General features: G+C 49.9%; 2 protein-coding genes and 1 long non-coding RNA gene across 4 annotated transcripts; all 3 read left to right on the top strand.

The window, feature by feature from the left end:
• Positions 1-25,337: 25,337 nt before the first annotated feature.
• Positions 25,338-153,165, top strand: GPC3 (glypican 3). Of its 2 annotated transcripts, XM_064518327.1 has the most exons (8): positions 25,338-25,624; positions 31,715-31,876; positions 85,164-85,858; positions 96,904-97,034; positions 98,454-98,579; positions 108,827-108,947; positions 127,220-127,388; positions 151,708-153,165. In XM_064518327.1, exons 1-8 carry the CDS (start codon positions 25,465-25,467, stop codon positions 151,881-151,883), a joined length of 1,740 nt encoding a protein of 579 aa, XP_064374397.1. In that variant the 5' UTR covers positions 25,338-25,464; the 3' UTR covers positions 151,884-153,165. The 2 variants fall into 2 exon arrangements, with proteins under 2 accessions (XP_064374397.1, XP_064374398.1); XM_064518328.1 differs by lacking the exon at positions 127,220-127,388.
• Positions 153,166-162,530: 9,365 nt separating this feature from the next.
• LOC112989728 (uncharacterized) lies at positions 162,531-167,465 on the top strand. The gene is made up of 2 exons (XR_003260888.2): positions 162,531-164,208; positions 165,981-167,465. It is a non-coding gene; the product is annotated as an uncharacterized LOC112989728 (long non-coding RNA).
• Positions 167,466-169,064: 1,599 nt separating this feature from the next.
• GPC4 (glypican 4) lies at positions 169,065-245,186 on the top strand. The gene is made up of 9 exons (XM_064518332.1): positions 169,065-169,494; positions 201,741-201,899; positions 218,253-218,644; positions 231,638-231,803; positions 238,412-238,542; positions 238,767-238,913; positions 239,432-239,568; positions 241,485-241,660; positions 242,070-245,186. The coding sequence occupies exons 1-9, from the start codon at positions 169,326-169,328 to the stop codon at positions 242,276-242,278; spliced, it is 1,686 nt and encodes a 561-aa protein (XP_064374402.1). The 5' UTR covers positions 169,065-169,325; the 3' UTR covers positions 242,279-245,186.
• Positions 245,187-248,150: the final 2,964 nt, after the last annotated feature.

The raw sequence follows: 248,150 nt of genomic DNA on the forward strand, positions 1-248,150 counted from the left end.
TGTGATCTTTTTAATTATTATTTTTGCTTGTAGATTTTATAGTGAGAAGACATTATACAATGCTTCTAAAACTGATTATGCAAAACCTGGAACAAGCAGCACAATAAAAGACTGCTGTCTAATAGGCATTCTAAAAACTTAGTAAAAAGCCCAAACCTACAAGTGACCTCTTGAGCCCTGCGGCACGTCATGCAGACGACAACATTTTGAAGACAAACTGTACTTGTTCCTAGTCATGTTTTCAAACAGTTTGTGAAGTGATTTAATTTATTTCTTACAAAGCAGAGAATAAGTTTATATAGAATTCTGCGTAATCTGGTAACAAAGAGTAAATTAAAGAATCGAAATACTCTTAAGGGTTGATGTATTTTTTCACTTTTAATCAAGACTTGATGTTACTGAAGTCAAAGAAAATTGCAGACACAAACAAATCTTAGGGGAAATTTTCAAGGTAGAATTCATATTATTCTTACTGACTTTTCAGCCTTGCTAAAGTTTTGTGCTCTCTGATTAAAGCTGAGAGGAACTGTTTACCTTCTAAGCAAGCCCAACACCATCAAAAAATGCAGTGAGCCAATAAGCCACAGCAGTGATCAACATTTTTCACTCCAGCACTCATCAGGAGGAATGTAAAAGAATAGGAACTACCTACATGAGTAATTTGGAAAAGGAAAAGTTAACCTAAATCAGAATAAACAAAAAAGATTTATTGTTTTCATGCTTTATGTTACAATAAGTTTAAGATACAATATCACAGATACATCAAATACTTAAATTATGCAGAGGTTTATATGGAAAATTCTGCTCCAGAATCTACATTTCAGTGTTACATGGGAACATGTGGTAAATATAAAAAAATGTATACTGAGAATACTCTTGTAGTTTGCCTTTAAACTTTTTATCCTTCAAATTATTCAGATTTTTAAACAGACTGACCAAAATCTAATACAGAGGTACTTGGCAGAAAATATACTTTAAATCACTAAGCAGAGATCTTTTTGCTGCCTTTTTATACAAAATTCTGGGTCCATTATAACAAAAGGATGCACTTTGCACGACCTTGAGAGCCTGTGACCATTGGGAAATCAAAAGGGTAGTGACACTAAGGAAAACTATTGTCCCGAAAAATAAGCCTCTCCAAGGGGCACCAAGAATCCACAATAAAATCCCTGTTTCCAAGAAAATTCAGGCATTTCCATCAAAAAAGACTGGTAAGATAAATAGAATGTCCTCATAAGCCACAGATTCTTAATAATACAAAATGTCTAAGTCCATGGTAAACAAAGACCCAACGAAAACTAACATCTACTAACTCAGGCTTCTCAAGACCTAGGTCATGACCCAGTGCCTTGTCACAAGGTACCTCAAAAGCATTTCTCAGCTGAAATCGTATGGAGTTTGTTTTGCATAATATATATTTCACTTAGAGTTTCACTCCTGTGCAGAGCTCGTAAAACTGGGTAATTAGCTACAAATATTTTCTTACTGATAAGTATGATGCCAGTGTTAATAATTATTGCTGTCATTATTTTTAAGCATTTACATTTACATGAGGACACATGGATCTGAAAAGAACCCTCTCTTACTAGCTGCTTTCTTGCTGGTTGCCCTTAAATCTTGTGCCTTTTCATTTTTTCCCAAGTTTTTCAGATTAAGCCATTTCAAAGCTTAAAAAAATCAATAGTAAACGCATTTTTCTATATTTAATACAGACCCTTTATTTTTCATTTTCATTTCTGTCTCTATTCTGTTTAGTTTCTTGTAATGATTGTATGGGAGAACAAATATTTGTGATAGATTGAAATACTAGAATGTAATATTTTAGGAAAATTAAGTCTGGCTAAGATGATTAAGTAGTTTGCAGAATGTCTAGTTTTTGATTGAGTCATGCTTGTAGTACTAACCTAACCTTTTTCTGTCTCAATCCTGTAGGAGGCAGAAGTCAACAAATCTTTCTCTATTTTACATGGCATGAAGACTTTTTTGTTCTGGAATGCCCTGTTTTTGATAGTAATACTGCCAAGAATCAATTGAACAGAGAAAGTTATACATATCAATATTTTTAGTTGATGCATACTTTTAAAGACTCATCCTGCAAATATTTGCATGCATGAGTAACTATACTCACATAAATGCTACTTGCATGTTTAAATGTTTGCACAACTGGCCTAAAATTTCCATGAGAAGCTAAGGAAGAAAATGTATTATTTTTTTTAGGAGTTAACAGAATGGCATGTGTAATAGGAAGACTTGGGAACTAGATTAATTAACTATTAACTCAGTTTAGTATGAACTCTTTAGCGTGCCTCTAAAAATTTCTACATGCATTAGCTGTAATTTTAACTTTTATCCTTAGAAACAGCGGTGGGCAACATTATTTTAGGTTATGTTTATATCTGATTAAAGTCACAATGCAAGGAGTTTCAGTGGCTCTATCACAATAGCCTGAATGTTTTTATTTTTGCAAAGCTGACAACTCTGAAGTGAAACTGTAAGTTTGCCTCAACTAGTTGCATATGGCTCATGCCTAAACAGAACATCATTTAATGTAATGAGCTGCACAGTAAACCATTTTTAAATGTGAATATAGCTTGGTGCCTGAGAGACATTATTTATATCAAAAATGCCCTTTATCCAGATAAATTCTGTATTCTCTGTCCTATTTGGATTAATGAAGTTAGACTGCAGAGGCATTGCTTTCACAATGAAGTTAACAGGTTCATTTATACAGTAAGATTAAATCCATGCAAACTCGGGGAGGGGAGCGCCTTTCCGAGGCTGGCGCCACAACTTTAAGTTCCATAAGGGGGCTGTGCCAGGAGGGATGGTTTTTGCGCATCTGATGAGGCAGGAATGGGTCCCGTACCCCTCTCGTGCGAGGGGAAAGGGGCGCCAGCGCTGGCAGGGCAGAGGGCACTGCATCTGCCTGTGTGTTGCAGCAGCTGGAAGCATCGCATTAGCTCTGCAGAGCCGCTGTTGCGGTGGTGCCGCATCCTGGACTGCCACAGCAGCTGCAGAGATGCTGCGCGCCCTCGCTGCAGCTGGCTGGCGAGCCGAGGCAGAAGCCCCTCTGCTTCCCAGCACTTGGGCTCGTTTGACCCCCGCACTGCAGTCTGGGGAATCGTTTCAGCCCCTGGCTTGGCCCCGACCATCCCTCTCTCCCCCTCTATTATTTAAAGTGGGTGGATATTACTCAGCGGTTGGGATACTTTTAATTTCTTTCGTAGTGATGTACTTCAACCTGTTTGCAGCTTGGGGGCAGAGCCACGCTAGCTGGTGCTGGCAGCAGGGCACAGCTTCCTTGAGAGTTTTGAGCAGCCGAGACAGGCGCTAGAGGGGTAATTTCATCCTCCTTCCCTCATTTAGTGCCTGTGTTACTGTATGCTGATAAAGAAAAGAGCTTCTCTCCTAGAAGGGCAAGGGGATCTTTTTGCCAAAAAAGATCACCTTGAATCTTGGGATGTGAACTCCTGTCTCTATCCATCCTTAGCCTTACTCCCAGGCTGGGCTGAATCCGTGGACTTACTCAAAGAAAGTACATTTTTTCACTGTGCTCAGCTGGATTGCACATTCCTCCTTGTGCTGAAGTTTGTTTACCTCCTGAGATGTTTTATTTTCTAGCAGAATGCTTCAGGCTTGGGGGGAAAGGATCATCCTTAACGTAGGCACATCCAAAAATGTGTTAAGCTACTGTTAATACATTTTATCTTCTTAGTAAGGAACTAGAGCATGCATAGCACATTCATTGAAAAAAAGCAGTGCCTCAGGATGGGAGGTGAGATTTTTCATTATGCCTCTAGCTACAGCACAGGGAACATAGAGTGGGTTTAAGCTGTTTTATGTCCTTCTAATCCTGAACTGCTCTGCAGGCTGGAGAAGACCCTAAAGTTACTTCATGTAGGGTCCCAGCAAGTCTTGACCACCCCATGAACTGGGCTCTTCCCTGAATTTCCACAGTGCTGTGCAATAGCCTCACTGAGATGCACCTTCTAGTGCTGCATAGCTCCTACACAAAAGTTTGGCAGGGAAATCACTGAAAAGAAACTATTAGACTAACAACTACACAACCTGCATAATGAAATGCCTCGCCCAGCTGGATGTGACAACTATGTCACACTGTCCTGTTTGGAGGCTCCCATTGTGATTGAGAGCATTTTTAATTTAATGGCTGCATACAGTGACGATTATCTGGCAATCCTTGCAGCTCTCCCTCTCGGACGTCTGCGGAGGAGGGCGTCAGCGCTCCTGAGGAACAGGCTCTGATGTTGGGCAGCACAACAGGGCCTCCGGGATGCTCAGGGTGTGATGCTGCCTGCTGAAGTAGGGGCATCCAGCCAATCTCAGATGCGTTATAACAGTGCCCTGCATCTAGGGAAGCTTTATACATTTAACAGGCAACCTGAGAGCTTCTGTGTTGCATTCTGCAATGTACTGATGTTTCTTTTGCAAAAAAAAAAAAAAAAAAAAAAAAGAAAGAAAATAATCCTAGCATTTCACATTGCACGCAACTGGAGGCAATTCAACACAGGAGAAAAAGTACCAACTTTTTTCTGGCTGTGTATGATTATACAGTGCGTGTGCACACTGCCAGATTTCGCATATGTGCAAATACCTACACCTCTGCTGCTTTTTAGAGGCTACCTCTCAGAAACAATTCTCAAAATCTAACACTGGCTCAGCCTCCCAGTGTGTACACAAGCTGATCAATAGGGGAAAGGCCAGTGCATTCCTTCTACCTGAGAAGGAAAGCCTGGATGGAGGGCAGCATTCTTCATTAGACCATGTGACACAATGGAATCAAGAGGACAAGCTTTGGGTCCCAGGGTCTTCTCATTAGGTCCTTATACCAAACATTGATAATGTATGTAGATTGCAGTGAAAAATGTAGGCAATATTATTCTGTCTCCTACACCTAAACAGAGTAACAGAGACCTGCAAAAAAAAAAAAAAAAATTTTTATGTGTAACCTGTAGTCTCACAGCAATTTATTGACTCATTTCTCAAATGTCACATGCTGTAAAGGAAGTGTAATTTGTAGGTAGCTGTCTCATCTAGAAATGACTTGAGCATATTCTTAAGTTTACACACTGTGAAGAAGTTCAAACAAGGACCATTTTGTTCCACTGACTTGAAGGAGAAGTTAAGCGTGTACACAAAATTCTGTGCAGGATTGGGACCAAAGTCTTCCCTGACCTCGCACACATGGACTAGGCTGAACAGTCAGTGGCACTGCTCGTGTCTGTAACATGTACAGAGTGTCTGTAAGATCAGGTTCGCAGTGTTCCCTGCCTTTGTATAGCAGTATGTTTTGATGGAAAGTTATTATTGCTCCTCAAGACAGAGTTTTCATGGATTGCAAATTTATACAGCCCCCATCTAAGCTATTTACACAGTTTTAAAGGCCTAAGCACGTATTTAGAAACATGGCTCATCATGTGTAATATTTTCTACCTCTAATGCCAGTATGGATTCTTACAAAGCTTAAGATTTACACAAAATCTAGGCAGCTTGCAACATATTCTGATTGCCATTCGTGAGAAATAAAATCTGTTAAGTACCAGTTTTTACCAAAGAGGAAACTGTGTACTGTTACAAAATCAAAAACTATACTTCAAAATTAAAATGTTGGGGAAATATGCATGAAATAAAATGCCATGTCATATAAACAGATAAGAAAACTCATAAAAATTCCAGTAATACTTGGAAAAAATGGGAACCTGTCTGTGGGAAGAATATGTACATTTGGATAGAAATGGAGAAGTTGTAATGCAACAAAAACCTTTTAATGAGAAAGGAAAATCTCAAACCACAGAGACTTTAATGAAGTAATTTAGGAAGGCAAAATCAATGATCTTACCAAAATGGCAGAAGGATGCCTATGTGTCTGAAGATGTGTTTAACAAGATTAAGCCTATCTTTTGAGAATCTAAAAGAGAAAATATATGGCCAGATTGCATATGCATTCAAAACTCAGTCTTCAAAGAATTGATTTTGACATGAAAAAAAATCAAAATCTGTTACTAAGTTAATATGGGAAGCATTTCCAATATAGCAGTTCAGCACTACACCGGGCCCTATCCTGTGAACACAACATGGGTCATTTACTCATGTGAGTAGCTGTCTCTTCAATTACACAACTTACATCCAGATTTCAGGATTTAACCCATGTGAAACCAGAAAAATATATATGAACAACTCTGTACTGTGAAAGGCTGGGTTCATTTAACTTCTCTTGATGTTAAAGAAAGTGGAAACAACTCAGAGAATCAAAACCTATAGAAAGTGCATAAAAGCTGTGCAAAAATTTAATTTCAGCCTACTTGCAAAGAATATAAATACAAAATAACACACCCAAAATGGAAAACTAAACACAGCATTTACCAAACTATGAAAATAAATACAAGATAGAGTTTCATTCTTTACATTTTGTTTTAATAAACATCTTCATAATAAATTGTCAGCGACCTCTTCAAAAGACAGACTTGAAACATCAATATGCAGCAGTCCTTTACAGCATATCAGATATACAGCAAATGTTACATTATTTATTACAGCAATCAATATTGTAAAAAAATAATTTAACATTAGACATCAGGTCCACATCATTATTATACATTTGTTTCTCAATGCAAACAGTTACTCATTTTATATGTAGGTTGATCTTATTTAGTAAAGGTTTAGTGTTTGTATAAGCATAGTTCACATAACAAAATGCAGAGTAACATAGGTTATCTGTATCTTATTTTTCTATATTAAATAGTTTTACAAATAAACTAAACAGAAATTAAAAGGAGAATGACAATTTCAAACTTATTTTAGTAATATAATGACAAAAGTGTAAAACCTTTTCTTATAAAAAGTCTGTTTTCAGTCATTTTTCATAGAGAAGTGTAAACATAAAGATTATTCAGAAAACTAAATGAGTTAAATTTTTCATTGACATTGAAGAAAAATTTGAATCTTAATCTGAATATATTTCTTCTTATTCTATCCTCACAAAAGGAAAATAAGTTTCATTCTACATATTTTTCAGCTGAATGCTTTAAAATAAAGCCAGTTCAGCAGTAAATGACATGTAATCCATAGTTCATATGAAAAATCCAGAGTGTGTGGAAGACAAATGAAGACAAATCTTTAAGGAACTCCAGTCCTGCAAAGATTTACCAAACTTGAGAATGTGTGAGCATTCACTGGAAAAGTTAGCAGTCTCTGTAGGATCAGAAGAGTAACTCTGTGGCTAATGATTAAAGTACTTTCTCTAATATATTCCGTTGCATTTATTTGTTCCTTTTTAAGATGGTCTCATCTGTGTGAACATTCTCTTCCAGAAGTATAAAATGTTATGTCTGAAAGACTCCAGACATGGCTGTAAAAGAATTTTTTTGGCACTGATTTCACGCTGTTGTTCTGCAACTGGAGTAGAACTTCTTCTCATGACTTTTAGATATTCTTAGAGTTCTGTGAAATAAATTAGATTCCATTACCCTGACAAAAATGTTGTCTCTCCATCCAGTAACTGATAGCATCTTCAGAGAGTTGTTTTGAAAATTAATTTTTTTTCCCCACAAAGATGCATCTCTCTTATTTGTTTCTGATTTTCACTTCTTTTCTTTTATGCATCCAGATAGTTCAGCACATTTCACTGAGCCTTCCTCAGCATGAGAAAGGTCACACAATAGTTCTAATTCTTGAAGGAAGCAGAAGTGGAGGAGACAGTCCAAGGCAATCCTTGAACACAGTTGTTAGAGTATGAATGAATCAGTAACCAAGATGACAGAAGAAATTATCTGCAACAGTGAGAAGAAAAGTGTAATGAGGAAAACAGAAATATCTTCTCAGCCTGCATGCATGCACATGATTTGATTATAGAAAAAAACCCAAAATTTCTGCATATTTGGTACAAGAAAAGAGTGAAATATGTAATTTGCCAAGAAATTCTGAAAGTGATTTTCAAGCAAGTATTTTTTCTCTGTGCCTCTGTATAGGAGTTATACCTCACTCCCTCTTCGTAATTGTCCTCTTAACCTGGAACAAAACCTTACCACAGTGGTGTGTTTACAAGCACAACCTTATAATCTATAAATCACGTGCATTTGAAAAGGCCATCAACAAAGTGCTAAACTTTCTGCTTAGCTGACATGGCAGATGAATGCTCTGGCCAGACAATACCCTTTAAAATACTAAGAAATGTTGCATACTTTTTACTTTGACTATTACTTTTTTTTAGCAACCAATGTATTTGCAAACCCAAAGACTCCATTCCAAGATACACAAAAATCCAAGTCAAAGGTCAGCAGGAGGATGTAAAAATACCATTTAATCTTATCTTTGTAACACTTCATGTAGACTTATTTCACCATCTTCAGTCTCTATTTGTTGAAAGACCAATTTATTTCTGAACTGACAGAAAAGAGAGAATCATTTTTCAGGACACGTAGAGTAAAAGCTGCTGCGCACACACAATTTTATTTTTTATATAACATTGGGGAGAATAATACTTACGATACAACTTTCCATATTAAATAACCAAAAATATCGAAACAAAGCATATACTTCCACACTTAAATAAAGAAGAAACATTTTTTATTGCAGTGTGACATGTTTAATGCTTATTTGCTACAAGTTTTAAAAAGTTATGTTTTATATAGTTAGACATAAACTATCCTTTATTTGTGAATATTTTCCATACTATGTTGTACATACGTGAGTTACTAGGACATTTTCACTTTTTTCATTACTGCGTCAATTCAGTACTCTATTTCTGTCAAGACATTGATAACAAATTAACATATGCATGCTAAATTATCGACTTTAATGTTAGGCATTTTGTTCTTTTTTACTATTCTTAGCTTGGGATTTCAGAAAGTTACTTTGGCTGGTTTTGAGGAAATTAAAATTCTCTCTACAACTTTCTACTCCATTACACAAATCTCTTTGCAGCTCCAAATCAGAAGTTCGTAAATTTGATATCTGCTTGAGAAATTACAATAACGTTTGCAAAGAACAATCTGACAGAGCGTTTTCCCTGATAATGAAGAAACAAATTGCTGTTTCTGGAACACATAATAAAATAGCCTCTGAAATACTTTTGCCTGCAGAGAGCCCTCCCATCTTGTGCAGGGAGCACTTTGATATGGTCGCTTTGTTTTAGGCCTCACACACGCGTGCGCGCACACACACACGCACGCACGCACACGCGCAGGGAGAAAAGTAGGGAAGCACTGCAAAACTCTCTGTTAAAACGTGCAAAAGCTTGGTTGCAGAATTTAAAAGAGAAATTAAACAGTAGTAAATACGAGCTGAACAAAAGCCCTTTTCTAGTTGTGTAACGAACGTAATACTGATAGATTACTCCCTGGTTTCCATGGGGACCTTTTTGTTCTAACTTCAGATATCAATGATTAGGGTTAGATGAGGCACCTAATATATATATATATTTTTTTCCTGAACCCAATGGAATGTCCGGGGGAGCGGGGGCAAAATTGTTAATTATCGATCGATATATATATATATATATATATTTAAAGATGATTACCTCCCATCCTTGAGGAATCGCTGCTGCTGGCAAGACACAATTAGCACATTTTTAGCATTCCTGCGAAGGCCGCCCCGCGCTCCGGCCGCCCCGCGCGGGGTCGGGGCCGGCCGGGACCCCCCGCCCGCGCCGAGGGCAGCCGGAGCGGGGCTTGGCCGGGGCCGTGGGGCTGGACCTCGGCGGGGGGACTGCGGTGGCGGCGGCCCAGGGTGGGGGGGGGAATGGAGCGGGGCCCGGCCGGCCGCCCAGCTAGGCCCCAGCTAGGCCCTGTGCCCCATCCCGCTGCTTTTAGCCCTGAAGCGAGCCCAAGTTTCTGCTGGCGTGGGGCACGTTGGGCCCCGAGGGGCTCGGGCTGCGCGTTTGGGGGACCCACGGGCCTGGTGGGGCTCGGCTGCAGGGCCGCCAGGGAAGGCGGCCGTGGGGGAAGCGGGCCGGCGCAGCCCGGCGCGCCTGGGCCCTGCGGCCTGTGCGCGGCTGTCGGACAGGGCCTCCCGGGCGCCCCGCTCCCCAAAACCGCCCCCTTTCACAGGGAAAGCCGCGGCGGGGGCGCGTGGGGCTGTGCCCTGCCAGGCGGAGGGAGACAACGCCGACTTCTTCAGGCCGTCCCCAGCCACCGCATAGCCCCCGCGGCCCTGCACGTCAACACGCCTCCCTGGAAAAATAAGTTGAATGGGGGGGGGAAAAACAAACCCTCCCTAAGCGTGATATAACACAGCTGCCCCCCCACCCATCCCTCCCCCCCACCCCGGATTGTAAAGGGCATCATTAAATTACCCAGGAATGGGGTGCTGTTTTGGAGGGACGAAATGTTTGAACATTTCCCAAATCAAAGTAATGGCTCTTTTTATTATTATTATTCTAAGGCGAGGAGGAAGAGGAGGATGGGGCTCTGGTTGCTCCCATTGGCCGGGGAGCTTTGGCTGCAGCTGCAGGACACAATTAATTATGCTAATTGTGTGGGGAGCGGATGTACTTTTTTCCCCCTTTATTCCTCTCTCTTTTTTTTGGCTGGTTGGTAAAGGGGAAGGAGACGCCCTGGGCTGGGATCACATGATATTGTCTTCGCGCCACTTTCGTAAAACCCTTTTTATTCCAGGGCTTTGCTCGGGCTAAAAGGTAACGTGTTTATCTTTCTATTTTCTTTTCTTTTCCTTCCCTCCCCTTTTCTTTTCTGCTTCCCCCTCAGAAAGCCGGCGCGAATCCGAGGGTGCTCCCCGCGCTTGCACGGTTTGGTTTTATTTCTTTTGATTTTTATTTTTTTTTAATTTTCGTGCGTGTGCGCGCGCTGGGCTGCGCCGCGATCCGCGCCGGGCGCCCGGGGGTGCGCGGGGCGCCGCGCAGTGCCGAGCCCCCTTCCCGCGGGGGCGCGGGGCGCCCCGACCCACCTGTAGGAGTGCGTGGGGCTCGCCCCCTCCCCCCCGCCCGCCCTGCCTCCGCCCGCCCCGCGCGGGCCCCGCGCCGCCGCCCCCCTGTCCCCGCCGCGGCTCTCCGCGCTTTCGCCCTGCGCCCATGGCCGCGGCGGCGGCTCCGCGGCACCAACAATGGCCGGGGCCGCGGCGGGAGGCCGGCACTGGGGGCTCCTTTTGTCCGGGGCACCGGGGGCGCGGGGGGGGCGGCCGCGGGCTGCCCCCTTCCTTCTTCCTCCCCCCCCCCCCGCCGCCCCTCTTCCCCGCGCGGCTGGTGTGTGTGTGGGGGGGTAACGGGGGGCGCGCGCCGCCCCCGCGTGGCCGGTGCGTGGGGGGAGGGGGCGCGCGCGGCGAGCACATGGCGGCGGCGGGCGGCGGCGGGGCGCATGCGCGGCGCGCGGGGCGCGCTGGGGCTTGTAGTGTGCGGCGCGCGGGCGGGCGGGGAGGCGGCGCGCGGCGGGCGGGTGCGCGCGCGCGCGGGAGCGCGGGGGGCGGGCGGCCGGACCACGCGCTCGGCGGAGCCGCCGTCGGGGCGCCGCGCTGCGCGCTCAGGCGAGGTGGGGAGCGCGGGGGGGGCGCCGCGGCGGGCGGCGCGGGGGGAGGGAGAGGGAAGCGGGGCGCGGGGGGGGGGGGCCGGCGCGGGGCGGGAGGCGGCCGGGCCGCCCCGTCGGGCCGGGACAAAGGGGCCGCGCGGAGCCGCCCTCGGCGCAACTCATGGCCGGGCTGGCGGCCCGCGCGGAGGGGGCGGCGGGGCGCGCGGGGAGGGGGGGAGCGGGGGGCGCGGCGGCCCTGGCGGCGGGGCCCGCGGGGGGGCGGGCGGGCGGCTTGGCGCGTTTTCGGGGCTTTGAATGGAGGACTGCATTTCCCACAGTGCTTTGTGCCCGCTCTTTAACCGCGGCGGCGGCGGCGCGGCCCCCCGGACGGGGCGGGCGGCACGTGGCGGCCGCGCCGCGGGGGTGCCGCGAGCCTGCGATGAGCGCGGCGGGGCTCAGCGCACCCCGAAACCGCCCCGACGGGGCAGCGCGGCCCCCTCCTCCCCCCTCGGCGCACGTGGCGGCGGCCCCCGGACGGCGCGGCCCCGGGGGCAGGTAACAACACCCGGCCGTTCCTGGCCAAACGCTTCCCGCCTGCGCGGGTCTGTGGGACGGGGGACGCGGCCGTGCTGCGCGGGGCCCCGCCGGTGCTGGTAGCCCGGCCGCGCAGCGAGATTAACTCGGATTTTTTTTGTTTTTTCTCCCCCCCCCCCCCCCCCCCCCCCCCCCGTCGTGTGGGGGCCGCGTTGCTTTGTGCTGCTCGGCAGCATCATCTGGAGCGCAGACCCTCGGCGGTGCGGGTCGGGTGTCAGGACTTCCCGTGCGCTGCTGGGGGGATGCTTGGTGGCGGGGTGATGCAAGATGCTTCGCGAAGCTCCGGGAGAAAGGTCGAGTGAAGACGTCCTGCCCGCCGTAGCAACGTGCAGGGTGCACGGGGGTGGGAGATCGGGATGTTTTGGTACCCGTTACGGTGCTTTTTAACTGCCATTGAGAACTGCAGAGGAAGCCATTTTCACCTCAACTTAAGTGAAAATTAGGTGCCAATTCTTCCTGTTTAGTTTGGTGCACCCTTGGTTAAACTGCCTTCTCCACACTGAACCGCCTTCTGCGTCTGCTTGAACGAGGAAATCTGCACGAGATTGAGCAAGAAGCCCGACTGCCTTTTTAATTCCTAATCTGTGTGTCACGTAACATTAATATTTGCCTTCTTTCTTGGCAGGTAGTATTGGCTCCTGTGCTTCAAGGAAGACACTACCTGAGTTTTTGGCTGTGCTGAAATGAGAAGACCTTTAAAGTGGAAGAGTTTCTCTCTGGCGATGGGCCTTGAGTTGTGCAAAAGTGCTTACAGTGCAGGTAGAGTTTGGGATCTACTGCAGTATAAGCACTTCTAGCATTACTGTGGCAATTCGGTGACTGTGGCAGGGCACGGACCTAACCAGAGCTGTTGTTTTGCTGAGTTAGAGCTACGTTACAAATGGTTCTTGTGTTAAGGTGCATCTAGTGCAGTTAGTGAAGTAGCGTAGAATCTACTGCCCTAAATGCTCCTTCTGGCACAAGCTGCTGCCCCTGCATCCAAAACACGCATCCATCTGGCTTTAGCTCAGCAATTACAGTAGTAGTTAAAGCATTTCCTTTCACTGAAGGCAATTGCTCAGGAAGTAGTTTTGTCCTAGCAGTATCAAAGTGCTCATAGTGCAGGTAGCTTTGAATTGGACCTACTGTAATATGGGCACTTACAGTACTGCTAGATAAAGTGCATCTTAGCTAGTGGCAGTTTCTTGAGAAGATGGTGCTGATTACAGTCAGTTTTGCAGGTTTGCATCCCAGCTTACTAAAATTGCTGTGCAAATCCATGCAAAACTGACTGTGGTGGTGGTGAATCTGTTGTGAATGATGGGTTTGGAAGCACTGTTTTTGTTGTTTCTTCCTCCGTGAAGATCTGAAGATGCCTACTTGCACTGGTTTCTCCATGGGTGGGGATTTGTTGCATTACTTGTAGCTATGTGTAGAGTATTGCACTTGTCCCGGCCTGTGGAGGAAAGGAGGACTTGTCTTCAGGCTGTACTTCTCAAAATCTGCCAGCATGGTAAGCTTTGTTTTGCTGTTGTCGGGTGGATCACGATGCAATTTTGATTAGTTTAGTAGGAGAAAAATTGCACGGTATCCATCTGTAAACCGCAAGACCTTCATCGCTGACAGCATAGCTTTTGTCAGTTAGCAATTTTTGCAGCGGAGTCTGTAGTAATTGTGTATTATGGCTTGCTGTTGACCCCAAAACTTAAAGGGATGGGAAGAAACAAAACTCCAGGTAACTAATGTTCCTCTAATTAAAAAAAAAAAAAAAAAAGGGGGGGGGGGAGGTGGGGAGGGAGGAGGTGGTCCAGGGAAGGGCCTTCTGGGAATATTTCTATGGTAATATGTAAATGGCTGTGGTGAACTTAACAATAAAGTGATTTTTTTCAAATAATTGTGTTTAATAATGTGTCTCATTAAAGTGCAGTTGCAGTAGACCAGTAACAAAAATAAGGGAGACCCTTTTTGCCTGGCCTGTTGGTTGCAGCCTTGTTTTGCCTCCTGCCACCTCAGGAGCTCCAGCTACCTCCTTCCCCCTCGATCTTAAAGAAGGTAGATGTGTTACAAACCTCCTGCTGCTGCTGCTGCTGCCTCAAGGAGGGTTTTTTTGCTGAGGAGGGGGGTGTTTTCCCCCAGGCCAGGAGAAAGAAGTCCTCAAGTGAGTAGTACTTGACTCCAAGCCCTTAAGTGATAGTTGTACTCCTTTTTTTTTTTTTTTTTCTTCCCCTCTTTGACTCAGCCTTGAAGTGGGGAGCGTAGCTGAAGCCTCTCTAACCGCCGCTTCTGGGAGTGGGGAGACCTTGGTTTGTCCTGGCTACAGAGGCTGGCAAAACGGTGTGAAATGCTCCATTGTGGGAGCAGGGGCCAGAGTCTGGGCTCTGCCACATGGGCTGGATGCGGCAGCCCAAACACATGGGCTCCTCTGCTGGGTGCTCCTGCCTGCAAAGCCTGCGCTGATAAAGCCAGCGGTGAGGTCTGGATACTGTCAGGCAAGGCGGGAGCTGAACCTGCTCCCTGGTGTTGTGGGTGGATAAGCTGTGATGTTATATTTGGGGAGGGGGAGAGCTGTGTTGCTGCAAGGGTTGCTGCATTGCTGTAGTGCATAGGGTGGGCTTTGGGGGTTCACCTGCTCGTGTGAACCCTGGGGTGGCTGGAGGACAGAGTTGCCTGGACCCTGACCAGGCTCAGGTGTGAGCTGGGTTTTTATTCTATTCTGCCTTGTCTACAATTGCAAGGTTCCCCATATCTCATGTGGCAAAGCTGGTTTGGGACTTGCTCCAGTGCTGCAGCTTGGCCTCTTCAGTTGCCTCAGTGCAAACACCTGTGGGCTGGTAAGTGGGCAGCACCTGGGGGCTTGGAACACCCTCCCCGCCCCAGCTGTGAATGTCCTTGTGATGCTGCTGTGTGGGGGCTGCTGGATCTCCGGGTGAGGGGGGTGAGCAGCCACCAGCCGTGGAGGTGGGGTGCAGAGCCCCAGGGGAGCCAGCCTGGGGAGGAAGATGCTCTTAGACCTCGCTTGCTTGAAGTGCCCCTGCAGAGCTCCTGTGGAGGTTTCCACGCAGCTGGTGTCTCCGGGTGGTTTTATGCCCCAGAATCTAATCTGAGGCTGAGGGCTGTAATCTTCCTTGTGCTTGGGGGAGCTGTAATCTGGGCTTCAAATCCCCGCGCTAGCAAAAGGAAAAGACCTTCCTCTGCTGTAGACCCCTTCTGGCCGCAATGCTTGTTGACAGCAAGGAAAAATGGGCTTGAGGACTTCGCTGATTGTGATTTACCGTAGTGCAGTGTACCCCCAACCAAGCAAACGGCATCGGGCTGCATTCACAGTAGGAACAAAACCAAAGCTTGCTACTGCATTAATGCACTTTGGGGAGAAACTCCAAGTCTGGTTTCCTATTGCTAATGTTGGCTCTGCACCCGGCTCTGCTGCCCTGCGAGGTGGTGACCCAGCTTGCGCGTGGCCCCGTGCGGGTGCTGCTTGGGCGAACTGCATTTAGTGGAAGAGTATCATCAGATAGGGTTGGCACGACCCGTGTCTGATGCGCGATGGCTGTTCCAGGTAAGAGCAGGGACCGCGTGGGAGACCTCGCTGGTGAGCTCCTCTAAACGTGGTTGTAGCGCCAAAGGGCGAGATGGGTACCGGCAAAAAGATGGGGTTATCAATAGCATCCGTGGCAGCTTGGGTGGTGAGCATTGGAAGTTGAGTTACGTGGATGAGAGGGATTGTTGTTTGATCCCGTGAGCGAAAGCTGTCTATTAACAGCGTAGGTGTTTGCTTTCTCGATGAGTATCTACACAATCTGTTCCGAGTGACAAGTCTGCCGTTTGCAATTTGGGTGGTTTGCATGGAGTTTACTGACTTTGCTCAAATCACTGAAGTTTGTAAGAAGTGAGCTGAACGCTTCTGCAGCGGTACGCTGGCTCTGGCGGCAGAAAAAAGCAGAATCCTTTGCTGTAAGAAGCTTCTGCAAACTGGTGCCCTGCATGTGCTTCCTACATGCTTAACGTAGTAAATTGTTGTTATTGTCGGGCTCTGGTATTTGAGCACAGTAGGGCGGTAGCGCAGTTCTTTGACTTGTATGCTGCTTTTCTCCAGGGTGCCGGCGAAATGGCAGTGAAGCTCTGATTTGCTGGGTATCAGTGTTGCAGGATTTGGAAGTCGGACATGTGCTGCTGTTATCGCCTTAGCGTGTGTGTGTTTTTTATTTTTTTAAGGTCAGTGAGAAAGAGTATGTTGCGATAAGAGACTGCAGAGATCCCGTGCTACGGCACAGTGTGCTCACTCTGTACTCTCCTTCACTGCGTGTCTCCTGGGTGAGCTCTTCGGTCCTTTCCTTCTCTTGCGCTTGAGACTAGACTTACCGGTGTGCACAGACAGCAGAAGCTCCTGTGGCGAGCAGGCTGCTCTTGGCCCACCCAGGTTTGCTTGCAGCCCTTTCAGACCCGTGGTCTGTTTTGCACTGCTCAGATCCCCGCATGGAGATGCTCTACGTTTTCCACAGTTTCAAAATACTGAAGCTGACTTTTGAAGTGATAACTAGCTATGGCACAGGGTGCTTCATCTTAAGCCTAGGATGTCACTTCTGCACCTCTTCAGGCGATGCCCTTGCTTTCTGAGGTTGTGGATGTCCTATTTAGTAAAGTGTTGGGGTGGGAGACTCATGGTGGGGAGAAGAGGGAGCTATGGGGGTCCTGCTGCAGCTGCTGCCTCCGGGCCACCTTTTCTGCTCAAAGTGCTTCTGCCCACCAGGTTTTACCGGCGCAGATGACTCTCGAAGGTGGATGCTGCTCTGACAGAGGTTGAGACCAACGGTGGGGCACCTGTCCAAGGAGCGGGGCTGCAGGAGGGGGCTGGGAGGTTTCTCACCAGCTCCCTGCAAGCAGAGGAATCAGAGGGAACTTGGTTTCTTCTAACGCGCCCTGGCTGGGGAGGACAGTTTCGGAGCAGTGTCTGGAGGGTGGCAGGGTGCCGGCAGCCTCCCAGGTCTCCCCTGGGAAAGCTGTGGCCAGGGGTGCCCAGGTGCGGGAATGGGTGCTCTGGTGAGCATTAACGCTTTGCTGCAGCGAACGAAGAAAAGTTGTGAAACCTCCCTGGGCTGCACGTGCGCCGCTGTCGCGCTGGCACAGGGTTGCTGTGTTGATCTTTAAATGAGTTTGTTTTTCTTGTTTTTTTTTTTTTTATTTTATTTTTTCTTCCCTTCTTGTGAAGAGCCTTGTGGCTGTCGGGCATCGGTGTGCCGAAGGGCCGAGGCTGCTCCGGGAGATGTCGTAGCGGCTATTTCTGGGAGTGGGACGTCAGAAAGGAGTCGGCACCAGTAACTTTTGTGCTGGAAGGTTATAAATAGGTACAAGCGCACGCAGGCATGAGGGCTTCTCGTGGAAAGACGCAAGTCTTGTTCTGGAAACTTCAGATGGCTTTGAGCGTCTGAGTGCCTGGGCTATTTTTACAGAGTGGGAATATTTCATATTATTATTTTCAGTCTCCTTGCTGCCACACAACACTTTGTGTTACTCCATATGCACGCGGTTGCTCCCCTCTCTAAGAGGCCTTTGCCTGGCCAGAGCATCACTGGGAACCTTCCCCTTCTCTTAAAGGAAACTTGTTAATTATTCTTAATCTTTCCAAATGACCATTTGTTTTTAAAGTATTGTGGGTCTTCAGGGCTGGTTTTTATAGCATGTTCCTGTCTAAATCGGTGTGGTAAGCCCAGGTAAGCTCTTGCAGCGGGACTGTCCTTGGCAAGATGCAGCCCAGCTGCTTGCTGCTCGGTCATTCAGCTCTGGTCCCTCCTGAGTTATTGTCCAAAATAATTACAGCATGTGTCAATAAAACCTGGGCTTCATTTCCAGCTGATATTAGGTTAAAATCATACTTGACATACAGGCTGAGGTATTTCTAATTTGTTTATGTTGTCTTGGTTGCTGAAGCTAGTGTTGTCCAGAGCAAAACCGGATTTGCTCCTGGACCTGTTGGCTGAGAACCATCTGTCCATCCTCAGCCTCTTGCCCTGCTGCGCTTTTTCACAGTATCAAACCACCCATGATGATGATACACCAGAATAACATGCTTCGTTCTCTTTGACTTTTACATCTACCTATTAATTTAAATGACTGCACTTCTGCAGCTGATATTCCAGCTGCTGCAGATGGATCAGAAGTCGCCAGCTCTTTGGCTGATTGTCTTCCCTGTTGGAAGTGTTGATCATAAAGGTTACGTTTCATTTGCCACCAGATTCTATAAAATGTAGAGAATCACAGCACAAAACTGAAGAAAAGGGCAAATCACCAATGCCCTTTGTATACATAATTAAAAACTTAGAGAAGAGGAAGTTACATCACCAGAATAACAGAATGATAAAGCTAGAGTAAAATGATTTGCCTTTTTTCAGTGGAAATGGGCTCTTTGGTGCAAAGTGCCATTCTTGAACTGCCAAATCTGGTTCCCAAGCAGGTACCCTGGAGCAAAAGCAAGTGGCTAAAAGGGCAGACTTAAAACTTGAAAGAAGAAGCAACACATCTGTTGGGACTTTAAAGGCCCCACTTTGCTGCACAGCCTGTCCACTCGCAGCTTCGTCGCAGCAGCACAGGTAAAACCAAGACCTTCCTGCCCTAAAAACAGATCCCTTCCCTCCTCCAGAGCTGTTGTGCTGGACAATAACTTTTTGCTTGCCGGCCGTGCCCGAAGGCAGCCGCGGTGCGGCTCGGGGGTGCTTGCTCCCTCCAGCGCCGGGCAGCTGCGCAGATGCTCGTTAGCGCTTTGGTAACGAATGCAATTTATTAAAATAGCACGCCGTGGCAGAGCGTTCACTCGTGTTAATTCTTAGCGGTCTAAGCAGGGTGCTGAAGTCCTGAGAAGCGGTTTGAAAACTGCCCGCCGTCGAGGTGTCAGTGGTGTTGCTCCTTTGGCTGCAAACTGATGCAAACTTTAACTGGGTTTTCAGTTTTCCAGCTGGGACATAAGGCGGAGTCGGGAGTGCAAGTGGAGTTAAATGGGGGCCTTCCCTATGGACTGAGGCTGTCTGCTTCATGAGTGATTAAAAAATCTGGGTTTGCGTTGATATGGAATGAAAAAGATAGCAAAGGATGAGAAAATAATTTCGTTTTTGCCCTCTGTTTTGACTTACACAACCCCCCAAATCTTTTTTTTTTACTCAAAAAAAGAAAAAAAAAAGAAAAAAAAGGAATTTCTGTCAGAACAAAATGTTTGTGATGGAACCATGTAAATCAGCCCTACAGTTTGAAGAATGCTGCATCTGAGCTGTATCCTTCAACGTGAGAGTAACATAGAGCTTAACTGGTTGATTAAAAATGTTTTAATTTTCTTTATCATGATATAATACCGGAAAAGCGTGTGAGATGACAGCTCACCCTCTGTTTTGGGGAGACTTCATTTTCTCAAACCGAAAAGGTGTTTTTTTGCTACTGCTTCTTCCCCTGGAAGTATGTCTGTACCCAGCTCGCAGCAGACATTCGTTGTTCAGTTTCGGTCAACTAAAAAAGCAGTTTTTAACCTTCATTTCGGAAGTAAAATTTCTGCAAAGTGCTTTATCTTTAGTAAAAGCCTTAGCCATTTTTGAAAAAAGTTATTTTAAAGCTAATAGTGGTAGGACTGCAACAGGACTGTGGTTCTCCCTGAAGCAGCTGCTGACTTGTGCCGTGCCTGCGTATCCTAAATAAGCGTGTATAGCAATGCATGAGGAAATAAGGCTCAAATGTGTGTAAAGCAGAGCTTTTGTTCCAGAGGGGACTTGGGAGCACCTGAACCTCTTCTCTGACATGAAGGGCTGAGCACTGGTGAAACCCCAGCCCCGATAACTTCCCCATGCTGAGATTTTGGCCTTGGGTGTCTTGGCATTGGGGCTCCCCGGGGTGCAGTGGGGCCGCGGCCCCCTCGCCCCACGGGCAGCGGTCGGCGTGATGGAGGAGGTCGCGCAAAACCCAGCAGCTCCTTCGGAGAAGCTTCCTTCCAGCCTTTTGCAGGATTTGGCTGATGATCTGAAAGAGAAGGACTTCTATTATTAAAAAAAAAAGAAAAAAAAAAGAAAAAAAAAGCTATATATATAGATAGAGATAAGAACACAAAATGTTGAGTAAGTTCTTGTCACAGGCTTGTGCTGAGCATCCCTTTCTTGCAAAAAAGCTGAACTCTTTCCATCCTCTCCAAGATGACGTGAGAGCACTGGAGCGGTTGTGCCTTCTGCTTTGAACAAAAACGTAAGTCAAAAATCACTTCAAAATGCTGGTGGCCCAAGACCCAGTTGGCTGGATTATCGTACCCCCAGGCCCCTGCGTAAGCACCAGGGAAGGCAAACAGTGTTGCTTGCAAGTGCCCTCTGCCCGTGCAATTTTATTAGTGGGGTAAGTGTGGCAAAACGCGCTTGTGCCCGCTCTGGTTAGTGCAGCGACGCTCCTGCCCTGCCCCTCGGCCCTTCCCAGGGAGCTGGTCGGAGTTATGTTTAGGTACCCAAACCCTCTTTCACCCGCTTCCCCTGCCCTTGCCAGTTACAGCACGGGCCGGGCTCGCTCGGGGAGTGATGCCGAGTGCACGGGATGGGATGCGATGGGATGGGACAAGCTGCAGCGCTGGCCTTGGAGGCTTCTCCCCAAAGTCACTTGTGCTGCGATGACGGGCAAGGAGTGATCTCTTCCGAGCGGCCCCGGTGTCCTGTCCGCGAGTCCTCGGGCTCCCGGTTTCCCTTTCGCCACGTGAGGGCAGGCTGCTCCCGAATAACGTGCTGTGCCAAATCCCCTCCGCTCGGGGGTCCGGCATCCCCGCCGCATCCTTTGCAGCATCCTGCTGCCTGGCCTGGCTGGGTCCCCCCGAGCTTTCCGAAGCATCGCCACGGCTGCGTTCACTGCGGGGTTTCTGCACCTTCGTACCCAGCTCTGCCCTATGCTAAGCGAACGCAGTTTCCGCTGGCTTTAAAGAGAAGAGAGGTAACGGGACCTTGTCTGAGAGATGCTGATGCTGCAAAGGAAGTTGGTACTTGGGAAGTTATCTTCATCTCACTGGAGTTGATTCTTCTGCTTAAATTAACTCTTTCTTTTTTGTTTGTAATGGGGAAAGCAGCTTCCAAGTCACAGCAAATGCCTGCTGGGAATATATGGTTTTATAAAAAGCAATATGGATTTGTCGGTGTAGCAAATAGTGCTCATGCTTTTAAGACTCAAGGGCTTAAAACTGAAGCAAGGAGGTGTCGAAGAGGCTGCAGAAGGCTTGTGCTGGGCATCCGGGGCCAGGGCAGCCCCGCAAATGGCCCCAAAGAAAGTCCCCAAATTGCTCCTGTGCAAAGCCGGCGGGATGGGCTGTGGTTTACGGCTCCGAGGGAAATCTGCAGCTCCAGGCTGGCATCTGCGTGGCAAACATTTGTTAACATGTCATTGGAAATGATGGAGCGACAAGGGAGGAGGATAAAACTCCAGCTCAGCGGTGTGCTTGCTGGCGGGGAAAAGCTGGCCAGACCTTGTTAATCTTAAAAATGTCAGAAATGCCACGGTGACCACTGTGGCACCGGCATGCCAGCCCATTACCTGGAGAGCGCCCGAGGCCAGGGACGAAGCCAGGAGCTGCCACAGCACGGCGGCATCCTGCTCACCAAGCTTTGCGTGAGCCTTTTGCAGGTTTTCCAAACCTCACTTGGAAAGAAAAAAACGAAGCGCTGCAGTGCTGCTGGAGAGGGGCTTCTTGTACCTCCCCTCGCGGGGACGTGCGGTCCCGGGCAGCGGGGACCTGGCTGCAATGGCGCGAGGCAAAACGCCCTGTCGCTGCCCCGGGCGCAGTGAAAAGCTGGTTAGCCCTGAAAATGGCTCTTCTCCTCCGCTGCTGCGGGTGTGTGGGAGCAAGCGGATGGTGGATGGTGTCGGAGATGGGGCATGAGCCCCCACATCTCCTCCTGCAGATGAAGCGGCCGAGGAATCGCCTCCCCCTTTTCAGCATTAGTGGCAGTAGCAGGTTACAACAGCTCTGCAAAGCAGGGCTCTCTCTGCCCTAAATCCTGCCTCCCCCCCACGTAGAAAATACCTAGTGCTCATGTGAAAAGCTGCTGACCTGACCTGAGGCCGCAGTGGGCTGAGCACGGTGCAGCTCGTGACGCATGCCAGATCCCCTCTGCGCGCCGAGGCTCAGGATGCTCCTGTTTTCCAGCAGTCTCCCTCCAGAAAGCTGCTGGCTTTTGTGGGATTTTGCCCTGTCCCCCGCACCCCCCTGCTCTGCAGCGCTCCAGCCCAAACACTCGGTCGCTTCAACCCGGGCCGCGGCGCGGTCTCGTGCGCCCTGCTGCCGCCGGCACCTCGCCGGGCTCCGGCACGCTCGAAAGCGGCAACTGGTGCTAATCACCGTTCTGCGCTCCCACAGCAGATGTTGACATTTCGCTATTGTCCCAGAACTAAATGTCAAGTTATTCCCATTCAAACTACCATTTAAAATTTCAGCAATCCCATCTGCAGCGGTACGTACAGGCGAGGGGCTGCGGGCTGCGGCGAGCCCCCACGCATACCGGAGAGCGGCCGCGGTTAATTAATTCCCTCTCCCAATGTCGTAGCCCATACAAGCAGGGCAGCTAGAGGGGAAGCTTTCCTTCGAAATCGGTCATTATGCACATTGTGGGATCAACTTTTTGGGTTTCCGCCATTGTTGCAATCTGGGAAAAAAGGGGGGCGTTCGTGGGAGGGAGCTGAGGGGGAGCACGGAGCACCCAAACGCACCGGACAGGCGATCGCGGTGATGCAGCTCATGGGTCTTTCCAAAATCCAGTGCAGGAGCACTGCCACGGTCTGGGCCCTGGGGCCGCTTTTTTCATGATAAAGCAGAAAAATCCCTTTTTATCCTTTTTTTGGTGGGAGCTTGCAGAGAGCCACTTGCTGGCTTTAGATGCAGCAGGAATTGCTGAGCTTCCCTGTCGGTGGCAGAGGCAGCCTCCCCTGGGAGAGTCTGAAAATGAACAAAGATGGGTAATAAAATAATTTGGGGAGGTTTTATTATTATTGCATTTAGTGGCAGGGTTGTCTGTTTAATGTTTATATGTTTTTTCTGCACTAGATAGGTGCGTTTATATTACACGGTAAAAAGCTATTAGTTTTCTCAAAAGATTGTTGATTTTTTCCCCTCCCAAATTGCTAAATTACATTTTCAATTTTACGGGAATGCTCTTTCATTTGTGCACAATCCTGCACTCAGACGGCTAGGCCCAGCTCATCGCACAGGGCTATTAGGCGAACTAATTGCATCTGCCATCCTGTGGCCGTATATTCCCATCAGGAACATTTAATAAAAGTGGAAATCCATGTGGAGACGGAGGCTGCGTCCTCGGGGCAGTTTCTGCCCCAAACGGGCCCCGGCGGCAGGGGATGACTGGTGTGGAGGACTCGGCTGCTGCTGTCGCCGGCTTTGTATCGTGTCCCCAAGCGAAACGGGAGCATCGGGAGCAAAAGCGGAGCGTGGGCAGCCGCTGGGGGCACAGGGCAGGAGCAGGTCGCCGCAGACCCAGCAAGCGCTTCGTGCCGTGTCGGTGGGAGAGGGGAATGCCGCATCCCTAAAGTTTCTCGAGTTACTGGGTATAAAATTGCCACCAGGTTGCACATCTGCTCCTCCACCAGCAAAGCAGTATTTCAGGAGCAGCCTAACGTTCCCGATACCTTTGGAAGAAGCTCGTGCCGCGAGCCCGGAGCCAGCCGCTGCGTGCAGCCTGGCAGAGGTGCACCTCTCACGTATCTCCTTGCGGAGTTTCTGCCTATAAGATTAAGCATTAAAATCACTGGATCAGGTATAAATCAGGTTTTGCTGAGGTGCCTCTGTGCAGGAAACAAGGATTGCTGGAAAAAACCTGAATGCTCTCTGGCCTCGGTCTGCCGAGATCGGCTCCTGCCCCGCGCTCACGGTGTGCCCGTGCCACCCCGCCTGTCGCCCGGCCGCTTGCAGAGCTCTCCGGGGTCTCCGAGCCCGGGCCGTGCGGGGAAGCGTCCGGAGTGAAACCCAGGGAGGGTCTCGCAGGCCTGCAGGGAAGCTGCCGGTCTCCTCCTCATCCTCGACGAAGGGCTGGGAAAGCCCAGCCGCACGGTCCCTGCAGCACGAGGAGCAGGACGGGAGGCCACCGGCTTCACGGCACAGGCGGATCTTGAGCAATGCTCGGCGGCAACCTGGTAGCATCCTCCGGGGCGTGTGGGTCCCCTCCTACGTCCCTTCTTGGCTTTTTAACTGATTCAGGGTTCCCCAGGGGAGCAGCTTCGTAAGAGCATCTGATGCAACCAGCCACGCGTGATCCTGCCTCTCGTTACCGACCGGCTCGAGGCAGGTAGACGATTAAGTGAGATTTTTATGGTGCGAGTGGTGCTGACGGGGGAGATGATCTGCCTGCACGCGGGGCAGCTCGGCTTCGCCTCAGCTCGCGGAGGGGGTCGCCCGGCCTCTCCGCACCCTGCGCCCCGGGCTCAGCACCGCCACCGCGCAGCCGCCTCCGCACGCCTGCCCTGAGCTGCCAGAGCAAAAGGTTCCCGGGCGAAGCCCCGCGCCAACAGCCAGGGAAACCAGCGCGTGGCGCATGCAATGCAGCACCCACCTGCAGCGCAAAGTTAAGAGGCGGTGGTCTACCTGTTTATTTGCAGCACAGCACAAGGGGCTCTGGCAACACGGGTGTGTAGGGGCAAACAAGAGACAAGACACCCTTCGAATGCCACGCTGAACGCACACTTGGCGCTGCTCAAGCCCTCGGCCTGGCTACGCAGGGGGTTAATTGCAGTGATGGCAAGCGTGCAAGCAACGCTGCAACACCCCAGCCTGTGCAAACGTGCAACGCTGCAACATGCCACCCCGTGCAAATGTGCGAGAAACGCTGCAACGCCCCACCCCGTGCAAGCGGGCAGCACTTGCAACGTGCCACCCCCTGCAAACGTGCAACGCGGCAACACACCGCTCCGTGCAAACGCGCAACACCGCAACGGCCCCCCCGTGCCAACGAGCCAGCAGCGCTGCAGCCCTCCGCCGCGTGCAGAAGCGCAACAACGCGGCGCCCCCGCGAGCAACAGCGCAGACCGCGACCCGCGCAAACGTGCGACGCTGCTGCAACCCCCCCCACCCCCCCCCCCGCCGGGCGCGGGCGGCTTCCCGGGGCAGCGACCGGGCGGGGCGGGGCGGGGCGGGGCGGGGCGGGGCGGGGGAGCCCCCGGCCGCCGCGGGGCCAATGAGCGCCGGGGCGGCGCCGCGCGCGGGGCAAGTTTGCCGGCGCCGGGCGGGGCCAATGGGCGCGGGGCTCCGCTCGGCGGGGGCCAATGGGCGGCGGCGGCGGCGGGGCCGAGCTGGGCGCGCCCCGCCCCGCCCCACCCGGCGCGCAGCAGCGGTGGCGGCGGCAGCAGCGCGGCGCGGAGCAGCGATGCCCGGCGGCGGCGGCGGGGCGGCGGCGTAGAGCGGCCGCGGTGCCCCGGGAGGATGTGGCGGAGCGGCGCGGTGCTGCCGCTGCTGCTGGCCGCGCTGCTCGGCGCCCCGGCGGGGGCGCAGCCGGCGGGCGAGGCCGCCTGCCGCCCGGTCCGCGCCGCCTTCCAGGTGCTGCAGCCCGGAGCCAAGTGGGTGCCCGAGAGCCCGGTGCCAGGTGAGCGCCGGGGGCGGGGGCGGGGGCCGCGGGGCAGCGCCGCCCGCTCCGTCCGCGCGCTGCCGGGGCCGGTCCTGCCGCGGGGGCCCCGGCGGGGCGGGCGGGGCGGCTCCCGGGGGCGGCGCAGCCCGGAGCCCCTCGCGAGCCCGCGGGGTCGGTGCCTCCGGGCAGGGCGGGCGTTGGGCGCGGTGCTCCCAGCTCGCTGGGGTGATAAAGTCCCGCGTCTCAGACGAAAGTGGATTTTGCGCTTCCCTAAGTACCGGAGCTTCATCATAATTAAAGCAGCGCGGCTTGCTCCTACCTCGGGCCCGGCCCGTCTCGGCGGCTCTGGGTGTAATTACGCTTCAGCGCTCGCTTCTCCCGGCAGCGGCCGCATAAATCTCTGTAATGGGGGAGCATCGCTCTGTTTTCCAGGCTTCTGTTTATTGCTTTTTTTCCTTTCCTACATCTGTCAATTAAAAAAAAGTTCTGGAGTTTCCAGCCGCAAATCACCATGGAGTCGCTCCTCCGAACCCACGTCCATACATCACGCAAGGCGAAGGTTGGCACAACTTATTTAAAACTTCTTGGTTTTTGCTTTTTTTGACACGAACAGAAAGCAGCGACTCCTGGAAGCTGCCACATCTGGCGTTGCCGGCAGCAGTGGCTAAAGGCTGCGGGCGGAGGAGATGTCTTGCCTCAAGACAAACCCTGTCTTGGTTTCCTTCTTCCCTTTGTCTTTTCCCTTCATAGTTTATCATGTATAAATAGTAACTTGAATTTCCATTTTTCCCACTTCTTTTTTTTTTCTTTTTTTCCCTCCCCTCCACTTTCAGATTTGCTGGTGACTGTGTTGGCGCTCTGGGTACCCGGGCTGGCGTGCGCCGTCGCTGCAGTGGGTGCAGCGAGGAGGGCGACTCCCATGCAGACCACGCGTGCAGCGGTCTTTTTGGGGGGAAAAAACAAAAAAAGAGGAATTTTTGCATGGCCCCGTGCTCCTGCGGACTGGATGCCGCTCTGCGCTCCCGCGGGAGGACGGCTCCAGCCGGGGCAGCTCCTGTGCCAGCCCATGCCGCGGGGCTCCGGCCGCGGGATGCAGGCGCGACCCTGTGCCGGGGGGTTTTGGCTTTTGGGTGATGCTGAGAGATGCGTTATCGCCTGGCGGGACGGGGCACGGGGGCGTCTCTGCCATGGGCTGTGTCACAGCTGAGCAACACTTCTTTTGGCAGATTTCTCTTCTTTTTCTGAGGCAGCTTGTGCATGCCAATGCACAGATCTAAAAAAAAAAAAAAAAAAAGAAAAGAAAAAGGGAAAGGGCGAGCCCAGCTCTTCCCGTTGGGTCAGGCGCACCCTCGCTCGCTGCTGCCTCCCTGCGCGCTCCCCGGCTCCCGCTCCGTTTCCCCGCGTGGGGCTGGTGATGCTCCTTCCCGCGCAGCCCAGCGCGCTGGTTGAGATCGGAGTTTGCCGGATAACTGGGTTTTCTGTTCTTAATTATTTCAGGTCTGCAAATTGCTCTCTTGGCAGTTAGGAGAGCAGGAGCAGAACCCTAAAATTTAGTTGCCTCCTCCGGCAGTCATTTTATAGTGAGATCGTTAATTTTTTTCTTTTTCTTCCCCCAGGGGTTAATTTTAACAACATCCTGAGAAGTGTTGGTGAGAGTCGTTGGCGTGACCGTCGGGCGGTGTGTGCGTGAGCTGGTACCCACGCGTTAGCTCCTTATTTTTGGTGACAGTCTTGCTGATACGTTTGTACGTCTGTTAGGAGGAAACTCAAATCTCCGCGTTTTCTTTATAACCTTTTCTTTTAAAAGGCGCAGTGCTATAGCGATGCTATATTTGCGTGGCATTAGTCTGGCTAATTTTGCAATACTTTGGGAAGAAGAGGCTGGAGTCTGGTGGCCTTGTGAGAGCAAAGGCAGAGCAGAAAATACGGGCTAATTAAGCAGTAATAAATATCCCATGTAATACCCACGCTGTTCCAACTTTAATCACCTATTGAACGAGATTGGTTTATAATTTATATCTCTTTAATTAGGTTTTAAAAAGATCAGCACTTAACCTGGGTTCTGAACAGCCGCCTCTCCTTCTCCCCGCGATGCTGAGCATTAAAAGCCGGTGACGGACGCTCGAGCTCTCAATCACGTAATTTAAATGAACGTTTTTAATAAAAATAGTATTGATGTAGCTGGGGGAAAAGAATCCGCTGTGTTTAAAGTTTGAATCACTGCTTTCATCTGTTGCACAATCTGCATCGTGCTTTAAATAATTAGAGAAAGGAAATATCCATAGGAAAGCTGCTCTTTTGTGTTAATGTGAGCAAACCGGTGAGCCAACGCAGCGGGAGAAAGCCGAGCCTGCGGTGGTCCTCGGGGGGCTCCGGGAACGTAACGTTAAGCAGGGGCAGATTTAGGGGAATGTTGGTGTGATTTAAGCTGCAGTCGGCTCTGGGTGGACAGGCTCGCGTGGTCTGCCTGCCGGTGCCTGATGGCAGGGTTGAAGCCGTCCCGGGATGTAACCGAGATCCAAATATTGTCCTTATTAAGGAGTTTACAGCAACTGCCTGCAGATGATCTCAAACTTTTTTTTTTTGTTTTTTAACATTTAATCCACTGAAATTATCTTCACTTCTGCTGTGCCAACTCTCTGTGGGAATAATTATCCATCAAAGTAAAACTTAGTGCTTTAAATGAGCTAGTCACTGTTTTTCAGTTAAAAAGGAAAGAAGAAAAAAAAAAAAAGGAAAAATCCCCGTGTGAGCAGAAAGAGGAAGAAGCAGGGCACTAAGGCACTAAAGAAACTACTGCAGCTGTGGAGAGACTAGTTTGGTCTGCTCTGAGCATATGCAGAATTACTGGAGCATTTACCCTGCCGCTCCCCAAGGCAGCGTAACGGCACAGCGTGCTTGTGCTGCCCTGGAACGGGCCACATCCCGCTCTTTCTTGCCCACGAGAGCTGTGTTTTGGAGTGTTGGGCTCGTTTGCCTTGTGTCGCATCGGTATTGCTAATCTTGCAAAGCTCGGCACGTGAGCCTCTAGGTGCAATTTGATAAACCCGTTGGAGTAACTCGTGGGACCCTGTAGCGAAAGGAGGAGGTCGTTTGCAAGGGCTGGGACTGGCATTACGCGGTGTAATGGCCTGAAACTTTAAGGAAAAGGTGTGTGGGGGAACGCGGGCTGGGAGATGAAACAATTTTGACAGTAAGGGCCATTAAGCAGTGGAGCGGGCTCGGCGGCTCCCTGGCGGAGAGCTATCGCTGGAGGTCGTGGAGCGAGATGAGATGCTGGAGGGGAGAGTGGGAGGCAGGGGTAGGTTTGATGGCTCATAACATCTCTTCTGCTGCCTCCATGGAGCCAGATGTGCGGCCGTCTGACTTGCCCTGGCGTGAATGCAGCCCGTGTGCCCTGGCAAGCCGAAACGTGCTGTCCCTGCTTCATGGGTGGCTTTGCCTGGGCTGGGGGGACGTTGGGGGTCCTGGGGTCCGGCTGGCTGTGAGCGTCAAAACTCCCTCCCTGCTAGTGGGACTTCTGAACGGGACTGTTTGGGGTCTGCTTTCCGCTTGGGAAAGCGATATACAGCAAAGAGCTATCATACCGCTGGCAGGCGGAGGTGGGACGTCACCCAAACCAAGTCTCCTGGGCTTTCCCCCGCGATGCTCTGCCCCAAAAAGCACCTTGTCCCTCGCCGCTAATAAGAGCCTGCCCTGCTTCCGCTGACCCGTTACACGTGCCGCGACGTTTTCGGTCATCAGTGCTAGTTGGCTATCTCTATAAAACGTTTTAAGCTGTCAGAGTTGATTCCCAGGCTCTTTCCTGCCCCTTTGATTGCTCTGCGACAGCGTGGTGTCTGTCTTTTTACTTACTTCACAAAAATAAAAATCCGTTTGAAGGGAGAAATGGGCTTAATTGCTGAAAAGAAGGATGGGAGGTGAGGAGGTGACCTTGCTGCTTCCTATCCCTGGCTCTCACTTGTGCAGATCTCTTAATTGCCAACTCCTGAAGACTTTTCTATATTGGTATTTCCATTAATCGTTGAAGGCTTTTTTTTTTCTTTTTTAATTTGAAATGTGTCCTAATATAATAAATGTAGGAGGAAATAAGCTTTGTATTAAAAAAAATTTATGGCTGTATTGCAGTGTTAAAGTGACCATGCGAAGCCTTCTTGGTTGTAAATTGACTTAGATTTGGGTTTAAAATACCTCTTTAACTTGCTGTTATATAACCACTTCTTTCATTAATGCAGTGTCTTGCTGTTAGTTCTTTATGTGATTTTATGGGCTGTGTTATTTTTTTCAACGCGTGACATACCTGTCGCTGTGCTTCTCTGAAATAGCGTAGCCCATGTACCAGCGAGACTTGCTTTCTGGATGTCAATAATACCGGCTCTTTGTCGGAGGACACTGTGAAGAAATTCGTGCCACATGACCCATTTTGCAGAAGGGGAAACTGAGGCAGCAGGTAGGGGTGGGAGCTGCTGGGTCGCCCCCCTGGACGCGGGACGGTGGTCAGACACCCGGCTCATGTCCAGCCTTGGGCGTGCGTGGTTTAGCAGGACCCGCAGCTCTTGTGTTTCACACGCACGAAGGCGCTTAACCCGGCACAAATTGCAGGTACCACGTTGAAATAGGTTGGCTTTTTCTAGCCTGCGTTGTGGGAAGGGACGGGAGCTGGAGAGAGGCAGGTTTCCGTTGTTGCTGCTCCTCGTTTTGTTCCTGGGCAGCGTCGCTGCGCGGGCATGCCTGGAGGCTATTGAACTGAAGCAGAAATGAGTATGAAATGGGAGGTTCCCGCTGATGTCCGGCCCTGGATAGCCAAGTCTCAGTAATGTCTTAACGGAGTTATTGCTTACTGCCTGGGTTTATACTAGGAGCCTCAGATTAGATGTATTTTATATGATAAGGGCTATTTACTTCGATATGGGCATGTTACTTCATTTGTGTTTACAGGACCACAGTTTGCTATTGAAAGTGAGAATGACTTTGTGTGACTGTGATTTGGTATTGCCACTTTTAGCACTTCTGGGTCAGGAAATACCTGCATAAAGTATGAAACTGAAACTATTACATTTTAGGCCAAGAGGTGCAAATGTTCTATATGACCCTGTTATTTGAACCTAAAAGATGAATGCCTTTCCTGGTTCTCTTTGTGACCTTTTAGCTAACAGCGCTTCTGAAATGAAAGCTAACCTCACCTACCCCCAGGAGCGACGGCTTTGGGAACCTCCAAAAGCCAAAGTTTAGTATTGCAACCAGTTGCAGCTCGAGATGCTGAAGCTAGTGATGTTTCTCTTGCTTTGTGCCTGCGATTTTTGCAGCGCTCTGAAGCAGCGGAGATGCAGTCCGTGTGTCCGTGCAGGCGCTTGTCTGCTGCCCCGACAGAGCCTGCCTGTGCAGCGCTCGGTGCGTGCCGCAGGGTCTCCTCTGCAGCGGGACTTGGGTGAGCCGAGTGATGGACTTGGGCTTGGCCTGTTGTGATGGAGGAAGGATGGGTTGGGGGATCTGTGGGAGAACTTGAGATATATTCACATTTGGAGAAATATGTGCTAAAAAAAACCCCAAAACCCAAAAAAACCAACCTGTTGTCGAGTCCTGCAACTGTTGCCATCATTGCTGTGGATGTGAAAGGATGGAGATTGTAGGCAAATAACACAGTTGTTGTTTAAGTCTTTATGCAAATTACAGTCACAACCTGCGTGTTGAACTGCATACATTGCTGTGTTCATTGTAAACCCACAGCTTCAAACGCTGGCTCTTCCTTCCATCTCCCGCTCCTTGGTCTCTTCTGGTTGCCTGCAGCTCCGTACCAATGTGCCCGCAGGCATACGGGAGACAACGGAGCGATGCTCTGCGTCGCTCTGCTCAGCACCAGCGCGTCTGTGCATGGAGCGTGTCAGGCTAAAGCAAGCATCTGCGCTGGCATCCTTGCATAGCACGCTCTTGGGGGCCGTTTCCCAACAGTCCCAGCTCTGCCTTAGCACGTCGTCTTCCTCGCTCAGGAATGATGCCAGAAGCTTTGTGGGTTTGCCCAAACGGTCACTGCGATGATGCATAGAGTTGGCTTCCTCTCTGCTCCATGTCCTAATGCAAGGTCTCTGCCCTTCTTGTGTGTGTCTCCAGGGTCAGATCTGCAAGTATGCATCCCGAAAGGCTCTACGTGCTGCTCGAGGAAGATGGAGGAGAAGTACCAGGCTGCAGCCCGTCTGAATATGGAGCAGCTCCTGCAGTCGGCCAGCATGGAGCTGAAGTTCCTTGTCATTCAGAATGCCGCCCTCTTCCAAGGTGGGAGCCCGTGGGTGGTCCAGGCGTGCGCAGGCAGGAGGAGGAGGTGGTTCTGCTCTTCCTCCTCGGCACGTGGCGTTCAGAAGCGTGGGTGGCTGGAGGCTTTCTTTTCGTTGGTATGTTTTGCTTGCCTTTTCTTTTGTTGCATTAAAGCTGTATCTGCCCACCATGTAGCGCCAACGTTCCTCTGCTTCACTTCGATGGTAAGTGGGGAGATGGCTTTCAGTGCTGTGCGCTGAGCTCCAGGGATGGTTACATCTCCTGGCTTAAAAGGAAAGACAGATTTGCGTTTTGGCTGTAATAGGGCTGAACTGGTGCGGTTTGTTCCAGTGTCCGTCCTCGCCTGTGCCTGCCTCCAGTTGGACGCTGGAGAGCCCCAGGCCCAGGTTGGACTCTAGTCCAGAGCCAAAGCTTCAGCCTTTGTCCTTCGTTAGACTTTGCTCGTTTACTGGGACCTCTGTTACGAAGGATGCCCCCGCACAAGCGTGGCGCGAGCAGGCTGGCCGTAGCACCCTTTTGTGCATCCCGAGGTGTGAACCTTCGATGCTGTTGAGATCCCGATTCCCAGAGAGAAGAAGAGTATTCAGAGCCGGGCTGGGCTTTCCTTCCCGCCTGGCCCGGAGCATGTCCCACGCTTCTCTGCAGGGCAGCTCCGCACGGGCTGTCCTGCCTGTTCCTGTAGCTAAAGCAGCGCATGTAAATTTGAAGGCCAAGCCTATTTAAGTGCAAATTTAAAAATAAATGAACCCCCCCCTTCTCCAAGAATTGACCAATCTGCCTAAGCACCATCTTGTCTGACTCCGCCAGCTCCAAAGAGCAGCTCGCAGCACTATGATCTGGCTGTTACCCCAGTGTAACGCTTGGTGAGCATCTAATGGAAATTTGTTTGTTGGTACCTGCCACCCAGGTTGGCTGTTCCCAGTGGGGGCCGTGGAGGTTGCGGTGGTCGCGAGCGCTGTCTGTCGTGCTTGCCGTGGGGTGCTGGGCTGCTTGGTAACCTGATGCCGTGCTGTACAGCGAGAGCTCTGTTCTTTTCCTGTCCGTAACATGAAGTATTGTTTTTTTTTTTTTTTTTTTTTTTTTTTTTTTTTTTTTTTTTTTTTTTTTAGCAAAACTGACCTTTGACAAACACTTTCTATTGCAAATACGTGCCAGTTTGTGTTGTCGCTTAAATTTGTAAGCGTTTTTCAGAGCCTTTACGCTAGCAAAACTTATTCCCCTCGATGGTTAATGTGCAGTGAAATGATCGCTTGTTTGTTGAGCGCTCTCATATTGGGAAAGCATTGTTCTATATTAATAGCATTTTTGCCTATATTTAAAAAAGAAGGCACGAGCAATGAAGCGTTTTTTTCCTTCATGCTGATATTTTTGTGAAACGATCTGATTTATTTTTGTTCATGCCTCGCTAACAGCAAGACCCAAAGCTTGCCAAAGCCCGTGGGATTGTGGCAAAGCTCTGTTCTGGTCCATGTCTCAGATGTGTTGTGTTTCTGTGAAAGTAAAATCAAATAAAACGCTGAGGAGGTAGCAGTATTTTTTATTTTTGTAGTACTTATTAATGCAATGACCGTTCAGTTCCAATCTGCGAGACCGAATGGGGTAAAACTGATGAGGTGCTGGTTTGATAGGCGTAGGAAATGTGGACTAGCTTCAGAAGCGGTGAACAAGCTGGCTGGAATACCAAGTCTCTGCCTCCTCTGCTACCGCTTGACTAAAACATTGCGATTTTGGAGTTTTTACTGCGCAAGGAATGAAATCCAAAGTTGTGTGTACAACACACAGTGGAGGCAGGTGCCGTTGCTATGGACCTTCTGCCTCTTCTGGAGAGAGCTTCATCCCTTGCTCTGATTTTCGACCACGGGTACCATCCTGGCCACGAGAGCGCTTTCCGCACGCGAGGGTTTTGAAGCCAATGTTATTCTGAAAAGCCTTGGTCCAGTGAATTGCCGTTCTTCTTGTCGGGGCAGAAAAGCGTTTCATTGAAATATCCCTGACCGCTCTGCTAATGAAGCTCATTGCTCATTTTAGAGATCTTTTGTAATGCTGTTGCAGAAGAGGAATTTCTAACTGGAGCCATAGAGGAGTTTTTAATTAGCTTATATAAAGTGCTTTGGACTCAGAAGGACAATTCATTAGTCTTCCAAATTTGGGTACTTTTGTTATCTTTAAATGTAGATGTTCAGCGACAGTAGATTAACACCTTTTTTTAGGTGGATCTTTTGATTGCCGTTTGCCTATTTTTGACAGCTGCAGAGCCCCGGGCTTTTCCAGCTCCAGAAATTGCACCTGGACCCAGCATACCGCGGTCTGAGTCCCCCTTCCCTCTCGCCGCCCCCCGCGTGGGGCAGGCACCCGTCTCGGGCTGCGTAGCCAAGGGGTCCGTGGCCTCGGGCTGCGGTGCTCCCGCGCCCGGCGGTGGGTCGGACCCGGCGTCCGCTGGGGACCCTCCGCCGAGGACGGGCACCTGCACCGCTGCCTGAAGCAGGGCGATGTGTTGGTGTGGGAACATGCCGCTCATTAAAAACACAAAAGTGAAGCCCCTCAGTGCTCATTTTAATATCTCTAGCCCACGTCGTAAGGGACTGCTAGTCTGACAAACAAAATCTTGCCAGATGTTATTATTTTGCACTAAATTTAATTTCTTCCTGCTGAAGCTGGGGCTACATCTCCGCTGATAAAGATCAAGGGAAATTGCCTGGCATTTACAGAAATTCTCATCCAGCGCTATCTGTTACAATATTCACTTAGCAAAGTTTATTAGATTATTAGTTTTAGACCCCTGGGCTCTTTCTTTATTGCAGTTAAGGGGGAAAACAGTCCTCCTCAAAATCCCCCCTTCCCTAAATTTAAATGGTACGATTAGTGCCTGGTCTTATCTTAAAGGCATTTCTTAAAATTATGAAGATGATTTAAGTAGTGACTTAATCCCTTGGAAACTTGCTGAGTTTGACAGTGTTAAAATTGATTGTAGCTGCCTCTATTGCAGTTAAATCTTACTCTCGGATTTTTTTGTGGGCAGGTATTCTTTTTTTTAATTTCATGCAGAGTAACCATGCTATTATCTAGCCCATTTTTGCACTTTCCGGTTCAGGTCCTTGGCTGATCACAGCTATGCTGGATATCGTGGAACCAGGCTAATTTACATTAGTTCAGAACTTGCTCATATGTCTTTTTAAAAGCGATGCTCGCTCTTGCTCGGGGGTTCTCATCCAAAGTGGCTAGCTGAGTTTGTGCAGCTAGCTTGCTGCGGCAAAGAGCGAGAGCCATGCCTGCGATTTCCTCTTCCTTCTGTCCTTACAGCTTGACTTTTTGTGGGGGATTTGTGGCCCTGCCATCACCTAATCTCTTTCTATTAAAAAAAACCCAAAAAGCCCTCAATAAACCCTTACGGATTTCCTAAATATCCAATCTGAATCTGTGACAAATACTTCAGTGTTGTTAAAATCGCAGGTAAACTTGCATGGGAAAATACTAGGTTTTGATCTTTTTTCCTACTCAACTAATCCTTTTATCTTTTTTTTCCTCCCTCCGCTTTTTAGAGTTCTCCGCTCCTGTCTGGTGCGGGGATTTGGGGAGTGGGTGGGTTGCGTGCATATTCATCACATCTGATATTTCCTTCACTTCTTAAGTTCAGGATTCTTCTTTTGGTGGCATAAAATTTTCTCTTGCATGTTGACAGTGTTGCACTGCAGGTAACAAAATTAGAGCTGTATCAGCTCCTCAGTTGTACATCACTCTCTGATACGTGCCCCCTCGTTCTTTGCCGAGGGAAAATGTAGTTTTTTTAAAAAGGAGGGGGAAATGTGGCAGTATTAAGCACCGAAGGACTGTCTGAGGGAAGATGGGTGCGCGTTGCTGCGTGTAGGGCTTGCCGGTAATCTTCCCCTCCCAGCAAGCCTGGAGCGCGGTCGAGGGGCGCATCTGCGGGAGTCGTGCGGTGTGCTCATGGAGAAAGCTCTCTGCGTTATTTTAATGATTGCTCAAATAAGCTATCAGCAGGATCTCGGTGTCCTGCCGCTGCTGCAGGGGTTCTGCTGGAGATACGGGGGACACCGAGGAGGCAGGAGTGCCGTTACCTGAGCTGGAATGTGGCCAGGATGCCGCAGTTAAATTCCCCTTGGTGACATCCGCTAGCCTTAAATTAAGGCGTGATCTTTTTCCTATCCAAGGCAATGGCCCTTAGCCCTCTGAAAGTGGGAGCCGGCAAACACATGCAGTGCCCTCGGGTACCCGGGGAGGCTTGCGGGGGCTGCGGAGATTTGAGGGGCGTTGCGGATGTCTGCTTCCGAGTAGTTCCTAGGAAGGCAATGATCGCCTCAGTGCAGACAAACTGCCTCGAGGTGTTTGGTGTTCTCTATTCATGGGCGAGTCCTGGTTTTTCTCTCCTCCGGAGCCGAGCTCCCGGTGGCTCTGGCAAAGCAGCGGGTGTGAGGAGGACTTCGATTCATCTCTTCCTCTGTGCTGCAGGAGGATAAAGGCAGAGCCGTAATTCTTAGCCCTACCAGGCAGCTCTGAAGGCTGTAAATCCTCCATTAGGCATAAATGCAGCCATTTTGGTTATTTATAGTCATTTACGCTATCCATTCATATCTGTCGGGGATGAAGACAGCTTTGACATTGCAGGCTTCTATCAGGTTATCTTTAATCAGTTTAGAGGCACCTAAGCCACAAATATATCAAATAGCCAATCCTAATGTCGGAGTCCTCTAAAGTATGACTGAATTATTTATTTTGTTATGATGAAAATGTCTGGGCTTTATTGGGTTTTCTTTGAAGAACTTGATTCTGCTTGAAGTCTGGAAGATAAAAGATCAGCGATTGTCTCTCCAAGAGTCTTATTCTGAATCCTTCAAGGCTTTTCATTTTTCACGAGCTGCTGTTGCTGCTTTAGAGTCAAGGTGAGGGAGTTGCAGTTCTTTTTTCCTCTCCCTATTACAGAGGTTTACCTATATAGAAACTTTTATCTTTACTAATTATGCCTCGGCCGGATAAATCTAAGATGCATGTAGCATCCATGAGGTGGGAAGAGACTGGTGGCGTGATGAGAGCTGGTGCAAGTTAATTGCTGGGAAGGGATGCTGGGGACACCAGCGCTGCTGTGTAGGCTTCATCTCTTGTTATTTGGTGCATTTAATAGTCCGGTGCTTCTAAGTTGATTAAGTCTGACAGCGCAGGAGGGAGTATCAGGTGTAGCACCGTGCTTCCTGAGCAACTTCGGCTTTGTATGGCTTGCACGCTGCCGTGGCTTATGGCGTGGGGAGGGAGATGGTGGTGAGAAGCCTCTAGCCTGAAAATTTAGGAATCGGCATGTGAAAAGCAGCGGAGGCGAGCAGGGCGGGGAGTCGGGAGGTCTGAGCTGAACTGGCTCCGTGGAGGGAGGATGGTCGTTGCGGTGTGATCCGCACCCAGGACGGTGCGGGCTGCGGGCACGCGTGTGCTGACTGGTCCCGTGCTCAGCAGGCAGCACGGGTGCTCCGGCCGCGGCGGGCGCTGATCCCCGATGCTGCGTGGGAAGTCACGTGCTTGGGAAAAATGGCTGCTTTTCGCAGTGCTGTTACTCGGGGGTCCCTGGGTACCCGAGAACGGATTTCTCCAGTTAAGGTCCAGGCTGCAGCAAACCCGCTGCTTCTGCTGAGCTCTCCAAAGGGGTTTCCCTGCTCAGGAAGCTGGCCAGACGAGAGAAGTTTCCCAAAACAAGCTGCTACTTCCAGCCCTGGCGGTAATTACTGGACACACGGTTCCAGATACTACGCGATTAATCGAAGCATGCTCATTAGCCGTGCCTTGTACTCGAGCTGCTCCCCAAAATATTCTCATCCTCTGCGCTGCTGCGGTTGGGAGACGGGGAAGTCTGTTGCTTCTGGCAGTATTTGTCCAGGCCTCGGCTGCCTTCCTTGCTGCCTTTCTTCACCTCTCTTGTGGAGGTTGAGCACTTTAGCTGTTGCTCTGCAGCCTGCCTGCGCTCGGCGGGGATTGCTGGACACAAGCGTTCGTAGGGCCGGCGGAGCCGTGGGGTTCCTGGAAATAACTTTTTTTTTTTGTGCTTTAACTATTTGAAGATGTCTGAATCTCCATTTTCTCTTGACTTGCTATCTGTCAGTAAATACATTTTATGTTTTGGTTTTTGATGAAACAAAGTGTCTGCAGGTGCTGAATGGTATTTCACCTCTGATGCCCTGTAGTTTTGCAGAGCTAAGTAAGAGTGGGAGTTTGGCTCTTCAGTTTTCTTTCTTCCCCCACTCCTAAACTGCACTGTCAGAAAATTTTTCGTAATCTGTTGGGTTTGGTCTTGTAGAGATTCGCAGTTGCGTTTTTAAATCTGTGTTGCATTGCAAACTTTGTGTTTCTTTTCCCACTAGCCTGCAACCTGCTTTTAGACAGGTTTCTGTGAGATAGCTGTGAGATAGTTTAGGAAAGCTAGGCTTAACCTGCACCATTAGCAGTTTAGCGTTAATGCTGTGCGTTAAGGTTTGGTGACGTTGTGGCTTTGGTTGTGTGACGTGGTTCTGGGAGAGAGGAGGGTCGGCCCCTCTCCATGGGCTCGTTGCAGGGGGGAGGCTCGTTCATCCCTGTCTCTTGCTGGTGAGTAAGGACAGAGAGTTGCCTGTAAACACAGTTTATCCTGCAGCACCTCATCCTTCCCTTGAATTTGCAATTGCATCGCTCGTGGCAGCGGCGCTGGGGAAGGAGAGCGTCTGCAGGAGGAACTTGCCAAAAGTTGCCTCCGAGGCCGTTGAAGCGTCCAGCTGCAGCCTGGGCATCGGCCTGTCCGCGTGCACAGCGCTTCCCAGGGCAGGGGGAACGTGGTGTTAAACTGAATAAATGCAGAAAGAAACGTGCTTAGTTACAGTCCAATCTAGTGAGAGGGGAGCAGTTGGCCTAGGGCCCTGGGGGAGGAACGGTGCACGTGAAACCGCCTGCGGCCCTGGAGCCTCTGCGGTGCCGTTTGAGGCAGGGGCTCCAGTGTATGCTAACCCTTAGTTAAATACTAAGCTGACATTTAGAGTGGAGTCAGAGAATAAATTCATTTTGGGAAGAAAATGTTAAAACTCATTAGACTTCTGCAACTAAATAAGCATTACAAGTTGATCTCTGATGTTCCTGTTGCTGTTCAGGCCTTTGCTAACTAAAGCCTTGGTGCATCCTTCTCTGCACACCCTCAGTGGTGGGTCTCTTCTCTGAAAGCTTCTTGTTTTATTGTTTTTATTAATGCGTATTTAAAATAGGAATTGTCTCCCCGGGGCAATTCAGACCAGCGTTCTGCTGTTGGCAGTGGTTCCTGCCAGATGCTTTGGATGCACGAAGTTTGTGGAAAACTGCGGTGATATGTTTCCCCAGTTAATAACCATGATCTGATCTGATGATTACAGGTAGGTGGAAAGAGCTGTCTGCGTAGCGAGAGATCTCCAGTTGTCACGACTGGTCGGTGGAAGTAATGTGTTTCCCTTCAAATGAGCAGAACTTACTGTTCATAAATCACAGTTAATCAGTTTATTACACCCGTGCATGAAGCTGGCAGTCTGGAGTGGGCTATAATGCTTAGCTTTAGGAGCAGAGCTGTAATAGGAACAGCAGTTTCAAATGATTTGAAATTGGGGGATCAGCAAAACGCAGAAGTTTGTGGAAGCTCTGGGCATTAGAAATGGCTGCTGAGGATTGATGAGTTTCTTTAACAAATTGTAAAATCCATCATGCGGGAGTTAGGGCGTGAAACTGCCCTCCCGAGCCGCATAAAGCACGGCTTGGAAGTATCGCGTGACAGCGCGCGCGGCTGGGAAGGGAGGTTTCGGAAAGACGCTTGTTTTGCTTTTGTTTCTGCCCCTCGCCGCCGGAGCCGAGGCGCGGGTGCTGTGCGGCGTGTCCCCGCCGGCCGCGGGAGCGTGGGGCCGGTCCCGGTCCCCTGCCGCTGAATCCTGCTGACGCCCGTTCCCTCCGCGGGGAAATGAGCCTTGGAGGTTAATAGGGGGCTTCCCGTAATTGCTTACATGCTGCTTCAGCGTTTTTAAACGCTGCGCTTGGTGTCTGGCTTGAGGGTCCCTGATTCAGGCCCAGGGTGTGCAGAGGAAGGGAGGTTGTTTTTAAAAAATCTTTTATTTTTTTGAGTATCAAGAGCCTCGAGGGGCCTTCCTTCTGCTGCCAATGGACCATCGCCTGCCGGCTCTGCCGCTGCCCTCCCGGCTGGGAAGGGGGAGGACACGAGATGACCGGAGTGAGAGGACCCGTACCTTCCTCTGAGCCTTCTGCTTCTGGAAAGGGGTTGCTTTCCGTAACTATGTTTTGAGTTGGGAGTTACTCTCCTTGATAGTTCAAGTACTAGCATGCTTTAAATGCCTCCTGATACTATAAAGTAGTCAAATTATGTTTTTCTAGTTTGCGGTAGGATGCTGCTATAAATGTCATGCTACCCTCAAACGTTTATAGGATGTTTATGGGTTTTTTTCGGTAGTTTCCATACAGAAATGAGCATGCCAGAATTTTCCATCTCTTGGCCAGAGAGGATCAGAGAGTCATTTTCATTGTGCAAAGTATTTAAAATGCAAGTGTTGTTGGAGAGGAAGGGGGAAGAAGTCTACACCCACCAATAAAGCCAGTGGCAGGAGCCTGGTTCTGCAAAGAAAACATCCTGCCAGATTGTCATCTACTTTACTTTTAAAGCAGCAATAATATATAGCGATAAAACGGCCAATGGTGCATTTCATGCGAGGGATATGAACTCTTGCCGAGCCAATTAAACTGTCAATGTGCTGTGGTTTCACGTACCCTCCGGCAAGCTGGGTCACCTCAGGTGTGTTACTCACTGTGCGACTTCATCACTGATGTGAAATCAATTTTAGCAATTTATAATCTTTCATTTTATCATGGAAGTATATTAATCTGTGAGAAATGCTGCTCAAACAGTGAGGGCAGATGAGACCTTTTTGCGCTAGTGTGTATAGCAGTGCTGCATGGATTATCTGCTATGTGGCAGCCTGTGTAACTTTGGGACACACTGGAGGTACCAAGGATAACAGTTTTCAAGCTTTGATGGGTTTTATTCTTAAAAACTTGTAAAATCATATGAGTGCTTTAGTCTAATATCTTTCACCACTCAAATTTGATAGTGTGAAATTAGCTTTATTCTTTCGGTACAGATGAGGCACACTTTTCTATACACCTTCCAACATCAAAGAGCAGCAGACGAGCGGGTCTGATGGGTCCATAGTATGTACTGCTCAGTGGAAAAATAAAGCGGATCCATTCAGCGTGAACGCCAGAGATGCTGATGGACGTGGGATCTTCCCTGCGTTTTGTTAAATGTTTGAGTTTAATTTTTCAAGCCTGAGCAGACCAATTGCTTGGCAGGAGCAGCAAACCGAGCTGTGTCCAGATCAGCTCCTCATCCTCTTAAAATTAAATCTGGGCTTGGGAGCTCTGCAGCTGTTGGGGGGGGTGGCCGTGTCCTTCCGTGCTCCAACGAACCCAGTGCAGTGGAGAGAGCCCGTGTCCCGTCTCCCAAGCTGCTGAGCTTCTGGAGTCACTAGAAGAGTCTCCAGCCTGTTTTTACTGTCCAGTGGGTTTGTTGGGGCTGTGACACAGATTGCCGCCCAAGTCAGCTGTGACCCGAGGGTGGAGGAAGCCTCCCTTGCATCAGCAGATAATTTACCGTACATCAGCAGCACCGGAAACTCTGGTGCAGGGAGTACCCTGAGGGCGTGTGTGTGGGAGAAGGCTGCCTAATGGGGAAGAAATGTTTCGCTTTTAGGTTGCTGAAGATGCACTGCAGGGCCTATTTTTGGACACATTATTACACAAGCTTCTGGGAACCCAGGAGGCTTTGGTGGGACTGATATTTCTGGTGTTTGCGGTCTCCAGGTAGGCTGGCCACTGGCTTGAAGGTTGGCCAAAGCTCCTGCCATGGCTTGCAGCCACCTGCGGTGTCCCCTTCTCTCCAGGCTGCTCCTTTCCCCTCCTGGCTTTCTGCAGCGAGGTCGGATCCAAGAGCCGAGTGAAGGGGGACCATAGCATCGCATGGCAATAGCAGGGGTAGCGTCATCTCCCCAGCAGGCCACCTGCACCTGCGCTTGGACATGCCGTGGGGTCGCTGGAGGCTTTTAGCATGGCTGTGCATGGGGCGGGCGCTGCGCCTTTCCCTGCCGCGCTGGGGTCACAGGCAGCCTGACCGCGGCTCTGGGCTACGATTGCATCTACGTGTCTTGGTATTGGCTGATGCTGGGTAACCGCAGGTTTACCAGCTGCTCCTTGTGGTACGGCCCAGCTGCGGTTCACTGGTGTGTTGCACTGACCAGTGGTGTGTGGACCAACAGTCTCCTGGAGATAGTGGGCTGGAGCAAAGTTTTAGGGAGCAGTTTCTGACCTTACAGCCAGCCAACATCCCTCTAGTCTGACGTTACTGCTTCCTGTGCTTGGCTTTAAGTGATAGGTGCAGAAGAGAGCAGAGATGCAAATTCTCTCCTTGCTCTGGACTGAGCTGGATGCTCCCTGCTGAAGCTGGGATCCCGAAACATGGGCTGGTTTCCTGCAGTTAGGAAGGGCTTTGTGTCCCCAGCCCTTCCCGGTGAACCCTCTGGGTACACAGGGCAGCATCAGAGCTGCGTGTGGCCAAAGCTTGTCCCCGTTGCCTGTCACAGGAGGGGTTTTGTCTCCTCAGCTGAGCAGATGGATGCTCTGAGCGCTTCCCCAGTGCTGTGTGTCGGAGTGCGGCTCTCCGCCGGAGACCCCGCAGCGCTTGACCTCTCGGCAATACGCTCGTGCTGAAAGCGTGGTGCACCTGGCCAGAGGACCGCTGTAGGGCATGGAGACCCTGAGGCTGTTTAAGGTCTTGCAACAAAGCTGAAGTGATGGGAAAATCTCCGCTGTTTCCCTTGTGTATAGCTGAGTCTGACCACAGAGAGTTTGGAGCTGAGCATTTGCCGTGGCACAGGCTCGGCTAAAATAACGCAAAGCCCTGGCTCTGTGCTCCAATGTCCCTCCGTGGTGTTGCCAACCGGAGCATGATGCGCGATGAAACATCAGCATTACTGCTCCTGCTTGGCCCTGAGTCCTGGTGTGGGAGTCATGCGAATACAGGAGGAGCTCAGCTTCCGAAGCGAAGGCGCTTGCCCTTCGGCTGCAGAGGAACGTGACCTGAGTGCATCTCATACACAGATCCCACCAGGCGATTGGGAAGAGCCTCAACTTTTATTAATGTTTGGGAAGGGATGTTATTTGTCTCATAAGGGCTCAAGGCTGGCAATATTCTCACCGGCTAAAAATAGCAATAGTGATGGTTACTGCCTGATTCTCCTGCATTCTTTGTGCTGGGGTTGTTTTTTTTTGTTTAAAGCCAATAACAAGATTAAACCTTTTTGACTTACTGATAAATGTAGGCCCAGGAGGTTCATGGGGTTCCTTACAAAGAGGAAAAAACTTTTGCTGGTAATATTGGTCCTAAAGTCTCAAAGACACTGTAGCTGGTCGCTGCTTCTGTGCAACCTATGAGCTAACGGTGTTGTGTGCGTGGAGGGCTGGCAATAAAAATCAATTCCAGGCAGCCCAGAGTGAATTAAGGAGCTGCCTGCTGCATGCCCACAAACGTTTTCAGCTCTGTCTTGCATTGTAGATCTGTTTATCACAAAATAGAGATTGGTGACCAGCACGATGCAATGACAACTTTTTTCCTCTTTCCCTCTTTCGTCCTGCCTCCCTCTTCCCCTTCCCTCTGTTGTAGTGCTTGGAAGTGATGTTGGCAGGATGGTGGTATCTTGGCGGGCTCCAATCTTGGTGGTTAGATTGAATCCCTTGATGCTGTGATATGCACGCAGGGTGGCTTTCTTTGCCTGCAGGATTGGGCCGATTTGCTCAGTGCCGCTGGCGGTGGGTCAGCGTTGGGCTGTGGGCTGGACAGCTGGGTTTGGTGTGGTGGTAGGTGCTGCGTGGGCGACAGGCGAAGGCACTAGCAAGTGAAAGCAAATGCGTTTCCATAAAGTAATGTACCTATGAAATGCAGGCAGGACTGCATATTTTATTACAAACATGTAAAAAAGAATATTTGGAAAAAATCATCTGAATGTTTATTTAAAAAAAATACATAAGCCTGTTTGTCAGAAAGTGAAGATTAAAAAAAACCCAACCCTGAGACAAGGCAAAACAAACAGCGGTCTTGATCAATTGCAGAGGAGTTCTGTTCCTGATTAGCTCTTCCCAAATTTGTCATCTTAGTGTCAGAAAATCTATGACTGAGTGTCATAAAGAAGCAATTTTAAAAGCAGTAGAGAACAGTAAAGCTGCATCTAGGATTACAGCTCATTGCTTTGGAATTCGCTTTTTTTTTTCCTAATGAAATTGGTGACTAACAGATTATAGTAATGCAGCATATTTGTATGGTGAAATTCCTATTATGATTGCAATGAAAAACGATGTTCCCTTCTCAGGGAAAGGAAATTAAATATGCCTGGTAACCCATGCGAGGAGACTGGCTTATGCTGAAAGAGGAAAGAATGTGAAAACTAATCGGATCAACACATTCTCTTCAATCTTTCTCATTTAAAAAAAATAAAAATCAAATTGCTACCAAATTTCAGAGGAATTACAAGGAAGTGACACACAGACTTTTATTGCCTTTTAATTGCAAAATTAGTTCAATCTCTTTCAGTCCCCCTATGTAAGTGATCTTAAAACAACTAATCAGCTGTTCTTAAATACTGGTTCATAAATTCTAAAGAATTCTTAAATGGGAGACGATAGGAGCCTTGATCCTTTAACTGAGTGTGCTGGCCCGGATCACGGCCAGATGAGAATTGCTGTTGATGCTGTAGAAGTCTTCATCAGCTCGCTTAGGTGCTCAGCTTCACCCTCGACGAGGCTTTTAAGATTATTTATGCCGTTGTTTGTCAAGGCAGCACTCAGTCTCTGACGTCTGGCCACACAGCCGTGATCCACCTCCTTATGAAGCCTATGGGAATTATTATGTACTTGGAGAGAGCTAGATGGAGGTCTTTAAGATAGCCCGAGAAAGACTTCCATGCATGGTGTAAATCATTGCGTCCCTCAGCTGAGTGGAAGAGGAGCTGGGACGCACGATTCGTGAATGGCTCTGCAATTAATCCCCTCTTTGTTTAAAAACAAAAAAGGAATTTCAGATGGAAGGAGGAGGGGGGGAAGGTTGGGTCCCCTCTGTTAATGCACCAGCGAGAAATGTGAAGACAAATGCTGTCACTTTTCTGGCTGGAGAAGCAAGCAAGAGCCCAGCACTGGTGGTGGCCTTCTGCTGAGCCCCTTCTGCAGGGAATAGGAAAAGTGGTGGTAAGTGGTGGTCTTCCCTCTCTTTGGGGAAAGCGGTACATGCTGGATTGAGGAGGATGACGTCGGACCTTGAGGCGCCGTGCGGTGTTTCTGGCTGGAGTAGCACGCCAGGCTACTGATATGCGGGAGATGGATCCCTGCAGATCCCAGGTTTAGACAGTGAGCTAGGTTTAAGTGAGACTAGGAGAAGGGATGCCTTGTAGAGCACTCAAGCTGATGTAGCCTCTGTTGTCCTTGGGAAGGAGCTTTGTGATATCTGGAGAAAGGTTAAAGATATTTCCATACAAAGTAGCTCTTCTCATCTGCTTTTCAGATGGGCTGTTTCTTTGGTAGGGAGACCTGGGTGTGTGCTGAGAAATGACACTTGCATGTTGGCATTTGTAGCAGCTTTAACGCTGGAGGTGATAAGCTGTTTTTTCCGTTTTTGCCGTGTTGATAGGCTGTTCGTTTAGATAACGGCCTGGAATGATATGAGTAACCCTGAACATCATGTTCTGCCACCAGCAAAGAATAAGCAGTGCATTTGACATTTGGGGGAAATGGTTCATTTTCGGAAGGATGCGGTTCAGGATGCGCTTCTTGAACTGATAGGCAGTATAACACTACTTTGCATAGGTTGCACAGATTGTTTACCTTGAAGATGCACCGTAAAGTGCACTGCATTACTGGTATTAAATGAAAGCAAGTGCTTCACATCCAATGAGAAGGGAGTCTTTGAACTGATGAGAGGTTGAAAACCATTCATCTCTCTACCTTGTGATGCTTAACTGTGACATAAGCATGAAAAATAATTAGACTCACTTGTAAGTAAATATTTGATCCTGAAATGCATCTTGAAGATACAGAGTGGGGAGAGAGTAACCTCTTCAGGCTCACAGTGATTATCTTGCATTTGTCTCACGCCAACTGCTAGATCACAAAGTTGCCTTCAAAAAGGTACGTTGGAAGAACATTATTGAGGTTGAGAAGTTTATGAAGGTTATGATGAACCAGGCAATCCATGCAGCCTCAATTTGGCTTTTTGTATCCCTTGCATTAGAATACAGCCTGTAATTATAGGACAATACGCGTTCAGTGCCCTCTCCTCTTGTGTGAGGGCACTGAACGCGTATTGTCCCTTCCTGACCCATTCTCTTTCTCCTTATTTGTTTGATGCCTGGTTCTTGACCTGTTCCAATGGCACTTAAGGATGGAATTCTTCTAAAAAATTTTAATTGCGTGTGAATATTTTACTTATGATGACTTTAGTTTCATGCTGATATTCAACATTGAGTGGCATGTTTGTTCCACAACAAGCAAATCTGAAATTCAGAAAGATAGCCTACTTAAGACTTTATTTATTCAGCCATGTATATTCAAGATGTAGGTCTCGGGTCTGGATACAGCCTCCTCATCTCGTGCCTGTTTTGTGCAGTCCACGTCTGCCGAGTCCTGGAGCTTGCAGTGCAAGGATCTATAGGAGCTGTGTCCAACTTCTAAGTACTTGAATTTTGCTTTTTCTTTAAATTAACAAAAAGGAGCAGTAATACACAGAATCCTGGGCCCTATTTTAAAAAGCAGGAGACTGCAAAGTTAAAAACCAAAGAAAATTTCGGCTCAGGTTCCTTTCCCTTGCCCTCAAAGCCCAAGTGAGTTGGATGTGGGTATGTTTTGCAGATCTGGCAAAAAAACAACCCAACCACATCCCCAATCTGTGACAAAAAAGTCCATGTTTATACAGCCTTTCGCAAAATCCTGTCAAACTTCAAGTTCTGTTTCCAAGCCTGGGAAATGCTTGAGCTAATTAAAGGAAAGGTCACTGGGATTTTTTACTGTGGGCAAAAAAAAAAAAAAAAAAAAAAAAAATCTTTCTCCCCTGCCTTGTTCTCAGAAGCAGCTGAACCATTTTGGCTGAAACTAAAATTTGCCCGAGGCAGACAAAAGGCATGCAGAGTTGAAGCCTGGATGGTTGTAGCTTGGCAAAGTTATAGGTAAGTAGGAGCAGGATCTAAAGATCAGAAACGTCAGACCCCTGTAATGCGCAGGGCTGCTGGCTCTGCCTGTAATCGGTTACAGTATTTAATCTAAATGTCTGTAACAAAGCTGTTGCACTAGTCTGAAGAGTGATCATTCATTCGGAGATTACTTGGAAGAGACTCAAAAGCTGTAGTTGCTACCTCCTAACGCCTAGACCTCCTTGATTAACGCCTCCTTTGTTCGTGCAAAGCCTCCCAGGTGTTTGCATACCTGTTCTCCTCCCGTAATTGGTCTGCACAATAGACACACACTTCATAAACAGATCTTCCGTAAGTCTCAATTTATTACCGATTCACTGATACATTCACAACAAAACCTGTGGTTCTGATCCTGTAGACTGCCACGCTTCGCTTCGCCTTAGCGATGCCGCAAGAGCTGGTGCGGGTAAATGACAGCATCCCGGCGTGTTCGGGCGCGGCGGGCGCTGGAGTACCTTGCCTGCAGCTCTTCGGGGACTGACGCGTGGGAGAACTCGGCTTGTGGTTGAGAAATGATCGCCTCTGTAAGGACTCGACTCTCGGGAACTCGGAATATTTTCTGCTACAGCTTGCGGGCTTTAATGTGCTGAGTCTGTGGATGGGGAGGAAAAGTGCAATGAGAAGAGGACAGGGGAAAAGATGCAATTTTGTCTGCAGTAGGAGCTGAGCGTGGTTCAGGTGGCTGCAGTGAAGAGGCAGAAGCTGGGTCCAGCGTCACCCTTTTGGGGACAAAGCCCCGCTCCGCGAGTAGCATCTCCGTGACGCGGTGAGGGGCAGAAGGGCTGCTGGGACGTTGCAGCAAAGCTTTATTTTTAAGCTCTCCCATAGAGGTGGTTTGGAGAGAGTTGCTGCTTTAGCGCCCGGTTTTGGTGCTAAACCCAGCCGTTTGCAGCACGGAGCGCTGGCGTGACGCCGGCGGGTGGCTTGCCGCGGGGGCTCTGTCCCCTCCGTGCCAGGCCCCGTGCCGCCCTCCCGGCGCCAGGCGGATGAGGAGGTCCCGCGGCGCTCGTGGGGAAGCAGGGCTCGGGTTTTCATGCTTGCCGATGTGTCCTGACATTTCCTAAGTGTGAGATGTTTTGGAGAAAACAACAACTTGGCTTTACTGAAAAATTAATGATCTTGGTGCTTTCCCCCTTGCGATGGGCTTTTATGGGAGGACGAAGCCACTACCGTTAGGGAGAAAGGACAAGATGCTAAAAGGGCAACAGTAACATTAAAGAGAGAAAATCTGCATTAAGGTAAAAAGATCTAATTAAGCGCTGATTACCAGGGTGGTGCTGAACGATGTCGACCCTTCAGACAGCATTACCTTCTGTGCACCTACTGTATAGAGCTAATTTTTATACCCAAGTTTATCTGCTTTATAAATTAGTCTTTCCTCTAATTACAGCTAACGGAGTATGACTTTCTCCGCTCTTCAGCCGCGTTCCCTGTTCTTGCCCTTCTCCCGATGCACCTGGTATCGGTGCCGCTCGGGGGAGCGTGCGCGGTGACAGATGGAAGGGGGAAAAGTTGGGTTTTGTCTGCACTAGAGCTGGAATACAGGCTGTAACGTGAGCTGGGGAGAAAGAATAGTTATTGTAGCTTGAAATGCGCTTGGCCATTAGTATTCGATTAGCTTTCCCCGGCCTCTAATGATATGGAGAATGCTAGATACACTTAAAAGGATGCATGTCATTAAAATTATATCTGACAACAATTCTTTTATTGCCTGTGACGCTTTTGATTATTAATATAGATAAAAAAGTAAATGATCAGAATATAAATTCCCTTTTTGTCCTTCTAATGTTTTCAGCTGCCTATTAAAATTATATGGGAAAGCGAGTGGTCCATTTCTAAGTACAGCGGTGTGTCACCCAGACACCTTGAAATGCTTAATGGTATAAAATGAAAAGTGTTCTTTTATAGTGGTTTATTTTCCAACTACTAATGACATTTTAGGTGAAACTGTAGTTGTTCCAGTGGTGGGGGGAAAAAAAAAGTTCTGGAAATGCAGTTGCCTTGTTCTTACTACATAACTGTATTTCTTATACCCTACAGTACTGTTTTGCACAGTATTAAGTCAGGTTTTTAATAAAGCTTTTAAACCCCTGTAAAACAGGGGTGAGTGTTTTCTATGGGGTTGAATTCACCTTTTCAAGAAATATTAGTTGACTGTTATACAACACTACGTGGAAGCTTCTATCTTATTTATTTTTTATGTTATGCATGTTGCTCTTTAGTTAAAAAGCATGCAGAGAGTGCTTTCCTGCCCAGGACCTTACAACACGTGTATTTTCCAGGTCACCATTGCCCAGCTGCAAGGGGTGAAGGGAGCGGTTGAGGACTGTATCCATTTTCAGCAGTCCAGCTTATTTTCTCCGGTGCTTGCTGCTGCATGCATCAGTGTAGGTTTGGCTTTCTCTGCTTCCTGCTGTTTTACGATGGTCTCTCTTGGTCAGAAGAGGAGCTGCCAGCTGTTCAGTGCCTGTAATAGGGCTGTAACGTAGGGACTGTAATAGCCGACAGCCAACACCATGTGTATCAGTAGCAAGCATAGGTGTAACTGAGCACTTCCAGCAGCTTTGCTGACAGCATCAGCTGTGCGGAAAGGTCCTCTGCACGTGGGAGGTTTGGACTAGCGTGGTTGGGATGCAGTGAGTGTAAGCTGGGGAGATTTGCCAGCTCTCAAAAGTTATGGGAGCTTTTCTGGGGCTTCTTTGTGTACAGGCTTGAAACATCTACAGATGTTCTGAAAGCCAGAGTGCTGCAATTTGTCCTCGCTGAGCCCATTGAGAGACTAAGCCAACTTTGGGAATGTGTTTGCCAGAACAGTAGTGGGGAAGACAGTCCCTCCTGAGGCGGCTGGGACTTGAGCTATTAACAAGTAACAGGAAAAATAGAGATCTTGGTTGACCCGTGTGCACAGGTCTTGCTCCTGGCCAGTTCGCTTTCATGGCCAATTTTTGTGCCTCCTTTGGGTGTGTGCTTTGTTTCTGCTTGAGCGTTTTGTAGCAAAGGGTCCTTCCTTTAGCCGCAGAGTTGGGAGGCTCTTGTCTGCAGGTCTTGGTGTAAAGTGCCGTCATGTCGCTGAGGTTGAAGGATGCGCCGAGGATCTGGTCCGTAGCTTTGTGCAGCAGGTCGTGGCGTGCACAGCGCTGGTCCTCGTGCTATAGCACAACCCTGGTGTGATGAGCCCTGCGTGCAGCAAGGAGAGACGCTCCAGCTGTGACCGATGTGGGTGTCACCGAGGGTCCTCTGGTGGTGCCTGGAAGCATCTTTCCTCCCCGGCTTTGCCTGCTCTCTGCCAGCTGCGCCGTCCTCCCGCGTAGCGTCACAGCAAGGTGCTCTGCGCCGTCCTGTCCCCGGTCCGTCGTCGTGTGCAGCCGCGGGGCCGTGCTGGGGCTTCCTCTGTGCTGTTCAACAAACTTCACAAACTCCAACAGAACAATATTACTGCTGCGAAGGCCTGCTAATAATTATTTAAAACCAAAGGTTAATGAATGATTAAGGGCTGTTCAATATGATTGCAAGAGCTAAATAATTAAAATTAAAAAAAAGCAATTTAACGTATCTTTGACGTGCCTGGGGAATAGGCAGCAGCCTTGTTTTAATCACTTAATGGCAATTTAACAAGCGGCGCTATGTAGTAGATTGAGGGGTGTCAGGAAGTGCAGTATCAATGGAGAATTTAATTGGATTAAGAGACCAGATCAGTAAATAGGAGCCAGCAAGTGGTAGCTGGAGCTGCAGAGGAGGGAGCTGGAAGTGCGGCGGTGGGGGACGGGCAGAGCTGGCCGCAGCATCGTGACACCCTTGGGAATAGCAGCGAATCGTGCTGTGCATCAACCAGGGAGGAAGCAGTTTTGAGGGGTTCTAGTACAGAAAGCACCAAACTCTTCGAACTCGAAAGCGCTGAGCTGAAAGGCAGCTCCCTGGCTTGCTTTTCTTGATGCAACGTTTTTGCATGCAATGCCCTAAAGCATGGGCATTTTGTTTAAAGAAGAACCATTTGCGTGGAGAGCACCGAGCTGTACCGGCTCCCAGCTTTCTGGAGCAGACCTGAAGGCCAGCCAGGCATCTTCCCGAGACAGGTCAATGAAGGACCCAAACTTCTGCTTCCTATGTTGAAAAAAGTGTTTTTTGCATAGCATTTGCACACCTCAGTGCCTGACTTTGCGGTGCCTAGCTGCTCATAGTGTGTTTGGAATTTCTTTTATAGTGTTTTTTTTCTTTCCTGTAAAACAAGCCAAGCAATTGTTCGGTATTGACAGCTGGCTTGTAAATCTGCCAGTCACTTGCCAGAGCAGGAGAATGTGGAAATGCCTTATAAGCTCTTTCATGTCTTGTGATCGTTTTAATTCCAGCCTATTTAGAGGCTCTTTACACTGGTGCACGGCAGAATAAACCTGGTCCCTGGCAGGTGCCAAGAGGGGCTCAGGAGGAATCCCTTTGGCGGGGGCCTGGGCAGGGGTTCGTGGAGAAAACCTCGTGGGAAGGGGGAGCGCTGGCTCCTGGCTGCTAATTCCCTTGTTTAAGGTCAGTTTATGTTGATCTAAATTGTGCAACTAATTCCATCAACAAGCAAAATTATTTGCATAGCGGATGGAATTTAATTTGGATGCTGCCTGTCCCACGTCTCTCCCCGCTTTGGTATTTGCATTGCACCTGAAAGAAGGCACCGATGTCCGTGTTAAGAGTGAGTTTATTATGCCTACCTCGCTGGAGAGGTGTTGAGCTGGCCATTTCCCTTATGGCAACTTACTTTTTATTGGTGTTTTTATGGCCCTTTCTGTAGTTGCCATGCATCTGACTTGACTTCAGAGCTGATCTTCCAGTCGCTATGTTTCTCCGATTACGGTGTGTTGGGGCAGCCCTTTCCCCCCACGTCTAAGGGGTGGAATTGCTTTTCTCCTCCACCAAAGTCCCACCCAGGGTTAATTTTCACACTTCTGTAACTCTTCCCAGTGTGTAACACATCAGCAGTGGCGCTGCGTAAGGAATCCGGGAAGAAATCAATTTCTAGGAGTGCTGTAGAGCTGGACAGCAAAACGCCTGTTAGGTGGAAACAGATGTTTTGGCCAAAGAGTAAAAGTCGCAGCCTGCATTTTTCGTAAAACCCGGCTGTCGTCTTCCAGCCTGTGCGAGCGTGACCGAGGAGGTCTGCAGGGCTGCCCCAGCCCGGGATGTGTACCCGACTTATAAACAGGGCTGGGGTTTTCCGCGGGGCATCCAACGAAAGGGCAGGAAAGGGCTGAGCACCCTGCCTCAGTTTCCCTTCTCTTTGCTCTCTGGCCTGATTCCCTTTGAGAGGCAAAGCTCTTTTTTTTTTTTCTTTAATGGAAAATGAGCTGTGTTAACTTTCACGTAATGGGCAAATCTCTGGGCTCTTACTGGGAAAGTCTTGGCTTGTAGCTTTTCAGTCTTTATGCTGCTGATGAAATCTTTCTCTTTGGCAATGAGTTGTTCAGCACAGTCCATGCTCTGTGAATCACAGCCCCCGTTTCTCATAACACCAAGCTTTCTTCTTCCAGGCCCTGTGCCTAACGTGACCAAAGAGATCCGTAGGGCTGTCCTCAGCCTGGGATGGCTGTGATGCAAAAGGTCTATGCATTTCTTAGCTCTTTGGTGGCTCAAAGGACTCTTGATTGAGAATAATTGCATCTGCATCCATGTGGCTGAGCTGCTGCATCGTGCGAGCTGTTAGGAGGAGGATGTCTTTGCCCCCGGTGCTTGGTGCCCACTCGCAGGTTGTCTCTGCAGGCTGGCGTTGGCGGGTGGAGCTGGCGCAGAGCCCTCTGCGCCTTGCCCAGGAGCTCTCCTAAGAGCTGTATGGAAGCTCTCCCAACTGGTGTTTCCATCAAGGCAGCAGAAGTAAGGTCGTGGGGGCAGAAGAAGCAGTGGTGGGGGTGAGTCCTCCCGTGGTGATGCTGCATTTGCCCTGAGTTTCCCGCGTGGCCTGGGGAAGGTGAATGCACTCGTTCCACTATATGTAAAGCCCTAAGCGTAATGAGGAAACTGCTGGGATTGTTTCCCTCTGCGCCCCCCTGCACCCCACCATGAGTATCTTCATCCAGAGCTCAGCCCTGATGGCGTAGAGTAGCTTTTCCTTCTCCTTTATACTGCTCTGGAGTTGAGGCTTACCGTGGCTTGCCTCTTGCAGTGCTGCCTGGACCCTGCGCAGCAGGAGCATCCCCCTCTCCTCGGCGCGGCTGCCTCCTCCCGCCCAGACCGCGTCCCTTTTCCGACTTAAAACGTGAAGAATCTGATGAGTTTTAAAGCTTGTCAAAACCGTGGTGCTGTGGAAGGGCTGGGGTCTGTGGCCAGCTCGTCCCTAGTCCTTGGACTCCGACTGGGAGAGGAACAGAGATAACCAGTGTGCCGATAGGGCCTGATCTTTCAGTTAAGTAATGATTACAGCTCAGTAGTTTTTTCTTTCCCATTAATAGCAATCTCCTCCATCTTCCTTTCCTTTTTTGTTTTCTGGTTAGAGCAGCTTGTTCTCTTGGGGTGGGAGTGGGGGGAAAGACCATTTTGGGGAAATAGCAAAGATGGGTTTCTTGGCCCAAGGCACTGTCCTCCGCGTGGGTCTGCGTTTCATGACTGCCGAAGGAGTGTGGCCACCTTGGACCGAGACCTTCAGCAGCCGACGTGGCGCGAGGCGGTCCGCATCCCGGCGGCGCGGCAGTGCCTGCCCGGCCGGAGCCGCGCCGGTGGGAGAGCCCTTGCGCCTGGCTCGGAGGATCAGCGTGGCGATGCTCTCCTGCCAGCTCGCGTTTCGGGGGAGATAAGACGCTAAATGGGACTAAAACAGCTCCTGATCCCAGGAGCAGGAGTAAGATTTTTATCTCGCTTGAGACTTTGTTGTCTCTGATATTGTCTTACTGCTGGAGCCCTGCTAAGTATTTAATAGGTGCCCTGGCTTCTGAGATTACGAGCACTTTGCCGGAAACCCCATTTTGTACACTGATATGCCTCGAGGGAAAGCAATGCTCAAGTGTTGAGAGACTGGATTGTGTTTCACCCGCCTCATATTATTATTACAAATCATATTATCTTAATGAAACAGGGAATCCATGTAATAGAGAATCTGTTGTGTTGGCAGAAATTAAAGATGCATAGGAGTTGTGATCATGTTACAATAATTGCCTCAGTGGTAACGTTAGTGCTTTTTCACTTCAGTTGTTCCTCGTTGATTGAACAACCTTTTCTGTAGGCTGTAAATCTCGGTGGCTCTACTAATAAAGAGCTAAATAGCCCAGTAATGTTTCCGAATGCTGCATTGTTCCAGGAGACGGCAATTTCTCATCCAGACCCCAATCCAAACTAGGAAATGCGACTGTATCATATCCACACGATGACTTACAACCCATGTCTTCATTACTTAACTACTTCTATGAAAGACAGCTTCAAAATTCAGAATATGACATAGTTCCCAGTAATAGAGAACTTCATCATAATTATTCATTTTAAGTGGGAGATTAAGATCTCCAGTGAAATGTATCTGGAGATGGTGCCCCTTGTGCCACATGTCCAGTGCAAATAATGAAGCGCTTTAAAATGTATGTGGCAGGCCTTTGAAACCTGTATTTTATGTTGCAAGTGGAGCACCGTGTGTCCTCACCAGATCGGGGTTCATCACCCTTTCCCTTTGCGCAGAAGATGCTCCAGGTGAAGGTGCCTGGGTTTGGATGCTGGAAGACTAGGGAATGTGGGCTTTGAGCAGAGCTCCGTTGTGCCGAGACCGGTACTTTATCCCCAAGTCCTGTTTTCTGTACTTCAAAGCGAGTCACAGAAGTTGCCTCCTGAGTGGGCATGTTGTCTGCCTGCACACCCGATGGAGAAGCCGTGAAGACACTTTCCTCCTTGAAGCGCTGGTTACTCGAATCAGTGAGAAGAAACATTTAAAACAGTCTTTGTTTCGGAGCTGCAGTTAAAGATCTTAGGAGTGTTTTCTTTAGCTGTGCCCAACGTAAAGCCCCAGAGCATTGGATGCTGCTTTGTAGCTGTCACATGGAGGGATCAGAAAGCGTTCAGTCGTTTGGAGCCGCTGGGTTTGCAGTTTGCTAGGATTCAAAGACGGTCAGTAAAAGATGCTCAGGCATATAGCTGCCAGCACCGTTTATTTTCAAATCCAATTGACGCAATAGCCTAGCAGCACGAAATATAGCAAAGTCTAGGTTCTTTTAGGTGCTGTTGAAGCCTTAACTAGCTGAAATGTTTAACAGTTCAGCCGCTTACTAGAAATGCAGCAGGAGTTTGGTCCGTCTGGGGAGTTTGGAGGAGCAGCTTGTGGTGCTGTTGAGCTTGGTACTGGCCTGCTGGTGGGCAGGGGCTCTGCTTGCGGAGGCAGCAAAATGTTTCTCTTGGTGAAGTCACTTTGCTGTCTGTGAATCGAGACTACTGTTTGTCATTGTCAGTTGCTGAATCAAGAATGAGCAGCGACCCTGAGAGACAGAGCTCCTGCAGAAAGCACCCTGCTCTTCCAGGCCTGCAGAAAGGGCTCTTCTGCAGGCACCTGCTCTTTTCTGGGACTCCTCCACGCTGCAGCCCTGCTCTTGCAGAAGCACGTCCACCGGTCCTCGGGACCGCGGCCCGCGTCAATCCCCAGTTACCAGCACTGGCTCTGTTCCCTGCTGCGGAGTAGAAATCCTAGCTGTGCAACCACCCGCCTTTTGCAATGACTCTGGTATACTGAATTCCTTCCATATTCCTGTTTTATATGGAGCAAAGAAGGGGTGGTTGGGAGTTTGGGAGGGGGAAGATTGTGGGCATGGTGGCTCTTTACCTTCAGGTCAGGGGACTTGTAGAAAGGTGGGCTAAAAGTGTCAGCTGCAGAAGAACATCATGACATCTGTAATATCTTAAACAAGCCGTGGTACACTTTTTTTTATGGCAGGCAGTATTTTAGCTATTAACCCTGTTCCTTTCTCCATGGAGATGGGCTCAAGCTGCACTTTTCTGAACTCTGGTATCTGCTCAGTTCCCATGTCATTAACGGGCTGTTTTGAAGGCCGGCTCCTCCAGTGCTCCACAAACTCTTCAGACGTTTGGGCACGACCTTTTTGTGGCTTTTTCTTTCTTCCTGCCTCTAGGATGTAGCTGCTTTCCATGTCCTGTCAGAGAAGAAAACTGGTATTTTTCCAGGAAGCTTATCTGAAGATTTGTAGGCTGCAGAACAGGCAGTGGTGAGATGCGGAACTGGACTGGCAGCTTCTGTGGGCTTAGCGGGATTTTTAGACACTCCGAAACACATTTATATTGGAAGGAGCAAACTCTGGAAATGGCCTGAGCCACCAAGCAGTGAGTTAAGGGAAAAGCAGGAGAAGAAGTGCCTGCCATGGGAGCCTCCCCTTGGAGGGCTTCCCCTCCACCCTGCTCCCTATCCTGGCAACTGGTGATAAACAACCGGGGCTTAACTTTTAAGAGATAACGCTAAGCTTCTGCACACAGGCATTGTGCTGGGAGAAGTTAAGCAAAGGGAGCTGTCACGCCTGCATAATAAGGTTTTCATCCGGACAAGTTTTCCCATCCTCCTGGCACGCTGCAGCACAGGCTGGCTGGGAAGGAGGGAGCTGGGGGGGATCGGGATCAGCAATGGTGGCGATAGGGAGCAGGAGGAGGCTGCAGACAGCAGAAATCCTGCGGGGAGAGGCAGAGAGCGAGCGGCGTGGGGGAGCGCGCGTGGCGCCGGCATCACTCCCGCGTGGCAGCTGCCCGGAGCCGGGAAGGGGCTGGGGAACCGACCCCCGGGAAAGGGGAGAGGGCGACACGTGGGAGCTTCGCTGGAGGTGTCTCGGGCATGGGGGTGTCCTCGCTGTGCATCCGGCTGGTGTTACTGCGCTGCTTTGCAGACTCGAGTGAACTTGAATGCACTTTTTCTGCCCGATTCCTTTATTTTTCCATAGCTAAAGTAAACTTCTACTGCAATATGATTAAAGGCATCTATATCTTGATTGCATTTTGGTTAATACAGCACTGTTACTGCTTGCAGATTAACATAAGTTAAAACTTTGCAGATGCACCCAACGTTTCTGTTCCCTGTCAGTGGTATCACTGTGAGCTCTCAAAATCAAAAACCAGTATCCCGACAAAACTTAGAGGAATGCCAAGGAAGGAGCCCATCTACTCTAACGTGGCCTCTTTGACACGGGTTGTGACCAACTCGCTTTTATGAGCAGTGCAGAATGCTGAGCCAGCATTGTTAGCTGAAATGCTTTAGGTGGCCTTAATGCTTTCATTGCTTGCGAGAGGCAGAGGGTATGCTTTCTCTTGTGGCTGTTTTCTTTTCCTTTTTTATTTTTTGTGACTGATAAAGTGCTCAGGGAAATAAGTTTCCTGTATTTACTTGAAAATCCTTATTTTGTCTGCATTCTACTTCTTAGATTTACTGTCAATGTATATGCGTTCTGATAAATGCCTTCTTTTGGTGTAAAACAACCTGAATATTTAAAACATGGCATTTTGATTAGCTGAAGTATAGATTTGCTTTGACATGTCATTTCTTTTGTTCTAAAATGCCCTGACAATTCATATCTGTGGCAGCCAAACAAGCAAATTTATGTATGAAGCTATTGTTCATTCCCTAAGTGTCACTGCTAAATGAGGCAGAGTTTAAGCATCTGATTTCCCCCCCCCCCCCTTTTCGTGATGGGAGGTCCATTTCTCAATAATGAAAACAGTTTTCTTGCAAAATTCAATTAAATGAAATATCAAGCATAAATCAGAGCGGAGCTCTCATCGAGCTCCCATATTGTGCCTATTGCTGCAGTGATAACGCTGGAAAAATACATTCATTTTTCAAACTGTTCTTTTTGTCTCTTCATTTGTTTTCTGACAAACAAGTCGGTTTGAGAAGGCTATTGGGCTGCAAAGCCAGTCTTTGCAATGCTATTTCCTCCCAGCAGAAAGAGCCTAAGTAGCAGCATGGAAGGGATCTGGACAGATTGTCTGGTCCCTCTTCTGCCACTGGCAAGGTTAAATTTGCCTTCGTTGTTTCTGCTGGGCACTCGTCCACTTTGGCTCTCAGACTTGGAAGTGAGGCAATCTCTTACGAGAAGAAAAGACTGATGGAAAATGCTGTTTTCTCCTCAAACTTGCTAGCTTTTCTTGTAAACTGCAAGGGATAATGTGTATTCAGTGGTGTTGCCTTTACTAGACTTCCAGGGTGGTGCTGGTTTGTGGAAGTGGCAGGGATGTGTTGGCTCCCGCTGCTGAGCTGGTAAGGTGATGCCTGCAGGTCTGTGCTGCACCCCACCCCAGATGCTTGCAGCTGGGGAGCAGTGACGCTTTAAGGGTGGATGGCGCTTTCCGAAGCCTTGTAACCCTTCCACCATGGTTTGCTCTTGCTCAGAGGTGCCACATCTCTTAGACATGTGTAGAGCTGGCCCTCAAGGCACAAACACATAGTGACCAGTGAGCCCAAAATTGGGACTCCCCAGGCTGGTGTGAGAGCGGAAGGGCCAGCGATGCTTAGATCTGCCAGCAGGAATCTTGAAACTCCCCAAAAGCTGGCTCGAACCAATGTCTTTCTTCTGCATGTGTTGTAGACTCCCGTTACAACGTCACGTGCAACAGCTCGACTCCCTAGAGCTGCATATTTTGTTTGGAGAGGTGTGATTTGAAGGACGTGTTAATGCCTTTTATTAGACAGACTGATGTATTTGGAAGAAATTGGAAAACATTGCGGCTCTTAAGTCAGCCTTCAGGTCCTGATTTCATAAAATCTTTGCTGCCAAAACCAAAGTTTAAAGAAAAAAAACCTTCATGAAAAATTCCTTGAAAAACTAAAAAGGGGCCAGCGGAGCTTAGTGTGAAAATATTACTTCATATGTTAGCATAATGTAATCTGAATGGCTAACAAGGAAAGGTAGGTTTAAATAATCTAGATATATCTTGGAAAATCCATTTCAATTACATTCGGTGTGCTTTTAGTGGAGGTGATAAATTTTAAAGAATTAAGAGAGCCATAAAGATAAGTGTTACAGGAGAGTACGTCTCACTTTTCACCTTGAGAAATTAAATATTCGCTGTGAAATCAGATGTTATAGGGGTCACTGCATTGCTAGTGGTCATTAACAGCGGTAGGTGTCTGTTGGAAGGACTGAAGGGAACCACTTCCCATAACGTGGAAGTTAAATGTGCAATTTACTGAAAATTCCCTTTACGTAAAATGGCTTGCTAATGCCAGACTGTGTGCTTAGGGGAACTTTGCTTTCTATTTCAGATTTGCATATGGACAGACCGTCTAAACTTGAATCTGCCTTACGTGAAGTGCTGATTAAATTAGCATAACATGAGGTCACTTTTTTGTTTGTGCATTATAGCTGGGCAGTGAGGAAGATAAATGAGCTGTAACCAAGATGTTAATGTTTGCGAGGAAGAGCGCATGGTAGCTCCGATAACAGGTCCCACTGCACCGCACGGGGTGCGTGCTGTGTTTGCGCATCTCTGGGCTTGTGTATATGTCGAAGTTAAATGTTAGTCTGTTGCTGTTTAGATAAAATTTCCATGACAAGTAACAATTACTTTAGACAACTAGTTAAATTGCACTCAAACCCACCCACAGACATTCACGTAACAACATTTTCCACTGGAAAGATAGTAAAAGCAATGAGGCAGAGCATGCCTAGCCTCCTCCTCGTGGCTGTGAAGGCGGGGGGACGTTGCTGCAGTGCAAGAAGTTGCATAATATTCCTCATTACGAGGATTTACACTGCAACTGGCTTTGCTGGGCTTTTGGATGCTCTTTTTGGCTCTCATCTTATTTGCTTGCTGATGAATTTCTGGGACTTTCACACTAAATATCCCCACTGGTTCCCAGGCCCTGGGCTGCAGCAGCTCAGCTAGTGCCCGCGGGCAGGGAGGGTGCACAGGGCATTCGGTCTGGGGTCCATCTGCGAGCCGGGCTGCACCGTTCACGCAAGGACTAGGGCTGGTTCCTTGGCTCCGATCATGCAGCAGTGTAGATGAACCATTTGTGTTTGGAGAAACTATATAGAATTTACCTCTAAATCTGTTGGGTATTTTTCCTGTTTTACAGGAAAAAAAATCTCAGAAAGAACTGTTCGGCGTCTAAAGAAAATGCAAACATTTGTCTACTGCTCAAATGACAGCTTTCTAATAACAGGCTTTTCCTTCCAAGACCCCAGGTGCTGGGCTGTGCTCTGTGTTGGGTTTTTGCATCCTGACGTTTCTGCCTCCTCCTCGAAGAGCAGTGACGTCCAGGGACGCAGCCGGGATGCTCTGGCGGCTTCCTCGTGCAGAACGGTGCAGTCCCCGGGGATTGCCTGCAACAGTTGGGCTGATACATGAGCATTTTAGCCCCAGGACTCAAATGTCTCTGCGCTACAGCGGAGCGGTCAGCAAATGCGGCTGTTAAGCATTGTGCTCGGGTCCCCCGGGAGGTGGAAGTGTGCGAGCTGCAGCCCGCTCTGCACGGTGCTCTTCCTGGGGGGAGAAAGGAGGGATAAACCTCTTCACTTATACAATCTTTTTCCTTTTGCGTGATGTGTCTTGTGTTAGCTTGGATGCCTGAGTTGTCTCTTGCAGGTTTTGCCCATAGATGGTGGCTGAATAGGTATTTGAATTTTTTTCAGCTGGAGGAGCAGTCTGGTCTCAGAGGTGATTCCTCTGCTTTGGAGCTGCTGCCCGTCATGTGGCTTTTGGTTGAAGGAGTGAGACCACAGGTGTGCTGATGTCTTTTTTCCATTGGAAACATGCTGTTAGTGAGTCGTTTAGAAAAGAAACAAGCGTGTGCTGTGATTTGGGGCTGAGCGGCATCTGTTTGACCTGGTTCAAAATTGCACCTCTATGGAAGGTGGCACAGAGAATGGGATGAGCACCGTCAACAGAGACTTTAAAGCAGCCTGACTTTGACCAGACTGGAGTCTAGTGTGGCCTCTACAGGAGGTGGTTTTATAAACACAGTCTATTCTTGTAGCTCTGTTCTGGATTCCTTGTAGTCCTTCTGCTGCTTCCTCAATGTGCAGCAAAGCAGAATGGATTCGGTATTTCATTCAGATTTCACCCTTTGATCGTGCAGAGCAGGGTAGTTTTCTCCTGTCTTAGGATGGCACTTGGCGTGACTGCTTGTGCCCGCGTGGTCGATGCCCGTGGGCCACCTCGGGGTGCGTTTCCCGCTGCGCCCCGTCGATGCTGGTGGTCGTCTGCCTGCGTGGCTGCTCCTCTCCAAGGCAGGACCTCAGGGGGCTCCTCGCTGAGCTGATTGAATCATCCCTCCAATTTGTTAAGACAATTTTAGATTCTGATCTTCTTTTCCAGAGCTGTGAAACTCTTTTTCCCCAGCGCGGCGGTGTTCGGGCTTGGCGAGAGCTCTCAGCAGAGAGCGTGTTAAGCAGGACCGGCCAGGGTTTGCACTCGAGCTGCCGCGCGGCGTCCGGGCTCCTCTGGTGCTGCCGCGACGGTGCTCCCCAGGCCAAGGCACTGTCTGCTGCGACCTCCCTCCTTGCGATTTTTGGTGCCTGTTACTCATTAAGCGAGATGACCAGAGTAGAAAAAGACTTGCAAAAATCAGCTAATCCTGTTTTATGCCGAGGCTGCTTTCTTTCCTCCTTTAAGTGCTTTTAGCCAGGGATGGCAGTTTTATTGTGCAGGATAACAGCCTGCAGGTTTTGTGCCGTCCTCAGCCCCAGCCCACCGTGCTCGCCGGGGCTCTTGGGTGCCAGCAGTGCCCCGGTGCACCCGCTCTGGACCCCTGCCCTGCATTAAGTGCAAGGTTTTCTCTGCAAGAAATACTGCTCTGCTTAATACCCAGCTTCCCTTTAAACTTCTGAGGGTCCAAGCAGCCAGATTGCTCCCTCTCTCTTGCATGGGAATATATAAACCTCCTTGCTGTTTTCTGAGGCTTCCTGTGTTCCTCAGTTCACTTAGAAATAGCTTTCAGGCTACAGAAGCATCTCTGGGTTTGTTCTGTCCGGAGCCGTTGTTTTTAATCTGTGCACCCCTTGCTGGGTCCTTGGATTGCTTGCAAGTGATCTGTGAAGCTAGGACAGACCACCCGATTGCCGCTCGGCATGGATCTGCTGGCCAGGCACCTGGCTCGTCTCTTGGGAATTTTTAAAGTGCATAAAACTGAAAGATGTCAGAAAGCAGTGGGGTAATAGGGAGGGTTGTGCCTGGTATAGAGGAGGGGAGGAGAGCTGTGCTTGGCTCTCTGCTCGGTCTCAGCAAGTCATTTTGCTTCAGCGGATCTGTTTTCCATATTTGTGCAGAAGAATAAAAGCTGTGATTAAAAATGGCTTAATCTCAACTACGCTTTGTGATTCAGTGGTGGGAGACACTGTAAAATATTCCCACAGTGAATATACAAAATAAGAGATGGGAGGTGGTGCGAGGCACTCAGCAAGGCGTATTCTGGATGAATATAGAGTTACCAGATCCTCTGATCCCTGGGGGCCATAAGAGGTGTGACAGAAAATTCCTGCCCCATAGGAGCCTCCTGCCTAAGTAGGACCTCTCAAGTCTAGCTCCTTGTTGAAAAATTCCAGCTGGAAGGGATATCTGGAGGTCATCAGGTCCAGCCCCCAGCTCAGGGCAGGGGCTGCAACTTCAAAGTTCCCCAGATTGCTCGGGGTGATGCCCCGGTGTACCTCCGTAAGCCTGGCCGCTGGCTTCTCCGGTCTTGCCGACCTTGGCCTTGTGCAATGTGTGTCTCCATCTGGGTCCCTCTCTCCTAGCATGTTTTTTTTCTCTCTGTCTTTCTTGTAGCTTTGCTTCTTTTCTTTGAAAACAACAGCAAACCAAGCCAGAAGTCTTCTGCCTATGTTCTGATCCATGCGCAAAGTTACAGGGTTTAGAGGAAGAGGTGATTCGCTATTGATTTAATGGGTGCCATTCCCATGCATGGATTTTTCTCTTCCGCTTATTGAATTAACTTGGGTCAGTAAGTTTACAGGGGGCACAAGTTAAACCAATAGAACCGGCCTGAAATGATTACCAGACGCCATGTGCAAAATGCATGAGTTAACAAAAGTGATTTAGGACACAGTGCTCGCAGGGTAATGTAATGTCCTCCTGCACATAACTGTGAAATATTAAGCTTCATCCTGATATCATTAAACGTGATGAAACTCTGCCTCTGATTGCGGTGAGCAGTGCCTGGCACGTGCATGACACTAAGGGAAAGGAGTTTGAGATCTGGGGTGAAATCTGAAAACTCTGAAGGCCCCTCAGTTCTGTGCAGTGCATTCCCTACCTGGGGGCTGCCCGGAGTTTCCTCAAACGCAGCCGCCTCGTGCTTGTTTCTGAGCGCTGGGCTGTGTTTCCGCTTTCCATTTCTCATTCTTCATTAATGATGTACACAGATGTCAGCGGAGCTTTGCTCTGTGCGTGTTTGTTATTCCTTACAGCCACTGACACGGAGGCAAGTGTGGTAAAGACTCATCAAAGTCATCATTACTGTACACTTATCTGCACTGAACTGTCTGGTTTGTCTGTAAAGCTGCTCTTGATCTAAGTCTCCGTTTCTGGCTACGTGACTCATTATTTACTTTCCTGTAGCGCTCCCCTCTGAAGAGCACGCTTCCTTTTCTCCTCTTGTGTTTAATTTATGATCAAAATATATTAATGTTCGTATTTGTCTCACTTCTCATGCATAACAGTAACTTTAAAAAAAGAAAAAAAGACTGTGATTGAGACAAGTAAGCAGTATTGGAAAGACTCACCTACATCTCACTTTTTTGGTCCTCAAAGCCCTTGAGTGAGTGGCCGTGGAAGGGATGGTGGCTGTAGGTCCGCGTGGCTCTGTCTTGGCTCTCCATGGGAAAGGCTCCACTGCCAGGAAGGAAACCTGGAGTTGTGGTCGTCCCTTGGCGTAGCACCAAACCATTCAGTGAACACCAGTTCTGTTCAATGAATCTCACGCTATGCTTGCTTGTATCTTATTGGGAAAAGCAGCAAACAAGCAAATAGCAGCTCAGTTTGTGTCGTTCAGCTGCTTTGCCAGGAATATGTTAAAAATACGTGTATGTATTTGGTGGGAAAAAGAAAGAAATGGGGTGGCTGTAAGGCATGTCTGTTCCATCACTTTCCCTTGGTCAGGTGGGGATGTCCTGTACCTGTCCTAGGATGAAACCCTGCGTGGACCATAGCAAATACCAGCAAGCAAGGCCATAATCCTGGAGCATTGCTTGTGGTGCTTCTGCTAGTTTGCTGTGGTCTTGGGGAGGTGGCTCCCAAAACCTCCATCTATAAAGATCATTTAAACCTAATTATGTGAAGCAATTGCTTGATGCTGGGTAGGGGGAGTGGTGGCCACCTAAAGACATGGCTCTGAGCTCCCAAAAATCTGTTGTGCTTGCCGTTGTTCAGCGTCTCTTGCAGCTGCACAAGTCTCGGGTGTCCCTGCCCGGTGTGTCGTGGGGGCAGGAGGCAGCTGTGGAGAACTAAGGGAGGCGCGAGAAGATAGCGTTGATCATCATCACGTAGAGACCTGGGCGCTATGTTTGCAATGTGATGCACCAGAGTAAGTCAGCTACACAAAACTGTGAGTTTTCATTATAATTTCCTGCAATTAAAAGTCTTTAAGGAAGGAATATAGACAAGCGTAAGAAAGAGAAACTCTATTTATAGTGTTAACACCTCTTTTTGACAGTCTAAGGGCTTGGTTTCTCGTATTCCCGTCTCCTTTTTTTTATCCTGCTCTGCAGGTAGATGGAGGTGTGGTTGTTTTTATCCATCTTCAAGGTTTGAAAAAATGAGTTGATATTCTCCAATAATGAACTACTGTGGGCTGCAGCTAACACACAGCAACTAGTTGGGTGCCGCTGAATGCTGTGATAATTATGGAGTATTAGATGACATTGAGATTAAATCCCTTGTGAACAGACAACTGCTGTCAAGGTCAGGGTTTAGCAAAGCTCGTCATTCCTGTGGCTTAAAGTACAGATTGCAAACAGAGTCCCAGGTGGCCTCCTAGCAGCGCTCCAGCTTTTTCCAGCCTACGCTGGCACAGAAGTTTGAATGTTTCTCCTGGTACTAGCAAACTGTTCATAAAATCAGGTGCTGTTGTGAATTTGGCCATTAAAAAGATGATTTAATTCCATTCGGACACTTTAAAGCTTATTGGTAAACAGCATTGGCAACTTTCTTACAGCACTTGGTATGCTGTTAAAAGAAAGTCCTTGCTCCCAGTGTCATGCAATTAATGAAGACAGTTTTTTCCTGAGCAGAAAAGTTTAGGCTGTGTGACTGCGGGGAGAGGCTTGAAAACCCAACTCAATCTTGCCTCATGGTCTAAGATGTCAGGAGACAAATAAGACGCGTCTGCCTTGTTTTTATTAAAAGGTCTTGATTTTTAGCCTAATGACTTTCTTTATTGCTTTGGGTGGGCACACTGTGACTGCAGGCTCCAGTAATCATAAACCCTCCGGTGCAGAGCAGCGTGCCTGTCTGGCTTCCTGCCTCGTCCTAAATTCAGCTCTCCTCCGAGCTTATTTGACTCCCTTTCTGCTTGCATCAATCTCATCGCCACTGAGCTGGGTCTCGCCCTGCCTCGCTCGTACCTTCGCGTCCTGGGGAGCATCTGCCGGTGCTGCCGGCGAGGGGGGCAAGCTTGCTGTGGGGAGGAGGAGGAGGATCCCAGTGCAGCCCTTGTCACGACTTAATGCAAGCATTGGCTCGTGCCATGGGACCTGATGGCACGGGGAGGTGGGGTGGTGGCAAATGTGACCCACCACATCCGTGCTTTTGACCCGCGTGCCGCTTTGATCACTCGCAGGAGCTTCTGCTCAGAGACGCCGTGAGTCCCTATGGGCTTTGTGGTTTTAAGGACGAGTTTAAAGTGAGATTATTGAGCGTGGCGTACGGATGCTTTGCCCTCCTGTCCCAACCGCTGTCTGCAGCTTCCCCGCGCGGGAAGTGCTGCAGCGGCCGGGAGGCACAGCCGGGTAACGTCGTTTATCCAGACCAAAGGGGGTTATGCTGCTTTTGCTGATGCTTTGACAGATGCCGCACTTCATGCACTGGAGGGACTTGCTTGGGTTACGTGTTAGCTGAGGTGTCATACAACTACGGTGAAATACAAAAAATTGCAGTAGCACGGGCTGCTGGGACTGGTGCGAGCGGGGAGGGAACCCGCAGCCCTGGCTGCCTTTGCTCTTTGGGTAGCGTTACTCGTTTTAGCAGGACTGCAGGCTCTCGCTCGGCTGCTTCTGCTCGCGGTTGTGCTTCCCGAGGAGGCTGCTTAATTGCTGCAGTTCTGCCCAAGTCTGTGTTTGCAATTTTTTGACTAGCGGCTACATAATGGGGTTGGATGTCTCTGGAGCACTGAGGTTGTTGAGGGTAGAAAGTGCGAAAGGGGAAAGTCACTTTATGGTGGAATAATTCATGGGGAACTTGTATCAAGCGTGGCCTTGGTTTCTGCCCAAAATACCACTTAAACTGACATTCATGGCTGGTGCAAGAGAGCAGGATGTAGCCTGTAACTGGGGATCCTGCTGCAGCTATTCCCGGCGCAAAGCGGCTCTTGTGTGCTGGGCCACCGCTCAGGTGTCAGCTCAGTGGGACAGCGTCCTCCTCTTCCTCCCTTTGTGCTTGGGTGTCAGAGAATCGTCCATGTTGGGCTTGAGTGAATACTATTGAGAAGGGAGGGCTTGTCCCACTGATGATGACTTTAAAATAGAATTTTTGTCCCAAAGTTGTTGCTTGCTCCTTATGCTTCACAGCTTCTGCGTCGTGCCCTGCATTGCTCAGCAGTTACGGAGCTGCGCCGGTCCAAAATCACAGCTCCCCTTTGGAAATGCTTCGTTTGAGCAATGTAAGAGGAAGAAAGCTGTTCTAGTCAAAGCGCGTGTTGCCTGTCTTGGAAACGCTAGCAAAAATAGCTGCAAGAGACCAAAATTAGAGAGGGAAATTATAATATGCCCCCCCCTTTTTTTTTCCTTTTGCTGAGTGAAATTAAAATATTCTTTGTGCAGATGGCTGACTGCGGCAGAAGACCCCATATGTGGCATTGCGCACGTGCAACTACACGTCTCATCTTGCTAACTTCCACGCGTTTCTGTCGCCGGCTGTTTGTCAGTCATCAGCTTCAGCCGCCCTCCACGGAGCTGGGGTCACTCTTAATAACATTGTAGACCCGCTTGCTTCTCAGCTCGGTGACAGGTAGTAGCATCTTCCCCTGGAGCGTGGCCGGTTGTTTGTGTAGAGCAGCCGAGAGGGTATCAGCGATCGCAGCTAGCCGGGTTGTCGTTGCGCTCCCCAAGACCAAGCGTGTCTGAATCTGATACCGGAGAGCACGGAGGCAGTGCTGGCACGGAGGCTTCTGCTTTAGTCTGGACGCCTTTGTTTCCTAATGGGGTCTCAAATCCAAAGGGTAGAAATGCCTCGGAGAGGATCCACCGTTAGGAACTTGCAGGGACGAATGTGAGACAGCACGTGTCGTTTAGTGGACTGGATGAGCTGTGCTCCTCTGTTTTCCGGATTTTTTTTTCGAAGTGGGGGAAAAAGCACTTTTTCTTTCTGAATAATCCTCCCCTACAGATGTTTGGGGCAGTTTATCCTGCCCTGTGTCACTCACCTGCCGTCATCAGGTGTGGATGCTGGGGACTTGCTGAAAGAAGCCTTCTGAAGGACAAGGTGGATTTTGGGCCTGGATTGTGATTTCTGTGGCTTTTAATGTGGCAGATTTGGGTAGATAATTGTCCAACAAGCCCATCTGTTTGGGATTTAGAGGAAATAGAGGAAAAACAGGGAAAATGCTTGCTCTGTCTCTAGTTAGCATTAGAGCACACAGTGGGAACAGTTTTAGTCCATCAGTTGCAAAAATGGTCTTCATAAATAAATACTACTTTTCTCTGCGCAGTATCTGCTTCGCTTTTCATGCCTGTGCCTGCATTGAGAATTATGCTATTAAAATACCTGTCAATGTGTAAGCAGAGTGGTGTGTGATGTTGGACAGGAGAAAAGGCTGTTTATGCCTTCTGCAAATAGGAGATGCAGAGGAGGTGGGTCCCCTCTCCCGAGGTGCAGGCACGTGGGCTCGCTCTCTGCGCAGCGCGTGCTCGTTAATTTGCTAAGCGTTTTGGGTTCAGTCATCAACTGGGATTACAAACCAGAAATGAATAAACTTTACTTAAAAGTTCCTGGTATCGTTCCTGCGTGAAGTGGAGGAGACAATCATCAGTTGCAGTTATGGGGTGCAGCTAGCAGCACCGTGACTCGCACGGAGCAGGAGCTGCTGGAGGAGAATGAGAGGAGCACAGGGTTCCTGCTGCGGTCGCTGCAGGTCTTTCTCCCTTGTCTTCTCTGCTCTGTTCCTGCTGCACCATGCTCTTCTCCTTTTGCCTTTGCCCTTAGGTTTCAGCCCGACTCGGTTGCTCTTAGTCGTGACCTTTTGCTAACGCGGAGGTGTCGCAGGGCTGCGGGCAGGCAGCGGGGTGCGGGGAGCACGTCCTGCGGTGGGACAGATGCTCTCCAGCGCACGTGTCTCTATTCCTGACCTTCAGGCAGGAAGAACGAGAGTTTTCATTCAGGATTAATTCAGCTTGTTCAGTATCTCCTTGGGTGTCTTCCAAGTGCTAGAGCTCAGAAATTATTAAAGAAAAACCATGCCCCTAGTGAGAGCAGTAGCTGGGTAATGATGGTTGGCTTGCTGCTCGTATCCAGCTGCGCTCGGCCCGTGCGCGTGCTCTTGAGCAGCCTTGGGGCTGCTCCGATGTGGTGTCCTGCCGCTGTGTCCTGCTGCAGGGACAGAGCAGAGCTGTAGGACAGAGTCCTTTGGGCACAGACCCTGCCCCTTGCACCACGTCCCTGCGGCGGTTCTGTGCTGAACAGGGAGGCGTTAGCTGGTGTGCTCTGAGGTCCCCTTGGCAGCCAGAAGCATGTTGAAGACATCTGTGTACTGGACTGCTGGGCCGCCGTGGGATGCATGAGCTCTTCGGGGAGAGAAGCAGAAGGGATTCCTGCCGAGGGAGGTTCCCAGCAGTTGTCCTAGCAGCCCGCTAGCCCTGGGCATTTTTGGGGTGTAGGTGATAAGCTCGCCCTGGTACAGACAGAAGCCTTGGACTACCTTTGCCGAGTTGCTTTCTTCTGCTGCTTTGAAACTTTGGCGATGTGACGTCCGCAGCCAGGGATAATGTCAGCCCTCAGACTGAGGGAGGCTCCTAGCCTGGTGTTCCCTCCTGCAAGGCTGCAAAATGCTTATTTTTAAATGCATTAGAGCTGCAATTGCCCTGGCGTTGGTGTGGTGGGTCAGGAGTTGGGCAGGGAGTTTCACAGGCTGATGCTCTCTGCTGGGGCCATGAGTGAGGATGTATCGGAGACCCGGCTCTGCCCCCACGGGCTGTCCCCCACCGATTTGCACTTTGTGACATCATTTTGCAGCCTTCCACATTTGGGGATTTTTTTTTTTTCGGTCATTATTATCAGGCAGCCAGGAGTCTTGCAGAAAACTCTTAACTTGTTTCAATGCTGTTTTATTAGTTAATGAGTCGTTTTATCTGTAATGCTTTGGCCTTGGAGTGCCTGGGGAGAAAAGGAAGAATCCAGAAATCGTACCAAAGCTTTTGATAAGGTATCACCCCCTCTTGCAGTTCAAGGGGAATTAAGGGAATTAAGTGCTCTGCACGCTCCGTGAGTGCATGCTCGCGTGAGTGCACACTCCATCAGTTCCCCCCAAGCGGGTGGGCGCACGAGGCGCCCTGCTCTCCCCTGCTCACCCCTCCCCAGCTCGCGTTGCAGTTGCGGTTCGTGGCCCGAGCACTGCTGCCTGCAAACCAGCGGTGGTTCGGATCCCCCTTGGGCAACAGTTCAGGGTCTTCCCCGCAAGGACGCCTGCGGTTAGGTGTCACGGTACCCAGCTGGCACGCAGCCTGCTTTTTTGGGTGGCAGCATCTCGCCCTCAGCTGCTGAAACGCTTGTTTGACTGCTATTAGGCGGGTTGTAAACGTGCGCTCAACTCCTTTTCTCTGTATGCTCTGTGCTGGGGCAGCAGCTCCAGAAGCTGGGCAAATTCTGGACAAATCCCTTAAAACAAAGGGCTAACGCATGGCACCAGAAACTCGTGCGTGGCTTGGGATGGTGGAAGCTCCTTCGGTGCACGGGCGGATCCAGGCTGCAGCGCCCGAGCGTGCCGGGCTGCGACGCCTCTCCGCGCCGTGACGTTGCAGGCTGGTGTTGGTATCGGGGATGCTTCAGGTCGCTCCGTCTGCTGGCCGGGGAGTCCCCGTGTCCGCGGCACGTACGGGGCATCTCTTGCTGCGTTCACGGGATGTGTTTTGCTGTTTTCCAGGGAAAGCTTGTTTTTCGTGAGGGGGTAATGACCTCCCTCATTTCTGCTGTTGCCCTGCACATCAGAAACGGTCAGGAACTTTTCAATGTTGGAGTGGCTTTCAAAAACGTTTCCAAATATTAAGTTAATGTGCCCTGGGAACAATGAGATTTGAGGACCCACCAAGAACATCCCATTGCATCTGCTGCCCCAAAGACTTCTGGGATTCTCTGAGACAGACACGGAAGGGAGACTTGAGTTTGTTTATTTTTTTTAATCTTTCTTTTAAAAGCTAAGTTTTATTTTTCTCATTCCAGTCCTCGCTGCGCATGCAGATCAAACCTATCTGAGATGGCAGATTAAAAATGAAATCCTCATGAATGAGAAATATAACTTGCATTTTTTATGATGGAGAAAAAGTAAACCCATTTTAAAATGTGCATGTTAAAAAAAAAAAAGGCTAAATAGTTGAGATGTAGATGTTAATAAATATTTATACCAAGGAAATAATCTCTCGACAGAATTAGAAGTTGTCTCATGCTTTTAGGCAATTAAAAAATCCGTGTTTGTTTCTGAATGGAAGTAGCATCCTTGAGCCGCTTTGGACCGTGGCCACTGCCGAAGGAGACGCTCCCCCCGCGCTGCTGTGTGTCTCTGCAGAAGAAATGCGCTGGAAGGACGTGCGGACTTAGAGGATGGGCTGTAGCGAGCTTGAGGTGACCGGGAGGGATACAACCAGCCTAAGCCCAGCCGCTACACGTGTTATAGCGGATCCTTTCTCTGGAAAAAGTAGTTTGCAAACAGGGATCTGTGCTCAAGGGGGCTGGTGATAAACACGGGGCCTGGGTGGTGACTGGGCAGGGCAGGGAGTTCAGGGACGGGGCTCATCCCTGCGTTTTGGGTTTTTGGGGCAGGCTGCAGGAGCCTGTGGACGCCAGTGAGTAAGAACCATCCCCATTTCCCATTTGTCTTTGAAAATCTTTAGCATTAGACCATGTGGCCTGTGGAAACGGGTGGAAAATGCAACGGGGAGCATGCCCAAAGTCAAGCACGGTGCAAACCCACCTGCCTTGCATCGTGCCGGTGTGGCTGCACGGCCTGAAGCTCCTCCTGTGTTCCTGCACGGTCAGCGTTGTGCGTACACTCACAGCGCCTAGAAGACTTTGTGTCAGTTAGAGAGGGGCAATTTAGTCTTACAGCAATAATCAACAAGAGTTGCTTGATCTCCTTCCCACTTCCCTTTGTAAAATGTATTTTCTTGCTAAGTGTGTGCATGTGCCTATACACCTGGGTTAAATGGTGCTTTTACGTCAACTGCTCTAAATGCATTTTCAGAAGACTTGGGGAACACATACACATCAAGGTCGTATAAATTAATAATTATCTGAGTGCTTTGCCCTTTTCTGCTTCCAGAGTAGAAGGGAGGAGGGAGAAAACTAAAGGAAAAAGAAAGGAAAAAAAAAAAAGAGAGAGAGAGAAAAAAAGAAAAGAGCAGCTTAATCTTCTGAACTTGATTTCAGGGATGACTTCAGGCACTGTTGTTGCTATTGCAGTTTGCAGCTGATTTGCACTTTCTCATCCATTTCACTGTCACGTTGCCCGCGCTCAAGCCACCATGTGAACTCTCATTTCCAAGTGTGTTTGGCTCCGTAATTCGTACGGTGCAAATAGATTAATCATGAGCCACGCAGAACTTGTAATTATCAAAACTTGGAGTGCGGAGGATGTATAAATCATGACAGCGCTGCTTTGCAGCAGCCAATTAAGGACGGGAGTCTCAGCTGTCGACACGCGGTGGGTTCAGTCGAGGAAGTTTCTGCTGCTCTGTATCGCGGGAGTGTTAATGAAGAAAGGGCCCTCTCATAACTTCTCATTAAGCAACCGCTGGGTTTATGAAATGTTGGCGCTGCTGGAGTAATTAGGGGTTTTCTGTTATTGATGAGCTGGACCTTAAGGGAGAGATGCTACCTCCGGGAGCCGGAGCCCTGCCGGGGCTTTACACTCTGCCGCGCGTGCCAGCTTTGAGTGCCCGATGGGGGTTCCTCTGGCTGCCGGGCAGCGCGTGGGGGTCTGGGGGTGCCGTGGGGCCGGTTTGGGCTTGGGGGTGGTCTTAAAGAGGGGGCAGTGTGGGGAGAGTGGCTCATCTGCACCAAGGTCCTCCGTGGTCGCGCTTGGACGGTGCTGAGATGGCACCTGCATCGCAGGCTAGGAGAAGCGCAAAGCGGGATGGAGTCCTAGGGGAAGAGGCTGGACAAGGGGGGGTCCTCAAACGCCGTTTGCTGCTTTACCACCCCATCCGTTTATTTGCATCGGTGCCACGTTGGCACTAGCTGTGCCCCAGCCAGGGGTGGGCACCCGCCCGGGGCCGGCGGGGACGTTGGGCAACCTCATAAGCTGTGATTTTAAACCGGTTTGGTAATGTTCCCCTTGGCTTTAATGTTACACATCCCTGTGTATGTACCTCGGTAATTGAAAGGGATATCGGGCAAATTTGATCTGTCTGGCTTTGACTTATGCTGTCCTTATCTTGGCCTTCGTGTCATTAAGAAAAAAATTGGTATTGATCTTAGACTATACCACTACATTGTGCTGCAATTTTTCTTCCTTGCTAGTAGAATATCAATCGATAAAAAGCAGCTGCTTGAGACGCAAGCCAGATACGGTGCTGTCATTTATATATTGTAAATCCAATGATAGCTGATCAAATCAGTGCTGCTGCTGTTCCAAACCTGACATGATTGAATTGTCAATAAAAAAGATTTTACAGTAAGGGAAGGAGAGCTGGCAGCGTAAATGCCTGGAAGCCTCACTAAGTTTGATACAAAATGAACCAATAAGCTAGGCTATTACTATATAATTTTGACAACCAAAACATTTGGATACTTGTGTTCTCACTTGGAACTGGAGTTATCTCTATGTAGGGGGGAGACTTGTCTTTACGACTTGTTTGAAATATAATTATTCCAAGACTGTGAGATATAGATGGCTTTCTTCTGAAATAAGCATACTTTATATTTTGGTAATGACTAATAGAAATAGTATAAACTTGTTTGAACTAAAGATTCGCGGTTTCAGTGCACGAGGAGAAAGGTTATTGATGTCTCTCTTTGTGCAGGAACGAGCGTGCTTTAAAGGACTAGACGGTAAGAAGAGGCTGGGCCTCGTCTTGTGTAGAGCCTCTGAACCTGAAGTCCGAATCTGGTGCAAGTCTTTTCCTGGGCTGCAGAAGGGACCAGCTTGTGACAAATGTGGGTGTGAAGCTGTTCTTGGAAATTAGGCTGAAAAGCGCTGCAGCTGGTGGAGGGAGAGTGGTGCTGAGCTGGTGGCTGCTGATGGTGATCGCTGCAGGGAGCCTCAGGCAGACGAGTGAGGATGGTGCGTGCTCCTCTCCAGCGTGTCCCCTCGGCCATGTGCCGAAGCAGAGCTGGGAGGGAGGAGGCACTGGGAAGTGCATGGAAACGCACCGTGAGAGCCAGACCATGTGCGTTTCTGAGCTTTAGAGTTACCCACTGTCGAGGTGTCTGGAGCTTGTGAAGCTCCTGGACTTGGTCACATGTACTGTTTTGGTTCTGGCCATTTTGTGAAACATGGTGAGGTCGAGTGAGGCTTTGAGATGATCCTGCAAAGTCTTGGCTGGATCCCAAAGGTATTTATGTGCGTGGGTTGCCAGTGGGAAAGTCTGCATCCTGCAGCTCCCCCAAGGTGCTATTTTAAATTTGTTCATTCTCCCTTTGAATACATTTTCCAGAATAATTAAACATCACCAGCAGCAGAAGGTGAGGTGTCTGCTGCACAGATGACCCTGGACAAAATGCCTTGTGGTGCCCAAGGCTTCCTGCAGAGCTGCTTTGCTGGGTCGGAGAAACCCTGGTGCTACGTGTCTGAAAATACGTCTCTTTGCAGAGCTCTCCACAGCTTTTGGTCACCTGCGAGATGCGTCAGGTGGGCAGGGAAGTCGAGCGAGGGGCTGGGCACAGACCAGCAGCAGCCTGAGGACAGCTGTGTCCCCGCGATGCCAGCTGCACCGTGCAGCTCCTCCGAAATACTTTCCCCTCTGCTGGGACAGGTTGGTTGAGCTGAAGCAGCAGAGGGAAGATATTCTGCACGTGCTCGAGTTTTTCTCCAGCTCCCGGTGTGTCATGCTGCCGGTGGGCAGTCAGGCATGCGGAGTCACTTCTCCAGGTGCAGGGTGTCACCACAACCCTTTGGTTTCTGCTCCCCTCCTTCCCTCCTCAGCTGTCACTCTCGGTTCTTGCTGCTGGCTTTTTGAGATGCACCAACTTGCTCACTTGTGATTGACCACACTCCTAATCTCCTTATTGTGTTGCACCAATTTAGCGAAATCCTACATCCTTCAGGTGCTCTCGGATTGCTTTACCAGCGTCCAGAGGAGGTGCTCGCAGTAAATCCAGCCTAATTCCCTCTGCGGACGAGGTTTTAACGTTTCAGGTCCGCGCTGGGCTGGAGGGAGCTGAGAGGAGCGCTCGCATAGCTGCCGCAGAAGCAGGGCTGCCTGGCAGTGCCAGGGGAGGAGCGTTAGCCTTTTTGCTACCGCACCGTGGATGTGACCCTCTAGTTCACTCTCACGATGGAGAGAAGGGCTTTGAGAAGAGGGGAATGAGTGCCAAGAGACCAGCAACAGCTCCGGGGGCTCCCTCAGGGGATCGGATGCTAAGGGGTGTTTGCATGGATGAAAAAAATACCATAAAAGCGAAGGAAACTGCTTTGCTGGTGTTGATATGCCTGCACCCACCTGTGAGCGGTTTTACAGCTTTTACTTCAGAATTGAGAGCAGCAGCTGAAAGTAGCACAGCTCCAAGAAGAGCCCTTAGTGTCCCCTGTAGTTCAGTTCTTTTTTTGCTTCTTCTCTTCTTTTTTCCTGCTGCAGTCAGACTAACGTACTGGGCTGAAATTGCTAAGCACAAACCTTCAGTTGTTTCTGTCATTGCAAACTCTTTCCCTTTTTGCTGTGCAGTTTGCATTGCTTTACTGCTGCTTAGGCCAGCAGAAACGTTTTGTTTAGGACAGGACCTGCAGACAGAAAGTCACTCAGGAGTGAGGGGAACTAGCTTCTCCTGCCTGGTACTTGCTTTTCTAGATCCAAACATTGAAATTTGGCTGTTTGAGCGAGTGACGTGTTTCTGAGTGCTGGGGGAGACGAGCGGCGGCCGGCCCTTGCATGGGGGTGTTTGGGGGCTGTGTGTTCCCGCTGCTTGCTTTGCTCAGCCCTTGCTGAAAATGAATTTTCAGGCTTCCAGTTACCCCGGCGAGAAGTGCCGCATCTGGTGGGGATCAGTCGCGGCTTTGGGCTGTCTGAAATGGCATCCTGTGCTTGCGTGCCGCTTGCTGGGTCTGCGGTACCGCTTGCACATCAGCCCAGGGAGCGGGCAGGAGTGAAACCCCTGCGTTTTACAGCTGGTCAGCTTGGGACGTTGTAAGGGAAAGGCAAGGACCTCCCCCAGATTGGACCAGAGCTATCCTGATATTCTGGAAAAATGCTGAGGTTTTTGTGGCACCTCCTCATTCGCTTGCGCTAGCGAGCCCTTGGGAGCCTTGGCTGAATGTCTTCTTTAGCGAGGAGGTAAAGGTTAGGGCGAAACATGAGTGTCTTGAAATGGAAGATGAATTTGCAAAATGTTTTGCTGTCTCACTTGAGTGGAAGCATGTGGTTTGCAGTTCCCATAACCTCGGGGCGTTACGAAATCGTGATTAAAGCCCTCCGAACAATAAGACTGGCATTAACATTGGTGAGTTTGGAAAATGATACACTGTGAGGTTTTACTTAATTTGCTTTCTTGTCCTGAAGCACTACAGGTCACATTTTCAAGCTTTTTCCCACAACATTGAGGGCTTGTTTTGGTTTTTAATTGTAAACTGAGGTCCGTATGTAATCCTGTGCCCCAAGCTGGGGCCTAAGGAGAATAATATGTTCTGTGAGGCCTGAGAGAGCAATTCCAGCGGTTGGCAATAGATGAAACCTCTGTCAAAGGTGAAACTCCTCTACAGCCAGCACTTACCGGGGTGGGGAATACCCTGGTTTGGACCCCGGCCATATTTACATACCTAAATGACATGGTACCAAAACATTCACTATGCAAAGACCAAGCTTTCTTATATATTAAAAAAAACTTGTTTAATCTATATCTCTGTTTGCATTTCTACAGGAAAAAAATGAAGTTTATCTGCTGTATATACAAATCAGGCAATAATTAGATGATAGTTTAGGATGGGAAATCAGAAACACGACTCCGGGCAGCAGAAATGTAGACAACAGTTCTAGCTTTTTATTTCATTACCCTTTTTTTTTTCCCAGTTGCACTCTCTTTACCTAGATGGTTAATTTATTCACATGCAATTAAAAAGCCAGTGCAGACTTCATGGAGACTAGGCATAAAATGCAGAGGCTTAGTAGGGTATTAGGGGGATTCGTCTGGGTGCCTGCAGTACAGAGGATCTTTGGTTTGGTTTGTGTCTAAGTAGCCTTTGTTTAACTGATAGCTGCAAACTTTGTTTAACTGATAACACATGTTGTGCTCTTACTGGTCTTGACCTTTTCCAGTTAAACTGGCTTAAAAGGAGAGTGTTTATGGGGCGGCTCTGCAGCTCTGGTGTCCCGGGGTGGGGGTCTGGTGGCCGGAGGAGTTAGCACAGAGCTGCAGGTTTGCAGACTTTAATGACTCTTGCTCCAGACTGCTTTTAACAAACTCGCCGCATAGCTACTCCGGGCGGGAACTGTTTTTCTGTAGCCATTTTTGTATTTTTTCACTGTGCTTTTACTGCGGTTTGGATTTTTTGGGCGTATAAAATACCATCGAATTGGCAACAGAAAAGGGAGGGAGTTTTGTAGCACAAATTCTGTCTTAACAATAGGGAAACAGGCTGGGGAACGCAAAGAAAAAGAAAAAAGGTGCTTTGTGTCCCAGCTTTGTCATATTCCTTGTGCAAAGAGTAGGTCCGTGTCTGCGCTGACCTGCTTTTTCCAACACCCGCGTGCCCGGTGTCGCTGTGGCTTGGGTTGAGGCTCTGGGGGACGGTCGGGGAGGTCCTAGGGATTTTTGCATGAAAAGCGGGAAACTTTCAATAGAAGCGAGGATGCCTGTAGAAAGATGCTCTTCACTTTGCATAGGAAGACGAATTTTGATATCAAACCCGGCGTGTTTGCGCTCCGCGCTGGGGTGTGGGGCAGCTCCGGGGGAGAGGGCGTTTTGCATGGTGCCGGGGCTTCTTCCCCTTTCCCTGAAGGTGACCGCTTCGGAGCTGCTTTTAGGGCTTTGCTCCGAGCCGTGCGTGGGGAGACCTGGCTGGTTGAGGCTGCAGCCTGCATCTGCCGCGTCCCTAAAGGACAGGTCTGGCCAGGCCATCTGCAAGGAGGACGCTCCCCTTGCCTTGGAGAAAACCATATGGTTTCTTAACGCCAGTCACAGGCACATAGATGGTCTCCGTCATCTTCAGGCTCTTCTCCGTGCCGGCATGTTGCACGATGCTCAAACGCAGCCACAACAGGCAAGAGAGGTCCCCATGCAGATCTGCTTTCCACTGCCCCGTAGGTCAGATGGGATAACGAAGTCTTGTGGCCGTCAGACACGTGCGGGGATGTGGGTGTAACTGCTGGGCTGTCGGCTTTCATTTCTTCTATTTGCCCCCGTCTCCCTGCTGTTCTCGTGCGGGTGGCTCGGCCGTGGCGGGTGCCGCAGGCGCGCGGGGGCCTCTTTCGCCAGCGCCGGCAGCGGACGAGCAGCGAGGGATGGATTTAGGCAGAGGGAAGAGCCGGCGCGTTTGCTGCTGTCTCTGGAGGCCGTAAAAACTCCCATTACCGTGTTATCGGGAAGCTCCGTCTCCGACGCGCCTGGGCCGGCTAAGTGCCGACCTCGCGGGAAATGAATGTTTTTGATTCCTGATGAGAAGTCGACAGAGAAGAGCTTTCCGAGGGAAACGGGCCTTCCTGGCAGCGGTGGCCTGGGGCAGGGTCTCAGCGTTTGGGCGTGAGCTGCTTCTCCCCTGATTTTTCTCCTCTCTAAGGATGTAAAAATCAAGTGTTGCTGCCTAAACCAAACGCATTGTGCAGACGCTGTTGAAGCCTCCCGGATACGTAGATGCTTCTGCTGGAAATGGAGACTTTGGAAGGGAGGAGAAGCAATGCAAAGTTTTAGGAAGAGATGTTTCTTTTTTTTCTTTTTTTTCTTTTTTTTTTCATTCAGCAGAGCATTTCTCTACAGGAAAGCACGCAAGCACCTGCGTAAAGATTCACTAGTGCTGTTAAATAGCTGCTTGCCTTAATTGGGGCCTTTTTAGGCAGGCTGTGGTGCCGTGCGTCTTTGAAATGACCCTCGTGGGCTCACGCTGTCCCCGTCCAGCAATACACTAATTCCCAGGACTAATGGTAAAATTGTGCAAGGTATGAATTTCCAACTTGAATAGATTTGCAGTAAGTTAATAGGTTTTTCAGCATATTTCTTGCAACCTATTTGTGGTAGCATCATTTTAACATACACAGTAATTCCAAACAAAAGTTGTCAGGTGATTTGCTGTCCTCTCTGACCCGTGTTTTTCGTGCCTAGGAAAGCTCCCGTAATAAACATAACATTTAGAATAAGGAAACACATACTGTGAAAGTGCTCAGAAGGGTAAAAATGCCTCTGAATGGTAACTTTCCTTCAGGAAAACAGTAATTATGGGAAAGTGATAGGTGGCAAATGCAGAATACATGAGTCTGAGCATCGCGACGATGGAGGTGAGTATTCAGCTCTGTTCAATGATATCGTCCGGCTGGTTTCCACGCGCAGGTTTTGAAATATGCAGTCTTTATTTCGACAGGATGGTGCTGAAGGTATCCCGGGGAGAAAGCCTTTGCTTTTTCCCAGCATTTTTGTCCTTGCTGCTTTTGTTATCATTATTTATAAATCAGAAGTTATATTGATCTGGAGATTAGGCGCTAAACCATGTCTGAGCAGCAGTTGCTCTATTACTGAGAAAACTAGCTGCCATATAACTTTGGGTAAACTGATCGATCGACGCTCTCCGTGTTTCTCCTTAGGAAAAGAAGGGGCTGGGTTTTCGTTTCCTGAGGCCACGGCTGAGCGCGTGCCCGGCCGCTCAGCGAGGACGTGAGCCCGCGAGGAGCTTCCAGGAGCCGTCAGGTCGCCAAGGGTTGTCCGTGGGGACCGCGTGCCCGGCGCGGGGGCTGCGGCTTTGGGCTGGGGCGGGGGGGTCCGGGGAGGAGGCGTGTGCCCGTGGGCGTTGCGTCTGACCGAGCAAATGCCGGTCTCGCGTTTGGGGAGCGTGGTGGGAAGCCGAAATGAGAAGTGATGGGCTTTGGCTAGGGTGACTTAGAGTCAACAGGTGCCCTTAAATAAGTGCAGGTGCTTTGCATTGCTGTAGGGGTTGAGGACTGATCTTCTGCCGCTTGCTTTGCACCAAGATGGCTGGGACAGTATTGCTGATGCTTTTTTGCTTTTTTTTTTTTTGTTTGTTTGTTTTTGTTTGTTTAAAAGTGAGAAAGTTTTACCCAAGCGTTCCCATTCCAGCATCCTCTGGCGCTTGAAAGGAGATTTTCCGCGTAGCCCCGCTGCCTCCCCAGGGCATGGGTGCGATCAGATTTAGCAAAGTCCACGCGCGTGCGTGGGGGCTGCACATAACGAACAGGAGAAGCGCAGCGTGACTAATTGCCTGCCAGGCAGGCGGTTACCCATAATATAGCAGGAGCGCGCTTGCAAGGCGCTTCGGAGGGCTGTAATGAGACGTCGGCGTACAGTATTTTATTAGAAACTGTGGGGAGTGCGTTTCAAAGTGCCAGGGCGCGGGAGAAGCGGAGCAATTAAAAATAAGCGGCTCCCGAGCTCGCCGTGTTGATGGGCACGGGTAATTAGGAGGAGGCGCTCTGCAACGAGGGCATCGTGGTTCGCTCCCGGTCAGCAAGCGGCACCGGCTTGGGAGACGTTTTCCCGGGCTCCCAGGGGAGGGCAGCGTGCTCGGAGGGGAAAGCAGCCCCCTCCGATTTAACAGCTCTTTCCTCCCTTAGTCTAATGGCTATTGAGCAAAAGTGGAAGACGTGAACTCTGATAGCTCCAAAGTGGGAAGACAGAACAACTGAATGGTTACTTTTATTACTAATGCTTTATAGCTAATCTCGTAAGCTTAGGAGCTGCAGTCCGTAATTTTTATGGTGACAATATTGTGAGAGTCATCCGAGAGGCTGTGTTGCTGTCAAAAGCACGCGTTGCCGAAGCTCAAAGCCCAAATGTGCTCGGGGAAACAAATCTTGCAAGAGCAGCAGTGGCACCATCTGATGGGTTTTGCAGTGCCACAGACAAAAGTAATTATGCCAAGTAGAAGAGGCATCATTTTGCTCCTGTCTCCAGATAATGTTTTAAAAATCTTGCTGTGCAGTGTAAATCATGAAGGAACAAATCTGGAGTCTGCTCTTATTACCGCCAGGGGAAATGCTCTCGGATTTTGTTCCCTCTCTGCTCGATATACTGCGAGCCTTTTCCAAGTTTGTAAATAAATATTACCTGCTGCTTGAAAAACGACTTGTGGCTCATCTTGCCGCCGGCGCCAGTGGCAGCCAGGCCGTTATCGCAAGTGGTTGCTCCTCTTCTGTGCGTCCTTCTGCAACGGCGTCTGCTGCAACGGGCCTCGGGTTGTCTGATTTATGGGTGAGGTGAAGGGTGTATTCATGCCTAAAAGGTTTAACGTGCATTTTTGTATTCAGAGCCGATGAGAAGATCTGGAAATGGTCCCATGTGCAGGGCCGGGCTGCGTGCAGCGTTGCAGCCTGCACCGGGGAAGCACGCATCCCGAGCAGCAGCATCCCCGGAAGGACACTGGCGTCTAGCTGAACTCCTCTCTCTGCAGGTTGTACAGTTCCCGTGATTCAGAGATCTGCGCTGCCCTCCAGGGAAGGTTTTGCTGCACCAGAGTCGGTTTCTCGTTTGCTTTACAGCTGGGAGGGCTGGTGAGGCCTCGCTGTCCTGCCACCAAACCCTGGGGGAGGTGGCACTGACACCTTTACGGCACGGCAGCAGTACGAGGCGATGCTGCAGCCTTGGCTGTGATTACTTGCCTGGCTGTCTCCCAAAATATAAAACTGGGCCAGGTATTTACTAGCTCTTGGCAGTGGGGTAACAAAGATGCTGTAGTTCCTCCACTGTAGGGGCTTATCTTTCTGCAGGGAAGATAAGGCTTAAATGCAGGGAGGCAATCGCACGGTTTTTAGGAGGGCGGTAGGTGTCTGCAGAGGTGCAGACAGGATTGGGAGCCGGCTCCTGGCAGCTGGTGGTGGGCAGAGCCTGCACGCTGCGGCCAGGAGCCTCACCACCGCTCCGGTGCGGCTTGGGGACGGCTTCGTGCTTTCACGGCTCATCCATCCAGGCATCAATGAACAGTAAAATTGGGGTTGTAAATGCTGTTTGAATCCCCTGGTATCCATGTGCTGGGAGGTGCCCGGGTCACGCGATCCCGCGCTCTTGCAGCAGTTTCTTTCCCTGCACGGTGCAGATGGGCTGCAAACGCAGCAGGTTTTGCCGTGCAGCTCCCGCGTCTTTGGCGTGCCTTTTGCAGAGGGGACTTCTGTGGGTTTGCTGGGTGCTACGCGTGGGGAAGGACGAGCCCCTCTGGCCCCAGCAGTGGTAGTTTTGAAGTAGCAGCCTCTCCAGAGAGAGCGCGCCTGCTCAGCTAAGCAGCGGATTTTTATTATCTGAGCCGAGAACCGAGCGGTTTCCTGCTGCCAGTAGTCCCCACTCCAAGCACTGTGATGCTCTTTCACAATTTATTTTCTTTTCTCTAATAGCCAGTTTGCGCTGGCCGTGTGGCTCTCCCCGTCCTGCGTTCGGGGAAGCTTTTGCTCTTGGGAAGCGGCTTGGTCCTTCCTTCCTCGCCACAACAGCTGTGCAGCAATTCCTCTTCGGCTGCTGCACGGAGAGCTCTGCTGCAAAAACAGTAGGTAGTAGCCCATGCTTTCCAGTGCTTGCGTGATAGCTGTGCTCCAGAGTACAGGTTCGGCTATTTCACACCTCCTTTATGAGGCCCGATAAACTACCCTTGATAGATGCAGTGAATACGTGTGGGTCCAGCGCGCTGGGCGTGATGCTTTGCAGTGGACGGTGCTCTGTCCCGGGTAAATTTCCTTATTTTACCCTGGGCCCAATGTTGTTCCTCCTGTTTGTGCTGAGCTGGGGCTTTGCTGAGTTGTTCCTAGGTTCGTCCCCGTGCTGGGTGAAATGCCTTTGGGGTATAATTTGTGCATCTCGGTGCTCGCAGGTGAAATGCGCTCGCAGCTCTCGGGGCGGCATTTCTCTCGGCGGCGGTGCCCTGCAGCGGCTCGCGCAGCGGCTCTTGGAAGGGTAGTGCACGCAGAAGTGTTCTAGTGGGTTTTTTTCCACCAATCTCATAAGAAAATATTTTCAAAGCAGGTAAATAAGCACGCAGCCTATTCGGTGCCTGCTGGGAGTGCGTTGCTGCCGCGGGGGATCTAGCGTGGGAGCTCCGCTCGGCCTTGCGGCACGTTTGCTGCTGGAAGCGCGAGTCTGGCAGCGTTTGTATCAGCGCCGTTAGGATGCTGCACGGTGCTCTGCTTCAGCTGGACTTGCGAACAATCTGCCCCAAATAGCAGGTTTTGCAAATATCTTTGAAATAAAGACAATCTAAGGAAGGAAAGACTCAGCCATCCCCCCGCAGCAGCTGTGGGAGTTTCCATCACGCTGTGCTCTGAGCGGGGCAGTTTTTGCCTCGATTTTTTTATTATCGTTTCTTCCATCTATTAATACGGCAGCGGGAGGCTCCGTATGCTTTTAGAGCCGTGTTGCACTCTCTCATAGATATATGCAAAGGCTCGAAGGCGCATAAAATAGGCGCTCTTCGCCAGTTATTATGATAAAAATTATGTGCGTGTCATGACCTTTAAAGCAGTGGGACTGTGCGTGCCTGCTCTTCTGGTGCACCGCTGCTCTCGGTTCCTCTCTGAAGCGTTCCTCGCTGTCGGAGGCTTGCATGGAGCCTGGAATATTTTCTAATCAGTGAAGAGTCTCTGGGCTCTGATGGTAGCTCGCAAAGCGCAGAGGAGCGAGGGAAGGGAAGAGGGATGGCTTTTTCTAAGGGAACGAACAGAGAAGAGGTTAAAGGCGAATGGTGAGGCACAGCATGAAAATCCTGGCACCGGCTGCAGTTGCTGTCAAAGACGCTCGCCCAAAAAGGGCTTTGTGCTCTTTGTGGAGGCAGAAGCTATTCTGGTGCTCCTGGGGATAGAGGAGAAGAAGTTTCGTAATCCCTGTGCCCTATTTGAAGAAACTTTTGTTTTAAAACTTTTTGCACTGATGCAACCGGAATTGGCCCTCCTTTGGTAGCAGGTACGTGGGTGTCGGGTGCGCGCTGCCCGCCGGCGTGCCTGGAGGATGCGTGCCCGGGGGGGGCGGGTCGGGGTCCTGGGGGTGCCGGGGTCCCCAAAGCGCTGGATCGCCGTGGGAGGCCGTGCGGGGTGATGGCGTTGGTCCTGAACCCCTGCGGAGCGGCAGCAGGCCGTGCTCAGCTGCGCGCCAGACTTAACAAATGGAAAAAATAACACTTACGGTTTTAAAAATTAAACACTCCCTTTAATTATTGAGCATGAATAATTCTCATGCAAATCGAGCCTAGATTTGTGCTTCCAGAGCGACACAGTTGAGAGCAGTTACGTTGCAGGGTGTCAGTGACCTGTGAACTGCGAGGTTGTTAGTTATTTTTAGCATTTTACGGCTAGGACCCTGGGGGACGAGAGGCTGGTAGAGAGGTTTGGCTGGAGAGAGAAACCCCGGTACCTGTTTGCACGGATAGCATCTCCTTCTCGTGCTTTATCTTGCGTGCTGGGGCCAGAGGAGGGAGTGTGCAGGTACAGGTGTGTGTATATGTGTGAGCACGGATGTTTTGGAAGCCACCTCGCTGGAAGGGCTGTAATTAAGAGCAGAACTGGCGTGACTGCACTGCCAAAGGCTCTCGTGCTTGCCTTGTGATGGAGGCACGTGCAGGACGTCCTTAAGCCTTCGGGAGAGGAGAGGGGGACAATGCCACCACCTACCTTTTCTTGGCAAATTGGTGGTCCTGGTGTAAAATTTATGCTGAGCTTCACCGGGTGGTTTGGCACGGCCCGACTCGTGTTGGTGATCCTGGCAGAGCACCCGCAGGCGGACGCCACCATCGCCTTGTCCCGTGGAGCAGCTCGTGTCCAGGGTGGGTAAGACGTTGGATTTGCAGCTGAAGCGAAGCTGGGGCGTGCAGAAAGCTGCAGAGCTTTGCAGTGATTTTGAATGGCTTGAAAGACACTTAGTGAAGAGTGGGTGCTGAGGGTGGAGTCCGAAAATCCTCCGTGATTAAGCTCCTACAAATATTTTCCTTTCCATAACACAATGTCAGCATTTACAGTTTCCCGATTTTAAACACTGCACAGTTTGGTGTCAAACATTGGTCCCTGTCTTCAATGAAGTCTCAAATAATTCCTGTTAGTTTTGAATCACTAGGGGAGAAGGAAGGAAAGAAATTGCAGTCTAGCCCTTTTCTTGAATCAACATTTTCTTTAAAAGCTGAAATGTTAACTAGATCACAGTTTTTGCCATTTTGAAAAGTAGCCTATGTTTAAAGAATATATGCAGTCCCCCGGAAATTCCTTGTTCTGCTCTGTTGTGTGGCAGAGGCAGCTGCCAGCAGGCATTTGCCCTGCCGTGGGCAGGATAGGACCAGCCTTTGCAGCGGTAATGCAGTCCGATGTTATCTTCCCTGTTTCTGAGCTTGTTGTCTCTTAATACCTTTTTTTTGTTGTTGTTGTTCTGTTTTGCAGAAGCCTTTGAAATCGTAGTACGGCATGCGAGAAACTTCACCAACACCATGTTTCGGAAGCACTACCAGAGCATGGGGCCCAGAGCTCTCAAGTTTGTTGGAGAACTTTTTACTGATATCTCGCTGTACATATTGGGCTCGGACATCAGCGTTAATGACATGATAAATGAATTTTTTGACAGTTTATTCCCCTTGGTCTACTCTCACTTGGTCAATCCCGGCTTCCCCGATGCCTCCGTAGAAATGACTGAGTGCCTGCGGGCAGCCAGGAGAGACCTCAAGGTCTTTGGTAACTACCCGAAGGTGATGATGACGCAGGTGTCGAAGTCGCTGCAGGCCACGCGGGTCTTCCTGCAGGCGCTCAACCTCGGGATCGAGGTCATCAACACCACCGACCACTTGAAGTTCAGCAAGGACTGCGGGCGAGCGCTGCTGAAAATGTGGTACTGCTCGCACTGCCAGGGGCTGCTGCTGGCCAAGCCGTGTGCCAGCTACTGCGGTGCCGTGATGCACGGGTGCCTGGCGGGCGCCGCGGGCCTCGATGGCTACTGGCGCGAGTACCTCCGCTCCCTGGAGGGGCTGGCCAAAGGCATGCGCGGCGTCTACGACGTGGAGCGCGTCCTCCTCAGCCTCTTCTCCCTGGTGCGGGACGCGGTGGGGCACGTGCAGAAGAACGAGGGGAAGCTCTCCGCAGCCGTGAGTGGTTCCCGCGGCTCCTCGCCGCGGCGGGGCTCGGCCGTGCTCCGCGGGTGCCCAGCACTGGGTCCGACAAACCCCAAGTTCTCCGATTCCCAGCTCCCCGCCCCCAATTTTCCTATTTCTAAAACTTTCGGTAGCACGTGAAACTGGTGTTTGTGGGGACGGGGCTTGTAGCTGGGGGCGTGCGATGGGGAGCCGAGGTGTCCGAGCGGCTCTGGTGGTCCCTGGCACAGGTCCTGCCTCGGGCAGCTCTGAAAGGATGGTCCTGCTCTGCAGGTGTTCCCGTGCCACTCTGGTGCTCCGGGGATGACACTGATGGGGTCAGAAAAACGTTTGCTAGCTCTGATGTGAGGTGTGGTAAACGTAATAGATTTTCCCTGAGCATTTATAGCAGGGGGGGCTGGACGTGCATGGCCCAGGTGGTGGCTGCCAGCCGTGCTGTGTTGAGCATCCTTGGAGATGGACAGAGAGGTCCTTAGGGGAGCATCTGAGGTCCGAACATCACAGACTGGGGCAGAGGAGAGGGCTGTTTCTTCCTTCCTTAGCATCAGCAAAATGCGCCTCCAAATAAATCGGTGCAAGAGGAGGCGTAGGCTGTACGGCATCCCCTGTTTTCTGATTTACTCGGGGAGGTGTCTGGTTTTCCCTCTTGTGGTCATTCTTTCCAACTTCAGCCTGCACTTAATCCCAGGAGTGAGGTCATTTCTTATTTATTAGGAGCGACCTGGCTTTTAAAAGATACTGTGTGAATTTCTAATCCTCCCAAGAAGCGGAGGCTTTCTCGTTGAGAAAATACTGCTGCTTTCTCCGAGTGCCAAGGACGATGGTACGCGGCAGCGTAACGCTTGTTCGTGGCAGGGTTTTTGGGGGTGCGATTGAATTGCTCGGCGCGGGCAGGGCAGAGTTACGGTGGGAGGTGGGAATGCCGGTGTTTGCTTAAAGCCAGCGGTGATTAAAATCTGCCACAGTTTCACTGTTAGCGGCTTGTTCCTGTCATTCTTGACTCCTGTTTACAAAGGAGCAGTTTATGTAGGTCATCGTGGTAGTCGCACTCTAAGTAATTCCTATCCTTTTTGAGGGGAGCCGTGAAAATGGAGCGGATTATGGATTTTGAGCTTTGCAGCACCCAGCCAGGAGCCTTCCCGTGCTGTTGCATGTGCCGGTTTTGCTGCGGGGTTGCCGGGACCCACAGCACCGTGTGTGCGTGGGCCGCGAGATGATGACGTGGTGGCACCTGGGTGGCCTCGCGGCCCCTTGCCTGTTTGGCAGAGGAAGGCGATGTGCATTGCTGTGCATGAGATCTGCATAATGATGTGCATGAGAGGACGAGCCTTCTTTCACTGGTGCAACGTTAAAAATGCAGCTTTTCTTGAGGATGCCCCTGTATCCAGTAAAGAAATGTGGCTGTCTTTAATATTACGAAACCTTAAGGCCTTGAGTTGGCCGCTGAGGATGTGTTTGTGGGAGGACGAGTGGATGGAGCGCCACAAAAGTCAACACAGGCTGTGGCAGCAGAGCCATAATTTGCCCATCCTTTGCCAAACCGGACCATAAATTGATGTCCTTTAAAATGAAAAATCCTTGAGCCTCACAGAACCGTTCAGTGCTTTCGTACCTGATAGAGCTGTTTGAATTCATTAGTGCCATGTATAGTTAGGCACTTATTTAAACGTGACTCCTCTTGATTATTTAATACTTGAGTGATTCTTTTATTTGCTCTAGAGACACTTTTGAGTTATAGGAGCATGGAGGAAAAATCCAAACCAAGCAAACCAATTGTCCGGCAACTGTCACCGAAAGAGAACGGCCACCGGGTTTTTAAAGTTTATTTTTAAAACGCTGCGGTTTCTCAGCTAAGGGTTTTATGCCAAACCTGAGCCCAGAGCAGCTTACGGATGTTGGTGTGAGCTGCTCAGCAGAGGGGTCGGGCCGTGGTGGGAGCACTGGCAGCGCGAGCTACGGCGTCGCGGCTTGCCCAGCTTTGCCACTCCACGTCACGTATTGAGTTTCAAAGAACATAGCTGGGAGCAAACAGTGGTGTTTGCTGTTATCCTGCAAATACGATTGGTTTTAGACACTGTTGTCGTATCAAAGTATAAAGCGCCACAGCAGTCGTCTTTGGAAGATCTGGGGCTTCGTTCTCCTGCTGGCTTTTCCTACCAGTCTCTCTTATTGCTGACCTTGGCCACCGGCCTTTCTGTAGGCAAAGTTCAGTCCACCTGCAGGTCATTAAGGATAAGGGCAGGTTGTTTAATTGTCATTAAGGCCCCTTGAGTTATGGAGAACTTATCTCCCGTGTCCGTAGCGCTCAGCCGAACAGCAACGCCGCTGCCCTTGTCCGTCCTTGGGGCCGCCGTGTTTTCTCGCGGCTTTAGCAGCCCTTCTGCAGCCCTTGGGGGTTCTCCGTGCCGCTGCGCCCGTGGGCAGTATTAGGGTATTTATTATTTTATTTATTATTACAGGTATTTATTATTTATTTTATTATTTGTTACTTCTTATACTACTACACCCCTAAAATACGGCCTTAAGATGCTTTATCAAGGAGGCTCATTCCCACTGGGCTCATAAACGTCTCAATGGCTGTATCTACACACATTAAATTTTCCTGCCTGCCACTTTTTCCCCGGTTGAAAATGTGCCTGGTACTTCCCCTTCTTGGAGGCGCTTTACCCATGAGCGTGGGGAAGGGCGATGCGAGTCGGCCTGTCTCTGCTTTCCACCACAAACACAGACAGTCGGAGAGACGCAGTGCAAATAAACCTCATAAAATATGCAACCCCGACACGGCTCGAAGTCGATGCTCTCTCTGCTGCTGAAAGCACAAAAGGGAAAATAGGTCTGGGTGTTCTTATGTAGCTAATAGTTGATTTCCTTTGGGGTTCCTTGCCTTAAGCTCGCCCTGTAAATCTATTTTGAAAGCTTGCAGAACAGAGGTGATAGATGACTGTTGATTTGACACAGATATTTGGCTACATAAATGCTTTTTCTTAATGCTTTTTTTTTCCCCCACTCCCTGTAGGGTTCTGAACCAATCCCAATAGCGTGGAAACCAGACAAGTCGTAGCCAGTCCAGCCCGAAAGAGAGGCGCACGGCTTGGGCGAGGGTCTGCGCATGCGGGGGGATGATGCGCTGCAAACGTGAGTTGGAGGGAAAGACTCGGGTTTGGGCTCTGCTAGGCGCTTGCGTGCGATGCGTCCATCGGGACGCGTGTGCTGCAGCTGGGGATGGCAGGACGTCCCGCACCCGTCCCGCGTCGCCCATCACGCCGTGCGCCCCAGGAGTCCCCTGTGCGCTCGCGTCATGATGCTCGGATGCAGCAAACGCCGTGGAGCTGCCGTGTTTGTAGCACAACGGAGTCCGGCAGCGAGAGCGGGTGGCCAGGGAATACAGGGTCTTTCTGGTTATGGTCTTGCAAGTCCCATAGGGAAAAAAAGAACGGGGAATACATTAGAAACACGGGCGAGGTTTTGTTTTGCTGTAAGCTCGGACCCACTTGTGCTGTCCGAGGCTTTTGGCAGCCGTTTGGCAACGGGCAGGGTCCCGTGGGTGATGCGGGCACTAAAGCAAGGCTCCGTTCCTGCTGTGGCTTCGGAGTGAACCTGCTCGTGGAGACAGCATTGGCGAGCCTCCCATTGCTGCGAAAATGTCCTGCAAGTATTGCAATCAGTGGGCTAAAGAGATTCACGTATTAAAGATTTTCTGATAGCTGTGGAGGCACCTGGCGAAGTGCTGAGCCGTACGGCATTGATTTTGATCTACAAACCCCTGCGCTGCCGGAGGCTTGGCCGGAGCGAAGAGGATAAAGCCGGAAAAACTATTTGCGCCTGCAGTTCTGCAACCCAGCACCAACGGCGGTGATCCGGCGGTTTTGGCGCACCGCTTCTGCTCGCAAACCTTTGGTTGGATGTTGAGACGCTGCTGAAGTTTTGCTCCCGTCTGGCCTGCTCGTCCCCACGATGATGCTGGCGAGGTGGCGGGTGAATTTGCCATGGGGTCCGGCCCGGCTGAAGAGAGCGCGGGGCTGTGCGGGGTGCTGCATGGGAGCTGCGGATGCCGCCGACCATGCTCAAACCCACTGGTGCAAGAGCGGAGGGGAAGGCCATGCGTATAATGCAGGTTTAATTTAAAATACGCTTCTGTTCTGCTGTTATTTATAAACTTTTATATTGTTTCCACCCCCTTTGTTCTCCCTCTGTCCTTTTAGCTGGACGTGTCCCAGCCTCCGGCGTGTTGTGCCATTGCAACAGGATCCGCAGCGATAGTTTAATTCAGTGCCGCAGGCAGTCGCTGGCGGTGCCGCTGCCTCCCCGCCTGCACCCGCGGGCAGCACGGAGCAGCCCTTGCAAAAGCCGCTGATGCCGCCACCGCGCTGCATCGGAGGCAGATCTGGAAACGGCAGCGCACGGCTCTGGGGCATTGCACAGCTCTCGTCGCTGTGTAAAGCCCCCCTCTCTCCTTTCTCCTGGCTCCCGTCACCGCTGTGCTTTGCAGCCGGACGCGGGATGCTCTGTAGCGGAGAAGAGGAGAGGGACGCGGTGGTGTAACCCAAGGCAGATCGCGCGCTGCCGGAGGGGGAGAGCCGGCCCCTGCCAGTGCCATGGCCTTAACGCTTTGAAATTTCAAGGCACCTCATTTTACGGTAAGTTGTAATGGTCAAGGATAAAACGCGAGGGCTCAGAAGTGGATTGGATTTGAGGGGGAAGCGGGGTTTTGGGCTGCACCGGAGATGGCGGCGTCAGGAGCACACGGCTGTCTCGCGGTGTCAGCGGGCAGCGGTGGGAGAGCTGCCTGCCGTGAGCGAGCGCCCTGCTCCCGCTCCTGCAGTGCCCGCCACTTCCCGGTACCCTGTCCCGGCCGGGAGGGACCTGGCTGGCTTTAGAGGCCCACAGAGAAGTTACTTTTATAGCACAAACTGCCCTTCTTCTCGCTCGGTCCAGACCTTCCCTCTGGACAAGCAAGCGCGCTGTTCGCTTATCAGGGGAACCGGGGAGCTTCGTCTGTTCTGAGATCCTGTTTCAAAACTGGCCTCGTATCTTTGCTTTAAGCAGAGAGATAAAATATCCGTGGATCTCCCCCATGGACACCGCTCCCTTGGTTTTCATTCAGCTCACTGCAGCCTCCCGCCACCTCTATTAACACAGATTGCTTATTCGCAAAATATATTCCAGTCCATTCCCTCTCCTGAAGGTTTTACCCTTGCAAAGACCTGCAGCCTTGGAGCGCCAGGCTCGTGCTCGCAGATAGCCATCCGTTTGTGCTTTTCACGCTAAACCCTCCTTCGGCCTCGTTACCCGTGCCTGCGGTTTCCAGGAGGAGCCGCGTCCGAGGTCAGGCGCGGGGCATCCTCCGCCTTGGCTGCTCCGAGTTTACTTCCAGTGACAGCAACCCCCAAGAGTGGTGCTGTCTTCAGACTACAGCTGACTCGCCCGTTAGCGATGCTGATGCATGCGCCGAGAGCAAAACCGGCTCTTAAAAGTGGCCTTGTGCAGGGCGGAAAGCGTGCCCGGAGCTGCCCGGGCGTCGCGGCAGCTTCTCGCTTCGGCGTGCGGGAAAGGAGGTGCTGGGATTCGAGGAGCGTTTTGCTGCGGTTGGAGTCCTGCGCTGGCGCATGGCCTGCACTCGGAGCCAAGGATTGTTATCTCGTTTTTGCATCTTGCTGTGAGGAAGTTTTGAGGTCCTGTGCATGCAAGGTGCCATCTTACAAATGCATTTAACTGGAATAAATTACAGAAAACAGCAGGTGCACCCCTCGTTGCACCCAGCAGAGCCCCGGAGCAATCCTTGTGGACTCGGCCGCTTCTGATTACTGCAAACGAACTGGTGGCCTTTCTCCTGTCTACCTGTTGTGTCCCCCCCTTCTCACCCTGATAAGCCTCCGAGAGCATGGAGCCTGCTCGCAGATGTACACGCAAGGGTGAAGCTTGCTGCTAACTACATTATTCTTTGAAAGGCTCATTTCAGTGAGAGCAGGCTGGCTGGGGAGAGCTGTGTCGATAGCCTTCAGCTACTTTGGCAGAGTTATTTCCATTAAAAAACCCCTGCACACCAGCAGTTGGCGAATTTAGCAATTCTTTATGCAGGTATATCTTTGTAAGCTCATCAATTTTCACACCTAATTCCCTCCTGCGCTGTCTGCCGAGGTGGAAATGATGCTCGTGGGCACTGACCTGGAGAGGGAGCGAGCTGCGCTGGAGCCCGGTGGTTAGCGGGGATAATTCACGGGTGACTTACGTGCTCGGAGTTACTTCTTTCTAAAGCTTATTAACTCTTGGATTGCACACATTGATCTGTGCCACTGTATAAATAAACTCCGCGCTCTCCAGAGCACCGGAGAGCAGGTATTTCTCCAGATGCAAAAAATGCCCATGCTGGTGTTTAAATCATCCTTCCGCAGGAGCAGCCCAAAAAGCGGGAGGCTGAGGACACTCGAGGACAGGACCTGCTGCTGACTGTTGCTCCCAGCTTATTTTGCCTCCCGGCGGGGATTTAGCCTGGGGGCTGCCGCACGCGGATGCGGGATGGAGAAGCTGCGCTGGCTCGGTGCAGAGCATCCCTGGTCCCCGGCAGCGCCCCGGCCGGCGCTCGCAGCCGTAGCCGCCCGGCACCCGGCGGGGCTGTGAGCCAAGAGCCAGGCTGGCTCGTGGCAGATCCCCCCGAAGGTCCTGCGCAGGCTCTTGCGCACGCGTGGCTCCTTTCCCATGGCGCGCTGCGTGGTTTTGCTGGTGGGGAGCCACCGAGCACTTGCACCAAAATCCTCAGGTAAGAAGCACTATTGAAGTTTTTTCAAATCTTTTTCAATGAGTTGGTCCATCAGCCACCTCCATGCAGTAAAACAGGTCCCTCCCTATACAAGTAGTTTACCGAAATTATTGGGGCAGAAGACAGTATGTGCATGTCTTTCCCGGTCACTTACAGGTATGAAAATGCTCTGCCCACAGCTTAAAGAAATGACATGGAGGTAAAGGTGCACCCAAAGACATTGAAAGCCTTTAGTCTGGTTTTTGCAATCTGATGCTCATTTTGGAATCGGTAGATATCGATTTACTGGGATCTGCTTCCAATAATCAAAGTTGAGCCCTCAGTTTGACAGCGTTAATAAAGGTATTGAAAATAAAGTCAAATTCATTTCATTTCTGTCTGCAAACAGCCTATTGTTGAATGAGTCACTTAATACATTAATCAGATGTATAATATAGTGTTATAACAAAGTCGAGAGTGCACAGCAATTTCCATTATAAAGATATTTTCAATCAAGCAGAACCTAGTCTAATGCTGTAAGTCATTCCGTAATTCATTCTTACCAACCACAGTGCGCAAAAAAATGTGTTACAAGCCAGACTCGGAAGAGCCCCGAAGATATCAACGTCTTTGGAAAACAATGATTCACATTTTCAGTGAGCCCGATTTGTCTTTGGGAGGAGTGCAACTCCTGTATCACGAGCAGCAGTCTGATGGGAGTCTTTTTACCTTGGCTGCCCTGTTTTGGGTGAATTATCCTGGGATTGGCCTTTAGCGGGGTCGGACGAGGCAGGAGGTGCCACCCAGCTCGTCGGCTCAATGCCTGCGCTCGCTCGGTGCTCTGAAGTGGGAAACAAATTATTGCAATTATTCTGTTAGAGGTTTTGGCTTAAAAACCGCTGGAACGAGTTGGTGAGCTCAGATACGTGCAGCCGTGCCGGTTTAGCTGAAAGTGGTGCTGAGCGTGAGAAGGGAGGCTGGAAGCAGTGAAAGGTGGCTGCTGGGGGGTTGTTTAGCCATATAACTGTCCGGGCAGGTTGGGCTTCTCTGTTGGGCTGCGCTGCCCGGAGCATCCTGGCGCAGGAAGGGAGGCAGGCGTTTTGCAGTGAAAAATGCCGTTAGGGGCATGAAACCCTTTGAAGTGGCTTCACCATGAGAGTTTATGGAAGTGTAAATCTGAAAAGCTGTGTTTGTCCGTGAGCGCGGATCCGCGCGGGCTGGGGAGCGGGCGTTGCTTCATGCCTGCTTTCTCCAGAGCGACCCGTCGGAGCCGTCCGCGCGGAGCCGCGTGCGCTCTGTTTTGTACAAGCATTGCACTTGCTCTTGAGCGGCTGAGAGAGAGAGACCTAATTAAGAAGATGGGATATCATCAGTGGATCCTTCTTCCCTGAGATTTTATGAGCAGCAATTTGAAAAGAGCCATATTAAAGTCGTTGAGGAACAAGTTAATGCTGCGTCTCCAAGAATATTGCCCTTCTACTCAAAGATTATATTCAAGAATAAACAGTGTACAGTAGCTAATTGCTGGCTGACACATTGTAATGGCTTTATACTTCCAAAATCAGATTGGTCTGGTTTAAAAGAAAAAAAAAAAAAAGTAATGCTGCAACTTTTTAAATTATTTAATGATGTATTTCTCAAAGAATAACGGAGCCTGGGCTGGTGGCTGCGTGGGGGAAGTCGGACTGCTCGGTATCGACCGCGTTTGCAGCCCAGCTGCCACCGCCGCTGTTAAATAACCTGTTACAGCCCCTTTTTGTGGCTCCTGTTACAGGCTGATGGCAGCTCTCTGATTTTGCTCTCTAAATTCCCCGTCCGGGAAAGGCCTCCGAGCTGCGGCTGGGGCGCCGGCCGCGTGCCCTGCCGATGGCCGCAGAGGTCCTGGGAGTGAGACGTCGGGTTTTGCGCTGAACAGGGAGTTTGCAAAGCGCAGGAGCGGAGCGGCCGCTCTCAAAGTCGTGCTTTGGGTTGTAAAGGCGGCAGGGACAAGGGCAATGGTGCCGCCGGCTTCCTCTGCCCCTGTAAATAGTGATGAACGGCTGTGTGCTTAAATGCAAAGCCGCTTTCTCCAGTGCATTCAGCGCTAGGAAGAGGAAACATCGTGTTTGCATTATTATACGTACAGAAGGGCTCGACTCAAATTGAGGTCGCGGCGCCTTTGAACGAAGCTGCATCCTCCGCGGGAGGAAGGATGAGAAAGCGAGGCGCCCGGCGGTGCTCCCTCCGGCTGGACACCTCCCCGGGGCTCGCCGTCACCGGCCACCCCTGCGCCCTCTGTTATTCTAAGCATCAGCGTTTTACATGTTTTCGCCTTGCATTATTTAACACCGCTGCATTATTCAGGGCCGCGGCGGGGCGAGGATCGGCTGGGGCGCCTTGGTCCGGGGGGTTTGCAAGGGCGCCGCGCCACGGGGGGGGGGGGGGGGCCAGCCAAGCAGCCCGGCAGAGTGGAATTGGCAGTAAAAGCCCCCGGGGAAATTAAGACGACAAAACATTAACCACAGACTAAACATTAACATAGATTAGCATTTTTATTGCACCTGTAGAAATGGTAAATGGCCTTGCTTGCTGCTATTAAAAAGTTTATGTCGCACGCCGCATCGTTGCATTGCATATATATTTTTTTTCTTTGTTTTAAGCTCTGTAGAGTTTAATTAAGGTGATTTCCATCGTGGCGTTTGTTGTTACAGTGGCACTGAAGACGGCATGTGCCCTGTTCATGGTGCGGTGAAAGGACGGGGAGGGGGAATTTGCCGAAATCGCCGGAGTTGCTGGCCAAACCGGGCTCTGCTGTGGACGGAGGTGGCGCGGTTTCTCGACGCTGCTGCATGTGAAGAGCTTGCCCGAGCCAAATGCCCCTTTCGGAGGCTGCGTTCAAATCAATTAGAGTAGTTAATGGCTTTTCAGCTTAACGGGCGGCTTCCCCCAACGGCAGCGTGGGAATAGGTGTCCGACGGCGCACGTGAGCTCCCCGGAGCAGATTGTGGGGGGAAACCTGTGGAAATGGGGCTGTCCGCTCGAGGGGAGAAAAAATACTGTGTCTTCCCGGAGGGGTAGTCCGCAAGCGGAGGAATTCCCGGGAAGACGGGTGGAGGCTCGGGGTGCAGTTTAAGCAGAGTGAAGTGGGGCAGAGCGGAGCTCATGGTGGGAATAACACAGAGCACCCGGAGGGGCGCTCCTGCTCTCCCAGCGAAGGGTGATTAGGTGGGTTTTAAGGTTTGTGGGTTTTTTTGTTTTTTTGTTTTTTTGTTTTTTTGTTTTTTTTTTTGAAGCTTCTGAAAAGCAGTGCAGGCGCTGCATGGGCCGGTGCTGGGCTTCGTCCTCTCGTCGTGAGCTCGGCGGAGGCAGCTCCAGGGCCGCATTTGTTCCTGGCTGTCGGTGGTGCCCCGTTTCCGTGCAGCCGCAGCCAGGTTCCCTGCGGCACCTCTTCCCCTAAATTAACGGGGAAACGTTAAAAAATCTTCCGCGCTGCGCGCCTTGGCGGCGATTCTCGGTGGCCTGGCAGATCCTCCGAAAAAGTAACCGGAAAAATATCCCCTTTGGCCTAAAAACGACCCTGCTGGTTTATTTATTGATATATCTTTCCGTATGGCACCCCATTTCGCGGTCCGGGGCGCAGGTTGCGGTCTCCCCCCCCCCCCAATGCCTCTGCAGAAGCACCGGCCGTGCCGCCTGCGGGGAGCAGGCCTGGGTTATGTGCACATCCCCTCGCTTCGGCAACGAAACCTTAGCCTGATTTTCACTTAACAAAAAATCACAATCCTTTGGCCACGACTCTATAAGACAGGCTGTGGATTTTTTTTTTCTCCCTGAAAAGGCTAATTGGTCCTTGAATAATTTTTTTAAAAACACGTGGATACGGCGCCCGGCGCGGGCAGAGAGCTTTAACCGAGCCGTCCCCTCGCTGCTTCGCCCGGCTGCGGGATCGTCTGCATGCTAACGGGCTAATCTGTGCTGTTAACGAGGACCTGTTAATCAAGATCTCCCATGGTGCAACTGGGCTGTGGCCAAAACATGCACTGTATTTTTAGGCCCTTTTTTTTAATTGGTAGCAACGGTATGATGCTCATCCTGGGATGCTGGCAGCAGGGGTCGGCCGGTGCCGAGCCGCCTCCGCCTGTAAAAAGCATTAAAAGGAGCAGTGCAGGAGCCGCGCTTGCAGAGCAGGTCGCTTTTCCGTAAAGCTTGTCCCGGTAACGTGTTTGCATGGGATGGGTGGCGGTGGCGGCCGCGGCTCAGGCTCTCCGTGCCCCGTGTCCCGTCCTGGGACGCTCGCTCACGCCGCGACGTTTGTGCCCCGCAGGTGGGCCGGCTGTGCGGCCGCGCGCGGCAGAGGCGACGGCGGTCGGCTGCTTCCCCCGAGGAGCGCCTCGACGAGAAGGCCCCGAAGGCGGCTCGAGCTGAACGAGAAGAAACCCTGTCCGGCCGGAGGAGGTGAGAGCCCTTCTGGGCTGCCCCGGAAACCCGCTGCTGCTTTCGGGGACGCTTCTCGCGTAGGTGGCGGGGACTCATTCCCCTTTATTTTCGTGCGGTGTTTTGGGGTGGCTCAGGACGACTAGCAGCCTTTTACTGAGTATTTTCACAGCAGAGCAGGTGTCTGCGCTCGAGGTGCTGCAGCCGGTGCTTCCTTGCAGCGAGGCCTCCCGCCCTGGGTCCGGCAGCGTGCCCAGGAGCAGGCTGTGTCCTTCCTGCTCTCTGAAACACGTGGAAAACCTCTGCAGGGGGGAAACAGGCCACTTCAGCTCTCCTGAGAGCCGGGGCTAGGCGAGCTCGGATGCATTCCGTTTTAGAGAGTCACCGGGCCGCATTCTTGGTCCGGTTCCCATTAGATAGTGCCCGAGCTTGCATTCCTCCCTCGCCCCGACACGCCGCGGGGCTGTGCCGTGCTGGAGCCGGCGGCGAGGGCAGCCCAGCCTGGCGCAGCCGGCCGCGGGGGGTTAGGCGAGTGCGGAGGCGTTTCTCCCCGCCGGCCCCGGGAGCCCAGCCGGGAGCTCCAGTGCAGGGAGAGGTTTCCCCATCCCTTGCTCCCCGCCGCGCGCAAGGCCGAGGCCGCGTTCGCTGGTGCAGGCAGCCACGCGCGGGTCGGGAGGTGCTCCCAGCCTCCTGGAGGGCTGCGCGGCGTCGAGCCCGGAGGGCAGAGGCCTGGGGCCGCGCTCTGCCCACGTTCACGCGGGCCCTGCGAGCGCGGGCGGCGAGGCTGATCGGGGCTGAAACGCGCCGCGTGCGGAGGAAGGCGCAGAGCTGAGCAGCGCGGGCTGCTTTTCCGGCGTCGGGCATCTTCCCTGTGCCTCGCCTGCCCCCAGCTGGCAGTCTGGAGCCGGGCGTGGGGAGCAGAGCTGAGCTTGGGGAGCAGAGCCGGGCCTGGGGAGCGGAGCTGCCTGCGTGTGTCGGGGCGGCCTCTGCTCCCCAGACGCCCGGGTCCCCGCTGCAGGTGACGGTCCCTCGTCCCCGTCCCGGCGAGGAAGGAGGCCAACAAGAAACCTGCTGCCAAAGAGGGAAGTGCGCTGAACTGAAGCCAGGAGACCACGAGGCCGGATTTTGCTTCCTCCAGTCCCTGCTATTCATATCCCCGTGCGCTTTGCAACTTTCGCCTAATTAAATCTGCTGGTGTTTCCCGGCGACAGCCGCTGGGTGCCCCCGCGTGCCTCCTCGCCCCGGGGTGGGCAGGACGGGGGCTGCCCGTGCTCGGAGGGCTGTGCTGCCCGCCGCGAGCAGAGGGGCTGCCGCCCCCCCGTTACAGGCAGCGACTCCTGTTTCTGTTCGGTTACGTGGCCACCCTCACTGCTGAAAATGCACCAACCCCGTCGTCTTTTCCTCTGTTAACTGAGCACCATTTTTTGCCCTTTTTTCCAGGGAGCTCATTATGAAGCTGAAGTCTCACAGCAGCTTTTACAGCAGCTTGCCAGAGTACATCTGCAGCCGCAGCTCTGCTGTGCAGAACGACACCCGCTGCTGGAACGGCCAAGAAGTCGTGGAGAGGTGAGTCGCAGCTCCCTTGCCCTCCCTTTCCTCCGCAGCGCTCGTGTTGCGCGAGCACTGGAGCGATCTGGGGCCAGCGCGCTGCTCGTCACCCCTCTGGTCCCTCTCATCCGTCAGAAACCTTTTGCAGAACTGGCGCCTGCTGCACGGCAGCTCGGGGCGTGCAGAGCCCGTGTCGAGGCGGGACGCGGGACGTGGTCGCATCGGGCTTGCGTCGTGGCGGGCCGGGGCGCGGAGCAGCAAGGGATTCGTGCGGCCGTGTCCCTGGGAGGGATTCATGAAGACAATATGGGATTAATAGTATGATGGGGAAGGATGTGCTAATGGAAACAGAGGTTTTCTTGCAGAAATAGCCCCTCAGGAACATTGAAGAATATGGAAATACAACTCGGAAATGTTTCTTATAATTATACCTGAGTCTCCTCTAATAAGCCTGCTTTGCAAAGCATCCTTTGCTATTAAATAGTTTCCGTAAGAGAAGAGATAGAAATAAAATCAAGAAGTGATGAAATGTTGAGATATTAATTACGACTTCTTGATCAGTAGCCTCAGGTGATAATTAACCTGCATTTGCAATGCTGACCTGAAACACTGAAGGGACCAGAAAATAGCATTAAACTGTATTTTAAAAAATTACTCAAGCATCTAAGATCACACACTTAAGAAAATGTACTTACTTTGCCTGAAGAAAAATGTGTCCTCTGCCTGTGCCAATTCTGGAAAATCTTGTGTTTCCATGCCTAGCGAGAAGTACAATTGAAAAAAAAAAGATTATTTCAATATCACCTCGCTGCTTGTTAATTACAAAACATCTTAACGTACCACCGCAAACACTGTGGCTTTGCAGAGGAGGCCCTGGGGTGGGATGTCTGCCTGCCGCGGCTTGCTGGGGCCAGGCCAGTTCAGGTGACCGCCTTAGCCAGGCCCCAGCGACTCCACTGAGGAAGAGCCGGAGATGGAAAGGTTGTGGCTTCAGATCTTCCCAGTGGCTTGTGTCTGTGGGTTAACTATGCCTTTAGATGATAACCTTTTTTTCAGCTTTCTGCTTAGAAAAGCCCTGTGCCTTCCTGCCCAGTTCGGCTCAGACCTGTGAGCAGCCAACACTGGGGCTGCAAAGCAGCAGTACTGGTTGTGTGATGGACAACGGGGCCAAGACTGGTTTTTGCTTTGATTCTCCCTTGCTCGAGTGCAAGCTGTGGGGAGCTCAGCATGGCTCCAGAGTGCCTTTCGCTCAGTGTAGGCTTCGAGCCTGGGGTTTCCAGCGCAGGGTCGGGTCAGCGCGCAGCACGGCACCTTCACCGGTGGAGATGTGCACGCCGGGAGGATGTGCGTGGTGAGCCTCTGTCGAGCCGTGTCCGTGCATGGGCTCCGTGCTGGCTCTGCCGACGCCTCTTTGGGAGGTGCTGCGCGTTTCCAGGAGCCGGTCCATGGCTGCAGGGGAAGGCTGCTGCAGCTGGGATTGAACACTGTTGTTGGAGATCACGCTGCGCTGGTCCGGCCGCAGACCCCCTCTGTGCAGTGGGAATGGGGTTTGCAGGTTGTGTAGGAGCTGGTGGGTGCCGCAGCGTGCAGACGGGGCAGGGGGAGGCGAGGATGAAGTGCAGGTACACGAAGGGGACCCCGTGTTTTCAGCCCGCTGGCTGCCGAGCTCTTAAGTCAATGATGAAATCCTCTGCTGGGCTTGAAGAGAGCCCGTCTTGTCCATCCATCTCCTCTTTCTAACCTCTGATTTGTCATGCAGACATCACCACCTCTGCCAGGTGACATGGAACACCAGCAAGAGCTCTCTCGCAGGAACTGTTGCAGTTCTACTGTTGTGGATGTTGAAGTTTTTTGCTGTGAGCCAGGCGACAGCCCCAAGCGGGTGCAGACTGGGGAGGTCTCTCCGAGAGAGAGTCATACATGGCGGTGTTTCCATCAGTGAAACTTTGGGGGGAAACTCATCTAAACGCAGCTGAATGGAGAAAACAGGCCTTGGTGCTGCCGTCCTCGGGCTCATTTCAAAACGTGCTTTGAAACAAAACAAATGCGTAGTGAAAATCAGCTCTAAAGCCGATCGTGTTGCCTGATGTAGAACCGAAATGGTCAAAAGGGGCTAGTGATCATGTGGCTGCTTCTGGGGTTTGGATTTCCCAATGTGGGATCCCTCTCAGAGAGTCAGAAGATTGCTGAAAATCAGGTGCGTTTAAGGTAACGGTGCTCGAGTAGCCCAAATCGGCAGTTTATTCAGCGTTCAGGCACAGGAGCTCCTCTGCGAGCTGCCGTGAGAACGGGCAGGAGGTACGTGAGTATTCCTGGCGTAGCTACAGCTGTCCTAGCGCGGGAATGACACGCGCTTGTCAGTCGTCGTTGAGGCTCCAGCGTCACACTTTTAACAAGAAATTTGGTGTTTTTTGAATCCCTGGTATTAAGTCCAGGATATTGACCTGATAGTTGTCCCACGCATGTCATTGCTGTCAGAGCAAATGGTCTGATTTTCTAGGTTATGTGCATGTAAAATCTACTTTGTATCTCAACGTTTCCCTCTTGCATTGTCAGATACTGGCTTTGCAAATCAGACGCAGTTTTTCCTTGCTCAGATCCTCCTGGAAGTTCAGCAGGCTGGACAGGAGGACATTTAACCTGCTCCGTGTAGCCTGTAGCCTCTACCAGCAGAAACATCGCTGCAGCTATACGGCTGCTGGAAGCAAATCTGATCGCTTGAAGCGAGTGTTCGGTCTCTGACCCTTACAGACAAGCCAGGTCTGCATGGCCTGGCTGTGCTTTGGTGTCCTTTCCATAGGACTTGTGGCCATTTACCTGTCATGTCTTTACTGCGGTACCTGGCAGTAATTAAGGTAGAGAGAAGCCCTGCTGGTTTATCCATTTCCTGCCCTCTCTGTCACGGCAAAATTTACTGGTTATTCTCAGCCCTTTTCCCATGGCATGTTAAATCAAGCCCGAAATAGCAACTTTGCAGCCCCGTGCCAATGCATTCAGGTACCTAGAAAATAACGACAATGCACATCCTGCTATTTGACGCAAGTGCTGCCTTCGGCACCCTCTGCTCCTCCTCTTGGGTTTTTCTGCATCAGTATTTACTCTGTCCTGTTTATCCCAGTGCTTTGTAGACAGCAGAGAGCGACCTCTCCGCCGACCGGACGCGCTCAATGCCGCTCCGCTGGCGCTCGTTTCCCATTCTGAGCCGTTCCCCGTTCCCGTTTCCTCCTTCCCCTTAACTCCCTCTGACCTGACCCGTGCCCTTTCCCCGGAGCGATGAACGGTTGCAGCAGTCCTGCCGTGGGCTCTCCCGCGCAGGCGGTGTTGAGTGAGGTCCGCTGCCTTGTTCCCGGCTTTGTCCACCTCGTTCACCTCTCCAGGTTGGACCATCTAATGACAAGAGTTTGTCCTCCTCCCCGAGGTTTGGTCTCTGGTTTGGTAGCCTGATAACCCTCTCTTATGTGGGTTTAGGACGTCGTGCCTTGACTCGCCGGACATAACATCTTGCAAACGGTGGCAATCATACAGGGGAGACTGGGTTTCTGGCCATGTGTTGGGAGGTGCCTGTATCTTTTGCTGTGCTGTTGCTGTGTGGTTGAAGAGTATAGGCCAAAATGGGGAAAAAGCAAAGGTAAACTGCTGCTTTGCAACATATATGAACATGTATTGTGCTTTTATGGGAAGCCACAAAGGTTCAGAGCAAAAGCCACGCTTGGCACACTCCACGGCTTGCAAAGGGGTCATGGGGCTTGGAGGTTAGCGGTGGCTGGGCACCAGAGCCGGTGATTCCTCCTCTTTTCTTGTGCACTCCTGTGCAGCTCTGCGGAGCTCACCTGGGATCAGTGCATTCACAGGCAGTTCCCTGAGATAGCCCAGGGCTCTGCTACTCTATTGCTCACTGAATAATTAGCTCATTTAAAGATTTTAGCTTGAGTTATTTGGATGCTTAGGTACCAGCCTCGTCTTGGTTCCCGTGGGAGTTAGGCATCTGAATCTCAGAGGTGATGTGAGCCTTATGTATGTATAAGCTTATATATAGCATCAGGGTTTTGCAACGTTTAATACTAAAAGCCTATTAAAATCTAGATTCTCAGAGTTTAATAATCTGCTTACACGAGTATATTGCTGTAAAGCTCTTCTGAGCAGAACGCCAGCAACATTTGCCCACTGCAAAACCTGCAAGTACGTTCGGTATTACTGTTGGATTCTGCTGTTTCCAGACTGCTCAAGATGAACTTGTATGTTAATCTAAATCATCCGCGGAAGTCTTGTTCCCTTTATACCAATTCCAAATTAATATATTTTTAGCACCTTGCCAGATTCTCTTCTTCGAGGGAGAAGTTTCAGATGTCCCTGTTTTTGCCAACATGCTGCGGTTTATTTTAATCATACAAATCATAAACAGTGAAAGCACAATTGGAAGCAAGAGGGAAAAATGAGATTCTGTAATTGGAACAAAGGACATTCCATGCCAGCAATAACCCTTTAGCTCATGGAGGCTTTGGTTATTTCTGGCAGTGCAACAAAATGTCTGATACAATGGAGTCCCCAAAGAGAGGCTGTATAACTTTTCAAACACATAAAGCACAGCTTTGTAGCAAATGTAAGCTTTAATGAAAGGATAGTAGGCAAATGCAGTGGGTTACTGAGTGGCCATAATTGTTTCCAGAGTATTTTGAAAATGAAGATCATGAATCTTCCTATATTATGCCTGCTTGCTTGGTCTCAGGTTTGGCCAAATTTTCCATAATCTATTTGTCTTGAACTTTACTGAACTGAAGTGAGAATGGAGAGAGAGTTCAGGCTGTCCTTCTAAGCTGCAGGCTCCTATTATTTTGCTACGGATTTTACAGTATTTGCTGTTTTTTTTCTTAAAGTCCCATCTCCCAGAGCCAGGTTATTACCTGAGACTTCCGATTTAATAAAAACAAGCAAGCTCACGTCTGCAGCCTGTTTACCAGCTGTAGCGCGTTGCGTGGCGCGGTTGGGAGGAGGCCGCGCACTTCCCTTTGGCAGGGAGCTAGTGCAGCCGGATCTCAGAGGGCTCTCACGGGAGTGAGCCCGGGCTGCAGGGTGTTTGGAAACCCAGCAGAAAATGGGTCCTTTCTGTTTAGCTCTCCTCCCACGAAAAGCATTTTATCCTCCTGGTTGCTTTTGAAGAAATTCGCTCAAAGCCGCTGGTGGTATAAATTGACTGTGGAACTGCAAGCTGTGCAATGCCTGCAAGCAGCCGCTGCACGCAAGCACCGAGGGCACCTTGCAAGCTAGGAAGGCACCTGAGAGCCGTGTGTCCCACTCCCTCCTGCCACGTACCTTAGACGTGCACCTGCATACAGCACGTGCCTGCATGTTGGTTGTGAGATGGGGGGACTGTGCACCTCTGAGGAGAGCTGGCAACCATGGTGGACCTGCACTTGCCCAGCCTACAACCCCCTCCCTACTCATCTCTGGGCTGGAGGAATTGCTAGGATTGACCAGGTGCCTCTGGAAAGCAGTAGCTGGACAGTCTCTCTGTAAAGGGAAAAATATCAGGGCAAGAAGATCACCTCTTCTCGGAGGCTTGTGGACTGGAGTGGAGTGTAGGATGGGTGGGCTGGAGCCGGATCCTCCAGCCTCCTCGCTCCCACCTCTCATGCCACTGATGTGACACTGATGGCAGCGTCACATCATCACTGTGATACTGAACCCAAACGGTGGCTGGGCCAGAGAGAGTAAAGCGATGGCATTGCCGCTGCGCCCACCTTTACTAGCCCTTGAAAACCACCTGGAGATGGGGCTTGGGCTCCTGCCTGGGGTGGGGGGGATGTTTTTCTTTCCTGTCTCCCCTCTTTCCCATCATCTCATGCTCCATACATAACAGGGATCACATGTCGCCAGCCCAAATGGCTGGTTTGTGGCCAGAGCGCAGCTGGCAGCGGCACCACAAAAGCGACTCTGGGTTAGCGCAGGTTTGGAGCAGCCACTGCGACCACAGGGACGCTGAGGGTTCGCCGGGGTTAGAGAGCATCTGCCTCTTCTGCTTGCTCCTCTTTTTTGCCCTTTTACAGTCTTTTGGCCTCAAAAGAGGTGGGATTCTGCCAGTCAAAACTTCAGCTCCCAGTTCAAAGTCTCTCTTTCCCTCCAAAGAAAGGGGACTTTCTGTTTGTTACTGTCTTTAATGCTGTCTGAATGACTGTCAAGGGGGAGCTGGGTAGTCCTGTTTAGAAGAAGCCTCTGCAGCTAAAGGGAAAGGGTGAGGAAGGTTGATATTGTTCAAATAGCCTTAATGCTTTACATTTCAAAGGTTTTAATGAATTTCTCCTCCTTTTTTTTTGTACCTCTGATGAAAGAAAGGTATGTACACCGGCCCAGGACTAAGCAGACCAATGACTTTATATTCAAGACTTTAACCATCTTTAAATGGTTAGGGGGGTATACGCATGGGGTGCCAGCTTCATCGCCTCAAAACCAAAAGCAATGAGCCATCTCTGGAAATGCAGAGCAGCTTTGGGGAGATGCTGGAAACGCTGCTCTCCTGAGCTTGGTTATTAAGCCCTGTGAAATGAAACCTCTTCCCTCACACTGTAGTCCTGCTTGGTAGCAGCCTGTATGCTGTTTAAATTGTGCAGCTGTATTTGAATAAATACTTCACAACTGGAAAGCAGGCATAAATTCATCAGTATTTGAATGAAAAAGTTACTTTCCCTTTTCTAAAAGGTGTAATTCTTTATGTTTGACTTGCAGGATTGCTTTCTCTAAATCATGTGTCAAGCACCGCAGTAACTCATCTCTAAGCTTAGCATGGCCAAGTAAGACAAACACACATTCTACATTTATTGCCATATACTTTAAATTGCCTTTGTCATCTTGTCTTCCTTGCTCTGAAATGAAAACCTGGAAGGAACTGCATTTAGGCCTGAATGACCAAATATTCACAGGAGACATCTGTTGATGGCTGGGAGGAAGGGGGGAAAAATTGTTTAGTTTGAATTTGTACTTTGGCATTTATGGCTGGTAGATGAGAAGGGAGCGCGAAGAGTCTGTGGTGGTGCTATCCCTGCAGAAGACCTTAGACCATCAGTATTTTCATCAGCTGGTTGTCTTTAAAGTTGGCTTTAGTGAGGACTGCTTATCAGCACATTTTACAATATGACATTTATCCGTGGAGTTATGTCCCCAGCAAAAGCTCACACCCAGGGAGTCAAGACAAGGAGATGCAGCTGTCTGACATCTTCATGCAGCAGGAAACATCAAAGAGGAAAGTATTTTGGGGGGTGCTTATGAAGTGGAAGCTAGGCCGTGCTCATGTCGCAACACGGATGTCCTTTCGGTGCAGGGACCTCCCTGGGTCCATGGGGTGGACTTTAACTGCTGCCTTCCGTCTGTGTTTGCCGTTCAGTGCCGGTGCCACCGTGGTAGATGGAGACATGTGGTGGGTCTCGTGGAACGGCGTGAGCGCCCCAGAAAGGGGCTGTTTGTTGGCGTAGGTTGGAAGCAACTCGAGATGTTTCTCTGTTTCTAAGCTGTGGCCCCAGCCTGCTCCAAGATGTGCAGCTTGCAGTGCCCACTGCCTCCCCACATCAAATGATTGGTTTACTATAATTATATAAATGGTTCATTTTGGGCCTATTATGTGCCCTTGTACCTGGCCGGGTGGGAAGCAGCAGGTGGTGGCACGTTACTTTGCTTACCCCATGCAGCAGGTTTAGGGCGATTTCCCTCTGCAATCACTTTTAGGTTTGCTTCCTTCTTTCGTAGACTCTTTCCATGGGAAGGGGTGAGGTTGTCACTTGACTTCCCCACCTATGGCTCCAGCAAGGTCACCCAGGTCACGTGAAGATCTCTGCCTTCCCCAGCATGATTCTGGTGAGCCTTGGTCTTTGGACATGTTGTTACCTTGGCCTGCTGTAGCTGTGTTGCTCCCTCCTTTGCGATGCCAGGGAGCCTACAGAAAACCTCTCTTCCATTGTTGCATGGATTTCAGAAGGGGTTTTGCTCGCTCAAAACCAGCTTATTGAGTTTCTTTGTATAAAACTGTTCTAAGAGAGATACTATATTAATTTAATTTAGGTATGTGCCAAACAGGCTCAGTTCTGTTCTTGCTAACACCTGTGGGAGATTTATCCTACTGGTTAAGTCCCTTAAACCACAGGAGACTTTTCAGCAACTTACTTTAAAGTTCCATCAGTGTTTTGAATTAAATCCACAGAGTGGCACCAAAACCGGTAATTTTGTTGGCATCTAAAAGGTCATGCCTTGTACGGCCGCCAGATTAATACGTCGGATTGGCACGGTGGCATTCAGTGCCGGTGCGACAAAGAAGCAGCAGGGTTCAGCGGTTGCCTCCTGGAGATGCCGGGTTGTCCCACGAGGGGCCGAGCAGGGACGCGTGCGGTGGGGCAGCTCCGTGCCAGGGCGTGCGTGCGGCAGCGCCGCGCTCCCACGAGATGGTGCTCTGAGCACGCCGAGCCCCGCGGAGCTTCGCCTCGCCGGGCGCCAGCCCCTCGCCGGGCACCCCGTGTTCCAGCCTCCTGCCCACGCCTGGCTCGCTCTGGCCCCACTGCTATAAATCACTTGATTTTAAGCGTAGACCAAGCCTCTGGGTGCAAGTTTAAGCGCTTTCCTGAACTGGGAGCTATTGCATCTCATGTATATCTAGATTTTGTACTTTCCAGGATGATGCAACTGTTTAAGAAAATATAAAGGGCAAACGTGTGTGTTCTGGGACATGTGGAACCGCAGCCTGGCTCTGGAGGGAGCAGGGCTTTGGCCGCTGCACCTGAGCCGGGCCGTGCTGCGGGGAAGCGTTATGCGGCGGAGCAGCCGGGCAGGCCAAAAAGCCATGGTTGGAGATCGAGCTCAGTGCTGTATTTTAAGTGAGATGAGTATTTCAGGTAGGGGACAGATTCCTGTCGCACCAGTATGAATCTGGAGTTGTGCCTATATCCGCAGGTGTCTGAATCTGAATGTTTCGTTGCTAATTTAGAGTTTAACTTGGGCCAGATCCACGTGTGTCCCCAAACGCTCAGTGCGCCCCTGCGGCTGCCGTGGCTGACGTCCCCTGGTCCCTCCCTCCCGCGGGAGCCTGTGCTTGGGGCATCATCACGGACTCGCTGCCTCGGACTCGTGCTGCCTAAATTGTGAGTCGTCAGCGGCGGCCCTAGCTGGGCATGGAGGTTTGGGTGAAATTCAGGTCGTCTTGGTACGAGCTGTTTCCTTGGGCTGCTCCTGAAGCTGCAGCGAGGTTGAGGTTGGTGCCGGGCACGCTCGTCTCACGTCCCGAGCTGCTGCGCCGGCGTGGAGGGCAGCGAGGGAGGCATGGCCCCTTCCTCCCGACGGCCCCTCTTCGCCTCCTGTTGTCACTCAGGGAAACTTCGCTGTTCCATACGTTTCGCAGCAGCGATTTTATATGTCTTTCCTAATTGCCGATGGAAAAGGGAGAGCGGGCTTGGCGGCCCTCCTCGTCGGAGCCGCGCTGGAGGCTGGCTGCTCGGCAGGAGTCCCTGCAGGGAGCCGGGGCTTGATCTCCCAGCCGGCTCCTGGTCTGCCGAGCGTGTGCTTTCCTGCCTCGCCGCCGCTCGTGCGAATCAGGATGGCACACGGTGCTGAGCCCGGCACCGCACCGGAGGCGAGCTGCGCTGTCTGAGCAGCCGCTTTGATCCCCGAAGCTGCATCTCATCAAAGACTGAAATCAGGTTTGTTTGACAACACCTATTTTCCATTAGTGATGTTGACAGCATTAATTATATTCTCATGCTTTAATTCTTTATTATTGAAATCACACATCAGTGATAGTCATTATTTTGCAAGGGGCTGATGTTGTGCTAATCAGCTTGTAGTTAACTGGGTCATCCCACTCATTTTTTTTTGGCTGTAGGCACAGCACTACCGCTGTCTAACTGGAGCCTCTGTGGTCTGCCAAGATTTATTTTAAACAAACATGAGTGAGCCAGAATTTCTCAGCCAGCTTTTTTAGGACTTTTGGGCGCAAGTTATGTGAAAATATTTATCCCTGTTATATATTGTTTAACGTCTTCCTTGGTTACTAATGGACTGGAAAGGACTTCATTGTCCTCATGTGATACAAGTACATCATCTTGCTGCTTTGCAAAAACAGAATATTTATGGGAAGCTTCTGCCTTTTCTGTATTGTTTTTAACTGCTTTACTCTCTCCATTTTGGAAGGGGCTGCAGCGTATCTTGGGATTTCTTTTGTTCCTGCTGAACTTAAAAGATCTCCTGCATGTTACTCCATCACATCACGGTCTCCTCTGCTCTCGCTCCCGCAGGTATGGTCCCCAAATCGCGAGGAACGGAGCGAAAGCTCAGCCTGGCACCCACGAGGTGAAGACGAAAGGTCCCGAGCCAGTCATCAGCCAGATTATTGACAAGCTGAAGCACATCAACCAGGTTCGTTGCAGGCGTGCCAGCGGGATGGCTCCAGGGGGGTGGTTTGCACATCCGTCTGGCTTCCCCCGCGCTTTCCTAGGGCTCAGCCAGACAACCGCAGGCAGCAACATCCTCGGCGGAGGCGGCGCAGCCCAGCCCGGCCGCACCGCCAGACGTCCCGGCACGTGCGGCGAGTCCTGGCTCACCGCGCGCGAGCTCTGCACAAACGCGCGTGGCAAGCGGTGCCTCCCCAGAGAAGGCAGACCTGCGGGGCAGGCGCGGAGCAGCTGTGCTGGGTGCCCCGGGCACGTCCCTGCATCCCTGCGGTGCAGGGGCAGGGAGCTCTGCTGCCGGGGCAGGACCGGTATGGACAGCAGTGCCCGAAGCGCCAGGCATGGGTGGACGTGGCACGTGCCTGACGTCAGCTCTGGGCAAAGGATTCCCTTTGGCGTTGCCTGGGCACTGCGGGGACAAGTTGGTGTTGAATGGAGAAGTGGCAGAGCTGAGTGAGACCCTCTCCGCAGGGGGAGAGAGCTCCCTTCCCGTGTCCTCATCCGTGCAGGTACAAGCTCGATCTTGTCTCTACCCATCAGGCCAGGTTAGGTCTGTGAACAAGCACCACAGCTGCCGAGGGATTAGGTGGCACCTTTGCATGGTGTTCAGCCCGCGATGGATGCGAGACTGGTGGAAGAAGCTGCCTGTTGCACGGTGCAGCTGCTGGGGGGAGTCTGCTGCTGCAGCCCCCCAGCCCTGAGTCCTGCAGCCGGGCAGGGGGAAGGACCGTGTGCTCGGGTGAGCAATGAAACGTTGACATTGGGGTGACAACTGGAACAGTATTAGCAAATTGTTAACTCAGGAGCATTAGCTGAGCCCTGCGGGGACCAAGCAGAAGTGTTTCTTGCATTGCTCCATGTGCCGCGGGGGTTTTGGGAGACGGAGGTCGCGGGGCGCGGAGCGGGTGTCCTGCAGCGCGGGGCCCTGCCTGGGGGTGTTTCGGGCAAGTGCTGAACTTCCCAGAGCTATTGCCTGGTGTCAGCCCGTGCCCCCGCCGACCAGCCGGCTCCGGTCTGGCTCTGGGCTCTGCTTTCGTGCCTGGGTCACTGAGTAACTCCAAGAAGGGTTGTTTTCAGTAGCTTGATAGCTCGGACCTCTGCACTTTCTGGGAATGCTGTGTTGGGACAAGCGCTCCAGCAGCGAGGCGGTCTTTGAGCACAGCTGAGCTGCCCGGTCTCTCCCGAGGGGGCTTTTACAGCCAGGGAACTCGCTCAGAAATGCTCCAAAGGGAGGGTTTTGGCAGCGGCGGGCTGCTGAGGTTAAACCAGAGCTGCCCTTCGCGGCCTGGTGGGCTGCTGGGGCCGATCTGCCTGAAGTTGCTGGCTTAGCGACTTTTCTGCTAACCTCTGCTTTCCTGCTGCTGGGCCTGTTTGCATAGCCGTTCCCGGCTTAACCCCCGTGCCCTCGGACGCGGGACGCCTCGCTGGCTGCCGTCTGGGAGTCTGTGCCGCGGGATGCGGGTCCCCGGCGAGCGCCCTGCTGCGCGGGATCCCGCGCTCAGCCCGCCTCGCCGTCACGCGTGCCTTCCGTCGCAGAGCGATGCCATCTGCCAACAGCCTGCAATTACTAAAAGGGGGGGGAAAAAAAAGAAAAAAGCATAATCAGCTCCCTGCTAAGTGGGGTAGAGGGCAGGCTTCAACCTGCAGGTGATAATGATATTTTGCCGTTCACAGCGAGAAAGTCGCACGGAACAAAATGTGGTTATTAGTGTGCTTGAAACTGCTGACACAAAGCGGTTGTGAAATGCTGGCTGCCAGATTGGGTCAAGTTAGGTCTTTGCTGAAGCGTTCAGGCTGCCGAGGAGCTGAGAGTCGTGGAGCGAGAGACCCTGGGTAAACACAGCTCGGCTGAAGCAGCTGCTGAGAGCAGCCGACTGCCGTGGTCAGGCGCTGGCCTGGGAAAAGTAGGGGTAAGTGGGTGAATATTGCGAGCTGGCTCGTGATGCCGTGCACCGCTTTCCCTTGTTCTTCTGCAATATCCGACTGGAAAGCTGTAGCAATGTTGTGGGAGACAGATGGGTTGTTTTGCATTTAGTGGTATAAGTACAAGAATTTGAAAAATCAAGCCCTCTTATAAAGTCGCATTTGAGACAGGCGGGAATTGAGAATAAAATCAGGAGGAACTGGAAAGTGATTTTTGCAAATTAGGTATGCACCTAGCTGTTAGTGCTGAGGATCGATAGTCTAAGGCAAGTGGCTCATGTCCTAGTAAAATAACTGCAGAGAGTAGTTACATTTGTGATTTTGGGTGCCAGAGCTCACCACTGCATTAGTTACTTGGCCTGCTGAAGTTTGGTGATCTCCATCACATCTGGAAGGCATCTCAAATGCTGAAGAGTAGGAAATGCGGAAGGAGCAACTCTGGATGAATTACAGTTGTGTTTTTCAGGTGTTGGCTGCGGATCTGGGAAGCGGTGTGGACTCCCATGCTGGGCAGGGGTGAAAAACAACTTCTCTGCCAAACTCAACCGAACAGCGTCTTTTAAGGTTTTTCAAATGTCCAGCATCTTTTGGAGAAAAGAGCATCTTTTTGAGTGTTTCTAGTGCTCAGAGCTCTGAACTGGATTCCCCACGGGATGAGTAGTGTATTATGGATCTAGCAGTATATAATGAATTCTTGCTAGTTGGTTGTGTTGGAGGAGTTGTAGCTAAGATTTCACGAATGTGGGTAGACTTGGGAACCATTCTATTCAGTGCAATTTTTGTTAAGAGTTCCACAGCGTTTTCCTTTACTTGTGGATTTTGTTAATGATGTCTGCAATTTGCTGATGACTTGGCTTCCATTTATTTCAGGCTGCTCACACTACTGAAAAATGTGGGTTCTTTCAGCTTGAGCTTTTGGAGCTTGCCTGAGCTTGGTGAACGTGTTGCGTGAGGGAATCATGCTCACCAAGTAGTTCGTGTCTTCTCAAACCAAACGTGGAGAAGCGTATGTGTGTGTGAGAGATCCTCTTCTGCCTTTTGCAGTGTGAAATGAGAGCGTCGTTTGTGTATTCGAATGCAATCTGCAGAGACTTGAAGGAGTAGAGAAAACTTGAACCAGAGAAAAGGGGAAGTAAAAAAAAAATTGCTAGAAATTATTAATTTTTGTGTAAGTGTGTGCCTTTTGTCAAGCTAAAATAAATGAATAAACCACGGCTGTCTGAGGAATGTGTTGTCTCAGGTCAGTCCTTTCTGGATGAGTCACACGTGCTGGTGCCTACTCATCACATCAAAACTCCAGGCCATTTTTGTTGCATTTGAAAGTATGGCTGTGGGTGGTGCTATTTTTTCTGCGTCAGTGGGCGAGCTGGTTTGTTATTGCCATATTGAAAATGAGAATTTTTTTGGTTCTGTTAGATGTCTACCAAGTTGTGATTTGAATTATTTTTGCTCTGTGCCCAGAGGCATGAACAGCCCATCCATAAGTATTAGCGTTGTTATCTCAGCTGGGAGGCCAAGGGTCACCTTCAGGAAAATGAGCTTGAATTGGTCCGTAACTTGTATTTCCCAGGGTGGACAGGGTCTGTTTGTAGCTTGGAGGGTTTCCACTCGTCCTGTAGGTGAAACTGTAATGCAATTGAAAGGTTGTTCAATGTCAGCGTGAGGCCTCACCGAGTTCCTGGTGACTTGGTGGCTTCCCTGGTCAAAAAGCAAAGTGCAAGGTGAATTTTTTCCTCCGGTCAGTCGGTTTCCCTCTGCCGCAAGGATGTTTAGAGGGCTGACAGATGGGGACAAGGTTCCAGTTTTAGCACACGTGTGGAGCTGGGCGCCTTGCATTTATCTGCAAAACCACCCGGTGACCTGGGGCGGTTGCTGTCCCTGTTCTGTAGGTGCACGGGCGACGTGCAGAAGTGAGTTGGCCACATAGAAAATCTGTAGCAGAGGAAGCTCTCCCAAAGTTTAAGCTAGCGCCCGGTTCACGTCCCTTTTTATGCATAGAGAAACCCTGCTGTTTATCGTAGGACTATCTCTAGGAAGAACACCACAGTTCTGGGAAGGAAGAAAAAAACCAGTAAGAATAAAATCCATCAAAGGAAAATGAAGTGGGGGAGATGTCTTCACAAGACTGCAAGGCCTGGAAACGTACTGTAAATTTCCAGACACTGGAGTTCAGGGCTCATTTAAAATATTTCAGATATACTGGAGTTTGACAGTTCTTTGGTTTCCACATCAAACAATCTGTAATTTATTGCTCTGTATAGGAACTGTGTTTTTATCATATTGCATATTCTCTAGCCAGAAATCTAACTACCATATAAGCTCTTGGAAGAAACCCCTTGGGGATTGAAATCCAGGCAATACGCTTTCACAAGCCCTGAGAAACTAACTTTGATTTATTTCCTTGGAAATACGGGGAACGGACAATTTCTTGGAGTATTATGGCCGTTGCGCAGAGCAGGATCTCACCGCCTTCCTGCTTTTAGCGTAAAGACCTGATCCTGCAGCGAGGGCCCTGCGAAAGAGCCTGATGCTGCTCTTTGCGGGGTTACAGGAGGATCCAGAACCAAATTTTGAAGTTTAGGAGGAGGTAAAGCATTCCGGATAGATGGAAAAAAAAGTAGGCAAAGAGGGGTGAACGACTGAAGACGGAATACGCTTGGAGTTTGCAAAATCTCGTGCGCTGCGAGTTGCAGTAGCTCTGCTTGGGGCTGGCTGGATCAACCCGCATATCCGATATTTGTTTGTAGGATTATAGGATTTGTAGGTTTAACGGCCTGCTCCTTCGCAGCGGAGGTCACGCAGGAGTTAATTCGGAAAGAGGCCAAAAGGCTATGGCTCGAGTGAACGGAGCATAACAGAGCGGGCCCGGGAGCGTCGGATGCCCTTGTGCCCAAGGGTCTTCCAGCCCCGGGCTCGAGACACCGAGCGCGGCGGGGACCTCCGAAACGCTTTGCGGGACGCTGCCCCGGCGGCCTGGGGCCGGGAGTCACTCTTGGCTCATTTTTCCACTCTTGCATGTAATACATTAACGCCACGGTAACTGAAGTGCGGTATACACCTAATATAATTTATCAAGTCCTCAAAAGGAATTATTAATAAACAGAAAAATTACTTGGACGAGCCTTTTGTTCGACATTATTAAACAGTTTGTAACAATTAAAGTATTAAAACCACATGTCGTCAAATGCAGCCAGACGTTGCAATTATTTCTTGCTAAGGCTGTTAAATAAAACGACAGAAGATTTTTATTTTAATGATAAATGCGTTTTGGAATGCATCGGCTAATTCCTCTTTTTACTGCACCAAATAATCTGTAGCTCCACCGAGTCTGGGGCTGGTATTTAAAGGCTGCCTGCGTTGTCCTTTCGTGCCTCCAAAGCCGTAGTCCCCGTTAACGTGCCCTTGCAGCCTCCGATTCCGTATGGAAGCAGGAATTGCGGATTTCTACCAGGCTGGTTAAATCGGGGCATGTGTGATGCTTGGTAATCAGAATGTAATTAAGTGTGAACATACTTTGCTTTGTTTTATTTTTTAATCCTAAAGCATTCTTCCCCCTGTTCTCGTTTGCAGCGAGAGCTGAAGGTTGTGTGCACTGGCTACCATACATGAGGGCTGCATCTACCGATGTCCCGGCTTTCCCAGGTTTATTGTGGGAATGCTGCATCTGTAGGTTGCGCTACATGGGTTTTCTTCTTTCTTTTTTTAATAACAGGAATGCAGGGCTGTCATTTTCAAGACAAGGTTGAATCTTTCCTTGCTCCATCTGTCTTCGGGCAATGAGTTTCAGGAATACATAGGGGAGGGCTGGGAAAGGAGCATTCCCAGGTGAAGCTGTTTATCTCAATTATCCCTAGGAAAAAGGAAAGTCTCACCTGTATTTCCTCTTTTTGCTAATCACTTTCTTTTCCAAGGATCATACTATCCCTTGGTGACATTTCACCTCTCATCTAGTATCCAAATGGACGTTTAGCTCCGTTGTGACTCCGGGAGCGATGAAGCTTTCCGGGGCAGTGGAGCTTGCTGCTCAGTTTTCCCAGCAGAAGCAGGAAGCTGAGGTGGCCCAGCTCGGACTGGCTGGAGCTCTGGGCGTTTTCCACACCAGTGTCTGTTCAGCGTTCATGGCATCCAGGTAACATACATAAATAGCATTTTATCGCTCTTCCCCTGGAATTTCCCAGCCCTCTGGAAGTGGGGAGCAGCAGGACAGAGGTGGGAGAAACGGGAGCCGCCTCTGCCCCGTGGCGTTAGCCCCGGTGCCGGTCCCCACGAGCATGAGGCAGGTGCGGTCAGGTGTGTCCTGCGGGGAGCGGGCTCCAAACAATGCCCTGGAAATCATCTGGAAAAAAATCCCTTTAAAAGGGATAATTCTTTTCTTTTGTGTCCAAAACATGCAGCTGATGCACAGCAGCGCTTGAAAACAAACACCAGATATCCTGTACCAGGACTGGAGTTTATCCTGTTGTGGAGGAAACAAACCTGGGATCCTTGTGCAGCCAAACACATCGGCAAGTGGATCCGCTGATACCAAACTGAGAGTTAATTACGGTTATTCTGGGCCTCGTTAATTGTGTCAAGTATCACCTTGTGCTCTGACTCAGCCCAGTAATTTAATCAGTAGAAAGTGTAGGTGATAGCTGTCCTCCCTGATGATCCCTGGGCGTCTTGTGAATGGAGCGTGAGGAAGCAGCTGGTTTTGGTGCTGCCCCAGGGCTTGCTGAAGATGGGCTTTGCTCTGTTTCGATAGATGCGACTGTGCTTTTTCCCTTTGTTTTTGCTGTTGGTTACAATTTGTATCTGCTGAGAGGAGTCTGGGGGAAAATTCTCAGCCTGAAGTTGTGAAAAACTTTCCCTGACTTGTTTTCTTTGATACTTAGTTCCAATAACAAAGCATGCAGCCTTCTCCAGAGTTCATGGAGTGATTGGGAGGTTTCTCATTTGTATATTTTTCTCCAAATTTTGACTTATTATCAAAGTTTTTAAAATATGGTGCAGAATGAGATGGGACTGGGATTCTGGGAGCTAATCTTCATCTTCCAGAGCGGGCCTAGAAGGTAACCTATGGTCCTTTTGGCTGGAGAACAAATCTGATTGCCTATGTCCTTTAGGAAAGGAATCAGTAACAATAATGTTACTTTTGATTCCAACTTGATGGCATGCAACCATTAGCAATGATGTCCTCAGGGGAAAGGAGGAAAAAGCAATGATGTCAGATCCGCTCCAGGCAGGCCGAGCTAATCCCGTCGGCAGAGCTCCTGGATGCTGGCTCTCCTTCCTACTGGGTTTTGCTTTGTGTGGTTTTCTTCTCAGAGGAACGGCTTATCAGCAGAGCATTTCTGAATGGACAGGGTGGGATAGGCAAAAGCAAGGAGTGTCCTTCTGTGCCACCAGCCCTATGTGCAGGCTCTTGTGGCTTGCGCGCATACCCTAAGTTGTGTCCCTCAGGAGGGTCCCACTCCATCCCATCTGTACCTGGGCACCAAGGATGAACGAACTGGAAACTTTGCTGGTGCAGTTCTTCTATTTCACCAACTAACTCTCTCCGCTGAGGAGCGGAGCAAGGTGCATATTGGCTTCTCTGGGGAAAGAAAGCCGATGAATGCACCTTTCTGGCAGGCAGCCGTGCAGCCTCCCTAGGCGCCAGCCAAGGGTGTCTAAGAGATGAGTCTTTTCAGGTCCTGCCAGCTCAGACAGGCTACTGTGGATTTATGTATTATTAGTGCCGGAGGAGTTATTTGTGTATTATTATGGTGCTGGAGGAATCGGCACTTACTGATTTGGCATCTCTTTTGACATATGGGCTGCCAGTCATCGCTAGGGCACCATAACGTGCCTTTCTTGTAACAAACGTCATGAACGCTTTTCCTGGTCTCAAGTGGAAGAGGTGTCAGCTCTATACCCTATGCAGAAATCCTGCTTTAAAAGAGGGCGTTCCCTTTTTAAAAGCACTGTCTCAGCTTGTTGAGAAGCCGAGGCTGCTGCTGGGACCCTCTCCAAACGCGCTTGCCCACCTCCGGGTCGGTAGCAGCCGACACAAAGCGCTGCAGCCATGTAAGCTTTCATCCAAGCTGTGCTGCTGTCAGAGTGAATGAAGTTTTGTACATTTTGGGTAATGGATAATTTGTAATCTTGTTCCTTTTGTTACACCTGCTGATGAAGCAGATGTCTGTAATTAGGCAGGTCTTTGAGATGGCAGACAGCTTCCCTAGTCAGTAGGGCTGCTTGAACCTGTAAGTGTTGGTGCTTGTGTAAATAACCATCGCAGCATGGGAGGACTTTGGCAGTTAATGTCATTGCTTGTTAAGCTCCTTGCCTTGGCTCTGGCATGTAACTAACTGCAAAGGCCACGTTACATTGTAGTGCTCGTGCTATTGTAGTATGTGCCACAAGAGACGGCTTTTGCATCACAAAATGTTGAGACCAAACGGAAGTTTAAATTGCAGTAATATTTATTGTGTATGGCCTTGCTTGACTGTTTTGTTAAGGGACAATACTTAAAAGAGGAGAGAGGAAAAAAAAAAAAGGTGTGTTTGGCTGGTCTTTCTGAGGACATGTGTAAGAAGAAGCTATCCTGTGAAATGCTGTGGGAGGAACTAGGAGACAGCTGGCCTGGGATGCACGTCCAAGTAACCACGATACGTTGTGATGGGCAGGAATTCATTTTTTTATTCTTGGCAGGGCCCCTCAAATACCTTCCACCTACAAGCGGGGAAGGAGTCTACTGACCTTTTCCTGCAGCACATAAGCTCCTAAGTGCTGGGGTTGAGCCTTGTGTAACTGCCTTTCAGGGCTTCCTCCGTGAGTGTTGGGTCTCACTGGGGGAGGCTATAAAGTCACTAGCTTTGAGCCTAATTTAAACATGGAGCGGCTTCAGCTGCTCAGCTGGTGGCCGTGCTTCTGCGTGGGAGAATGGCCCTGCACAGGGCTCCTTCTGCTCCATGCCATCAGCTCACCTCTGGAGGGCTGTGTCCTCAAGGGTCCCCTTTTTGGTGGATGCATTCAGTATTGGTGATGAATTGCAATCCGGTTTATCACCAGTGCTGATGCTGGAGCTTGGATTTTTCTTCATCTTGCCTGTGGGCCCATCCCAGGAGCCAGGTGCCAGCATTGACACCTGAGAAGCTGCGTCCATGATGTTAGATGTTCGTGTTGGGTTTTGGCAGGCAGCAGCTGTGCTCTGAAGTCAGAGGGGAGCTGTGACCCAGCCCAGGAGTCAGCCCAGCCCTCAGCTGTTAGGGACCATGGTGGCTGGAGAGACCCTGTTTCTGGGATTACTTCTGGTCTGGCTCATCTCAGACGAATGCCTGTATAACGTGAAGTGCATAAATACTCATGGCAGCAGGACTGTGAGTGGTAGGCTTGTACCACTACCTCTGGGTGCTCCCTTCTCTGATCAGACCTCCCTGGGAGCAGTAAGAGGGTCAACAGGTTCCCCCCACCACCCAGTGTCTAAAGGGCTTCTAGCCCTTTAGGGAGCAAGAGGAGCGAGATGTCTGTCAGTCACACTGGGGCACCTTCCCAAGCCTAGGCCTCCAGGGAGGTTTGCAGCCCAAAACGTAGGCTCAGGTGGGTCCCCGGTGTATGTGCCCACGGTGAGGATGCCCTGTCTTACTGTGAGATGGGTGGTTGCATTGCAGGATTAGGCATGAAAGTCGGTGGCCTGACCGTCAGCCCAGGTGACATCTCGGCTGCTTGGTGGTATTCATGTGCCAGTGTGGTTGCGGTCCTCAAGAGAGTGATGGGCTGCTCAGCAGAGGAGCGTGTCTAGGGCTCAGCTCAGCCAAACCTGTCCCCAGTGCAAATGGCCAGCAGGTCCCTGGGGAAGGCAGGTAGGCAGCGATCTCCTTCTTAGCTGTTATAACAGGTTTGGGGTTTGTTTAGCATTGAGTCCTTCCCTTCCTGCCTGATCTAAATCACCTTTGAGGTGGCAGCTGGAGGGAAAGGGGCAGGTATTCTGGCAAAAACCTTGGTACAAGACCAGGTTGCGCACAAAAATGCACTATTTGAGAACTCCCTCTCTGTTGGGAGCTTTGGGGGAAAAGGGAAGCCGCAGGGACAGGGGTTTGCCTCTCGTTGGCTTGCAGTGTGGCAGAAGGAGAAGGGGGGGAACGTCCTTCTGGAGCAGCTCTTTGCTTGATATTCCCTACCTGGTGCCAAGGAGCCTGAGTCAACAGGAAATCTCCCAGCTGCTCTGATTTGGGCTCGGGGTGAACCAGCCATGAAAAGGCTGCAGGGACCTGCTCTCTACTTCAGGCCCTGCCTTTGACATGCTGCTTCCCCCACTATAGAAAAGTGGGGCCCCTTTACCAGACTGTCAGTGGTTGATTGCTCCACTTCCTACCGGAGCTGTCTTCTTCTGTGTGCACCTACTTTGTTGCTGCTTGTTGTCTCCTGTCTTGTAGTCTGGTGACGTGCTCTCTGGGCCTTTCTGCGCTGTGTTTGGACAGCATAGCCAGCTTCTGTTCCAACATAACTAAACAAAACACGGAAAATATGGCTAATAGCAGTGATAGGTCCTGGCCCACGTAAGCTCCCACACCCCTCCTTATCTGAGTTGCCAACCCCCTGAGGGGTGGCTGCTTGGCAGGTGGAGAAATTGGTCCAGGTTCTACTTCATGGAGTGATGCAGAGCGGGTGGAAGGGAGAGTGCAAGGCAGCTGGGGTTGCTGGGGAGGAGACTGAGAAACTGTGGGGAGAAAGAGGAAGGGTATGAAGAGCGGGATACAAATGCTGTGGGAAGGAGTCAAGGCAGACAGCGCTTGTCAGTAGCAAGGTGTCCTTGCTCTGCGTGTGCTCCAGACAACTCTGTGTTGCCATCTATGTCTGTGTCAGCCCAGTCCGTGTTGTCATCCACCACTGCCCTTGGCTGGTCCTCTCTGCCACCTGCGTTCCCTGACAGATGAGCAATCCCTCGTCAGGACTAAGTGGGTACCTGCCTGGTGAAGACAGCTCTCTCGGTGGTTCTCTTTCCTCGTTTCATTCTTTTGGGCAGTCTGAGAGCATGTTGTATTGGTTCTGAAATGTCAGCTCTTTCCCCGCTGCAGATCTAAAAGTCCACCCCAGAGGATGAACGTGGTGTTCTCCCATTTATCAAGGTGCAGGTGTAAGTGCAAATGGTTTCCTGGATTGTGCCTCAGATATCTTCAGGAAGCCTGTAGTATAGGAGGTGGTGTTCTGGCATGAATAGCATCAGATCTGGAGCAGCTGTGGGCACCGTGGCAGAGTCTAAGACTGTGGAAATGATGCCGGTCAGCCCAGGGCAAGTGAAAAGGAGTTTGAAAGAGGTGTTTGCAGGAAATAGCTGCATTTCTACATTAGTTATAGACAAAAGAGAAGTGGTAGATCATGGGAGTCCATCTGATCCTGGGGAGAAAAGGTCCAGACCCCAATAAGGTGCTAAAGAGGGCATGTGCTGCCTGATGCAACTGTGAAGTTAAGGATGGATTTTTGGAGTTCGATGTGTTTAATGGAGATGGAGAGAGTGTAATAAGGGATAGCAAGGTACCAGGGACGGTTTGCTCTCCGAAACATAAAGAAGGAGAAAGAACATTGCAGAAGCTCGTGAAGCAGCAGCTCTAGGGTGTCATCGTCAACGTGGGGTTCAGGAGCGAGCCGTGATGAATAGACCTGCACTTCCTTGTTTTGTAGCAGGCTGGCCCGGCCCGGTGGCCCCTCTCCATACCCACGCCGTTCTCTGTTCCTTCCTATCGCAACACAAAAACAAGCCATAAATAGCTGCGGGGGTAGAAGGGGAAGGAACTGCCTATAAGGTGAATGAGCTGATCATAAAGCCCAAGTCATCTGGTTTTTGTATGTGCCCTGTGATGAATGAGCGTTTGTTCGGGCTGGGGAAGCAACACCTTTTCCCTATCTGGGAGAGAGCGGCCAGGACTTGACGCTGCTGCCTGTCGTGGTGCCAACGCAGGTTTGTTAACCTTGCTTTGGTGGAGAGCTCCTCAGCAACCCGTCCCGTGCGTCGGTGACCTGAACCGGAGGAATTCGTAATGGCTTGTCAGCTCCCTCGGCTGCCAGGAGAGATTTACTCTCCAGTATGGATTTGTTTTAATTACAGTCAACATCTAGGGGTCTTTATCTGTCTTCCTTCACCCATGGGGATGTTGTCGGTTTTGATAGCTAATCTGGAATTAAGCTGATGATCCATAAAAATAGGGCCACTCCTTGGCCAATAATTCACTACTGTCACCAGCCTCTTCATGCTATCAGGAGAGGGACCAGAAAAACTCATTTATTGGCAGCTGAGGATGTCTCCCCTGGAGTCTGCGAAGGCGGTGAAGGGGGTCCTGCTGTGCTGGTAGATCCAAGGTGAGGACAGTAGGGTTTTTCTCCTATTCTAGAAGATGCTATTTTGGGGGTGAGTGGGAGGAATGATAGCAGTTAACAGCAAGACGTAATTGTGGCTGAAGAGCACAGCGTTAACTCTGAGCTATGGATCGCCCCTTTTTGCCAGGCTGCTGTGGAGCCCCAAGGTGCAAATAACCCACCGGTGGTGCCGGGGAGGGCACGCGGGGCAGGACGGGCCTCGCTCCGCCGGGTGTGGCGTCAGCTGTCTGTCTGCAGCTCAAAATCTGAGATCGCTCAAAGCCGGCAGCGTGGGGAAGGGAAGAATGTGCTTTTGGAGCAGCTGATAAAACAGCTGACGTTCCCAACTCTTTGTTTTTCTAAGTGCTGAAAATGACTTTTCCAGGTCCAAAGCCTGCTTCCACTTTATTAACATTTGATTAGCAATTACTCCTTGTTGTGCTGAGCTTGAAATAGGAGTACAATTAGGAACAGGTTTCTTCGGCACCACATCCGCACTGCCAAGGTGTATCAGTGGGGAGGACCGCAGCGAAAGCACAGCTCGGGCGTCCTCCTGCTGAAATGGGCTCCCCAGCCCGTGGGGTGACGGTGTCGTCAAAGGGCGGTGGTACCTGCCTGTGTATACACACGCGCCCTTGCCAAATCCGAATCCTAATATTTACAGATCCTAATATTTACAAATATTTTTAATGTTTTAAATCCCCACTTTTTTTAACGGAATTTGGTGTTGGTGCCAGGGGTTGTTGAGTTTTACTGCAATATGTGTTGCGTTTTGTTGCCGCCCAAGACAGAGAGAAATCTCTCTAGAGCTTGTAAAGAAGCAAGCAAAAATGATGCTGTTGATGCTGCGTTGAGGTTCTGCTTGCATGTGCTGTCTTGTGCCGCTGAGGGCTCTGGCTCACCGAAAGGAGCTGGGAAATAAGAGAGTGGAGTGGAGGCTATCAGTGAATCCTGAGATGAGGCTTTGTCAAATAATAAAGAAAGTATTTGCTAATAAAAGATATTTTTTTCCATGCTATTTCTTGGGCTAATAAGCAGAGGAAGTGAAGAGAATCGATTCTTCCTGTTGCATGCTTGTATACGATCATGCCACAAAACTCAAAACACATGAGTTTTCAAAAAATCCACAGCTTCACCCTTTTAAAATGGGTTCCTTATCCCAATTCTTGTTGGGCTCAGATAATGACCTTTGTAGGCAAAACAGCACCAGCTGTGTTTCATAACGGGAGTACACTTCTGTATGTTGTAATGAGCTGTTAACAGGGAACAGTATCGTGTGAAAATCTGTGCATTTCCCATGATGCTGTCCTGATTTAAAAGCCACCCGTAAATTATTCAGCATTGCAGATTTAAAGGTCAGGATTGGCTATCTCATATATATATATTTTTTCCTCTCCCCAAACAATGTTTTCAGCAGGCAGGAATTTAAAATAGAAAAATGTGACTTCCTGGGAATTTCAGTAATTACATAGAAAGTAGGGTGGCCACTTGTGTCCCCAAAAGCGAGAACGCAGCTCATACAAGGCAAAGGGAAGAATAGCTGTGCTCCTTCGAGACCTTCTCGTTGAGACTGCTGATGGAAGGCATCCAAAGTTCAGCGGACAGTCCTGAGCTGGTGGGTTTAGCTGAGTTTTGGGAGGGTTTATAGCAGAGCCGGAGGCTGGCTTTCGCTGCTGCGGTCGGTTCCCAGGGTGCCCCTCCTGACGCGCAGCAGCGCTGATGGACACAGGGCTGGTGATCCAGAAGAGTTTCTGCAAGAAGGCACTTTTTGCTGGATGCGAATACTTTATTAAACATATATTACAATTCTGAATATTATTTTAGCTGCAAGTTCAGTCTTCGTTCTCTCCAGCTTTTTAGGTTTGATCGTATTCCAGGGGCTTACTAAAAACATGCTAAGAATTTCAGCAAAACTCTGTGGAACACTTTTATTAAATTCTTTCAGTCATGCAAGCTAAATTAAATGACAGCTCTGTCCACCAAAAGATTACAAATATCAGTCAGACTTCTCCCCTAAACTCATGAAGGAATTAAATGTTTTTCTGAAAGTCCTCTATTCTCCTTAATAATGTTTGGCTGTTCTCTTTGCTTTACATATTTTTGAAGTATGTTGAAAGAGATGATTTCTGGCCTAAAGGAGCACAGTACTTGTATCTCACTGTCCATATTTTATCTGAATTTGTGGGCACAATTTTGGTATTGTCCAAATTGATATTTGCAATACCAGGAACATAGTTTCCAAAATGAGAAAACAGCTATTAAGCTCTAGTCCAAGGAACACAGTGTTGACTTCTTTCCAAGGACTGGAGATCAATGATAAAAAGTGTGTTGCAGCTCCCACTGTTTGTATTAAAATAGGAAAAACCAGACCAGGTGGCTCAGTGGGTTGGTAGGACGGTGAGCTCTGAGCAAAGTGGTTGTTGAGAATGAGGCGTTATAAAGATTTCAACGCGTGGTTGCTCGTCCAAATCCAGCTGAGTCATTACCCCGCGTTGCTGCCTCGCTTTCTGTCTGGTCACAGCACGGCTACGAATAATCTGCATCCACCGCGCTGGAAGGCCCTGCAGAGCTTTCCTTGCAGAAACGCTCGGCGCGCCATCCTGATCTTGTTTTTCAAGCTCCGGCGAGGCCACGAAACAAGCCAAGTCACAGCTATTTATGCGCGAGCCGCCCAGATGCCTGGTGCCCCCGGCGCCGACGTCCCTTCCGGCTGACGCGGCGCTGGGGATGGCGCAACGCTGCTGCCACGCCGCTCCTAGAGGGTCACGGTTTAAAAGTGGCTGGATTGGAAGCAAAATGTGGGCTGCGTGCTCAGCTGATGTGCGCTGGGGCCGGCGGAGCCATGCTTGCGGTCAGAAGCAAAGGTTATGTGTTTCTTTCCGTAATTATTGTGCATTAGTTACTGGAGACAGAGATAACATGCCCTGCGGACACCTTTGGGAGAGACACTTGCCTGGACACAGAGTCCCACAATTTGTTCCCTGGTTTACATCGGGTACATTAGTGTATTTTTATGTTAGTGTATTTTTATGGTTTTGTGGAGAAGAACAGATATGACTGTAAACTCTTACAGCTGGGTGAATTGTGATTAAGTTAAGACTATCTCATTGTTACATACTACTTTAGCGATCACTGGACTATGTATTTTCCTGCCTCTTACCATAGGCTTTAAACCACAGGACATGAATAAACTGTAATGTTAGGGTAGTAGTTAGCTTTGGTTGCTATTTAAGGACGGAGAAGCTATGTTCAGGCCACCAAATGTAATTTCATAAAGCACTTGGACCATCGTGGAGGTTGTGTAATGGTAGATGGGCATGACTGTGGTGTTGCTCTTGCCGAAGCTAAGGCATCCCACCATGTCCCCTGAACAAACAGGACACAACATGGTAGGGGTGGGATCTCCATCAAGCGCTACGTCTCCTAACGGTGTCGGTAGATTTTGAGGCTGGGACAGGCGTCCCTCTGGCCCCAGCTGTGTCAACGGGGGGCTTTGCCCTCTGCCAGCGTCATTGGCCGGGCACAGCAGGGCCCTGCTTTGGGGTGAAGATGTTGGGCTTCACCATCCGTGCCTGCTAGTCTAGTAGGGCTTCCTCATCGCTCCATGCTACTCTAGTGACTCTTAGTCTGTGGGTTTCCCAACTCTTATCATGGGGTTCAGCTGCAAAACTTGACTTGCTGAACCTCCTTGCAGATATTAGTGTTTGGGGACGTGTGGCTGAGGCTGGTGTGGACGGAGCTTTTGTCTTGGAAAACTGGGAGCTGAGTGTGCGACAGCGGCAGCTTGTCATCGTGGCGGTTAGGTCCAGAGGAGTGGCCAGCTGCCCATCACTGGGCTCCTGCCGAGAGTGCGGAGCGCGTAGGAGTAGACTCCATGCGTGCGTGTTTTGAGGAGAGGAGCTGTGTTTTCCTTAACATGGGAGCAAGTTGTGCGTTTTTGGGGTGTGCTGACCTGGCCGCTTCGCCTCTCACTCTGGAAAGGAGCCGTGGGCCAAAGCCGCTGTTGGTTTGCTGCGCTGCTCCTCTCCGAAGGACACGGGGCGCGCGAGTGGCGTGGCCGGGAAAACCCGCGGCGGTCTCGCGTCAAGCCATTTGTTTTCCATTACGTTATGCTACGCTAATATAAACAATAAGGTATGTGGACATTGCCGTGGACAGGGAGAGCCAGATGCTGAAAGCATTCCTCTGAGGCTGTATAAACTTCAGCAGCTAAATATTTTAGGAACTGTTTTGTAAGGCTAGCTTAATAGTTTAAAAATATAACCTAGATTCCAGATATTAAAAAATGCCTTGAAAGGCACGCATATTGCTGCAATAGATGGAGCTAACTAAACCCCTGAAGTATGCAGAAAGCTTCCATTTTGCAATATCTTCTGTTACTTATCCTTTTCATTTTTTTTTTTTTTAATGCTGAGATTAAATTCAAGAAGGCTTTTAACAGCGGAGCGGTAATGATAGAATTTTTCAGCATATATTAACCATCTGACTTGCACTTTTTCAAAATGAATCTGGGTTTATGATGAAATAGTTGGGTTATTTTAGCAATAACAAAATCCAAAAAGTCAGCATGAAGGGGACGCCAATATCTTACAGCATGTCCGTTCCTTCCAGGCACTGTGAAAGGGCAGCGCGGAGAGCTCCCACCCGCGCTTTGATAGCAATCCTGACTTTGTATTCGGTGAAGATGCTGGAATCCCCTTCCCAGTGATGTGGAACCTGTCATGACTAGTTAGGACTTTACTTTAAAGCATTTTATTTGTTTTTCTGCTCGCAAATACTGGAGTTGCTTTGCGCAGATAACAGATTATTCATTGCTTTGCTTTGCCTGCCAAGGTTAAGTCATTCCTGAATCCATCGCTGTTTGAACGCTTGTTTCTATGGACATCTCCAAAAACACATCAGGAGATATGAGGGGTCCAACCCAAGCGCACAGCTGTGAGTAGGATGTTTGTGAGCAGTCCCGTTGCGGTTGCGCTGCCGTCCTTTGGGAAGGCCATGCTGGGACAAAGACCCTCCAAACATACGTGATAGGATTCGAGATGATCAAAAGTATCTGGGTTGCCCAGAGCAGTGCTGGTGCCCGCAGAAACGCTGGGGTTGTTAACGGACTGGTATTTACTGCCCGAGATTCAAAATACCTCTTTGTTTTGGTTTCTCCCGTCTGCTCCAGACTGCGCCAAAGGACTGCAGGAGTTGTCCGCCAGTCCTGGCGGTTCTCCGCGTCTTCTCTGGATGGGGCCAGCTCGCCATGGCCACAGCAGCAGAGCTGATCCTGCCCTCATTACAACAAGCTGGATTGTGGCTTTTTCCCAGATGTGTAGGGAAATCCCTACCTTGGGACGGGTCACACAATCTGACTTTTTTTTTTTTTCTCCCTCCAAATCTTGGCTGCTTTCGGACAATCACTGTAAGCCTGTTTTTTCCCCCAAGAAAGCAGTAGTATTACTGCTATGGTTGTGGCTGGTTTTCTGAGCTGCTGTTCCCTTGCAGACCCCCAAAACTTAGATCAGCATCCTCTGCACTTCAAGGGTAAGGAATGAGATTTGCAGGTCACCTTGGGGTGATGCAAGGACTTGAGAGATGTCCTGATGGCAGGACTCACTGGCTACCTCTGGAGGACCTCCTTGGTCGCTGGTCTGGAGGCCTGGGCAGCGTGGGGTCACTCGGGGCTTGCAGACATGCTCCAACCTGTGGTGCAAGGCTTACAATGGGAGACGACGAAGGGCAGAGATGCTCGACAGGCTTTATTCCTCTCTTTTTGTTTCTTCTCCTGTGGTTTTGTATGCAGCTGAGTCCACAAACGAACCTAAGCTCTTCCAGAGGAAAATGTTTTGCTTGAGGGAGAATTATCCGTGCTGCTCGCTGGGTCCTCTCCCGTCGCTCCTGGCTCCGGCAAGGGATGGGGACCTTGCTCAGGAGAGGGGCTGAGGCCCGATCCCCTCGCAAGCGCGGGGCGAAGGGGCGCTGCTAGATGACCCTGCGGCACGTCCTGTCTTTCAGCTGCTGAAAGGGATGGCTTTGCCGCGCCGAAAAGCTCCGGGCAAAACCGTGGAGGAGGATGAGGAGGAGGAGGAGGCGGCAAGCGGCAACTGTGATGATGAAGACGACTGCGGCGGGGCCTCCGGAGATGGGGAGCTGCGAGTCCGGAACCAGCTCCGGTTCTTAGCAGGTGATGGGGACGGTGCCTTCGCTGGTCTGTGGGGGTCCGCGGGGGCTGCTGGCGGCGGTGCCGGGCTGCGTCTTGGCTCGCCATGGGAGCCCGCTGGGACTGCGGCTGCAAAGGTAACGGTGATGCTTTTCCAGGCTGGTTTTGCTCAGGGCAGCTCGTAGGATGGGAGGTTTGAGAGAGATTGCAAACTTTTTTTTTAACCTCTCGATAGGTACCAAAACTGACCTTTTCTCTCCTTCCCTCTGCTGCCAACACGCGTGGGAAGCCTGAGTTTCAAAATGAGCTTCCTGCCTGTCGGAAGGCATCTCTGACTGCAGCAAACCCTCTTGGTCATTTCCAATCTTTGTGATTTTTAGAAAAGATATCTCAGCTTCGTTTTTCAAAAGCAATTTAGGTACTTAGGAGCCTAAAGTCATACTGACCAGCAGTATGATGCATTTCTTTGGTTGCTTTGAAAACGGCCATCAGGCGTTCCTAAGGTTTCAAGGCCACCTTATAAATAATAACATACCCCTCATTCCCTATGAGGGGGAGGAAGCGAGACCAGGCGGGTTGGTGAGGCCACGTGCTTAGGCGACGCGCGTTGTCCGCCGGGCTCGAGCATCGCTGCACCAGCGTACGCCGGCTCGCGGCTCGGCCCAATTAGCTCTGGTTGCAGCGCTGTGTGTTACTCTCCGAAAGACCAGACAACTGAACCTGGATAAAATCAGCTTTACAGCTTTGAAGTTTAAGAGGGAAATTTGGGCTCTTAAACGAAGCACAGATGTTTATAAATTCCCTTCCATTGGTCTGAGATAATTAAAATATCCTTAATGAAGTGAGACCTGAAATATTAAATGCTGGTTTCATATCAAAGATTATTGACACATTATGTAAAATATATAAAATACATATATTCAAATATCAGTTAAGGGAAAGAAAAGGCTTTTTAAGTCCTCCAGTCCAGGTCTGAAAGAGAAATATAATTCAGAGAAGGATAAAATATTCTTTCTTTCATCCAAGAACTAAATATCAAAGTGTACGGTAAGGAAATGCAGGTGATGCACATTGTCCTGAGCTGCGAGCAGAGATACGTGTTTCATTTTCCATGATCTTTGTGTCACACCTTTATGTTATTTTAGCATGTTTCTAATTTCCTCTTATACCCTTTCCCATAATATCACCGCTGATCTCTGAAGCTGTGTATATAATCCTTTCTGCCGTTTTCTATCTCTCTAGGCTAGTTTAATCACTGTATTGATCTCCCAGATAACCTGCCTGTCTAGCAATTTAGACCTCTCTTGTCACTGCAGTGTATGAACATGTTGTAAGAAAAGAGGAGTTATCCTCCCTGTGCTACTCCACTGGAGGCTTTTTGCTGCCGACTTTGCTACAGGATGGTGAAATATTAATTTTAAATGGTGAAAAGACAGAAGTGGTTTGGAGCTTTGTGTTCCTGGCAGATTAAATCTTTCAGCTTGCTGAGAACGGTAGGTTTGTCCAACACAACTTGTAGGCACCAACTGGCCTCGGAGGAGGCGAGCCGTGCCAGTGTGGTGGCCAGCTCTCCTCCGCTTCCTCATCTTTGCATGCCGTGATACTCTGTTTTGTGTTGTGCTTCAGAGCATAAAGGCAAAGTTGGTCGGACAGTGACAGAATCATGTTTGGTTGGTACTGGATATAAATCATGACCCTCTGTCCAAGTCTTATTTTGGAAATGAGCCCAGGAAAAACTGCTGATGGTGTGGAAACACTTTCAACATTTTCAGAATGATATTTCTTTTTACTTTGAAAGGGTATTTTTCAATTTAATTTTTTTCCGTCGTATCATATCGTATATACATAACACAAAATAAAAGGGACCAGAAACCACTCCATGTTTCCCGGCTGTTCCACAAATTCTAAATTCTAGGTTAGCGTTCTGATGTGACATGGTGCCAGGCACTGAAATCTGGAAATACTTTGTGAAATGAACTTCTACGTTCAGCGTGGCCTTATCTCCCTCCATCCCGAGGTGGTTACCCTGCCACAGAGACGCGGAGGGCGGGGGCAGCCGGCTCGGCGTTGCTGACGGTTCCCTGTTCATCACGTGCGGGATGCTCTGCGCTGTTAAGGCAGAGGAGGAGAGTGGTGGGACGGCCGATGGGTCGTGTGTCGTGGTGCAGTGGTGGGACGCAGGAGCCCACCTCGAGCGGATCCGAGTGCCTCTGCTGAACCTCGGGGCTGCCGTCAGGGCACATCGCTTGGGTGTATCGTTTCTTAGGGGACCTTGTTCATCTTGGGAGTTTCCTTGGCCCCGTGATAGGAGCGGAAAAGGACTGGATCTGCCTTACAGATAGGCTTGGCAGGCTGCTCTGTAACATGTGTCCTTGCGCTATCCAAGAACAACACAGAAAAAATTCACGTGGCCCTGTGAGATGAGGTTGTGGGCTGCATCAGGGCCACGTGCCTCAGGTTCTTGGTCCTGCCCTAAAATCTCGTGTAGTGAGATCAATATGTAAAATAAAGGCTTTAACGAGACGCATAAACATTCGGCGTTGCGACCGAGTCTGTAGCAAACTGAACTGTAGGAGGATGTGGATGCCGTGGCGGATGAGCGGTGCCCTGGACAGGAGGACAGATGGGTGACAGGGTGCAGGTGCTGGGTTCGGCGAGAAGCTGAGTGACCAAGTTGTCTGATTTTTGCCCCCTCTGAGGTCTTTGCATGAGGAGGCTCAGTCCCGTCCCACCCGATGCTCTGGTTGTCGGACGGTGGCTCTCCTGGCAGCCCGAGGTTCTCCTGCGTGGGTGCCGCTGGCCCTGCCGGTTAACGGGAAACGTGCTGCTCGGGACTGGCCTCGCCATGATGTCCCCTTGGAAGGTCTTGAAAGACTGGAGACTAAAAAAAGAGTACAGTTTTTTTTTAAAAAAGTCAGTTTTCAGTACCGACTGGTTTTGATTTATCGCCTGTTGTATAAAGTGTAACCTTTGTTTCCTATTTATAATGACCCTGTAATAGCTGGACAGTCAACTTAAACTTTAATGATTTAAACATACTTGTAAACTGTCAAGTCAAAAGTTTGTGAGTGACTATAAACATATGCTGGTGAGCACTGTATGCTAATAAATTCATTATTGTGTTGCCCCAGTGGGAAGCACTGAGATGGCAGGCTTTTTTTATGATAGGTCTTTTATTGTTTGTCACATCTGCAACACATTAAGGATTTTGAAGGCAGATAATGTTTACAATAAGAGAAGGATTGAAAACTTTCCAGGTCGGTGAAGAGCCCTTCCTGTTTTTAAACGGGATAGCCGTGGAATCTGCACCGCGTCCATGTGGCTCTAAAAATAGAGACATGTCCATACGCACACGTATATTTATGCCACGGCAGTGGCAAATCATGTCTGCGAATAAATTACAGTATTTTCCCTCAGATCGCGAGTCGTTGCAAATGTATGCCAGAATCTGCGCTACAAATGTACTCGCACGTGATCCTTCTGCGTCTTGTTCCCAAAGCAAACAGATGCATCGCTCAAGGTGCCACTAACAACTCTGAGCCTTCGGCCAGGAAGCCTGAAAATAAACCCGGGGTGCGGGAGATGCTGCTGCCCTGAGTGGCATCGGGTGCTGGGGCAGAGGAGACGGCTTTTCGGGGTGCATGGCTGAACCGGCAGGCATCTGGCTGCTTCAGACCATTGGAGGGTTCATCGGGAGAAGTAAATCCCTTTTAGGGGCCAGAGCATCACCTGGGAATGTTCCGAGTGATCCAGCAACCGTCGTCGGGGGATGAGGGGGAAGATTTACCCTTCCAAAATATCTGCGTTAGGCAGTAACAAAAGTTGTCTTGGGAACAGATGGATTTGGCAGAATTAAGCAGAAATAGTTTGTCCTGGGAAGGGAAGTTGGCCTCATCCCATGAGATATATAAGGATAGATGTGTGCAATAAAGATATATAAAGATGGCTATGCAGTTTGTGTGTGTAAAACAGCACCGCTGCCTGGCTGTGCCTCTTGCCTAACCTGCAGTTAGTTTTGCGTTTCTGATCTCCCTCGATTAGTTGCAAGGGGAGAGAGAATTTGTAGTTGGGGGCCAGCAGGAGCCCCTCTGCTAGCTCAGGGGCTCAGCCGAGTTTTCCCGTGCGTGGAGAGCACCTTCCCCGCAGGCAGCTCCCGCTGCGGCCCTGCGCCTCCAGACCAGCGGGGCTGTCGTGCTGGTGGGATGGGCCAGCAATCCACCTTGTACCTGACTCTGGGTGCAAGTCGAGATTAGCACAGCGTGTCCCTTGCTTTACTGAGCTCCGTAACTCTTTAATAGCTTCTGACTTGCTTTGCCACTGACTTGTCCTCTTGGCAGGGTGGTTTCAAAAGGTCTTGTCAAATTGCAGGCTTGAACATCGCCTTGCGCGTTTGCTGAGGGCAGTCACGTCGCAGGTAGGAAAGGCATTTGGTTGGCAGCTCCATCATAAATATTGCAAAGATGTTGTTGCTTCCAAAGGAAAATAGGTAAAATCAGAGAGCGCGTTGTGTCTCTGGCAGTGAGCTTTCTAGAGAGAAGTTGCGATCCTCCTACCTGGTGGTGGACTGTGTCTCAGAGGTCTCAGTGTCGAGATGTTATTCCGGGGATTCAGCAGAGATTTACCTTTGGTGACCTGCCTCTCGTTAGCCCTTTTTCTCCCAGGTTTGCCTCTGGAGGTGCTGTTGTGGTGGCAGCGCTGGAGGGCAGGCAATGACGGTTTTGTTACAGCCCTCATGGTTTCTGCAGTCTATTCCCAGGAGAGGTTTTCCTCAGATGTGGGTATTCGTGTGGGAACGGGAGATTGCCCTTCACCTCCATTGCATGCTGGTGTATCTGCACATAGGAGAAACAACCTGGTACGTGTACCAAGACAGCAGGTCCCTTATTTCGCTGGTGCTGGGCAGCAAACCCGTGAGCGCTCAGACCTCCGTCAGGGCTCAACAGAGTCTGTGCTCGTGTTAGAAAGCAGACCAGCATTGTTTAAAACATTTACAAGGTCACCTCACCAGATCTGTTAAAACGGTGACTGCTTCTCCGTGAATTTCTCCCTGTGCCCACATCTGAGCTGCTGGTGTCTGCTGATGCTGCTCTGCTCGGTTGAGCCCTGGGTCCTGAGAGCCAGTTCATCTGGATGCTTATCTGTATGGTGAGAAGGAGATTTTCAAATACCCGATTTGCCTTCAAATCCTCCTTGGGTGGGTGGAAGATGTCCCTGTCCACGTGGACGCTTGCTGACAGCACGGGGACCTCTGGCCGCTGTGCTTTCCCAGTGTATGGCCTGCAGACTTACTGCTGCGCTGAAAAATATCAGGCGGGACCTCTTCATCGTGCCTGGCTCTGCTCAGCCTTCAGCAAAGGTGCTCTGTCCTTGTCACCAGGCGAGGTGAGCCGTCCGAGGTGGCATCCATTTTCTCTCTTTTTTTTTTTTTTTTTTTTTTTCTATTCTCCTAAATGCCTTGGGACTTCTAACCGCAATTTTTGTAGCAGCAACTTTAGTTGTTTCTGTTGTTTTTTTTGCAAAGAGGATGCTGTTGAAAACTTGACTGAAGCAAGAATAGCAGAAACATGCTGTTTTACAAGATGCTCATCCTGTCCCGAAGCAAAATATGACAAGGCCAAATGTCAGCTAGATTGTCCTGATGGCAGAACTGGAATCGTACCAACTAAAACAGTGCAATAGCTTGATTATTGCTTTTCTATTTTGAGGGTTTGTGTTTGCTGAAATTTCTTCTTTTAATGAAGATTTGGTTGGAAGTCAAGAATTCTTTGTCGCTATGCAAAATGCAAGCTAGAAGATAGGGAGTCACATGTAACAGTTGGCTGAAGCTGTAACTGAGTGGCAAGTTCATGAATTTACTTTTGAAGTCAGCAAAAATGAATTTGTTTATTGACAGACTGGGAAAATGATTGGTGGCTTTAAGAGATGGGCCAGCTTACAGCAGCCTTCAGCTGGCTGTTTTCAGTGCTGTGACCCTTCTGGGCCTTACAGTATATTTTATGTTTACCTTTTAAAGGGTTCTTGTAGCTTTTATGCTGTGAGTTCCTCCAAGGAAACAATAAATCCCCAACTGAAGAACTAGAGAATCTGTCTGTTAGAATAAATTTGCACATTGAGAAAAGCCGTATTTATGCAAAAGCATCTGAAATCGGCAAGCGTATCCACTGGATATATTAACCCCATGCTCTTATTTTTCTGTTTTTTTTTTTTTTTTTTTTTTTTTTTTTTTTTTTTTTTAACTCTTTTGGTGTTGGTCTTCAGGTTGCAGATCTAAATCCATCTGAGCAGTTTGTGTCTTGTGTTTTTAGGAGCTGACTTCCACTGCTTTGGTCCATTTTGACCCAAAGCAATGAATGACGTACCAATTTTTGAAAGCTGGATCAGCTGAAGACATTTAAATAGCAGGTAGTCACATAGCTATAAATCATATGCATCATATTTACAATGTGAGCTGAAGATGGTTTAAATCATTATTTTGGAGTCTCAAATCGGCGCAGGCCGGGCTGGTTCTTGAGCTCAGTGTATGGTGCCTGGGTGGAATCTGGCAAGTTGAGACATACTGATGTCCGACGAGATGATCTGCTGCTTCTGCTTTTACACTGTACACATTTACAGACGTTTTGTGAATGAGGCTCTGTGACTGCTTCTCAAGCCCGTACGTCTTGGTGTTTATAATGGCACTCGGCTGGCAAAACATTTACCCCCTGTTTGGGCTTGAACACAGGCTGCGAGTTTCAGTGGTAGCTTGTGTAATACCAGAGTGTCTAAGGAGACACTTTTTAACAGTGTAATCTGGGAGCTGATGTATCTTTAAATTGTTACTGAGAGCAGCATTTTACATGACTGAACGCATCAAAACAATTTCAAGTATGCAAAAATCTGCCTTAGTTGCAATAGTGATAGTCATATTTATTTTTAAAGGATGATGAATCTGTTTTCCTCTAGCTGAAAATGCGCGAGTCCTTCTAAGGCTGGGAAACACGCTTCCTGACTCGGATACAAACTTGCTGTTCTTTTTGTGCCTTTTTTGTCTTCTGGGAAAGACAGAACAGTTGAAATGGATTTCTTTTTAAGGGACAACAATAAATGAGTATTTCAGACAGAAGCAGACCAGGTGGTACTTGCTAATGGACTGACAAGATAACCTTACGCAGATAGTCAGAGATAGTCATGGCATCGTATCTGCAGAGCTTGCCGCACAAAGAGCGGTTTGTATGCGAGCCTGATAGCAGCCGAGCACGCTGATTGACTCTCTGCGTGGGAGAGGGTGTCCCTTTCATGGGCGGCTCAGCTTTTCCTAATGCCTTACTGCAGGTAAACTGATAAGAGCGATTACAGGGATGCAATAAATGTCGCCTCAGGTTATACTTCAATGGCCAGGAGTCACTTTTTTGACCACCTGAGCACCAGCGCAGGGGAGCAGACGTGGGACGGTGCTTTAGCAGGGTCATGTGCTGAGCTCCTGCTGCGGTCCCGCAATGCCGCGGTGCTCAGAAACTGGCTGAACACGGGACCGGGGTTGGCAAGAGCGGGATCTGCTGAAGCACACAGCCGTCGTGGTGGGGATTTGGCTGCACGGCCAGTGAGAAGGGTTGGACAGGAGGAACTTCGCACAGCAGGGAGACCCCAAAGCTTTATGGAGTCAAAAACGCCAGAAGACGAATTAATGGAGCTGAGATCTATCAAGGACTATTAAACACGGCTTGGCTCAGGAAGAGCTCGACGTGCGTATGCCCAGAAAGTGTCCTGAGGAAATACAACTGTGTGAAAAGCTGCAAATGCAATTAACGTAGGGCCAGATGTCCCTGTCTTGTTTAAGGGGTCTAGCAGAGGGCCTTGGCCTCTCAGCGGTGGCAGTTTCACTGCCATCGATTGCCTTGGCCTCCGATAGATGTTGTCCAAGTGGGCAGAGGTTGCTTCAGGTGGACCATGGATGTTGCCACTTTATGGAAGATTTTGGGGTACAACTTTCAGAGCACTCTTGAACCCTAAGGGGAAGAAAATGAGAAATGCTGAAATTCTCCAGGCTGCCTTAAAACTCATGACCTTTGCCTCTTGGTTCCCCTGTTTGAGTTTGAACAAATGTGTGTTTTGTTATACGGGATACTGTGGCAATGACTTAACAGCGCGAGTTATGGCATTGCGTTATGGCAGCAGCCGAAGGCTCCGGGGAGCTGGTGTTTACTTGGATGTGGTTGAGCGAGAGCCTACGTGGTAGTAGGTCTCCTTACCTGAGATCCAACATGCTCTCACTTGCTGCAGCCAGGGAGCATCACACTCTTGAAAATTAGCTTTTACATCTTTCCATAAATGTATAAATATGTGTCTATAAACTGATCAGGCTGGATTAAATGAAGCTGAGAGTTAAATGTCTGGAAGAGCTGAAAGCTAGTGTCAGCAGAAGAGCCAAAAACTGCTTGGAGTGATCCTGGAGCAGGGCTCTGCTCCCGCACTCCAGGACAAGGCTGCTGCCAGGCGCTGCTGGGCTTAGACCGCTTTGGGAAGCCCCCTGTGCTTGGTTTCTTTCCAAACAACAAGGTCACGGGCTTTAGGAAGTGGGTTTCCGGGCTGCAGGGAAAGCTGTTCCCTGATACGAGGCTCCCAAAATGAAACCCATGAAGATCCATGCTGGACTAGCATGTGCGTCTGATCCTGGAGCCTGGGCGCTGGTGATCGATGGTCTCCAACCAAAGGAAACCCAGACTTGTCCAGAGAGCAGACTGTCTTTTTAGGCCATGTCAAAAAAATATCAGAAAGAGGGAGAGGGGTGCTTCCCCAGAGAAATCTCTCAGGCCTTGGCGTTTTCAATCCACGCTTCTTTTTCTCTTCTCCCCACCCCTCACTTTGCTATAATTGCAAGTAAAATAGTTTGTACTTGGGCCTGGTCTGCAAATCACTCATCAGTTCGTGTATTACCTGGACGTGATCGGTTACTGAGTCAACACTGGCCTGTTTGCTTTCAGTGTGCTTCAGAAACGGGGGAATTCATCATTTGTCAGGAAGAAGCTCTCTTCGACTGTTCTGAATTAGCTGTGACCTGCTGCATGAACATCTGTCGTCCTCGCTGAAGCTAACACCAGTAGTAACATGAACTGAACCAGGTGTGTCCGAATGCTGGCTCCAGTAATTCCCATATGAATCTCTCCCAGATTCTCGACCCCTCACAAGGGTGAGATAAATGAGCTGTGAACTGGAGGAAAGATGTTCTCCTTCCCACGCGGTGTCTGCGAGCCGCGGGACTCTCTGCCTCCGTCATCCTTCTCCCTAACCGTGGCTCTAAGGAGAACATAGATGGGTTTGCTTCCTTATCAACAAACTGCACACAGCCAAATGCTTCTGAATCGTGAGAGCCAAGTTTGTCGACCTTGCCAGCTCTTGTGGGTGTGTGGTGTATCACCTGGGGCAAAAAAGCTTTGACCCTGAAATGTAACCTCCCCTCAGTTGCTTTTATGGCTCGTTGGAAAGTTTCTGATGGAAAGACTTTGTGCTGGGAAATGTCTCTCTGCTAGAATGGAGGTGCAATGGGAGCGTGCTAATTTTTGCACAGTTTTGTGGTTTTGTTTTTTTTTGTTTTTTGCTTTGAAAATAAATTGAAACTTCTTTCTCTCCTGTGGTGGAGAAATGCAGAAACAGCCTGTTTGCCCGTACTGGAATGCATCATTGTGAGCTTTCCTTCCAAAGTGGCTTTCTGTCTAAAAGTGTGCTTGAGATTACATTTTTAATTGTACCACAGAGAAGATGACATCCAAATGAATTGAATGGACTTTGTTGGAATGGTATGTTTTGACCTCCCAAAGTCAACTTATTTTTGTTTGTCTTTTTATTAACAATAGAAAATTTGGACGCATTTTGCCTTTGTTCTAGCTTGGAGTAGTAGCACATTCCATGTTTGCTGTGGGAATGGAAATTTGGCGTTTTGACCAGCTTCTGTTGTTTCAGAAAATGTCTTCAATGGTATTTAGAGCTCTCAAAAATATCTCGCAGCCTGCTGCTGCTTGCTGTTTGCTTTCCAGTTCCTGCGGCACCTGGGCCAACTCATCCCCCGGCCAGAGCAAGGCTCTGCTCTTGCCTTGCCGCGGTGGGACCCGGCGAGGGGGCTGCTCCCTGGGATGGCGGTGGTCCCGCGGCCAGCCGCTCCCTCGCAGGATTGCACGCCGCTGGCCGGGGCGTCCGTGCTGCGGTGGCAGCTGCTCCGGGAGCTCGTTTGCTCCGAGCCGCGGCCGTTCGGCGGGTGGCCAGGCTGGAAGGGCACGTGTCATCGTCCCAGGGCCAGCGAGGGAGTCCTGGCAGGATTTCTAACATGTAACTTGCAACCGCAATGCGATACACATCCTTTTTCTTCTTTTTTTTTTTTTTTCTTCTTTCCTGTTTTAGTCCCAGCGTACTTAGCGTCTCGAGTCTCTGTAAAATTGTTAGACTTGAAGCTATTTTGGAGTTGCCTGGGTCCCATGGATGCTGGAGACGCTTCCTGCACGGGGAGGCAGACATCTGCTGCAGCATGTTTTTGGACTTTTTTGCATTACGCAGTCTGCAGTTGGCAGGTGGGAGCTAGTGGTTATTATCAGAGTCTGAGTAATATCCTTCGCCTCCCTGATAACTCTCCACTGGCTGTTCTGCAGCCTGGGTGCATTTGCTTGTCCTGTTCTGGTTTGGTGTGGCTAATTCCAGGAAAAAGTAAATAAAAGAAAGTTGTGTGCTCCCCAAAGTCACAGTGCAGCACAGCCTGCAATATTTCTTCCTCTTCCCTTGTCCTCTTCGCTTGTCCACATAAATCGTGTGTTAAGGCAAGTGCAGAGAATGGGAAAGAATGCATTTATACCAGAAACGCATTCCCCCTCCCGCGAAGGGCAGACTTTCTACCGTGTCGGAGAGCAGCCGACGTGCTGTCGGCTTTGATTTCCGTTGCTGGCGCTTGTAGCTTTATTCCTGCCTTTGCAGAGACTAAAAGATGCTCTGGGTGTGTCCGATACCGTGCAACGAACATGCGGCTGCGTGCTGGCTCCTCGGAGTGCTTTACCCTTCCCGGGAGCAGGTGCCTGCTCCGTCTGTCTGCAGACGCTGTCCCTGATGGACCAGTTTCTCCAAACCTGGGGCCAGCGGCAGCTCTTGGGTGGAGAGGAGTAGCCGCTGCAGCAGTACCCGGCTGCTTTTGCTCACTGCATTCATCCCCAGCCCGGGAGAGCTGCTCCTTCCCCCGTGCTCATGGGGTGTCCCGGGGGGCTGCCACCATCTGATGGGTCTCCCCGGGCCCGGTTGCTCTGGCGTCAGTGGGAAAGCCAGGGTCCTTGCGCAGAGCCGGTCCCGGAGAGCTGAGGGTGTGCTTTGGTCTCCTTACTTGGAAGAGGCCGTAAGCAAGGGCTGAAATGCAGCCAAAAAAACCCTGCCTGAATTTCCAGAGAACAAATATCACCTGGTGGGTCAGGAAGTTTTCCTGGAGGTTTGGCTGATGTTTTTCCTTCTAGTTTGCTCCCCTAAATGCTTTTAGTGGCAGCGTTGTACGACTGAAGACAGCAGAGGTGGTCAGGCACCGTGGGCAGAGGTAGGTCTGGTGTGGTCTGGAGTCCCCAAGGTGCAGGCGTCCCTCATGTCCCACCTTTAACCAGAATTCTTCCACCAAAACCAGTCCTTGCATGGGTAAAGTCAAGCGTAGGCTTAAGGACCCAGCTGAATTGGGCCAGACACTTAATGCTGTTAGCAGATGCTAAATAGGTCTTTCTTACTTAGTGGCCTTAATATATTAAATCAGTCAGCGATATTCTATGAAAAGTCATGCTGGAAAAGGGAGCAAACTGTAAACTTCCAATTTCTGCTGGATCAGGCCTCTGGAGATCTGTGTGATCTGGTGCATTGGAGGCAGCGCTATTGCAGTGACTCATAAACAGATGTGCCCAATTTACATTGCAGCTTAATACCTTTGTTTAAAAAAAAAGAGCTTTTTCAAGACAAATGTGTTAAAGCAGATGTTTCCAGTAAAACAAATACTTGTGTGATTTACAAACAACTTCCCACCGCCAGAACTCATTAGGAAATGTGGAAAAAAGAAAAACAGTTCTGTGTACCAGCGAAAGAGCAAAATCCAAAAACAAGCACATAGCAAGGAGGTATTTTTACATGTTGAATGAACCCAGTGCATGGACTGGGAAGTAAGTGGTCTGAGAATGATGACAAACCCCAAACATTTATGTACACTGAAGAGCACAGATGTCTCTGTCAAAATAAATGGCCAGCTCCTGTTATGTAGGAGGATGCAGGGCAACCAGGACCACTGTGTGGGATGGCCCAGAGGCTCCTAAGTCACTTCTGTCCTACTGAAACATCTTACAGCCCCCTCCCCTGCCCCAAATTTCGCATGTCCCCAAATCTTCCAAAATTTCTTAGTTCTATTTACAGGGGGTCCTGGCTCCTTGACGATCCGGTGGCATTGCCCGTGTCGGGGTTTTACCCTGTCAGACGGAGCTGGGCTGGAGTGAGGGTTTGGCAGCTGGGAGACCCAGGTGAAAACCCTCCCGGAACTGCCACTAGTTGTTTAGCAACTTAAAATTGTCCTGCAAAATTTAAGTAAATGGTGTAAAATTGTGCATATTCCCATGGTTTAAGTACAGCCTGATAGATTTTTTTTGTTCCTGGTATCTGTAATGCTTTTTCTCATTGTCTCCATCGTCTCTGTGGGTGTTGAACAGAGAGGAGAAGAGCGCAGATTGCAGGTACGCTGCGTTCCAGCACGATCAGCTGTCATTATTTAACGACGAGGCTTTTAACCAAGTCTTTAAAATTACCCCCTCGCTCGTAAGCTGTCAGGTGTGAAGCTGAACGTTGCACAGACTCGTGCTGTTGCGCGCCGTCCCGCTGCAGTCACGCGCGCTCGCGCCGTGTGTGCCCCGCGAGCGTTTTACGATGCTCGCCGGCTAGCATTAACAGACATAAAGTAATGTTTTGCAAGTGTAAATCTTTTATTCCGTGTGCATCAGGCAGGATATTTTGAAGGGAAAGAAAGGTAAATAGAACGAAATTCTCAAGCAAGATTATTGATATGACAGGACTAAAGAGCTTGGGATTCTGTGAAAAGTGCCTCTTTTCATCCCTCTAATAAGTCCATTACTTGCACTCGGGAATATTTTAAGGTCCTTTTCATGCTGAATCTGGAGTTGAGCATGCTTTGCATTTCAAGCTTTGTCTATGAATCAGTAGAAGCCAAAGTTATTTCTGCTTTAAAATAACAGGAGCAGGGAACAGCTAATCTCTTTTCATTCTGAGTCCTTACATTATTTTACTGGACAGAGTTTGTGTTGGCTACAAAACAGGGCATTCACAAAATCTATGAGAAGGAATTTAGTCTAAGAATGAAGCCTAGATTGCAGGATGCATAAAGGCTCCTTCTCCTCAGGCCATTAAGAAATTCCAAATCTGAGCTATTTTGACCAGCGACGTTAAATTAGCCTTGCTAATTTCAGTAATTCAAGCTGATAGCTGAGTTTACAAATCTACCAGATGAGGCCTTCCCATAATTACAATCTCAATGTGCTTTTCAGCTAAGGTGAGCTGGCACCAAAAAAAGTAAAAATAAATACAAGGGAGAAAAATGCTCTTTCTGTTCTGGCTTTTGAGATGAGTATCTCTACAGAACACTTAAATGGCTGTATTGTGCCAATAAGACGTTCTCCGTCCTGGGCTGCTAAGTCCATTTTTCCTCTAATGTGTGAGTAGAAGAGCAGAAAAGAGACTAGTTTTTTCACTGCCTCGTTTCTTCTGTTGCCTCTGTTTTTCAGAGGAGCACTGCTGGTGCTTTTAGCTCAGTTTTTAATTGCTTATTTTGGGGTAATAATTTCTACTGAGGAAAGAAAGAGTCTGATTGCTTTAGCCTCTTTTGAGGGGGGGAAACCTTTGGCGGGTAAATTCAGGTTGGAGGTGGTGGAGTGACCATACACAGCGGTGGCCCCCCTTACCCCTCTGGAGAAGAAGGCAGTGATTTCCAGGCCGTGATGCAGCAGATGTTCCCAGTGTGATGGAAAGGTCTGGAGGATACGTTTTCAGAGCCATAAGGCGCAAAAACGTGAAACAAATACGAACTGAGTGCATTATTTAAAAGGGTGTTAATTTTATTAGAACTGAGCCGAACCGATGTAAGGGCGAATGTAAGTATTCACATCAGTACTTAACTCTGGCTGCAATGTTCATAAAATGTCCTTTTGATCAAGCTGGAAGTGTTTTGATCCTTATTCTATGAGCATCACTCAAAGTGACCTAACGCTAGCTCGAAACAGGCATCTACAGCTGCAGAAGTCCTTGAACGATCACAGGTTGGGAACTTGAAGCTATGTTCTGCAGGGAATGCTAATATTACAGCCTTTTTTGCTTCCAAATAAGAATGAAAGCACAAAACCTCCCATGAAATAAAAATTCCCAGAAGCCAATTGATCTGCAACCATTGACTATGGACACTTGGATCAAACTATTAAAGGAAATAGCGATTTTAATGGATCAAAATAATAATAGCGTTGGTGCTACGTGGTTTGGTATCATTGGCACAAAGAATTTTGGCTTTCCCCAGTTGGTAACGTCGCCATTGGCGCAGCCCTGTGAAACATCTCGATTTTTGTGAGACCACCCTGATTTAATAGGACATTTTTCTCTTGGGCACCCGCAGGGCTGGGAGCGCTGATGGGGTGAAAGTCCTGCCGCGGCTCCTCCAGCTCCCAAACCCAAAGCAGTGCCGGCACGTGCCTCGAAGCCCATTTCTGCCTGGGAAAGAGAAAAAACATGCAGGAGGCTGGCGGGCATCTCCATCACCTCCGCTCCCTGATGTGGGGAGACTGCCAGAATATCCAGATGTTTCACCCTGGATGCTCAGGGAAACGCAGCAGGTAACGCCCCAAAATGGTGCTTCGGGCAGGATTGGGTAGAAAAAGCCCATTCTGCCCAGTTTGTCAGGGTCTGATAGGGCGTAGCGATGAGGTGGCCCTTGTGACGGGCTCCTTGCGTGCCTGTGGACCGCTGGGTTAGCAGGAGAGCAGCGGCGAGGTCACATCTGTGCCCTTGCCGAAGGCTGAAGGGAACCGCTGCGGTTCCCGCGGCCCGGCTGCACTGCCCCTGCGCGTGGGAGCGGGGCGCTGGGGGGCTTGGCGTCACTCGAGCCCAGCTCCTTCTCCTTTTTTGGGAGGGTGGGAGAGGAGGAAAGCTGAAAGGCACTTCTTGATTTCAAGGAAACTTTATCTTTAATCTCTGTAATCCGTTTTATAGAGGATTTTGTATTTTAAAAGGGATTTGCAAACTGGATTACGTAGACTTTTTATTTTGATTTTCCACTGCGATTGTGACATTCCTGAGCCTGAGCCGCGAGAGCTAAAAATAGCGCGGAGGGGGAGGCATTCCTCGACGTGGACCTCGGGCTCCACTGGTGTTGACACCTCCCGGTGTCACAGCCGAGCTGCTGGGGTGTCACCGCCCCGCGTGCTGTGCAGCGATGCATCCGCTGCGCTTGCCGAGCGCTCCCGCCGGAGCCGCGCAGCCCCGTCCCACGGGACCCGCCGCGGCCGCGCTTGCACGCCGAAGCGCCTTCCTCCTCGAGGAGGAGCTTGGGGACCTCCAGGGTGGTGTCTTGGAGCTCTGCGGTGGCCCCGACTGCCGGCGTCAGGTGGAGCCCTCTCTGCTCCCTGGAAAGAGCGGGTCACAAGCTGGATCTGGCACGAGGCTCGTGCTCCACCGCGGCGTCCTGCCGCGCGGCTGGGATGACTCCGGGTTTCCGAGCAGAGCTGCCGCTTGGCTCTGGCTTTCGGCTCCGTCGTGCTTCGGGACCTGGGTTTGAGCTCTGTCCTTTCAGGAGGCAGAGAGCAAGAACTAACGCTGGTTTTGCGTCAGACGTCACCCACGTCCAGCAAGCAGCTGGCTTTGATTTGGGTCCGTCTTTCACAGCAGCCTGGCAAAAGGCAGTGCAAAGCAAGGTGCTGGCTTCGGAGCTCGGTGCGTGTTCCCGGGGCATCTTCCAGCACGCCTGGGAGGGGGACGGGACCTGCAGCCCACAAAAAGTTGCCCAACCCTTCTCTTCTACATAAAATGGGAAAGTCAGGTATGGTGATGTTTCCTAGTGCCTCCTGCATTACCCATTTTTATAGGCTGAAGTCACTTTAATGTTTCTTTAGTATAGGGCCATTTTTTAATTTTTTTTTTTTTTAGCAGCTTAATGCAATAAAAAAACTGGACAGTGCTGTAGCCTCGCGGCTGCCTTCCCTTGGCAGTGGTCCCACCTCAGTCGGTGCCCTGCAGATGTCCCCGGGCCGGCCGGGCTCCCCAGGCGCGGGCAGAAGGCAGCGTCCTTCCATCCGCTCAGGCAGCTCAGGAGCACAAAACCTGGGATTTCTTCAGGAGCAGAGGCAGGCTCAGCAGTTGAGCGGATGTTTGTGTGTTGCTACGTGCCGACTGTACCTGTGGGGCCCAAGAATTTGGGTTGAGACCCGAAATCTTACTCCGAATATCTTCCTTGGCATCGTGAATTCCAGGCTCGTGGAGTCGCTGTCAGTTTGATGGATCCTCCGGGTTAGGAGCGCTGCTCGGACGCTTTGTTTACACGTGTGTTCAAACAGCTCAGCTGCAAAATGCCAGCCAACTTCGATTTTCCTTTTCCTTGCAAGCGTAAGGGAATGATGGATGTCCAGGGATTTTTGATTGAATGTACACAAAGTCCCGGCTCCTTTCTGATGGAAGAGGCACGCTGCTGGTTCCTACCTGGAGTACTAATGCCCAGAACCCAAATCTCTGCGGCCTGGGCCTGGCTTAAGTCTGGTTTCTGCTCATAATGCGTCACAAAGAAAATTGTGAGATGTTCCTGGGTCCATAACACCGCTGTGAATTTTCTGATCAAGCACTGATAAATATCCTTCTGCCTCGAGGGCTGCTTTTAGCGGATAGCGTCTGGACTCCAGGGGCCATTCGCGTTCCTCGTAGGATTGTGTCTTGGCAGGACTGCCTAGTGAACGAGTGTCCTAAATGTGGCATTTGGAGCTTGGAGAGGCTAACGCTAGCAGGTAGAGAACAAGAGCTGCCTGTCCTGGCCATGGCGCAGCAAAGAGCTTTTGCTACGCATAACGGCAGCAGTTGAAAAATTAATGAGTGTTGTACTTTTCACTTTCCTGCAGTGCGTATGGAAAGGATGGAAAGGCTTCGACTGTCTCTCTGAGGACCAAATCAATCCTGTGGTAGAAGAGGAAAGGGTTCCATCCGGCTCCCTCATTAGACCACTCATTTCCATGCCAGTAGAGTCAAGGGGAACAAAAATGAAGGAGAAAACTTCAGTTTGGTGTGATCATGCTGGTTTCAGTGTCATTAGAGGAAATTTGAAGCATCTCATTTTGCTCTGCTGTCACTGGGACCGTTACCTCCCAAAATCTGCACTGCCCTGAGGTGGCACAGAGAGAGCAGGATGGACCGCTCCGTGGGCTCAGACCGTGAAGGTCTGTGCAGGGACCAGAGGGCCAGCGCAGGGAGACCCGTGGTCTGGGGTGCTGGCTCCTTCTTCTGAAGTGAAGTCCAGCTCCTGGCAGTGGGGGATCTGGAAGGAAATTACTTGACCTATATTCCTGCTTCAGAAATCATTTCCCTTCTATTCATTCTCTTCTGTTTCCAGCCTTTCCTTTCTTGTCGTCCTTCTTGATTCCTACATTTGCAGATGCTTTTGGCTTTCCATTTTTAGCTCACTGTTTTTCAATTCTTCTCTCCTAGTTCCTTTAGGTAACAGCTCTTTTTCTGGACCATACAGCTGTATATCAGATCAGGGCATGCTGCTCTGTCATCAAAATACAAGGACTCCAGCGCTTCCAATTAATAATGCTAATGAGACTTGTTAATTTTTAATAGATTACACGAACACCTTTTGCTAAACACGTTTTTGTGGCTCCGCTCTGCAAGCAGAGTTCAGAAACACTTTCACTTGTTGCCGAAGGAAAAATGATTAATGCACTTGCAGGTGCCAGATTCTCTTTGGAGTAAGTCTAGAGAACAGCGAGGAGCAAAGAGGAATTAATGAGTACTTTTTTTAGAAGAAACCATTGGCCAAAGTCACAAATGACAGCCCTTCCTCCGCCCCAACCTCTGGACAAAGTGGGGTGGAGAAGTAGTCACCTGAAGTGGGGTTATGGTGCAGCCCCTCTGCCTGTGCCATGGGAAGTGTTGGGCTTTTGGGGATTTTTTGTCCCTTTCCTCCATCAAAGGCTTGAGGATATCCGTGGCCAAGATTCCTGTGATAGTCGCGGTGGTGGGGACCCAGATGTGTGTACCTGTGCCGTACACCTGGGGCTCCTTGCAGAGCTCATCGCTGATGGCCCTGCGTACCTGTAGCGGCACGAGGATCGCTCTCCTGGGTCGAGGTGGACTGGGAGCTCCCTCACCTCTCCACACCGGATGACTTGTGCTCTTCCTGACTCAGCTCCAAAGCTTCCTTCCCCCATGACCTGGAGCCACAAAAATTACCCTGGTCGCTGCCCTCCTAAAAAACCCCCTGCCGTCCTGGGGGAACTTGACCCGAATCAGCGCTGGTTTTCAGTGGTGTCTGTGGTCCTCGGGTCGCTTGTAAGGGCACGTTCTGGCAAGTGGCGGGCTGCAGCACGCGTTGCTCCTGCATATGTCGAGCCAGGGTAGGTCCTGGTTTGCAGATCAGTGGTTCCCAAACCAATTCCTTTGAGTTTCTTCCCAGGAAGTTGGTTTTACCGCTCGCTGCTGAGCCGAGCCAGGCTCCCTTGGCCACGTTGCCAATGACACAGGCATGGTGTTGAGCCGTATTTTTCATTTTTTTCCAAATCTGAATTGCCAAGAGCCACACCTCCTAAATTGCTGCGGAGGAGGTGGACGAGCACAGGCACAAGGCCATGCACATGCTGTGCATCCAGCTAGGTGATCTCAGCCACCATGCCAACCCAAGCACTGCAGCCAGCCCTGGCTCACGCTTTAATTACGCACCATCACGTCCACACCTACTGCTGGGGTGTTACAGCTCCTTACGCAAGGAGACAACTGGTGAACCTGTTAGTGCTCCAGGATTTTGGCAAGAATAAACCCAGAGGGCAAAACCTCCCTGGTAAAATAAAACCATACTTGGCTAGATGTTTAGAAGAGTCCAAGGTGTTTTGGAGACGCAGAGGGCTGATGAGGATCCTGGCTCTGTGCAGCTGTGGCCTTGTGCACTGTGTGATGCTGTGGATGTGTTCAGACGTTTGCTTTTTGGATACAGAGGTATGTTTGTAGTAAGAGCTGTTTGCATTAGAAAGCCGGGTAATTGGAGGTTAACCTGAGCAAAGCTTTTGGTGTTCAAGCAGGAATAGTGTGTGATGAAACGGTAGCGTTTTTCTAGATTTTGGGTGACAATACCTGTTCTATTGAAGTGCTTGGAGCCATAGACACAGGGAGAGCGGGAAGTCAGGGTCAGGCAGTCTGATCTGCAAGGCTCTTACATCTCACCTTATAGTGAGCTCAATAACTTGGGCTTCACTTGAACATCTCTGCCTTTGAGGAATCCAGTCTCGCTTTGGAGATACCCAGAGTCTGCTGCATCCCTCTGCAGTTTGTTCCAGACTGCAAGGCTCGCTGCTTAAAAAAATAAAATAAAGCAATGCACCCTAGAGATTATAATTCTCATCTGTAATAGTAGCGTGTGCTCTCCTAGACCAGTCCTGAAGGACATGCGCAGGGCAGGTGTTCACAACTGATCATGAGAGCTTCAGGAGCTTGAAAAGCTGTCCTGCTTGTCTCCGATATCTCTGCTCAGTGTGTTTTGTGCTTATTGAAAACACATGGTCACGAGCCGGTCCCTAGGCCCTTTGCACCACAGAGTGTCTGTCATCTGCAAGAGCCACCACTGTGTCCCCACAAGTGCTGGCCCCCTCGGCAGCCTCGTTTCCTGGGCACACTGCAGTAGGCAGGACGGACTTGCCCCGCGGGGGGATCCCCGTTGCAGCCATCGCCACTGCCCGGGGCACCAGCAGAGCTATCGAGTGACTCCGTGAAGCCGTTTTCGAGCATGGACATCAGTTATGGGTATGTTACTATATTAGGTCGATTGCTGAACCATCTGCTGGGGCCAGCTTGGCAACCAGGCGGCCCAGATGCCTGGCTGCGAGATGACATTCCCTGGCTCCGGGCGCCCGGCAGCAGCCCTCCGTTCCCGGCTGTGCTAGCAGAGCTGCCCGTGCACCCGAGCCAGCCTGCTGTAGCCGTGCGCTGTCCTCTTGGATGTCATTTGCCGCAGAGGCATTTGCTACCAGTTATTTGCTTCAGACGCCGTTGCCCTTTTAGGGGTAAAAAGGGGTGTTTCACTCGGCATCAGTGTGTTTTGCGCAGGAATGTGCGTGCCTGCTGTAACGCTCCCTGCATGCCGGTACTTATCCTCCTGGCTTTTTTCTGTGCCAGCTGCAATGGAAGTTATTATGCCAACTTGAAAACAATCTCCTCCCGCTTTAGCTGTCTTTTGTAGATGCGTCCAAAGCTAGTGCGGTTCAGGAAGAAGAGCATTTTAATGATTTGTGCCCGATAAGCTTGCGCAGAGATGGTGCACCTACTTCTAGCAGGAATCCAGGGGAGAACGTCACCGCTGTGCAAAGCGCGGTTTTTAGAGTTTGCAGCAGTCCCTGAGTGCCGTGCAAGCTGAAGCAAGAAAGACCACTGAGGCTTTTGCTGTTGAGGAGCAGAAAGCACCGCAGCGTTGTGTTCCCGGGGCTTTCGTTACACGAGGCGCTTCCAGGGGACGGTCTGGGTTCAGCTGGAGCCGTTCCCCAGCTGCGTAAGGATTCTAGGAAACGGCACAGCACAGCCTGCTTGCACGCACACAGCCAGCCGAGCTCATGATTGACTATTATTTTAAGGGGATTATCTAATCCACGGCCCAGAGGACACGGAGGGCTGAAATGAGTGAAGATTGACTACGTAATTAGTGCAGATTGTTGGTAATACCCTTCAGACTCTTAACTGATTATAAACAGAAACAGATTTTTCGAGTTTTCCCCAGAAATGCCTTTGCAGGGCAAAGGGCCACTTTGGAGCAGAAAACTGTTGCAAATTAGTGTGTGTAATCAAGGCTGGGGCAGTTGGGACCTTTAGAGCAGAAGATGGCTGGAAAGCAGGGCTGCGAGGCTGGCTGGGATGGCGCACGTGGCAGATCAGCCCTCTCCTGCCAGGGTTTTTCTCTCCCCAACAGGTCTGGGGGCTTGAAATGTTTCGCTCTACTGTGGTGTGGTGGTGAGCTTCTGTACTAATTGGGGAGCTTAATGAGAACTGGACAGCTGGAGGAAGCCCACTCAGGAAATACCTGATTAAGAACATTTGTTAATCTGGATTCCTGGATTTTGAAATATGATTATTATTATTGCTATTTGTTCTTCATGTTGTTATTGCCTAGACTGTGCTATCTGCTGGTCCTCTGGTCTGTTAGAGGTGAATACCTTTTTTTTAACATACATATTATATATATGTATTTATTATACACACACACAAAAGGTCATTAGAAGTTGAGTGAAATGGATTTGCTACGGATAAGGACCCATTATTAGTGTGAAATAAAAGACATATGGCTAAATCCATCAGCCTCAAACTACAATTGGACACAAACGCAGAGAAGGGAGTAATGCAAGGAGCATTTAAGACAAATGCCACACCCAAACCCAAACCTTCTAAAGCTGTTAAACAAAGCTGGGAAAATATCTCGCAAATCTCTGATGACAACAGGGTTTCTATTTCCTTCTTTGAAGTTTGGTCAAAGAGAATGAGAAACCAGAGTTCCCACTTGGGTGAAATTCCATGATTTCAAAATTTGCCTTTCCTCAGATTCAGGTGAGATCTAAGAATTTGAAAATTTCCCATGTGAAAAAAAAAAGTCTGAAATTAGCATTTTGGTACACTTTGGGTGAACATTTCCGGCATGATTCAAATGTGTTTCAGACTGTGTGGAAACTGTGATCTCATAAACTGTAAAGTTTCAGAATGAAATGTTAAATACAAGTGTCAGAACCCTTTGTGCTGCTAAGGACTTTGTTGGAAGTTCTCTTGTTTCACGTCTTTTCTAAACTGAATGCAATTGTACTTGCTTGGCTCCTGTGGATTTTTTTTGCTTTTCCCAAAGTGACGTGGTCTAACAGAAAAATATTCCCCACAAGCTTTGCCACCTTGCTGCTCCCATGCTGGGAGGTGCCCGTGTGGGTTGGTGAGTGACGATAAGGCTCTTATGTTGTAGGAGACTTTGGAGTATATGGGCACACCTTCCAAAACCCCAAATGGCAGGCAGAGTACGTCCTTTCCCGGGGATTTCGTTGTCCTGATAGGATTATGTGCCAGCCGTGGAGTCTTGTGATCAGTTTATAAAAAGGCTGAAATAATCTTCTGTAATTTTATTAAATCACTCCCTCGTTCTGCAGAAATGAGCTTGGGAAAGTAAGATGGTGCAGCCAGGCAGCTCCAAAACTGCTGTCCTCTTCCCCCGCCTCGCTGGGACGGGTCGCGGAGAAGCGAGGCCCCTTCTTCTGCGGGGTGAGAATGGCTTTTGGCTCCGGAGCCTTTCCAGGACGGTGACTGCTCTGCCCAGTGGTGTGAGCAGCTCCGGAGGGCAATGGCGTATTCGCACTAAATACTATTTACTATGTGTATGTTGTATTTATATCAGTTATCATATTAAGAGGAAAAGAGAGAGTTGTGGAGAGGAGGAGTTGTCAGCATCTATGGGAGTCAGGAGAAGTCGGAGAGCGCTTCCCAGGCGGATTTGGCTTGCACCTGGCCCTTTGTGTATGTGGATGTGTGCTCCCTTTCAGTCATTTGTGACCCTCTTTGATGGCCTGGGCTGACTCACTTGTCATGCTAACATCTTTATGCTTTTGTTTTGCAGTGTTTGGGTATTTTGATGAAGAAATACTGCCTGAGTGTTTGCCTTGGCAGTGATGTTCACTGGATTGATGTGGCGTTTTCAGCTGGAGTGTTTATTCAGCCTCTTGGATTCTTTCTCAAGGGTGGGGTAGGATGATCCAAGCCCATGAGTATGCTGGAGATCCACAAGGGCTTGTGAAAGGCTTGAGCCAGGGTCTTTTCTGCTAGAAACCAGCTCCCTTGACTTCCAAAGGCCAGGCTCTGGTGATGAGAGGGACTGGCTTAACTGGCTCCCCTCCAGGAGAGGAACCTGGACCCCAGAAGGAGACGGCAGCAACACGAGAAGGGGAGCAAGTCCCCCTTTGCCTTGAATCAAGCACAAATACACCATCTAGGTCCAGATGCTCTGCAGGTAGAAACATCCCAGGTGGATGCAGCTAATGGCAGGGCAGTCAGTAGCATCTTAAAACATCCTTTGCTTTTTGTTCTCAGTCCTGATAATTGCTGTGTTTTTTCCCTTCCACACTGCCTATCTGGGCTTGGCTGATATTCCTCCCTGTCCCGGGGAGCCCGGGGTGCCTCTGACTTACTGGTCAGCAGGTCCTTTGTAACCACTGATGGGGTTGTCACAAGGTTCTTCCCTGTTAATACCATGCTCCACCGAAGTGTTAACTCTGGTAGATCAAAACTTTTATACTGGATATTTTCTTGGACTGGAGCTCCCATGTGCTTCGTCTGCAACTCCCTGTATTGCAACACCGGTAAGCCAGGGGTGCACGATCTTTTCACATTCCTCACTCTCCTGCACTTTGATGATGTGGATAGGGAATGGGATGAGTGTGTTGAAATTACTATAGTGAACTTATTTTGCGCACGCTTATGTAAGGCTATAGTAACGCAGAGATCTTCAGTTCCTCAAACCAGGAGGTATTTGGTGAGTAAGGTCTTGTGCTGGCTCTGGATTCAGGGGGAACATCTGTGCTTGCCTGGATTTCTTCACTCCTGCACACATCCTTGCAATGTGTGGGGAGCAGACATGTTTTGCTTTGCTGAACACCCACTCTTAACTTAGCTTAGTTGTTTTTCTTTGGGAGTAGCTCTTCAGTAAGCCACTTCCCCTTCTCTCTCTTAGTTTCCTCGTGGGGCACCTTATAGTTGTGATTTTTTGGTCTTTCCAAGCAGAGGGTTTGTTGCAGGGTAGGGGGAGGTGTTCTGAGACCAGGGCAGAGGGTTGACAGTGTTTTCTAGGCTCCTCTGGCTTATTCGTCTATGCTATGTTTGCTATCAGCTGCAGGGAACCGCACTCAGGGACCAAGTAGGTCTCGTCCTGTCCTAACGCCTGTTACGTAGGCTTTGTGTGGGTGAAATCCGCATCTGTGCTGGGAGTCTGGACCTCATGTGGGTCTGTGATGGTGGTTTGCTCAGAGATGGGTCTCGTATGCAGGAGCATCTTTGTTTTCTATGGTGTTTTCTTTCTATGGTGTTTTTCTGACCCTCTTTCTCCTTCTGCTTTCAGAACTGGCGTATGACCTGGATATCGAAGATGCCTCCACAAACAAGCAGCTTCTGAATCAGCAAAGCAAAGACGGTGCTGCGGTTCCCAGCAGCGCCCCTGGCAGCCCGGCCCTGCGCCCAGGCCCTGCTGCTGCCGTTGCCCTGGCCATGCTGCAGATGCTGGGCCCTGGGCTGTGACCGGCGCCTGCAGCAGACGTGCTCATCAATCAGCGTCTTTCCATGCCTTTTTTTTTAATGAGGAAAACATTCTGAACCTCTCTTGAAATATATGCATATTTCCAAAGACAGGGCAAATGACTTGGGTTGTTTTTATAAAATAATATAGTATCTTCACAAAAAAAAAAAAAAAGCATTTGTTCATGGTAAACCAGTAAATACATAACAGTGCTTTTTAAAGATAATCCTGTTTAATATAAGAAGATTGATATTAAATTGTGTTCCTAGCAGATTTTGAAGACTGAGGTCTCCATCACTGTTAAGTTGAAGTGCATATTTCATCTTGAGCTGTTTGAACATGCATGGGGTAAAGAACACCTACGATTTATTAAATACTCTCAGCAAATATCAGGCCCCTGTTCCTAGTTGACTTAATACAGATTCTGTCTGTAGTTCAAGTGCTTTTTGTACATACTCCAAATTCGAGACTCACCCCTAGGAATCTGGCCAGGCACATAATGTGGAAGGCGTGTGAAGACAGGAGAGATAAGGTTGAACATACGGCGTGAGACGAGATGCCGAGGAAGAGGACGTGCCATTGTCGGGGCTCGCCAGGTATCAGGTACTCGTGGGTGCTGGTGTGGCCCCGCCGCAGCCAGCCCTAACCACCTCCTGGATCCTGCGGGCGCTGGGCTCACCCTCCTGCCACCCCGAGCCCACGGCCAAGAGATCCCGCGCCCAACACCAGCACGCTCCCGTTCCCAGGTAGGCAGGAGATGGATGGACCCAGCACAAGAGCCAGGGCAGAGGACTGAGGGGTGAGATGGCTCCCAAGCTCACTGCTCTTGCAGCTTGGACATCTCCCCTCTCTCTGGTCTCAGCGTAGCAGCTGGGATGACCGCAGGGTAAAGGATGCACCAGTCAACGCTACTGCTGCTGCCGGAGCAGCTTGTTTTGGGACACGCTGTCTCAGATGCATTGTCTCCAAGGCTGGACGCGGGATCAACACGACTCCGAAGAGCTGTGCTGGCAGCGGTGGTCACCCGGGGCCGGCTGCGCTCCCACCACCGCGATGCACACCTGCAGTGGGGGAGCTTGCAGGCAGCATCACCCTTTGCTACCCAGCCGGGTCCTGCAAAGCCCACCGGCCACGGATGGCCAGGTTCTCCTCCAGCTTCCACAGCGGTGGTGCTGGGGACCTGGCAGCTCGCACAGCATCCTGATGCATCGGCAGATGAGACTTGTTCAAATGTTTTTTGCATGTTACTTTGCCTAAACTAATAAAGGTCCGTTGCTCTATGAAGGGTGCCCTAGAAGTCACCTGCGGTCTGCGCCGTTCGGGAGCGGGCACCCTGGGCCAGGCCACCAGTGCCCGGGCGCCTGGGGCACGGCGGAAAGGCTGGGGATAGAGTCTGATTAAATGCATGGGCTGGGACCAGGGAGTGTTTGCTTTGGTTCCTGGCCAAAGTGGTTACATATTTCAGTTCAAGATGCTGCCTTTACTCGGGTGATTATATCTGCAGTTTCTAAAGCTGCAGTGTGTGCACAAACGCTTGCACGCACACACGCGTGCACGTGCATGCTTTGAATGTTTTTGTGCCTAAGAACCTTTAAAAAGCTACTTGATATTTGGGACAAAGTACATAGGTCTGAACCACACGGACAGTTTGGAGAGTAGAAACTCGCCCATTTCTTGCTTTGAAGTGATGGGTCTGATGTCGCTGCCGTTGATTTGAAGCAGTGATGTGTCTGCAGTGAGATGATTCACAAGCCGTGCCTGAGGAAGAAGAAAAGGGGCTGTTCATCCGGCTTGTTTGTGTGCGGGGACGCTAACTCCCCGTTAACTGCTGGGAATGGAAAGAGCTGATCCGGGCTCAGCTCTGGTGTTACCTACCGATTAACAGTTGGAGAGATTTCCTTCGGGTGTTAGACCTTCGTGCTCAGTCTGTTTTGGGGTGAACATCTCGGGGGGGGGGGGGCGAACCCCAATATTCACTTGGCGGTGGCACAAATTTGCTTGTCTGAGCAGTCGATTTTCCACAGCCGTGCAAGCGAGAGACGCTCTGTCGGCGCTCGGTCCTGCACAAGACGTGGCGGCTTATTATCCTTTCCAGTTAATCCGCTTTTTCCATTCTGTCCTTCACCACTGAGCAACATTTGCTTTGTTTTGACCTTCTGTCAAGGGGAATATTTCATGTGTTAGTGAGTCAAATTACAGGCAGCTCCATCTCCCAGGATCGCTGCTCGCTAGAGGGTCCTCGAGTCGGCGGGGTCTTCTCCTGGCTGGCGTGACGGGATAGCTGTTGTTGGCAGAGGTGTTTCTTGACCCTCTTGCTTTCTCCCTCTTGCTGTTGGCGCAGATCTGCCCATCGTTTCTGCTCCCGGCGCTGCGGCTGCGGCTGCCGCTGAGCCTGGCTCCACCGAAGGGAGTATTTCACTTGAGTCACTGGGATTCCAGTCGCTTCTTCTGTCCGATCGTTTCCTTTCATCCCTCCGGAGGTGGAAATGGGGCGTTCGGTCTGTTCGGAGTGTGTGTCTGCCCATCACGTGACTCTGGTACCAGCGTGGGAGATGTTCTGGCCATTACTGCCTTGTCGGAAATATTCAGGATACTGCTTTGCCTTTAGATAAGCAGCAAGGCAGCGTGGTGCACGCAGCGGCTTTTCAGCAGTGAGCGTCCGCTGTGGTTTCTCTTTCAGGGAGACAGAGCAGCTGGCGCCTTGCTGTATATTTTATAAAGCCTGCCTGGTTCTCCCGCTCTGCATCACCGCAGCGTGATGTTAATGCTTGTCAACAGCAACCCCCTCCGTAGCGCGCTGAGCCTCTCCCCCCGTCGCAGGGACTCGCTGGTTAGCAGAGCTGCGTCGTCGGAGACTTGCTGTGATAAGAGATCGCAGACACCAGTCCTCGAGTCCCCTCTCTGCCAAGTTTCTGAAATAACAGTATGACTTGAGGAGAGCTGTTGGACGATACCTTGCAGTGGATTGGTGCCTCTGTGTTTTAAACGGCGTTTTGCCATGGTTGATGAGCTTCGTGCAGGCTTTCCTTTGGTGGCCCTAGCCGCCAGGGTGAAGTGAAGCAGTGGTTCAGTCGGGCAGTTAGGCATCGTTTTGTTCTTGTGTTGGATGAAATATGGAATAATTGGTCCCTGTTCATTTCTCTGCACCACCCCTGCTTTCCGTGACTCGTATTGTGGTGGGATGAGAGGTCTCTGTCGGGAGCCGGGACCATCGCCGCCCCATACGTGTGCACCTAGAGCTCTGCTCCTTGCTCCAGAGCTTGCACGTTTAACCGCTAATGCACAGTCAGGATTGTTTTAATTCTTCTTTCCCTAAAATAAGATTGTGTCTTCGCCAGCTCCCAAGAGCTACGCTTACCCACAGCTTCTGCAAAGTCCCATTCAAGAAGGAAGCACCTGGGTTTTCTAAGCAGTTAGTGGCTGTTTTTGGAGGCTCTGTGGACCTTTTAGGGTTATTGTGCAGAGTCGATGCCTCCTCCAGCGTTGGGCACATGCACGGGATGGTCGCAACCGTCCGCTGAGCAGTGGTGAGTGCTGGAGCTCCCGGTGCAGGAGCTCGCTCGGTGCCCAGGCGCAGGAGACCCACATTGCAGGGACCCACGTGCTGCAGCCGCCCGGCTTGTCCGGGCTCGCGGGGCTGTGGTAGCGCGGTGGCATGGTGCTGTGTCCGGCCAGCCAGGCGCATGGCCAGAGCAAACGCCTGCCTGGTTTTCTGCTGGACTTGGCGTTTTGGGCAGTTTCTGGCAAAAGAACCTCTGCCGACACGCAGGGTCGGCCAGCCCAGCCCCGCGCCGCGTGCAACGGCAGCGCGGCTCCGGGCAGCTTTGCAAGCAGCCTGGAAAAGGTGGCGAACCCGGCACCTTCGCCTTGCGTCTGAGGGTAGTTAGGAGATTCAGACATGTGCTATGCATGTGTAATGTATTTATGTACTAACCATGCATCAAATTATAATTCAAAAGCAAAATATTTTTGTTGGATGAGAAATCCCAGTTCATTAATCAATTGACTAATCGTTTAGTGCCTGGAATGTTATAATCTAACACACTCAACAGCTGCTGGAAACAGCTGGTGCTTACGGCTCTGGCTTTTTTGAGAAGTGAAATCTAGAGTGTCTTGGTTTTGTTTTTCAGGAGAGTTTTTCAGAATTGCCTGTTCATTGCCATTTTGTGCTGGGCTCTAGCGCTGCGGAGGGCTGACCCCGCGGGGCCGGACGGGGCGGTGTCGGACTGTGTCGGTATCTCCAGATACTTGGAGATACGTGGGATTGCATGCTGCCAAGCGCTTTGGTTTTCTTTTGATGCTGTCGCCGTGACAGATGCACGGAGGAAGATGCTGCAAACTGGGAGGGCGATTCCTGGCAGCTCTGGGAATGAGCTGAGGGTGCCCGGTTGAGGCCGGGTTATGGTTGTTTTAGGCAGGGGGAAGATGCCTGGGACCTTCCTCGCCCCGGGGGAGCGGCGAGGCGAGCCCAGGTGCAGAGCTCCTCATGGCATCAGCTCTCCCGGGAACCGCTTCGGGTCCGAAAGGAGCATCTTGTGGGAGGAGCTGGTGTCGCTCCTGCAGCCCGGCCGCTCGGCTGGACGGGCTCAAGTCTGCCTTGCGTGTGAGGTGGGCACCTCCGGAGGGAAACTGAGCCCGTCGGAGGGAGGGTGCCCCCAGCCCATGCTGTACGCACCGCTGTTGCTCCTGCGCGCGGGGCAGCCCGCTCGAGCCTATGAAGCCCGTTTCTGAAGCCGTTATAAGGCCGTTGGCAGCCGCAGTGCGCTCCCCAGTAATCTAGCTGCCGTTATTGGGATTGTAATTTATGTTGGTTCTATTTCTTTTACCCACCCGGCAATGTGCTTGCAGGTAGGACTGGTTGCTCCCATGATTTTCCTGCTGAAGCAGGATTAGCTTTTACAGAAAAATTGCCCTCTTTTTTGGCTGTAGAACGGTGTCTTTTGGCCAGCTGATGTACAAAGTGCTATAAAAGCTCTGAAGCTTACAGCTCTATCAAAGAGTGTCTCTTGAATGTCTACTGAGCACCACGTTGAAGGTAGAGGCATCACACTGACCTCTTTGGGCAATCACTGACTGCCAGTCAGTCCTAAATTAATAACGAGGTTTAGCGTGCGTTGGGCGCAACTCCCTCTATGCTGGAAAATCCTAAACTCTCGCTTGTGCCGTGATGGCTACATGTCTGCCGTGCTAAGTCCTGCACAACAAGTTGGCCTTTCCACCTTGCAGACAGTTGCTGAAGGTGTCATTCGCGTCTCTCCTCTGGTTTGATTCAGCAGCACATCCCGAGCCTCTCTGGGCTGTCCGGGTGGAAGGGAGATCCCTCTGCAGCCACGGTCTTGAGCCCCGAGCTACCAGTAGCTGTAAAAACAAGAGCAGGGACTTCAGTGTTGACTACCATCAGCTTCGTGTCTTGTTTGCAAACACAGTTCTTCCAAGGTCCTTCGTAACTAGAAACCTTAGCATTTCCTTCACATAAATCATCCCACCAGGTCTCGGTAATCTCAGTTATATCAGATTTCGTCTCACCAGTGAGACTGTCCAGCTCTTGTGTCTCGCGTAGACTGAGGGAACTGGGAAAAAAGGCTATTCCCGCCCAGTGGCCGCGGCCGGCTTGGTTCGGCTGTGCTCCTGTCTCCGTGTGTCCGTCCCGCCGCGTCCCGGCGCCAGGCTCGCCCAGCCTGCCCCGTGCTGCGGTGGCTGGCGCACCTGGGGATGGGCTACCCAAGCGGTCGTCATCAGCTGTCCCTTCCGTGGTGGGACCTGCTGTTGCACAGTCAGAGGACAATCCTAAAGGATGTCTCACCTAAGCAAAATCATCTCGGGACCATCAGGTTTGGTTCCCAAACACTTTGTTTCACTGACAGCGGCTTTCCTGGCCTCTTCAGCAGCTCTGCAGCTTAATGATTGACCAGCGCTGCTAAAGTTTTACCCGGTTATGAGCCATTAGCCCCAGAATCGTGTCTCAGTTCCCAGAAACCCATCGCTTTTTAACACCAGCAGCCATAGCTCGTTGGCTGCGGGTGACTCTCCTTGGTGACACCAGAATTAAAAATCATACTTGTGCTTTTTTTGCTGTTTCAGCCCGTAATCCCAGGGCGTGTGCTGTGGCCGGGAGGGGCGGCTGCATCGCTGCTCAGGCAAACGAAATCTGTCTCTGCCTGTGGGACACTTTCCTGAAAGGATAAGAAATAAAACGAGGGTGTGAGGCTCTGTGCAAGGAGAGGCGGTGGGTTTCGAGCAGATCAGGTAGCTGGCTCCAGCCTGCTGCCGGGCCATGGGAGACCTGGCTAAGGAGTAAAACCAAAAAAAAAAAAAAAAAAAAAAAGTGTAAATAAGCTTGTCAAAATGTTACTGAAGGACATTCCCCGGAGATGAGGTAACTGAAATTTTGATATCGGCAGATGAAGCAGTCCTGGCATGTTTATACAGTCAGTGAATTTACTGCATCCAGAAAACAGAAAAGCAGTGGGTATTAATCAAATACAGTTTATTTTGTCAAACATTGTATCCTTGCGAAAATAAACATCTTGGTGTTGCTTTGCGGAGCACACGCTAGGATCTGAAGTACGCTGCAAGTCTGGGCTGCAAAGTGCCGGTTCCCACAGCCGTTGCCGCTCCGTTAGTAACGCCGCACCGCGAGCATCGCGTCGCGCCCCGAGCACGGCTCCTGCGTGAAAACGCACAGCGGTGCCTTGCCAGTGCCCCCAGCACCGCGGCTGTGCTGGGCAAGGCGGGAGGAAAAATGCACGGCGCTGTGGGCTCTTCCTCGGCATCGTCTCTGCACATCCCTGGAGGAAACCACAGCTGCATCCGAGTGGGCGCGAGGCAGAGCTGCCCCGCAAACTCGGCTCGCTGCAGGCCAAATCGCCAAAAAAAAAAAATTGCGCCCATCTCTGCAGCAGCCTGCATCCCTTCGGTGTCGTACTGTATTGCCATCCACCGTGCCAGCAAACGGGAAAATAAATGCCGGGCGGATAGCAAAGCACGAGGCAGTGTAATTACAGGTGCGAGGGAGAGCGACATCTGTGCACACCCCACCAAGATGCGGATCACGGCGCTGGCCTTTCCCGTCACGGGGACTCAGCTCGCTGTGGAGTGTTGGCATCTCGCACCGGCGCGGGCTCCGCCGGGCATTTCGCTGCCCCCGTTGCTGGTTACCTGAAGGACACCGCTGGAAGCTGGGTCTCGGCAGCTGACGGTGCTTTCTGAGAATTGACATCTGCATTTCATCTGGCAAAACTCCTCGTGCTGGGTGGGTTTGTTCCCATTTGCAGGGAAACCAGTTTTTTCTGAAAAAAGGAACAGACGTGGAGGGAGGGTGGCGGCGTAAATGACCCAGCATTTGGTACGGGGTGCCAGACCCAGACGGGCGGTGTGAGTCCCCGCTGTCGCCCGTCAGCGGCCCCGCGATAACCGGCCCCGGGCGCGGGAGCCGGCACTCAGCGCGGCAAGCACGATTTATTGTGCCAAGTGGACAACCGGCCGGTTCTTCGCTGTTCTGCTCCCGGTGAGACTGAGGCCCTTTCAAAAACAGGAGGGCGAGGAAAGACGAGCTCTCATGCTGGTGTCACCAGCCTCAGGTGGCATCACCTGCAAAGGACTTTCTCATCCCACCCACCTTGCTGTATCCTAGAGAAAGACCACGCTGAGCGCTGACACCAAGGTGGCCCATCAAGCCCTTGAAGGTGTTCCCATCAGACGTTCCTTGCCCTGAGGGCCAGCACGGACCAGGCAGATGCTCTGTGACCGAGGTGCAAAGGCACTAATTGGCCTAGGTAATTGCCGAGGGATCAGGCCGAGTCCGAGCGCGGACGCTGATTCGGTAATGAATGAGCGATGGCCATGAGTGCGTTTGGCCAGTAGCTCTTTCCTTACTTACTGCTTCTTATCAAGTTAAGGGACTGGAAAAATTCCCCGGCTGACGCTGGCGTCTCCGTGCGAGGAGCACGTCCTTTGCCCGTGGTCGAAGCTGTGCCGCAGCAGCCACCTGGGCTGATAGACACAACCCTTCCATTGTGTCCGGCCGGCTTGGCGAAGGCGCCTGCGATTCGTGTCATCGCTCAAAACGTCGGCACGGTTATTTTGCCCACGGAGCAGCCCCGGAGCCGTCGCTTGGACGTGAGGTTTCATGCATCTGCTTCCCTTCTTGCGCCACGCTTATCTCACGCCGGGCTCGGCGGCTGGTGTGGGCTGCGTTGTTTCAGGTGAGCTCATGCATTCAGCTGCCGAAGGCCTGGGTGCGTGGTGGTCCCCGTCCCTCTTCTCTGGGGTCCTCGTGGCACGGGGGCGAGAGGCAGAGCTTGCAGCAAGGCGTCAGGGTGCAGAGTCCCAGACCTTGAGATCATCGCTGAAGACGCCCTGCGGGGCCTCTCCTCGGCAGAAACACTTCCAGCGCGACGCTAGACGCCGGGGCCGTGCTTGGGAGCAGTGCGAGCGGCATCCTTGGGATTCTTTATTTGGGGCTATTGTTCAGGGTCCTAAGGGAGCCGTTAGAAAGAGGATAAAGCAAATTTACCATTGCAATAGAAACAAGATGAGATTTATTACATGAATCGTTCTCTGAAGTCAAACATATGGGAGGAAAGAGTGGATTAATTTACATCTCCCTCGCAGTCGCTGTCTGCTGCAGCGATCTGCCACCAGGCGCGTTAGGCTATCACGGAGTGAGGCATCGCGTGCCCTGGACGCGTGATGAGGGCACCGATCGTGGCTCCCTCCCAGCAGCGGGAAGACTTTCCGCACCTTCCCGCTTTCTCCCAGCCGGGAGCGTTGCAGCCGGCCTGTGCCCTGTTTCCCGCGGATGGGGCTAATGGGAGCCGGCGGTGCTGGGGGTACTGGGCTTTCCCTGCTCTTTCACCACGTAGAGATGCTCCTGCAGAGAGCGAGGGCGAGCCGAGGCTGGGGTGGGAGACGGGGAGCCCTTTGCAAGCGGGGCCAGCAGTAACGCCTCCTCGAAGGGCGCAGGGAGAGGAAAGCCACGGCTCCAGCTCCCGCCCCGGAGATGCTGCTGCCAGGCTGGGCTGCGGTGGGAAAAACCGCGATTCACTTCCCATCTTTCCCGTTGGGTTTTTTTTTTTTTGAGCAGGGAAAGGCAAACAGCGCGTGATCAAGCCTCGCGCCCCAGGCCCGCCCCAGGGCTGAGGCTGCTTTTACGTGCAGCCGTGGGCGCTTGCCCAGCCTGCTGCAAGCGGGGCGCGCTGCCGGGCTGCGCGGAGCAGAAAGCCCGTCGGTGCAGCACACGCTGCCCGCGAGGCAGGAGGGCCGCGGGGGGAGCGGGGGGAGCGGTGCCGGGCAGCGGTGCGCCGCAGCTTGCACCCAAATGCACAGCGGTTGCACATCTGCTGGCGGAAGAGTAAATATAGACATGGGTCTCGCACCTTTCCAATGTTGCACATCTGCAGACTGCGAGCGCGGCTACGGGATTTGCATGCTGCTTTATTTAGTATTATATAAGCTGTGTCATGTTTACGGTAAGCACCCTGCGGGCACCAAATGTGCAACCGCAAAAGAAAAAGGGGGGGGCATAGAAATAGAGGGAACCTTTTGCAGCTGGTTCCCAGTCCCAGCGGCTGCGGCGACGTTCGAGGGGAAGCTCCTGTCTGACCTCCCGCTTCCGCGCGTGCCGTCGCCGCGTGGCAAGGCTGGAGGCTTTCGCTGCTGGTGGTTTACGTCTCCGGGAGGTACCAGCCCGCTGCAAGGCCCAAGCCTGGGAGGAAGGAGCGTGGTTCAAGGGCGAGCAGGCGCGAGGGGACGGTGGGGGGCTCTGCCGGGAGGCAGAAAGCATGTGCCTGCGCTTGTGTGGCCGCAGTCCCTACAGTAAAGCCCCGTTTGCCCTGCACCTCGCTGAAACCGCTGCGCAGCTCCCGCGCTGCTCGCCCGAAACTTTCTTTTCCAGCATTGAAAGCGTGATCGTTTTAGGCAGTATATGCTTTTTTATTACTATTATTATTATTTAGGAGACTGATGGATGCTACCGTGTGATGGGCTGCCCGAAGCCACCGCGACAACTCTCTTACACCGGCGCCTGGTTATCGTGATTTTGCTCTACTAATCCAGTTTCTAAGCAAATAATTGAAGGGCCTCGTGTGCCTCTGCCCGCCGACTGCCCGGTGAGCGATTCCCGAACGAGCGCCCACGCCGCGGGTACCGTTTCCCTGCTGATGCTTCACCCCAGCGGTTTTCGGGGCGTGTTTTGTGACCAGCCCTTGCGCGGGGGAGCCAGCCCTGTGCAGCCTCCTACCACGTGGATCTCCAGGCTAACAGAAATGGTCATTTCACTTATATATATTTTTTTCCACTGAGTCACTTGCAGGCATTGCTCTGCATGAGCGGGGAGGGCTCTGCGTGGTGCCCTGGGCTCGGCACCAGCCCGTCTGCCCCCTGCTCGGCTCTGCCGCCCTCCGGCAGCCCAAAAGCTGCCAATTAGCAGGAACGCGGCGCGATAACGAAGCGGTAACTGGCTGGAGCTGCGAGCGCTGGTCGCGGAGTATCGGCAGCACAGCGGCACACAGACGGAGGGTGAGCGCGGCTCCGAGGCGGCGCAGGCCTGCCTTCGAAACCAAATCGCATCTAAGCGAACTTTTAAGTCAAGAAATGATTAATCGGGCACTCCGCTCTTGCCCTGTGGTTTTGCATGTCTTGGGTGAGAGTTCTCAGTTTTCCCACTGCAGCTGCGGGACCAAAGGGAATAGAAAAAAAACCCTTTTAAAGAGCTGAGATGACAATTTCAAGTGCTGGGCACTTAGGTGAGGTGTTGTGAAACCCGAACTGCGAGAGCTCAGCGATGCTCTCAGACCTGGGTCGCGGCAGAGGAGCGTGCTGCAGCTACCTGGCGCTGCGCTTTCTCGGCTGAAACAGGCCGTGTGAGTCAGAGCGAAATTTTCCATCGGGAACCTCTGCCCGGCTGCTAAGACCGAGGCTGCAGAGTGTTTTTCCCCTTGCTTGCTCGCTTGTCGCCGCCTCCTCGTGTGCAGCCCCGAGCGCCGCCGGGCCAGTCCCCCGCGCGCACGCCGGCTCTCCCTCCGGCCGGGGCCTGCCGCGTCCCCGTGATTTATGGCAGGAAACGTCGACTGCAGGGTAACAAATGGCTGGGGGGGTTTTCTTCCCTTTCCCCTCCTGATCAACTATTGCAGTAAGACAACTTTCAGTTTTTCTTCCCTTTCCTCCCCAATCTATGCCTGAACCGCAATATTGGTTAAAAATATCATCTGCGGGAAGAAAAGGGAAATAACCGAGCACCTCAAAGCCGGCTGCCTGGGGCCGTCCTGGCGGGAGCAGCAGTGAGGACCGGCACCGGGGCCGGTATCGGGCTGATACCTAATGCCGCCGCGTCGGCGTGCGAGAATGGGGCCTTCTTCTCCAGCAGCCGAGCGTGCCGGCTCGCCGGCGTTCCCGAGTGCAGAGCACACGGCACCCGCCGCGGCCCTCCGCACGGCCCGTTGACACGCCGCTCTCGGGTTTCATCCTGAAAATCTGGAGCTTTGCGCTGAGCAAATAACATGATCTTCTCCCTTCATCTGGAAAGGATAAAGACAATCGCTGGCGCTCGGAGCGGATCGCTCGGTCCGTCCCCCCGCCTCCCGCTCCGCTTTCTGCGCAAGCCCCAACTTGCTACCCGCAAGTCGCAACTCGCATGTTTTCACTTGAAAACTTTAAACTGCGGGGGTGAGGAGCAAGAGCGGAGGGGAAGGATGAGGGAGATTATAAAGAGGGCTGCTAGCGTAACCAGGCACGTCTGGGCGCCCCTCGCGCCCCCCGCCAGGCCGCTGCGCCCCATCGGGGCCAAGCCTGCTCACCCCGACGACCTTACTTGCATTTTCAGATCCCCCCAGACCAGCTCCTACCTCTCTGCTGACCATCACCCCGCAGCTCCATCACTGGTCAAGTGAGCCCTGATCCAGCCAACGCTGCTGGCGACTTGCAGGCCGGCGCTGCCCTGGAAAACCAGCCCAGCCAGCGGGAGAAAGGCCGTCCAGCGGCAATGCGTGGTGTGGGATGATGCGTGGTACCCGTTTTTGGCTAGCTGGGTCGTCTGTCACTATGAACATCCCTCTCCTTCCCTCTCTGCTTTCTATGGTAAGGGAGGATTTCCTGCCCCTCCAGGCAGCACGTGAGGTTATTCCCCTCTGCCGCGGGTTTGCAAGGAGCCGAGGCCATGCCTCCGGTGGGAAACACCTGGAGCAACACGGAGCATCTCCATCCATGCCTTCTCCACCACCCGTGCCTGGGCTGTGCAGAAGAAACCCCCACCGCTCCCCGGCTCCGTTCGGCTGCTGCAGGCGCTTGGCACAGCGTGTCCCAGTCATTACGGGCTGCAACGGCAAATGGGTAAGAGGCGGATTTGGGGAAGGTGGCAGGGACAGTCGTTGCAGTGGAGCTGATCTGGAGGAGAGAAAAGTATGGGGGGAGTCTGGGCTCTGCCAAAAGAAGGGGAACATATTTTTCTCTGCGTACAGGAAACAGGAGAAAGAAATAATAGGCCTGAATCGTGGCTGGGGGGGTTCAGACTGGCCATTAAGAAATGCTTTTGCACAATAAGACACCGAGTTGGTAGCTGGGACAGGTTTGTTGAGGAAGGATTTGAGACTGGGCAGGGATCAGCTCGAGGTAGGTCCTGCCAGGCCAGAGAGGGGGGATCAGATGTCTGCAGCCCTTTCCAGGCCGATTCTGTGCGACTCCAGGGTTTTGCAAACCCACCAGGTGAGCGATGTGCTCATCTACGGACCGGGAAAACATGCATTTAGCAGGTGAGACTGTCCCAGATGGGCGGGAGGGAGCGCTTGGCCAGGTGGAGCCACCAACTTCTCCCCGGTTTGTGTGGATTTACCTCTGGGCAAGATACCCTCCTTTTTCCTTTTCTTCTTGCTGCATGTTTTCTCAGCGGTCATTAATTAGAGCCCCCCAAAGCTCTGTGCTAACGACTCGCCCCATGTGGCCGGCACTGAGGTCCGGATGCACGAGGAGTCTCCAGGAGCTCTGACTGCCTCCCACGGCCTTGCTGGTGGCTGGGCAAACCGTGCGCTGCCCTTGCCCTGGAGGTGCCCACCCAACGCAGGACGCTGAAGGAATGCTTAAAAAGGAGGGGGAAAAAAAAGCAGCATGCCGCTGCCGGCTCTGGTGCAGCAGTGATTGCGGGTCGCTTGCTGGGAACCTGTTGGGGGGTATTTTTATCCGCGGGGTGTGAGCGTGCTGTGCCTCACAGCCATCTGCTACACAGTCGTTTCAGGGCGAGCTGGGAAGCGCCGGCGCGACAAGCCGTGCAAGCGAGTGCCCTCCCGCGCTCCCGTCTCCCCCGCGCCGCGTCTGGGGACGGGGCTCAGATGCACCTTGTATTGCTGATGGGGGGGTGAAGTGCTGCATTCCCCGAAACGGTGCTGGTCCCCGGGCCGCACGGCAAGGGAAGCGCTGGCAGCAGGCTGGTCCCTGCGGCCGGGCTGGCTCCGTCCCGGGCACCCGGCTCCCGTCCCTTGACGACAGCCAGCGCTGGGGTGGCTTTCAGCTGGGCTCTCCTGCAGGGCTCCATCTCCCAGTACAACCCCCATCAAACTGCCCAGCAAGCGACTGGGGCAGGCTGCTGGCCAGGACCCAAACCGTACTGAACAGGCGGCTTAAGGCCCGGCAGGACCCAAGTGGGGCTTTCAGACCTACTCAGTGCCATCAGGTGGGAATGGGCCCCCCCCAGCCGCCAAGGCTTGGCGGTGTCGGTACACTGCGCCCCTCCGACCAGCCTGAGCCTAAAATCAATCCCGTGAATCCTGCGCACATGGGAATCATTTGTATTGGTTTTTACTTTAAGCTTTAGAGATGTGAACTTAGATGATACCGATAAGATTTATACTGATTTAACTGCACCTCTGTGAAGGGTTTGTACTAATTCGGCTAGAGCGGAGTCCAAGCAGCTTGAACTAACCCGACAGGGCTTTGCGGAGCGGCGGGAGGCTCTGCGCAGCACCTGGGTGGCTCCTGGGCAGGAGGAGCGAGTCGGACCTCCAGCACAAGATTTGGGAGACGACATGACAAACTGGAGGAAGGCAAACGGGACCATGGAGCACCCAGGCCTCCTCTGGTTTCTTCTCACCTGTGCTTTCTGCTCTCTGCAGAGCTTGCAGGGCTGCTGTTTTACCACTAAAAGAGATGATGGAAATCCGCAGTGCCAGGCTGTGCGGGGCCCGTGGCACGCGCTGGAAGAGGCTCCTTGCAGATGCAACGTGGATGGCGTCACCTTGCCCATGGTTCCTGGTGGCAGGGCCGAGCCAGCAGCTCCTGCGCTGGAGCCAGACCGTCCCCGAGCCCCGATGCACCCGGAGCGCTGGCAGGGAGAGGCTCAGCCCCCCGGGAACGGAGAAGACTCGCAGCCAGCTTTTGGGGCGGGCAGAGCCCAAACCCTGCAGAGAGCGTGGGCTCTGCACCTCCGGCCGGCCGTCTCTCCTGGGGGGCAGCCCCGGCCCCGGCGCTGGTGGCAGAAACACTAACGGTGGGGGAGAGTTTGGGTGGAGGCAAGAAGGAAGCGCGAGTCAGGATTTTTCACCCTGAAACCCCCCCCATCAGCATTTAAACCTAAAATGCAAGTTTCCCCTTTGCTTTTCTGCCTCCTTCCTTTCTCCTGGGGCAGGGGAGCTGCTGGGCAGGCGGGGAGAGGGGGCTGGGCAGGTCCCGCCGGCAGTGAGAGCACACGGGGGAGGTGGGAAATTTCAGCGAAAAATTTCCTTTTTGAGAGAGGCTACTTTTCCATCCCTTAACAAAATAAAAGGGGTTTTTCGTGAAAAATTTCAGGCAGTCCCATTGTTTCGCTGCAGCCTTTGATTTAACTACTCGATCAAGTATTCGACAAAACCCTCCGTGTTTTTCAGGAGGTTTCTTAAATCCTGCCGAGGTATGGGATTATGAGGAACAACAAACGGCAAGCTGTCTCTAACCCCGCAGACTTTCTCACTCTCGTTTTCTCTCCCGCTTTGGAATAAAAAATGCAGTGCTCCCCGCTGAGTCCTCTTTAAAATTCACATTGTCTCTTCAAATAAAGGCTGGGAGGGTGAGGTAGCGCTTTGAAACCAGAACTCAGCCCTACATCGCAGGGCCAGATCCTAGAGGATTATTCTCTCTCCGGACACTTTATAACTTCATGAGAACTTCGGGCCTGGCTTGTCTCGCCAGGCAAGCGGGAGCCGCCCCGGCTCCAGCGGCGGCCTTGGCCGAGGGGATGTTAGTCGCTGGGGGATGCCTCAGCCCACCGCGTGCATTCGCCCCTGGAGAATTTGAGGCCCTTTGCAAGCCGGGGCAGCAGTAACGCCCTGGGGAGCTGCAGCCTTCACCCCTGGAAAGCCCCGAGCTGAAGGAGCAGCTTGTTCCCACCAGCAGCCACCGGTGGGGCAGCGTGGCCGTGCCTTTGCTGTCTGAGGGCCTCTGGCTGGGGAATGAATAGAGGCCTTTTCCTCCCTCTGCTAACCTCTCGCAGGCATTGCATTTCACTGACAAAAGCCTACGGGCGAGGAGGGGGAGCTGGCAACTTCCTTTGCTGTTGTTTCAGTCTGTGTCTTTTCCCGATGTTGCAAAGAGAGAAATAAGTATAATAAACGAGCGTATTCAAATGTAAACCGCTGCACATTTCTTTCTGAAATGATGCTATCACCAGGTCATTCCCTTGTAATGGGGCAATGCCCCTTTGGGGCTGTGCTGAGACGCAGCGCTCGCGGCCGCACGGAGCAGACACGACAGGCTGCGTGTGTGTCACTAGCACCGAGGTGGCACCGCCACATTCTAGCGAAGAGCAAGACTTCGTCCTGCCAGACGCTGTGCAGCAAGGTGGCCGGAGCCAGCACGCAGAGGACGCGCGGTCTGGTGCTCGCCAACCTCTCCAGATGCAAGGGCCGCTCCCCCGTTTTGGCGTAAAAAGAAAAGCCAGGCTCTCGCTCGTGCCGCGGCCCCTCGCCCTGCTTTTCGCCCGCAGCCCACCAAACGCCAGGCCAGCCTCTGGGGCCGGCTTGATTTCCGTCCGTCCCGCTTGGGGCTGGGATGATCTGTTTGACTTGCCGGGGTTTTTGGTGGCCTTTTTGTGGCCTTTCCATGAGTTCATGTACAACCATTGCTCTGCGGGTTACTGGCTGTGAAATGTGGCTGTAGAGAGGAAAGCGGGCTGGCGGGGGGAGCATCATTTTTCCAGGGGTGATACTAGGCGCATGTGGTTTCACCGGGGCATCTTGGAGCACTACGGCGTTGGTGTTGCTGCAGGAGAACCGGGATCCCTCATCCCCTGGTCCTTTCAGAAATCCTGTTTGAGGGTAGTTATCTGCTTGGGTTAGGAGAACATCTTAGGCTGCGTTCAAGCAGATCATACCACCCTTTACGTGACGTTAGGGCACAATGAAATCACGATAGCGCCTGTCTTGCAATAGCCCGCACTATTTTCACGTGCTTCAGTAAAGAGAAGCCAGCGGTAACGGCGTGGCCATGCGCTGCGGGTGCCCGGCCGGGGCTGCCCCTGCCACCCAGCCCTGCCACAGCCCTCGCGCGGGCAGATGTTTTACATCTGTTTACATTTACGCCTGCGTCTGCTGGCGGGCTGGAGTACGAGGGAGGATGAGCGGCTGGAGCGCCTCAGCGCCTGCCTTCGCGAGACCTCTGTCCTCCCAAGCTCTTAGAAACAGAAGGATCAGGGAAAAAAGCAGTCCGTTTTTACGAGTCTTTCATGCGCACAGTTCAAACCTGTCACAGAGACGTCAAAATTCATCAGCTCGCTGAATCTATTAAACCTGGAGCAGAGCTGAAGCACTCAGAGCTCGAGTTAAAAAAGGAGAGCCAGCCCCGCTGATTCCAGTGCACAGCGAGAAATTTCGCTTTCCGTTTTGGGGCGTTTTGGAGCAGGTCCTCGAGGACCAGCGAGTGCGGACGCCGGACGGGAGCTCCCCTAGGACGTGCAGGCGCCGGCTCCGGGGGGCGGTCGGGGGCAAAGGCAGCCCCCGGCCCGGCGGGGGCTCCCGGGGCGCCGGGGCCGGGCTCGTCGCGGGCAGCGGGCGCCGAGCGGGGCGCGTCCCGCCGAGGGGGCGGCGGCGCCGGGGGGCGGCAGCCGCGGGCTCCGCTCCGCCTCGCCGGGCGGGCGGATCCCGGCTCCTGATTTTCCCGGGGGCTGCAGAGGCTTGTCCCGGCCCTGCGCGATCCTGCTTGGCTGCCGCCCTCCCCGCCTCCCTCCTCCTCCTCCTCCTCCTCCTCCTCCTCCACCACCCCATGTGCTTCCTGCCGGGCCAAGTTTGCAGAGCGCCGCCGCACGCCGGGCCAGCGCAGCGGAGCGGAGCCGCAGCGGAGCGGGGCGCACGGCAGCGGCCGCGGCTCCTGCACGGCGCGGGGGGCAGGCGCGGCGCAGCGCCCGCTCCGGCTCCGGCTCCGGCCTCGGGGCGCGCTCGCCCGGCCCGGCCCAGCCCCGGCCCCGGCCCCGGCCCCGGCCCGCCCGCACCATGCCGCGGCGGCGCGGCTGCCTGCCGCCGCTCGTCTGCACTTTCGCCGCCCTCAGCCTGCCGCTGCTGCTGGCCGCCGAGCCCCGCGCCAAAAGTTGCTCCGAAGTGAGGAGGCTCTACGCCGCCCAGGGCTTCAGCCAGAGCGAGGCGCCCAGCCACGAGATCAGCGGTGAGTCGCGGCTCGCCGCCTTTGTGCGCGCCCGGCGCGGCTGCTCGGGGCTCCCCGCGGCGCGCAGCGGCTCCCCGGCGCGCAGCTCCGCCGCCCGGCGCGGCTCTGCTCCCGGGCTCGGCTCGGGGCGCCCGGCGCGGCTGCCCGCAGCCCGAGCCGCGGCCCCGCGCCTGTTGCCGGCTCCGCCGCCCGCCCTCGCCCCGCGGCCGGGGGGCGACGCGGCCCCGCGCTGCCCCGGCGGCGCCCGCCCGCCCCGGGTGCCGCTCGCCCCGGGTGCCGCTCGCCCGCGGGCGAAGCCACACGGAAATCTTTCCTCCTTCTTCTTCTTCTTCACGTTTGTCCCGAGATACTTGCGCATGGCGGGGACAGGAGTGCTCGCAGTCGGCAGCGGTAGGAAATGGTAGCTAATGTGCTCCCACCCAAAACATTTTATTCTTTTTGTTCCATCCTTCATCTCCCTCCCAGGGCTGCTGCTTTTATTTCCCCTCCTGAATGACCTACTGGACCGCATTCTCCGCGGAACAAAGGAGGTGCCTTTTTAGCTGGAGTCCTCGGAGACCACCAAGGACTCCAGCTCATGCACTGCAATTTCGCACTACTTTCAACAATAACAAAAATGCATGACTGAATGGCTCAAAAATGTGGAGTGTTGGAGGCATTCATTTCGGTCTAGGACACTGTCACAACACAGACAGACCCCAAGTAAATACCTTTAGACTGCTAATATAGGAGCCGGGGTAATCTTTACCATTGCTGTGCCCTCCAGATACGCATACATTATCCTTTTCACTGACAAAACTAAAATGATTTCAGTCGGTTGCACTTTTATATTGTCAGACTAATGATATGCGTTTAGCCTACATCTGTTTGAACAAAATTGAGGGTCCGTTTACTTCTCCAAGAAATATTTTAATGAGAAACGTCTGACTGGCTGCAGTTAAGATACTCTTTCCCCTTCACCCTCCCTGCTTCCTGAAATGGTCTCTAATAAATAAGCTTGTATTTGATTTGAGTCCAGCCTTCGTCAGTGTAGTGTCAGGATATGTGCGGGCTTCCTCGTGCACCTGGGATCTGGAAGGTTTGACCTAGTCTTTATTTTATATATTGTTATTTAAGATGCCTTGGTGTGCTTTGGAGGATGTCGGGGATAGATCATGCTGACAGGACTTCCATTTGAGGCTCTAAAGCTGTTGTCAGTTTGACCCTGTGCTTTTGAAATAAGGGGTCAGAGAAATGTGATGAGCAAGGTAAGATTATTTAACAAAAGAGGGGCTTTCTGGAATGACACGCTCACTGAAAATACCGGCTAGGGCAGGCTGCTCTCCCAAGGGTACGGGAATTCTCTGTGTCTGACCTCGCTTGGAAAGCAACAGGTCTTGCAAAGTTACGTTTCAAATGTCATCCTGCTCTGGAGGCTGTTTCAGAGGGGATCTCGGACGTCTTTAAAGGAGGTTTGTCAGGCAAAACTTTAAATGTAGTGACCCTCAAGTGTGATTACATTTAAATCTTGAGTAGGGTGCTCTCCCCACTGCATTTTTGTGATTCCTGTTAATAGCTGTAGTTTTGGGGTGTTTCTTGTTGAAAGGCGCACAAGCTGCCTTCCTGCTGCTCGGCTATTGTATGCAACAGGGACGTTAGCAGCTGATCCTGCTCTGAGTCTGAACTTTCTGGGCGTTGAATCAGCCTGAAGCCAGGCTTCACCTGCCATTGCTCTCACCAGGACCTCTTACAGGCTGAGGCCCTGATTGCAGAGGTCCCAGCAATCACTGATTACAGGGAAATGGCAAAGTGCTGTGCCACTAATTTGGTGGGAAATTCAGCCTTTGATAGCGTGGGAGGCTGTGGCTAGGCAAAAGGGTTTTATTGGAGAAACCTTGGATTTCAGTTCGTGGTTTAGGTGATAGTGGTGTGTTTTCATTTGCAAGGGCAATACAAAAAGTGAATTGAAAACAGTCTTGGCTGACGAGTGAGAACAAGATAAAGGTGTGTGAGGGGAAGAGGTGGGTGCTTTGGCTTGTTTCCCACCGGCGTGGCTGTGGAAAGTGGTGCTCGCTGCTGGGTAGCACTGCTCTGCTCACCGAAACGTGGTGCCGAAGAACAGGTAGGAGAGTGTTCAACAGGCGGAAATCTGGGGCTGTAAAGCTGATGGGTGAACGTACAGAAACATGGCTGTTATTGTTGTGAACTCAAGTCCAAAGTCCGTCTAGTTTTTCTTTCGATTCTTGTATAGGCTTCACAGATTTTGCTTTATTCTCGCATTCTCTTGAAGGATTGCTCTAGATCACAGTGCACGGGCAGAAACTTCCTAACACCTTTCCAAAAAGGTATGCTAAAAGCTGTGGCTAATTACTGTTCCGGTAGGTGCAGTCATTTCTTTACTGTCAGAGCATGGAGTACTGATCGTGCAAAACTGTTGGCCTTGAGTGGTCAAAGCAAAGCACGCCGGCGGCGTGGATGGACGTGCCCCCGTGCTGAGCTGCATGGCAGCATGGGAAACCCATGCTTACCCCATGTGCGCAGGAGTTGTTCCATGAGGTAGCACTTCTCACGTGGATTTTTTTGCCCTGTTTATGTTCTTCACAAGAAGTAGGTGTGTGCAGCCTTTTGTTTTTTGCTTTTTTTGGAAACAAAATGTTCATTCCAGCAATCTTTTTATCTGTATAATCATTATTTTATTCATGCTAAATGGCTACTACTTGTCCATAATTACCTAGGAGTTTGACCTAGAATTGGTTTAGACCAGGTTTCAAACCTAATTAGAATAGCCATAAATGAGAGGTTATATCCAGCTGATGTAAGTGGTCATTTTCCTTCTAGCAAGCTGACAAATACCACTTTAAGGAGAAATTGCACAGCTGGTCAACTCATCGTTTGCTCGATAAGAGGTGTATAATGTGTTCTTTGTAGTGTGGAATATATAGAAATTGTTTCTTTTTATGTTAACTAGGTGTTAGTGGTATAAAAAGATACTATTGCTAGAACTCCGCATGGAAGCATTTCTGAAGTTCTGGCCCTGCTGCACTGCGTTGTATCTGAGCGATCTTTAATGCCTTGTGCACCTCTACCCCGGGATGTGCGTCTCCGAGCTAATCGTGGTGAGGTGCAGTCTTGCTGCTGTTGCTTGAGAGGTCCATATTTGTGCAGAGCTGTCTGTCTGGTGGTGGTGGTCGGTTTTTGGGACCGTTTCTTTGACTCTTGGTATCGTATAGAAAAATGAGTAGGTGGTCTGGGGAGCACTGCAGCCTGTAATTCACTCGTGTGGCACTGCTGGCGAGGCAAACCACAGGAGCGTAGTTTGAGGGCTGGAGGATGGGCCAGGGAGGAGGTTCACCCCGAGCCCACGTGTTTCTTATGCATCACTCTTATAAAACAAAATCAGCCCCAAACCGTACTTTCTCATCCGAAGCACTGTCCATTCCCCGCATTACAATAGCAGAGGCTGCAACTTCAGGAGTTCTTTGTTAAAGCAGGTATGAAGGTGGCTGCGTCGTGTCAGATGTGCAGCGCGAGAGGAGGAAGGTTGTGGGGACGTGTGCTCGGTGGGAGAGCCGGGAGGATTTAGGTCTGGATTCACTTTGCAGGACTTGGCTGTTGTTGCTGACGTGGGAGAGAGTGGTGACCTACAGGTAGGGATGTGGTGGCAGGTCTTTCCCTGCGTGTCCCTTCGAGGGAGCTGTGGGAGTCCCCGTCTCATCTCCGTGCCGTGGCCATGGATCAGTGAGGGGGGTTTCTCTGCCTCTGATATGGGCCATTCCCCAAGCCCTGGAAGAGATGGCTTGTTAGCTGTATATACCTTGGAAGGAGCTTCGTGGAAGTCTCAACCTCTTTTTGTAGGAGTAGCGATGTCACAAAGTGCATAGGGGTTCTTAAGTTTGCTTTTAAGTTTCCTGAGTGAAGGACATATCTCATGAAGATCTTATTCTATAGCCTGTTGCTGCTCATTTAGTTCAAATGCTACGCAGAAAGTGTTATTCTTTATTGCATCCCCATGTCTGGCCCGTGGTGGTGACGGAGCAACTCCCTGGGAGCGACCATCTGCAGCGGTCGCTTAAACCAGTTGGTCTGGTGTGGCTGCAGAATAAAATGCAAAGCGAGCTGGTGGCGTCCATGAAACCCCGGTAGGTGTCTGTGATTAAAAACAAAAAAAATCCAACATTTCTTAGAACAGAGGCCCCTTCTTGCCCACAGGTGTGAAATAGATGGAAATTTCTTCTCCTTTCCTGCTAATTGTATGAAATAAATGTTTCTTTTTGCTGATTTAAAAAAGAAAAAATGTCTTGCCTATCAGTGAAAGGTGTATCAGTGAACCTGAGAGTTTCCTACAGAAAAGCAGTGCGTTCCATCTAGAGCATTGCTGTTCTGTTTTCCTCTGATGTGGATTTCACGATGGCTTGGAGGCAGACTCCAATGGAAAACACGCTGTTGGAAAGCGCGGAGCGAGTCCGCCTGTGCAGGGAGCTGGAAGCCAGTAATGCTCCATGTTCAATCTTTATTAGAGATGTTGTGTGTAATCTTTGTCTCTCTATTTAAACCAAATTAATGAAACAGCTGCATTTATTCATGGGGAGTGATTGAAAGCAGCTCGTTCACTCTGACAGAGGAGATCACTTGGCCTGTGATTTTGGACTCATGGGATTTTGCCCAGAGTAACACTTGCAGGGGTGCCCAAGTGTCTGCTGCTTGCTCATGCCCTGTGGGTAATAGTTGTCACCTGGGTGCTGCCACTGGTGCTCACCCAGGTGTGTCCTCTTGGTTGATGGGGAGACTTGCTCTGTTGGCATTGCTTTTTTATGTATAAAGTTCAGCGAATGTGTTTTTAGTAGTCCATGTGCTTCTCTTCCATGTGGCCTCTTCCAGCACAGAAACAATTTCTGGATCTTGCCCAGAACTGTGTCATCTGGCACTGCGGATCTCGTTGAAGCCTGTTCACAGGGGACAGCTCCTGGACTCATTTTAGTGTGAGGAGTACGAGATAGTGCCTCATCCTCTTCACCTCCGAGTTATTTCTTGCCCCTTTGAAGGAGTGGAGCTACCTGGCCGCCAGCCGTAGCGGGGACCTCGGGCTCTGGTTGCGATGACTTTCACAGTCATGCTGCTGGAGGCGATAGCCCTTACATCTAGGGTGGGTTCTCGAGCTCTTGCCCAGCATGTATTAATAGAGCAGTTGTCTGACCGCCCGTGGGTGGGGAGGTAACCGTCGGAGAACGTCCTGCGGCAACCGCAAGTCCTCGCATGGAAAACTAAATGAGAAAATCGCTTGAAGTATTTTTAGCTGCTCGTAATGTCATTTAGCAACTGGGAGCAGCGCGGGGGGGAGCTGGCACGGCGCGACGAGGCGGGCATCCCGCGGAGCGCTGGCTGCTCCGGGGGCCGTCGCGCGGAGCCGCGTCCGAGCGGAGCCTCCGAGCGCCCCGGCGGCCGCTCGCCTGGGCCGCCGCTTCCCCGCGCTGGGTCTCCGGGGCGGCGTTTCGCTGGAGCACAGCGGCGCGTTATGTCCTCGCCGGCTGCGGCGTGGGGCCTGTGGTTAGCAGCGCCTGCTCGCAGTGGTCCAGGCTGAGTGGGAGTATCATTTTCCTTGGCAGACACTTCATAGAAAGTACTGTTTTTTCTGCCAGAATAAGCAGTCATTACATTCCATACAATTCATAGTCAAATTATTATCTATTGTTAAAATTGCCTTAATTATCAGATGTTTCCTTAGACATGTAGCTGTTTTCTAAAAGGCTGAATAGGAGTGTGTACATTGTGCAGGAGGCCTGGGCGACACAATGTTTTTAGTGCTGTTTTGTAATTTCAGGGAGATTTTCTGTGGCTTTCGTATGTCAACAGGCTTTGTGGTCCTGCTGAAACGGCAGCGGAGCGAGGCGGGCGCAGCGGCGAGCGCCGCGGGAGCAGCCTGGCCCTCGGCCCGGCCTCCACCCGGGGCCGTCCCTTGGGGCGGGCTTCGTCGCTCATCCTTCATCTGTGATGAAGAGGAGAAGTTCGGACCAAAATGTCATTGCCGCGCACGAGCAGTGGCGGTGGGAGCAGATCCTGGCTGAGCCTTCCCTTCCGTGGAGGCGTGGGACGTGTCCACCCTGCATGGATGGGGCGGGCAGGAGGTTTGGAGGGGTCTGACGCTATTACGGCCCGGTTCTCCGGCAGCTGGTGTCAGAGGTGGTGTTGGGGAGCCGATGCCCGCGGTCCCGACCCGCTCCGTGGTGTTGATACGTGGTTAGTGCCGACCCAATGGTCCTCTCCACGTGCAACCTGTTGGTAGCACCATGCATGGACGGAGAAGGGCTGGTGGCGTTCCTCAGGAGAAGTCAGCTTGCGAGGCTGGATGAGCAGCTTTCGCCTCCCTTCCCCGTCGTAAGCGGAGGGGCGCTTGCTGTGTGGTGGAAGCCCACATGTGCGTTGAGTTGTGCAGCCTCAGCATTGCATCTCTCTCCTCCCTGAAAGTTCGGGCAGCGCCGTGGCAGAGCATCCCCGTTATCCTGCTGTAAAGTCCCGCACCTCCTCCCAGCGGAGGAGCCGCTCTCTGGGACCGATTCCCTGCTTTTGTTCTACTTTTTTGGCAAGGAAATTCTTGCTAGCCAAGAAGGTCAGGGGGTGCCCCTCCTCCCCGGCTCCCGGGCCGGCGCAGCGCGGGAGCCGCTTGCCAGTGCTGATCTCCAGGGTAATAACCTCCCCGCATTCCTCACATTCCTTGTGCTTTCTCTTTCTTCCCAGATTATGAAGATAACTTCCTTCTCCCTCTCACTTAGCAAAGCCACGGCTTGGGAGAGCTCCTAAATTTCCCCCCGCGCTCCCTAAATCCTCCCGTGCCCCTTCCAGGTGTCCCGCAGCAAACGCTTCCGGCGGCCCGGCAGAGGCGGCTTTCGCTCTTTGCTGCGACTCGTGCGCCTCAAAGGCTGCCGCGTGGTCTCGCATCGTTATTCTTCTAATTGCCAAGTGTGTTTTAATTAAAAGAGGACGGTTTTGCGTTGCGGCCTGTCGTACCTGCTTCCTGATTTAGCTGCCGGGGAGCAGGGAGCTGGCTGGCTCCCGCCGGGGCGCCCTGGGGGCTCGGGGTGCTGCCCTGGCCTGAGGCCTCGGGAGCTGCGGTCCTCGGAGCGGTTCCAGCTTAGGAGCGGGGAATCGTCTGGATTTTAAGCAAATTCAGATGGGAGCAAACAATGATGAAATGTTGAAAATATGTTTCGACATTTTTGTGGCCGTAGGAACTGGTCTTGCACCGGCTCAGCTGCAGCTTTCGGGAGGCAAAAGTATGAAGTATGTGGCCCTTGCGCGTCGTCGGCAGCGTTGCTGGGTTTTTTCTTTTTTCTGTCCTTTTTTTTTTTTTTTTTTTTTTTTTTTTTCTTTCAAATGCTCATAGGAAATTGGCTTTGGTAATTGAGTTTCTACAGAACCACAGCATCCAATAGCTGTTCCTGCCCCGAGGTCACGGGTAGGTTAGGTAAAGTCATGTGCACCAGATTTAACCTCTTGTGGTTTGTCGGGCTCCTCTAGAAATCGCCGGTGACTTGGGGGGTGCACGGCAGCTCCGGGAAAACCCCGCCGTGGCTCAGCTGCCTGGTTTTCGGGAAGCTCTCGCCCCGCACCGGTGGCTCTGCAATGGGGCGTGAGCGCTGCAAAGGGCGGTCAGGGCCCTGGTGGCCCGCCGGCTTTCCTGGCGACCTGCGGTGCTTGCCTGGGCGACGGGTGGCCACCTTCTGCTCGGGAACGCTCGGGCGCTCGGCCGGCCAGCATGGCTTGGGGTGCCAGAGCCGGTGCTGTCCCCAAGTGGGATGGGGCACGGGGGGAGATGGTTGCATGACCCAAGGGGAGATGAGCGCTTGCTCCAGGGCGGCAGGAGGGATGGGTGCTTGCTCTGGAGGCACGGGGGAGCTGGTCGCTTCCATCTGGAGGTGGAAGGGGAGATGGTCCCTTGGTCTGGGGGTGGAGCGGGAGATGGTGATGCCAGGGCAGATGGTTGCTCCAGGGGTGGTGGGGGAGATGGTTGCTTGCTCTGGGGACGGCAGGGGAGATGGTCCCTCTGGGGAGATGGTTGGTCCAGGTGTGCCAGGGCAGATGGTTGCTCTGGGGGAGGTGGTTGCACTGGGGGTGGTGGGGGAGGTGGTTGCTCTGGGAACAGCAGGGGAGATGGTCATGCTAGGGCAGATGATTGCTTTGGGGGAGATGGTTGCTCCAGGAGTGGCAGGGGAGGTGGTCACTTGCTGTGGGGGGCAGTGGGAGAGAGGGTCCCTCCAGGAGAGGTGGTTGCTCCAGGGGTGGTGGGGGAGATGGTCGCTCCCAGGCAGAGGAGCAGCAGCAGCTGGGGACGGTATTTCAATACTGAGAGCGGCGCAGGAGCCTGCTGTTGGCTGCACGCCTCCGCCAGCCAAGTGGTGTCCTCATCCCACCGCGGCCCCCTCATCCCGCCATTCCCAGTGCCTCCGCCCGAACTGGGACCTCGTTCTGGGCTGAAGCACGTGGCGGTGGGAGCATTTGTGCTGGAGCAGGCCGGCTCTTCGGGATGGCCGTACCCGTGGCGAGCGGTGCTGGGCCATGCGTGGACCTTGGACGGGGAGGAGAAGACAGGCATGGTGGACATCACAAATACGAATTAAAGAAAAGGCACTGGGAACAAACCCCGAGGGGCGACCTGCTGCTTCAGGCAGCGAGGCAGCAGCTCAGGAAGGGCAGCAATGCCCCTTCCTTGCCGATACCTCAGGGTTCGGGGGATTTACTGGCAAAAAAGGCCGGCTTTGAGAAGTTGTGAGTTGGAGGTTTAGCTTGGTAGCACTGACAATTTGGTATAAAAAGCTCTGTGTTGCCAGCTACGATGACAGGCGGTGATAAATCACTGCTGGCTGGTGCTACAGGTTCTAATAATGGTGTTTTAGAAAAGATTACATGGGTTTTAATGCAAACTTTTTACTTCTTTATGCTGTCCTTTATGGGCTCTCTCTTTAAAGAGCTGAGCCTGTTTCGATTCAGCGTTCTCGGAGTATAAAGGCTGAGCCAGGATTTTACTGGGCTGAAACGCAGTGTTTGCTTCTCCGAAAAACACAAGGATCTTGTTTGAATGTCTTTATAGCCAATTGGCTAGAGGTATTCTTTTTACTAGGAAGCCCTTTTTTTTTGTTTTTTTAAAGGTAACTTTGCTCGGCGGAAGATTAAAGAGCAAGCAGGTTTGCTCAGCTCCACCGGGTGCTATTAGAAAGAAATTCGTTTGCGATAGGGAGAGACTTTACATTTGCAGCAGTAAGAGGGTGGGAAAAAATAACCCTCTGAAGGCTCTGCACTTTCTTGGCCCGTTCCCATGCAAGGGGACAGGGTGTTTATGCGATCAAGGAAAGCAGGGCAATTATAAGTCCGATGGAAAATGATTCCCCCGCTATTTAAGTGCACGCTGCCACGCAGGCAGTGAGCGGTCCCCGTGGCCGTGGGTGCTTCGACCTCTGCGTGGGGCGTGTTTTTCCCCTGCGGAGATCTGCAGGAGGGAAGGGGACCGTTGCTGTTCCTGGGGACCGTCCTTCCCGGGAGCATGGGAGAGGGAGCGTTTCCCTGGGGGATGCAGTCTGCGGCGGGGTGGGCTGGGATATAAGGTGTGCTCTTAAACACCTGAAAGCTGCTGCTGCTTCTCCGTGGGGGGAAAAAATCGCTTTGATAGTGTCTGCTAATGATTCAGTGCTGTTTACATAATAATTGTGGTTAGCTTTCATTAGTGCTCGTAATGAGCCCGCTTGCTTTCAGCGCTTGCTGGTGCGGTTCTGCGTGCTCCTTCCTCGGCGCCCGGAGCGCTGCGGCTGCCTGGCCGGACGCTGCCCGCGCTCTCCGGCCCGACCTCCCTTCCCCTGCTCAGAAGGGCCGGGAAGCTCAGGACTCCTGATTGCCAGACGGAGCAAACGAAGGTTTATACCGCCGAAGCAGCTTCTGGAAGGGTCCAGGTCGCGCTTGGAGCCTCGCAGCCCGCTCGCGGAGCTGGGTTTCGAGCCCGTTTGCGGGATTTCTCAGCCTTGTACCAAAACCCTCCTGGTTTTAGGTGGCGTCAAGGAAGGAAACCTGATGACAGATCCCGTGGTGCAGATGCGTGGTGTCGGCGCCCGCGCCGCTGCCGTTAGCACAGTGCCAGGCCGCCGGGTTAACTGCTGCAGCCTAACCTTGATACAGGGCTTGTTTGCTTTCCGTGCCCGAGTGATTTCCAACGGTGGAGTTAGCGGCTGCGAGCGGCTGCCAGTGTCTGCGTCCCGGAGCCAGTGTGCGTGGGAACGGCGCTGCTGGGAACAGCAGCACCGGCGGCCAGAGCCCAGCGCGGATCTCCTATTTAATAAATAATGTCCCTTGAAGGAAAATGCATTAGCCTGAGTGGTACCTGGAGAGCTGGATGAACCCCGGGCAATGGGGAGGGTGCTAGTCCGGGCTGTGCCGGGTAGCAGATGGGAGGCTGAAGGAAGGACGCCTGCATCACTCAGGCAAATGACTTTTTCTTTAGAAACATGCTTGGAGGGATTTGTTGACAAAACTTTTTTTTTCCCCCCCCCCTTTCCTCTTCCTTCTCCTCCGTCTCAGTTCTGCCCCATTCCTGCAGCTCTTTGCATCGACTCGTCCCTGTGCCGCTGCAGGGTCGCTCCTCCGTGGGCTGCTGTCTGGATGCTGCCACCCGGCTGGAGGGATGCAGAGATGCCCCAGGTCCCCTGCGGCCAGGCTGTAGCTAATAAAAGTTGGCAGAACATAGCTCTCTACTTTATTAAAGGCTCCTTTATAATATAAGGCGGACTTTGTCGCGACACCCGGGCGGCCCCCGAGAACAGCCAGCCTTTTCAGGGCCGGCAGCCGTTCCTGGGAATATTCCCGGCACGGTGCTGCTCGAGACCGGTGCTCCATCTGCTTTTAAAGCCCAGCGTGCCCGTGGCCGGCGGCTCGAAGCGTGGCCGGGGCCGGGCTCTCCCGGCAGCCCCATCGCCAGCGCGCAGACTCCGCAGGAACTGGCAAAATCGCCGTGGCGAGCGAGGGTTAATTTTTAGGTATCAAAATATGCGCAGAAGGTTAAACGGCGCTTCCGCCTTGTCAATGAATTATGGCTTTAAAATATTTGCATTCTTTCCTGAAAGATTTAGGAATAATTATATAGCACTCGGGGGCAAGGCATTGCCAGATAAACTTAACAACTCTATAATTTGTACTCGAGGCAGGGTTTCCTGTAAATGATAGTTTTGTTTAGTTTTACAATACTGCTTCCAAATGTTTGCTGGTTACGGATTGCCAGCTAAACTGGACTCATGAATCTGGAAGAGTATTTATTTGTTTGTTGTTGCAGACAGTAAAAGCTGCTGTATTAGGCCGAGACTTGGCATCTTGTTTAAAACTCGGGGTGTCTTTTCCCGTGCAGGTTTGCTGGGGTGCACGGCTGAAGCCGGGCGAGTGCAGTTTTCCCACTTAATGCATCAAATCCCTGAGCTGCTCTAGGATCTCTTCCCGCTCTGCGTTTTTTTTCCTGGGTTTGAGAGGGGAACGCTGGCGTTTCAGCGCACATACTTTATTTCCATTACTCAAAGCCGGAGTCATGCATAGTTACAGCCAAAGACACTTCAGCAGCTCTAGGGATAACAAGATAGCTGACAGACTGGAATGCGGATTTATCAGGGGTAAAAACTGGCAAAATTCCTTATTTCTGATTCTTCTTTTTAAATAGGCCCTTCATACTCCTGCCGTATGAGTCCCCAGCAAGTTCTAACCCTTTGTGTTCGCCTCGATGGACCCAGAAACGGGCAGAGGGGCTGCGCGTGTGTTTTCCGTGATTGAATTACTCTGTGTTTTTTTTTTTTTTTTTTTTTTTTTTTTTTTTTTTTTTTTTTTTTTTTGTAACTGTGAATCTCTTCCAGAAAGTTTTCAATGGGTTTTTATTTTAAAGTGTAGGCCTTTGCACCAGATGTGTGGGTGAATGACCACAAAATGTAAATTTTACTGTATGTTGCCTTTGGACTGGCAGTTTGAACGACTACTGGGCAGTTAACATAGGAAGATTGTGCCGTGAAACCTGCTTGCTTGGGATTTGGTTTGTATTAATTTCTTTCGGAGCAAATCGTTTTAATGGCCTCAGTTACGTTTTGATGTAGAGCTACGTTTACTGCGCCTTGGAAATATGTGCGTTGCTGGGGAAAATAGGTCATCTTCAACACCCTGGCTTTTTAATAATACGTACATTGAAATATTCTGATCCACTGAGCCATTTCATTTTGGGACACAAGATTCATGCTTGAAAGTTAGATTAAGCAAAATGCCACAATTAAGGGAGCTGGGTTCAGGAGACGAGTCAAGCTGTTTATTTAACTAAAGAGTTTCGAGTTAAAATTTAACCTCGGGGAATTTCTGAGCTCCCCTGCGAGTGGCTCTCGGTGCAGCGAGACCTGCTTGGCGCAGGAGCGGCCGGCGCGGGTCCGCTCTGCCTTCCCGTTGTAACGGGGGCCGGTGCATTTGGAGCTGGTGGTTGTTCCTGTGGTTGCGCTTCTTGACCTGGAGGAGGAATGAAGAGAATTTCACTTTTCCTCTGGAAAGGAAACGGATTGCAAAACACTTTGTTTTGGAAAAATGTCACTGTTCGGAAATAGCCGGAGACCGGCACAGGGGTTGACTCCGAGCCCGTGGCCCTGCCAGGACTGAACGCCTGAGATGCTGGCTTACCTGGGGGCCGGGCCGCGGAGCCCCCCGCGCCGCGGGGACGTCTGCTGCTAGCGTCGCTGCGTGTTGCCGGCGGGTGGTTAAGTGCCTCCCCGCTGCGGGGACTCCTTGTCTCTCCTCCTTGCTTTTTTTAGCTGCAAACTTTTTATAGGCTGTTTTTGCTGAAGGAGAGGGGCTGGATAATAGAGCGGGAGTGGCAGCGCGAGGACGGACCCTCTCCCCGCCCGAAAAGGGATGACACGACCTCAAATGTGCCTCCAGTCGGCACCTTGAAACTGTCCGGCGATGAGATGAGGGTGGCCTGGCCTTGCAGAAGTTGACATCCCCTCGCTGCTGCTGGCCCTGCGTCGGGATTGCTGCCGGGGCTCGCAGGGCACCAGCGGCCGTTGCCTCTTGGCGAGCGGGTTCAGGACCGGGTTTTGGCCTGGCAGAGGGATGCCGTAGCCCCATTTGCACTCCAGCCCCCTCTGCTCCCCGGCGGCCCAGCTGGCTTGGTCGGGAGCGTGCTTACACGGACAAAATGAAGCCCTGTGGTACCTGCCAGCGAAAGCCGTGGTGCGGTTGTCCCCTGTCAGCACAAGGTGCTCTCAGCTGGCCTTTTTTTCTTCTTTTTTTTCTTTTTCCCATGTTGCTGAGCTGGAAGGCAGAGTGTTAGCAGCGCTGTTTGCACAACCGACCGGCTGTGCTCAAGAGCGGTGGGAGCTCCCGAGCCGTGGCGGGGGGCAAGGTTGCCCCTGTCAAACTGGGGCTTTGCAGGTGCACGGTCTGGGCGGTTCCGGGGCTTCTCACCCGCGTGCAGCGCGGAGGTCTCCCAAACGCGCTCCGTCAAAACCACCCGCGATGCAGCTCGGCATTAGCTAGAGGAGATAATACCTTTGTGTGCAGAGGACACAGGATCTGCTGCTGTCTTGCTGCAAGGCCGATCCGATCTTTGAGTCTCTTTGCAAGCCAGGCAGGGGTTGCTGCAAAGGCAGCGCTCGGGCGGCTCGCCTCGCGCGGCACCGCGGCCCGTCTGGCGAGCGAGATGGGTGAAGCTGCCGTGGACGCGGCTGCCAGAAGAGGAGGGTTTCCTGCGCCTGCGGTGGCCGCCGGCCCCGGCTCGCTCTCGCTGCCGCAGCTGCAGGCTGCTTGCCGGGGAAGTGCGGGTGCGAAGCGGCGTAGGGTAGGGAGAACAAAAAGGACTGGCTTAAACGGGTCACCTGAAGCTGCTTCTGTGAAGGCCAAGAAACATTATTAATCCCACCTAGGTTAAAAAGCAAGATAGTCAGAAGGCATATATGTGCTCTCTTTCTGGAGCAGGCTAAAGATTGAACCCTAGAGATTGAACCTCCTTCCCAAAACCGTTAGTACTGAGTAGCATCTTGGCTTCTGCCGCAGGAACCCGGTGGCTTTGAGAGGAGACGCGTGTCTGCTGACCCAGCGCGGGGGGAGGATGAAAGCAGCCCCGTGCCCTGGTGCCCTCCTCGGGGACGGTCGGTCCCGCGAGGCCCGAGACCGCGCGGCCGTGGCCGCTCCTCTGAGGCTCTCCAGCCCGTTCTGGAAGGACTTTGCTCAAACAAGCGTCGTGGCGCAGAAGCGGGCTTGCAAATTGTTGAGAAGACTTGGAGGTTTATCTATGCTAACGAGAGGAGGAGCGCTCGTGTGACCCTCCGGATGGATAGCGCTGGTCTTCACGGCTGAGCAAGGCAGCCGGCCGCAGACGGAGCTCCTGGCTGGCTTCGTGGGGGAGGGAAGGGGGACTAGGCGGAGGAATTTCTAATTTTGTGATATCCTTCTCGCGCCCCTTTCTCCCCTCATTCCCACCCCTATTCTCGCCTCTTCCACGGTAGGTTAAGCTACTCTGCCTTGCCTTTTCCGCAAATACTGGCAAACCTCTGGGCTCAGACCAGGGAATATATTACAGGTCTGTTCCAGGCGAGGGTTGGCTTTTCTGACATAGGTTACATTATGCTGGCTGAACACAGTGAGCTGCTTGTGTGCAGGCTGGACTGCTTGCGTTACAGATGCCCGGGCAGTTAGAGGTAACGCTTGCTTAAAGGAACTTTTTTTTTTTCCCCCCCCAGTTAAAAAGTCTTATTTACTAACTCAGCTATGGCCTTAGCTCTGAGGCAATTTGTTTAAGGGGAGATAAAGTTCCCTGAGGAGCGAAATGCAAATAGAGCTGCCTCCGAAGTGCCCTGTCCCCGGGGACTGAAGGCTCAGTGAGCCCCTGGTTGGGACCTGGGCAGGCAGAGCTGCCCTTGCATCCCAGGGCTGCTCCAAATAAGTGTCAACCCCCCCTAAAAAAAAGTAATGGGTTTCCCGAGGGTGTAAAGGTGTTTTGGCAGAGCGCGCGCACTCTCCTGCGGCTGGAGGCTACGCTGCTTGTTGATGGGATGACTTCTTTGCTCCCCCGGCTCCTAGCTGTGCACAATGGCCCAATTTCAGGGCATTTCAAAGGGCTTGGGAATGTCACACCTCGGGCGTTTGGTGCTCCGGGTGCTAGACTTCCTCCGTCTCCAGTTGCACCGCGTATTTGCCTTTCTCCGGGCGGCGCTTCGGGCCCAGCCCTGCGCGTTTTTGGAGGTTTGTCATATTTACACTAGCAGTTCTCGGAGAGTTCAGCTGAAAAGCAGCTTTTCTTCCAGGAAAAAGCCGGGAACAGCTAATGTGCGATCTTTGTGTATAAAGTTGCCTTTCTTTGCTTATAAACAGTGACCCTAGGATGGATGTGCGGGTGGACCTGTTTAGATTTCAGCCTGGCCCACCTCCTCGCGTTCGTGCTCGCTTTCCCTGTGAGCAGAACACTCTCTCCCGTGTTTTGCCGCAACGCGTTGCTCCTTGGCTTCCCTTATGCTCTTTCCTCGGCCGACTGGGGCAAGCCGGGCTGGCCGGGGGCCGTGTTTGGGGCTCTGAGGATGTTGAGGTAGTGGAGATGGCAAGGCCATGGCTGGTTTGACTGATGAGCTTGTCTTCGGGAGGGCCGGGGAGGCGAGAGGTCGCCTAGCTTTCATACACCATCCTCCCGTGCTAGCCGGGAAGGGACTTTGTTTATGGCCGTCTCTGGCCTTCTGAGGTTATCGAGCGCAAACGGAGCAAGGTCGGAAGTCGCCGTGTCTGTGTGCCATTGGATTAATTTGGGGTGAGGGAATCGCTAGCTTTGGCGGTGTGTCCTTGGGTCACGTCCTCCTCTGTCCGGCTGACTTGGATGTTGCTTGTCACTGGTTTTGGTGCAGGTTCTGCCCAAGCAGGAGTAACGCAGGGAGTATCCAGGTCATCGTTCTCAGGCCGATCACGTGGTCCCAAACCAGATGCTTTACCAGGACCTGATAACCACAGTGTCTGTCCTGCGGGAGGGACTGTGTGGGTCCCGATGGCCACCACTAAATCTGACCTTGGGAAGGACATGTGCGTGCCTCGGCCCTGCGGCAGCGGTGGGAGAGGAGGTGTAAGGACCGAGCTCTGCTCGCCAGCCCTTCCAGAGTCCCTCCTTTGGGCTGGTTTCCCCGAGCCGGGTTTTCGTCATATTTATGTCAGCTAATTATTTCTGAAGTCTCCTTAATTGGTTCCTCTTTTTGGTCTAGCTGAAATTGGGAAGCTGCTTCTGAAGTCACGAGAGGAGGGAAGACATGGGGCAGAGAGAAAAAGCAAGTGTGCTCGTGCTCACTGTGTTTCTTTGGGAAATTGTCCTGAACCGAGATATTGGTGGTGTCGCTGATAGAGCAGGGAAAGCCCCAACATGCTTTGCCTCTTGCTTTACGTTCTGGGGCAGTTTGCACCTGTGTGCACGGATGCGTGGTCTGGAAAATCCTTCTCCATGCATTGCAAAGAGAGGTTCCTGGCCAAAACATTGGGCCCGAAACTCGGACGAGCTCTAGGTCTTGCTTTCCCTGGAAGTGGAAAAGTTGGACTTCATCCATATCCAGGCTGAGAAGCCTGTCTTGTACTGAGCTAAACTGGGGGAAACAACGGGGGAACTGCAAGCACGGACCAGACCGAGTGCTCTGCAGTCCCTTTGGCTACCAAAAGTGTCTCTCTGTTGCTATGAAAATGAAAACTTTCCACTTACAACTGAAGTCTCATTTATGTCTGGTCCAGGACCTGCTGTTGGACTGAATTTTGTTTTTAAGCAAACAAGACTTTTTGGTTCTTTGGCGGGGGGGAGAAAAACTGCTCCACAGACTGGCAGCCGTCAGCCCTCGGGGAGCAGGTAGCCATCAGCCAGCAGAAGATCCTGGCAGAGGAGATGGTTTGTTCAGCACGACCTGCACAGGGCTGAACGTTGTGGTAGATAATTGTTTCATCTAGCTTAGCTGTTTTTAACCTTTTTTAGCTTGTGGGCCCTGGAAAAAAAATCCAGAGGAGGGACAGCCCCTTGCATTGCAAAGGGAGGCTGCTGCCTGTGTGTGCTTGCAGAGACCCCTCCGGTCACCCCTCTGCCTGAGAGCACCCCAGACTGCCAGAGATCTGCAGTCCACAAACTGAGTATTAAATACTTCACAGCAGCCGAACTGTCTTGGAAAGTGTGGATGCAAAATACTTTTGAAGATCTGGCTGTTTGTGTGCATCTTTTTCCAGAGTCTTTTAACTTGCTCTGAATTCTGAAGTTACCGCTTGCACTGTAACTCTGCACGTCAAGCTCTGTTGGCAGTGGAAGGGGTTATTAATGTGGTTTTTTTCATAGATAAATGTGGTTGTGAAGTAGTATTGACACATGGAAATGTTTGTGGATGCTTGCAACAAACAGCACAGAAAATCAACTGCTTTGTGATAGCTCTGTGTCGGCTCTTTAGTTTGAATGTCTTTACAAATCCCAGTTGTAACAAAGCACCTTGTAAAAATGGATACATATTTCTTTGGCTTGAAGAGAAAAAACCTCAAACCCAAACATGCACAACCTAGTAAAAGTTTTGTGCATATGGGAAACAAAGGCATCTGCATTTGCTTGTCAGAGCTAATAAAGTTTGCTTGGATCTTAATTTTTCTGCTTGATTTCACAAAGTAATTGAAACTTCCTTTTTGCTGCAAGCCCTCTTTTTTTTTTTTTTTTTTTTCTTTAAAGAAATATTCTTAAAAGACCATCTTTTGGTCAGTGAGTCCATGGAATTTTGCTCAGAAGGCAGACACAGTTTGAGCTTGCTGAACCAGTGGTCAGTCAAAGCTTGCAGGACAAATTACTTGCGTCTGCGAATCATTTCTCCAAGTTGAAAAACACCTAGACCAAATAAACCTTGAACTAGAGGTTTTATAGGAGCTTTTGAGCACGTAAGTGAAGCTTTGGTGATCACAGTCATCTGATACATTTTTTTTAAAAAAGAGGGTTCCCATAAAGAAAATAGTAGTCCCCCTTGAAGTGATAAAAGCCACATCTGGTAAACTGTGCTTGCTGCCTCTGATGACCTGGGAAACAGGCAAATGACTCCTGCTCCGGAGGGGTGAGGATGCCGAGCCCCGCGCTGCCTCCAGCCTCCCACGGCTCCGCACCTGGCTGCCGGCGCTCGGGTGGGTATCAAACATGTATGTTTAGGAGTGCAATAACCGCTTTGGAAGAAGGAGCAGAGCATTTATCCGAGTGGAGGAAGACCTGAGCAAGGCTGCGGTAATGCTGAAGCATCCGGCCGACCCACGAGGCATTTTCCTCGTGTTAGACACCGCTCATCCTCGAGGTTAAATTTGCAAACGGCCCGAGTGTCGTGTAGTGGTGTTCACCTCCCTGTAAGCACGGCATATTGAGTTTTGGAGGTTAGAATAAGGAGGGGCTGGATAATTGAAAGCAAACAAACAGCAAAGACAAAAAAAGAAACATAAAACAGCAAACCCAAACCCACAAATAGAAAACAGATCTTCCAGACTGATTAGTTCAGATTTGTTTATTTGAAGTACCAAAAGTTAGCATCATCGCTCTTCTGGGGTGTCTCTCAAATCTGGCAATATGTTAACCATGTGTTTTCAAATAATCTTGTAAGAAAAGATTATTTGGGGTGGCGGTGGTGATGTGTTGCCTTGAACTTTAAGCTGGAAGGAATATGGCAGGCTGCAAAGAGGAGTCTGCAGCCTTGATACGCAGGTGCCGTTCTTGCAAGAATTGCACTTTGTAAAACTTGTGTTTTGTGGAGGGTTTTCCCTGAGTATGTTAAAGGGTATTGAGTGTTTCTCGTAACTGCTAAGACTTGTTACTGTGAACTTTTTTCCATGTCTTTACTGGAAGCAAGTTTAAGAATAATGACGCACTTCCTAGCTTTAAGAATGAGTGGAGGCCTGAAGAGAGCTTGTGATAAGGTGGTCTTACTTTTGGTTTTAAGGATGTTTTAGACTGGGAGATGCTCCTTGCCCTCCAGTAACGGGTCAACAGAGTAGCTGTAATATTTTTCAGATTTAAGTGAAACGCTGGCATACTCCCAGGCAGAGGAAATATAGTTTCAGTAGTCAGTCTGTGCATTGATTGTGCTTGAAATTTCTAAGCTGAATCTTTTGTGTAATATTTGCATTTCAAGAATGCTTTTCCTGGGGAGACAATAATTTCTCACCGTTCTCGCCTTTCCTGCTCAGGAATGAGTAGTAGGCTCGGGGTCGTGCCGATGCCGTCTCGTCGGGCAGCGCTATCGGAGGTGGGTGAAGTGTCCCACCGCTCCAGCAGCCCAGGGCTAATGTTCTTGCGTGTTGTTTATCTTAAAGTAAAGGCTTGGATAAACTTCCAAAATAAATTTATGCCATTAGTTCAACTCGGTTTCCTTTGGAGGAGGTTTTCTGGAGTGACTCAACCATTATAAATATGGAAGCAGCTAGACTTCAAACACTTTGTCTTTTGGACAAAGTTTTCATAGTTGTCTCCTAAAGCAGTAACGAGGAGCATTTCCTTCAAGTGAATCTTAATCATCCCCCCCCCCCCCCCTTTTCATCTGCGTCAGGCTTGCACTCTTAGTTCATGTCTGACTTTCTGATTAAGAAATAATCAGTGAGGATAGATTAGTCTGAGCGTTGCAACCCCTCGGACTGGTGCAGCTCGAACAGGAACTAAAGGTCAGGAGCCTGGAGGCACCGTGGGGTCACAACCCTTCTTGTAGGAGGCAGGCTTAACCGTACTGGGGTTTAACAGGCACTTGATTGCATGAAGGAATGTGGTAACAGGATTTAAAGGAAACATACAGAACTAACAAGGATTAAGGCTAATTGTTTGCCCTGATTCTGCTAGGAATGGCAGGATGTGGCTACGAGGGAAATGGTTCCATTTTGCAAGAAGTAAAATCCAGTATTTATGATCTCTTCACATAGGACTGCGCAGGTTTGGTTGATTTACTCTCCATATGAAAAATGGAAAATAGTGAATTGGGGGGGGGGGGAAGGTTATTTTGAGTTCTTCCTCCTTAAAGGCTTCAAGCCTGTTGAAGCAAATATTTCTGCAGTTGGTGGGAAACTTTCTGTAAATTAATGATTCTCACCATGTCTGTGCTCTGTTTTTGCTGGCATTGCAAAACTGTCACTTTGTGCAGTGAAATGACATCCCTCTGCTGGCAAGCGTTCATCATGTAGGCTTAGTTAATGCTGATAGGAGTCCTTTTACAGAAGGACTTTGCATGCCTGTGGCTTTGTTTTGAGCAACTGTGGTGGTGCTGTTGGAGGCATCGTAGGAACCTTTCCTCCTCTCGAAGCTCAGGCTGGTCTCTTGCGGAAAGGCCACAGGTTTCTCTTGGCTTGAATAAGGGAGATTTCAGGAACAGAGGCCCTTGGAGTTTGTCCCTGGTGAGCTGAAGTATCATGAAACCGTGGTTAGAGCTAGATGTGCAGCAGGTGTGACCTGAGGGAGATGGGCTATCAGACCAAGAGTGTCCGTTGTTTTTATTTCTGTGCTCTTTGGAAGACTTGTTCTTGCCTGGAAGAGAGCAAAGTTCAGTGTGGGCCAGACAGAAGGACAGAGGGACAACGTGGTCCGGTGCATCAGGAGGTGGAGGAGGCCAGCAGGATTGTCCTGCTGGCTGATGAAGTCCAGGCGAGGGGAAGATGGGGCACAGGACATGTCTCTGAAGGATCAGGTTTTAATGCAGGGTGAAAACTGATCTCTTTCAAATCAGGACTGAAAAGAAAATTGCACCCAGTTGTTCTCAATTAAATGTTTGCATTAGCCGATACATGGGCCAAGCTCCCCTCCTCTCGGAAAGCTCAGTGGTGCCCTGACGGGGCAAATGGAAACACTTGCTGTCCAGCCCCGGGAGGGAGGCGTTTGCAGGATGCTGGGTGCGTGGGGACCGTCCCCTCCTTGGCTGGCGATGGAGGACAGGCTTCAGTGCCCCCTTCCCTCCAGAAGTCCTCGTTCCATACTGACAGCCCAATTAGCGGCCAGTTTTTAATCTTTCCTGTGCTGGGGGAAGGCAATTACAGGGGTTGCGGTTAGATAGTCTCTGGTTGCCTTGGCTCTCCTTGACACTTGTCAGTCTGGCTCCAGACATGGATTCATTACAGAAACCACTCATTAGTTCACTCAATGGTGAGGGAGGGTAATTCATGTTGGCTGTCAGATCTGTCAGCTGCCTTTGATACACTGGATTATAAGATGATACTCACTTGTGGCTATTTGCAGGTGTAGATGGGTGACATGCCTGAGTGAATTCATCCTTTCTTGGCCCTTGGGTTTTAACCACTTCTCAGAAGCAATCTTCTGTCTTTTTGAAGCATCTTTGTGGATGATGAGAGTGTGCCCAGGAGGGGAGGGTGCATGATTTCCTGGCACGAGTTCACTGTTAGACTATGGCTGGACTTTGCTACACAAGAAGTCTTCCAGCTTTTGTGTCTTTTTGTTTCTGCTTTCAATTAGAAGCCTCAAGTCCTGCCCCGAAACAGCCCCAAGTGAGCAAGGTGAGCAAATGATACTCTTGCAAATTGAGGAGGTGGAATATTCCCCCTCGGCGCTGAGTTTTGCTTGCTTTTTCCCTCTCCCCCTAGGGAAAGGGTTAAATCGGGGGCTGTGGTGCAGCCGGGTGCTGCAGCGCAGGTGTCCCCCGAGCACCGAGCGAGGAAGGCACGTCGGGAGGAGGAAGCAGATAGTGGAAAGGCATACCTGTCCAAAGTCCGCTCGGGCCGGCTGCCTGGTGGGAACCGCCGGCCGTGCTGGCTTTGCAGGGTGGGGAGCGAGCCCTGGCGTCGCAAGGGAAGTCACGTGGAGCAAGGGGGTTGCATGGGTTTTGTTTGCAAAGCAGGGGGAGCAAAACCAGATCTCCTCCCTTTGTCTCCTGGGATGGAAAGAGGGCCCTGTCTTCCCATGCTGCTCACAGTTAATGCTGCCGGCAGAGCCTGGCATGCAGCAAGCCCTTCCTCGTCCTCGCTGCTGGAGATGACCCCCTGCCGAAGCAGGGGGAAGGAGTACGTCGCTGCGGATGAAAAACGTCACCCTGCTACTTTCCAGATATTTGCATATTTGTACCTTATCCTTCAATATAGTTCTTTGCAGTCTGCAATTTCTTTAATTTTATTTTAAGTTGAAAACAGGAAATTGTGGCTGAATTTCATGAGCTTTGTTTCTTATTTAAGGAATTAAAAACATCTTTGGGTTTTTGGGGGTTTTTATTTTTGCTTGGGTCATAGCTGCCAGTTTAAGTGCTGTTATTATTTTTATTCTTTTTGGTGCATTTTAACACATGGAAATGTTAGCTCTGTTTCGTGAGATGGCATGTGCCTGCTTTGCTTCTGCAAATGGAAAAACTTTGCTGCTGTCAGGCCCATGTGTAGCTGGCCACATCCAAAAGGTTGGCAGAAGAGTGTGTTTGGAGGGGCTCATCACATGGGCATTGAATTTTTGTGGCTGTGTAGCTCTTAGCTAGGGGGATCTTCATCAGAAAGAGTGCTTCCATACAGCCATGATCACTGGGTAGGGAAGGGGTGGTTTATTTTTTTTAATCTTTTTTTTTATTTTAACGAAGCGCGATCACCATGCAGCCCTCTGCACAAAGTCGATAAGGCTGCATGACCACGAAACGTGGCTGAAGCTATCAAGGGTCCTCTGTTGCCACATCGGTGACTTGCCAGCAGATGACTAGTCCTCTGGCACCGACAGGTGAGGTTGGGAACATTTCACAAGAAACTACTGTGCAATTCTGAAACCCGTTTTTATGCATCGATGCTGGAATCAGCTATGTTTATTAAAAAGAAAAAAAGGAGGAAAAGCTATTGCCAACGGTGTATTCCTGTTTTTCTTGCCTGACCACGTGAGGAGCCTTTCGGAGCAGGCGAGCGTCCCAGGAGGAGCACGTAGGTGGTTCTGGGGAAGCGCGGAGGGAAAGTGGCTGAGAAGGTAACAGGTGAATGTTGTTGAGAGTGAAAAATGTTCTAGTTGAAACGACAGTTTGTAGCAAAATTCATTTTGGCTAAAGCTGTTTTTTGGCAAATATCCCAAAGCTCTTTGGAAAAAACAAATCTGTTTTTTGGCTTTGTTTTTTTTTTTTAATGGGGAATCTGAGGAAAAAATGAGAAGCCCCACAAAGAAAGTAACTGTCTCTCAGCCAGATCTCCTCTCTTTACTATTCCTTCTGCCTGAGGCTTTAGTAATTCTGTGTATTTGCTGTTCCCAGTGGATTTTTTTTTCTTTAATTACATGAGATTATACCCAGTGTTATTTTGGGTTACTTCTATAAAATCTCCTAGACAAATGCAGTTTCCTCTGCATTGTGAAGTACAATCACTGGCTGTAAGTACTTTTTAATGGATTTTTATCTTGACAATTTTATTTTTGCCTCTCCGTGTTCTCAGAATTATTGACTCAAAGCATTTGGCTTTCGAACGGTTTTGGGGACTGATGGAGGACGGCGTGGGGCCCTCTGCCTCCCTCCGCCGTCCTGGAGATGGGTGTCTCGAGCCCTCGGTGTAGCCCTTCTGCCCACAGGGGAAGTGGGGAAAAACCCCAAAGATAACTTTTGGCATAAATTGTCTGTCCTGTACCGCAGCGGTCTTGGGGCAGGTGTGCAGAGCTGCGCTGCCAAAGCTATTGCACGCCTGAAGAGTTCGGTGGTGATGAAGAGAACTTGCGTTTCCTAAGTCCTCACTCAATGTGTAGTAGGGTTTGCTTGGTTTTTGTTGTTTAATAAGTAAAAAAAGAAAAAAAAAAAAAAAGAAAGAAAGAAAAAAAAAAGCTTGGTTTTCATTGAAGCTTCCTGACTTGTCTGGAGCCAGGGAGAATCCCCAGTTAACCAGAGCTATTTTACTCTCCGGGCTTGTACAGATAATAAGTTTAATTATGTAGTATTTTTTTTTTCCTTGCCTTATTTGTATATTCAGGTCTTTGTGCGGTTTCGCTCTCTTTTGATGTTTGCGCAAACGCATTATCTTCATCTGCCTGGTTTGCGTTTGGCGTGCCGCTAATTGAGCCAATATCCTGTTGGCCGAGACGAGGGAGCAGCGTGTTTTCCCGGGTGTGAAATGTCCGGGCCATCCTGCTGGAGAAGAAGCTGTTGGTTGTCCTGCGGACGTGAAACACTGGTGGTTTTTCTCCGCAGGTAAACAGCTCTTAACTTTGAGTGAACTTTTGAAATCCCGCCGAATCCCCCGAGGTCTCTTTTTATGCTCCGCACCTCAAGGCCCGCCTGAAGTTCTGCCTAAAAGGGCACTTGGAAGAGCTTATGTTGAATATCTTTTTCCTGGCCCCGCCGGCTGCTCGCGGGGCGCAGTGGTGGGGAGGAGGCCGGCGGGCAGGGCCCTGTCCTGAACGGGCCCTGTTGTGGTGGCTGTGGGGCAGGTTTCACCCCTCGCGTCCTTCGTGCCAGTGAGGCGGCTTCCTGCTCCGCTTCGAGATGTGAGGCCCTGCCAAACAAGGTGTACCCTTCCTTCCTTGTGCTCCTCCTCCTCCTCCTCCGCCACGGGGCTGAGGGACAGACCCCATGGCCTGGGGACTCTCCAGGAGCCTTTTCTTGCTTGGGGGGTGAAATCCTGCCGCTGGGAAGGTTTTCACCTCGGTTTTAGCAGGGCACAAGGAGGATTTTCCTGTGCAGAAAGTAATTCCCTCAGGCGCCGGGGTTAATAGCAGGAGCAGGGCCGCTGGTGTGGTTCTCGGTTGCTTCCCGTGGTGCCTAGTACCTTGGTTGGATGTTGCACCTGAGCCGTCCCCTGCTCCAAGCCGCAAAGTGCAGCAGAGTCGCAGGTTTTCCTTCCAGCTTTCAGACCAGCTCCTTCTCCAGCGTGCAGCTGGCGGCTAAGGCTGCAGGTCGGGGTTGGCGTAGAGCGCGGCGGGAAGGTGCCTTGATCAACTGCTGGTGCTTCTCTGGGGGTGAAGCCGCAACAGGCGTTTGTCTGTTGTTTTGGGCCGGAGGGCTGAGCTGGGAATGTGTGACAAGGTTCAGATGGTCGTCTTCACCTCGAGGGCTGTCCCAAACCGCTCGTGCAGACCTCAGTGGTAGCGTTTGCCCAGACTCAGTCACTCATGGATGTGTCTCTTGGTGGGTCTGTCGTCGAGCTAGAAGACAAGCTTTGCGGCTGTAGTTTGGGCTTGAATGAGAGGAAGGCAAGGCCTTTTTTGTGTCCTAAGTTGCTCTTTCCAGAAAAAAATTAAGGCTTCTAACGTGTGTTTGGCTTAATGTACACACATGGATATAAATCTCTTGTTCTCTTCGGTCTCTGGCCCTCTTGGCAGTAAATTCATGAACCCAAAGCTGTCATCAAAGTAAAATGGAAAAATAAAAGCCAGACAGACTTTGGTTGTGTACGATATTTTAAGTAACCGTAGGTACGCGCTATGGAAATAATTAGGATTATTTGTTGTGTTGCAGGGAGGTATGTCGTTGAGGTATTGTGCGCGCCGTGGCTCCCCAGGCCTGCAAGATGGATTAGCAGCTGAGTTAACAGATGCAGTAAAGCTTGAGTGAAAATAGTTCACTGTTGTTAAGCGTAGGTGAAAGGGCTTTGGTTTGGGCATCAAAGAGTGTATTTTGACTGCTTGACAGGTTTGTAAAAAATCATTTCAATATTATAAACTTTCTCTGTGAGCCTGGGGAATTCTTCTGTGCCATTAGAGTAATCAGCAAAAAAACTGAAACGCACATTGATTAATAACCTAAGTGGAAGCACAGGGGAAACAAGTGGCTTTAATATTAATAAGGCAAATAAACCATTTATATAAAATGGTTGCTAATTGAGTGGGATGTTAAATACATTGCACGCTGGCATGCGCTGCCAAATTGGAGTACTTTCGTGGCCGTGTCGGGAAGGGCTGGGAGCCTGCTGCGTGGGGGCACGCGTCCCGTGCTAGACCCGCAGGGCAGGTGGGAGGAGGGCTGCAGGTGCGAAGCCGGCGAGGTGCGGGCAAGCGCCCGCGATGGTTGCGTTGGGGCCGAATCCCGACGAGAGTCGCATGCGTTTTGGGGAAACGGGGAAGAAGAAAGGGAATTTGCGTCCGGTCACATGACCAATCGTTGGAAAACGATTCATATTGGCAATGCGGTGTGTCGTTTTGGGTCCAGTTATGAAAGATGGAGGCAGGAAGCTGCGCAAAGAAGCACTTTTGCATGGAAATATGCAGACCACGTTAGAAACTGTGCTTCAGGCTGGAAACAGCGCTCTGCACTTGGGGGCGTGAAGGGAGATGGGATGTTCATGTCCCACCCGGTTTCAATTCGCAGCGCGAGAGGGCATGGCAGAATCGTGGCCTTTGGAGGATGCGCGCGTGGGACTTCCTAATTCTGCCATCCCTGGCGGATGCATTGCCCCCACCAGCAGGGTCTAGGTGCCGTTTGACGTCTCCTCCTTCCTGGCACGCGACTGTCTCGGTAGGAGCATTCTCCCTAGTTAAGCAAACACACGTCCCCCGGCAGCACCACTTGAAAGCAAGCGGTGAAGAGTGACCAACCACCGAAAAAAAGGAAAACTCAAATAACAGTTGTCAACTAATAATTTGACTCTCTTTGCTTATTCCAGGCGAAAGGTGTGCTTTCAAGCTGCTTGAATACGTGAGAGAAGCTTGGAGAGGGCAGTAGGGTCACTTTGGGTGCACTGTGTGCCTGAGAGCAGTTTTTTTCCTCCTTTTGGTGTTTGCAACTTAGTGTCCTTTCACATGCAAAATGTAGGTATACCGAGATACAATCTGCACTTCTGTAGTGCTTTTCATTAGGAAATATCCAAAATTAGGATGACCCAGCCTTGCCTTTTGGGGCAGGACTGTTGTGGTTGTGTTTTGCAGCAGGGAGCAGATGAGCTCCAAGGCCACTTCTTGAGGAGTTGAGCCTGCCTGGCCCATTTTGCAGCAAAGAAAACTGGCAACTCTGTGGTCTTTTGGGTACGATTAGAGGTGACCAGATTGGGCGGACAGTTCGATAGCCGTGTATGTCTCGGTGACTCTTCCAGAGTTAATCACAAGCTCACGCTTTTCTTTATGCTCCAGGTCCCTTGTTAACACGGGGCGGGAGCCGCAGAGTCGTGCTCGGGGGTGACGCTGGTGTTTCTTGCTGTCTTTGTTGGGGGCTTTGTAAAGCCTCAGTAGCACGTCAATTATATATGATGGGTGGAAGCCTAATATTCTCTGATAATTAGAATGTAAGTCTAGTGTGAAATTGGATTAGAGTCCAGCATTACAGGCCGGGATTCCTTTTGTAGCTGATTTAGAGGAAGTCATAAAACTCTTTTAAAGATGACACAAGCTGATGTGGGTTAGAGGAAGGAGAGAGCGTACGAGTCTGAAATCATGGTGCTGCGTGCTGGTCCTGAAGCAGTATTTGCCTCCAGGTGCTTGAACAGCCCTACTTGCTACAGTCTGCTTTTGCATGCTGGGAAAAATGTCCAGCAGTAACATCTCAGACTGTAGACTGCTTTTGGGCTGTTGACTGAGTTGCAGTGAAGGACTAGACTGTGTACAATAGTGCTTCAAAGAAATAGCAACCCAGGTCTCCACCGATTAACCTCTTCCTGGAAGCTTAGCTAGTCTTGCAGCCTGATATACTTAAAGTATGAACTTGGTCAAGTCAATAAGAAGCAGTCTGGGATGGCACGCGAGACTGGCAGTCCAGAAACAACATTTTGAAAAGGTCTTGAAAGTTGTTTGGTGAAGGGAACTGCTTTTTAAGATAATGAAGCCCCTGAATTTGTGCCGCACACTTACTCATTCGATGAAACATGTTTTCCAACACATTGCAAAACAAGTAGTTGATCTGGAAGAAACGGAACTGTTTGTGCCTGGAGTCTGCTAAATGTGGGATTTCTGTAATGGTTTAAATCATAAGTTTGCAAGGTTACCTTTCTGAGCACACTTCATTAAATGTACAAATGGTAACATCGTGTACCGTCGCACTTCCATGTTTAAATCCCACCTCTGTTTCAAAGAGGGGTACTGTTAACTAGCCAGGGAGTAAGCTTCCTTTGTAATTTTGTTCCATCACTTCTTTCTATATATGTAAAGGTAATATAAAACAGGAAGTATTGCTGTGACAGCACATGGGAAAGAGCTGCTGCAGGTCCATGACAAGTTGCAGCAATGGTGTGCATATGCAGTAGATACTTCAAGTAGTTCTCTGCTACTTAAGTTCCTTTTGCCATGCAGTTTCCGAAGTGACGACTGCAAACCCTGCCAAACAATTCAATAAAAAGCGTAACTTGAAAGGAAGCTGTGGCAGAGTTATATTTTGCTGTGTTCATATGGTGATAAATTACGAAAGCTGCAGAGTCTTTAACACTCAACAGTAGATGAAGAATTGCCTTGTATGGGCATTGTTTGATGAGTTTTAACGTGGGAAATAATTACTGCCGAATGTGTGCTTGACAGTGAGCATGCACGATGAGTGGTCTTTATGTAATACACATAGACATCGGATATCTGTTTGAGTGGGCCTAAATACTGGTGTTATTAACTCCTTTTTCTTGCAAGAATTCACTGCCAGTAGGAGAAAACTAAGACTGCTATCTTCGGTCTAATCTCCAGCTAATTCTACCAGCTAATTTGAAATAAAAGCTAGAAATGAGATTCCTCGCCCGTTGTACCAGCGCCTGTTGCTCCACCCAGGCAGGGAGGTGTTCTCAGAGGGGTGCTGAGGACAACCCTCCTGGGGGGCCAAACCAGCCCCCGTGTCTTTTAGCATTCTTTGCTGGTATTCCCTCTGCGGCGGCAGAAAACAGCACAAAAAACAGCCCACGGTCCTAAAGCGTCCGTCCTTTAACACAGGGTAATACAGTGCGTCCTCCCTGTATCAGCACTCGGTAGCAGGAGCTTGTAGGCTCCAGACAGAGCTAATTCTTGATCAGAAGCCAAGACCACATAGTGCTGACATGACTGAGAAATATCTTCCATAATTAGATTGCTTGGTCATTCATTTCTGCATGTCTGGGTTGCATTTTGGAGCACAATTTCTTAATGATCGACCAAATAATAAATCAAGCTTGTGCAGATCCCGCCAATAGGGTTTGCCTTGCGTGGCTCTGCATGTGCGCGCCGGTGAAGCGCCGTGCAAGTCTGAGACAAAAGGGGTCAAAGAAAAACATTTTTGCTCTGTAACATTAGCTCATGACCCAATACTGATATTTCTTTATCAATAAATAAATTGGAGCACTTGTTAGAAAGCACTGTTTTGGAGATCTCAAGGATATTTGTGGACTGCTTCAGAAGTGTCTGCAAAATGTGACAAGGAAAAGAAACCCCATGTTCAGTAGGTCTGAACTTGCCAAGTAGGGCAGGCGCCTACCCCTCCAACACAAAAGAATTAGACGTATGTAAATTATAACCACCAAAGGAAGGAATGTATCATCAAAATGGTTACTGAAATCATGAAGTGCATTTCAAGTAAAATATTTCCAACATATTCCCCCCCCAAAAGAAATTTAGAAAGAACTATTTCAAGCGTTTTGAAATTAAATGATTTTGACATCTCAAAACTAGCTATTGCTCTAGCTGTAATTATCACTTTACTGCTGTTTATTTGTTTTCCATTGTGTCAAAGAGCCTTAGTCCTGCATTAGCATCAGAGGAAGGAGATTCAAAGCGAAATAAAACAGCTTCTCCTGGGAACTTTCTTTCTGTTAAGCGCTAGCATTATTTGCTCTTTGCTTGCTGGTAAGGTAGGTTTATTTAGGAATGCCCAGGCCTGCTGCTCCGTATTGTACCTCTATTGCTCTGTAATACTACGACTGCGTTGGCCTCCTAATTGTTTTCCGTGCTGTCGTTGAATTATTAGCTGGAGCTGGACGGAGCGGTGCGGTGTTGGCTCGAGCCGACGTTTGTATACGTAGCTCAGCCCTGCTGCGAAGTCGTGACGGGCCGTGCAGCGCTTCGGGCGATGCTGCGCTGTATTTGCAAACTGCGCTTGTAAACCGTGGAGGTGGATTTAGGGGGCAGGATCCAAAACTCATGCGTGCGCCTGTCCCAGCTTTCAGTGACCGATCGAACTAAGAGCTGCTGCACCTGTAGGTCGGGGCTGTCGCGTGGTGGGGAGGGAAGAGCAGGCGGGCTGCTTGGCTGCGCGCCCGAGTTCAGGCTTAGCTCAGCGTTGTGACGGCCCCTTCCCTTAGGAGAAAAATGACTAAAGAGAGAATGAGGCTTTCTTCGTTTGCTGAAAGCTGTCTCGAAGCAGTGTTGCTTCCTGTAACAGACTCTTGAGTTTTCCATAATTCAAGAGTGGCAGACGGTCTTGTGCAATGAATTAGCTGTGGCAGAATTATCTGTTGGTCAAGGTCTCTCTATAGTGCCAAAGAAAACAAACAAACCCTGTAGCACAAAAGGAAAATTGATTTAGGAGAAGAGGTTCTCAGGGATGATTTATTTATTTATATTTATTTATTTATATTTTTTAAAAGGCCCTTAAGCATCCGAAAGAGAGATGCTAACATGTTTAGGCTAGAAAGTCATGTAAAGTGACACGCGGGCTTGATAGCTGGGGCAGATTACATTTGGGGAAATCGGATCCTTGCACAAGGCAGGCGGAGCAGGGAACCGCTCGTGTTAGTCACAGGCAGGTTTTGTTTTGCACGGTGCAGAGTTTGCTTCTGTTTCTCTAAGCACTTCTGATGCTTTAGCAGGTAGGATAGCTCTTCAGCAAGAGGATGAGTCACAGCCTGTCCGAAGAGGTTATTTTCTGTGTAGTGGGCTGCTCATTCCTTTACAGTTCTCACTGCGAGTCTTTATGAACCTTCATGGTATTTGGAGGTTATTGCTGACTTCCAGGGTGTGAGCAGGTAGGAAGGAGCCTTCCCGTCTCCATCTGTTGCCTCCAGCCGAAGATTCAGGTTTGGCAATCGGATTTGTGAAATGGGATGAGAACGTGACAGCTTACATGTAGGCTGTGTCATTTAAAATACCATCTGACATGGAAGTTTGCGTTTCCCATCATAACTGGTTGTTTTGATCGTGTCTTCGGTGTTGACAAAGATTTGCACAACTTACCTAAGTTTGGACCACTTCAGCATCAGCCCATCTGCATCTGATGTCTCTGTGTTATGTGATGTGTCAGATAAATGAGTTGAAGCTATGCCCACAAAACCCAAGAGGAGCATTTTGCTGAAGGCAGTAAAAGAAGACAACTTCATCCTGCGCAGCAACAGGGTGTTTAAAAGCAAACTATATAGGGCCAGATCTTGTGCCCAGATTCTCTGGAAAATCTGGAGCAACTTGCCTGGAGCATAATTGAGAACAGAATTTGGGCAGCAGCTGATGTTCAAAGCACTGAACTTGCTGGTCACTTGGGGAAACATCTGGCCGTGTTAGTCCCTGAAATTCAGTAGACCTTTTAAACTGTTTCCCTGCTAGAAACAATAATATTTTAGGTATTAAAAATATTCTGTGCCTGTAATTTTAAAATGTTGCTGGCTGGTTTTCCCTCCAAAAGCACATGAGCCGCTGAAGGGTTGCGCCATGCTTGACAAGCTCTATTGCCAGGCAGATACTGATTGCACTTTATGACTGAATTGCTTCTCAACAAACACAAGAATCTCTTAAATTTTAGAATGAAGTTAAGGAACATACTGAAGCACTTTGATTCCTCTGACCAAGCAAACTTTAGCCATATGACTTCTGTGAGAGAGTTATCTTTCAGGGTGAAGAGAAAAAATCTGTCTGAATTCGCCAAAGCAAACACCTTGTTTCACCCAGGATAATGACAGAAAACTGCAAAATTAGGAGCTGAGAAATGTAAAGTCTTTATCTGAGCAATTGCATAAAATTTTAATGCCAGTGATAACTGTGATTCTGCAAGAATACTTTTCTTGTGACAATTGGAAGAGGGGGTGAAAAAGGATTTATCTGTGCAAAAAAGACTATTGTGATTGGTGTTATATCATGTGTTAACTGAACAAATTGAAAGCAATTAAAGTACTTACCAAAAACTTCATGGATGATTCTGTAATATATACGGGGCACTTTGCTGGTTCTTCAGATTATGCTGTGCAAGATTAATATCTTTTTTCAATTTATTAACTGAATAAATAGGAGGACACTTTTTAATGTTCTTGCAGATAGATCAAGTCATGGCATTTTTAGGTATACTGTAATGATCCTCTACAGAATTAAGTTTTGATATGCAAGAAGCTAATCCGATGCCCACAGAAAGAAAAAATCTGAATGGGTCGAGATGGTGCTGCTGGGTCCTTGAATCCCTGCACCTCGCAGTCTCACCTCTCTGCTGTTGTAAAGAGGATTCTTTTAAACTCGAGATGTTTTCTTCTTTGCTTTTCAGGTGACCACTTGAAAGTCTGCTCACAAGGCTACACATGCTGTTCTCAAGAAATGGAAGAGAAGTACAGTCAACAGAGTAAACACGACTTCAGAAATGCCGTCGTAGAGCTTAGTAATCACTTACAAACAATGTTTAGTTCCCGATACAAAAAGTTTGATGGTAAGTGCAGAGACCTTGAACTTGCTCTCCTGTAGATAAAATGTAAATAACTCCAATATTCTTGCTTTGTACGCAGTTGTTTTGTTCTGCCTTCCCCCTTTGCTGGGGAAGTTCATGGTTCATGGCTTGTGGTGGTAAGGGTAGAACACAGCTAGTTTTGCAATCCAGTGTGGGAGAAATATTTGCTGATTATGGCTGTTTGTTTCCCAAAGAGAAAGATTTTCTTTCTGGTTAATCTTTTGAAAATCCATTTTGCAATTAATGTAGATTGCAGTTGGTTTTGTTTGTATATCCCTGCAGCGCATGTAATTGTAACATGCACATCTTGCAGACTTGATCCACAAAAATGCTAATCTTTCCTAGTGTGTTATGGACTAACCGGATTTGTATCCATCTCACTCAGCCTGTAGGGCTAAGTAGAGCAGTAAATAAATACAGAACCTGTGTGTGGAGGACTAGGGTTCAAGTGTGGTGCAGGGTCAGAAGTATAATGAACAAAGTCTCAGCTGAGTTCCCATCACTCGAGTGATGCTAACTAGTGACAGATCAGCATCTCCTGAAATCTGCAGTAGTGTCCCCCCGGGTCGGTCCCTGTAGGCAGGCCCAACTCATGGGAGATGAAGGAAGGGCCACGGTGCCACCTTAGCTTTTCAGGGGAAAGAAACACCCTCCAGAGGTAGATAACGCACCCCGGTGTCATCGCTGCCCATCTTGCAGCCAGGTGCCTTCCTTTCCTGAGAGCGTTGGTACGTTCCTCTTGGAAACAGCTCAGGGCGATGCCCAGGCATCAGGCGCAGCAACGGCCTGATGTGCGAGCTCCATCTCTCATTTCGACAGATGAGCTTATAGTCCAGGCAGCTCCTGCAGAGCTCTGCAGGCTCCTTGAGCGCTTCCGCATGTCACAGTTGCTGCAGATTGCTCCCCGTCACTTCTGTCCCTGCTCCTGTGCATCCCACAGTCCCAGCATGCCCCGGTAGCCCCATAACAGGGAGGGACGAGCAGGGTGTCGGGCTCTTGCCTGCGTTGCCCTTGTTGGCTGGGAGGGTGAGGTGGCATGCAGCTGCATGTCGAAATACCTGATGAGATAGATGGACCTGATCGTTGAGACTTTTGTTCTGCTCGTACATTGTTATCACTGTTTGGCAGCAGAGGGTGATTCTGCTTCACAGTCCTCTGGACTTTTCTTTCTCCCTTGTTTGGTCATTGGTCCAGCATGGTGTTCTACTAAAACCCAAAAGCCTGTGCCTTACATCTGCCAGGCAGCTCCTGTGTACTGCTGCAACAGGTAGCAGCCCCTTTCTTTCAGAAGAGATCAGCACTTGGGTGAGTGAAAAAGTCCCGAAGTATGAAATTACAGTGAGTCAAAGTGAAATTACCCAATCATCTTGATAGCATCTAAATCTACCAGCTAAATATTTCCGCCTTAACCTCTGTTGTCTCTACCTGCTGGTACACCAAAGAGGTGATAGAGAGAGAACCAAAGTGTCTAGACTTGCAAGCTTAATAAGTGCCGCGCAAGACACTTAATGAAATCCAGCCCATAGATAAGCCCTTTCAAAGAGACCAGAGGAACAGCATCTGCTTCACCTTAAATGAACGACAAGGCTCTTAAAAATGTTGCATTGAAAACAAAGAGCAGGCACAGTTTACCATATTACCATCCCTGACGTGGTGCAGACATATTGTTAGGTGCGTCTGCTTATTATTGCCATGAGAGATGGCTGCAGGGCTGCATGACGGCAGGAGGATATTAAGCTAAGTTGGATACCTCTCAAAGCATCAGCCTTTATCGCAGATAACCTTTGATAGGGAGCCTTTTAACAGCTCTTTCATTTCTGCTGTGTGGCTCCTTCTGTCAACCCCTCTCAGCGTGCCCTGTGTCGGTCTCAGCACTTCGGCTCTTCTGATCTTAAGTTTGGGAGTCCTTGAATGAATGGTAAATCTGGAAAGGGATTGTGTGATCCTGTTCCTGGAAGTTAGATCTGCTGTGCCCAGCCTCTCCCCGAGGGAGGAGAGGAGTTTCTCTGCCCTTTATGAAGCTAATGAAGGAGAATTAGCAACCTCCTTGGCTTGTCCCAAAGCCTAATGCCCCCATCTTTGAGCATTTCCTAGCATCAGATCTAAATGTTTGTTGCTGCAGACAAAGCTGATTTAGGAGTTTTTTTTAATCTTACCTGGAGTCGAAGCACAGATTAGGTGATTACTGTCTTCCGTCACTTACCTGGTGGAAGACTTTTAACCATGACAGCCTCTTTTCCTCTGGTCTGGTCACCCCTAGACTAAAGACACCCAATTTTCTGTGGCAATGAGCGCTGTAGTTAGTGGTCGAGGCCGGTGGAGGAGTCTGCCCTGTGAGGTTTGTAAATCCTTCTGTGCTCATTGAAGGGATTCAGGTGCGAGTAGGCTCTGCTGTGAGCTATCGGAGCAGACTGGGCTGCTTTCCGAGGTCCCTCCTGTGCCTGGTTGTCAGCCTTTTTGCTCTAGACTCTGTTAAACTTTTGGCAGCCAACTCAGAGTGCCATGCCCTAGACTACTGGGGTAGTTTTGTTTGTTTAAGAGCCTGCTGTTGACTGATGGCCAATTTGTGGTGTGTTATTTCTGTTCTGCAATCCTGATGCTTGGTCATCTGGCTGGTTGTGTTCTGTTTTGCCTTGCATGTTTGATTTCTCCTTGTCAAATATATCTTTCTGCTTGTCTCTTTTTTGTTTGTTTGTTTCTTTCTTTCTGGCTTTCTGCCCCTGGTACGTGCCCGTCTTGCCTGTGCTTTGCAGGCTTTACAAATGTCCCTTCTATTCCTTCATCCAGGTTGTTAATGCTGATCTTGGGTGGAATGGTGTCCAGGCGAGACCAACTTGAGACACCACTTTGAGATGTCCTCCCAGTTTGATACCCTTTAGTGATTAATTTTGGGTGTAACTTTGCATCTTGGTGCACTCAAAACATTATCTCAGTGTAAACAAGTTGAAGCAACTGGACAAAGAAAGTTGACTGGACCATGAATGTGGTTGAAAGTGCCTCGACAGTTGCTTTGGTGTCGTTTGCCCAGCCTAGGGAGGGAGACAATCAAGGCCCACGTATTCGTTCTGACCTCTAGGGATGAGATTTGAAAAGCACGTGTTCCCTTCCAGAGCTCTACCTTTTCACAGGCCCTTGCTCTGATTTTAACATTTGGAGCTCTTTAAGGCTGCCTCATTACTAGTTGCTAATAGTAAGGTCCATTTAAATGAAAATAAAGCTGACAGCGAACCATGCGTCTTCCTCTGTTCGACAAGAAATCATGTAGGCTACAAGCTGTGCGGATGGACTGAGTAGGCAAGGTGAGTGATTGTAGAGACCTAAATTCTCTTGACTAAACTGGTCTCTCAGCAAGTGGAACAAACACTCTCCTTGCAGAGCAACAGATCTTTGTGTTTTGGGAATGACACTACAGAAAGCAGCTCTCATTGCAAGGAGCAAACTGTGTCCTCCAGCCCTTTGGAAGTATTTGTTGCTGGTTCTCTTGCTGCTAATCTGTTAGCCTTGACATTCAGGTCTGAGAAGAGAGGCAAACCAAAGCAAGTTTCTGTGTTGTGCTTGACCTTTGCAACAGTTGCCACTGTAAAATGACAGTAGAAGTGGCAGCATGTCCTGTGGATGGGGGCTGTAATGCCTCGTGGCTTCTGGCCTGTTTGCATCAGCTGTTGCTCGAATGCTGTGTGCTGTCAGAACGGTTGCCAGAATTGCTCTGAACTGACACCAAAGCCGTACGCTTCAGAAATGGATTATCTCCTCTTAATCAGGAGCACAGAACAAGCTCCTGATCATCCATCTCCAAATGGATGACGAGAAGGAATTTCGTCTCCTAAAACATAATGTTGTAACGTTGGATCCCTTTGCTCATGTGCAGTTTGCAGATGCTGGGGGAAGACTGAAGCTTAGTGTCATATCTCCTGTCTAAATATTTGCTTACAGTACAGCTATACACGCTTCTGTGAGTCTCTTCTGTTGCAATTAAAACCACTTGCCCCATCCCAATGTAGCAGTAAGGTATATATTTTCAACAGTAAGGATAATACTTTTTCAATACAAAGTAACTTTAGTTGTTGGGGTCTCCACTGCTTGGCATTTTTAAGGTGAAACTTTCTGGTTTTTCTGAAATACGGGGTCTCAGATGCATGCATATGGGCTTCATTCAGAAATTAGTGGGTGAGATAGTCTGGCCAGATGTGTACCTCCCTACGTAGAGGATTACAGATGATCTGGATCGGCTGTACAGGTTCTGCGAGGGGTGCCCAGATGTGGTGGCTGTCCTGGGCTGCCTGGGAGGGAAGCCACGAAGCCATGGGGCTGTGACCACATCTCGTGCCACAGTAGTGGCCACAGCAGTCAGGGCTTAAGAAGAAAAAGGCGGGGGAAGTGGTTTAAAATCCCCTTTGCCTTGTCTCATCTCTCAGAGTTATTCCCCACTTTCCCTATCCTCAGGATTAATGGTGACATTAAGAGTGCATAAATGTTCAGTCCTGGTTCTAGACCTGCACTTTCATCTGTTTTCCTCTTTCAGGCTGAATCTTTCCATGCTGTCATGTGTGCTAGGAAAGAAATAGTTTTGGGAAGAGGATGTTAATGCCAAAACAGAAATTTCTCAGCTCTTTCGAGGAATTGGAATAGAGGCAGGAAATAGTAGATAACTCTCTTTCAGTACTTCCGCTGTTCTGTTGCTTCTGAGATGAGATGTTTTTTATTAAAGGCTTCTCCTGAATCTCTCAAAAGTCGTACCTGTTGTGCCAGACCTGTCTTGGGAAGAAATGCTTTTGTGAGTTTATCGAGCAGTGTGATTCAGGGAGGGTAGTTCCCAAACTCCCCATGAGTAGAGGGACTGCTAAATGATGGGGCATTGCCAAAAACGTAAGCAATAAATACAGTAAGGGCGCCAGGCGTCCCTACGGCGTGGTGGTAACCTATAGGCTGCTCTGAGCAGAGGCTGAATCGGCCGCTGCTGACCCTGCCCGAGGTGCAGCAGACCAAGCTGAACCGCAGTGGTGTGGCGAGTCCATAAAACAGCTAGTTGTTTCCTTTCTGCTGCATTTAACAAGCGCTTTTATTATCGCACTTAAACTAAGTCTTGTCCCTTTCCACTGCGTGCTCTGGATTTGGAGAAGGCTAGCAAGCCTCTGCGCTGCTGATCTCTCCATGTTGTCTGTGAGTAAGATGTCCACCGAGGTGCGTGTGAAATGATCGGTCCCCACGGTGGGCTGGCAGGAGGTTTGGTGCACACAACGGCCAAGTGACAAAAGGGTTTGTACAAACTCAAGCCAGCATCTGGGAAGCTATTAAATGTTGCGAATCTCGTTTCTGACCCACTCCTCCTCGCTGCCCCTGACTTTTCCATTAGCATTTAAGATAAAACAAATATTAAAGTGTAAAATGAAACCCCTTTGGGACAGTGGAGCAGAAAGAAATCGAATCCAAGCAGGAGGAGCCAGCCAGTGGTCACCGAGATGCTGTAATTGTGAATCACGAGCGGAAAGCCTGGGGCTCGGTGGAGAGCCGTCAGGTGCATCCACCCTCTGCCGCGCGAGGGTCGGGCAGGGAGGGCTCGAGCTGGGCGTCCGGGAGAGGGGTCTCCTCTAACACAGCGCGCTCAGCCTCATAGCTAGGCAGGCTGATCTTTAATGGGGATTATTTCCTTAGGGCTTGCTAAAGGTTGTTGCTGTTGGGCTTTGTAAGGCTATGAAGTGGGAGTGGGGGACAGCTCCCCAAACGAGGTGGTTTCTGACACTAGGGTGAGGTCTGTGTCAGACAGAGTAGCCACAGGTATAAAGTGTGGTCATGCCATGCGTCTACTAAGCATCCTGTGGTGGCCTTGTCCTTTTAGCATGAGACCCCTGTTACTCTTGGGCGTATGGTGAGAGACCAGTGTTGGTGTACTTCTGCTAATGGGATTGTGGCAGAGGCAAAGTGACTAATCCGGTGGAGCATTGGCCAGATACCTTTGAAACTGCGGTGAAACTGGGCAAAAATCCCATCATCTCATTTCCTAGTTTAGATTTCCTTGTATTGTTCAGATAACCATCAGCTTAGCAGCCAGTGCTCACCCAGTGTGAGACAGCAGGGAGACTTGCCAGGACCTCTGGTGGTTTTACTGAATTCATCCCCGATGTCTTGATGTAGTAAGTCACCTGGAAGAGTCCAAGAGCAGATGGGATTAGCAGGCGCTTCTACCTGGCCCTCAGGTGGTGAGGAGGGAGCCTCTGCTGCGCGCCAGCCCTGCTAGCCTGCGACACTCGCTTCCCGTAGCAGAGGATGGGAGTGCGGGGTGAGCCAAAAAGAGCCCAGTGTAAGTCCTGCCAGCCTGGGAATCTCCTTGCACATTACAACTCTCACGCAGCCCGTTACGTTGTGGTGTGCAGAGGGGCTACACTGTGCGTGTAGAGCGGGCTGCCCGAGCACGGGATAGGTGTGCGAGCGCAGGCGTCTCGTACTGTAACTGGATGCGTCGGGCAGCAGGACACATGCTGGGAAGTATTAATAACCAGGAATGTTTGTCACAACAAGATGTGCGGGCTGTGTGCTGAAAGAATGCTCTTGTCCTGTCCTGGAGCATGAGGGATGGGGGAAACTTTCCCTTCGCCGTGGCCTTCCCTCGCCGTCCTCTGTCTTGGTGGTCTTTTCCACTGCTCCAGACAGTGTAGAGGAAAATAGTGAAAGACGAGCCCCACAGGTGTCCAGACCACGGTTCCTATAGTTAGAATTTGGCAGATCATCAGGGCGATCTCCCTTACCAAAATAACTGCCCTTTTGGGACCTTAATATTGCGTTAACTCTTTTATTGGAAACTGCCTGCAACAGCAGAGACCCAGGACCTAATTCTGCAAGTCTGCGCTTGCGTGCCGGGGCCCCGTCGTGCCCGTGGCACCGAGGATGGCGTGGTAGGACCTGGGGGGCTAGTCCGGCTCTGCAGCCTGCCTGCTGGTGCACTTAGCAGAAGGCTGCTCCCGGGAGCGGGGGCGATGGGACCTGGTGGCAGTGCCTGTGCTGCGTTGGGGTGACGAAGGAGTAGTTTAACAACCCAGCCATCGCGGTGGAGGCCAAGGCTGAGCCCTTGGCGTGGAAACGTGCTGGGGCCTGGAGAGTGTTGTGGAGAGAAACTAGAGACGTGGTGGCACTTGAACGCTTGCTATGCAAGAGCAGGGTGTCTTGTGTTTTTGAGGCAGTTTTTCTGTTTGGTTGGAGAGAGCTCTCCCATTACAACTCCTCCTTTGGCAAGTGCACTAATAATGAATATAGCATTAGCATACACATTATATGGTGTTTTTGTCTATCTGCTGCTACTCATTTTTAGATGAAGATGCAGCCTCTATCTGGCCTCTGCAGAAGGGGATGGCACCTAACATCATACAGATCAGGGTAGAAAACAGTGGGAAGATCCCTTATATTCGCAGGAGAAGCAGCTGCCTTCTGCCGAGATACAGGCCTTTAGAGTTGGTTTTGGACCTGTGCTTGTCCTGGGTGGGAGTGGAGTGCTTTAGGAGAAGCAAGAGGGAGCAACCACCAACTCACTTCCTCTTGCAAATCCCACTTGTGCTCTTCTAGTTGTGCCTTCTTGCTGCAACAATAATGAAATAAACTGTCTGCTGTCTGCAGCTGTGAAAGTTCGTTTATGCTTTGTTTTCTGTTAACTGGCTCCTCTGCCTCTGGAGGCCTTTAAAAAGGTACAGAAAAAACACTGATTTTTAGTTGTGCTCACTGAGAAGAGTCAGTGTTTTTTCTGTACCTGTCCCCTGTGTCGGCAGGCTCAGAAAGATCCTGAGATCAAGCCATCTCAAAGGGGTGAGGTCCCAAAGGCAGAGAGTCTCCTGCCCCGTAGGTGGGAAACAAAGCTGAGGTTTTGCAACTGAGTGAGGAGTAATGGGCAAAGCCACTTTCTGTTTGGGCTTGATGGGATCGAATGGTCTTCTGCCCTCTTGCATCCAAGCAGTTCTGCTGCTGAGATCAGAGGTAAACCGTTCCTACCCTTCTGTTTTTTTAAAAAAACAAAGATGTGGGCAGCGTGCTTTATCCTCGGCCACAGGAAACGTGTCTAGTGTTCTCTAGTTACTAATTGCTGTCAAGCAGTCAATGAGCTATTGTTTGTCTGTTTAAAATTAACTCTCTTTTCCTCCTTTCTGCACAAAGAAACCATCTAGCATATGTGTGCCCTTTGCTTCTGTAGTCCAGGGAACTGCTCCCCTGTATATTGATTAAGGTGATGGCGTTCTGGGTTCTTGAACTCAGTTTGAGAGTATAATGTTCCACTGAGGCAGAGTCGGTCCATGCTATTATTTCATTAGCGTTAAATGTACTGAAATGTCTTAATGTCCAGCCATTTGCATGCTGTACAAACAAATAAGAGAGCTGAAAGCGCTCTCAGTACAAATATAACAACATGAGGGGAATTGAGGTAACGGGAACAAGAAAGTAGTCAACACCGTTCAGCGGCACAAGTCTTCCTCAAGTTCTTTAGCAGTGAGAAGGCAGGCTTGGAAGGAAATATATATGTGAAATACCTTTCTGAGCGTTCCAGAAATGTGGCATGCAGGAGGCAACTTGAAGGAACTTGCTTGAAAATTTTGGAGCTGCAGTTTGCTGTTCTGGAGTGGGAAGCTGGTGTTTCTGTACTGCATGGACCTGGGGCCAGCAAGCTAAAACCGGCTAAAAAATAATCAATGATCTGACAAGCCAAGTGAGACTGGAGGATGGATGTGGTGAAATTTAGCTATGGAGAGATTGGAGGGCAGTGGAGTGAAGACCAAGCAAATGGGGAGGGAAAGAGGTGGGTCAAGAGTCATGCCGAGGTAAAGCCACATGCAAAGTTTTAAGGGTTTGATTAGTGCAGAAGTTGAAGTAATTGGGGGGATGAAACTAAGGAGTTGCATTGGGGGAAGATGGCTGTTGAGTTGCGATAGTGAGGAGGAGAAAAGAGCTGGGACTGAAGGATGTGGCGCTACTCAAAGAGAAGGCAGCGTGGGAGGAATGGGAGCAGCGGGAACAGCCCGCTATAGCTGACCTAGAATGGGATACGTAAGAACGAGATGCAGCGTCGAGAAAAAGGAATGAGGTCTTGGAGGGGGCCAGGAGCTGGCAGAGGGAGCTGTGAGGAGGAGTTGGATGTCTGGGAACCCTGGAGGGGCTGTAGCGGGGTGGTTGTGCAAACATTAAGGGGTGATGTGCTGCGGTGGAGGAGCCTGGGAGCCATCTCTCTGCTCAGCAGGAGGGCTCAGGTGGAGAGGGCTCTCCTCCTGCCCTGAGCCTTCCAGCCCCAAGCTTTGGGAGGAGGTTCCTAGAAACGGGGACAAGGAGGCTGTGAAATCTGGGTTTGTCCTGGTGGGTGGGATGAGGCAGAGCAGCACAGAACAAGAGGAGAATGTAGGGTAAGACACCATGTGTGTAGGTAAAACACATGATGTCCCAGTATCGAGGGCATTTTTGCTATCGTAGCTTTTCTGATTCTTAGGAGCACTGTTATGTGTAGTATGTGCCGTTATTCCTTCTTGAATCAGAGACTGCGATCTCCAGAGCACTCGGCGCTTCCCGCCGGCTCCTTCTTTGCTTCCTATGCCTCTAATGAGGTTGGTCCCTGTTTGCCCACAGTCATGTCACGCCATGTGCTAGCTGCTTCCCTGCTCTTCTGGGTTTCTGCCAGCATGAGAGGAGGGAAGAGGAGGATGTTCTTGAGCCCATCAGAAACAAGACGTTCTAGAAATCTTGTGTGTGGTTTTTGGTTTTTTTTTTGTTGTTCTTTTCCCCCCAGGAGGTTGTAGTCCAGTTATTGTCTTGAAACCTTTCAATAATTAAGCAAAGTTGGGAGATTTTGTTGTGCCTTTTGGCTCTCTGGGGTTTGCATGTCATGAGGGCTGTTGCTGTGACACTGGCATGATTTAAGCCTGTATTTCTGCAACGCATGTGGAAGAGTTCTTCCCGTGTCAGTAAGTGCAAACACATGTTCTAAAACAGGACAGAGAAACGGCTTTTGGAATTGCCCTGCCCTTCCTGAGTTCATATTCAATAAATGTGTTAACACTATGTATTCATCGGTTTCTCAACACTTCTGGAAAAAGGTTGTTAAGCTATGGTTTGTGTTTCCCTGGTGGAAATTACAAATGTGGGATATGCAATAAAGGAAGTGAAGGCATATTAAAAGTAATGAGGCACATTTAAAGATTTTTTTTTTCCCTTTGGAGTAGGTGGCATAGCTATGGATGGGTTCACCCTAGAGGTGAAAAGAGCTGTGAAACATTCATCTTTTCCTCCAAATTCCTTTTATCTGTCTGGATTGAGCTCTGCCTCATGCCGCGGGCCCAGCTGCAGGGTGGGGTTTGCCCCCGCAGAGGTACCTCCGAGAGGCCCTGGGACCATGTGCTGGCTCCGTCCCTCTGTGGCACAGCCCAGCTCGAGGAACGGCCTTTGGTGGGGACCGAGTTTGGGCGAGAGTGATCTTTTGGGAATCCATCTTGTCGTGCACGTTTTATGAGTAAACCATTTTATGAGTAAATATAATTAATCTCTTTGTGGCAGTGTTCTTCTGTACGCGCTAGGAAGTGTAATTGTCTACACAGACAAGCAAATTAAAGGTTTCGGTAAGACAGACAGTGCTTAGTTCGTTATACCTTGGACAACAAATTAAGAGTATACCCGAAAAGCTGGGTGGCAAATTATCTGAAACTAATTATTGTGCCCATAAAAATCAGCATATTCCCTCTGAATTCCGGGGTCTTGTTCTGTTTTTTAAGGAGTGTTGAGTAATTGTATGTCTACCGGGTATCTGTTCACATACTTAATTTGGAAACCTTGAGCAGAGTACTCTTAAGGCTAGTTGAAAACACAGCTCCAAAATAAGCAAACTTGGCGCATGTAAAGTTTAACGTGCCCAGAGGTTTTGGGGAATGTAATGTGCAGTGCAGCTTTGCTCTTGTTTGGACTGACACAAGCGCACCTGAACGCAGCCAGCAGATGGGCATTTGTGGAGAAGGTATTGGCGTAACAACCTCCCCGAGGTCCTTATCAGGACTCTGCCTTTTCTTGTGCTGCAGTTAGGGTTTTCTCCATGCTATAAAATGGGGGGCTTACCCTCACTGAGCCCTGATTCACTTACGGTTCAGATCTTTGCAATTGCTGGAAGAGAAGGTGTTTCCCGGCAGCTTGCTGCTGGATGCCACGTAGCGCCCTGCTTCTGGATGTAAGGAGAAGAGGCTTTTTGTGAAATGTGCCTTTCATCCCTGAAGAACGGGGAATTCGAGGCAAAGCTTTGCACTTCTAAGGTGACAGGCTATGGATGGGGCCTTCAGGCAGGAGAGGGCTCCCTGTTTGGGCAGTTTGAGGCACCCCGGCGTCGCTGGAAGCGCGTGAGCCCTCCCGCAGCACGGTGCTCTTGGCCGAGGGGCCCGGCCGTGGCAGTCGGTGACGGGAGGCAGCTGGATCCGTGCAGTCTTGTTTCTTCCTTTGTCCCCAAACTCGTAGGGAAATGTCAAACCTGACTTGGGGGAAGCCGAACCTGCCCTTTTGATGTGTTCATCTAATTTGCAGGAATTGCCTTTGATTTAGGCAAGACTGTCCTCTACCGTAGCGGTCTTTCCTCCTCAAAAGCCCTCTACTGTGCAGATCCCACTATAATACATCTGCAAATGTTAGCCTAAATACAGGAAAATGTTGCTGCTTATTCTGAGGAAAGGATGTTTTCAGATGGGACCTATGAATCCAAGATAAACAAATTGGATGCAAAAATCCAAAGAACTGGGTTTATTGTCTGTAGGTGGAATTTGCCCTGTGCATTGCCGTAGGTGGAGTAATTGTGTTTTTCCAAGTAGCTAATGCATCTCTATTTTGGAAGAAAGGTTGTTTTGAGTTGTTCTGGCTGCGGAAACTGATTTAATGTGGAAGCAGTGTCAGAAGGTGAGGGGTGGTTCTGTGCTTGCTTGCTGATGGGTTGGGTCTGCCCTCAGGTTGCAAACAGGTCAGTGTACCCACTATAATAGATCCTATTACTTGAAGAAAGGAAATTTCAAGTAACCGTGGTTAATTTTTCCCATTGTGCCCTTTTATGGAAGGGTTTGTTTAAACACCGAGATTTCTTTTCCTCTGGGACTCTTACTGTAGAAATATCAGATACATCAGGTCCAGCCTCCTTTAATGTTTCATGATGTCTCTACGCTCTCCCCAAGTGCTGGACATTGAAACACTTCACTGAATTTAAACATGTGAAAAAGAATACACGGAGTCCAGAGCTTTAGCTTGCCTGACTATGGATTACATCCTTTTCTATCTCAGTAAGTTAATTGCATTAAAAGTATCACATTCCTTTGAGCATCAAAGTCTGTAAGGTTCACAGGATTTATTTGCAATACAGAAAAATTTTAGGAGAGCTTTTCTAGCTCTTCCCCCACAGGGCCACTGACCTGCACTGTGCAGACAGCAGCGATGGTACCTTCTCCCCTCTGAAAAGGGACAGCATGGTTGAGGGCCTGAGCCCTGCTCTTTTCCTGGGCATTTTTTGTGACTTACAAAATGACATTGTATTGGTGGGGCTCAGCTGAGATGCCTTAAGTGGTAAATTGTGCAAGGAGAAACAAGTTTGCAAGGAGTGTTGAAGCTGTTGGAAAGGCGGCGCTGAAATTCATAGGGAGCCGACAGTTCATTATACACCTCCTTACAAACTCCAGCGTTCAGTAACCTCACGAACAACGCTGATATTAAACATACTGTGATATAGGTGGCTCGTACTTGGTGCGTTTTCAGGAATGCTGGTTGCAGAGGACTTCTGCTTAACTAAAGCAGTTTGTGTTTTCGTGAGGATTACTTCTTGGTGTGACCTACGCAGGTACCGTCCCTTAAGCCAGCGCAACTCTGGGCTGGGCTGAAGCAGCTGCCTCCCATTTCAGGTGGGACCAGAGCTGACCGGGATTCACGTTAACTCAGCGCCGTTGGCCACCTTCGGTAGCGTCCCATCAGCAGCTTGTCCTGGCGTAGCTGCAGACCCAGGCTGTGCCCGAGCCCTCCTTGGAGCACGCGTAGGTGCGGCGTGCCGTCGGTAAAGACGAAATTTAGGGAAGTGGTGCTTTTCTCCTTGTAAGCCAGACAGCTCTCCATGCTCTGCTGTCCGCTGGGAGACTGGAGGGACGGACGCGGGACGGCTCCTGTAAGTCGGATTGCACACGCTGCTCCTGTGGTTTGTTTCTTGAAACCCGTGCTGATTTTTTTTTTTGTGTTCCTCACTTTTGCCAGTTTAAACATGATAACTAGTAGGCAAAGGAGCCTGACATCTCTCTGAATAGCAGAGTTTTGGAGGGCACTGGCAAAATATGATTTGTCGTGTGTGAAAAATGTTTGCATTTGACAGCTTTTCGCAGGAAGTCTGTCAAAGTGATAATTTAATGAGTACAGATTGCTTGCAACACAGCTGTAAAACTTGCTTTTACGGTCCTATAAAATAAGCAACCAAGTCCTTTGTGTGTTTGCTTTGTTTGAGAAGAAGTCAACTGCTAACACAAATGAAAGGTGGTCATTTATTTTACCTCACTAACAGTCAAGACATAAGAGAGGAACCTGCTGTTTCCTTTCTTGCGGTGGCAAGGTTAATTCTAGGCTGCGCTGCAGCTTGCTGATCAGCTCGTTTCTGCGAAGGGGAGAATTAATATTGAATTGGACGTGGTGAGTTACTAGTCAGACTAGCGTTTAAGTTATGAAATGGAATATTTTTGTTTCCCTCTCCTTGCTTCGGAAGCCTCTGCCTTATGCGGAGGAAAGCTTAATTTTCCTTACTCTGCCCCAAGCTGATTTCTTTAAGGGGAGAGCGAGGAGCGACTATCGCCCGGTATCCTAGCCCATATTAAAAATCGCAAAGAGACAAGCTGCTCTAAAGCCTGGATATGGTTTATTCACGTTTCAGTTTGGAGTGAAACCAGCAAAATGAGTTTGGGCAGGAGAATAAATTTGTTATGGCAACAGGGATGTATTACTTGAGATAACTTTTCTGGCTCTAAACAATACTCGGAGCCGCTTTAGGCTGATGGTTGGAAATATTTAATGGTTTTTCATGTCCCTGTCGTTCTGGAAGCTAATCCTTTCTGAAGAGTTTGCTGACGCATCTGCTAGCTCTTGTGCCTGGTACGAAAGTGTTTAAATAAACAACTTATTTGGCGATATTAAAAGGCCTGAGCAAAGGAAGGAAGTGAGCTTTCAAAATGATTAAGTGAATTAGAAATTAATATACACCAAACTAATCTCTGTAGTATAAACTCAGCTACAAAAAATCTTCCTGCAGAGGAAATGCCAGTCATGGGAACGAAAGTAGAGGTTCCTGCTGATATTGGACAGAGGACGTGGCGGGTGTTTGAAATCAATCTCTTCTTCCCTGGATCATTTCTCCTGGGCTCCTAAGAGGCTACATTATATACAGCTATGTCAACCACCAAACCCCATGACTTTGTTCGTCAGGAACTCGAAGAATGTTTCAGTTTTTCCAGAAAATGTTTTCTCTGTTAGTCTTTGTTTGTACTGGAGCACTTTGAAGACTAAAAATCTGAACTTCAGCATACTTTAATACATTTTAACAAGGTTTAAATTCACACTGGGCCAAAATATCTTCCCCCCCTCTCCTTCTAACAACTTCTGACTCTAAACATGACTCCTTTGAGGATTAAGAAAACACAGAGGCATGTTTTATTGAAAAATATTTATTGAATATGAGTCACAGAAAAGCAGAGGTCAGAATCCTCAGTCGCTAGTGGCATGCATCAAATAATACGCTTCCTCAGCTTTTCCAGGCGGGCGCTGTAATGGGGAGGCCGGGCACAGCGGAGCTGGCGTGCCGCTCCGGGGACGAGCAAGCACGTGCAGCCCCCGGGGAGCCGTGCCGTCCCGCTCCGGGCAGCTGTCCTCGCAGCCTCTCGCCACCCCTGCTGCTAGAGCAGGTCTTGAGAAGCTCGTTAGGTTGGGCAGGTGAAGCCTCAGTTTTGAGAAGCACGTCCTGCATGGCGTGAGGAAATAGCTATTTGTCCCTGCAGCGGTTGTCCTAGCTCTCCCGAGCTCCTTCCAAGGCCCGTAGAGTGGCGTATTGTTCCTAAATGGCCCAGACTGACTCATTTGGCTTGATGGACCCCTCCCTCATTCTTATTTATTTAATTTTTACCCTGTCTGCGCCAAGTCTTCAATGCAAAGACTTTCCAGTAGGCCAGTCTTTGATCACACCTAACTAAATGCTGGGTTTTCCCCTTCTTTGAACCGTTGCCACTTAGTTGGGAGCAGCCTCTCTTTTGTTTGGCCACAATGGCTTTGCTGTGGGGTAGGTCAGCTTATTCCCCGCGTACAAATTGCCCGCGGCAGGGCGAGCGATCCCGGCCTTTTCCCTGTGCCTAGCCTTCTCCCTGTGCGTTGAGGCTTTGGTGTCACTGAATCGGTGGTGGATGTTCCTAAAGCTGCCGGGTGGATGCATCTTCTGTGCCAAGTGTCATCGCGTCGGCGCGTTATCGGCGTCGGAGACGTGGGTGGCACTGCCAGCGTAGGGCGGTGGCGTTTCAGCACGCTCTTCTCTGGCACCGGGCTGTCTGGTATTCTTGGACGTTGAACTGAAGCAGGGATTCGCTTTTGGAAGCGATGACACCAGAGGGCCCCCCTTCTGTCTTCCATCATCTGAAAAATCGCGTGTCAGCCTTGCAAGTGTCAAGTGTTTGGCCCTTGCATTTTGAGCAAATTCTGGCTTAATTAGACTTTCTTTATACTGCTACAGACATCTAAAGGCCCTGCCTGCAATCACAAACAATTATGTAATTACAGACAGGCTCTGCCCTAGAGATCTGACAAACTTGAGAGATGGGAGAAAGAACCCACATGTAGATATTTTGGTTTTAAAATGTATTAAAATTTGTTAATGATGTTCTAGAAAATGAATTGACAGTACTGAAAAGAAAGAACCATTTGTTCAAAACAGCTGCTTTAACATTTTTTATTTTTGCTTTCCAATAGTCCTGTGCTCCAAAACAACTTCATTTAAGATGGATGAATGGTAATACAAGAAACTGTTGTATTTTCTTCAGTTTGCTGACTTTTGTTGTGGCATTCAGTTATGTATCAAAAGAGATTTCACCCATGCATGTCTTAGGATCTGGGGGGTTGTGGGGGTTTTTGGTTTATGAAAAGTAAACGAGAATTCTGAAATGCAAAAAATTCTTTGAAAATTTTTGCCTCTTAGCTACCATTTTAGGATGACCTTTAGCTTTCCATTTCATTTGGGTGATGGTCTCATTGCAGTGAGTCTTCAAGTTAAGTAATGCCAGTGCTTGTAAAAACATGAGAATGATCAACCTGAGGTCCTTTACCATGGCTTCTGTTGCTCTTTCCTAGAATTCTTCAAGGAACTTCTTGAAAATGCCGAGAAGTCGCTGAACGACATGTTTGTGCGGACGTATGGCCGTTTGTACATGCAGAACTCCGAGCTGTTCAAGGACCTCTTCGTGGAGCTGAAGCGGTACTATGTGGGTGGCAACGTCAACCTGGAAGAGATGCTCAACGAGTTCTGGGCGCGCCTCCTGGAGCGCATGTTCCGGTTAGTGAACCCGCAGTACCACTTCACGGACGAGTACCTCGAGTGCGTGAGCAAGTACACGGAGCAGCTGAAGCCCTTTGGAGACGTGCCGCGGAAGCTCAAGCTACAAGTGACGCGAGCGTTTGTGGCTGCCCGCACTTTTGCACAAGGCCTCGCTGTTGCAAGGGATGTCATTAGCAAAGTGTCTGCGGTAAGCTCAATCTCATGCTTATTCCCATTTCCCACGGCCCATGGATGGGGCGTAGCCTTTGTTCCCTGTTGTCCTAGTTCTGCAGAACACTTCAGATGCACTTAACTCTTAGAATAGGTACCCAGATGCATTGCTGGTGCTTGAACACAGACGGGACCAAGTCCCATCTTTTTGATGAGAATTGCCCGGCTGTGTGGTTGTGTGGCAGGGTCATGTTCTAGGGGATGCAAGTGGCCGTTGGCTGTCGTCATTCAGTATTGCAGACTAGCAGCAGAGGTGTTTTCCAGGTTGAGGCTGTCCTCCTGTCTATGAAACAGCAACAAGCAGGAAATTAAATACCTTCTGCAGTGGAAATTATCATGTTTGCTCATGTAATGGCTGTATCTTCTCCATATTGCGTTCAAATTAGAGCAAGTCATGGGCATTATGGGCATCTATTATGGAACAGTCCCTCGTTCCCAGGCACGGGGAGAGGCTGTTAACGTGAGCAAACAGTACTTCTATGATAACAGTAAGTACGAGCCATGTGCGCAGGGCTGGAGCCTGTTGTAGTTGGTGCCACACAAAAAGAGCTGAAGTTAGACCTCAGATGTCTACACGTCTGACCCCCCAAAGTGACTAGTGTGTGAAATGTGTTGGTCATTTAAATGTGCGCCCCCCTACTTATAAACTACTTTGGAGTGGTTTAAGTAGAATGACTTTTTTCTTTTTTTGCCATGAGATTTGTCTGTAATTTGATCTGAGTTGTGCTGTATAGGGAACAGGTGTGTTAGATAATTTCCTTAAAGTGATTGTGTAAGATAACAAATATTAGTGATTTCCTTTTAACAAACTCAGTTCATTTCCTGTGGACTAGAGAATTTAGTACAGTGATTTAATCAAGCAGAGAGGTTTTCTTTCCATCTACCTGGTTACCAAGTAATAAAACACCAGGCTGAAAATGCAGGCAGCAGAGTTTGAATCACCCTAAGTAACAGGAGGAGAGGAGGAAAAAAAAAAAAAAAAAAAGAAGAAGGAAAGAAAGAAAAAACAGAGCCGTTCAGGCACTCTCGGAAGCAGAATGCTCTTTTGGAGGCAGTACAAGTAGCATCATTAAGTGAGAATCATTCAAATTGCTTTGACTTACAGAGGTATTACTAAAATACTGCAGCCCTAAAAATCTACTTCCATGTTAATTTTTCTTGAACAGAAATGACAAAAACAGCCTGCGATAAACCTGCATGTGTGTGATAGGGCAAAGAATATTACTAAGGAAGCACTTTCCTTACTAATATTTCCAGGCTCCAGGAGGGAATTGTAAATCAGTGGCCAGCAGTTTTAGATACCTGGCTGCCTCGGCTGTGTCCCTGTAATAGTGATGACTCTAGGGTGATGTGTGTCTGTGTGCCGCCCGCCTCTGTCTCATTGAGGACGAGTGTCATAGACCTCCTCGTGGGACGTGCAAGGTTCCTCCTATGAGGCTGCAAAAGCCTCTGGCCTTGTGGACGCTGTCCTGTGGAGGGAAGGAGATGTTCGAGGGTTGGTTGGCTGCTGGATGAGACTACGTGTCTGTGTCCGTGTCAGGTCAGCAGTGAGGCATGCCGACTAGGTAGGGTGGTAAGGTCGTTGTCTGGCCGACCTTTTGGCTGAGGCTTCAAATTGGGTGGATCTTGTTTCCAGCTGTCTAAAGTTGTTGCAGATACTATTGTCAGAGAGGAGGGGAAAAAGGGAATGGGGATTTCACTGCTGGACAGTGAAGATGAAGTATTCAGGATGGAGGTCCATTCACTAAGCTCAGGTATGATTTTTTGGGAACGCGCAATCACTTGATAGATAGTGAACGTGTGCAAGTGAGAGCTCCTGTTTATGCTGCATGTGCTCAGAATTCATCAAAACCTCTGCAGGCTTGACACGGTCCCACAAGGGCTGCAGTCCCCACATCTGTTACGAATCAGTGTTGTGAACTTGAGGTGGCATCGTGATTTCTTTCTTCCTTTTGAAGATCCTTGAGTGTAGAATCGCCTTGAATTCTAGAATTAATTGCTTGGGTTTAGAAGGTTATCCAGAGACGCATTCAGCTGCAAAAATAGTTCATGCTCCATGGAGAATTACAGTTACCCGGCTTTCCACTTGGGTTTCAGAAGTTCCATTGTAAACTGTGCAACAGTTCACTTTTCAAAGCGATAGTAAGAGTCTGTGCTGCTGAATACCTCTCAAATGTTGAGTGAAGTTGTAGCTTTAGTTGCACTAGTGGAAGGAATAATCTTTTCTATAGTATTTTAATCTCATTCAATGGAAATTTAACATTGTGTTTCTGCAAGACACAATGGGAAATTCTATACGTGAGTTTGAAAGCTGATGTTTTTATGCCTGCTGCTTTGCAGTTGTGTTCTGGGGCTTCCCACATTACATGTGATTAGTCCAGCTTTGCTGAGCTCTATATAATGACTCTATTGACTTATGCTTCCTTATTATTTTTACTGATGAGTTGCGTTGGGATGTCTGCTTATACCATGGATTAACTTTTTATGTGAGGGATAAATCTTCTCTTCTTCTTTATTAAAAAATGTCCAAAGTAATGCAAATTAGTTTTACTTTTAATGCTTTTTGTAGCAAGCAAGTTATATGCGCTTAACTGAAAATTCTCAGGGGGGGAAATACAAACTGCTGCAAAATGCAGCTGTTTTTTACTTTCACATGATGCTATCGTGAAAGCAAAAAATACTTTATAGTAGAATGGCCTTGATGGCTTTTTAATGATACTATATATTTTCACACCTTCACTAGAAAGGAGACATGCATTTAGAAAGGTATTGTCCTTGTATAAGTTTGAGAGTAAAAGGGAAAAGGGAGAGATAATATTGAAAAGCTGCAAGTATGCTTAATTTCAGAGCTAGAAAATAACTTTAATTTGGCATTGAATGGATCAAAAGCCATGTGCTGCTGCCCAAATGTACAACTGTGAGAAAGCTGTTTGGTTTTGAGAGAAAGCGCAGACTGTTTTTAGATTATATCTAAAACATGCATTTGTGTTTTCTGCTTGGTTTTCACCCCCTAGAATTCCCTCCTTTGGACCCAAAGAACAAAGTTCTCCAGATCTGTGCTGAACAGCAAATCTGAGGAAAAGCTCAAGTTTTCATTTCTTGCCTGCTTGAAATGCTAACTGCATCTGATTTTGGCTGCTAACGGTTGTAGGCCTCCAGTGCTTTCCTTTATCATCTCTTGAAGACTGGTACTTTCCCTCTGACCTTCCTGCCCCCCCCCCCCCCCCCCCCCGCCTTTGGGGGACGGAAATCTGGCCATCCTGTAATCACTCGCTTATTACTTAGCCCTTGACAAGCACTAAAATCAGCGGGGTTAAATTGCTGCCAGGGTTGACATTTCCTGCCCCAGCCATGAGTGCTCTTTTCTTGGAGAGAAAGGAGAAAATACAAGCCAGAGCCCAGAATGGCTAAAAAAAGGGCGAGAACCTGCAATTCTCAAGCTGCAGAAACGTTCCTTTAATGTGTTACATGTGGTTAGACCCACATCCCTGTCCAGGGTTGACACCTTTTGAGGGCAAGGTGCCCAGAGGGCTGCTTGTGTGCAGACCAGCGGACAGGATGGGATGGAAGGTTATGCTGGAGCTATGCTCTCAGCAGGAGCCCAGCAGCTGCCTGCACCCCTTGGACATCCCGCGGGCCGATCTGCCAGCGTGGGGGGCACAGGGTGCCCCTCGCTCGCCCTGCGCCGGTTGAATGTTCCAGCTCGCTGAGTTGTCCAGGGCTGTGGAAAAGCTGGCACCCGAGGGGCTCGTGGACGGGATGAGTGGGTGGTTAGGGTGTAAAGGACATGGTGGAGGGAGCTGCGCTTCTTGGGCAGGACATGTTTTGGGGAGTGGATGTCAACACGAGCTGACTTATGTAGATTCTCTGCTTGTAGGTTGCTTTGTTTAAGAAAATCAGTGTAGGCTGCGTGCCATGGTTAGCGCCCACTGACAGCATTACGTGGTGTCAGAAGGAACGTACTTGAGCCAAGGGGTGACAAGAGTGGTCTAGTTGTAGAGGTACAGGGTTGGAAGCAAACGCGTTTGAAGGGCCCAATGTGCGGCTGCGTGACACCCAAATTGGTGTGTTTGTGTCACCCAACTCTTTGCAGAGCTTCAGGTGGGGAGGTGCTGGTGTGACCTTACTGCACAGCCATGGCGGCAGCGAGAATTTTCTACAGCAGCCCCCAGGAGATTTATGTCAATAAGCTGGTATTATTTATGTATTATTTTGGCCACTTTTTCCTCCGGCCATTGTTTCTGATCTTTTGAGGAACTGCTGTGAACTTGAAGCTCTTAAATCACTTCCCCTGCAAGCATTTGTGTGCTGAAAGCCCCATGAGGTGGAAGCTGACTGCAAGGCAGCGAGGCTGCTTGAAAGGGGCTTTCTGCCCATCCTTGGGAAACCCTGTCTGTTTTGTCAGAGAAAGGTAGCAGCTTTGAAGTCGTATATAAGAAATGGTGTTTGATTTGGAAGCAGAGATGAACCATATAGAACAGACACATGGCTTCATATGGGGCATACACGCACCTTCTGTCATCTGCTGTTCTGGAGAGACATTCGGAGTTGAGAGGAAGCTGCTGGAGATATTTTACAGTGGATGGAGGAGGTTGAGCATCTTTGGTGTTAGCATTTTTCCCTAATGAAGTGTGATGATAGCAGCAATGGTGTTGGAAGGAATTTTCTTGAAACCATTTGTTGAAGGTGATTGTGAAGGGGCAGGAAATCTGCCTTCCTACAGCTGTCGAAAACCTGGAGCAACAGTCTGACGATTTTAACCCGCTTTGCAATGAACTGTGTCCTTTCTAATGAGGCGTCCATCGAACATGAGGCGAAGCACTGTATGTGCACAAACCGACCCGTCTACTCCTTGTGTGAACTCCCTCAGCTCCAGACACATCTCCTGAAGTATGGCACTTCCCCCTTCTCTCGTGGAAGTTGAACACGGACCAGATATCAGCTTAGGAGAAACAGTGATGAAAATAATAAAATACTGAATAAATAAGAATTAAGGCCAGTACCACCAAAAATATTTAGGAACTGAACTCTTATTTTTTTAAAAATATTATGCCCCTCATGATTACCATCTGAGGATCTGGATCTAAAAGTGCAGTTGGTGAGCAAAGGTCATATCTCTCTTTGTCCAGGCTTCGTGCTTGGTTTGACTGAAGGGGAGAGTGTCCTTAATTCTTTTTCAGAAGAAATTTGAAGTTCCTGTATCAAGCAAAGCAGGGCGCCCTTTGGACAAGAGCAAGACCCTCCAGTGAAGTGACAAATAAAAATGAGATTATTGCTTGCCTGCACTGAAAGGAGATGAGAGACAGATGATGCTTCTTCGTGGGCAACTGAAAACCTGCCAGAAGAACTAAGAAGCCCTTTTAGTGTCCCGAAGGGGTGTCCGAAGAAGCAGCGCTGTCCAGGCAGCGAGTTGCAAGCCGTGGAACAAACGGGAGGGCTGCCATACACAAGGACATCGTATCCCACGTGCCAAGGGCAAACGTCAACGCAGAAAACAATACCAAGCAGTTCTCCACATCAAAGATGACCCTGAGAAGACCTGCCAAGAATGTGGCTGCATCTGCCTCAGCAGCAGCCATCTGAGGGACTGCGCTAGGCATAACCTTCAAAGTATGCTAGAGCAGCAATCATCGCGGATTTAATGGGCTGAGAGCGCACATGGATGTGGCTGTAGGTTTGGAGCTGATGGTATCATGCAGGAGGGTGTCAGCCCACTGACTTTTTTTTTTTCCCCTGTTTCCCCCTTGCCTTGCCTTGCCTGGCACTGTGCTTCTGCTGTTAAGTTAGGAAACGGTATGAGGGATAACTAAGGCAATTTTTTGGGTTAGCTGCCAAGGTAAATGCTCTCATTGTTTTGCTCATTGAAGCAAACAAAATGCTCATGCTTGTCTGCTACGGCTCTGGGTTGGGGGAGAGGCAGTTGATGGATGCTGCTTCAGAGAAGGAACTTTATTTGAAAAGGTACATTGTTCCTGAGGGCACCCAGGGAGGAACTGCCTACCCTGGAGCATTAGGGGAGGTATCTTCAGGAAAGAATGTTTCCTTGTTACTGAAGAGAACAGGAAAATGGTTGTTTCACGTTGGTGTGGCCCTCGCTGGGTTTTGTTAGGGGGTGGTAAAAGCCTTAACTGCGACAACTTCACCTCCTCAGGGCTGCTGCTCCGTAAACAGTTGCTGCGAGAGGCATCTGCTCGGCGCCCTGAGATCCGATCTGCTCTCGCGTGGGCTCCCGGGTGCCAGCAAGGCTTGCCAGGAACCGAAGGAGGCACCGTATCAGATTGTCTTGTGCACTTGCCCGCGCCACGTGACTTGCCCTCTGAAATACTTTGGGTTGACTTCAGAGCGCGTGAACGAGAAGTGGAGCAGATAACGCAGGAGGCAGGACAGCACACGAGATGATATAATCATGCTGCCGATGAAGAGCAGCAGCTAAAGAATACAGATCATTTGCAGTATCTCCCAAGACAGCACACGACTCTCCTTTTGACACATTAATATTAAAACCGGGCAGGTCAAGTGAATAGTGTTTTGATTCTCAGGAGTTCTGCTTTGTCTCTCTGGCAGTTTGACATCTGCATGAATAAAAAAATAGAAAACTATAAGTAGGGAATCGAGCGTAAATGCACCCTTGAACTTTTCCTCGCATGGAGGTGACAATAACCAGAAAGATAAAGCGGCAGAAAACATCACCACGGGCAACGAATACTGAAGAGGCGCAGAGCTGTGCTGTGCCGAAATGCCGCTCCTGGATGTGCTCTGTTGCGCAAGGCCTCGGAGGCCCAAATCTGTGGTTGAATCGGATGCCTTCTAAATTATTCATGTGCTACCACAGGGCCAGCTGAATCGGTTAAATGTTGAAACGCATACTTAATTCCAGAACACTTTCACTGGAATATTTGGGGTGGAGAAAGCAAACTAAAAGCCGTCTGAACAATTTTCTGTTTCACAGTGAGCTGAACTTTAGGGCCTGCATGTGCCAAGATGATGCTCTCGCAAAATACTGTGAGCGAAGGAAAAAGTTACACGAGTAAGGCTGTGCTCATCCAAAAAATGGAGGACGCCTCTTGTCTTACGCTGGCTTCTCACCTGAAGAATCCCACGGTCCTTACTTCAGTCAGTTTTGGAGTTATTTTTTAGGTCATTAAATCATCTTTCTACGTCACTGAGAAGTTCTTTGTCGTCTTTGTCCATTATTGCCCTAATTCAGTTTTTACAAAGAAAACAGAATATGTTTTCATATCAAAAAGTAATTTCACTGCATTTATTTTCAAGTTGATGGATTTCATGTTTTCTGATGTCTGTGCTGCTGGCATGGCAACACAGCTATTGTGCAAGTGTGGAAAATAAGAAAGCCTGAGTTATCAGCATTATTATAAACAGTTATTAAAACTGACAGGATTTTAAATGTTGTTATTAGCAGTCTTAATGCTAACTTTAGGGTAGAGTGAGAGAATAACACTTTGCTCTGGCTGTCTGGTAGCTGGTGGGAGTCCCAGGCTGGCTGGAGCTCCCTGGGGGACCGTGCACTTTTTGGACTTTTGTCATCCTTCCTCAGCAATTAGTTGCCTTATGAAGGAGGAGGGAAAAAAATAAACTGGATGGTTCTCTGACCCGTATCTTACTGCACATATCAGTTTTCTTGAGTTTTGGTGGCTTCATGGTGGGTTGTTAACAAGGCACTTCACTTGATAGGTGAGTTCTTTTAATGGTGAAGTTTCTGCTAGAAGAGGATGCAACCATCTAAAATCGGTAACGAGTAGGAAAGAGATTAAGGATGCAGGGCAAAGCATTTCCCTTCAGAAATGTGTGTTTATTACTGCAAGAGCACATCGTTTTTACAAGAACATGATTAGGTCTTCACTAGTAAATGTAGGTGGGGGATTCCTCTGCTAGTATGGCATGAAACACCTGAGTTAAGCAAAGAACTGTTTGCTTCTCACTTAATTTTGTGGATTGTGTGAAAATCTGTATTTTTAAGAAGCAAGTTTGATATGAATGTGAAGATTGGTGCCAAAACACATCTGTTAGCAGCTTTTAATCTTCACGTTTGACAAAGTGTATAGACATGGACAAATTGTAATTTACATGATGAAACCACGGGGTGATGGATTGCTGCAGTGGCATGGAACACCACGGAAAGAAAATAAATTTTGAAAGATAAAAGGAAGGGGGTTGGAGTGCATTTACTTCTATTATAAGCTTTTACAGGGTATATGCACTACAATGTACTGCCTGGGCTCGAATCTACTAGAGTAAATCCTCTTCAGCAAATAAAGCTTTCTTTGGGACTCTGCTTTATTAGAAGGGAGATTATTTGGTTTTGAGGGTCATTCTAGAGTAGGGTTTGAATGAACTTGAGTTGCTTTCCAAGATAAACACAAGCCCCGAACAAAGCATATCTCGGTTTACTGTTACATGCAATGGTGTTTTAAGAGCTTGCACCTGGCATTGCAGAGTGAACATTAAAAGCTTGTGAAGAATTGCCAGTGCAACATATGGCACAGCCTACTGACAGATCTAGAGTTGGTCTGGACTGGGTACTGGCCTGCTGCCAGGGGTTAAGGTTCTCATTGCAGTGACATGCAGCAGTTAAACATTTATCACTGTTGTAACAAGGGGTAATTACTCATTGTCTTCCCTGAAACTCTTACAGGTGATCTCTACTGGTGCCTTCCTGTTGCCTTCAGAAACCGTAAAATGCCACACTTGGACTGATGAATTTCTTCTGTGTCTTTCTCTCTGCCTGCAATTGCATCTCACAAAATAATGCCTTGCCTGCTCCTTGCGTCCCTCGCTAGCTGCGGCTTGGTCGGGCCGCTGCTGCAGGCTGAGGCTTGCAGGAGCTAGGCCCTGTTCTCAGCAGGTCCGTCGCCCCACTCAGCTTGGTCCTCTCCTCCGCTCTGTGTAGGGCTCAACGCCGCCAGCCTGCGCAGGCAAGGAAGCAAAACCACGATTGCTTTAAAAGCATCCTGGGCCTTTGAACAAAGGATGCGTGCGGCATCTAATCCGAGTGACCAGTCAGTGTCTTCAGCGGTGGGGCTTGTCCGCAGTGGAACGTCGCAAAGCGGCTTCGGTTTTCAGTACATCTGCTAGAATTCATAAAGATCAATCCGATGAAATATCAAAGCGGGGTGTGGGGCAGATGCTGGGATATCGCAGCCACTCGGCGCTTGCAGGGTGAACTGGGAACCTAAGATGGGAAGGTGCCTCCTGGGTCACGGCTGCGCTTCGGATTTTTCTCAACACTGTCATGCAATCCCTTTCATAAAACCGCAGCTTTCCATGTTATGGCCAGTGGAGCCTGCTACCCCCCATCCTGCTTAAAACCCTTCTAGACCCTGGTTGGTGCTGTGAACCTTTTCCTAATTTTTCTCATGGCCAGTTTCTGGTGTCTTCTGTTTAACGTAGTCGCAGATATCAACCTTGTTGCCTCTTGGCTCAAGCAGCCCTGTTGCTCCGGCTTTCCCTTGCGATGAAGGCGCTCCGTTCCCTTGTCCCGGGAGCGCTGGACATGGCCACAGCCCTTCCCCGGCCACGTGCCGTCGCTCTCTGAGACCGAATGCTCCTGGGAGGGGAAGCGGTGGGACTGCTGTGGGAGGATGCGCATGGTCTGCTGACAAGCCTCAGCATGGAGCATGGCGGTCCTGGCGCCTACCGCCGAGTCACAGGGGAAGGGATTTTTGTCAGAAAAAGGACTAAACTGGGGGATCATTCAGAGCTCTGTCTCTGGCTGTGCGATGTTTAGTTACTTCTTTCCTCTTCCCAACATTTTTGTTATGCAAGGACTGGACCATCTGGATGGCAGATGATATCTTTACGTTTGTCTGTTTTCAGTTTTCCTCCTATAAATCATCTGATGTAGCTGTTTTCTATTGCTTGGGCTCTTCCCAGGGTTTGAGCTGGTTCTGCTTTAAAGCCGTGCTGCTCCGGTCGTGAGCTTTCTGCACCTTCCAAACATACGTGCTCTGCAGCAGCCGAATCAGGGTCCCCGTCACCGCGAGCGGCTCTCCGCACTCAGCCCCCTCTCTTTTTGCTCAGCCGAATGGGCTCAGTCTCGCTGGCTTTTCTACACGCTGAAGAGAAAACAAGGTTTGTTTGTTGTGTTCGGTAAGGATCTGTTTAATTTGCCTCGTAGTTTTGTAAACAGCTCCTCTCATAAGCAGGAGTTTCGTAACGCCGAGGCAGTGAAGGCTTTTTGTTTGTGGATGTACGCAGAGGAGGGCTCTGGAGACCACGTGTGCGCCTGCCCTGGTGCCATGAATTCTCAATTTTCTGAGGCCTCCGCAAGACTCGGCTCAGCCCGGCAGGTTAAAGGACAAGCTCTTCCTTTGTCTCCCTTTCTCCGTGCTGCAGAACGGCGGAGGATTTCGTCTTGGCCAGACATGCGGCGGTTCCTGACGGCATCTTCTCTGTCTGCCCGACTTGCGCAGAGCTATTTCATGGGATCTTAACTTCTTTCGCAGAGCTGTTACAGGCCCTCCGTTTGGGGTGCGTGTGGAGGAGTCTTATTTACTTTCTAAAAATTAAAGCGGCTTTTGTTGGTGGCAGCAAGACCAACCAGCTCTGGATGTCTGAGCTGTGATAGCTGTACCTGAGAGCTGCAATCAGCGTTCCTCACAGGTACAACCCAGCTCCAAACTCCATCAACCACAGAAAATAGTCCTCTTTGTCTTTCTACCCAGTTTCCTTGCCCATCAAAGGGAAATCATGGTCTTTTTTTGAGTTGTTGGAAAGATGACAACTTTTTCTGTCTTCTCGTTTCATAAGAAAAGAGGGTTTAAAACATCTGCTGCCTCTGGTTGGTTAAGGCTGCCTGTCTCCCCTAGAGTGGCGGGAGGTGGAAGTCTCTTTTCTGGGAGAAGTGCTTGCGGTGTTTGCCCGGTTGCGTCTGCAGGCAGCAGGATCTGTGCCTTCGGTGCGCTCATCTGTAGAGAAGGAGCCTGTCTGTGCTCCCTCCGACCCCTGCCCCGCGCTGCAGCGGCAGCTGTGCCGGATGAGCGCTCGGGGCTGGAGCATCCCTGAGATGCTCGGCCTAACACAGGCCATAAGGACATCCCTAGCAGGTCAGGACCAAGGTCTGTCTGGCCCAGTTGGCCTGAAGCCAGTGGTGATATGTGGGAAGAGTATGAGAATAGGGCAAGCAATGGAGAGACTTCCCCAGGATGTTCTCCCCACCTCCAAAAATTGCTGTTTAGAGGCTGGCTGAGATAGAGGTGGTGCCTCTGAATGTGACAGTCTGGGGTGGGTCTTTCTTTGGTGAATTTGTGTAATCCTGGGTGGGGTGTGGTGCTTAGTTAGAGCTCTGCTTCCATGAACTTTTTCTGCTTTTCTCTGGAATCCATGAAAGCGTTTAGCATTGATCTCCTGTGGCAAGGAGCTGCACCGCTCTGTGTGCTGTGTAAAGGACGAGGTGTGTGTGTGTTTTAAATCTACTGCCTACTAGTGTAATGTGCTGCCTCCTACTTTTTTGAGCAGAAGAGGCGGTGAACAGTTGTTCCTACTCATTTTCTCCTAATGTGATGGACTTTGCAGAAGTAAGGCCCTCAGCTTCAGGCCCTAAGGGTGGTACCAGGGCTTATGCCCAGGAATTCCTCTCCCTTCAGTTCTTCATCCTGTCTGCTGTGAGGTCTGTTCCTGGACCTTCAGCAGGAAGATGCTCCATTTTTATCAAATGACCCCTCTCTTCTGGTGTGATACGTGTTTCCTTCCTTCAGAACCATCTTGGATCATAACCTATTGAGACCACTTTCTGCAAAAGCGTTACGAGGTCTGAAGCACACTGCTTAAAGCACTAGGGACTGTTCCTATTTCATCAGCATATCTCTGATTCCATCTTTATTTTCCACTTTTGTATATAGTTAGTTAACACTTGTATTTGCTCTTGAGAGAGATTCTCCGTTTAGGGCTTGTGTGGCTGCCGTGTGGCCAGCATTACTACATCGTGCTAGCATTAATGCTTTTCAGGGTGACTGTGTGGAAATTGTTTCATGGAGTGTTTTGAAGCTTGGCCAGAGAGTGAATCAAACGTGAATGACCATGAGTCACTTTTGAAAATAGCCCCGTCGAGGGTTCAGAGGGTGACTCGTCTGCTGTAGATAGCTCCGCTTGCATGGGCGAGAGTGCAAAATCGCAGGCATGTCGGCTCCGAGGTTCATCCCAGCTTGTCTTCAGTGCTTTGTCCTGCAAGGCTGTAGCTGCCACCTCCTTTGATTGTGGCTACCTCCGGGGGAAAGGAATCATGTTATGTAGCGTGATGGGTACTGAGTATAAATGAACCTGGGTATCTGTCATGTAAATGTTGTGTTCCAGGATTTGAATGTAAGATAAAGGGGCCCGTCTCTCTGCGAGAGAGCCCTGCTGAGCGATTGTCAGGGAAGAGCCGAGTGGGAGCAGCTCCGAGGAGGAGGAGGAGGGCAGCTGCCTCCCTGGGCTGTTCCTCACGGGTCTGTTAAGGGGATATTGGCAGCATCAGATTTCTGCTGCTTTCTTTGGAAAGAAAAAAATCCTGGCACCTTCTCCTTCAGTGTGTGCAGCAGGGCTGAGATAAGGTGGTCGTGTGCTCTGCCCTTTTGGCATGACTGCCTCTGGCTTCCTCCCCCTGACCCCTGCCTCGTGCAGAGCAAGGGGCACCTGGTGATCTGCGTGTCTGCCTTCGGGGGCCTCTCTTTGTGGCCCAAAGGGTGGTCCCATAATGTCAAGTAGCTTTTCCATGTGTAGTACTGCAGCACAGGTTATGTTCTGCAGAGAGATGGCCAGCCTGGACCCCTCGTGTGGCAGGTACGCCCAAGGAGGAGGAGGACCGAACCACCTCATCTGCTGCCTGGGACCACGTAACAGCAGAGCCCTGACCAGAAAGCGCTGGCTGCCTTGATTGCATCTGCTTTGCACAGTTCTGTTCCCACCCGCCCCACTGTAAACATGTGGGGCTTTTTGCTAATTTTCTTCTCTTTCCCCCTTTTCTCTTTTAAAGGTGAACCCAACACCACAGGGTACGCGAGCGCTGCTGAAAATGATGTACTGCCCGCACTGCCGAGGTCTAGTATCAGTGAAGCCGTGTTACAATTACTGTTTTAATGTCATGAGAGGCTGCTTGGCCAATCAAGGGGATTTGGACGCAGAATGGAATATCTTTATGGGTAAGGCAATACGGGTTAAAACTATGCATGTGAGTGTAATATGGATAAGGCAACATGGGTTAAAACCATGCACGTTAAGTACATGTTGACATTGAGTGTCGCTTATTTGAATGGCATTTGTGAGTGGCTACGTGCTGAGCTACAGTAGGTTTTTAAGGTATCTGTAATATGTATCTTTCACTTCTACATCTCCATATATGGCAAAACTTTTGTAGTTCATGTTATTTTCTAAATAAATGAGACTTTCTTTGTGCCAATGACCTCTGTTGCAGCAGGCTCTAGGAAGATGAAGCTGCCATGCGTTTGTGAACTTGGAGTGTCTCTACTTGTTGGAGCCAGTCCAGCTCTGACAGACCTCATCTGTCTTGCTGCAGCCTGTCACGACTGTGCTCGCGCCGGTTTGCGTTTGTAGGCAGGAAGCCTGAATTCAGCGCGGTATCCAAGAACCTGAAGGCTGAATTAGATAAAGGCCAAATACCTATTAGAAACAGGCAGACAAAGAGCCCCGGTTCGGTGAGGGGGACTTGCTACCTCTTAAGTCATGCGCTGCCTCGCACTTGGATCTGCTGCTGCAGCCTCTCCTCTGACTCTGACTTTGTCTCTGGCCTTTTGCCTTTGCTTTCAAGGACTCCCATCGTGCAGCCTCTAACGTGTCCAGCCTCGAGATCCTCTGACTGTTTTTTTTCTAACATCTGTGCAAGCTATTTTTTCCATGCTACTCCTTGTATGTTGTTGTCACCATACTGCTATCTTTCCTAAATGCAGTTTTTTGCTAAGCAGTCTGGGAGTGTCTCTGTCAGTCGCAGTGAGCTTTGGGAGGAGCTGCAGGCCTGTATTTTACATCTAAAAAATTGAATGGAATATGTGTCTAATTCTGCTTTTAAAGAGCTTGTTTGGAGCTCAGCCACCATCCTTTTGAAATGTTGATAGGCCTTGCCTGATGCTGTGTTAATATTTTTGCTATTGTCTTCCTCCTGCTTGCTCGTTCTCTTCCATGCTTATGAATTCATATTATTTGGTGTATGAAATTTAGACTGAAATGTTAAATTGAGCCAAGACTCTGCAGGGTTTGTGATGCCTCGGGTTTTGGGAATGCAAGCAATAGATAAAGTTGAATGTTTTGATTTGTGCAGGCTGCTTTTAAAGAAGCCTTGATTAATCTGTGGAAGAGCATCCTTTGGGAACAGTCTCCTCACTCCGGTTACTGGGTGATGAAGTGCGCGCGTAAAGTTTCTGCAGCTCCTGACAAGGCTGTGGTACTCTTCCAACACTACTCTGGGAGAAAAATAGGCTGTTAGGAAAGTAAGGGTTTCTCATTCATTAAACAGATTTAAAAAAGGGAAATTGCTGATAATTGGCATTTCAGGCTAGATTTAAATCTTAGAACTTGTTCTCCCGTGTTTTGTCCACTGGCTTTTCACTTAACTGCCTGTGCCAACTGGATGTGTGCATGGTATTATTTTCAGGCGGCTTTTTTTGCCGGTGCATTCCATATAGGGCGTTAAATGTGACACTAAATTGGGTTTCCAAGTCATTCTCTGGGAGCTGACATCCCCTCCCCCCGGCCCCCATTCCTTCCAGCCGTCTTTCTCATGAGAATATTAAGCATTTCAGCTACAATTGTTGCTGAAATAGCTCAAAGCCAGGAGACTTGCAAACATCTAGTCCAAGTAGAAAAGAGGAATCCTATGAAAGGGAAGGGCATAATGCCAGAAAACGGACAAAAGCACAAGCAGCTAATTGCTGTAGGTGGTATGCAGCTAAAAACGAAACTTGGGGAAGCCAGCGAGCTCTGTCACACGAGGCTGCTCAGGGACTGCATTCGATAATGAAGATTATTAAACAAGACAAAATAAATGGATGCGATTCCAGGTTGGGAGCAAAGCTTCTTCCAGCAGTGCTTCCTTGCAGAGAGGCTTCTTGCCCGCTCTTTGCTTGCGTGTGGTGCTATACTTTTGTTGCATTTACTGGCAGTGCTTGCTGGTTTCTCCCACTCTGCGCTGATTCTTGCGGTGGAGTCTGGATGTAGTCTTTAGTCTGTTTAATAGCGGAACAGGTGCTTAGTTATGTTGCAAATTTTGCTTTTAATCTGAATTTGCCACTTGAGGCGACCTAAATTAAATAGATCTGGTGTTTGCAGGGAAGGCATGTGTGACAAATGGCCTCTGTGTATGTATTTTTAAAAACAAAAAACACACACAAAAAAAAACCCAAAAGGCACCTGCATGCTCTCATGCTTAATGCTATTTTGCATTGCAGGTTTAAATACTGACCTACAATGACGATTTATTATGTATGAAAAATAGATTTTGAGAACAGTGAAGTAACTTAGTTAAATGGGCAACTTGGAATAAATAGTTCAAGCCTAAATTAATTCAAGTACACGTGAGTATACATGCACACATTTATAAACATGTTTCTCTTTTAAAACATCAGAATTTGTAAAAAATCATTTCTCTCTGTGGTATGGCAGAAGTTCTTATCTTTGCCCTTCCTTTCTTTTCAATAACCTTTGTTTATCTCCATATTCATTGCCTGTTTTTACCCAGACTGACAAATTTTATATGAGTAGCTCCCATAAAGTTAGTGAGACTTCCGTGAGCTTATACTAAGCAAGTCGCTCATCATTTTTCTAAACTGGGACTTCGGATCTGTAGGCTTTTTTTAGGACAAAGACTTTATGCTTGCTTACTTCTGCAAAGCGCCATTTAAAGTTGCAGCATATGAAATAATGACTGAATTACAATCTTTTTTCCCATTTAACTACCTTTAAATTATTTTGCCATCGATTCTCAACACAATTGTGCACCAATTAGACAGGGCTACACTTTGTTTCGAACAAGCTCTTGGCGTGGGGGGGCTTCCTGAATGAGCAGTGTTAATCTCCAGTGCCTTTTCATGATTTTTTTCACAAAGGTTTGCTCCGCTCAAAGATGTAGGCTTCAGGCTCCGTATACATATCTGGAGTACTACTTTGTGTGCAAAGAATTTTTCCCCCTTTAAAAAAAGAAAAAAAAAAAGATTGTTGTTAATGAATGGTCAAGGTCTTCCCCCTCCTTCCCTCCTCTTTTAAATCAGATCTTGGGGTTAAGACTGAAAACTGCCTTTTGTTCTTCAAGTCAGACAGTGAGGCTGAAGATGTGGGTTTCTGATTATTGGTGGCACAATGCGAAAGAATCGCTTTGCTCAGTGAGAGCGAGGTGCTTTGTCGCCGCGGATTGTCTCAATGCCAGCAGCAAGGACAAATGTATGCAGGAGGAAAAGGGTCTTTAAGGGACGGTGCTATACGGGGGAGCTGTGGTTTTATTTTTTTTCCTCCCCAAATCCACTTCTGTTGTCCCAGCACAGGGAGGAGAAGACCCTCTTTGTCATGCTGTGGGTTTGTAATAAATGACCAGGGTACGTTTTTTCACTTTGCCATGTATTTTTGCAAAGGAGCTGGACCTCTCTTGCAGTGGCTTGTAAATGTCGATGTATTTGAACCAGAGCTGCTGGGGAAGGGGAAAGGAGAGGAAAATCTTCTGGGGAGATAAGTTGCACCTGCTTAATTTATGATTTTAATGCAACTTGCCTACCCTCTTACAGCACGGCAGCGCCAACGTTATCTTGAACCCTCGCCAGCCTTATTTAACGTCAAACGTTGCTGCCAGAGGCAATGTGCTGCTAGCTACGACTGCTGGTGGGGACACCAGCCAGCTCCTGGTGGGAGGTAAAAATTTGTAGGATATCCCCCAAATCAAAACCATGCACTAGGTAGAGGGTCTCCTCCCCCCTCCTTTTTTTTTTTTTTCTTTTTAATGAAAGTTTATTCCATTTAGTGCTTCTTGTCGGTATCTATCACTGCTCCTGAAGAGCTACAGTTGAATATATTCTCCAAGGCCAATTATTACTTTCCTTATCTTTTATAGCCAGCTTTGGCAGCTCTGCTGGAGGCCGAATGCATTTTCTATATCAGCAGTCAAAGCAGCGGCCGCATTCCTTAGCTGTGATACATGTAACGCCATGGCACCACGAGCAACAAAGGACCCAATTCGCTCTACATTCCCATGGTCTTGTGTATGGCCTGCCCGGCTCAAAGTTTACAAAGACGCCAAACAGCCAGAAGAATTGGGGTTTATGTTTCCTTTCAGTCTTTCACAAACACTTTATTGATCTGCGGCCTTTCCTGGCCACTCGGAGAATTAAGTAGTTACAAAATGGAATGATTTTTCCTTTTTTTTTTTTTTTTTTTTTTTAACACACAAAATGCATAGTTTTTTTTATTATCTGTCTATTCATAATATTTTTATTTGAAATGAGCGGCTTCCTCCAAACTGCGATGGGATGTCCTTTATGCGCGTGAAAAACCCCAAAAGCTTTGACAATGATGAACACATTTAAGTTGTGCTCCACTTGTTTACAAAAGTCTCCATTTGGTAGCACATCAAAAGCATTTTTCTCCCCTCTGGCACAATGGTATATTCATGCTAGTAGTCATTACTCAGAGATTTGAAGCATCACTTTATTGGAGCCCACCACAATACAGTCTAAGACTCTTTGTTTCGTTTGTTATTACCTTCTTTAAAAAAAAAAAAATGCATTTAGTTCAGACCTGTTTGTAGTCACTGACGGCTAAATTCCAGCCCTGCCCTGCGACAGCTCTGTCCTTAACGCTGGCCGTGTGTGTCTGCGGGTGTTTCCGGCACGCTGTAGCTCCTTGCGGATTTTACTCCTCAAACGCCGGCACCTCGGCTGGGCTGAGCTCAGGCGACGCCGGCGCTGGGCGGCCCCAACACCCCAGGCTGCCGTTGACGGCACCGCGTGCTCCGGTGTCCCAGCGGCTCCTTGGGAGTCGGTTTTAAGATGCATTGCTTAATCAGCCCGTAACTCGCTCTCAGAAAACATACTGACTTGACTTTAAGAAGTGGGTTTGCATGCTGGGAATACGTCAAGCAATTCATACGATATATGTATTTTTTTAATATACAAGTAGCATAATTGTAATTTTGTCATTTTCTTTTTAGTGCAGTTTAAAATGACTTGGGCATTAAGGCAAAGCTACTAATAAGTTGTTTAATATGTGGAATATCTTTATAGGGCTTTAACTGGTGATGTAAACCCACAGATGATTTTTGCTTTTTGAAAGCCTCTCCTGCACTTAGGAGGGGAATGAGTGTCATGAGAAACGCTTTTCAAGAGAAATTAATAGGCTGAACATTGAACGCCCGTTTCTCCCTGATGGAAGGGAACTGGTGCATCCGCGGAAGTGGGAGGAACCCCTGGGGCGAGGGCTTCCTCAGGGCCTGGAGGTGCCCTTGCGGCCTGGCCTTCCGTGTCGCACAGGCCAGGAAAATTTGAAGAATTAAACGCAACTGGAAAACTATAAATTTGTGGCATAGCTGCCCGAAGTGGTGCAGGAGAGGAGAATGGAAAACAAAATGCCTGAGGGACTGCAGTGAAAATCAGCATTAAATAAAGGTGGTGGATGGAAAGAGATGACTGCTTAGCACAAGGGGCATGCCGGGGTGTACCTTTGGGGGGAGAACCAAAGTGAAAGCTTAAATGCAACACAGGGCAAAAACTTTAATGCCAATAATAGTTTCCCAGAGGAAGCAGTGGAAATTTGGTAGCTGGTACATTTAAGGATACATTGGATCAGTATGTTTGTGTTAGCAGCAGGAGGACTGATCCAGCGTTGACTGAGGGACTTTTCCATCTCCCCTTTCCTGGAGATGTGGCTAATGCATCGTTAGTGCCCAGCGTTAACCCTGGTCTCGGGCAGTTTCCTTGTTGCAAACAGTCCGTGTGATGTCAGAACGCAGAATCCTTTGGCTTTTCCAGGCTCAGCAAGGTCTGTAGCTTTGCATCAGGGAAAGATCTTAGTGGTGGTGCTTTTTGTCCTTTTTACCTTGGTTTCTTGTGTTCTGGACCAGCACAAGGAAGCTGATGGTTTTCTCTGCCTCAGCTTTGAAAGCAGTCTTTAAAAACAAATGACACAAGGCAAATCTTTAGTAAATAAGTAGAAAGAGGAGGGTTTTAGGTAATGCTTGTTCTAATGGGAGTAGCTGATTACAGACTGCCTTTTGGCAAATTGCAGAAGCTCTCCCTCATTTAATGCAGCTTTTGATGTATATGAGCTCGTGGTTTGGTGCTGGCAGACCTGCAGTGCTGTAAGTGCCGACCAGCCCAGCGAAGCTATAGGTACCAGGAACGGAAAAAAAATATTTGATGTGTACTGGTCAGAAGTGGTGTTTTGGAGGCTAAGTTCTGTGCGTTTGCATAGCACCTCCACTGGGTCCTTCTCCAGCCACCACACTGGGCTTCTTCCTAATTGCTGCATCTCTCATCCCGATAGCAGCTGGCAATCTTGCACGTGAGGCCTGCTCCTAAAACATGTCTTGATTCACAGCAAAGCATTCACTTGTTCAAGTTTGATCATGCGGAGTTGCAGAAGGCAACACTGAGTTGCTATTTTATGACTGATGGCGGGGGGGGACTCATTCCTCTTTGGAGTATGTCTTAAATGCAGAGTTTAGAGCAGAGGGCCTCTGCTCTTCTGCACCCTCGATGTGTGTTATCCTTGATGTTTCTCCATTAAGACCCTTTGTTTCTCTCTCTCTTTGTGTTAGACTCTATGTTGCTGGTAGCGGAGAGGCTGGAGGGTCCTTTTAACATTGAATCAGTCATGGACCCCATTGATGTGAAGATTTCGGATGCAATCATGAACATGCAGGAGAACAGCATGCAAGTGTCTCAAAAGGTAAATGGGCCAAGGGAAGAGTCTGGCTTTATTTATCCAGTACATTGCATTTCCCTGTTTTAGTCAATAGTAGTTTTTCTTAAATGTCCTTTCAAGCAAACATAATGCCTTTGTATTATTTTTGTGGGTGTTGGGGGTTTTGGATTGCTGGTTTTAGTTGGACTCTGAAGAGAAGGGCTCTTGTGAAGTCCCATTTTGTAAAACCATTTCCTTCACTTGCGTAGGTTTTCCAGGGATGTGGCCAGCCGAAAACACTTGCACAAGGCCGAACTGCTCGCTCTGTCTCCGAAAGTGGTTTCAGTGCTCGTTTCAGACCCTACAACCCAGAAGAGCGGCCAACGACAGCTGCTGGCACAAGTTTAGACAGACTGGTGAGTGCGTGCTGCCCCGTTCCTGCCGATGCAGCCCGTAGCCAGCACAAGGTGCTCCATCGTGCCCATGGCTGGTGCCAGCAGGTTGTCCGGGTGAAGGTTTCACGTGAATTTGGGAGGGTGTGGGAATGTGTGCACCCACAGATCTGTGTAGCACAGTGTGTTTTTTCCATTTGTAATTTATAGGATTTTTTAATGTTCCTTGGCTGTCTTAAACTCTCTGAAGGGTGTAATCTGCCCATGGCTCTAAATGTGAATTACCTCAATGCTCGTATGTCAAAGTGCCTGTTTTAAAGGCTCCGGTTATGAGTAATATGTCTTTGAAGAGTGCTGTTTGATTTTGTATTAAAAAAGTAAATCAACCATCAAGACTGTGCAACTTTACATGCCGCGTAAAGATCTGGCCTAGACGTGTCTGTTGTGATAAAAGTGCGTTTCCAACTTCACTCTTAATGAGTGCTTGGTATTCTGGATTGTGTCCTGTTTTCTATTCTTCCTCTCTCTCTTTTTTTAAATAGGTTACTGATGTGAAAGAAAAGCTGAAGCAAGCCAAAAAATTTTGGTCATCTCTCCCTGGCAACATTTGCAATGATGAAAAGATGTCTGTAGGCACTGTCAATGAGAACGAGTGCTGGAATGGGAGCGCCAAGAGCAGGTTTGGAGACGCGGCTGAGCGGCGTTCACTCCTTCCCTCTCCGCCCCTGTGCTGCAGCCTTGCGCGGCGGCTGGCCCGCTCCGTGGTACGGGAGTAACCCAGCTCCCGCGGGGCTGGCTGCTGCAGGGACCTCTTCTTTGTGCAGCTGGAAGAGCTTGTAAAGTTAAATGGTTGTCCAAGCTCTGCATGATGGTTTCTTTTAAAGAAGGGAATTGAGTCCAGCTGTCCAGATGCAACATAACCATTCAATTATCACACCTCTCCGATGACCAAGACCTACCTACCCGTTGCTCACAGGTCTTGGGAGCTGCTTTGTACAAAATCCTGTAGCTTATCGCAGGAGCGGGGAGTGTTTCTGGCAAACAGAGCCGGGATGCTTGTCTTGTCCAACCATGTGTTGCCTTGGTGCTCCCCGCTTGTGTTTCTCATGTGATGCTTCTCAGGAGCTGTTGCTGGGTTTCTTGTTGAGCAAGTGCGAAAGAGATGAAGAGGCTCGTGAAAGGTCTGCTCTTCCACTGCTGAGGGCAGTGGCAGAAGGAGTCCAATGGCTTTCATGTGTGCATTTTATGGAAAAACTGCTATAAAACTTTTTTTTAAGTAAGAAATTACCAACACATGAATCAGCCAAAGGATTTCTGTCATATGGTTTACGTAACCATTTAGTTTTTATTTTGGAAATGAAAGATTTTTTTTGTTTCTGTTTGCTTACTGATAAAATTAGCAAAAAACAAGATGTTCCATTAAGAAAAAAATCTAAAGATTTCCAGCAGTTTTTCTAAGTAATAACAGTTTCTGCTCTTCATATTTTTGAGGCGCAAGGTTGAGCCTTTTTTGCACAAATTTTATATTGTTTTGCTGGTGCCTGAAACTGCTGTGCTCTGTCAATGCGGTGGTTTGGGTCTCTGTGAGGAGTAAGGGCTCTGCTGTCCTGAGGTCTTGTTTAGCAGCAGCTCATGGCAGGTTTCCCTCCTGGGTGAGGGATCTCGGGCAGCTCATCATCAGTAAGGAGAGGAGGTGGAGGCTAAACGATCTGGAGCCTTTTCAACTGTAGCCAGGGAGGACCTGGGGCTCTCTGTACCTCATTTAGTGCCATCCTATGTGGATTGTGCAAGATATTTTGCTTCACTGTTACTCTTTTCTGTTGCCCCAAGAAGTTAAAATTCAGTGACCTTCCGCACTTCGCTTTCCCTTTGAAATCTCTTTACAATTTATAATGTTGAGAGCTAACAATACTAATAAAAAATCCCTCCCAAATTTAGGACAGAGTTTGAGCATGGCCTTCAGACATGTGCTTGCATCTCACTGCCTGATCTCCAGGGTCAGTAGATCATGCTAAAGACTCCTCTCTGCTGGCATCATAATTAGGCAAAAGTAATATTTTCTTCTGTTAAACGGCGATTTTTCTTGCAAGTTGGGTAATTGGATTTAGCAAAAACGGGGGGAAAAAAAGTCGCATCTCTGCCGCATAAGACACTAAGTCCAAATACCTGTTTTAGGAGACATAAATCCTATTAGTTTTTGTTCCTCAGTCTCTCTTTAAACCCATAGACTGGGCTGTGTTCATGTGTGGTGCTGCAGATGAGGGTGTGCACACCTCCTCGGGCTGAGCACGTTGGATGTCCTATACTTTGATTAGTTTGACTATGTTATCTCATTTTCAAAATCACAGATGTCCTTGCTACTGGGGTTATTAGGGGAACTGCATCTCATGTCTGTGTGGCAAGAAGTATGTATATAGTATCTTGGCTTGATTTTGGAGTTCATTATGCAAAGCCAGAATGACTCTCTTGCCTCTAAGAGTTACCATAGGTTTCTCTGATATAACTGTGACCCCAAAGATGATTTTCCCAGAAGTGTCACCTAACTGGTGGCGGGCAGGAGCTGCTCCGTTAACAGCAGAAATGCTTTCTTTTTAGGTATGACTTCGCAGTGACGGGAAACGGCTTAGCAAGCCAAGTGAATAACCCAGAGGTGGAAGTCGATATTACCAAACCAGACATGGTGATTCGCCGGCAAATCATGGCTCTGCGGGTGATGACCAATAAACTGAAGAATGCTTACAGTGGCAATGACGTTGACTTCATTGACATAAGTATGTTTGCTGCCATTTGTCTTTGCTTTTTTTTTTTTTTTTTTTTATTCCTTTTAATTGGATTTCATGCTAACACGGGGTATCTGGTTAAGCTTCAGATATTTGTAAGCGTGTTAGTAAAGAGGGTGGTAAATGGCATCTCTGACAGGCTGTGTGCATAGGGTCATTCCCAGCACTACTGTATTCAGAGGGGTTTAAGATAGCCATGGGCGTAAGTCTCATTGACTGGAGGCCCGTGCTTAAATCTCATAAACGTGGAAGTAGCGAGTGCTGCGAGGCATCGGCAATCTCCTTATGTTGAGAACGTCAGGAAGGCATCTGCATGCTTGGTTTTTTTCTGCTGCCTCTGGTAAGTGCAGTGTTCTGCTGCAGATCATAAAGGAATACAAAATGTATTTGTCTTCTACAGGTGAGGAAAGCAGCGGGGAAGAGAGTGGAAGTGGCTGCGAACTTCAGCAGTGTTCCCCAGAGTTTGAATTCAACGCAACTGAAGTTACTGGAAACTCCAACAAGAGCGATAAAAATGTGAACACTTCTGCCGCTGCCAGTAGCGGTTTATCACAAGCAGCCTTGTTCTTTAGCATCTTGTTCCTGGCCATGCAAAGACAATGGAGATAATTGTGCAGCTTAGGGGAAAAAAAGACTTTTATTATCAAAGTTAGAAGGCACCTGCTTTCACTTTTATACCATCTAGTGACTTTGCTTTTTAAGTTAATGGACAACAGTGTACAGTTTTTACTATGTTGCCACTGGTTTTAAGGTATTGATTTTTTTTTTCCCTTGCTATTCTGGGAATAACAGGAACAGGGACTACCAGTCTGTCCCATTCACCAAGAATCCATGTTAGAGGTGGATAACAAAAATGTATATACAAGCCTGTAGTTAGCTCTGCATTTGTGTCTTTATCACTTTTCTTTTTTTTTTATTTTTTATTTTACCATATTTCTTACAAAAACAAAAAAAAATCCCCAGGGTCCTTTTGTGGCATGTAACAAGTACGTGTTTCTGAAATGAGAAATATCTGTACAGAAGCAAGTTTTATTTATCGTGTTATGGGGGAAAAAATAATTGCCCAACAAGCAGAAAACATGTTTCACATAGTTAACTTCCCATTTATCCACATTATGTTAGTTGCCTTATCTGGAAAGAAGTGGAAGTAATTTGTCTTTATTATGCGGTAAAACAGAATGTGAAGGCATAATTGGTCTATATGCCATATGCCCCATTTGCATAAAGCGTTAATACCAGGAGCAGGTTTTCCTTTTTTTACAGGATGTTTGGTTAAATTGGAAGAGACTACAGAGAATTCCAGTTTCGCAGAAGCTAAGAAGAGTTGTCATTTGTTCCCCTGGATCCTTGCAATTAGCTGTAACTCCTGTAGGTCCGTTCCCGGCGTGCGTCCCCAGGGGGAATAAGGCATTAAACTTGTTCGGTTGGAAGCAACTTGTCGTGTCACAGATCCAAATGCCAACGTGTGTCTTGTCTGCAAATTTGTTAGATGGATGCTGGATTAATATTTTTTTCTTAGTAATACCTGGGGGAGGGGTGGAGGGTGTCGCTTTTGTTTTACACGAGTTTTGTTTCCTCTCTGGTCGGGAGGTGAAAAGGGAAGGGACAGCCGGACGTGACCGTTGTGCCATTGCAGGCAGATCAGAGTAAGAGCAGGCACGAGCCGGCCGGGCTGAAGATGCCCCTTTTTGGTGTATTTGGTCACCTGGGAGTTCCTGGGGCCGAGGCACCAGGCCACCATAGCTTTCCGATGCTCTCCAGGATGCCCTTCTCTCTCTACCGGTGCTTTCGCAGTTGAAACAGCGTTGTGGTGAATGACAACTCATGAATAAAAGAAATGTATATTTTTAAGAAAAGGTATGAAATAACTTTAAAAAGAGCTTAGAAAAAAAAAGTCTTCAGAAAGACTCAAAATTGTTCTGCACATCTCCTCCTGCTTTAGGTAGCCTTTAGGCCTGGCTGGACGCTGGAATCCAGCCAGGAGAGCAATCCACAGAGAGAAGGTTTGTTGTAGTCCACCCTTGTGTTGTAAGGATAATTGTCTATTTTTATATTGAAGCATTAATTACTTGTTAGCTCAGGGTCAGTGCTTTATTCAACTTTATTTTCACACCAAATTTCTGCAAAACTATAAAGATGGAGTACTCTTGGCTGGTATAAACAATCCTGGAGGCTTAATTTTACTAGAAGTAGCCAGTTATTTATTAAAACATGATGTTAGTAGAGTAGGGGTATTCTGGCTAGATTATTTTTCTTTAGAAAATAAATCATGGAAGCATAAAATTGAAAAAGTTATAAATTTATGTGTGGGAAAAAATGGATTGTAAATAGCTAAGTTGCCTTGTGAGGAATTGGAAAATGTGCTGATACTTAGAAACTACCTCAGTTCTGAGGAATTTCCTTTCTAGCTTTGAGTGCTATTACATTTACTTGGTAGAAGTGAATCTGGTCTCCAATATGTAGCTGAAAGAGTTATCCCTATAGACCTTGTTAGATTGTTTTTAATTTAGAGGGCTGAACTACATCCAGCTGTTTTCTTTCAGCTAAGTTCCCTAACAAAGAGAATTTCTGAATTAAATATTGCTGATGGTTTCCATGACTTTTACTGATTTGTTTGGTTTCATGGCATTTTCTGATTGCCCTTTAATTATTTAAATGGTCCTAGCCATTTGAATTTTAATCCTGGAATAAACAAACCTTAGATGCACTACCATTGTAAATATATCGCAGTAAGGTCTGACTGGATAACCCTTCTGGCTTATACCCAGCTGGCAGGCCGGCAAAATTAAATGAAGAAAAAAAATTAAACTTCTTCGGAGCTCAGAGAATGATGGAACAAAAGCCCTTGTGTTCAGAGCGGCTGACTTTTCCAAGATCTCAGTTTTTGGCATCAGTGTTCCTATGTAAGAAAGTTACTTGTAAATTCTCCTGCTTTGGAGCATTCTGCCCAACATGTACTTAAAGAAAAACATTTCTGAATTTATATTTATCGTTTTACAACTAATTGCTTACTAGTTATTATTCATTAGTTTGGGAAAGTGAACAATGCAAAGACCTGACACGGGTTTTAAACTTGTCTAGTTGACTTTGTTAATAACATAACAACCCTTCACTCTACAAAGGACCGAGTTGTCACCTGGGGCTACAGGAAACGAGTAAACATCAGCGTAGGATGATCAAAAGTTGTGTTCCTGCTTTTATTTTGCATTTGTGTGTGAAATCGGCTTTCTGACATGAGTTTGTAAACTGAACTGTAAGCATAGGGACTGAGGCATGCTGCTGGCCGCTTGCTAGCGGGAATGCATGTTCTCTGTTCCTTCAGGTTTTTGTTTTTCCGTATGACCATTGCCATTATGACCATGTTTTTAAAAAGAAATCCATCCATAGAATTAGTGATTAATGGAATTAATAATGAGCTTCAAATGTAAAGTGAACCAGAGAGATGGTGGTGTTGGCGGCATGTGAGCTGCTCTGTTTTCCCAAAGACTTGGAATAAAAAATACAGTTCTTGAAAGGATCTGCTTTAACAGATCTGTGAATCTCTCACTGTCCTGGGTCAAAAGCATACAGCTTTCCGTTGACATGCGCATACAAATTGCTCTTGGTTTCTCCAGCAGACCAGCCTCCGTATTTACCCTTCTGGTAGTGATGAAGGGAGAAAAATTGCAAATAGTGAGACTGTAGTAATCAAACGGTCTCTGGTTTTGTACTGTGGTGGGTGGTGTGGCCCCAAGTAGGGACAAATAACCAAGCAGCGAGGTGGGTCCTCTCTCCTCTCTGGGGTGCCCCAGCTCTGCTGCGGTTCCTGCTCCTCCCCAGCTGTGCTCCGGCCCATGGCTGCCTGCATTTGCCGTTGCTGCCTTTGACTCTTCTGGGGCTGTGAGGAGAACGGAGGAGCTTCAGTGAAGTCTGAGCTAAGCTGGCGTTTGTCCTCGCAGGCAGTTTGGAATATTAATTCTGTCCTCATTCTTTAATTGTTTTAGCTGGATTTAATGTGCCCTTCCAGGTACGACCTCTGACTTGCTCTTACCTCCCTTCTCATGATAGTAGCTGGTATTAGACCTTTCAGAGCAAGATACATAAAACCCCCTTCCCTGTATTTGGATGCTTTTATTTATAGCATGTCCCCCAATGTAACTCATGGCCCTGTTTGTCATCCTCTCCTTCCTCCACCAAAGACACCCTCTTCCTTCCTGCCTTCTCCATACATTGTTTTGGGGCTACAGCTGTCCGCTTTTATGCCATGTTCGGTTCTTGTTGTATAGAGTAAAATGCTTGTTTGGAAGCTGGTGGGCATGGTTGTTGCAGAAAACCTGTATGTGGGTAAATCCACCTCAGATTGTCAGAAGAAAATAACTTGTGCCATTTTTTTTAAATGTCGGTGGTTTTATTTTTCCATATAAAGCAGGCTGTGACCCTAGGATAACTGCAGAGCGTTGCTGCGAGGGCTGCCTGAGGTCTGTCTGTCAGATGTGGTGGCAGATGGCCACCTGCCTGCCTTGGCCCTTTAGCTGCGTATTGCAGTGTCTGCAGGAATGAAGGGGTGGGAAGGCCTTTCCTGGTGGTTCTTCTTTTCCTTTGGATACTAAGAATAGTAATAGTTTTAAAAAAAAGAACAAAAACCCACACATACGCACCCCTTGTCTTCCTCAAGGTTGCAGGCAATGACTGAAGACCGAGAAGACACAGGACCTGCAGTCCTTGGGGCTTAGTGGTGTGGCCACCCTGCATTTTTCGGAGAGGGCCAGGAGCCATCTCTCATGGCTCTGTGGTTCCCTGTTAGCTCTGTGCCGGGCTCTCATTCCTGCCTGGTTTGCTTGGGCTTAACACGGGTGTCTTCCTGTCCTAAACCGCTGCGTGGCATTGCTCTGCGTTTCTCCGTGGTATCTCTTTCAAGTTGCTGTGTTTTAGTGGTTTAACGTAATCTGTAAGTTATACATTGATCAGAGATTGTGTAATACCACTGTTTTTAGGACCATCTGAATATAAACCAGCCCCAGCGGTGGTTTTCATTTCTTCTTGATAATGCTGCTTCAAGCATTGTTTTTTGTTGTTTTTTCCCTAAACCCTTTGCTGTGGCTTGTTTAAGGGTGCGTGGCAGCGTAAATTGTCTGGGAAGATGCAGCTCCTTGTGGGCTTGCTTAAATTCTGGGTCAAGTGTGCTTAAGCTGCTGTAGCTGGTATCTAATGGATTGCGTGGATTGAGAGTCCTCTTATGACTAGCGAAGCAAGGAGAGGCTGCCTGCCTCGGGAGGAGGGGGAAGGCGTTGTGGACAGGTCCGTCTGCCTTGTCCCTCTTCTCTGAAGGGAGGAAAGGCCATTTTTGGCAGTGCCTCGGGGAAGGCAGCCTGGCAGGAGCGGTGGCGGCAGTGCCAGGCAGGCCAGGGTGGGAGGCCGCGGGGAAGAGGCTCTGGAAACACCAGGAACTTTGTGTCTCCGGGCGACTGCACCCGCAGCGGAAAGGGGCTGGCCGTGCGCTGGGTGGCAGGGACCGTTCCCGCTCCGAACTCCCGCCCGGCAGGTTTAGCAGCGCTACAGGATGACGACTGGGTCCATGGGCATGATCTCGTTTGGGGGATGCTGATAGCATGTTGCCTTCTGTTTTCCACCTCCAGGTTCCCCTTCCAGGGCGGCTGGGCTGGGTGCCGGTGGGGAGCTGTGGGGCTGCTTTTGCTTCCTGAACCTGCTTTGCCTTGTGCTCTTTCGGGCTGCTTTCGGCAGCCTTCTGGCATCTTCACCCCTCTGTTTCCTCGCTGCCCTGGCTGGGTTTTCCCATCATCTCTCCTAGCTCTTTGTGGTGGATCCTCTTGGTGGATCCCCACAGGGCTTCTGTGTGCCCTGAATCTGAGCAGGAGCAGAGCAGGGATGTCTCTCCTACCACGTACCTCCTCAGCCTCTCCTAGAAGCTGTCGCCTTTTAACTCCCCCAGTCAGAGACTGCTGCAACTGTTAAAACAGCAGGTTTTGTGTTCTTCCCAAAGCAGCTCTTAAAGTTTACATTGGCCCATCCACCTAATCTCGTTATCCATTTACACAGCCAGCTTCTCTTTGAAGCTTGGAGTGGGCCAACCTCTGTTTGGGGAGGGGGGAGCAAATAGGCTTGAGACCTTCAGTACCTTGCGGGGGCTCCATGCCCCAAATTTAGCAAAACTGTGTGCGTGCGTGCGTGTGAAGGTTTGCTGAAGCAGCAAGAACTGCGTACCCGTTCCTGCTCACCATGGAGAGCAAGAGCTCTCCTTTCCTGCTCGTTCCTGGGTGTGCGGGCACTGGCTGCAGGATGAACGAGTGCAGCACCATGGGCCCTCGGACAAACCCTGGGAAAGGTGCTGCCTGCTCTGGTTTCACGTCCGGCAACGCAAGGCCACCAGCGCCTGCTGAGGTGCTGGGTGCTCCTGGGCCCTGCTGAGGAGAAGATGGAGAAGTCTCGAGTGGTGTCTCGGTGGCAGTCCCACCTCTTCGGCTGAAGATGAGCAAGCTGACGG

Source organism: Dromaius novaehollandiae, chromosome 11, assembly GCF_036370855.1.
Source record: "Dromaius novaehollandiae isolate bDroNov1 chromosome 11, bDroNov1.hap1, whole genome shotgun sequence".
Lineage (NCBI taxonomy): Eukaryota > Metazoa > Chordata > Aves > Casuariiformes > Dromaiidae > Dromaius > Dromaius novaehollandiae.

Excerpts from the sequence above, each read along its gene's own strand:
- GPC4 (XM_064518332.1), top strand. The coding sequence starts at position 169,326 with ATGCCGCGGCGGCGCGGCTGCCTGCCGCCGCTCGTCTGCACTTTCGCC. Across the intron at positions 201,900-218,252 it reads CCGATACAAAAAGTTTGATG|AATTCTTCAAGGAACTTCTT; the intron begins GTAAGTGCAGAG and ends GCTCTTTCCTAG. Across the intron at positions 241,661-242,069 it reads CGTTGACTTCATTGACATAA|GTGAGGAAAGCAGCGGGGAA; the intron begins GTATGTTTGCTG and ends TGTCTTCTACAG.
- GPC3 (XM_064518327.1), top strand. The coding sequence starts at position 25,465 with ATGTGGCGGAGCGGCGCGGTGCTGCCGCTGCTGCTGGCCGCGCTGCTC. Across the intron at positions 85,859-96,903 it reads AGGGGAAGCTCTCCGCAGCC|GTGGGCCGGCTGTGCGGCCG; the intron begins GTGAGTGGTTCC and ends TGTGCCCCGCAG. Across the intron at positions 108,948-127,219 it reads AGCTGAAGCACATCAACCAG|CTGCTGAAAGGGATGGCTTT; the intron begins GTTCGTTGCAGG and ends CCTGTCTTTCAG.